The sequence below is a fragment of the Bemisia tabaci genome, chromosome 3 (genome assembly GCF_918797505.1).
Source record: "Bemisia tabaci chromosome 3, PGI_BMITA_v3".
NCBI classification, from domain to species: domain Eukaryota; kingdom Metazoa; phylum Arthropoda; class Insecta; order Hemiptera; family Aleyrodidae; genus Bemisia; species Bemisia tabaci.
In genome coordinates, this window is record NC_092795.1 from 55,725,523 (window position 1) to 55,949,212 (window position 223,690).

The 223,690-nt window shown below is 38.3% G+C and overlaps 6 protein-coding genes across 9 annotated transcripts; 3 read left to right on the plus strand and 3 right to left on the minus strand.

Annotated features, from left to right (window-relative positions):
• Positions 1-25,772: 25,772 nt before the first annotated feature.
• On the minus strand, positions 25,773-48,691 carry Urm1 (Ubiquitin-related modifier 1). Of its 2 annotated transcripts, none has more exons than XM_072298865.1 (6): positions 48,243-48,691; positions 47,140-47,210; positions 46,429-46,513; positions 45,928-45,976; positions 39,848-39,930; positions 25,773-25,791 (listed from the first exon to the last, which is right to left on the minus strand). In XM_072298865.1, the coding sequence occupies exons 1-5, from the start codon at positions 48,347-48,349 to the stop codon at positions 39,862-39,864; spliced, it is 381 nt and encodes a 126-aa protein (XP_072154966.1). In that variant the 5' UTR covers positions 48,350-48,691; the 3' UTR covers positions 25,773-25,791; positions 39,848-39,861. The 2 variants fall into 2 exon arrangements, with proteins under 2 accessions (XP_072154966.1, XP_018904974.2); XM_019049429.2 differs by lacking the exon at positions 25,773-25,791 and adding an exon at positions 35,501-35,630 and having other exon boundaries at positions 48,243-48,689.
• A 3,045-nt stretch (positions 48,692-51,736) lies between these two features.
• RpL32 (Ribosomal protein L32) lies at positions 51,737-55,393 on the minus strand. Its single transcript, XM_019049454.2, has 4 exons — positions 55,347-55,393; positions 54,190-54,321; positions 52,976-53,128; positions 51,737-51,937 (listed from the first exon to the last, which is right to left on the minus strand). Exons 1-4 carry the CDS (start codon positions 55,347-55,349, stop codon positions 51,779-51,781), a joined length of 447 nt encoding a protein of 148 aa, XP_018904999.1. The 5' UTR covers positions 55,350-55,393; the 3' UTR covers positions 51,737-51,778.
• A 278-nt stretch (positions 55,394-55,671) lies between these two features.
• On the plus strand, positions 55,672-61,102 carry LOC109035725 (probable ribosome production factor 1). Its single transcript, XM_019049453.2, has 6 exons — positions 55,672-55,915; positions 57,020-57,253; positions 57,906-58,059; positions 59,186-59,268; positions 59,803-59,984; positions 60,793-61,102. Exons 1-6 carry the CDS (start codon positions 55,850-55,852, stop codon positions 60,965-60,967), a joined length of 894 nt encoding a protein of 297 aa, XP_018904998.2. The 5' UTR covers positions 55,672-55,849; the 3' UTR covers positions 60,968-61,102.
• A 1,224-nt stretch (positions 61,103-62,326) lies between these two features.
• Positions 62,327-70,686, plus strand: Uqcc1 (Ubiquinol-cytochrome c reductase complex assembly factor 1). The gene is made up of 7 exons (XM_019049451.2): positions 62,327-62,630; positions 63,018-63,167; positions 63,993-64,199; positions 65,675-65,747; positions 66,173-66,339; positions 67,353-67,541; positions 69,042-70,686. The coding sequence occupies exons 1-7, from the start codon at positions 62,604-62,606 to the stop codon at positions 69,117-69,119; spliced, it is 891 nt and encodes a 296-aa protein (XP_018904996.2). The 5' UTR covers positions 62,327-62,603; the 3' UTR covers positions 69,120-70,686.
• A 1,322-nt stretch (positions 70,687-72,008) lies between these two features.
• On the minus strand, positions 72,009-89,011 carry Pgant1 (Polypeptide N-Acetylgalactosaminyltransferase 1). Its single transcript, XM_019049450.2, has 10 exons — positions 87,995-89,011; positions 87,223-87,392; positions 82,757-82,931; positions 81,762-81,974; positions 80,929-81,046; positions 79,969-80,154; positions 78,573-78,707; positions 77,447-77,554; positions 76,409-76,552; positions 72,009-76,001 (listed from the first exon to the last, which is right to left on the minus strand). Exons 1-10 carry the CDS (start codon positions 88,459-88,461, stop codon positions 75,831-75,833), a joined length of 1,887 nt encoding a protein of 628 aa, XP_018904995.2. The 5' UTR covers positions 88,462-89,011; the 3' UTR covers positions 72,009-75,830.
• Positions 89,012-93,325: 4,314 nt separating this feature from the next.
• On the plus strand, positions 93,326-192,438 carry LOC109035694 (uncharacterized). Of its 3 annotated transcripts, XM_019049402.2 has the most exons (24): positions 93,326-93,512; positions 102,801-103,047; positions 154,638-154,739; positions 156,559-156,691; positions 157,507-157,670; positions 158,331-158,486; positions 159,146-159,274; positions 159,734-159,931; positions 160,531-160,827; positions 161,595-161,792; positions 162,906-163,052; positions 168,494-168,643; positions 169,209-169,349; positions 170,246-170,401; positions 171,109-171,207; positions 171,682-171,879; positions 173,253-173,436; positions 175,840-175,932; positions 180,121-180,249; positions 180,850-180,952; positions 181,548-181,565; positions 182,241-182,465; positions 183,576-183,736; positions 185,488-192,438. In XM_019049402.2, the coding sequence occupies exons 2-24, from the start codon at positions 102,832-102,834 to the stop codon at positions 185,793-185,795; spliced, it is 3,705 nt and encodes a 1,234-aa protein (XP_018904947.2). In that variant the 5' UTR covers positions 93,326-93,512; positions 102,801-102,831; the 3' UTR covers positions 185,796-192,438. The 3 variants fall into 3 exon arrangements, 2 of the variants coding, with proteins under 2 accessions (XP_018904947.2, XP_018904948.1); XM_019049403.2 differs by lacking the exons at positions 93,326-93,512; positions 102,801-103,047; positions 175,840-175,932 and adding an exon at positions 149,066-149,256; XR_011899631.1 differs by lacking the exons at positions 180,850-180,952; positions 181,548-181,565; positions 182,241-182,465; positions 183,576-183,736; positions 185,488-192,438 and having other exon boundaries at positions 175,781-175,932.
• Positions 192,439-223,690: the final 31,252 nt, after the last annotated feature.

Consider the following 223,690-nt stretch of genomic DNA (forward strand, 5'->3'; position numbering starts at 1 on the left):
AAAGTTTCTCCCGATAGGTAGAAAGTTATTGCCGATGGTTAGACGGTTTCACGGTTAATAAACCCCTACGGCACGAATCAATTTTGGATCTCCGGTTCGGGGGCACAAAAATGATGTTGTAATTTTTGCAAAAACGTCAAATCTCACATTTTCCCTGAAAGTTTCATAATTTTGGTGATTATTTTTTAAGGGAGGAAAGCACTAATATAAATTTGCAACATGGTGCCACGGAAAATAGTTCAAAGTTAAAAACAAAAACAAAAAATGCGTAATTATTATGAATAAGAAATACTATAACATAGAGGATTAATGTAAGAAGTCTGGAGCAGCATTGTAATACTAATTTCTCACTGCAAAATGCGGTCAAGATATCCTTAAATACTTTGGGGAGTTTTCAGATGTTAGAAAAAACTACGATAAAAGAACACATAATATAACTCTGTTTCTATTTCTATCTGCACTCCTGGACATAGCACAGGCCTTCGACAAGGTATGGCTAGAAGGCCTGGCGCTGAAAATGCTAAAACTGCTCCCTGTCAACTACCATACACTTCTAGTATCTTACCTCAATGGCAGGTCCTTCAGAGTCCGCCACGAGGACACCTACTCCAACTTTATGTCCATACTAGCTGGGGTGCCGCAGGGTAGCGTCCTCGGCCCGATACTGTTTTTGATCTATGTACATGATCTTCCTGTAGCGAGGGGTACACGTGTCTCAACTTTTGCTGACGACACGGGTATCGCGGCCGCAGGAGAGACACTCGAGATGGCGAACGCTAGTCTTCAACAAGGACTGGACGCCACTTCCAAATTCTGCAACCGCTGGAAAATCAAGCTTAATGGCACCAAGTCCCAGCAGACTGCGTTCACCCTATTGAGATGTAACGAGTCTACAGTTAATCTAGCCGGGGAGGAAATCCCTGTGGTGAACCCTGCAAATTATCTTGGTATGAGACTTGATGCGCGTTTAACGTACGGGCCTCATATCAAGATAAAAAGAAAGCAGGTACAGGATAAATTTAAATCCATGTGGTGGCTCTTTAGACCTGCCAGTGGAGTGTCCATTAAAAATAAACTACTACTTCATAACATGATCCTGAAACCGATCTGGACCTATGGATGCCAACTGTGGGGGACCGCAGCTAGGACCAACATCCAGAAGATCCAGGCGGTCCAAAGTCTCATACTCAGGGGGTTCACAGGGGTCAGGTGGGATGACTACGTCAGAAACGACACCATCCATCAGATCCTCGGTGTTCCTCCTGTAGTTGAAACAATAAAAGATTTCACAGCCAGATACGCCCAAAGGCTGGCCAAGCACCCCAACTCCCGGGCTCTCAGATTACTCCAAAACTGCAAAAAGGGCCTCAGACGCCTAAAAAGGCGAAAACCTTTTGACGGCATCGAAGACCTTGATTAAAAGACAGAATGGCCTCTGTTTTCTTCTAGACCGCTAAATTTGTTTATACATATATTGTTTATTTACTCATGTTAACCTATTTGTTTTAAGACCCGAAAAAGACACCCATTAGTTTAACCTTTTTTACACTTACTTCTACATTCTTATACATATTTTTCCAACCAAAGTCTAGATATCCTAAATATTGTACACTATTCCGTAGTTTTCTGAAATTTAATTGTAATATGTAGAACACTACGGCAACACCCGGCTGAAAATCAAGCCAAGTCATTAATTTAATGACCATGAAACTAGATTTTGATCTAATGGGAATTTGAACTTCATTCCTTGAATGACTCATGCAATAAAATTAAGTAATCGGGCAATGTAAATAAACAAAGACTAAAATTTTAAGGACAGGCTATAACTATATTAACTACATTAACTATATTATATAATAACTATATTAATGTTTGTAAATAGATACTATTTACAAGCCTACAATTAGCTAGAGTTTAATATTAGACTCATAAGTTCATATGCCAATCTTACTCTTATTTTGATCATCATCATGTAAAAACAATTAATACGTTGTAGTTTTGTTTATAAAAAAAAAAAAAAAAAAAAAAAAAAAAAAAAAAAAAAAAAATTTCTATCTGCTGCAATGCAGATACGCTCCTTCATAAACAATGAAAGAACTCAACTTGAAGTAATTTTTAGCGATGAACTTATCTGTATGTAATCCACGATTTAACATTTTTGTATTTTTACTTTTAAATTTGTAAAGACTTTCAAAATTTTAAATACCAAATGATATTGATATAGACTACATATCGACGGCGTAAGTCCGCAATCACATATCTCGTTTGCGGTGTCTGAACATCTCCGCCTCTATGTTATTTTTTTAAAGGAGAACAAATTGACATCATTTCGTGAAGTTTACGCAGAATTTTCTTCGAACAGAGAAGAAAAATCACGGCAGTATTAAAGAATTGCTGTTGAGTAGTTTTCCGTTTAAAAAATAAAGTATGACAGAAAGTATGCGACGTCGCAAACCGAGTTATGTGATTGCCGACTTACACCGTCGAGACACTTGAATTGATATATTTTACTTGAGTTTGTATCTTTGCAACTTTATAGACCCGAAAGAGTAAAAAAAGGGGATAATTTGTACTCTACAATATTAACACACTAAATACACTAAAATACAAAAAACAAATGGGTATACAAGGCTATAGAGGATAAATAAACAACCAGGACGTTTTGGGTCAATTACATGCCCATTCTCAACTGGAACAAAAGCTAAAAAATGTAAAAATTGAAACAAGAAAATGAGGATGCAACTGACCGAGGTAGGAATGAGTGCAAACTGAAAAACAGAGCAAAGATGGACAGAGGGGCACTATCACCTCCTTGATAATAGGCCAACCTCTATACCCACCAAGGAGTATTTATAGAGGCTCTTCTCTACCACAGAAAAACTGATGCTACTGATGATTTGTACTCTACTTTGGGAAGTTCCGAATTTATCGGAAGAAATTTTGCAACATTGCGGATGTTGATATGGCGTTTTCCCTCAAGACGATCAGCGGAGGAAAATGTGCTGGAAGACTGGGGGCTGGGAGCAGTTAGGGATGGTTGGGGGCGGAGAAAAGTTGAGGCTAATGAGACAAATTTCGCACGTACTTTAAGTAATCAAAAAAAGCTGAGATTATGACCGGTTAAAGCGCGCTCGGCGGGATCGGAGAGATCGGCCATTAATAAATTGCCTGGGTGGCATTAGATAGAGATTGTTGAAGCGACGACTCAAGTTCGGGCCGGTAATCAAGATTAATGTCTCGGCCGGAACTTCACTGACAGCCTCCCTTTCCGATTCTTCTTCCGCCAGACAAGAACTCTTCCTCCAACTTTAAATCACCCGGACGCAACGCCGATGATTCCGCCGAGCCAACCCCGGAAAACTGTTGGAAATTTGACGTTCCGTTCCAATCGCGCGAGGCGGAGCCCGCAATTTGGCAACACCGGATTCCCTCCATTTAAACCTATGTTGAATAATCGATTCTTGTCGGAGCACCTGACCCCTCCAAGAATCGATACATTTCCATTTGTTCACACTGAAAAAAAAAGATTGGTAGAATTAACAATTCCTTCACGCTGTATTTCACGCAGCGTCAATTCAGAGTAAATTCTGCCAGAAGAGAGGTTTATAGTATAAACTGGTACAGGTAACCATTCCTCTAGCAGAATCGACTTGAAAATCGGTAGAATTTACCAGTCCTTCACGCTGGGTGAAATACAGCGTGAAGGAATGGTAAATTCTACCAATATTTTTTTCAGTGTAAATGGAGGAGAACAATGTTGCCAATTTGTTGGAGCCACCGACGAGTAACCCTGTATCCTATGCACATCAAAAATTCTATGAGTGAGTTCGGACAGAAAAATTGAAATATAAAGCAGAATTTTGGAGTAGTAATTTTTTAGTAGGGATATACGTTTTCTTGGATTCCAAAATTGTCTAACTTTTTACAGTTTTTGAACATTATTATTTCATGACTATTTAAAGATAAAGACTTTTATAAACAGTAAGTTGGAGATGTAGCCAACGTGCATTAAACTCCCAGAAGACTGGAAATCTCAATACGGAGGGAAAAAGCTAATTCGAGCACAATCTTCCTGAAAGAGATACGCTGTTGACTGCACTTTGCTGCACTGCTGACAGCACGCAACGCGCATCGGCGCCTACAAACCTAAGGGGATACTTCACGCATTGCGCAATGCTCGAAGTATCCCCTTAGGTTTATAGGCGCCGATGCGCGTTGCGTGCTGGCCGGCCGCCCACCGCTGCGCCGCACAGTGCGATGGATGATGCGGACAAAAATCGGTAAAAGACACTTAACTTCAAATAATGAAGATAGTGGCACTGACATAGGAGAACCCTTTGGCACTATCAAAGTAAAACATTCGCGGAATAAGAAAATGTTATATATCAGGATTTTTTGCGTATTTTTCGAGAAAATTTCATTTCAAGTTGGCAGCCTCGAACTTAACCCTACGTTAACAATATAAAAGTAACGTGAAACACCCAAACTTTAACTTCAAATATCTCTGATAGTCGCAAAAAGTCGCAAGATTTTTTTAGGTAGAATTGAAGTTGGATATCCGAGGATTGAGAAAATGTCAATCACCAGAGCATTTGGCGTTTCAAGCGAGAAATCTTCATTTGAAGTTGACGTCTTTTTCCCGTGTATTTCTTATGGACCAGTGATTCTCGACCCATTCCCGGCCCACTTTCCACCCAACTTTCTGGTAGTTTTGAGCGACAAAATTGGAAATGAACCACCATTGTGAGTCAGAAATATTCATAAGATGACAAACTCCAGAAAAAAAAAAAATATTCAGATGTCGAGTTGTGAACATTTTCAGTCGATGTATCGATTTTGATGATTCACTTTTTTAGTAGGGATATACGTTTTCTTGGATTCCAAAATTGTCTAACTTTTTGTGCATTAAACTCCAGAAAACTGGAAATCTCAATACGAAGGGAAAAAGCTAATTCGAGCACAATCCTCCTCAAAGAGATACGCTGTTGGACCCAACACTAGTTACGACCATTCACGGCGGCAACTGCAGACGCGTTTCGGGTCTAGTTGGATCCATCATCAATGCAGCGCAGTCACCTGGATATTCTGCTATTAATCTCGGAAACATGAAAACCAGCCCTGCGTCTGAAGTTGCCTTCCTGAATGGTCGTAACTAGTGTTGCGCCAAATAGCGTATCTCTTTGAGGAAAATTGTGCTCGAATGAGCTTTTTCCCTCTGTATTCAGATCTCCAGTTTCCTGAATTTTAACGCAAGTTGGCTACAACTCCAACTTACTGTTTATACGACTCTTGCGTCTACCCGCAATCAGTTTGTAAAGAGCTTTGGTTATTTTTGTAATAATGTCGCTTCTGTTTCAGATAAATCGATCCAAACGGGCCTTTGTGATGGAGGATGTGAATCAAATTGGTGATGATCAATACCTAAAAAACAAATTAAAACATTTGACCAAGATCCATCTCGAGGAGGGTTTCTTTCAGACGATTAAAAAAAACCTGCATCACTTCAGTGCCGACATGATTGAGACACCAAAACTCGGTAGCTATGCAATTTAAACTACTTGAACGTTAAAATAGTTGCATTGCGCGTAGTGTACTTTTCATAGTAATGTAGCTAGATTTTTAAAGAGGAGAATGACCGCGCATTTTAAAATTTCCAATGAAGTTTTAAAGAAACTGAAAAATATCGAGAATCGTATCCTAGTATCTTTTTGGTTGTGCCCCTCTTTGATTTAAACAAACCTCATTCACCGCATAGGCAGTCTGCATTTTTCCCTCCTTCACCAGGGACCGACCAAATCAGTTACCGGTTATCCAAAACTACGAGGGTCGTCCAGAAAGTAAGTTTACCTGTTCAATATCTCCTGAACTAAAATAGGTAGAGAAAATTTGTAAAAAGCTACTACTCTAGGCACTCTAACGCGCTATAAATTTTTAAACTTGACCTTGTAAAACTCTATAAAAATCGGTTTTTCTGAACTCACCTCCTCTCCGCACGGGTCCAATATTTCACGGAGCTTCATTCCCAAGTGAGCCGCTGTATCTCTCGCTATTATGGCAAAAAAAAACCCTCTTTTTAGAGTTTATTTAACCAATTTTAAAAATCTATAGCGCGTTACAGAGATGAGAGTAGCGGCTTTTCAACGCTTTTTACAGATTTTCTTTGCCTATCTTAGTTCAGGAGATATTGAACATGTAAACTTACTTTCTGGACGATCCTCGTAGTTAGATCCTCTTTCAGATGTTAAGCGCAAAACTAAGGTGTCGAGCGTTTAGACAGCATGACGTCACATGCTAAAACGATTCCCGCCCCGGTCTGCGAAGTGCTTGCGGGCATGCGGCCCATTATTGCGAGAGGAAGTTGGCGCGTGCGGTTTGGAATAATAAAATCCGCGATAATTAGAGGCGCGATGATGATAAGGATGGAAACAGTGATAAAACAGAAATTTGGGGGCGGTATAGCGGCCGCGGATGCGATTGATGCCGTCGCCATGGCGACCGTCGCGACGCTCAAATGTGCTCTCGGGTTTCAGTCATTGTTGCGAGATAGTACTGCGAAATCAACACTTCTCCTAATATAAACCCGTGTTATCTATCAAAATTATATCATAAGAACTGGCAGTCTTGATTTCAGCTGGGGTGACGCCAGATCAAGCGCGGAAATTCATTAATATTAAATCGGATATGAATTACAACGCGCCCTGGAAAATGAATGCGTCATCGAGCAATGGATGCGCATCGATGGCGAAACTTCAGGAGTAGATTTGAAGCGTTTCCAAATTTCCCTCCGCACTTTTATAGACGCTGTGAATTTTATGTCACGAAAAAGCGATATATCGATGGCCAAAGTGCGAAGCCACGTATTAGCCTGTGACTTTGCACGCTTCCTGTTATACTTCATCTTTTTGGAAAACTAGTCAACGTGCATTCTGCATATTTTCCTTGATTTCCTTTTCTGTGCGCAGAATATTCTGTAAAAATTTCAAGTTATAAAGTCAACTTATTCTTCCTCGAAAAAATAAATTGAAGCGAAAAATTTGAAACGCCGCAATAAAGTTACGTGGTTTCGCAATTTGACTATCAATACATCGATTTTCCTCTTTGGCAGCTTTCAGGCGACGCAAGCATATCATCGCTTGGCTGACAAAAGGGCATGACTACAATTTGAGATGAGCCCGGGAAAGCATTGAGTTGTATGACGACAGGGTTCATCGCCAAGCATAGTTACGCCCTGTTGTCAGGAGGGCGGCGATATGTTTGCTACAAGCGACGAGCGCGAGAGAAGAAAAACGCCTTCAAATACGCGGATACCACACTCACAGTCATCGAGTACGTATAGTTGTATCCAGCCCTTACTATTATCGCTGGATCGGATTTCTGCAGTTGGACGTATTTCTGACAAACGGAACTGTGCGTATTATGACGTAAGCCCTGTTGTCCATATATTCTGATGGGTCTCAGGGCTCATGTCTTAATGCACATAGTTCCGTTTGGCAGAAATACGTCCAATTTATTCCTATACCTTCCTCTGATTTCTAAAACCATGAACTAAAATTCAAATCTAGTGAAAATTTACTTTGTAAGTATAATGGCGCGATGCTCACGAGGAATTTCCAATGGTGGATGAATATTCTGCACGAAAAGTCATTTATCTTCCGTTCAACGAACCATAGCTCAAAACACTTGCTCTTAAAGTGATTTAGTTATATTTTTCTTGAACATACTTAGAATTCAATTGCAAGCGAAATAATCTGAAAATTGAGAGGAATAGATTCATAACTTTCATGATCCAAGTCTCATACGATGTTTTTTCTGTAGCACAGCAGAACTACGATTATTGTGAATCAGTCATTGTCCTTCGGCAGATCATATACTCATACTTTCTCTGAAGTTGTGTTCAGACAGTGACGTAATTTTAGTCAGATCTCGGGGGAGGGGGGTGGCACAGTGAAAAATTAATTTCGGCCAAACCGCAGGGGTTGTCTATAAAAGCGCTTCTACGAACTTTCCACGGAGGTAGCGACCGTTGTGACAAGTACAATCGTTTGAGCTACGCACGGGATCGAGTCAATAGGAGAGGTCGTGCAAACTTTGGAAACTTTAAACGCTTTTAACTCCGTTTATACAGAACTTTGTGGTTCTAAAGGTGGTTTCATTAATTTCCTCGTGAAATTTCCTTTGGAAGGCACCCCTTTAAATTTAAAATAGGACGGAATAAACATCAAAATTTGCAAGTTTAGGCAAACATTTCATGACCGACCTCTCTAATTGACTGGATCCACTGTGCCACGGTTCTTATACCGAAACTCTAATCGTCACAAGTCTACCTCAAAGCTAGAAATTTTACTTTTCTCCGTGACAGTTGCCAAGAGGGGGCAAAACTGCCAAAAATGCTCTGAAATTCATCAAGATTCATGAAAACTATCTCATGAAAGAGGTCAACACTAAATGCAGTTGGGGCGGACTTAAGTAACCCTTGAGTGACACTCCTGTATTCAAGTGCCTAGAAATTGCAACCCCCCCCCCCCCGGCCCCCTCCCAAAACCCGAAAATTTTACATTTCTCCGTGACAGTTGCCAAGAGGGGTCAGAACTGCCTAAATTTCTCTGAAATTCATCAAGATTCATGAAAACTATCTCATGAAAGAGGTCAACACTAAATGCAGTTGGGGCGGACTTAAGTAACCTTGAGTTGTATTCAAGTGCCTAGAAATTGCAACCCCCCCCCCCCTCCGAAAACCGGAAGCTGCGAGGGTTATCCCGCGTTCCCCAGCTGGAACATGAGGGGCCCGATTGCGGAGTGCTCGGAATTTTACATTTTCTCCGTGACAGTTGCCAAGAGGTGGCAAAAATGCCTAAAATTCTCTGAAATTCATCAAGATTTATGAAAACTATCTCATGAAAGAGGTCAACACTAAATGCAATTGGGGCGGGTTTAAGTAACCCTGGAGTGACACTCCTGTATTCAAGTGCCTAGAAATTGCAACCCCCCCTCCGAAGACCGGAAGCTGCGAGGGTTAAACCGTTCCTCAGCTGAGAACCATGAGGGGACCGATTGCGGAGTGCTCGGAATTTTACTTTTCTCCGTGACAGTTGCCAAGAGGGGTCAAAAACTGCCACAAATTTCTCTGAAATTTCATCAAGATTCATGAAAACTATCTCATGAAAAGCAGGTCAACACTAAATGCAGTTGGGGCGGACTTAAGTAACCCTGAGTGACACTCCTGTATTCAAGTGCCTAGAAATTGCAACCCCCCCTCGGCCCCTCCCAAACCGCAAGCTGCGAGAATTATCCCGTTCCCCCAGCTGGAACATGAGGGGCCCGATTGCGGAGTGCTCGGAATTTTACTTTTCTCCGTGACAGTTGCCAAGAGGGGTCAAAACTGCCTACAATTTCTCTGAAATTCATCAAGATTCATGAAAACTATCTCATGAAAGAGGTCAACACTAAATGCAGTTGGGGCGGACTTAAGTAACCCTTGAGTTGTATTCAAGTGCCTAGAAATTGCAACCCCTCCTCCGAAAACCGGAAGCTGCGAGGGTTATCCCGCGTTCCCCAGCTGGAACATGAGGGGCCCGATTGCGGTGTGTGGGAGGGGAGGGGAGGGAGGAATCGAAAGCGAAAAGGGGCCAAAAAATGAGGAGCCGTAAAACGTGAAATATCGGTAGGACGTTAACGTGCGGCGCGTCGCATAATAATATGAGCCTCCTGGTTATCAAATCCCGCCGCTGAGGGGAACGTGGCATGTTTTTTGATAAACCTCTCTTTTGTCGCTACCCCCTCGCCCTCGCCTTCCCTTCCTCGCGCATTCGCTCGCCAAAATTCGTCCATCTCCTCACGGAGTGCCGTACATCCGTGTTCACCTGAACCGCTGAAAGCGAGGAATTAAACCGACCGAGAGGTTCATCTTCGAGTGCAGTTGCGTCTTTTTGTCGCGGAACAGCGGATTCGGCTTCTGTTACTCTGTTGCCTTCCTCTTGTTTGTGAGAAGATCCATCTTGAATCGATGGAGACATTCCGCATAAAATACTCGCCTACACTTGTCGCGGAGCCTAGTTTTAACGGCTTGACGACTCTAATACTTGTGAAAATAATACCAACTCAACGATGAAATTCCAAGTGCAGTATTAATGGAAATATTGGATTTTGAAAACCACGCTCATCCACCAAGTTAGTGCACCACGTGGTCTCTTCTGCCTGGGTCTTAAAATCTCTAGAGCATTATGCTGCCGTCCTATTAGAAGAGAGCAGTAACCAGTGGCGATTTTCTAAGTTGGCAATCCTGTTTTTCCTCCATTTAAATCCATTGAAAATATCGATTTAAAGGACCGTCCATAATAAACGTCACCCGTTTTCAATTTTTCGATCCCCCTACTTCATCGTCTCCAACCGTTATTGACCCCCCCCCCCCGCCAAAAAAAGAGAGAAAAAAAATCCATCATCCATATGAGCTAAGTTCCAAAATGTTCACCTGTGCCGTACTATCGTTTTGCAGCGGAAAACTTGAAAAAACGCACATTTCTTACGAAGATTGTGAAGTTTGAAGTATATTTCAGACTTCCCCGATGTGCTCGTCTTGATTTTTGGGTCATTTTTTATCAGAAATAACTCTTCTTTTTGCTCCAGCTGAAGTTCGCGACAGGTGAATTATTTTCCGTCGATTTCCAGAGGATTTCATTCGCTTTTTGATAGGACACGTCTAAAATCTTCAAGCAAAACATTCATAATTTTTCCTCGTGAAAATATTTTCTCCGGAAAAATTTGACAAGATTCGAATGCTCACACGGCGCTGTTCCTCGTGTGTCCGAACGTCCGAACGCACGTTCATTGCGCTGCGGTCCGGCACGGCGCCGAAGTCCGAGCATGTAGCGGTCAAAAGCTGCGAGACCCGGAGGGCAGATTAACACGAGGGTGCAAAGTTGGAAGTGCGAAACGGGAAAGTAGTGTAACTGGATAGCGCTGCTGCGCAGCCCCGTGGTGCGGAGGGACGAGGGGGTTGACTCCAACAATTCGGCTTCCTCCCTCTCCCAACCCCCCCCATCCCCCCTCCCCCTACCCCCCTTACGAACCGCGGTTCCGTGTTTTAAATCAAGTTTCGCGGGGAAAAACAAAGTTTCTGTTTAATGGGCACACGGATCTATTACGCCGGTCCTCACTTCCTCCTTCAATTACTCCGAGTCGCGCTTCGTCGGGGAATCGGGCATCACGGCACGTGGATCTCCGGAGAGAACATCGTTTTTTTTTTGTTTGTTAGACTGCGGGCTGATTTTTGAAATTGATAGACAAAGCTATAGATAAAGAAGACATAGGGAGTATGGAGCTATCTAATTGGTTGAAATGGGTGGTTTTTATAGACTTACGGAGGAAATGATGGACTAATGGACCACTAGATAAGGTACGAATTTCAGCATTCTGATACATGTTTCTTAACCAAAATTTTACGTAAAACACGATGCACACAACGAAAATTACCGAAATTAACTCCTTACAAAGATATTTAATGATTCTTAATGCGTGAGTTCAAACCACCCGCTCATGAAAACTCAATGCTCTACGTGATTCACATCGCACGCTAAACGTTATCATGACAGTCTCTGCGATATAAAAATCTGGCAACCTCAATCTTGACGCTTTGGCTCAGTTATAGCAAATTGCTAATAGTTTGCATGATGGGAAATGAACATTGCTCGATTGAGAAGCTTGCTGAAACCGTTAGTGGGCGATTTGACTCACGTAGAGTTTTGAGTTTCTTGTGAGCGGGCAGTTCAAATTCCTCGTAACCAATGTGAAATAAAAACGTTAATATCTTCGTTAGGAGTTGGTTTCCGTAATTTTCGTTGTGTGAATCGTTTTCTACGTGAAATTCTGATTAAGAAACATGTATCAGATCGCTTAAATTCGTACCTTGTCTAGTGGTCCATTGGACTATATTTTGCAATTAGGAACTACAAATTCCGACCCGGTTTAAAAACAACGCATGTGCTATTTCTTTCCCTACGCACATAAGTGTTTTTTCAGATAAGCCATATTTTATAGGTCCAAATTGCAAAATGCAGTCCAATTAAAGGGTCTCTTGTGGGTTGCTATTAGTTAGTATATTACCCACCTCCTTCGTCTATTGTAACCACTCGCTTCCACCAATAGGATTTCTCAATACCTCTTTTGTCTTCTTTGTCTATAGTTTTGTCTATCAATTTCAACAATCAGCCTGCTGGGCTTACGTGCGACACGTAAAACGGAAAGATTTATTCAGAAGGAAGTCTTCCTGAGGGGGGCCATCAGCTTTTAGTTTTGCGTACCACCACCGCTTCGATAATACCGGTACGAGCGAAGGAAAAGTTCGATACGCCATAAATTTTTCAATTTTTGAGTTAACGTGTTCCGGTTTGAACTGTTGCACAGTGCGGCATCCTTATGGACGGACAAAAAATGTTCGTCCTATGCGGACAAAAATTGGTAAAAGGCGCTTAACTATAAATAATGAAGTTAGTAGCACACATTATATTTTCCTTTCACATATATATATTTTGTTTATCAATTTAAATGAAAGTAATCCATGCAGAGTATGCAAAACTTTAAAAATCATGAGTTGAAAAACGCTGATTATGCGAGTTTAAATAGTAGAGCCTAGCATAAAGCGGAGTGACGCGACGTATTGCACTGCTGCCAGCACGCAACGCGCACTGGCGCCTACAAACCTAAGGGGATACTTCACGCATTGCGCAATGCTTGAAGTATCCCCTTAGGTTTGTAGGCGCCGATGCGCGTTGCGTGCTGGCCGGCCGCCCACCGCTGCGCCGCATATTGCGATGGATGATGCGGACAAAAATCGGTAGAAGACACTTAACTTTAAATAATGAAGATAGTGGCACTGATACAGGAGAACCATTTGGCACTATCAAAGTAAAACACTCGCGGAATAAGAAAATGTTACATATCAGGATTTTTTGCGTATATTTCGAGAAAATTTCATTTGAAGTTGGCAGCCTCGAATTATCCCTATGTTAACAATATAAAAGTAACGTGAAACACCCAAACTTTAACTTCAAATATCTCTGAATGAGTCGCAAAAAGTCGCAAGATTTTTTTAGGTAGAATTTGGATATCCGAGGATTAAGAAAATTTCAATCACCGGAGCATTTTGCGTTTCAAGCGAGAAATCTTCATTTGAAGTTGACGTCTTTTTCCCGTGTATTTCTTATGGACCAGTGATTCTCGACCCATTTCCAGCCCACTTTCCACCCAACTTTCAAGTAGTTTTGAGGAGTAGTTTTCAAAATTCGGGAAAAATTCCAAAAACACGCCCGGATTTACTCCCGAAAATCGTCAAATTTGATAAAAAATAAATAAATAAATAAATGATCAAAGTTGATCAAATAATCAGTGAAACTGACAAAAAACCCTACAATTCCGAGGAAATTCGGAAAATGTCAGAAAATTACGGGGCATTCCGGGGCAAATTCCAGAAAATTTTGTAATTCGGAGCTAATTAAGGAAAATTAGAGAACTTTAAAAGAACTCCTAAAAACTCTCTGATTTCAGCTGGTTCGCGGTTGTTCTGAGGCAAACCGCCGTCTCTAGCCCGACTGAAGCCGCGGAATTTGCACATTGGTGGTGGGCACTTAGATGCGACCCTGAAACAACCCCCCCCCCCCTCACCGACATGACCCTATACCTCAGTTGATCCGAAAGTTAATTCGACCGCATCGTGGAGTTAAGAATAAAATTCGCTTGCGGCGGTGAGGGCCGACTCTGGATATTAGCGCAATTCCAACCCTGCGACCCCTGACACCCGTCTTCCCCCACCCCCCCTCCGGGGCGCGGACGGTGCAGCTCATTCGGTCGGGAGGGGTAACGGCTGACTTAATTCCGAACCGCGAACGCATTTAAATGGAAATTCGGATTTACATGCGATTTTTATTCATGGCTCCGTTGCGTTGTCGAGCAGAACCGAGGACCCGATACGGTGGTAGGCTGCGTCGTTATTGCATTAATTACTACAACTTCGATGGCTACGCTCCAAAGCCGCATTTCTCAGTGCGGACATTCTTTGCAGAAACGATGGACGAGCTTCGCGATGCTGCCGTGCTAAGGAAGAACGCCGTATGAGCCTTCAGGCGTTGCCAAATTTCCTAAAATAAAACACAAAGTTCCTGGTAAACTCATAAATATTTTCCCTCCAATTGTTCAGGTAATTTAATTCGCAATTTCACATAGAGCCCCTGAAAATTTCAGGGAAAAATATTCATAACTTTCCTCAAAAATAGACATTTTATCGAAGGAAATTTGGCAACTGTCGAATGTTCATACGGCGTTCTTCCTTAGCACAGCAGAATGGGTGGCAAGTCATTTTTCTTAAAAAATGGTTTCTCCCTAAATTTTTCCTAACACTTTTTTCCTTATCCTTTTTTGTCCCATAGCAGTCAGTACTGTAAGTGGAATGTATCACTTGTACCACTTTTTTCCAACGAAAATTTTGTCTAATTTCAACTTTAAAAAATAACATACCTCACAAGTGTAATATCAGTACCCCAAAAGCACCTAACTTCACTTTAGTCATTCCCAGATATCGAGGAAGAGCCTGGGAGGGTCGCATCGGGCCCATTCCATTGAAAATCGCAATATTTAGAAGTCTGTATCTCATAACAAGCGTAAGACATGGCTGCCAAATTTTTCACGCACACGGAACCGTTACTGGAGATTTTCAAAACGACACTGACTCGATTTTTTCCAAACTGTGAGTTAGGTACCTTTTGGTTCTGGGGCACTGATGTGTAAAATTGACGCTACTGTGAGTTCACCCAGCCATACTATGTAAAAGGACGTTTCGTGATCATCCAAAACTGCCTCAGGAGCATGCGACATTTCAGCTGCGGAACGAGATGAGGGCGATCTCCATCGATCGTGGCTCAACATTCAACACCCTGGAAGGAGACGGAGCAACAAAAATGGCGGATTCACAGCACGGGCACGACTGCGAGAGTGACGTTTCATGCTTTGATTGTCCAAACGCAATTCTTGTTGATAATTGATCAAGGGTTGAGTAAGGACATCAACGTTCGAGCGTCGATCGACCAATCAACATCCGTACCAGTAAAATGGAGGACGTTTGTAACAGAACAGCTGACGAGACATACCTTTGTAAAGTTATTGGGAGGGCCGTTCATAAAATACGTTACGGGAGAACTCAGAATTGGACGTATTTCTGCCAAACGGAACTATGTCCATAATGACGTGAGCCCTGGTATGCATAAATTCTTATGGATCTCAGGGCTCATGGGTTACCGCACATAGTTCCGTTTTGCAAAATTACGTCTAATTATTATAACCCTCCCTATTCCCATTCATGATGGACCCGTCAAATAAATCTGGAACTATCTCCTCCCTGAAAAATTCCATCATATTTTACCGGGCTTCTTATTTTTGCGCAAAAATTGTCGTTTTTTAAAAAAATTTCTGCTTTTACCAAAATCAATTACGGTTTCTGAATCGAGCAGTTTCACACCCCTTATCTACTTTACGTCATGCACGCATCACACAAGTTGAGGCCCCTTCCCTACCTGGAGCGTGACGTAATTTATGGACGGTCCCTGGATTTTAATATGTTTGTAAAAGTGGCAGGATTTGGGGAGGGGTACCACTCCCTTAAACTTTTAAAATTCAGTTACTCAAACCACTGCTGAAAAGAGTGTACAAGTTACGGGAAACAGACCAGAAGGTACTCGATGCGCATAGTTATTTAAAGATAGAAAACTATGTTTTTTCCTCAATTTTTTTCTAAGACCACTTTTTCTAATTTTTCTTCGATGTATCAATTGCTATAATCGATTCTTCTGATATGATAATCAATTTCATGTGTAATACATTAATAGAAAAGAATAGAGGGCGAAAATATTCAGAATCTCAAAAATTTCAAAAAACATCTGATAATTTAGCAGTTTTTTCTAACGAAGGTACGTAATTTTTACCCGCTGTAGCACTTGTTATAACAAGAACCGATTGAATCTTTCGAGAAAATGTCTTGAATAGCAAGATGGGCATTAAAAATTTCTTTAATTCCATTTTAACGAAGTAAAATGTGTGTGAATTATGCCAACGCATCATTATAATGTGATATTAAGATGTACATTAACTGTAGATGTTAATACCTAAATTGAAAATGAATCTAGTTCTTTTATATGGATTCCTTATTAAGACACATACTAACACCTCATTATTGTAACAAGTTTATAATTCTAACCAGTTTGGCATTAAAATGTATTTTTAATTCTATTAAATTTTTCCTTGTCATTTTTCTTGTATACAGACACTTTTCTTGATAAAGTGTGTAATTGCTGATAAAGTCAGGCGAGTAATTATTGCCACGTGAATAGCCCTCATAATATGTAATTACTAGTACTATACATGTTCCTTGTTTTCAATTATTTGATTAAATACTCAAACCGCCCTATTCAGTGGAACCACGACTTATGAATGCACGAGAGACACTTTTTGTTATGACAATCAGAAAAGATTGAAGGCGCCGCAGCTTATTCAATGGCTAGGTCTGGATACAACTATTCGTGTTCTAAGGATGTCCGTGTTGCATACACGAAAAATTGCAGGCGCTCTGGCTTTCTTCGGCACAAAGCATGGCTACCGCTACCGGCTGCGGCTGTTAGTTCTCAAGAGTTTTTTGCGTGCTTTTATACTCGTCTTTGCCAGTGGCGCGTGCATGGTGTGCTTTTCGATATATATCTATTAATTTACCATTTAAACCTATGGAAAAGAATCGATAAACAGGATGTTTGCAGCGCACACCTTACTAATCGATTCTTTACCATAGTTTCAAATGGGAAAATATCGATAATTTACCATTCATGCCGCGCTACTGGTGTTGACCATGAAATCCTGAAAATTCGGATATGCCGTTTTGGTGCACCCTGTTATCGTTCCCTAATTGGACGTATTTCTGCCAAACGGAACTATGTGCATTATGACGTGAGCCTTGTTAGCCTGTTACGCATGCATTCTTGTCTTAGAGCTCATGTCTTAACGCACATACTTCCGTTTCACAGAAATACGTTCAATTTCGCAAATTTTTTACGTAAAACATTCAAAAAAGGCAAAGCGGATGCCAACCCCGCAAATTACTACACATAACACTTCCGCAATTTCTACCATTTCCCAAGTAAAACGAGGGAAGCTCCACGAGCTGGGAATCCTGAGGCTCAAAAAGTTTTTAAAATGGAAAGTTTGAAACAGCGCGTTTCCCAGTGCCTATTTTTGGACACGTTCAGGAGTAGGCTGGAGGACTGTGGGATTCCTGTGGTCCTTTACGACCACGCACTCTAATTTAAGTAAAACAAAAACACAATTGAACGTAATTCTGCCAAACACAACTATGTGCATTATGACGTGAGCCCCGTTATGCATATATTCTTACGGGTCCCGGGGCTTATGGCTTAATGCACATAGTTTCGTTTGGCAAAAATACGTCCAATTTTGCCTCGACGTAACTAAGTCTTCATCAACGTCAGCTTTTTTGATGACCTTACACAATGTTAGAACTAAGGGTATATGACATTAGTTTATCTTAAAATTTAGTCGATCGTTTTAAATCTAAGTTAGAAATAAGTTTTCAAAGACATTTAATTTGTATAAAATCATTTGTTGTAAAGTTTTCTTGTATGCAAATAAATTATAAGAAACCTAAAGCAATTCCACAAAGGCGTCGCGGACGTCAATCTCGCAAATTGCTACCGATAATACCTCCGTAATTTGCACCGTTTTGCAACGCTATCATGGTGCTGGTACCATGGCACCGGTGCCTAATCTATTTTCTTTCTTGCTTTAATTTTTTACAAGAACACAAGGCAACATAGGTTTTAAAAATGTGGAAATACATTTTATTTAGTGTGAAAATAATTTAGGGAAAGTTTCAAAGTATTATATAGCTCAGTTTTCCTGTTAAAAATGAAAAAAAAAACTTGAAAAAATTGAGTGATGCGTTCGGCTGATTCTGGTTGAATTCGTTCATTTGATATGGTTAATTTTGAAAATAAATGAGTGAGTTGCTTAGCTATCATAAGATTCCATGCACAGACAATATCTGGGCATGAACCGACTCAGGAGACGCGAGGCTAGAGTCCCTTTATACTGAGAGATAAGACAACCCTCCCTCATGGGGTCACAAACGGGAATAAAGATTCCACAAATTGTTAATTTTTTCGTAATCTTTAATCGGCTCATTCTCAAATTCCTTTCTCCGTTCCTTCTCTCATTCCGTTTGTTCCCTGCCGTACCCTCAATGCCTCGGTCCATTCCAGATTATAATCTTTGCAATCGTAGAAAATGTAATCTTTATTCCCGTGTGTGACACTATGGAGGCCTAAAATACGGGACCCAATCAGAAATGGATTCACATTGTCTTAACTCTCAGTATAAAGGGACTCACCCTTCAACGACGGCAACGTCGAAGCATCAAAAGGGTTGGGCGAGGGAGGTGCGGGGCGGGGGGCGGAGGAGGCCCGCCAAATCGGGAGATTAAATCTGCAGTCGATGTTAATCTCCACTTCTCCACTCCGTCCGTGATGTTTTACGATGTTTACTCGCCTTCATTCCACGGCGGGCTCCCGCGATACCTCGATCGGGGGCCTCGCACCTGGATTTTCGCATCGATATCGATATCTCCATCGATAAACCGCACTCGTAAGATAGGGATTCCAGTCGATATCGATTCGATTCGACAATCGAAGGATCCGCGTTTGACTCTCGATCCCCGCCCTTTGGATTCCCGGCCGGCCCTTAAACGGACGTCTTAAGTGGGCTCCAGGCGCCCTCCCCCGCCCTCGCAGCCGCCCCCCCCCCCCTGCGGCCGTATTTATTCATAATCCCCACAATATGCAATTAATTGTTCGCTCCGTGTGTTCAGCTGTTTACCGCCGTCTTCTTTCCCCGCCCCCACCCCCCTCACCTTGAACGGCCGGATGGGTTTTCGAGTGACGTCGCCCGCGTCTCGACCGGGTTTTATCGCCCGCCGCACAATGGATCGAGTCGATGATAGAAGTTGGACATGATTTGGAAACTGTGAAAGCTCATAACTCCGTTTATACAAAACTTTAGGGTTCTAAAAGTGGTTTCATTGGTTTCCTCGTGAAATTTTCTTCTAGAACCACCCCTTAAAATTTAAAATGTGACGGAATAAACATCAAAATTCGCAGTTTTAGTCAAAAATTTTCGGTCCGGCCTCTCTAACTGACTCGATCCATTGTGCGCCGAGGAGCACGGCTAATGACGTCACCGACGTGATGCCGCGCCCCGCGGTTTCGTCTTTAATTCCAGTCGGCGGGAATCCCACGACTCAAAATGGACCACTAAAATTAAACGAAACCAGCGGCCCAATTATTAAAATTGATAGACAAAGCGATAGACAAAGAAGACATGGGGAGTATGGAGCTATCCTATTGGTTGAAATGGTTGGTTCTTATAGAAAGGGAGAAAATGATGGACTAACTATCGGGTCCCTCGTGGTTTGCCGTTACTTAGTCTATTACCTGCCTCCTTTGTCCATTAATTGTAACCAGTCACTTCCACCAATAGGATCCCTCCAAATCCCTTTTGTCTTCTTTGTCTATAACTTTGTCTATCAATTTCAATAATCGGCCCGCAGGTAGGAATTTTATGTAGGCTGATATCAACGGTATTTAGACGGTGTAGGTCGGCAATCACATAACTCGGTTTGCGACGTCACAGACACTCTGTCATACTTTATCTTTTAAACGGAAAACTACTCGATGGAAATTCTTTAAAACTGCCGTGATTTCCTTCTCTGTGCGAAGAAAATTCTGCAAAAACTTCAAGGAATGCTGTCAATTTGTTCTCCTTTCAAAAATAATCATAGAGGCGGAGGTTTTCAGATACCGCAAACGAGATATGTGATTGAAGCGGACTTACGGCGTCGATTTTCAAAGAACGGTTACTTCAAAATTGAACCGATTATTTTCCAAAACACGTAAATGCCAATCTCTATTTTCGTGGTAGAGGATTTTTCTTGTCTTTATTTTCTCTGGTATAATCAATCATGTTTGATTTCAAAATAACCTTCTAAAAGAACATACATTTTTTGGAATTCTAAGCTTGTCAACAAAGCTAATAAAACGGTTTTTATTGTTTTTCAATGGCATCCGCAATTTTGGCGCATACGTGATTTGGAAAGTAATCGGTTCCATTGCTCAGTATAGTTTACATATCGATGGCATGACCTAAAAGCGAAGTCACGTATCTCTGTCTCCGTTTGCGACGTTGCAGCTACCCGTCATGCTTTAGTCTTGCTTTGGAAACTAGTCAACGTAATTTCTGGAAAACTATCTTGATCCCCTTTCTCTATTAGCAGAATATTCCGTGCAAAGTTCAAGCTTCAAAGCTGACTAGTTCCTGTGCAATAAAATAAAATAAAAGCGGTAATTTTGAAACATCGTAAAAAAATTACGGGGACTACGATTTTTTCTACTTCCGCACCGACCTGCCAAAATTCCCGCTTTTTAAGAGTAATCGGTAATTTTTCTAAACGATAGACACACCCGACACTCACTTCCTCTTTCCCGATGCAAGATTTGAACCAGATCTTAGGGAGAAAAATCAGGCAACGATAAAATTGAGAGTAATTAGTGGGTAGAATAGATAGGGCATTGATCTGGGAGCAAAAATTACAAGACAAGAGATTGGCCATAAATCGTGGCTGGTCCGGGCGCGGGCTCTCATTCTCATTATCAAGATGAGGTGCAATACTGCCCGCCAGTGGCGTGGCGTCATTTGCGATTTATCTATTGATCTGCCATTTAAACGTACGGAAAAGGATCGATACACAAGGTGTTTGCAACGAACACCTTAGTGATCGATTCTTAACCATAGTCTCAAATAGGGAAACATCGATAATCGATCATTCACGCCTCGCCTCTGTTTGCCGTGCTCAGGAAGAAGGCCGTATGAGCATTCAGGCGTTGCCATATTCCCTTCAATAAAGAACGAATTCACTGGGAAAATTCTGAATATTTTTCCTCGAATTTCTCAGACGATTTTGTTCGCAGTTTAGTCGAAACCATAAAAAAATTTCAGGGAAATATATGCATACCTCTCCTCAAATGTACATGTTTTATTCGGGGAGATTCGGCAACTCTCGAATGTTCATACGGCCTTCTTCCTTAGCACGGCAGAATAGAGACGTGCTTTCACCCAAAATTTTGAGTCACGATTTTCATCCACCTCTCGCATTATCTACATGTTGCTCAGTTTCAAGGAATACACGCGGTTGAAACAAAATCTCGACCACGACATTTTGAAGCGATAATGGAGCGAATCAGTGATGAAGGTTGGATAAGATGTGAAAACTTTAAAAGTTCATATCTCTCGTTAACCTGAAACGTAGAAGTTAAAAAGTTACAAGAAGGTGGTGCTGGATCCACACCATATTCGCGGAAATCCACTCGCTACGGCGCGGCGCACGGTGGATCGAGTCAATGGTAGAGGTCGGTCATGGGCGACGAAAAAAAAAGTCGGATTTTAAATGTTTTTTCTTGGTTTTCTGGTAGTTAAGCTTCCAAAATGAATGTATCCATGGTTTAAGGGTCTTTGAACCCTACCGCTTTGACATGCGGGTTGCCTAAAGCTGACATTGCAGGTGGTATCGAATTTGCCGTCTGATTCTCAAGGTTAAATTTCGCTTTTGCATGAGTTCTGTAGCAGATAAATCAAAATTTCAATTAAACATGTTTATTCTCCTCTCTTTAAGGAATATTTTGGTATATCATTAATGTGCATTTGCATATTTTTAGGAGGATCAAAACCACCTCCAAAACTTGCATTAAAAAAACGCTCAAAAAAATGTTAAGATAGCTCGATAAAAAAATGTCCACTAGTGTCCACAAAATCCTTTGTTGGGTTGCTTCCTATACACTATCAGGAATGATATTATGTGATAATTAGCCGCTAATATCCGCTAATCTGCGAAAACGGTCCATTTGAATGATAGGAAGTCGCGCCTGCTGGGAATCCGATCTTGCTATAATGTCATCAATAAAATCGTGCATTACACGATATCCTTCAATCTCGGTAACTTTTCTACTGATCACTGATTTTGGCTGATTTGTTGATATTTTGACGAGACATTAACCTCCTGTTAGTCTATGAAGCTAAGTCGATCAGTGTTATACTGTGCGATAATGTTTAAGGTGTATGTTTTGCGCATTGTATATTTCATATGTCCCGTTTCTTGCTAAATTTTTTCAACATACCTAGAACTCTTCCATGAGCTCCATACAAATACAAAATCGGTTGTGGGTTGAAAAAGAAGAACAATAAATTTCTTCAAGAGACACTGGTCCTTCTCAGAGGTTCTTCAAAGGATCAGAACTTGCATGAGAAATAAATTTCCCCCTATTTTAATATTTTTCCAATAAAGTGATTCAAACTTCACTCCAAACTCTGAGAAATAATGGAAGATGAAATGCATGGGGTTTATTTATTTATTTTTTTTTACTGCACATTCAATTTTTTATATCTTGTGGTAAGTATCTATAATGATTTGCTAGGATGAGTCGATAAAAAGAAGCTACAGTATATACATCTCTCTTTTTTATTCCCTTAATATATTGATCAATTTTTTGAAATATGCATATTTGTTGAATAACTGAAAGAGTAGGGGGTTCATAAAAATGAAAACGTCTATTGACTGGCTGGAGGAAAAGAGAAGAAAAATTAACATTATCAGAATGTTCCGTATAAGTGTCAGTATGCAAATTGCGAGAAACCAATTAACATATGAACAAAAAACAGTGTTAGCAGAAATTGAAAGAAATATGGCAACCTTCATGGTGAGGGGCCTGTGAAGCCGCCCTCTCTTACTCCTCAAGTAATGTCTTTGAGTCAAGTTCTGCAAAATTCTTCTTTATATAGGACGCCTACGGTCCCATTCGCCGAAAGTAACGTGAAAAATAAGCTATCAAGGATCCCATTTTCAATAGTCATGAAAAAGTATGTCAAACTCATATTAAAACTCGTTATTCGGCTAAAATATGCTCAAAAATGAAATCTACGACGAAAAATACACTATATTGATGAAATTTGCTCTATTCTAAGGACGGGAAATCTCTGTAATCAGCGAAAATAAGACGCGTGATGCTCGATGACCGACCTCTCCCATTGACTCGATCCACCGTGCGGCGTGCTGCTGCTGCCAGCTCATACGCACACTGACGCCTACAAACCTAAGTGGATACTTCAAGCATTGCGTAATGCGTGAAGTAGCCCCTTAGGTTTGTAGGCGTCAGTGCGCGTTTCGCGCTGGCAGCACACCGCGGCGCCCCCGACGGGCGTTTGGTGAACAATTTCTTACGGGGAGAGCTCACTGGCGAAGAAAATCGTATATACTGTATTTTTTTTCTTTTCTTTTCTTTTTAATTTTCGAGTTTTAAAATTGTACGCTGGTCGTGTTAAGTAATAAGTGAACTCTCAACACTAGATGAAGTGTAATAATGAAAGGCAGGTCGTGTGTCATGCGCGCTGTAGACGGCACAGGGCAGCTGCAGGAAAATTCTCCCCTGTCCTCTATCGGAGAGCTTAGGAAGGGGGGCAAAATTTGAAATTCCCGCCACTGAAAATGACGGGGATTTCAAATTCAGCGGAAAATTGAACGGAGCGTGAAATGTTGAATCTCGGTTTGTTAGTAGGGTAAGTGAGTTGAAGATATGCTCCTTTGCTACAGACTATATCCAAAAGGGACGTAACGCTCCGTTCTATTTCGTTTCAGTCTTGGCGTGAAGTTTGAAATAAATGCCGATGTTTTTTTATTCCATTCTTAACGGTCCAATCTCTCCCGGCCAGAAGGAGATTGGACAAATGAGAGTCGAGTATGAAAATCTTTGCATTTTTTTTTTTGGTCGATCTTATGTCGAAGCGGGCCTAAGAGAGCGCGAGGCGCCCTCTGGGGGTTGCGCCAGGCAGCGGCCAGGGGGCAGAATCCCCTCGTTCTCCAATATACGCTTCCAGCAACCTAGGATGCGACTGAAATCTCGAATATTTTTCTCCGTCCCAAATCGAGAAAAATCGACACGGATAACATGGACTAAATTTTTCGGGTCGAAATGGAAATTTCGCCGATAGGGTCGGAACCAAGTAAGCTCGCTTGGAATTGACCCTTGACCGATTTCTGTATCGAATGTGAGTTTTTTTCCAAACACTATTCTGCTTTCATTTCTCTTAATTTTGCCGATTTTTGGGTTTAGAATGATTCTTTAGACTCATGCGCGTCCTTTTTTTGCTGAAAATTCAAAATCTGCCGAGATTTTTTATCTGAGAGATAAAAAAAAAGCGACAAAAATGTATACAAAAATGGTTTGCAGGGGCGAGTCTATGGTACGTGTACACGTAAAATTGCGAAAAATCAAAATCTTGACTGATCCTTTTTTCGAAATACGCGATTTGAGATTTTCATAGTAAATGCAACTTTTCCACTGATTTTGATCCGATTTTTTATTTATTTGTACATTGGATCGGTGTTGATCGGTTGAAGTTTTCATTTTTCGTTCGATTCATTTCGATCATACATACCCTCTCGTTACACGCACACTTCCTTTCATACCCTTTTTTTTTTAACTGAAAAATTCTTTTTCAGCTGCGTCTGCGGCAATTGTTGTTACGAATATGTTGTGCGTGCTGGTTTCAGGTCATTACATACACGAATCTCTGAAGGCGTTTTATGTGCGAGAGCAATTCGCCTTCAGCTGCGTCTGCGGCAATTGTTGTTACGAATATGTTGTGCGTGCTGGTTTCAGGTCATTACATACACGAATCTCTGAAGGCGTTTTATGTGCGAGAGCAATTCGCCTTCAGCTGCGTCTGCAGCAATTGTTGTTACGAATATGTTGTGCGTGCTGGTTTCAGGTCATTACATACTCGACTCTCTGAAGGCGTTTTATGTGCGCTAGTGGCGTACTCTGTTGGAGAACTGGCGAATTGCTCTCGCACACAAAACGCCTTCAAAGAGTCGAGTATGTAACTACCTGAAACCAGCACGCACCGCATACTCGTAACAACAATTGCCGCAGACGCAGCAGAAGGCGAATTTTTCGGTTAAAAAAAAGAGTATGAAAGGAAGTGTGCGTGTAAAGAGAGGGCATGTATTCGACCGACTTGATTCGAACAAAAAATAAAAACGTGAACCGATCAACACCGATTCAATGTACAAATAAATAAAAAGTGGATCAGGATCAGTGGAAAAGTTGCATTTACTATGAAAATTTCAAAGCGCGTATTGCGAAAATAGCACTAGCCAAGATATTGATTTTTCGCGATTTTAAGTGTCCACGTACCATGGACTCACCCCGAGCAAACCATTTTTGGGTACATTTTTGTGGCATTTTTTTTTTTTTTTTTTTTTTTTTTTTTTTTGCTTCAAAACCACTGTGCCGGGACTCATGCGGAATTTGAGATACACCCTTACGCCATAAGAGCAACAAATTGGACCAAGTTCAGCAGGAATTTACCAGTTACCTTGTCGCATTTTGAAAAGAGAAGAGTTTGAAGTAGTTTAATACAATTAGTCTTGCATCGTGTCCTGGCTAAAATTCAAAGTCGAGAAAACATTTTTAAGCCTAAAAGCACGTTAAACTTTACATTTAACATTACCTAAGTTTTATGAATAAATGAAACTTCAAACCTGAAACATTGTTTAGACTGAAAGCGACTAGATGTATCTCTATTGAACGTGGCCAATTTTATGCGTAACGGCAAAACATGGGCTGCCAACAAGTAACCTCTCTGTAACAACGAAAATTGGATGGTAAATGTTTTTTTTTTTTTTTTTTTTTTTTTTTTTTTTTTTTTTTCGATTTCATGGATTAAAAGGATGGAAAAACGACGCACACAAAGTGAAAATTTGTTCATCTCTCATAGTTATCGCAGGTTGACATTAAAATCGATCTGCGTAGTAATGAACCCAAATAGACGGTGAAACTACGAGGCCACGTATCTCAGTTTGTAACGTTGCAGACTTCCTGTCATACATTATTTTATCATGAAAACCATTCAACGTCAATTTTTTAAAACCCCGGGATTTTTCGTCTGCGTGAAGAAAACTGTGTGGAAAATCCAAGGAATGAAATTGCTTTGCTCTCCGCCAAAAAGTAAAATGGGAGCGGAGATTTTTGAATACCGCAAACGATGTACGTGGCTTAGGAGTTTCATCGTCAAAATGTTCCTCCCCAGCCCCTAATCCAGGGCCGGATTAAGGGGGTGGTCACATGGGCCGCGGCCCATGGCGGCAATTTTAGGGGGCGGCAAATTTTGCAAATTTTCAAATTTAGGTATAAAAAAAACGGATTCAGAAAAAAAAATTAAAAACGAGAAAAGGCGACAAAATCTCTCATTTCCTGAGAGTTAAAGTATACATATAGTAATGAATTTTTTGCGTTGAATTTGTTCGTCTTTCAGCGATACGAGAGACAGCGCCTTTCATTGGTATAGTTAATGAGAGAGAAACCAAACACGCAGTTTGGCCTGGAGCGGCGCGGCGCAAAGGGCAATGATGACGAGGATTTGAGCTGAAAAGGAGAAGCCCTTCGCGCGCCGCGCCAGTCAGCATGAAACACATTTAGCGCCTACAAGACTCCCCGAATACTTCACGCATTGCGTCAAACGCAGTGCGGTCAGCGGCGGTTGGCATGAGACTCATAGTGCCTACAAGACTGCATGAATACTTAATGCATTTCGTCAAAAACAATGCGGTTAGCGCGGTGGCGGAAATTAAAATTATTAAACCACATTCATATTTATTCTTTCATAATTTTTTCGTTCATTTCTTATAAATGGAAGGCCTGGACCACACAGAGGTAGGTTTACGGAACTTAACTTTCGCGCTATGTTCCGTGAACTTTGGCTAGTGTTGACAGGGCTTTCACAAAAAAATGTGCCCAACACGAATAAACATGTCTTATGCACCCCTCCTACTCCGGCTTGTTCACTTGATGGTTTGTATTGATATTTCAAAACGAATGAAAAGGGAGCGGCAAGGTACAGGCGGCCCACGGGCGGCAAGTGGGTATAAATCCGGCCCTGCGGAAGCACTGCAAAATCCCAAAAGATTCTACAAACCTGTAAAAAAGATCATTGTTCAAGGACTACTTAGATTTCCTATACTTTAGAGACTTACCTTACTCTCAGCAGTTTCGTTGTTGAAATTTTGTGTTTGTCGGGTAACCATGCAGGTTTTACTTTTCGGGTCAAAATCGAAAGTTCTCAGATCGGGCTGAAATGAAGCTCGTCCCCCATAAAATGAGTCGAGGAGTCCGAATTTCCGGTCCAAAATGCTTCACGAGTCGATCAGACTTGACAATCGCGGATAACCGTGGATATTCGACCATGCCCGAAACGTCAAGAAATTAACACTCGTTTTTTACTGTTTCTCGGTTCAGGAAGCTCCGGCGAGCCTCGGGACCACGCGGAATCGATTCTACGCCTCCAAGTACCTACATGGGATTTGATACTAATCTCGGATTATTTTCTTTCATCGGAGTGAATCGGAAAAATCGACTGGGGTTTCATGGACTAAAAGAGCTTGATGCAAAAATAGCATTTTCCGTCCCCCCTCTGGAACCGACTAGAAAATCCCACTCAGCGGGTCAATTCCAAGCGAGCTTACTTGGTTTTGGCACGATGGGCGAACTTTCGATTTTGACCCGAAAAATTTAGTCGATGTAACCATATGTCGATTTTTCTCTTTTTTGGACTGAGAAAAAATTTCGAGATTTCAGTCGCATCCTACGTATTTGGAGGCGTAGAATCGATTCCGCACGGTCCCGACTCTCGGCGAGACTTCCTGAGCCGTGAAACTGTCAAAAACGAGTTTTTCAGACCAATTTTTGACTCTTTCTCTGGAGCGTTTTCAGCGGATAGCTCGAAGCGAGGGACTTGCGGAGCTTTTCCGACTGGAAAATCGCACTCAGCGGGTAATTTCCAAGCGGCCAATCTTGCTTTCGGCTCGATCGGCGAACTTTCGATTTTGACGCTAAAAATTTAGTCCATGTAACGCCTGTCGATTTTCCTCGATTTTGGACTGAGAAAAAAAATTCGAGATTTCAGTCGCATCCTAATTATTTGGAAGCGTAGAATCGCACTCAGCGGGTCATTTCCAAGCGGCCTAACTTGCTTTCGGCTCGATCCGTGAACTTTCGATTTTGACGCTAAAAATTTAGTTCATGTAACGCCTGTCGATTTTCCTCGATTTTGGAGTGAGAAAAAAAATTCGAGATTTCAGTCGCATCCTACGTATTTTGAGGCGTAGAATCAATTCCGCACGGTCTCGACTCTCGGCGAGACTTCCTGAGCCGAGAAACAGTCAAAAACTGGTCAAAAATGAGCTTTTTCAGAACAATTTTTGACTCTTTCTCTGGAGCGTTTTCAGCGGATAGCTCAAAGCGAGGGACTCGCGGAACTTTACCGACTCGAAAATCGAACTCAGCGGGTCAATTCCAAGCGAGCTTTCTTGGTTTCAGCCGGATCGGTGAACTTTCGATTTTGACCCGAAAAATTTACATGGATTTTATTTTTTACATGGACTAAATTTTTAGCGTCAAAATCGAAAGTTCAATTAACGGGCCGAAACCCAGTAAGCTCGCTTGGAATTAACACGCTGATTGCAATTTTCCAGTCGAATAAGCTCCGCGAGTCCCTCGCTTCGAGATATCCGCTGAAAACGCTCCAGAGAAAGGGTCAAAAAGTGGTCAGAAATGCTCGTTTTTGACCTGTTTTTGACTGGTTCTCGGCTCGACAAAATCAAAAGTTCGCCAATCGGACCGACACCAAGTAAGGTAACTTGGAATTGACCCGCTGAGTGCGATTTTCGAGTTGGAAAAGCTCCGCGAGTCCCTCGCTTCGAGTTATTCGCTGAAAACGCTCCAGAAAACGAGTCAAAAAGTGGTCAGAAAAGCTCGTTTTTGACCAGATTATGACTGTTTCTCGGCTTCGGAAGTTTCGCCGAGAGTCGGAACTGTACGGAATCGATTCTACGCCTCCAACAACGTAGGATCCGACTGAAATCTCGGAATTGTTTTCTCAATTCAAAATCGAGAAAAATCGACAAGGGTTCCTAATAAGCTCGCTTGGAATTAACACGCTGATTGCGATTTTCCAGTCGAAAAAGCTCCGCGAGTCCCTCGCTTCGAGATATCCGCTGAAAACGCTCGAGAGAAAGAGTCAAAAAGTGGTCAGAAAAGCTCGTTTTTGACCAGATTTTGACTGTTTCTCGGCTTTGGAAGTTTCGCCGAGAGTCGGAACTGTGCGGAATCGATTCTACGCCTCCAAGAACGTAGGAACCGACTGAAATCTCGACATTTTTTTCTGAGTTCAAAATCGAGAAAAATCGACAAGGGACTAAATGTTTCGGGTCAAATCGAAAATTCGCCCATCGGGCCGAAACCAAGTAAGCTCGCTTGAAATTGACATGCTGATTGCGACTTTTCTGTCGGAAAAGCTCCGCGAGTCACTCGCTTCGAGCTATCCGCTGAAAACGCTACAGGGAAAGAGTCAGAAAGTGGTCGGAAAAGCTCGTTTTTGACCATTTTTTGACTTTTTCTCAGCTCAAGAAGCTTCGTCGTGACCGTGCGAAATCGATTCTACGACTCCAACTACGTAGGATCCGACTGAAATCTCGACATTTTTTTCTCAGTCCCAAATCGAGAAAATTCGACAGGGGTTACATGGACTAAATTTTTAGGGTCAAAATCAAAAGTTCGACAATCGCGTCCGAAACCAAGTAAGTTCGCTTGGAATTGACCCACTGAGTGCGATTTTCGAGTCGGAAAAGCTCCGCGAGTCCCTCGCTTCGAGCTATCCGCTGAAAACGCTCCAGAGAAAGAGTCAAAAAGTGATTTTTGCGCTCAGCCATCTTAAGGACGATGTCCAACTCAACGAAAGCGTGTTCTGCACCGAAACACGATGGGTCGCTTCGAGATTTTCTGACAGGAATATCAAAACACGGACAAACAATTGGACGCATCTCTGTCAAACGGAACTATAAGCACTAAGACATGAGCCCTGATACCCATAAGAATACATACATAACAGGGCTCACGTCATAATGCACATAGTTCCGTTTGACAGAAATACGTCCCATTGGATTTATTTACGTCAGAAGAAACTATATCATTGTGACATGAGCCCTGTCATGCATGTATTCTCATGGATCTTAGGGCTCATATCAGACTTGATATAGTAGCTTTTGATTCGGATACGTCCAATTGATGATATCTGGTTGGATCCGACTCGTGCGATCCGCGCTTGTGGGGCCGAATTAGCATTTTTATTGGCTTCGAGTGCATGGAGAAGGGATAGCCGCGCGGCGCAGCGAGTCGACCACTGAGTCATTATCGATGCGGCCTCAATCGATATTTATCATTGCTAGGATGCGGATGTTCGGATCGAGTCGATAGATCGATCTGCTGCCCCTTGGAGTGCTACCGGAACCGAGAGGGGAGAACCTCGACGGGAAAAATTAAAACGAAACCGAAAAAAATCGACAATCAAACTTTTTGATTTGATCGACTCAGATCACTCATGTTGAACTTTGTCGAATTTGCATTTCTTCCCACAGGGATGTCGGCGTCGGCGGATCGTTGAAAATTGGTAAAACGCGAGGATTGCTTTTGCATATTCAAACTCGCTCCGCTGTTTTTTTTTTTTTCGTCTCTTTTGTATAAAATAAATTTCAAACGGATGAAATGAGGGCTTCCTCTGCTTTTTTTCATACTGCGCTACGTTCGGTCGTTCATTACACCCGGGAGTGAATATCACTTTGCGGGACTTTTCTCTTTGTCGTGATTAATTACTGAGATAAAAATTTGACAGATCTTTGGTAGACGTATTTAGTTATGTTGATTAATTACGTCGAATTAAAATATTGGAAATTTCCGAAATTCACCCGAAAGTGGCGTTGAAACCTTAGCACAAGGTGTCCGGTTGTTTGAAGTTCTCTCATTCAATACCTACCACAACAAAATTGTAGTGGAGTAAAAAAAAAGAAACTAACTGCAACTGGAAATTCAGGTTTATAACGTTGCGGTTTTTGGTTTACATCCCTGCTTCAACGACAACGTCAGTATGAAAGCGTCCTCTTTAGTGGAAAGATACAAATGAGACCTGGATCACAAACGAATGAATTAGGTCTGATACATATCGATGTCGAATGACTATTACATTCGGTCCAAGGAAGAGAAATTCTTCATTAGATGAGAGGAACTTGAGAAAAGATCGTTGACTACAATTACATTGTCAGCATGCTTACCCTTAAAATTTTAGACCATACCACAAGGGAAGGTTTAGGCATTGGAAACTGGGAAGAGATCAAGATGCTTGAGCTGGAAAGTATGTGCTGTTTTGAGCCCCTTCAAAAGGGCGTGATACTAGATTCTATGCATGCTCTCAGCAAGATACCCGGAGGGTCTTCTGTCAGTCATGATTATCATCCATGCGCCGCCGTGTTTTGTCTACCCCTCCCCCCTTCCCATTTTTTTTAAAGCTTTCAATTACTCATGATACATTCATATACTTCCAGCCGTTAGTTCTACGCGGAAAATTAAATACCATATTATTAATGAGAATCAATTTTAGTGGTGTTTCATCAAAAATACGTAAAGAACCACAATTTCACTAAAACATTTACAGGAGGGTTTGAATTAAGATAGTACTCTTTACTTTTCTGATTAACCTTTATTCCTGGTAAGCGTGAGTGATCAACATGTCATCATCCACGAAAGACCCTACAGTTAGTCCATAATTTTCTCCCGCAGTCTGTAAGAACCACACCCATTTCAACCAATAGGATCGCTCCATGCACCCAGTGATGTCTTCTTTGTCTATGGCTTTGTCTATTAATGTCAACAATCAGCCGTCTAATCCGAAAAGCGCCCTCTATGCTTACCGGTCCTTAAGTACTGCTCCGCTAAGGAAAAACGCCGTATGAACATTCGGGAGTTGCCAAATTTCCTCCGGTAAAATGATTATTTTTCAGGAAATCTAAGAATATTCTCCCTTGATAGTTTCAGGAGCTTTAGGTAAAATTACGAGAAAAATTATCCGAAAAATCGGAAGAAAAATATTCATAAATTCACCAGGAAATTCGAGTTTCAACACTGGAAATTTGGCGACGTCTGAAGGTTCATACGGCGTTCTTCCTTAGCACGTCAGTATAATCGAGGTTTTCTCCTCAGTAATTCCTCCTTCCGATAAAAAAAATAAAAAAAACGAGGTCCACGAGATATAATTTTTTTATTGCTCATTAATTACACCGTTACGGGCGTCTCAGTCGGCACCTCTCCACAGAATCCCGGCGCATAATTACCGAAGTTGGTGGGTCCTCGCGGATTGTCGGAATGAAAAGCTCATTTTCACAATGGCCGCGGGAGTTACGATATCTCGGCGCCGAAATTAGGCCGATAATTCTCGCCCGAAACTGAAACACGGAGCTCGAGCATCTTGCATCGGTAATGAGCGAGCTCCCGGATAAGCGGCTCGCCCGGTCCGACACGAAAAATGCCTCGGAATCCGAGCGCTTATACTTTTCAACTGGGGCGGCGGAGTTGCGTAACCCAATTAAAAATTAAAAACAAGAGGTGAAATTATCCTCCCACCCCGCCCGCCACCCCTTTGAAAAATCAGTGGAGAGCCTAGAAAGCCTCTCCGACTCCAGGGCGGTTACGTAAACTCGTCAATGAAACGCTTGTAATATCGTCACCTTCCAGGCAAAGTATCACAAGCGCCATGCGACGTTTAAAAATTTCCGCCGCCATTTTATTTCTTTACTGAGAAATTGTTCGTTGATCTGTTTGGAAATTTCACTAAATTTTATCGGCAGCACAAAGAAAATTCAGTGAAATTTTCGGACAGCTTCGTTGAACAATTTCTCCGTAAAAAAATAAAATGGCGGCGGAAATTTTTAAACGTCGCATGGCGCTTGTGATACTTTGCCTGGAAGGTGACGATATGTCTTAGATACAGACCTGGGCACTGGCACTACAGCGGACTGATTATTGAAATTGATGGACAAAGCCATAGACAAACACGACAAAACGGGTATGGAGGGAACGGTGAAGTTAAGTGTCATTACCGATTTTTGTCCGCATCATCCATCGCACTGTGCGGCGCAGCGGCGGCCGGCCGGCCAGCACACAACGAGCATTGGCGCCTACAAACCTAAGGGGATACTTCAAGCATTGCGCAATGCGTGAAGTATCCCCTTAGGTTTGTAGGCGCCGCGCCAGTGCGCGTTTCGTGCTGGCAGCAGTGCAGCACGTCGCGTCACTCCGCTTTATGCTAGACTGTATTATTTAAACTCGCATAATCAGCGTTTTTCAACTTATGATTTTTAAAGTTTTTTTTAAAGTTTTGCACACTCTGCGTGGATTACTTTCATTTAAATTGATAAAAAATATATATGTGAAAGGAAAATATAATGTGTGTTCAATGTGTGCTACTAACTTCATTATTTATAGTTAAGTGTCTTTTACCAATTTTTGTCCGCATCATCCATAAGGATGCCGCACTGTGCAATAGTTCAAACCGGCCATGTTAACTCAAAAGTTGAAAAATTTATGGCGTATCGAGCTTTTCCTTTGCTCGTACCGGTATTATCGAAGCGGTGGTGGTACGCGAAACTAAGAGCTGATGGCCCACCTCAGGAAGACTTCCTTCTGAATAAATCTGTCCGTTTTACGTGTCGCACGTAAGCCCAGGAGGCTGATTGTTGAAATTGATAGACAAAGCTATAGACAAAGAAGACAAAAGAGGTATTGAGGGATCCTATTGGTGGAAGCGGGTGGTTACAATAGACGAAGGAGGTAGGTAATATACTAACGAACAGCAACCTACGAGAGACCCTTATTAGTCCATCATTTACCCCCTTAGTTTATAAAAACCACCCATTTCAACCAATGGGATCGCTCCATACTTCCTATGTCCTCTTTGTCTATCGTTTTGTCTATAAATTTCAATAATCAGCCCGCTGACGTGATAGCCAAGAGCGCAATGAGTGCAAATACCAAGTTTTGAGAAAACGGGCTTGGAAGCGTCTGACCAGAAAATTTTACCGCCGTTCTTTGTTAAATTGCCACTAATCATCCGAAAAACTCGTAAAGAGGAAGGAGGAAATTGTTTAATGTGTCATCGTACCAGGACAGTACCTTCGCACTCAAGAGTCAATGGTTCTCTGTTCCATAATTATAAATAAATAATGTATACAGTCGTTACAAGTGAAATGCCTTCAATTTAGAGAGTATGCAATCCGCAAATATGCGAGCCCCTTGTGTTCGCCAGCACCCCGGTCTCCTGAGCGCTGATCCGGTCCTGAGCAAACGCACGGTTCCGGTTGACAGTTCCGACGCGTTCTCTAAGTTACATTTACAATCGCGTTTACCATGGAATCCTCCGAGTTTGAATGTGCCGTATTGCATCACGATACATTTGCCAAATGGTGCAAATTTACTACCTGAAATTCCTAAAACACTTCCACAAAGGTATCGCAGATGTCAATCCCGCAGATTACTACCGACAATACTTCTGCAACTTGCACCATTTTGCAACGCTACAATAATGTCACGATTGTAAATGGAACGTAGAAAACTTTTGGGAACCAGCAACCGCAGCGCAGCCGTACGTTATGCCTACGAAAACCAGAGCGCCTGCAATTTTTCGTGTAGGCAGCACTGATATCACTGACCGAGAACACGAATAGTTGTATCCAAACTTAGCCATCGAAAAAGCCACGGTGAATTCAATTTTCTCTGCTTATGTGAAAACGAAATTAGTAACGAAAAAAAAAAAACGCATTGCATTCGTAGGTCGTCGTGGCACAGAGATAGGGCGGTTTGGGTACTTGATCGAATTGAAACAAATATCGACGGTGAAACTACCAAACCACGTATCTCGTTTGCGGTGTTTAAAAATCTACGCTCGCATTTTATTTTTTTGAAGTAGACCAAATCAATATCATTATTTGAAATTTTCACGGAATTTTCTCCGCACAAAGAGGAAAAATCACAGAAATTTTCAAGACTGGATGTTAAGTAGTTTTTCATTTAAAAAATAAAGTATGACAGGAAGTCTGCGACGTCGCAAACCGAGATACGTGGTTTGGTAGTTTCACCGTCGATATGGAAAAACTAATAAATACATAAATAAATAGTTCCTGCGACGATTACTCGCCTGAAACTAATGGTACATACGTTATTTTCATACGTATGACAATAACGTATGTACCATTACTTTCCCTATGCACATGAGTGTTTTTACAGTTGAGCCAGAAATTATAGTTCTTCATTGCAAAATGTAGTCCAATAATTGTGGTAGTACCACAACGTTTGGGTTTATTGAGGCACTACCATATTTAATTTGAAATGCCCATAATATCCAACAACCTCGTGCTCTTTTTTTCAGGGAATGAAGGATAGGAAATGACCGAAGCTCAATGATAACAATCGAAAAGCTTTACATGGAATAAATATTATTTACACATAAATGTATGTACAAAAGGCGCAACTAATTTGAGACGCGAAAGATGAAGCTGCTGAATGGTCTCCACGGTATGCGCGGCCGCACATCCTCCGGGGTGTCTGCAACACGGCAAAAATGAACTTATTAGAGCAGCGGGGGAAAAAAATCAGCTTTCAAATTAGAATCAAAACTTTTAATTAACTTAGAATCACAGCATTTGAAAAAACGATGAAAAACCTGAGTCCTACATGGTGGTGGCCGGAATCTGAGAAAAAAATTTCAGAAATTTTTTTTCGGATAATTTTTCTCAGATCCCGGCCACCACCATGTAGGCGTAGGGCTCAGATTTTTCATCGTATTTTTAAATTTTTATTGTAATATTTCCGACTGAAAATGACTCAGTTTCGAGTCGAAACGTCTCGGTGTTTTTAATTGTGTATTTTAGCCTTGTTTTCCGTTTTCCCCCTTTGTTTTTCTACTGTTTATTTCATTTGAATGCATGCGTGTCACACCCTCCCCCCCCCCCCTTCCCTTTCGACAGGATCTTTCTAAGGATGCCCATAAAACGATATACACACTAAAAACAATACCCAGTGGATGATTCTCATCATCAAGTATTACAAGAACAGTTAAGTTGGACCAACTTCTTCAACATTTTATTTCATTTATTGGTTCGGATCGGGAAGCTCGAAACTTTTCGATTGCTCTGCTCGGAAGGCTTGGGTCAACCCCTTCCCTATCTCGGAAAAATCAAGATTCAAAGGAGTTTTTAGAGATCTGCTCAGAAATATGTAATACCGAGGGAGCATTACTTTATCCTTTCTGAGAAGAGGGAAGAATTTCCGTTTCTATTTGAACCAGCTAAACGGTGAGACTGAATAAAACAGCACTTAGCTTCATTTATTTTTTTATCAATTCAACTCAATGATATGTCCTTGAAATTTATTCTGACAGATTTCTAATGCTGGAATGGGTCGTCGGGTCGTCTGAACAGTTAAAAGTTTACTGTTTAAAAAAAATAATAAAACACACAAGACAATGGGTAACCAAGGCTAAATCAGACTGTTGTAACAAAGAAAAACTTCAAAACCTCTGTTTCAGCCTTAGTTACCCATTGTCGTGTGTTTTTTTTTTTTTTTTGTTAAATTATTCCGGTTATTTTTGCATGTTATCTTTTAAAAAAACCTGATTATTTGTTTAAAATTTGTGGCAGCAAATGTTCTCAGTGAGCTTTAACTTACTATATTGTCACAAAAATAGACTAAATCACTAGTAATCCATTCCAGTTCAAGGTCCGATGCTTCGACCCACGGTAGACAAAAATAACTCCTCTAAAAAATTCACCTCCACACACTGAGGCCCCTTCTCGGATGAGCAGTGACATTTCTTCGATATTTCATTTCATTTATTTTTAAAGTTAGGGAGGATACCGAACTTTTTTATTGTTTCGTTTCGATCGCATGCATCACCCCCCCCCCCCCCCCTCTCCTTCCACCGCAAAAACAGCCAGATCCGCCCGGGTCTGGCCTCTCGTGTCGGATTAATAAAAGAAGTCGGCGAGCTACTGGTTTAACTCTGATTGGGAAGTTATTTCCGTTTCAAAATGAAAATTCCGCCCGAAATACGTTCGGAGAAAAGATTTCGAAGTAGAGGAGGAGTGGGTCAAATATGGAGACCATCGTGAGGGGTGGCTCAGACTCGGGATGTTGATTCTCGAGCCAAGATTGATCCTACCGATTCTAAAGTATCGATACTCATAAAGTGCGTCCGAAGCACGCGTACTTCAGTGGCGTGGCGTGTCGTGCTTCGCGATGTATCGATTGATCTAGCATTTATACCTATGCATGGAAAAGGATCGATTATCGAAGTGTTCGCAACGAGAAATGAAGTAAATAGTTCACGGGATTATTATCAACAATCACATATAGTGCTTCCGGCCAAAATGTGACGAGGCAAGCTGAAATTGTATTCTGGCTTGCGAACCTGAGCCTCGAGTGTGAAGCGGATTTTATTTTCAATAGAAAATGGAAATGTAAATATAGCTATGGCACATGACTTAATTACACACATAATAATTAAGGTAATCTAACTTATACACGTTTTAACACGCTAAAGGGCGAGGCGAAATAAACCACTTGTTAAAAGTCAGTGTTCGCAAGGCAGGTTACACGAGCATAGCTGATGTTTTTCGGTCCGGTCAGTGGACTGACTCAGGTTGGGTCGCAGGTCGCGCGGACCAACTTTTTCGGTTGACAGAACCGAATTCTCAGCTAGACTCAGTTAGAACAACTTAAAGTCACATGGAGACTGCCATATCGGCCGCAGTTTTTCGTCTGAGCTTAAGTTCAAGAAACTTTTTGGTCAATGCTACATTTTCCATATGAATCAAAGTTTTTGGATTCATTGCAAACTCAAGTTCGGTCCTGCCAAAGTGTCAACTTAATAGGTCGGTTCGGGGAGCAGAAGGATCAGTCTTCGGATCTGGAAACCGCCTACTGAACTTGTTATCAATTCGTAGAAACCAAATCTAATACGACTCAATGTAAACTATGTCAGATGTTATGTTTTGTCAGGAGGAGGAAATTTCAAGACTTCACAGCGAGATTCTCCGACTATTCCGAGTCTTCTCCGGTTGTTCAAAAAATTAAAACCCTGTATAAAAGTATAATCTGCCTCTGAGTTTCGATGATTTTTTTCCTGAAAGTATCCATACTGTAACCGGCGGGGGACAAGTTTTAGTGGATTTCAAATTTCCTGACTTTTCATGACTCCTGTACATTAAATTTCTTGATTTTTTCCTGACATTTCAATGCTTTTGGAGGGGGGGGGGGGGAGGCTTGATTAATCATGAAAATTCTGTTGAAGAAAAAGAGGCGGAAAAGTCGTGTTTCGTTCGAAACAACAAAATGTTTCCGTTGTTTTCTTGTTTTTTTTTTTTTTTTTTTTTTTTTTTTTTTTTTTTTTTTTTTTTTTTTTTTTTTTTTTTTTACGCGATTCTGAACAACCAATGAGAGAGCAACTTCCAATACGAGGTTAGAAAACCGCATTGCTTTTTTGAACAATATAAAAACAACTTGCTTTGAGCACGTTGCAGTTGCACAACAATGTTGCTGTAGGGGTTCCCAAATTTTGCGCGCGAAAATAAGCCCCGCCCCCACAACACAGAACAACTTCGAACAAAATGCGATTGTTGCTTGTTTCCACAACATGTTGCGAGTGTTGCCTCCGAACCAAATACGACTAAAGCCTCTTAAAATTGAAAAAATGTTACGTTTTGTCAAGAGGAAAACATGCAAACCTCTTCAGGAAGATTCCCTAACTTTTCTAACTTTCCTCTGGCTTTTCAAGAACTTGTCACCCTGTATAAAAGTAAGAGATCGAAATCAAATAGAGCCTGGAAATCCCTGGGAGTATCGAAATCCCTGGCGGCAGCACAGCGGGACTCCTCCAAGACGGGACGGGATGGGGTGGAAAGGCGCGGATATTAGGAAACTGAAGGAAGCAATCGATTAAGAACGCACTTGAGACTTGGGGACATTGACGAGGGGGCTTGAAATTGCCCCGAGTTGCTAACTTCTTTGCTTCGAGTGCGCGGGCGGCAACGCGTTTCTCCGGCCGGAAGAACACGCATCTCTAATTCCTGGCATTTTCCGAAATTTTATTTATCTATTCAATAGAATTATTTTTCTATTCTATTCAATAGCAAACGATGGATGAGTTCTCGAATGGATCTGAGGCGCATATGTGGAAAAGAGTGAAGACAAGCGACTCGATTTGCCGTGGGCGTGATAAAGTCTGCGATTCGATTGTTGAATCGATATCGAATGATCTTGATCGATAAAAAGCGTTGCCAAGATAGGGATTTATCGATTAGGATCATTCGATAACGATTCAACAGTCGACTCGCAGATTTGTGATACATCGATGGCTCAAGTCAAAAAATCGTATCTTAGTTAAAATTTCCGTCTAGGCAAATTTTCGCGACTGGATTTGGTTGGTTTTTATAATAGATGACTGATGGAATTCGGACCAATCAGAGTCGAGTATCTAATTTTCAACAAAATCCTGCAGAAAACGAGCCAAATCCCGGGTTAGGTTTAAAAAAAAGCGCGGGAGTTGGCCAATGCAACACGACTGATCAAAGATATAAAACAATGATTTTAAACAAGGTTGCGAATTTTCAACCCAAATATTTGGTCTATGTAACGCATAGATTTGATCTAAAAAAGTTTTTATCCTGACGAGGGCTCCCTTTTTCCTGCTCTTCAAGGGCAAGGTTAGGTTTCTGGCGGAAATTCCCCTTCAAGCGACTTTGTTGCACAACATCGAAACTTACCTGGAATTTTTGATTCAGCCTCCGTGAAGTGTCGAGATAAAGATGATGTTATCGTTGGGTTCCAGTTCATAATTTAGGGTATCCTGGAACAGAACAAATAGAATGAAATATTTCGGAGGAAACGTACACAGATTTGCATCGAAGACAATAATTATAACTGTGGAAGTTTGGTGGATAATTTCTAAGTAACTTTCCTCTATAAAATTGATTTTTCCGGTGATTGACCCCTGTTTTGGAGGGAAATCTCAACTTTGCGCAAAGCGGATAGGTGTAGGTATAAAATTGAAAGTCATTTTCGGCAATCGAAATTGCATGGGAAAAGATGTAGTGCAAACCTAGACAATTTTCCTCGCTGCGGGTCTGATGTCCTGGTTTTTCTGGTCAAATGGCTTTCAAAAGATTTAAAAGTTTCCAAAAAAAAAAGCCAAGTTTTGTCAATGAAATTTATCGCGAAATAAAGATGAGGAAGATACACGCAGCCGCAGCATGGTAGTTGGAGCAACACGCCGCTTTGCTTGGGAACAAAATCGCTGCTAGTTCGCCTTCAAATTTGGCGACGCAACCCAACCCTACGCCAAAGTTAATTAAGTTGTATCCACCGATTGGCTGTATTCTGAATGTTTCTGCGCGTCGTGAGGACCTACTCATTACATTTGAGGAATTATCGATTGCTTGATAAACGCATACTGCCACGCAAAAAAAAAAAAAAAAAAAAAAAAAAAAAAAAAAAAAGCCAAATGTACATTCTAATATTAGAAAATTTCTCTCGATAAAGTACTATTTTTAAGAAAAGTTACGAATAGTTCTTCTTTGAAAGTTCCAGATGATTTGGATAGAATTGCGAAAAACCACTGTAAAAGACTGAAAGAAAAAAATCAACTTCCCAGAAAATATGTGCTTTATTATTAGTAGTAAATCTGGCAACAGCCAAGCCGAGGGTTCATGCAGAACCCACGAGATACTGATTATTCTTGCGATTGATAATAACTGATCGATTGATCAAGGCAATTGATTTTCAAAACGGGGCGGGATCCCACTCACGATTTATCGATTGGTTCGATTAAATAATAGAAAATTCCTAACTGCGGTCACGTTTACTATCTGAAAAATTGAAGGAAAAATAGGTATTCAAAAATTTCCAGCACTGGTAAAAAAAACACATGGGATCTAGAGTCCAGACTCTTAAAAACATCGACAAGAAAAAATACTCTTGATTCAACCAGATTTAAGCTTGACTCAAGAACCAAGCCTCTTAATTTGAGCGGATTTACTTTTGATTTAAGCTTAAATCTGATTGAATCAAGAGTCCTTTTTCTTGTCAATGTTTTCAAGAGTCTGGACTCTAGATACAATGTGTTTTTTTTCCCCAGTGAGGAAAATCTGCATTTTTTCAAAGAAAATCTGGCAAAGCTCATGAAGCAAAATCTACTAATTATCCTTCCGATTGATAATAATCGAGTAATGGAGGGGTTATTGAATGTCAAAACTGGATATGACGAATAATCGATTGGTTCGATTGAATAACAGAAAATTCCTTACTGCGGCTTCGTTTAATATTTGAAAAATTGAAGGAAAAATAGGCATTCAAAAATTTCCAGGAAAATCTGCATTTTATCAAAGAAAATCTGGCAAAGCTCATGAAGCAAAAGCTACTAATTATCCTTCCGATTGATAATAATCGAGTAATGGAGGGGTTATTGAATGTCAAAACTGGATGTGACGAATAATCGATTGATGGATTAAATAATGGGAGATCCGTAGCTGCGGCGGCTTCTTCTGGATTGGCGGCTAATCGAGGCTCTTCCGCGTCAGCATTTTCCTGGAACCGGGGTGAAATTAAAAGGGCGAGGGGAGGGGGTGAGCTGTGTAGTTGACGAAAGAAAGGGGTGGCCGCGCCCGCTGCGTTGCTAAGTAAATTAGCCGATAAAAACCGGGAGAGGCGGGCGCGATGGGAAAGTCGAGATACAAATCCCGAAAACGAGACCCTTGGGCCCCCTCGCCCGCCTCCCCCGCCCCTTTTCCTTAAAACGAAGAGTAACAATAGACAACGTAAGTAGAATCTTCCGAAAACGAGGAGCCCGGAAAATCATTTTTCCCTGCGAGTTTTCTCGCCGAGGATATCCCGGCATTTTTCGGCCGAGAACAGAGACAGGAGACCCTCCACTCGTATCTCGGCTATGGTGGAAACTTTTACTTTCGGGACTTCATCATTCTACCCTGGTAAAAATTGGTGGTAGAATTTGTGTTCCAAAATACCGTCGACTTTCAGCCGGCTGTAAGATTTCCAATAGCTTCTGTAGCCGGCTACACAATTTCTTATAGCCTTCTATAGCCGATGATTCCGATGGCGATTAAGCAACAGCCAGGCAATAAAGTGTTTACCAAATGTTACTAATTACGGATGCTGGGCGACTTAAAGAGTTTTTGGACTACCGCTCTCTTTTTGGGCCTTAGTATCTTGATTTATTTTGCGAGGAAAGCTCCATACTTTTGATGGATGCCTGCCATTCCTATAATATGTTAGCGCGCCTTCAATTTCGTATGATACTGTGCAATACCTCTGGTGTGAAATAGTTGCTTTAAGCGCCGTGGCACGCTGCGGCGGGGCGGGCGGGCGATCTGCGCGAAACGCGCATTGGCGCCTACAAACCTAACAAGGATACTTCACGCGTTGCGCAATGCGTGAAGTATCCCTGTTAGGTTTGTAGGCGCTAGTGCGTCGCCGCTCCGCTGTGTGTTAGGCTTTAATATTTAATCTGGCGGAGTCAGCATTTTTCAACTCATGATTTTGAAATGTTTGCACGCTCTGTATGGATTATTATCATTTTAATTGATTAAAAAAATATGTATTAAAGAAAAATATAATGTGTGTTTTGTAAATATTAGGGTGGTTCCGTATCAAACTTAATGATTTTCAAAGCACACGAATTTCTACACAATTTCTTATAGCCTTTCATAGCAGATGGCGCTAAGGTGTATAATCCGGCGATAGGAACTATAGCCCGCCTTCATAATTTTTTATCGCTTCGTATAGCCCGGCTCTATGATTTTCTCCGCTTCCTACAGCCAGCTATATAATTTTCTATCGCCTCCTTTAGCCAGCTATAAGAATTCTTATAGTATTTTGAAACGCAGCTCCTATCGCCAATTTTTACCAGAGTACTGTTGACCTACCTACATGGTCAATGGTTAAGAACGTGTTGGCAGTTTCGTTTAGCAAACAAGCCGAAATTTGAGGAATTTGTTTGGCTCGTGACGTCACCCGGAGCTCATCATCCACCATGTAGGTAGGTCAACAGTCGAAATAAGAGTGGTGACTGTTGTTCCCTTATGATTAGATCACATTCGGCAAAAAGGAACCAGCGCAAATACAGTGTTGTAAAAATGTTCCTTCCTCATAATTATCTAAAAAATCTCCCAGAATAGCAAATACATTTGGCTTCCTACCAAAAAATTGTTAATTTTAGAGGAAAATACTTCTGTGAATTTTAATACTGTACGTACTTATATTAAGTATTTTCAAAAGAAAAGGAGAAGTTGAACGATTTTGAAAACACAGTAATCGCGCTGGTTCCTTTTTGCTTAATGCGATCCAATTGTCCATAAGGAATTATTGAGTCCACGAAAGTAAAAGCTTCCATCTGTCGCCAAGAGGCTAGTGAAGGGTCTCTTGTCTCTGGCCGAGAAGTTGCGATTCGTTACAGGTGTCCATTTTATCAGGGTTCCCACAAAATTTAGAGAATTAAATTCCCTGACAATTCCCCGATTTCCCTGACACATTTGAGGGAAATTTCCTGATAACTGAGGATATGTCATACGGCCAAAAAAACATGATTCGAAATAATTTCCAGGCGAAATTCGTTGTTCTAGACGTCAAATCCATTCGAGAAAGCGAATAAAGGTAAATAAACAATTTTTCCCTGACATTTCCAGGTTTTCGTGATATTCCCTGACTGCGGCAACCCTGATTTTATTGCCACAGGATGACAATAATTCTTGGATTGTAGACAACTCTTGGACTTTTTAAAGATTTTGAACATGAAATTCCTTGACTCATCAATGAATTTTTTTTTTTTCAGAGTTTCTGGCAAAAGAAAGTTTCAAAAACAATTTTAAGCAAAAAGTCTCTTGAAGTTGGTATAAAGCTCGAGAAAAATTATAAGGATCCACGAAAAAATCTGACTTCAGGGCTGGTCGAGATTCCCGGGCTTTCCCAGGTTTTCTCCGACTTCGCAAGAACTTGTCACCCTGTGCCACTATATTGCAAATACGAAGTGATAACTCTTGATTAAGATTTCAAAATTTCAGGACTTTTACTAGACTTTCCAATGTTTTAGAACTAAAATTTACAGACTTCTCTCTGACTTTTTAAAGATTTTTTGCATGAGAATGCTGTTTGCCAGATAAAACCTCTGGATTCTTTCAATAAAACAAACAAAATAAAAATTCGAGAACTTGAAGGTACAACCTGTTTTGTCAGACTGTAAGTGTGCATGATCCATGGGTACAGAAGAAGAAAAAAAGAAAGAGAATATTCTCCCTTTTTCTTGATTTTTCATTTAAAGTCAAGATGGTATGGCCATGAAACTTCATGAGATGATAAATGCAAATATTTATTTCAAAATGTAGGAGAAGAAAATCACGTTTCAGTACAGCATAAAAGTTACGCGTGAAATCCATTGGTATTTCCTGATTTTTCTCTGTCCTTTCACAGTTCAGTAGAAATTTCCCATCTTATCCAAGTTTTCCTTAATAACTCGTCCCTCTGGATAAAATTGCTAAGATCATCAACATTTGAGCAGTTCCACCTTATTTTACCACTGTAATATCATGATTTCTTCTTGAACAGCTTGGGAGGTGGTTGCAGTCTTTTCAAATTTCTATTTACACTTTATTTCAGAAAGGGGTCCCTAAGCACCAAGAGGGAGAAATTAATCATGAAAACGAGAGTGCTTACGGTTTCCATTGAATAAGAATGCATGAATCAATACCTCGTCAGGTACTGCAGCACCCCTCTTGGGTCACTGATGTTGACGTTAACCAAAGAATGGAAAGTTTTCGACTTATATATCGACTACCCTCCTTCTTATCCTGATCAATAATCAAAATAAAGATTGAGCTTTGCATTGCTTGGTAACAACGTTGTATCAAAATTTGAACTTTTCCAAAACTCATTTAAGGGGCTTGCAGGACAACAAGACGCATTAGTGCAGTTTTTGAAAAAGTTCAGATACTCATTGACTTAATGAAGACTTGTTTGAAATTATACTTTATGAAAAATTCACAACTAAAATCTAACTGTAACGCATCAAAAAGTGAGTTTTGACTTTCTCTCTGCTGTTAGGCTCCATGTAATTTTGAAACTTTAAACACGTATTCCTTGAAACAGGAAAGGCTGCACTTATGCGTCTTGTCCTCTGAGCCTCTCGTTTGATAAAATGTGAATTTTCTATGGAAAACTTGCGAATGTTTTCCTTAGGGGCGGATTCCATTTGCACTTGAATAAATTGTAACTGAAAATTCCAAGGACAAAATTATCATCTAATGTCCAAGAACACATTTTCCCGGAATTTAAATTTTATTTACTTGGCCAGGGGAACAAGAGCACAAAACCAACATGGCATCATGCATTATTATGGACGGCACAGGGTCGAAGTAATTCAGAATTAGAATTCCTTAACTGTACCATGTTTTTTACCTATTTTGAAAAAGCTCATTGACTTTTCAGGCGACTCACAACAAGATTTCCGGTATTCTGTCACTAATTTCTTTCCCTTGACTCTTCAAGGGTTCTAGCCTGGCTCGTTTAATCCATAGAGATGTGCCAAAAATGCGAATCTCAGTATTTCTGCCGTATTTTCTAACAGTTCGAGAAATTATTTAGAATTCTGATGGAGTGTGAAAAAGCATCTTATTCTTGCTATCCTCCGGAATTATTACCCTTCTACTGACAATAAGGAGGAATGAAGACAGGTTTTTTACTCTCCTAGAAAATCGTGTTTTCCGAGATACGCACTTCTGCACTTTCACCATCGATATTCGGTGAAAGGATGGAAATGTGAATTATAATGAAGGCTTACCAGTAGTTCCCAGTCCTGATCATTAATTACACAGAGTATACCAGGAGTCCTATAGAAAGAAAAACACCAACTTAGCATAAAATGATACAAGTTTTTCAGGAAATTGGATGCTTTTACAATGATTTACTTTGAAAAAGTAAAAAAAAGTGTTTGTGCCATTTAATTACGTTCTAAAAACACTTTCCATTGAGAGTAAAAGCTGGGGCAGAATCTGAAACACTAAACTAAAAAATGAACAATAAAGTTCGGATAAACTTCTAAAAAACTTGTAAACATGCAAGGCAGAATTTTGACAGGAAGAGCCTACAAAATGTTTCCTAAACAGTATACGCTGACAATTTTTTATTCTTTTTTTGGAGGGAGGGGGGATCTTTTGAAATTAACACAGTTTTGAGATGTTTTTTCCTCCTGTTACTAGTGATGAAAGGGGGGTCAGCATCTTTAAAAAGCTGAATAGGTACAGTGAAGACGTTCCCGCAGAGATGAACATAATAAACTTACACAGAATCGCCAGTAAAGAACCTTTCCAGACCTCCACCTTTAGCACAGTGCACCTTCATGTAGGCAAGCAAACTTCGGATTGTCCCTGAAGAGAAAAAACCATGAAACCCGTTAAAAAGATTGATAGGAGGGTAAAAATGGTTGAAAATTTAATACTGTTTTTTTAATAAAAAAATAAACTATTTTCAGTCATATTCCATTTCTTTCAGTAGGGTCTCAAAACTCATTCATGGGAATGACTGACCCGTAGGTATGGATTGATCTTGATCTTGATGGCATTTCAACATTTCCAATTAAGTATATTTGATTCTTTTTGGAGAACATTGCTGCAGATTTTGACATGAAACCCCAGACATATTTTTGAGAAGGCCAAGAGAAATCATACGAAATATTTTATTTTTTTTTTCATCTTTTGTACATGACAAAAAGTAAAATAATCAAAAGTATTCAAACAGTAAGATGAGAAAGGAACTTGCAAACCAAGATAACTTCTGTTTCTGATGAGCTTACAATTTTCAGCGCTCTGAGTAGATCCCGAACTGTTGATTAAATGTACAGGCAAGTGAAAAGGGTAAATTTGCCTGAGACGGGGGTCTATTATTTTAGTAGGCTCATTGCTAAATTGCTTAATCAAAGGCACTGTTTCTTTAAATGTTACATGGATTAGGAAAAAAATTGGCCTCGTACTTAAAGCTGGGAGAAAAATCTTACATTTGCATTCAGCAGGTGGTAGAGTGACATTCAGCTTCTTCTGATTATCAAACATCATTTCAGCACCACCCCTGTTGGTCAAAGCAAAAATTAAAATTAAACAAAATTCTTTCAATGCTAACGTTGAAGTTAGGCTTCCCTCTTCGATTTGAAGAGGGCTCTTCAAAAATAAGTTTACACACTAAAGGTACAAAACACAGATTTTTCCACTGCAATTAGTGTACCTATACACTTGGTTCAAAGCTATAGTGAAGATAGAGATCCTATTTGCTTTAAAACAATATGCTTCACGTTAAAACACAGATGGCTCAATACAGGAACTCCAGAGAACCATACCCATCTGGTAGGAGCTTACAGGCTCCCTGCACCTACCCCTAAATTTTTATGAAACTTTCATAGGTTACTTACTTAATATAAACTTCATCACTAACCACAGCTAGAAAATTAGGCGATTCATTCCAAATGCTGTTTTTAAGAATCGAGGCTAATGGGTTTTCTCACATAACTCTCAGCCACAAGAATATGGAGGATTAAAGTACACGTACACAGCATTAAAATTATTCGCTGAGGTTAGGCTTCCCTCTTCATTTTGAAGAGGGCTCCCCAAAAGTAAGTTTACACACTGCAGGCATGAAACAGAGGTTTAACCATCATAATTAGTGTACACACTTGGTTACAAAGCTACAGTGAAGATAGAAGATCCTCCGTAGCATTCATAAAGTCTGTAAACTTATACGACTTGGATGCTAGTAAGTGACTGACTGTATGGTGCAACGCTCGGTTGACCAATTGTGTAACATTAACAAACCAACCCATTGCTCTCTTAAAAGCACATTGAATAAAGCTTCGACGACAGGTATTCTCTTAATATAGAGACTCAAACAGTTAATTCAAAAAGAACAGGATTAGACTTAGACCTGATCACATATATTAGAACTGCTTTCCAAATGCCATGTCAGTCGACTTCGGCAGCGCACCTCTCAAGTTACACAGTCAACATACGTGAGTAGTTAGTATCACAGCAAAATTAATTTTTGGAGGATTTGTTTAGGTATCAGTTGAAGTTAAAGTAAAATAACCACAATGAGGGACAAAACACTCACATGAATTCGATATTTACTTTGAGCTCTTTTCCCGCTCCGCCTGTTGCACTAGAACATTCTGAGACTTCACGTTCACCGCTGGGGATACTGGAGGTACAAGAGGCCATCCTGAATTGATGATAAAGACTTTAAATATGGGCTACTGTTTATTTGAGAGCAAAGAGCAGACCTTGAAATAGGTACACAAACTTTTCAACGACAGGTAAAAAATTTCAGCTTAGTTCCTTTACAGTATACGCTTTAATTGAGAAATGGGAAATCTCTTTGGAGAGTGGCAGGAAAATAATTAATGAAAATTAAAGAGGAGGTAAAGTTGAAGTTACTGAGTGAATGTCAGGAGAAATTTCACACTGTCAACTTAAAAAATTGGATTACTAACTGTGATTGATAACATTGAGTGATAACACGTGTGTATGTTTACATCAGAACCTAACCTCAAATTGGTGCCGCCGATTTTCGGCTTTCAACGGTTTTTCAACTTGACCGATTTTGGCGGCAAAATACGATTTGACGGACTTTTTGTTGCGATTGTCTAAAAATGTGGCTAACGCCACTAAAGAAGTCTATTCTCGAAGGAAATCTCTCATGTGTAAGTGTAGTCTGATGATTATCCATCAAGAGAATCGCACCATTCAGTTTCTATTCTGCTTCGTGACCATAATAAACAAACGAAGATAAAAAAATACAGAACATTTTTAAAACATTTTGAAGAATAGGAAGTTTATGGCCATCAAAACTGTTTCATCTTTGATCCCATGATGATGAACCACCAGTTCATTAGGAAGTTGTTTTTGAGATTCGACGAGATGACGCAGAGTAAGCACAAAATAATGTCGAAATACAATTGTATTTTGTTCCAACAACTGGACTGCATTTTGTAGTTTGGAGCTATGAATCCTCGCTCTTTTGAAAACACTTATGTGCATAGGGAATCTAATGGCACATACGTTCTTTTTAAACCGGGCTAGAATTTATAGTTCCAAATTGCAAAATGTAGTCCAAAGGTAGTTGTTCTTCACTTAACATGTAATTCAGGGCCCACTGAGTGCAAATAGGTTTTCCAGTGATGCTTCGTCACAGAACTATAATTCTGTTCAAAAAAATAAGAGAAGTAGCAAGTAGCTCCCCCAGCACTTCATACAACATTTCGTCTTTCATTATTGTGGAAAAATTGCCTGGGTAGACCTATAATCTTGAATAATGTTAAGTCACAGATAAAACTGAACTCCATCCTCTGTTGCGATAATAGAAACTTGCCAGAGGGCGGCCCTCGTATTCGTTCATAAAAAGGAGGATTGACAAATCCTGTGGTAGGTAATCAAGTTAGAGAGAACTTCCGAACAAGGGGATGCTCTACCCCTCAGACAAATGGATCTTTGGCCTAACACTGTGTTATTTTTGTGATAGCTTGTTTCAGAGCTGCAACTCAAAAATTTCCTTGTTACCTGTGAACCATGGCGTGGGTCATCTGTGGAAAGACGTTTGAAAAACGAAGTTGGAGAGGGCTTTTCGAAAAATAAAAAAAAGTGCCTTTTCTGGCAGCTCCAATATTTGTCAAAGAAGAACTTGAAACATTTTTCGGAACTTCTGACAATTTTTTCCTGGTCTCACAAAAATAATTGAAAGGCTCCAGAAAATACGTACCGATAATGGATATTTTCGTCACACACTCGTGTGCTCGCTTCTACCTGAGTGATGAGTTCATGCATTACTAAAGGACAATACTATTTAGATTACATTTTGCAACATGGGAACTACTATTTCTGGCTCATTTTAAGAACATCGCCTATGCAATTAATTTCTATGGATGCTTTTAGAAATGAGCCAGAAATAACAGTTCTCTATTACGAAATGTAGATCATTTGAGGGACAACCCATAAGTGCAGTTTTGACTATTTCAAGAATTTTGGGTTTTAAGTTTCAAAATTACAAGAAACTTTATAGTAGAAAGTAAGTTTAAACTCGCTTATTGATGCTTTAAGGTTAAAATTTAGTCCTGAATTCTTCACAGAATATAGTTTCAAACTAGTTTCGGTTGAGTTCATGAATATCTCAAGTTTTTTAAAAACTGCACTTAATGCGCCTTGACCTCCAAGCCCCTCATTTCACATTTCAGAATCTACAATGCAGAGGAGAACAAGACTCATCCTCCAGATGTTATCGTAAAATTTACGAGATTAAGACCCTGCCCTTGAAGACAGAGGGCCTTACGGAGCCTTGTTTTACAGCAGCTGAGAAGGTGGTTGTGGATTCCCAGAATGTTACATGCATCTTTCGTATCTGTTAAACCTGTACTTTTTCCCGAACTTTTGGATGTTTTTCAATCTTGTACTTATAATAATAAATATTATGGAACTGATTCAATTTTAAAAAAACGTTTTCACCTGTTCTACTTTATTCCTCACTAAAAAAAAAAAAAAAAAAAAAAAAAACAGGCTAACTCTCGTTTGACTCCATTTGGCTCTTCTTTGAGGCTGATTTGAAAAGCTACATTATTAGATGTACTCAATGGTTCCACCCACAGGGCATGCATTGCTCTTTTGTCAGTTATTTTTTTGCACTTTGCAAGAGTGGCACACTTTAAAGGTGATAGGTGGAATAGCAAGGCCACCAAGTAAGCGAACAGGAAAATAAAAAGAGGTAATGACTTTGATGATGAAAGGATTTCACAGGCGAAGGAATTAGATGACTTTCCTGTGATTTGAAGAAATACGTGTTCCAAGTTGAAAAATTGCTATTGACATTGAAACATTTAATGAAACTATGAGCTCCGCAGGTGTAGGTCCATAAAGCACGCTTCCAGTGAAGTTATACTAAAATGACTAACACTGTTTTTTTTTTTTCTTCATGGTCACCTCTCTCCTTAACCTGCGATACCTTTCAATTGAAAAGATACCGTTCTTTAACTTTCAGTACAGAACCAGAATTTAATTATTAGAAGAAACCTTGAGGAAGGGGCCGGGGAACCCTGAAACGCATTGGCAATTTTAAATTAATTTTGTGAGTTTAAGTTTTTCAGTTTCAACTTTCTTAATTTACTTTAATTGTTGGATTAGGAAATCTATTGTTCAACTTCACAATGAATGCTTCTGTGATAATGTGTGAACTACAGGTTCAAAAATTAATCAGCGTCAAGTCCTGTTTAGGTCCAGTACTACCACTTCTTGAACATGTATTTTCTTTGCAAAAAATAACTTCAAATGCTTTTGTTGGCAGATTTTAGAACTTAGATTTCACAGTTTGAATGATACATATTTTCAACTGTGACAGGACAGAGACAGTTAGAAAAACTACAAAATTTGAACTGTCAATTAACATTTAACAGGTTCTCAAAGTGTGTTGAATGTTAAGAGGATAAATCTGAACCGGAGGTAATATAACTAGACCCTAATAACTTCAAGACGAATATTTCTAATGGCAAAGAGGTCAGTTCTCAACATCCCAGCAGTAAGAAATGCTTCTTTCTTTCAAGGAAGGAACTGAATGGAAACTAATAAAAATAAAAAAGAAATTTTATTGATAAAAACAACTTAGATTTATTCATTTTCCTCACTCCTTAACCTAGCATTTTTGTTGAGAACCTTAACTGATAACTGGTGAGCGCGCTCGACAATTTGTTTCCTTTTCTTGGCGGATACGTTGTGTGCAACTTCAGCGCAGTATTTCCTGTTCTGCATGAGAAGCATTGTCAAGTCCTGCAACAATCATAATACATCATTAGTAATTGAAAGAATAATGACTAAGATAATCTAGACAAAAAAAGAAACAAGTCACACAAAGCTGAAATTATGTGCTAATACTTCTTATTCAGGGGGAAAGCAGTAGTTCATTACATTCTAATCACCTAATCCTACTACACAGAATGCCTCTTTCACTTCAAGCGACAAATATTCTTTTGAGAGAGCAATTATGTTCTTTCCATTTTTTGTCTTTCTTATGTGAAAACTCACTCATGATGACTTGCAATTGTTAGCAACCCCTCAACCGACTATTCGGTTCTTTGCTCCACCCATCTTTTTTTTCTTCAAGGGTATAGAAACTTCCCGACCACACAACCGGTACAGTCATATGCCAGGCACATGGAAAAGAAGAACTCCTGTAAGTGCCGGAGATAACAGAGAGACCTCCAGATAAAATGAGGGAGCCCCACACTAATTGCACCATATTAGCAGTAAAAACTTTGGATTTATAGGTATAACTTTTATCTTCAGGGGAAAGCCATCATCAATTTTGGTTAAAAATGAGGGGAAGTTGACATTTCATTATTTTGAAATTTCATTAATTTGACTTGAAAGTGATTTTCATGAAGAAGACCTGAGTCTCACTACCACAGCGGGGAGAAGATTAATTTCTCTTTTTTTCTCTTTAAATTTTAACACTTGATGATGACAATTGTAAAATTTCAAAACATTCCAGTCATTCATTTGATATTCTGTTTTGTGCAGCCTTTAACAAAATTAACTTGTTCTTTACTTTGGTTTCTGGCTGGTCAAGTTCTAAATTATTCTATTACTTACAGATTTGCTTCTTTCACATGGAGGAGAAAGAAAGGAAAACATTTTCAATTGCTTGATTACTAACCACTACTTCGCTGATTGTTTGATCATTCATCATCTAATACTCTATCATGAATTGTGATATAAGGCTTTTCATTGTCAACTGTAACAATTTCAACTTTAATAAAACTAGATGTATTGGGTAGATTCAGAAAATTGTAATGATTGAAAACTTACCCTGACGTTGTGAATGACAACTTTGCGGAAATGGTTGGGCAACATGTGTTTGGTCCTCTTGTCGCTACCATAACCAATAGATGGCATTCTAAGTTGACCCTTGAACCTCCTACGCACTCTGTTATCAATACCTTTTGGTTTTCTCCAGTTGGGCTGAAACGAGCGCAATCAGATTAGACAATGGAGTGTACGGCAAAAATTAAGTGGAAATTTTAAAAACTTTAATAACACTTAACCGAGTCGAATCAAGACTTCAATTGGACGTATTTCTGTCAATCGGAACTAAGCGCCATGGGAGAAGGAAGGTAGAGGAGGGGGCTCGGATTGGCGGCGGAATCAGGCGTCGGGCTCATTCCGTCCTATACCAGCAATGCCTTTCCATGGCGCTTAGTTCCATTTGACAGAATGAGCTATCCGGTATTCTAAATTCTTCAAAAGGAACTCAATTTGGCGCTTGGTTCCGTTTGACAGAAATACGTCCAATTAAAATTCTTCGACCCTTACATCTGGGTTCTAGGCTGATTGAAGCTAGAGCGAGGATAAAAAGTGATAGTTATGGAAGGCTAAAATATTAAATGAGCGCATTGGACAAGACTTACTGAAACTCTTCTTTTACTTTGCCGTTGCATAGGAAATTTTTGAAAAATGTCCAGCTTTTCGCTACACAGATCATACTTCAGCAAGGATATAATTCCAAACAAACGAATAATCCTAGCCTCAATTAACAACAAAAAACTCAAAATGGATGATGATGTGTGCTGTCCTTTCTTAATCCTGACAAACAACAAAGCGCACACCTCTTATCCACCATCATGATCAGTTTTCTGACATGTGCGCATTTAGTGCTAAATGATCCTTGCAAATTTTTTTGAGAGTTAAAACGCGATGCATCTTTGCAATGGACAGTGAAAAAATCTAGGGCCAGAATAGCTGTATGATGCAGAAAATTAATTGAGCACAACTTCTGAAATTTCGATCATGATGTTGGTTAAAACAGGGCCAAAAGTAAGGACACATCAAAATAATAAAAAAAAACTGCCCGCACAGGGAACTTAGGAGAAGATATAAGACAAGAGAAATTATCTAGAAATTGTAGTTATTTCAATTTACTACAGTGCAAAATGTGCATTAACAAAGAAGGTGCTGTCTAAAAATTCTTCCTGTGTGCTCATATTATTCTTAAACCTTTCGGTTGAAAATCTAGAGGAACATACCTTCAGTTTGGCATATCGGTCACTTTGATGCCTGATAAATTTCCTCATCTTCTTCTTGATGATTTTTGGGTAGCCTTCTGGCCTGATGGGCAGCTTCTTGGCCTTGCCCTTAGCCTTTCCTGTTGTTTTAGCCTGAAAGAAAAAGTATAAGTTAGCCCAGAAGGTTAAGCCAAAAATGCAGTGGTAAAAGTGCTCCCTGCAGAAATGAATTCTGGAGAGGAACTACAGTAAGATTACAGCTAGTAATTTTTGTAACTTTTAACAGAGGATTTGCTTGTTGACGTGCGTGGACATCCCAAATTCAAGCTGGTTTTATGGGACACTGGGTTTCAAAAGGAGAAAAGTGCCTGCATAAGGTCACTGATAAGGGGTGAGAAAAGCGTTCTTCTGTCTTGAACAAAATTTGGTAATAGCTCCCTTACTTTTCGAAATGAATGAATTTAATAATAGCTGCGATTCATACTTTAAAAACGACAGCCACACTGAAGAGGGATGAAAACTGAGATGAGTCCAATTCAAAATTTCAGTGAATATGAAACGATTTCAAGCTTGACTAGAATTAAAAATTAGTTTCGCTTGTTTCTCTGATTTGAAACAAGAATGCGCTGCATGTGGCATTCATCTCCGGTGCTATGACAATGCAGCGGCGAGTACATGGTACTAGACCATAGCAAAGTGAGTAGCAACAATGGAGAAAACGTTCAGACAGAAATATAATTCATGTTTAAAACAAATTCAGGGTGGTAAGCGGTGAATGATTTGGGTAGCAATATCTTTAATACAAAACAGCCTCGCAACGACTTAGGTTAGAAAAACATTGACCAAGGTAACATCCCCTCAAATCAGGATGGTACGCTAGCCAGAAGGATTGTAATAATTAGTTTTAGATACATTAGCAGCGTCAACGCCTGGCTAGAAATTTCAGGATCAAAATACAATGAGCATGAGCCTTAATTTAAAAATATGTGCGAGATTAGTGCCATGTCAGTGGAGTTGAGAAGCGTCCCGCACATGAGAGAGAGGAACTTTCGTCAAGTGAATTTTGACATCGTAGATAATTAAAAAGTTAATAATGCAGGTTCAGGATCTGATTAAAATAGGAATTTCGAACTTTAGTGAAAGGATTAAGTAAAAATTAATGGATAAACTCGGCTTACCATGTTTGAAGTGAGATATTACGGCCACACAAACCACAACATTCGATTGAGGGCCTACGTAGTTACAAAAAGAATGCAACGTAACAAATACTACATTACTACATTAGGAGTGAATTGGATATTCACTATTTTTTTGCATTTAAATTTCTCGTTCGATATCAGAAATTCTTTCACCTCTTTTCTGATTATTAAATTATATTTTAAAAAATGTATGTCATTTTTAAACGATTTTCTTTTTAATATTGTAACTACAATAGTTCCCTCCTAATTTTCATGTTGGTAACCTTGTTTGATATAAACACGTTGTTTTTTAAGGTTAGAATTCATCATTTTCATTTTTTCCCCATGTCAAGATTTGATTGAGATTTGAAGATTAGCTTGTTTGTTAAAATCAAGAAGTTTACAGACAGTTTAGTTGCAAAGTTTGCTCTCAATATTATGTGCTGATTATTGGTTTTCTCTCTATCTTCTGTTCGCGGTAGAATCTCCTCCTATACCTCACAATGACCGGTGTCAAAGCCATCAAGAGACGTCGAGATGTCCATAAGAAGGTCTCAGAAAAGAAGAAGGTACATACTCAAATTACAAATTCCTTCACAATATTTTATTTAGCCAATCTCATCCTAGAACTCCTCTGCATGGATTCTCAGCACCAGTCTTTTACTCCTTGCTTGATGAGTAGAGGTCGCTAGAATTATTAATGATCGCTAAATTATCATGCAGGGGTGGATGCAGTCGGTCAGGCTCAAAGCCAAGTAAGTTGGCCCATTTTTTTAATGAGACAGAAGATCTGCTGAAGATCTTAAATCTTACATGATGTCTGCACCTGAACACAAGTTTGCCTGTGGCACTTTGAAAGTTGGCCAACTCATATGGTATGACTCCTACCGCCCCATATCTAGAGCTTGCGCATCGTATGTTGAGACAAACGTCAATCTCCGATTAGCCCTGACTTTGCACCACTCTACAGGTTGATACATGTAGTCAGGTGGGACCACTGGTGAATGGTGATATAAACAACACTTTGACATTTATCTCAACATTTGATGCGCGAGCTCTAGATGTAACTGTGTAGACTCAGAAAACATCTGTCCTTTACAGGAGCAGGTGACGTTGGTTTCTACCTACATTTTGATCAAAAGGCGGCCTTAAGTTTCATCAAATGAATTTATAGGACCTAATTTTTGTGGTTTTTGTCAATGGGCCCTGGAAGTTCCATATAAATTTTTTGAATAGTTGTCTCTCAAGTACGCAGCAAATTATGCATTGCCTCCTCATTCGCCACGATGGTGGAGTGGTCTGGAGCACTTCATGTCAGCTGCAAGTTTAGGGGTTAATGCTCAAAAATTCCATGTCCATTTCATTATGCAGCGTTCCTCCATTGGTTTATCTACATAAAGTTTTTTTTTCCTTTTTCTATCATCGCCAATGCTGCCACCTTTTTGTTCGGATTTTCATATTTTAAGTGGTGATTATGTATTATTTTGATTATCAATGATTTAATATTCATACTTTAAAGAAGAAGATGAAGAAGAAATCTTTGCAGGTGGCATTTATTTCCTTTCTTTTTAATCACACTCCCATCCTCAAAAATCTACCTGCTACTCAGGAGTGTACCTATGAATTTTCAAGTATTTTCTCACCATTTCTCTGTTTATTTTTTTTATCCCCAGGCAAGGTCAGAGGCACGAAAAATTCGAAAAGAGACAGGTGACCCTGGTCAGACACCCAAGACAATTGAAAACCAGCGCAAGAAAAGTGAAACTATTTTAGAGCCAGAAACAGCAGAGCAAGATCGCATCGAGGAAGTAGAAAGGGACATTGCAACAGATGAATTTAGTTCTTACTTCAACAAAGAATATGAACCTAAAATTTTGTTGACATCTTGTACGAAAGATATAAAGAAGGTAAGGAGCCCATAAGTTTCAAGAGTAGATAGTTGAAATCTGTTTCACGAATGCTTTAAGGTCAGCACAGGAAATGCCCCCATTGTGTCGTTTCAGTCACCCTAAACTCACAATGCTGAATTTTTAATTTTTTACATGACGTTGTCTCTCTTAATGTATAACCTAACATAATAATCCCCTCTTAATCCATCTAATTTAGTATCCAGAGTATGCAGTATTTTATTGATTTTTAGTGTACTTAAGTAGCGTGATTCATAAAGGGCTGCTTGCCTGAAAATTTTGAGGCTTTGCACTCAAACTCTTTATTCTAAATCTTCTCGGAAATTGTTAATAGTGGCCAGAAAGTTACGCTTTTCATTCAAGATCCTCTTGGAAATTGTTAGTCATGACCAAAAATTTTCAAAAGTATGAACAAAATCTGATGTTTAAAATATGTCATAATTAATTTAATGAAGATGTTAATTTGACACTATTACTTCTATGAGTACCTAATAATATTTCCAAATTAAAAATTATTCAATTTATTTGCAACCGTTTAACCATGAGATTCAACTCTGAAAAATACTTATTACCTCAAGAATTTGATCAATATTAATCAGTTGTTTCCTCACGATCATTTTTTTAATCTGTTATTGTTCTATGCTTTTTTCAGAAAACACGCAAATTCATGATAGAGCTCTCTCGAGTGATACCGAACACAACCATCTATAAGAGGAGAGATGACAAACTGAAGAAAATCATCCCCCATGCCATAGATGACGGTTACTCAGATATTGTTGTTATCAATGAGAACAGTCAAAAACCGAGTATCCTTCTCACACAGACCCTCTAATGACCCAGATGCGTGGTCTCAGGGGTAGTCAAGTCCTAAATTTTTCTACCCTTTGTTAGGTTCTTGAGCCCAATCTTGTATTTTACCACGAAAGTGGTAAAATATTGATGCAAGCTTTCTCCTAAAAATTCCCAGTTTTTTTTTCTGTTCTTTCAGAACATCTTTCTAAAGCTCACGTATTCATAAAGATGAATATTATCATAAAGATGAAACAAAGAACCCTTTATCACTGAAAAGAGTAATCATGATCTGTGAGCACTTTTTTGACGGCTAGGCTGATCACAATGAAGGCCAATAAATTTTAGATTAACCATAAAATTTAGGTTATCAAGCATCTGCTCCAAGGCTGAGCGTTTACTAAATGGCAAGATATAATGTTGGTAAACTACGAAACTCTTGGAAGCGGAAATGAATAAAGATGGTCATTGCATTCTAAAACAACAATATTTTTGGTGTTACCCAAGGTATTGGGTTAAAAATATCTGCGCAGTAAAAAGGACGAAAATTTGCCCATGGAAGTGTTGGTTTGTTTTAGGATTCCCTATACATATTAAGAATCTAACAGTTAATGATTAAATTTATTTCAATAACTATTTAGGTATTCAATCCCAACGATATGACCAATCATAATAGTAGCGTATGTCTAGAGCAGATCACTTTTTAAATTGCCGGAAGAAATTTCTGATTGGGAATGTAAAATGTTTTATTAATGTCCAAAGATTTTTCAGTAAAACTTTGAAATTTATTTTTCTCTCTCTCCTTTTTATTACTTAGTATCTATGCAAGCATGCGCATAATATTTGATATGCTGTCGGAACTGTATGTGTCAAACTAAGTATGGTATATCAAGGAGTCCTTGATGTGTTGAAGGCTCATAAAGCTTTTGTTCTTGTTTAAACAATTTTGAACTTAATAACTTTTCGTCTTTAGCAAATTTGTGAACTCATTCACTTTCCATCTTTTGACCACTTTTGGGCTCACAAATTTTTTGGGAAACAGACAAGCCGATACTTCTATTTTCACAGAGATTTAAGTGGCATGCTCATTATTATATTATTTTGTCCGTTTCTGTTGCCTTCCTTAACTCAATTTTTATTTAGATGGTCTCCTTTTAATTCATTTACCTGATGGACCGACTGCTAATTTCCGACTGAGCAATGTTCGAACGACAAAAGAAATGAGGGTAAGAAACTTCATTCAAAATCTTTCGTATCATAATCATTAGCTTATTATGTTTCATGGTGACTGAACTTATTGTGTATCTACCTTTTGGTTTCCTTCATTCAGTAAATTTTTGAAGACGGGGTATTAGATTTTGAAATTCAACCAAGTTTTTGTGATATTGTATCAAATTGGACATGTGTTTCAGCGTTGTGCCGTATTCACATGAAAGACAAAAAAAATATTTTAAAAAATACTAATTAAAGTCTGTAGATCATGGACATGGTGTGGGTGTCTGCCTGTCCAGCTCTTCTTCGTTTGATATACATACATCTATTTCTTTGGATTCTTGATAATTTTACCAGATTTGAAGGCTTTCGTCTCAGTTAATTTTAACAATAATTTACCAAATTTTTTGTGGTGTGTACTGCTCTATTTAGACTGTTATTCTATGAAAAAACTGTAAATCCAATCCATAGATTTTTTTTTCTCCCGGCAGCAATTTGAACGCACTTTCTGTTTTTGTTCCACTAATTTCTATTACACCCTCCTACAGAAAGATCACAAGCTAATAACAGAACATCGCCCAGAAGTCATACTGAACAATTTCACCACACGCCTTGGGCATAGTGTTGCTCGCATGTTGGCATCCATATTCCATTATGACCCAGAATTCAAAGGTAGAAGAGTAGTTACGTTCCACAATCAGCGAGATTTCATCTTCTTCAGACATCACATGTAAGTCATCTGAAAAATTTATCCTCCAACTTTTTTCAATGATTGTGCTGAATGCTGCTGCTAGAAAAAATTACTTTTAAGTAGGGTTTTTTTTGTTCCTTTTTTTCTTTTTTTTTTCTTTTTCTCTATAGAAGTATTGAGGCTGCAAGTGAGAAAAATCGTAATTATACGAAAATCATTTTCTTTTAACTGAGGGGGTTTGGGTAGTGTCGCTCATTCACCCTGACTTGTTATATACTAAGTCAGTATTCATGCAAAGTATGCTGAGGGAATTTATTAATGGTGAAACTCAAACAAAAATCTCATTCATTTGTGGTGTTTGAAAATTTTTCCTCCTATCTTATACTAGCAAAGAAAAACAAACCAATTATATCATGTAGTTACAATTTTCACTTATTTTACGTCTCATAGAGAGAAAAAAAATAAAAAAAGTTTTCAAAAACATTTCTTGAATATTTTTCCATGAAAAAAGTAGAATATGACAAAAAGTATATGCAATGTCACAAACCAGGATATGTATTTGTGCAGTCTCTCTGTGGACATGTTAATACTTAGCACTCCAACTTAGAGGATGTTAACAATGCCTAAGGATCCAGTTTTTACAGCAAGTATTTTTTGTTACTTTCAATGGATTCTAATTTCAAAAGCAATAGAAATACTAAAGTATTGTCCATTTTTTAGCCTTTTAAAAGCATTATTCTTGATCGAAAGAGTCTGTAATATATTAGCTCACTCTGGATTGATTTCAATCAGTACTTCAATTTTTCCTAGTAATGATACCCTGTCCATTTTTTTTTTTTTTTTTCAGATATTGGTTTAAATCAGGTGAGCGGTGCGCTCTAAGGGAACTTGGACCTAGATTCACCCTGAAACTTCAGTCTCTACAAATGGGCACCTTTGATACCAAATTTGGAGATTACGAATGGACCATGGTCGAAAAGAGGAAAGAAATTGAAAAGAACCGCAGACAGTTTGTTCTGTAAAAAAAAACTTTTACTTGCAAAGCCTGTCTGTGCTGGCTGAATTATACTCTGTCTCTCAATCTTCCGACTTGAACTAGTTTGTACCCAATGATACTTTGTACATTTTTTTGTAAATTATATGAATTTTTAAACTTTTTCTGTGTCTCATTCGTTGTCATAGATGCATTGCATCTTTTCCATCATTTTTGTTTTATAAGTCTGGTGAGATTAAGCAGTTTATCCCTCTTGAAATAATGTTAATTTTTGATTATTTTTCTAATTAATGAATTTGTTACTTGCATATGAAGGAAAAAGTACGTACCTTCATAAAAAAATCACCTCTGACTAAAATTCAGTCTCTTATAACCTGGATGCAAACACATCCAGTTCTAAAATTAAACACTCATTAAAAACAGCATCATTGAAAATTCATTGGAGTTTCAGAGACATTTCCCTTTTCAGTCGCTGAATCCATCACATTACTCAGTAACCTTTACTACCAAGAATGCCATGTCTCAAGCTTATCGTCACTTTTTACTAACTTAGTAAAAATAGTCCAATAGAAAAATCAGTAAAATAGACGACTTGATGGCCTCAGACACATTGACCACAGGAAGAGATCAGTACACAAAAGAAGCGTCTCATGGCAATCTAATGAAGGAGGATAAATGTTTGAATTGGTGTTGCGTTTTGAAGTCATTTTAGGAAAATGTAAAGAAGGATTTAAAGTTCAATCCTCACCTCTAGTCAGTCTGTGACATCGAGTTACAGTTCCATTATTCGGTCTCAATGAGTTAATTTACTTACTCAGTTCCCACTTATTTCATCACAGAGAGCATATTTTCAACATATTTTTTCCATGTGAGATGTACTGCCATAGTGCCACCAACAGATATTATTTGATGATGGCAGAAGAGATTGTTAAAAAGAATCCGGATCCTGTTGCTAACAATAATAGTTGCATTTCGCCAAAAGGCACCGAGAGCATTCCAATGATGGTAGGATCGAGCAACTTACCTTCTTCGCAATAAAATTACTGAAATCGTGCAAAAAAAGTTAAATTTACTGAGGTAATATTTTCGTCTTGAATTTCTACTTACTGAGAGTAAAGACAAGACTTGTTTAGTCGATCAGTTGAGATTCGCAAGGTAAAGAAATGTTCATAATCTTAAATTGAAAAGCTCTTGGTTTGTTTCCTTTTTGCAGAATCAATTGCAGATCACATCATTCCTCCTGCAAAACTTTCCCGCCCAAAACTTTGGTTTCCGGTCTGGAATGGGCTGCTGAATCTGGAGCTGGAGCATCGGTGTTTCCGGTTCAGCACCAGAATAGTCACACATCCGGTTCAGTACCAGAAGATTCATTTCGCCAAACCTAACCTCTCATTTTTCATTATTGTTATCAAACATTGACGAAGTCTAGTGTGACCCATGTGTGACTACATTTATGTACTTACAACTTTAATTTGAAATATTTTCAACGAAACCAACTGACGTTTTCCTGCTGTTCTTTCCCAATACATGACAGTAATGTCCAAATGTGTTTTCTATGTTAATCAGTCAGTCAGTCAAATTTTTGGCCCTCAGTCAAGATAGCTTGCAACTATTGTGAAACACCTTTTTACTCACTTCTCTAGAATTTTGAAGCAAGCCTAGTCATGTCACTCACTGCTTTATTTACAAGGGTAAGCAGTTTCTTTTTAAGTATGTTTTATGTAGTCTCCTATCAGGGAATCTATAAAACCTCTCTTTGGTCCTACCCCAAGGGCTGTCATATTGGTTCTCGGTAAACCTCTGAAACACTTCCAAATAACGATGATATGGCTCTTGGATGCATCTGAGCAAGGTGAAGCATTGAACGCAAGAATGATTTCTCTCTCAACTCTTAAGGAATAATACCTGTTCTGAAATCTAAAAGGTAGAATCCGAATCCATTATTCTAATGTCATTCAGATCGTTGGTAGTTAGAATGACATTTATTCTAGACCTACCTGCACGGTTATTTTTGTAAATCTAGTTTCTGTAAAGTTGACAAGAGATTTAATGATTGTTTTTCTTTTATCTTTATGAAGAATTGCTGCTGTTCTTCGGCGATGCTGACCCTGATGTGGAGGCAGTCATCACTTGTGCAACAGACAGCAGATCTTATTCTCTCAAGACCTTTAGCCACACCTATGAGGGGTTACTCTGCCTGCTCAAATCTGTCGCTTCTACGAAAGAAAGTAAGTAACCTATCAAGAGTGCACATTAAACCAGCCATCTTTTGAACACATCCGAATGGGTTGTACCTACATTTATGCCGAGGAGAGTACGTCATAAATCCATTTAAAAACAGCTCAGATTGGTTTGACTTATTCCTAAATTCCATTGGTTAAGCCATTAAATGGAGTACTAAATTATAAATTAACTGAGTTCCTTTTTTCCTGAAGGTATCATATGATTTTCAAACTCTAATGTTGATCACATCTAGCTAAAAGAAATCAGCGCAATCACTTACAGTGTCGTAAAAATGTTGCTTCTTCATAGTTATCTTAAAAATCTTCCAGATAGCAAATAGTTTCGGCTTCCCACCAAAAAATTGTTAATTTTGAAGGAAACAATTGTGTAAATTGGAATGGAGTACATACACTATGTATTTTTAAAAGAAACAGAATACTTGCACAAATTAAAAACACTCAAATTGCGCTGGTTTCTTTTTTCTAAATGCAGAAATCTGTGGATGCGGATCCCTATTCTGATGTTTTAGTCACCTTGTATCCTCTGGCTAGTTGCCATGCCTCCCTGATATTTAGGTCAACTTTCCAGCAATTGCACTGAAGAATGAGCACAACCAGAAGATTATTTTCATCTTGATGTTAAATCGTGACTTTTAAAGCTTTAGCATTGAGCCCCTCTTTTTCTGAATGGACAAATATCGAAATCAATCACAACTGAGTCATCTTCCTTGTTATTTTTTTTTATTTATGAAAAATGTATGCCAGTTTTTAAAGTGAGGAATATTTTATCTAATTACTTTTCCGTACATTCTACAAAATTTTCTTTTCTAGGTTATCGGTAGGACAAACTCCACAGCTATGCTCAGTTCCAGACTTCTGGCAACAAACACTCCCACCAGCCATGAATCTCAGTCGAGTGCCTATCAGCCAAAAAGAGACCAGGAAGTAGTTCAGCCTGCTCGAGAAGAAGATTCTGCATTTAAGAAAAAAGTGAAGGATATTGTCCTTAACAAATTGAGCTTCATAACAAAGACTCATGTAAGATGAGCAATCATTTTTCTTACTTGCCTTTTCTTCTGTTTAATTTAAGGAACTGTACATAAAATGCGCAAGTTCAATTGAAGATCATGGGCCTGAGCCATCATTACGGCAGCTTTAAAAAAGATTCCCCTAACGGGGGGGGGGATGTCTAAAACTGTAAGGTAATGCTGAAATCAACGCCTAGCACCGATTATTAAAAAATGTACAATGTAAATCATTATTAGGTAGCAATTTTCATTCAAAATTCATCACAAAACGCCAATCTAAGTTAGGAGGTCAAACAGAAAGTTGAGTAATTTTTGTAGGGAAGTGCAGAGCTGTAAAATAGGTGCATTAGATTCTATAAGGGAATAAAAAAAAATATGCTTTTCAGCATTATTTATGTTTTGCAAAGCCCCAAATCTCATTTTGCCCTAGAGAATTTCTTTAAGTGACACTATATATGGGACTAGATACCTTAAAACTAAGTCACTAGTTTCAATAGGTACGTGAGGGTATATTAGCAAATGGCATGGAATAAATCCATTAATGTAAAACCTCAATTCCACCATGGAGTTAAAGCTGTTTGAATCATTCCGTTGAAAAAGATTTGTATGGAGTGAAGAGTGCTCTTTGTCCAAAGAGATTTTTCTTTATTTTTTCGAATCATAACAACGGATGAAAAACGAAATCAAAGGTTGCGTATTTTGAGCTCTGAGCATTGTCAAGCAAACTAAGATGAGCTTAGTCCACAAACATTCCTCCTGCTACAAGTACACTTTCCACCGTTAAACCCACAAGTGTGTCTACGGCAGGAAAAATATTTTTGGACACCAACTTGGCTTTCTTGAAAATATGTGTTTAAATTCTCGGAATGTGCAACCTTCAACTTGTTGCTTGTCGGTTAATATCGTTCAAAAAAATCTGTGCAAATTCCCATGAAGTAAGTGCAGTCTCTACTTTCCAAAATTGCTTCCATTATGCATTCCATACTGAAAGACTTTCTTGCTGCTATTAATCGCCCTGGTAAACTTAAAAAATTAACCTATTCTGTCCTTAGCAAGAATTCTCTCTTTTCATCCTTTGAAAATCATACTTCAAAGGCAATGTTATTTCTCCGAAAAGCCACCACTACCAAGTCTCTGAGCAGGAAGATTTTTTAAGGTAGGGAAGCAACTGACATCTGCTATTGTCCAGAGTCTTTTGACAACTTATTTTTCCACAGTGCAATGGTTGTACTCACTCCTTCTATTTTTACAGGTAATTTCTTATGTAGCGTGATGCTAATTTCCTGAAATTGTCAGTGCAATTGTTACAACTGCTCTTCTGTAAAAAATTAAACTATCCAATGAAATTTTTCATCAGCTGATGTCATTTGGTTCTCTTCCAATTGATACAGCCCACTCCACCCCATGTATTTCTTTTCTTTTCTATTTTCACAGCATAAAAACTACAGAGAAAACTACACTTTTTTATTTTTTTTGTTATTGCAGCTCAAACAAGCCCGAGCCGCAATTATCTATCAACAACTCTCAGAAAATATACAGTATAAAGATTTTTTTGATGGTGAGTGATCTGCATACTTATGATTGGTTAACTAAGAGTGTAAGAAAGGTTGAAATCAGGTGTTGATAATCACTTCCTCTTGAAGTAATCAACAGCCAAATTTTTTCACAATTTCATTAGTGACATTTTTATAGGGTATGAGGTATTCGTGATTTCAAAATAAAGATCTTGTAACAGTTTGTTGCTCAATATAAAAAAAAAAAAATGGACTCCCAAAACTTTTAACTAATTTTTCTGAAAACCCAAAAAATATGATTTACCCCTCTCATCAGTTTGAGGCATCAATTTTAAGCAATTATTGTACTTTTGCAAGGAGGTGGGTTTTTAAACTATTTTTGGCATCACTTTTCGATACTTCTGTCTTAGACGATAAGATAGCCCTTTAAAATAGCTGGAAAGTAATTTTGAATTATTCTTTGTTGCAGCCTTTAATATGCCGGATACATTTCAGTCGTGGTTTGTAGTAATTGAACTCCACTTGTGGATACTGAGTGCAAGATTGATGGCGGAAGGTAAGGAAGGGAAAGCTCTAAGAGACTCAGTTTTTGCAGCAATGTGGGAGGATGTTCGCGCTCGTGCCAAAACTATCCATGTAAGTCTGAAGAGCATTTTCATGGAGAGTTTGCTCAAAGATCTCTATCAAAAGTACGAAAAACTTGGTAGATTTTCAAAATAGGCCCATGGGTACAAGAAGAAATGCAGGAGTTGCCCATTAGTAGCCTGCTACCTATCCATTTACGTCGGGTTCCACAGGGTTGACTGTGTTGTAAAAAGAAGTACTATTTATTTGGATGTAGAAGTTATTTCGAAAAACTTATTCAACAAGCTAAAAGCTACAACTGCGAAAGTTCAAATCTCAACATTTCTTGTAGAAATGACTTTTGAGACCACCTGCTGTCTAAAACCAACTAAGCCCTCTTTTTTATTATTGTAGGTTTGTAAAATTGCCCACCTTGTTTTCAAGCTTGGACACAGCTTCCTATACCACGCGGTTTAAGGTGTTCTTATCTCATGGCTCATCCAAAAATACACAGGTTTTTGTTGTAACGGTATTAACAGGAATGGGCTTAACTGGGTCACTAGACCATGAACGAATTTTGACTTGCAAATACAGTTCCAAAAGTCAATGACTCGTGAATTTCGACGCGCTCATTAAAAATGCAAAAAAATAACTCAGAAGCCAAGAAATATGCAGATCAAAAACCGCAACTTTTCTGCAAATTTAGAATGCCCCAGTCTCACCTCAAACCGAATGATGTCATCCGGCATCAATCAAAAGCAAGCATGGGTTTCTACGACTCCCGTCTTTCTACTCCTTGTGCATGAAAACAATAGGGAAGTCGAGACAAAATCTTCAGAATCAAAGAATCAAATCTCATTCATGTCATCTGTAGCTAACAAGCAACAATCCCACATTAAAATGCGTTTCATTTTAACAAACATCAGTGGAAAACGAGAGGAGACATCGATTTGACTATCGACGTACATCATTCCATCATTTTCCCGTCATTCTAGCAGAGGCCACCAGAGGAAAGTCCATTTATCTATTATCTTGGCAGTAGCAGGAAGTAATTGTTTGTCTCTTCTTTTTTTTCTATCATACAGCCAAACACTAAACAACTGAACACAAGTATACAGGAGCTCTCTGGTCAGATGAATGCAGCTTTCCTAGGGTATGACGAGGCTTTACTGGATGATAAAATTCTAGCATCTGCTTTATGGCGGAGGTTTTTCAACAAGATTTGTGAGGATCCTCGCCACCTTGAATCTATGGTGTCTTTCACTCGACATCAGGTGACTTTCTTACCTCAAAATTGTTAATTTTTTTTTTATTACTATGAACGAAAGTAGCTATTTTTAGTGCATTTTTCAGTTCAGAGATAAAGATCTTCAAATTACGAATAAACATATCCATTTAGCTATTTTAGTGATAATGTAAAATTTTGCAGTTTATCTGTGCCTCCAGTTTAGTATACCTTCGCTACATGTAAAGTATGATATCATTAATACAAGGCTATTTGCTATTTTTTTCTTTGAATTTGCCTGTAACAGGAACTAGCAGACCATCAGATAGGATTTGAAATTAAAAACCACAATCTGTGGTCTTGGAATGTTTCATGTAGAATACAATGGATATATTAAAACTTTCCAAATTCAACTCATAAGTTAGACAACGATTTTTGTCTTCATTAATTCGCTTTTCCCGCTTACAGAAGAACTGTAGTCTACTCGTGTGAAATCAAACATTAAAGCAAAGGGTCTGTTGCGCTGGTCACGGAATTGTGTTTTGATGCTTGATTCTTCTAGAATAGCTAAAAAGAGTAAGATCCGTCCAAACAGCAACTTTCCTTGTTCAATATTAACCGAGATATCGCGCTTTGAAAAATTTGATTTATGACGTCATTCAACGCAGGGGAATGATGGTTTGGTTTCTTCCGCCCTGCTTTGATCCGAGTTTCACGTCGAGGGATCAGTGCAAATGTGTGTCTCTTTGACTGATGAAAGCAAGGTGGAAAAAACCAAGGGTGTTGCTACCGCAGTGGATGTTGTCATAATCCGACTTTTTCAAAGTGCGATACCTTGGTTAATATTGGACGTAAAAAGTTGCTGTTTGGACAGGTTTCATTATTCCTAGCTAACCTACAAGAATCGAGCATCAAAACACGATTCCGTGACCAGTGCAACTGACCCATTTCGATTTTATGATGGAAGAATTTTCGTGTAGGTATGCCAAATTTTTTTTGAAAAACTCAAATATACCTTGTATCAGAAGAAGAAAGACACGTGTATGAAATCAAAGCTCTCGTTATTTGCCGAACAAAAAAGTTCGTTTCAATGGTTGATTTGACCTATGTTGATTATGGTTTTTTTGCGATCAGAAATTTTTAATTTACCATTTGTTATGTGAACTGCAAACATTTATTTTGAAAGTTTTTAACATGTTCTGCATGGAGCAATTAACTTGGTTCATGTCAGACAATGGTTAATTACCATGCAAAAGTCAAGTTATTTGCTGTCCAAAAGTGAAGAGAACTGCAGGTAAAAAACTATCTATTAGGGTATCAGAGAAAAAGATTCCTTGCAATCCTTTGCAGAGTCAGAAATGTAAGTTAAAGAAAAGGTATGGGGAAAGCTAGGATCTCTGAAAACCCCCCAAAAACGTAATTTTGGGGGAAGTAAGGGAAAAGTTAGGAGAAGGTATTGACATATATAGCAAGGATTTTAAATGATCAGATATCAGTGGAGATTCTCTTGATTAAGTTTAGTCATCTATAATCAGTTGTTCTGTTTCAGTTGCAGCTTTTTGATTCTCTTACACGCGAGGAAATCATCGAACAACAAAAAATGATCTTATTACGGTTGTCCCATTAGATGACAAGGATGAAAGAAGAAAAGAAGCATGACTGGAGCATTGAATACACAAAATTGTTAACTCCTTTTTGGAGGAAAACGTAAGTATTAAGTTTAAATTATTATTCTGGTAATCACAGTTGGACAGCTTAACACCAAAATGAGCTCAGTTTCTTACAAAATGGATAGTTTGCTCATAGAGCTCTGGAAGAGTTGACCACCAGACAAGGTACAAATTTAAGTATTTTGATATGTTTCCTCTTCAAAATTCCACACAGAACTTGAGTAGCGCAGCAAAAATGTCTGGTATTGACTCCTGAATAAGATATGAATGGATCTTTTAGAACCGATAATGAAAGATTTGCATCACCCGCTTTTAAGAGGAATCCAAGTCTACATGAATCAAATTGCATACAACAGTGTTTCTTGTAAGCTTATTATTCGAACTGTGTTGCTTTCCAATGTTGTAAACAACTTGCAACAGCTGAGCCAAAGCGCCGATTTTGAGGTTGTCATATTGCCATACGGAAAGACTGTCACAATTTAACGATCAGTGTGCGATTTAACTTTTTGAGATTAGAACTTTTTGAGAGTTATGCTGGTTTTTTTTAATGAGCGGAAAGTTTGAATTTATGCGGCAAAAAAGGGTAATTAATACCTATCTCGGTTAGGAGGTACTTCCAGTAATTTGTATTGCTCACTTTACTGAGAAAAATAATATAATCTTGCTTTGATTCGCACCTTGTCCAGTGGTCCTTTAAAAAAATTTTGAAGATTTAATACTGAAGCTGTTGAGCGTCAACCTTTTGCAAAAAGTGTCTGTCAAGCAATAAAACACCTGAGGCTGTACCCCTTATCTGAACATAGAAATTTGACCTCCGTCCTCAGAAATGAGGACAATATCGATTGTTTTTTTCTGTCTTATGAAGTTTGACAAAGAAGAATACCAGAAATTTAATCGTAGTCTCAGACAATTTTGGACTCAAATAAAACGTGGCAGACTAGATCATATACTTAAAGCTTTTCAACAAGTTTAATGTAATTCCTTGATTGATACCAAAATCTGTTAGAAATATTGTTTTTACCTTTTCTTTTTTCTCTGATTATTCTACAACAGTGAAAGATTAGAAACAAGGGGCATGAGAAAAAAAGGCAAAAAACCAACAAAAACAAAGGCAGGGCGTTCTCATATTCGACAACTTCCACATTTATTGACACCTACTTTTCCAATGGCTAACAAACAGACTTTTTATTTTTTGGAAAAATGTTCTTCTTTCTTTTACAAAGCTATCCAGGCGTCACATCTTGAAACGCAAGCTACCTGCTCTCCCCTAAACACACAGCTTTTTCAGTATTATTTTCATGATTTTCTTCCTTGAAATGTTGAGCAAACGGCTCAGTTTTTGTGCTTGTCAGTCAAAGCTCATAAATATTTGCACTTATGGCCTGACCAGGAAACTTAAAGCAATAGCTTAATGAGCTTGTCCACCTTTGCTTGATTTTTTAGTTAACTTTCTGTGTTATGTACATTAGTTACTGTAAATGTTGTACCTCTGTAATGATTGTGCATAAAATTGTTGAATTATCAGTTCCTCAGTCTTTTGTCTTTTTCCTGCTGCTATCCGATGAAAACTAATAAAAATTAGGTATTAAAAAGATGAGCTTCTTGCAAGTGATTTTTGAAGCTATTAATTCCCATGAAAAATACATAGCTTCAACATCAAAATCATCATTAGAATATGGCCTTAGTCTAGAATTCATGCCTTATCTCACAATCTGTGCTAAGAATTTTCCCACTTCTACAGGGTGTCTAGCATCCGGATTTTCCCGATTCTATCAGGATTTAATCCCGATTTCAGCAGAATTTGAGGAAAAATCGGTCGTAAAATCAGGATTTGAGAAAAGTAGGCCGTCCGATCTGATTTTTTTATGCTCTCGCATACACTTATGCAGGAACTTTAATTTTTCTCCGCAAAAAATCAGGATTTGATCAAGATTTGGAAAAATTATGAAATCAGGATTTATCAGTCAAAAATCGGGAAATATCAGGATTTCCCAAAATGAAAAAAAACTAGACACCCTGTTTTAACTCAAGCCCGGATACGAAAAAGAAAAACAAAAAAATGTATAATTTGATGCAGATGAGTCGCAACAATCCAATAAACTTACCTAAAACCCAAAATGGCCACTATCATGTGACAACACTCATAAATGAATCAGTGAGTTCGAAAACACACCTACTCGGGAAAAAAAAATTGTTCAGGAAACACCTAAAACTGCGCAGCGGGCGAAGAAGTTAGTTTAAGAAAAACCTTTTTGGTGCCAAAGGACAAGTACTTAGAGACTTTGTAAAGCAAGTACAAGTTGTACAAGTTGAAATCGCTACACCATGTTTGATGACAGAGAATTAAGCGTTTAAAAATTTCCAAGATCGTGTGTTTTCGTTCTCACCGACTTTCAGATACTGATTTTTCATAGTCTGCCCTGAAAAAATTATATTTTTTGACCTGAATAACGCTTGAATATTTATATAACATGCTGGTACAGGGTATACTGAACCGAAAAAAGAAAACCCCAAAATCGGATAGCCACCCGTTTCCCTTGAAATGGCCAAAAATTGGTATTTCCAATGAAATACTTTGATTCTTCCCTTTTCCTGTCGCTGTTTCGAGCACTTCCGATTGCAATTTCGAAATTTCCTTCTGCGTGCAGATGCTTCTATCCGTAAGTGTTACTAAACTGTAAAAAAGTGAAAATCGAAAAAAAACCTGAGTTGGTGTGTTTTCGAACTCACTGATTCAAATGAGGTGTCACAGATAAGTTTTTTTTCAAAACTCCTTGTGCAGATAGATCCATGCTGTTGCGTGATGTTAATTTTAGGTAAATATTGAAACCAAAGAAACACGAAAATGATGAAAAATTAACAACAAATTCTTTTATTTTTTCAATAAATTAAGTAATAGATTCCGTACATCTGGAAGTAACAAAAGTTGAAACATCATCAAATTTTGAAGGCAAAAAAAATTTTTAAGAAGGCTCTGAATGGGAATCTAACATTGAGCAAATTAAAAAAAAATGGGGTAGACCAGAGAGAACAATTACAAATAATAGATTTAATTCAAGTAGAAAAAAAAACGCCACATAAAATGTGCACCAAAGAATGAATAGCACCAACATTGAAAAAAGTGGGTGCGCAACAAGCTCCAAAAATTACACAGAATTAATAAAACAATAGAAAAATTAAGTATAAATCTCTTTCATTTTCAAGGCGCAAAATAGAGAATTTAAAAATCTGTTAACTCTAAACTGAGAAAGAACGTATGGCACCACTGCCATCATTGACCCCACAGTTTATGTACATCTACATTTGTTTCATACAGTAAGATCCTAATTGAATAAAAAAAGTTTGATCAATAAGATTAAATGCAGATGACTAATGAATGCAATCTTTCCACATTCATAATATTCTAAAATATTCTACACATGAATAGTATAAAATCAAGTTCCTTCAGAAACATTTCGGAATAAAACATACTTTTCAGAGAGCTGATTGCATCCAATCTTATTTTTTCTCAAGATGACAATGGTTTTGGATTTCCCCGTTATTTCTCTCTTTTGGATGCATGAGAGCACTTAGACTGCCTTAAAGTTTTTCTTAAGAAAAACAAGGACAGTTCCTTACAAGAACGTCTTTTTTCACATGAAATATGAATTTAGAGGCATTGCTTTTCGAAGACCCTTGTAGGTTTTTAATTTGATGACAATAATTTTTGGACCCTTTAGGAGCTTGACAATTTCTGACTACAACATACGTAAGTACACATATATTAATTCAATATTAAGTAGGTAGTTTCATAATCACATAAAGAACATTAAAAACAATAGAAGAAAATTTACCTAAAATGCTCCATGGATGGAGAATGCATTTAGGAAGCACTAGGAACTGTTCCATGAGAAACTGAAAAGCTTCCAAATTGGAAATGCTTAAATTACGTGACACAATGTCACATTAACAAGGCTTTTTAAACTCTGCAAACTCTAAGAAAAAGAAAAAATGAAATCACAGAAGAAGTCATAATCACATACATGCATGAAAATCTCTGAGACAGCAGCTCGATTGTAACAAAAATCAATTGCAAAAATTCCATTAGGGAATCTAGTGGGAAAAAAACAGAGGATCTGCAGCATAAAACCAATATTTTTGGAAAAATCAAATTATTTGTTCTTAACACACGAAGTAGAAGTTCTATGTACGTAAACAATTCAGTATCAATACCTAAAAAACGTTACAAATGAGATACTAAGTTCCGAAAGTTGCAAATTGATTGTGACAATTGGGCTCAAAATCTGGCTTTCCCAGACATCAAATTGGTGAAAATATACAAACTATGCTTTGACTCTAAATTACTTATGTATACTTGTGCAGAAACTGATTCTTAAGAGAGTGGACTCAGCAATTGAAAATGTGGCCCACTTTTAGATGAATAGTTTCAGGACCTCTCCGAAGAAATAAAATAGGAGACCATCTACACTGGGTACATGTTTTAGCTATTGGAATTTGAGAAGTATACATGATAGGCCCAATATTTGAACCTCTACTATCAATTTCTTTCTCTAAAAAAATAAACTATCAAAGCATTATGGCTTAGTTTGGTTACTATAAACTCCTATGCTGACAAAGTAATTTTAAAAGGAGCCATAATCTGATATATTTTTGCATTAGGGATGGTTTAAAAAATTAGGTTTTCTTTGTACAAGCAGGATCGTTGTTTCTGCAAAAAATAGTTTTCCATAACCCGCCATACATCACTCAAACGACCACAGGAGATGGTACGGGCATGGACTCTTCTTAAAGAAAGCCTTTCCCCTCAATGGTACCGCACGTATCTTCCGTGCTCGTGTTTTCCTTATCTTCTTCTCATTGCAGGATGCGTCGACTTGCAATTATCCGGAAACCAGGACTGCACATCTTATCTGATAAAATTAGTCAGTCTCTTTACCGATTATGGGAAAGTGTCATCATCAGGCTAATTTCATCACGCAGAAGAGAGGATAGGATGACACCAACGCTCCTGGCCCTGCTGATAGCTAGCTGCTGCTCCTTTGTGGCTGTAAAATTCTACGATATCGAACTTGGTTGGTCTAATAGTTTGCGTAAGAGACTCTCGACCAAGAGGTCCCGAGTTCGATTCCTGGCCAGGGCGTGCAGATTTGCCGGGCTCAGATCCTTTCATTTTGGAGGAGAATGAATGTTCATTTTTCCTCATTCACCTATCCTTATACTCTCTCTTCAATTTCCGTCTGTTGCGTTTAGTTAGCAAAAAAAGACACTTCTAACTTTAAAAAAAACGCATAACGAGAGGAGAAGAAAAGGAAAAGATAAGAACGAGGCAAACATAGGAGTCTCTATGCCGGCGATAGGTGAGTATTCAATCAAGAGCATGTGCGCGGACCACTTTTCTGTGGTCACCAGAGCAGTGCACTATGGTGTATGCTGGGTTATGAAAACCTATTTTTCGCAAGAACAATTATTCCGCTTGTACAAACTCATTCTTAAGCCTAGTCTCCACGGGCCATTTCATGGAATTTGTCCCAGGGAAAAATCCCACTTACGAAAAATATTGAGGTCACCAATATTTTTCCCAGTACCAAGTATGGTCCTTGTGCCCTTAAGACCTACTGAGAGAGGAAGAAGAGGTGAAAGCAAACTGAGCGATATTTTGTTGTTCACTCGATTATTCGAGTTTGTACGATAAAAATAATTTGTCTAGTTGGTCATAGTTTTCAATTATTATCTTAATCCTGGTTGAATATTCGATTTTTACTGATTTATCTTCCCGTGCAAACTTGATGCAAGAGCTCGAGAATCCCGTCCTACGAGTTTCATTTCTACGATTCGAACTTGGGATAAATCTTATGACAACTTCCTGTGGAGACAAGGGCTTACACTATTTTTTTTGACCTTCAGTACTCATGAGCACAAATAATATCCTCATTTTTATAACATTTCAATTGAATATCAAATCCATGACAAATAGACATATCCTCTTATGCAGATCTTGATAAAATACAAATTAACTAAAGAAGTTGTGACAGAGTTTACTGCACTACTATGTAATTTGGTCCTAGAAAACGTTCATTACAACAGAAGAATTTCAGGATAAATACCAACATTATTTTGAGCATTGAATATTTATTACTATAGTAATAGTTTTGTACAGCTTTTCTAGATAGGTATTAGAATAATTGGATGTATTTCTGTTAGACGGAACTAAGCGCCAAATTGAGTTCTATTTGAGGATTTTAGAATCTCGGATAGCACGTTCCATCAAACGGAACTAAGCACCATGGAAAAGCATGGCGAGTTTAGGACGGAATGAGCATCGGAATGTTCAGCAACACCCGCCAATCCAAGCCCCCCTCTCCCTTCCTCCCCTATGGCACTTAGTTCCATTTGATAGAAATACGTCCAATTAATCGTTCTCATGCTCAGGTACTCCTACTCAAGTTGCTGACTACTTATTCTTGACTTATTTTGTTTTCAAGCTTTCCAATTTTTTTGTTTGGCTACTTCTTCCTTAATATTATCTATCTCTCAATCGCTTTCCCAACAGCTTTGACATATTACAGCAAGCGGTCATATATTTATTGTCTACTTACGAAGAAAAAAAGTGCAAAAATTCTATAGGATTTAGTCGTTTTTGATGAGTGTGCTTCTGACAGATCTTTCGCTTATAAAATTTCAGCATCGCCCACATCAAAAGGCTTTGCATTGCCTGTATAGTAATCAAAAGTCCAAATTTGAGCATTTGATGAATCACATTTGGCTGCAACAACACTAATTGGTTCTTCTGAGATTACTGTCAGACAGAGATTTGATTCCTGATGCTTTAATCCACCAGACTGAAAAAAACAAAACAAAAAAAGTTAAAAATGTCACAGAGGACATTTATAGATTAATCCTAAATTATTAATGAATAAAACAAATAAATAAAAAAAAACTTCCTCCCATTATCTCTCATGAAAATATAATATGAGTCATCACTCAGGTTTTACTCACGGAGAAGACTTAAGTATTCTTCATGTTTTTCATAAACACTGCATTTGCAAAAAATCTGTTAGATTTTCTGCTGGAAAAAAAGGTCCAGCCTAGTGTACTAACCTTCTGTACATACCACCTGTGCATCTTTCTTGCTACACATTTCCAATACAAATTTTAAAATTTGATCTCATAACTACTTGAAAAAAATATCAACATGACAAAAAAAATAACGAGTAGAAAATGGAGGAGAGGACAAGGGAGAAATCACCTGGGTTATGATCCATTTTTGATTGGCTCCACCATGACACTCAAACATTGTTATTATGTAACGTTTCTTTTTGTCTGTTTGAGTGCCTACCTCTGCACATTGAACCTCTTGCCTTAGTTCACCCAAATCAGATAACGAGAAATACTGTAGAAAAAACACATGTAAAACAGTAAATATTAGAGTTAGAATCAGAGCTAATGCAAAAGTAGAAAGACACTAAGAATATTTTTAAAAATTACAAACTTCTAATCAATCATCACTAATGCTAAACAATTTTTTTTTTTTTTTTTTTTTTTTTTTTTTTTTTTTTTTACACTTAGGTATGAGGAAAAATTTCTTTTCAAAATTTTCACCTGATTACTAACACAGCTGCTCAGCAGCATACATAGGGACCCACCAACCTAAGACGACTGTCACTGGAAAAATCTATACTGGATTGCGGTAAGTGGTGCATCGCCCAACGATAATTGTATAAAAAAACATAGGTTCTTAGGGCAGCTTGTTACTTTTGACTTGCTCATGTATATGGGAAACTTGCAACTTACTCTATCACAGACTGGAGAAAATATTCCGTAGAGATCTCAAAATTTGACTCTTTAACCCCTCTCCACAAAAACCGCTCTACTGATAACTTTGACTGTGTGGGTCAGTCTTTTTTCTCAAGGAGGACAAAATGTAAATTTCAGCTAATAGTCATTTAAATTATGCAACATTAGGATGCCATCCTTTATCAAATTTCATAGATAAAATTTTATAAACTTAAATGATATCATTGTTAACTGGGTGTAAAACGTTTGAAAAGGCACTGACTGGCAAAAGAGTAAAATTCCATTAGCAGGACTCTCCTTGAGTTTCTGTTTGGCAGATTGAGTCTCGTTCTTTCCCTTTTCTGGTCTGCTCAAGAGGACAGTTCTTTCCCTCTCTCTTTTCTTGAATCATCATCTCAAAAATATTTCATATGATTATGGAGATTTATTTTTTACTTTTAGAATTTGCCTCGCAGTGCTTCAATAAATTTAATGATAAAATTTTTTGTACCTGGCTGGGATAAAGTTTTGAGTGGCAAGAGTAAACTCCAAGAGTGTAAGGATTATCCATATTATTCTGAAGATTGTCTAAACACAGGTTGCTTTCTACAGCTCTCATCTGCAGGAAAAGAAATAAACCAACACAAGGTTAAAATTAAGACAGTGCTAAAGAGTAAAGAGAGAGAAAAAAATTGAAATGCATCATTGAGGATTTGAAGAGAGTAATTCCATAAATTTCTGGCATAAAACAGTTACAGTAAATAGTAAATCTTTTCAGTCTAAGACAGGACTCACAACTATCCAAAATCGCAATGTGAATGACCACTCATCAGATTTTCTGTATGACCTTTAGGAATAGTCTGCCATACCCTAGAGGGGAAGATAATACTTTCAACTAAAAATTGACAAAAAAATACTTCTAGGCTATCAATTTTACTAAAATGAGACTAAAATCTGTTGAAATCAAACAAATGCAGTCAAAAGAGAGACTCGTTCATTTGCACTGAAAAGAGTGTCCCAGACCATTCATACCAAGACTGTTTCTCCATTATTTTAGGTCATATAAAGTGAAGGTCTGTGGGGAAAACCGGGGAATAGATCCCAAGAAAGCCAAGTTTCATCATTTAAAAGCCTCCTTGTTCCCATCGAGAGCTGTAAAGGGGGTCTTAACTTCGTGCAGCAAATTTGAACCTAATTTAACCTTGAAAGTATAAAATTTGCCCATCCCTGTGCGAAATATTGACTCCTTAAGTTGGGGGACTGAGCCCCCCTTGATAAAATGCTAAGTCACCAAACTGACGTTGAGGCCCAAGAAAACGATGTTCTATGAATGATGGACCTCAAGGAAGCCAAAACCCCTGCAGGCCTCGCTGATGGGACAGACAGGATGGAGGCCCTAAATTTATAAGTTTGACAAGCTAGGGCTCGTCTACTACCCCATCTGCAACTTCGAGGGGCTTCAGAACCGTCAGATTCCGATTCCTAAGAGTCCATTACCCTAGAAAACTGCTTTTATCTGGGTCTCTACATCAACTCTATGAACTAGCATTATATGGAAGGAGGGCTCTACTCCTAACTTCAGTTGTTTATCGATTGTAAATTTACAAGAATGAATATATAAAGCTGAAGGGACTTACACGACCATAGGCTTGAACTTTTTCGTCTGGAATGAATTTCTCGGGCAAAATTTTCTCAAGATACCATTTGAAAGACTTGCACTTGAGATTATGCCTTAGATTTTTCCTTTCTGTCAAGTCACCAATGTCTATGTCCTGCAGAAATGTGAAAACAACAAAATTACCAAAAAAAAAAAAAAAAACACTTTCACACAAAATGTCACTGATAAGAAGGGTTTACATCAAATTTCCAAAAAAAATTGACAGGCATGTCTCTGAAAAGACAGTTACCTATAGCTATCAATGTTACTGATTTCATGAAGTAAAAAATCAAGTCGCAAGTTTTTCTACCTACCGTTGGTGGTTGACTTTATCGAAAGCCTGGGCAAAATCCTAGAATATCCCGTTACAGAAATGTATTCTCTCCAGTGCTTTTTCAATGAAAGATGTTACGCAGTGAAGTTGCTCTATAGTACTGTGTTAGGCATGGAGACCAAATTGTACATTTATGATTGGGCCTTTTTTGTTGATGATTCTTAGCAGTCTTTCAATGTAAATTTTTTCAAAGATTTTTCCTAAAACTGGTTAAAGGAAGATAGGTCTATATGAATCAGGGTTTGCAGAAGGTTTACCAGTTTTTAATATTATTATAATTTTGGCTTTTTTCTCCTGGAGAGGAAAATACTGAGTTTGGTGACCGCATTGTATAAAGTGACCAGTTTCCTGATTACTACTGCAGTTAGCTGTTTAACATTTATCCCAGAGATCAAGCCAAAACTAGGCGCTTTTCGAAGTTTAGTTTTACATTTGAGAACTTCATTAAAACTTATCTTGTTAATTTTTTTTATCGGGCAGGAAGCGAATGTTCTCAAGATTAATCTTCTTGCTCTCTTCCTCTGATAGATCATCTTCCTTGTCATTGGACAAGGAAGTCATGACTTTGTTTGGTTTGAACACTTTTTCCGGGTGAGAGACAATTGCGAATGCCTTATCTTTCGCATTTTTTGCCCAATTCCCTTCGTTGTTGCAGATTAGTAAGCTGAGTTGAGCAGATCGCTTAAAATATTTGGTAGCTTTCCATAGTCATTGGCCTCTCTAGCCCCCAGGCTGGACAGAAATTTTTCGTATTTTTCGTTTCTTAATTGATTTAGTCTTTTTTGTACTGATTTATTCGATCAATTATACTCTTTTTTATCATTCTCAAATCTGGTCTTAGTCATATTCTTCCTCGCTTTCTTCTTGTTCTCCACAATGTCAGGAGGCAGTCTCGTTCTCATAAACGCTTAATTTTTTTTTTTTTTTTTTTTTTCCAATTTGTTATTTTAATTAAGTAGTTTAAAAATAGATGGTGCAAATTTAAAAAGTCATAATCTCAAAACTGAGATATGTATCATTTACTGAAAATTTATTTAATTACCTTCAACTCTGGCCGGTGTAAATAAAAGAAGCGCTTGTAGTCATCCATCCACACTTCTACAAGTCGAGCTGTATTTATACCATGAGTGTCTTTGGAGCCAGGAAAAGAATAGGGGTGGAAATTCCGGAAAATATGACCAACACGAGAGCAGGGTATTGTTTCTAGCAGACCTCCACATTGCCAGATCTGTCGACAAAAATTGATCAGATGATTTATGAAATAAATTCAGTTAGCCATGTTTGTTTGAATCAAGTGCTGCTGCTTTGACTGCAAAATTTCTCTTTCACCGTGATAGTAGCAAGATAACACCGTATCGGATTTGGATGTGTATACTTATAAGCAAAATCTGACAGCAAGCCGTTAGTGTCTGCCTTCTTAGTTTGAGTCTCTCCAGAGAAACGCACCATGGATGGCGTTTGTTTCTCATTTTGATGGAGGATTTATCACAGATATCAAAATTTCTGAATGAGAGAAAGGTTTTTCACAAATGAACGTTTATTTCTCAAGTGCCAACAAGTAATGATTTAGGCATTGGTACGGTACTGAAGAATAACAGTTCAGATATCTGGACAGTGCCGAGGAATAATCACTTGATAAATTAACCCTTTGAGTACCACGCCCGAGAATACTCGGGTTGTGGCAAGCCACCGTCACAGACCACGCCCGAGTATTCTCGTGCTGCGCCTTGCGTTCGTATTTCCCGCTCTAGCTCCCTTGTTTTTCAATGAAATTAAGCATACAGCATATGCGCACTCTGACAGCAAAGATATGAACTACATCTTTATCTTATCCTTGACAGAGAGCGCCACTATCGGCGGCCGTATTCCTAACGCGGCCGTCAAAGGGTTAATCAATTTGAATTAATTAATTTAAAACAGAACTTTGAACTTTGATTAATTTGAAACGGTTATACTGGTGCAAAGTAATTTAAAGTCCCTTAAAGAGAATGAAAAAACTTACCCTGAACGACATTTCCAAATTCTCACCTCCCCAGACATCCATTTGAGAATCGTAGGACCCAATTTCCCAAAAATACTCTCGATTTATTGCAAAAAGCCCACCTGCCATGGTTGGAGATCTGAGGAAGATATGGATAAAAGTAAAGATGGTTTACTTAATTGTAAACAAGATACAATTCACAGCAAAATGGTAGGGAAAAGTTAATGAGTTGACTTTAAAGTCAGCCCATAAAAAATGATCAATGCCAAACCCATGAATGGACCACTAGACAGGGTACAAATATGGGCATCCTGACATACAATTCCTCTTTAAAATTTCACATAGAACTTGATTTGCGCAGTGAAAATTACTGAATTAACTCAAAACTGATATATTTACATTCTTATTTAGCATTGGTTATGAAAAATTTGAAACTCTCTTTCACAAGAAAAACCAGACTAAGTATGTGCATCAAATCATGCACTACAACGCTTATGCTAGGCTTTTTGATTGAGCGGTGTTCCTTCCCCGCCCTGTGTTATCTTAAGTGTAAACGACGCACAACAGTTGAACCCAAGCCAAGAGATTTCCATGATTAGTTCAAGAGATAATGGTATTTTTTACCAGAAGGTTCTTAGTATAATTTTGTTGGCGAATCTGGCCAGAGCCAGGAATAGGACTTTGCTGCAGGCAGTGGAAACTTGATTCTTCCAAACTGTTCTAGTCAAAATATTACTTTCACACAAATTTTCCTGAGTCTCAACTAAGAAATTTATCCACTAAATTGATTTTCATTGGAAAGATCTAGAATTTTCCGCGGAATCCTAAGTAATTCCTGCAAAATATTCACATACCTGGTTGGAGCTATGGCTGATTTCCTCCGTTCGTTTTCTCTTGGAGGCACTGGTATCCATGTGAAATGGCCTGACCAGAAAAAACTACCAATTTGGAAGTGTGTCTTATCACCACTGTAAATGTAAGCTAAGTTTTTATCATCAATAATGTCTATGATCGGTGTTAAAACTGCATTTCTTTGTTCTTTGATCCTCTGCAACATTGGTTCAAGCCTGAAATCAAAAGATAAAAGAATCTTTTTAACTAAGTACTCGGATTGAGAAACCCTACATAGAAATTCAAGAATTTATGAAAATAATGTCAGTTTGATAAAGCAAAATTTAGATACTTTCAAAGGTGTTTCTTTAATGTGAATTATTTTTGTCCTTATAGTTGCTAAATTCGGAGATAAACAATTCCTCATTTAACACCCAATGTTGCACACTAAGAGACTTGGAAACATGAGATGACTACAGGGAAAGAAACATCTATGATTCATCCATTTCAAATTTTTCACCAAGCACGTAGGCCTTTTTGATGTACATATATTTCCGAAATATTTAGAAGCTAGCTAGCCATTTAAAAAGTTCTTACATTTTTTTGAGCTTCTCTGGAGCTCAGGTGATCAATGAAAATTGCCAGAGAACCAGTATCACATTAAAATAATTAAACTGATTCACTTTAATTCTGACAAAAATACATGAGTTGGGATCTTCATCTGTAAATATATTTTTAGTACTAATAAACCTGTACTCGAGAAAGTAACATCCTTTGAATTAGGCCATGAAAGAGAACAATTTAATTTACATTTTACTCTATTCTATACTCTTGCAACCCCCCTGCCATAACCCAGTTAAATAATATCTCAAGGTTGCAGGATTTGTAATACCTAAATCAAAAACCTAAAATATGGAAAAAAAAGAGAACAAAAAATTGAATTTGCCTTATACAATGTTTGCACTTTTACAGACTAATAGGAAAAAAGATTCTAATAAGAAGGGGAAAATGAAATTACCATTTAATGCCAACTTCACAATGCGAGTCAAGGAAAACCAGAACATCTCCTGTGGCAACTTGTGCTCCAGCAAGCCGAGCTCTTATCAACCCTGAGCGTTTTTTTAGTCGCAAAAGTTTTACTTTTGATGGTAGTCTTGTGTACAAGTAATAGTCAAGTTTTCCTTTTAGTTCCTCTGAAAATAAAAGATACAGTATAAGTGATTAAGATTGATTGTTACAGTTTGGTCTGAAGAAATTAAGATCATAAAGATAAGAGGAATTTTTATCATTATAAGAGGCTAATATTTTTAGGAACAAGTTACAGCACTTGGGACTTAAGAGGCAGGAAACTAGATTCCGGCCTTGAACTACATGACTACTTAAATCCTTGGTCAAGACCATGGAATCTTGAATTAGTAAAAACATGGACTAAAACAGGACCAAATACCCAGTTAGCAAGATTGAGCTCCGTCATTTGGATCCATTAGCCCGTACAGGAGCTCGCTCCAATACTCGCGTTATCCACAAAATGTAGCAGTAGATTGAAGATGGCATTGCTAAGCGCGCTCCTTACAGTCTCCGTCCACAGTCTCTAGCGGCAGATTGGAGACTGAGTTGATAAGCGCGCTTCTCACGGTGTTCATCCACCGTCTCTAGCGGTTGAACGAAAATGAGTCGGGAACGAGTCCAGGCGAGCGCATCTAGCCGCGTGTGTAGTGCGTTTGGAGTTGCGGAGAAATGCAGGAGTCTGGATGCGCGCGCCGCGCGTCCTTCAACAGGCAAGTTGTAGTTCTGTTGTGTTGTGATGTGATTTGAGTCGTGAGCGCTTATGGAATTGATTGTAAAGTCCACTTGTTAAAGTAAGTATTTTCCCCATGTTTTTATTGCGTTTTCATTTTCTTTACCGGTGTTTAATTCTGCCGCTCGTGCAAGAAACAAAGCCGAAGTATTTATCTCTTAGTTAGTTAGTATTTCGCTGAGGGACGAAAGTTAGTTTTCCTTTTCAGAGCTAGTAACCTCCCTACCACTTTGTACCATGCTCTGTTTGTTTGAATTCAACATATTTCCTTGCGAAAGTGCAGGACAGCTGATCCTCAGTTGTCCTCCAGACGTTGAATTACTAATGCGGCAAGAACACAATTCAGCTTAATAAGCCAAAATTCTCGTGATTGTAGTCTATTCGAATCTTACTTGGCTAATGCAAGGTACCACTGGCTTATATCTTGTAGACTCGTGTAAGCACTCGAGCAGTGAGCTTGCTTATGAGTTGTCGACGTATATACTTAATCAATGAGTTTCAGACTGCATCTCACTTCTTCTCCGCTAGGTACTTTCATCTGTGCTCAGGGTTGGAATTGTCCTTGTCCATTGTAACCTATCTCGGATGAGATAAGCTGAACTCAATGAGTAATTGATTTTGGTTTCATCCGCTGGGTGGTCCTTGTGAGGTGTGGAGTATTTGTTCACAATAACATACCTCAAGGGGTTGCGGAGTCTCTCAGAAGTCAACGGAAATGAAATGGTGATTTTCACAGAACTTTTATGCGTTAGTTCTGAAGTATTCAATATTTAAATGATAACAATCGCTGATTCGTTTAACAGAGTAAATGTATAAGAACTAAACATAAGTTGGGTTTATTAGGTGTGAAGCTAATGTGTAATGTCATTTTCTTCATCTGTTTTTCAGTGGCCTCACTCCAGACGAGCATCTGCACTCAGATTTATTTCCAAGTATTCTGGAATTTCCAAGCGGCTAATATTCTATGATCTGATTGCCCATCCTGTATCTGAGCAATCATTGGTAGAGAGTTAGCAGCAAAATCAAATCACCTCAAAATTCATCATTTAGTGCTTCAAACAACATTGATATCAAGGAAGATTTAGTGTAGGCAACTTAAATAATCATAAACAGTGACTTTCAAAGTTTGATTTGTCCAGATATTAATTTTTTCAAACGAAGAAGAAAAGTGTACTTAAGTTCAGTGTTGGAAATGCCTAAATATCTGAATCAGTAGGTAAAACCAAACTGTTCTGAATTTAAGTTTTAAAGAAGAACTTTATATTTGGTGAGTCTTTTTTTATATAATTTCTTAACACATACTCTTTCAACACAGAAGGACTTTGATAAACTGTAGAAAGCAGTTTCTTTTGATGCTCATCATGAAACATCAACTCAGCAAGTTTGATGCCCTCTCAAGTCTGAGTTACATATTTGTGCTGTATATTACCTGAAAATTTTGATTTTATGTAGTTCAAAGCCTTGAATATTTTCTGTCATACTTTTTAGTTATCTAGCTGTATTTGTCGGCATCATTTAAGTGGATCTGAATGTCATGATTTATCATTATAACTTATTAAGCTTAAATTAAAGACATTGTGTACCTCCATCCCCCCAAAACTGAGGGTCTCGCAGTCAAAATCTCACGATACTTTACACCGGTGACTAATGAAGAGTTACTGGAGTAAGCGTTATTCGGACTAGATGTGGCGCATCAATCAATACCTTGGTATACATTTTCTACATCAAACTTCATTCATCTTTGCAGGGTTCTCTATGGCAAACATGCTCCCTTTGTGCTACCAGCTACATGTGTCTTTCAGTGTCATTGATTATCCTAGGATGACCAATGACATGTGTCATCCATAATCGTAGGATGACCAATGACATGCGCCGTTTAATGTCATTCATCATCCTAGAATTCCTAACGACATGTTTTAGGATTTTCAATGACATGCATCCTTCGATGTCAGGATTTTCAACAATATATGGAGTTGAATGTCTTTCAATGTCTTTGTGAGGAATGAAGGATATATCCTTGGAACGACATCTGATGATAAAGTGGCAAAAGTTATATTTTCCTTGAGAAAGTGGTGAAGATTCATTGTCAGCTTCGATGAGATTTGATAGAAAGTATTTGCAGCATCCTATTCTGGACGTATGTTGAGGCTCCATCAAATACAGCTAAAGTCATTAATACTGTTCTTTCGTCCGCTTTCTAATTTTATCGATAATAATTCTTACATCTACTTAATAGTGCCGATTCCGAGAGGAGACTCTTATCAACAGGGTTGTAGAAGAATAATAAGTTATCAAAACCAATTTTTTAAGATATGGCTAGTCTCCAGAATTTCTTATTTTCATACAAATTATGCTTATTACTTGTGCAATGTGTTCCATAAATCAACTTTTTTAATAATGAAAAAACTGAACTAGGTAATAAAATTTTCTCTTAAATCTCTAGTTTGCCCTAGAGAAAAGATCATCTTGTACATCATCAATGTACATCTTAAATTTAGAAATGAGTCTATTTGGAATGATATAATGGTAATAAAATATCTTTGTTGGTATACATCTGGGTTTTTTTCTTTTCTTCTTTTTTTCTTGACTTTAAATGTTCTCCTTTGTTACATTGTTGAGAATAAATCTAGTCAGCCATAGGGGAAAGAATTATGAGAATTTCTGTTAACGTTCCTGCAATCACATATAATTAGTATTTCAATATAAAAGGTTTTATTAGCGACATATCGAATTCATCCAAGAGGCAATTTGTCTCCTAGAAAAATAGATTTTCGAGGTAATATGGAAAATAACTTTGGTTAATAACTTTATGACTTGGTGTTTTGTGTACCTATCGAAAACACTTTGATATAAGTACATTATAAGTATAGGTCTTTACTATAAGTTTTCTTTTAAAGAAATTAAGTTTTCTTTTGGGGTTACTTTTAAAAAAATCGGATCCACAGGAAGTACATCTACATCTCTAGAGTGCCTGATTTCTGAAATTTTGAAGCTAAAAAACTGAGGAATAAAGTGAAAAATATACAAGAAAAAATTTCATGGATTGTGAAATTTTTTCAGAGGTATTTTTGACATTTTATTTTTGAGCTTTTTAGCCTCAAAATGTAATTATATTCTCTTGAGATATAGATCTATTTCCTGAAGATCCGACGTTTTGTAAAAGAAATAAAAACCCGGAATAAATTTCATTATCAGTCAGAACTGCCGCTAGGAAGGCGCTGCGTGACGCCGCGCGTGGGCCGCTTGCGTCAGTGCTACAAAGCCGCTCCGGATGCCGCGAGTAGCGGCGCCTGGACTCCGAGTCCGACGAGGGGTATCCACATTCAAACGGGTGAATATCTCTAGCTACACTGCCGCTCCTCTATGTGGATAAGCGATTCCGCTTTGGCACCGTCCACCGCTAGAAGCGGCGATGGAGCTCGATCTTGCTAACTGGGTACATGATTCTACTACCCAGGACTAACAAAAATTTGATGACTCTAAATTTAAAAATGGATAACTTTTAGTTAATATTATTATTTTCTTCGTTTATTTTTTCATTTTGTGTGCTTTCACTTTGTGACATTAGATGGAAAAGAAAGAAAAACACCCCCCCCCCTTCAACTTTGCTGCCATGGATCGCAGTCCATGTAACCCTCCCCGAATTCACCTCTAGAAATAACAAGAGAATATTACAGAAAACTCACCTGTGTCACTGAAATCATCGACTAAAATTATTTCCTTGAGCTTTTTTTGAGGAGAGCGTTGCAAGGTTGTCTCTATGGTTCTTATGAGGGGGCTCCATCTCTCATTATTGAAAATTATAATGACGCTTGCAACAGGAAGAGAGTCTTCTTGGTATGTTTGGGACTCACACCTAAAAATATTTAACATTCTGATCAACTAATGATTCACGAAGTAGCATTTTTGAAAATTTGACCCCAGCCCTATTGGTGGATATCTCCTAGAAATTACGACTTTGGGTACAGTTAATCAGAGATGGTCAATTCCTACAGGAAGTCCGCCAAAGTGACTAACAAAATCACCGGTCACTTTCGTGGATTTTCATTTGCTGAACATTTGACCCTGGTTGACTGTCCCCAGACTTACAGTCAACAAGAAGAGAAATTCATGAACATAGCTCTAGTCAATTTACAGAAACGATGGAAGTAGACTTTTGTTCACATTATTGATAATAATTATTCAGTACAATACTAGCAGAATACTGTACTCAATTGAGTTAGATATTTTGAATGCTGTTTTAGGATTAAAAGAATACCTAAGTTTTGAATATTCAAACCTGACTTTGTGCATTTTTTGAGATGTTCCTCACAATTCAGAATTTAGTAATACCTACTTAGGTACATTGGACTCTTGTCCATTCTTTTCTTCCCTCACTTTAAGTGAGCTTTGATTGAGCTAAAGACAATTTGTCAGAACAAAAAGAAAAAGAGTACATACACATTTGATAATACTCACAAGGGATTTCTAGCATCCGGTATTTTTCTGGTGTAAGAGATCCGATCACTTAGAATTAAATTGAATGACTCTTTGGCCACATTATCCTCGAAATCTTTCTTGGAAAATCCATCTAGATGTTCAACAGGTACACCATATTCTCCTAAACCAGGAATGATGATTGACTCATCCGCTAGGATCAATGCCTCATACTTGCTAATTTCTTCTTTGGAGAAATTTGTAACATGCGAGAAAAAAGAATTCTCTGCTGGCCGTACCAATCTGGGAAAAAGTCTGGTTTGTTCAGAGGGCGACAGTTCATCACTGTTGTTTGAGTAAAGCTGAGCATATTCTTCAGGTGGACTCCCATTGAGTAAATCTTTGTTGTAGGATAAAAAAATCAAATTCAACACAATTATTACTAATCCTGATAAGGTGATGACTTTCAGAACGAAGCATTTTCTTCTGATGTTGAGTAAGTAGGACATAATCGAATTAATGCAAAAGTAAGTCCATACTTAAACATTAAACAATATCACAGTGATTTGAGAATTGAAGGAAATACAAATTCGAGAGGAGAAACTAAGGAAGGCACGTTCAGCACATGACAGAGTGGCATCGCGGTTAACTTCAGAGAGAAGGGAGAGCAAATATCGTACGCACCAAAGACAGTTTATGAGTCATAAAAAGGCTGATGAAGTGATGAAAACTATATAGTTAAGAAGTGAGTATCTGTTGTCATGGCTGAAAATGAGATTGAACAAGTTTCTCTACTGTGAGAAATGTGTGATCTTGGAGAGAGTATGAGAATTCTCACGACACGGTGACAGCAGTTAAGAGATGACAGACACGCATCGAAAGACGTGGCGACAGGCAGGTTACATATATTTCTGGAGAGGACGACGGCTCACTTATGATAAACACAAATTATAGTTGAAGGGTTGAAAATTGCACTTTACATATAAAAAAAGAGAAGCAATAAGTAAGTAGTCTAAATAAAGGAGTATAAATATAAACAAAAACAATGGCCCTCCATGCCAATTCCCACGTTCGCAACGAGTGATGTTCTCTTTTCGACGGAGGAACAGAAATGACCGAGGGAAAGAGGCAAAGAACCACATAACTACTTAGAGTGTCGTATCCATCTTCCCGCGGTTTTCTACCAAACCTATAACCTCAAGAAAGAAAATCAAAATATGAAAATAATGAAATGAACTGAACAACTGTTCACATCATGTTTTGGTGCTTGTTACTAAGTAGTTTTTTTAAGTAAATAGTTAACTATCAGTGATTTCGTGTCTATTTTTGTCCAAGCCGTACTTATTTTTCTCCTTGTCCTTTTTCTATATTTGTTTGTTATTTTCAAGTAAGAAAATAAATTATTAGAAAATTAAAGCCAATTTATGCATTAAAACCAAAAAATTCCTTTCCTAAACGGAAGTGTCAGTCGAGCTTCTATACAACACACTACACATCCAGTGCAGTGACTCTGAAGAAAACAAGTTCAAAGCTAAAAATTTCAAAAGTTGATGTAGCATAAATGAAAAAAAAAAAGTGCTCTGAAAATTTATTAAGCAGCAAATATTTTTCTGCTGGGAAAACCTATGTTCCTAAAAAAGAAAAGCTTCAAGTAAATGGGCTGATCCATTTAAATGTGTTATTTTTACATCTCTAATGTTTAATCTTCAACTTATATAAAAATAAAATAATTTGCAGAGTTTTCATTCCGGGGAGATGGTCAATTAGACTGTTTGACCCTGATTTGACCAAAAGACCACTTCTGAGTTTTAGATTCTTACTCTCTGATTTTTTATTGTAAAAATGCACCTATTTCAGCTTTGTCAGTGCGCAGTGCCGCGCGGATTATTTTTTCAGCCAATCAGGTTTAATTAACGTATACCTAACGCAGAGAGCAGATATATTTCAATCGCGGAGGAGAGTGAGCGAGGAAACCAAAAATTCACTGAATGCATATTAGGTATCCCTCCCTAAGGTAATGTAATAATATTTGGTTAATTTCAAGAGGCATCTTTCCATTTTTTAAAGCGCCGCCTAAAACAATTCTCTCGTGAAATAAACTAAAGACATCAGGACCACATTTAGGGGGTTGCCACATGGGCCGCGGCCCATGGCAGCAAATTTAGGGGGCGGCAAATGTTGTAATTTTTTCAAATGTAGGTATCGAGAAAAAATCTGATTCAGAAAAAAAATTACAAAAGATAAAAGGCGAAACAATCTCTCATTTTCTGAGAGTTAAAGTATAGTAATTTCAAATTTGTTTGTCTTTCGGTGATACAAGAGACTTTCATTAGCCTAGATGAGAGAGAAACCAAACACGCAATTTGGCCTGGAGCGGCACGGCGCAGAGAGCAATGCAATGATGACGAGGACTTGAGATGAAAAGGAGAAGCCCTCGGCGCGGCGGTCAGCATGGAACACATATTAGCGCCTACAAGACTCCATGAATACTTCACGCATTGCGTCACACGTAGTGCGGTCAGCAGCGGTTGGCGGAATCACATAGCGCCTACAAGACTCCACGAATACTTCACGCATCGCGTCAAAAACAGTGCGGTCAGTAGCGGTCGGCGTGAAACGCATAGCGCTTACAAGACTGTAGGGATACTTCACGTAATGCCCCCAACACAGTGCGGTCGGCGCGGTGGCGGAAATTAAACTTATTAATCCATGTTTATTCTTCCATAATTTTTTAGTTCATCTGATGTAAATGAAAGGCCTTGTCCACACAGAGATAGGTTTACGGAACCTACGGTTAGCGCAAAGGTCCGTGAAATTTTGCTAATGTTGACAGAGCTTTCACAAAAAAAAAGTGCCAAACACGAGTAAACTCGCCTTATGCACCCCTCCTCCTCCGGCACGTTCACTTGATGGTTTGTATCGATGTTTCAAAACGAATGAGAAGGGGCGGCAAAATACAGGCGGCCCATGGGCGGCAAGTAGGTAAATCCTGCCCTGCCCTTAAAGACATCTTCCTACTGTGTCAGTGCCATCCCTTCATAGGAAAAGCTGTCATCAGGAGCGTAATTTTGTTGGAAATAATCGCAGCCAGGCTGGAAGCATCTTCTCCCAATGGGCGTTACTTATGCGTCGATACTCATCATCAGAATATCATTCGAAACAACCGCATTTACCTTCTAAGTAATGTACTGTCTAACGGTGCGCTGTTGGTTTTTAAATGATGCATCTATTCGGCTTCCGCGGCCACGCTAGGAAGTATCTTTTCACGATGAAGGCGTTTTTTATGCATCGACACTTCATCAAAATATTATCTGAAGCAACCGCGCGTGCTTTCTAATCTATCGTGTTACTCTACGCGAGTGATAGATCAAAAACACGTAGGTACCTATAGATTTTTGTCGATTTTGAGTTGGCTGCTAAATGTATAGGTACCTACCATTTTACCTACTTTGAAGAGATGGCCGAAACAAGTCGGGAAGTTACTTTTGGCTATCACGGCCTTGTCAGAGATATTTGTCAATGCATTATTATGGCTCGTGTGTTAGCAGAGAGCTTTTAATTTTTGGGCTGCCCTCGGTTAAAAAAAGTCTTGCCTTAAATGGATCAAAATTGGTAGAAGCGATCGAATGCATTAGTGTTGCTAAGCAGATTTTGACGCTTCATAGATTTCTTAAACGAAACCAGAGAAAGATGGTCTTTTATTTTACTTCCAAAAATCGTTAGTTCTCGCAGAAAAAGAGTTCACCGTCCGCTTCCTGTTTTCACTTCCTATTTCCGGTCTTGACTTTCAGCTTCCACTTTTCTCTTCCTTTCCCGGTTTTCGCTTCCCACTTCTGATTTTCACCTTTTCGCTTCCCACTTCTGATTTTCACCTAACACTTTCGCTGATCCCTTCCTATTTCCTGTTTCCACCTTTAACTTCCAAAACAGAGCAACTAGATTTACATGTTACCTACCTCCTTTTAATGTAGACCCTCTACTTTCCTTTTCTCTCCTCTAACCTCGGAAACTCCTTTTCTCTCTCACCTGGGATTCACCACAGAGGCTGCAGCCTCCTTAATGTAACTATTCCCCGAAATCCAATCCCGTTTTCCAAACCCTGCGGGTAAAACATCACTGAATAATAATTTGAATGCAAGTGAGAGTCTACTGGCTCTCTATTAGTCCATTTAGCCTCTACCAGCTAAAACTTATAGACAGCTATGCCGCAAAAACTTGCCTTTAATTACTGAGACGAGAGCGCCAGAGGAGCTGGCGAGGCTCAAAGATTGCATACGTAGTAAAGTGAAGGCGCATCGTACTTTTCAACTCCGAAAACACGAAGTCGATTTATTTACTATGTCTTATTCACCGTTTGACTATAATCATGATGATTTTAAATGGAAGGGAGTAACAAGTCTTAATCGCTGATTCCAGAGTCACGTATCTTCATGATGGATGTCAGTCGTTAGTTCCAAAAACGCGTATATTTCTAACGTATTTCTATTGTACCTCGTAACTGGTGACATTATTTTGCAAAAAAAAAATCTACTTTTGCTATTTTCACCAAATTTTACGTTTGTACTGCCAACTGGCAGAAAGTTAGAAAGTTGCTTCACTCTCCTGAAAAATCGTGTTTTCGGAGATAGGTACGTGTTTTCGGAGATACGTGTTTCTGGTCTGTAACCCACGACTGTTAATTATTCGCGTCAATGTTGCAGATAGCATTCAATACCTAATCTCACAATTAAATCGAAATTATTCGCTCCACTTGAAATTTTTGTCGGGATCAAATCGTCGTTTCCGGAAGAACGTCACTTCATTTCAAATTCTGCCAACTTTACCCTCACAAATTGCGTTTTCACCAGAAAAATTCAGGCTTTTTCAATTGAAAATTTCAGTAATTATTTCTCCTGTCTCATGTAAAATCAGACAAATTATGGACAAAGATTGCGAAGGCACATCCTTGTATAGAATCTAATTGTTTGAATCAATTTTTCAACCTTGGAATAAAGTTACGTTCCTCCACCCGGAGAACGACTTCCAGTCACTGGGTGGCTATCGAAACTCAAAGCTACTCCCAGCGAGTTTTCTTTTCGAAATGTGACACGGTTTTATTTCTGCTGAATTCACAATTAGGTCTGCTGAATTCCACTGGGGAGGAATCGAGTCAACCTCGCCGAGTCCGGGCTCCGTCATATTTGGTCCATGCCCTCACCCATCTCCCTCATCCCCATACCAACCCCCCCCCCCCACCCCCAACTCCCAAAACCCCGAGCTGGCACCCCCGCCCGCTGCGTCGGAGTGGGGTCTGGGGCCAAGGGGGGAGGGGGGGGGGGGCTACGCGTCATGCGCCATGCTCTTTGCGCGGAACGAACTGCGGACCCGGCGGCGAAGCTCTAGTAGCCGAGTCCTCGGCCGAGATACCCGTTGCGTCCGGTCGCGAGTCCTGTGTACATCCGTTCTTCACCGCCCGCCACCATGCACACCGCGCCACCCTCGCGCTGATTTCCCGTCGCGGTTTGTTTACGATCCTTGCCCTCGCTGGTCACCGGCTAATGGCCTGCCGACCGCCCTCCAGGTAAACCCCCTTTTTGGTTCCCTCCTCTGACCGCCCTTTCGGCGAATTTTATTTCCAAGTCCGCGCAGAGGCCCAGTCTGGCTCATCAGTCTCGCCAATCATCAGCCTAGGTCTAGCTGTCGGGTCGATGGATTTCGATGATCATCGATGGCCTAACATTCTCGGAGCCGTTCGGAGCAAAAGTTTTTTTTTTCTTTCATTCGTAATAGAAGTATAAATATATTACATCCTATTTTCAGATTTTACAGGTCTTAAAAATATTTTACTTGTCATGTAACAATATTGCAATAATAAACCATTTTGATCAAAATTAGGTCCAGTCCGCTGAAGCCGGCTATAAGAGCTAGTCCTGAACTTTGAAATAAGACCTAATTATGGACCAAATCAGACCCTTCACTATTGACCTCTAATATAAAACCTCCGAGAGTCATCACTGATCCTCGCTCATGACGATTGACAAGTCACGTGTTTGTCGCGCAAACAAGATCCCGTTTGACAAACTATCGGCAAACACCTTGATGGGCGTTCTTAAATTATAATAGGTAAAAATAAAAAAAAAAAAATCTGCAATCCCATTACGAAATGCTGATTTTCTTTGAGTAGCTCGACTCACTTACCAGCGCATCCTAAATGGACCGCGCTAAGCTGAAAGGAGCCAAGCCACATCAGTAATTGCCAAATTTAATTGGATGATTGTATTTTTTACATGAAAACGGTTCTGTGGATTTTTGAGCAAATTTCAGTGAATTTTCTGCATATCAGGAAGCAAATTCGCTCAAATTTTCTGAGGAATCCGCACAAACGTTCTCTTGTAAAAAATTAAATTGCCCAATTAAATTTGGCAACGGGTGACTTGGCTTCGTTCCTCTTTTCTAAACCCGGTCCAAATAAATCTTGTCCCCGAGAATGCGGAAATCGTAAGCCGGATTGGTTCGAGACCGAATTGGAAAAATCCCTCTTACGGGGCCGGCGGTCGCGCGTGGGTCCCTAAGAGGTTTACATTGATTTCCTCTGAATTTTATCGCCATGGGAAAAAAAAACGAAGAAGAACTGATTCAAACTCTGCTTAGGTTTATCATTGCAGCATCCAGTAACAGCTTATATGTAAACTATGGCTCTGTAGCCAGAAAGTGCTGATTTTTAGCACTTATCCCCAATTTAAACGCATATTAAATATATTCACATTTTACCACAATCTGGCAACCTTGAACTATAATGACCAAAAAAGTCACCATACAAACCTTTCAAGTTTGGTAAGGATGAACCCTGTTAACTATTTTAAATCTTATATGACCCTGGTTTTTGGTGAGAATAGAGAACGTTTAAAGCAACAGAGATGTAAATTTCAGCTGTGTAAATGTTCCTGGTAAAAATTGGCGATAGGAGCTGCGTTTCAAAATACCATAGGAGTTATTATAGCCGATTGAAGAAGGCGATAGAAAATCATATAGCTGGCTGTAGAAAGTGGAAAAAATCATACGATCGGGCTACACGAAGCCATAAAAAATTAAACAGCCGGGATATAGTTCCTGTCTCCAGGCTTTACACTTTATCGCCTGGCTGTTGCTTTTTCGCCATCGGCTGTAAAAGGCTATAAGAAATTGTGTAGAAATTCGTGTGCTTTGTAAATCCGCAAGAACAAAGCACAAAAACATAGCCCGAATTTTTTACTTGTTTTTAGGTTTTTTCGCAGCTGAAAATGAGCTGGTAACAGCTCGAAACGTCCTGTGTGTTAGTGTTTTAATAATTTTTTAGCCTTATTTACCCATATTTTAATTAAATCTCCTCTTTAAATCCGCAAGTTTGTACGGAATCACCATAATATTTACAAAACGCACATTATATTTTCCTTTACTACATATTTGTTTTCATCAATTAAAATGAGAATAATTCATACAGGACTGTGCAAACATTTCAAAGTCATGAGTTGAATAACGCTGACTCCGCGAGATTAAATATTAGAGCCTAACACAAAGCGGAGCGGCGACGCACTGGCGCCTACAAACCTAACAGGGATACTTCACGCACTGCGCAACGCGTGAAGTATCCCTGTTAGGTTTGTAGGCGCCAATGCGCGTTTCGCGCTGGCTGCCCGCCGCCGCCTGCGCCGCAGCGTCCGCGCTTGAAGCAACTATTTCACACCAGAGGTATTGCACAGTATCGTACGAAATTGAAGGCGCTCCAACATATTAGGAATGACAGGCATCCTTCAAAAGTACGGAGCTTCCCTCGCAAAATAAATCAAGATACTACGGCCCAAAAAGAGAGCGGTAGTCCAAAAACTCACTAAGTCCTAGCATCCGTAATTAGTAACGGATAGCATACACTTTATCGTCAGGCTGTGCTTAATCGCCATCGGCTATAAAAGGCTATAAGAAATTGTGTTGCCGGCTATAGAAGCTATTGGAAATCTTACAGGCGGCTGTGGGTCTATGGTATTTTGGAACACAGATTCTACTGCCATTTTTTACCAGGGGTTTCCTCAGACGTTTGGGGAGAAACTAAAGTTTTAGTTATTTACACAATGAGTAGTCTCATATGGTAGTGCTATAGTCTCAAATAAGTGGTAGCAAATTCACAGAAGTAAAGGATTGAGGACACGAGGCCTCATAATGTATGTGTATTCAGCAAAGATATTATCGTATTCTGCCAGGAAATGTTGTTTTGTAAATTTCAGAAGAGATATCGATGATTTTCAATTATGATGACGGTACACAAAAAGAAACCTTAGCTCGCGAAGGGAAACTTTACAGTATGCGCCTCTTGACTTGTCGAGTTATGTAGAAATATTGAATTTTAGGATTTCGACGGAAAATGCCCTCTCTAATGCCCTCATGTCATAGGCTTCCAGCCAAGTGTCACACGCGTCATTCGAAGTTTAAATATTTCCGCCGCCATTTTATTTTTTTCCAGAGAAATTGTTGGTTGAATTTGAAAACGAAAATTTCATTGAGTTTTATCGGCAGCACAGAGAAAATTCAGTAAAATTTTCGACAGCTTCGTCGACCGATTTCTCTGTAAAAAAAAAATAAAAAAAATGGCGGCGGAAATTTTTAAAAATCGCATGGAGCTTGTGACACTTCGGCCGGTAGATGACGATGCGTATTTTTCTGTTAAAGGTTCTCGGTTCTACTTTCCCGTCCCCGGGAACTTTCCCGGGGACGGGAAAGTTCGCACTCAGCTAGATCACTAACCCCCTTTCATGGAAGCCAACACGGTGGTGGCACGCTGATTCCTATTTAGTAATGCATGAACATGCGCTTTCTCTACGAAAAGAAGGGGGAAAATAGGGATCTATTTACCGAGACACCCACTACGTCAAAAGGGAGTATATCGAGGTAACTTGTAAATGTTGTAGAGGAAAATGAAGGGAGGGGGGCTAAGTGGCTGTCTTGAATCCGTGTATCCCTGCGGCGATCAAAACGTAGTGTATCGATTCAGTCTGGGACAAGCCTGTCAAAAGTGACTGAGTAGCCCATTACGGGAGCCCCAGTTCCAACTTTTCAGCATATTGCTTGCGCTCCGAGTCCCGATCAGTGGCGTGGCGTGCTTTGCGATGTATCGATTGATATGTAATTTAAACCTATGGTAAGGAATCGATTATTAAGGTGTTCGCTGCGAACACCCTGTTTATCGATCCTTTTCCATAGGTTTAAATGGCAAAACAATCGATATATCGCAAAGCACGCCACGCCACTGGCCCCGATGCTGGCACTCTCTCCACGAAAAACTCAGTCAAGAAAGCGTGGCAATTGTTTGCTCTCGCCAGGGCGAGGTGAGCTTCGCGCTTTCAGGACTCTCATTTCCATAGAAGACCTGATGAACAATAAAGGGTTACACTTGGGAAAAATTAAATGCCAAAACCACCGAGTTCCATTAATGGAGAGAAAACATTTCTCGCCAATACTGTAACATTTTGTTCCAGAGAGAACACTGGAACACTTCTCCCCGGAACACTATAACTGATTGCTCAGGAGAGAAAAATATTTCTCTCCGCAGCATTGACTAATTGCTCAGGAGAGAAAACATTTCCATCCCGTACACTAATTATTTGCTCCGGAGAGAAGACATTTCTCGCCCATGCACTAACTAATGGGTCGGGTGAAAAAGCATTTTCCTCCCATACAGTAGCTTATTGTTCCAGAGGGAAAATATTTCTCTCCGTAGCATTAAGTAAATTAATTAAATTACGGCCATTTAAATAATTATTAGCTCAATTTCGATGGCATATTTAGAATTCACATCCAAAGTTGATCTAAAAACGCTGTTTGTAGGTAAGTATTAAGGATTGATACGGAGTCTCGCCATAGAGAGTCAAAGAGAAGGAAGTTGAGAAAATGAGAATCGCTAAAACGGGCTTTTTTGAATATCGCTAAAATTCACCCCATCCTTGGGGGTCGATATCTCGCGAACGGTGCGTTAGATATGAGCAATAACGCTTCAAATTAGTCTCTCAGAAAGGTTTAAGGACCCAGTAGACCAATTTTCAGCCGAATCGAAAGGGATCGGGCATACCGGGCCTAGTTGAGTTGACAAGGAATGACCCTGTATGCCGATTTGGACAAAAATTGTCATAGAGCGTAGGTATACATAAACAAATGAGAAAATGGATGGCGGATTCAACAGTTAAATTATTAAAAAATATTCCCGACATGCATCAAATGCACATTTTACAATAGTGAAACGCTAATTTAACCACGGGGTGGTTAAATTAGTATTCTTTTATTGTAAAATCTATATTGAAGCACGTCGTCGGGCACTTTTTTAACTACAAAATTGTTAAATTAGCAATTTCATTTTTTTTTTCAAGAAGGCCAATATCCAAAGAGTGCCACAAAGGTATGGTAAATTCAACATGTAACCTTGGAGCTTCACGCGAGACGTAAACCCTATCCTTCAACACTGTAACAGTGGACTAATCTCGAAGATGAGCCCTCCCACTGTCTTGTCATTAGCTGCCAGTATTGCCTCAACTCTAAACACCTTATGTGAGCCCTCAAGCAAGGACATCAACAGTGTCCTGGAGAAATTCAGAGCAAGGGAGGCTTGTTAGTGCGCAGATACTGGAATAATAACGGGAGGGTTCTATCCAAGCTGTCGGTGCATGATCATGAAGCAATTAGATTAGGAAACGAGGCACCTTCCATTTCCGTGGGACGTTTCAGATTCAGCGGCGAACTTTGGGCTGATGTCAGCCAGCGCCGCGACCCACCCACGCCCATCGCAAATTGGAACTGGGACGATTCTTCCAAATTGGCAACATTGTACTGCGTTCATTTATATTTATGCAAAACAATCGATGTTTTTCAAAGCAGGTTGCTCGACCAAGAATCAATTATTTACAACGGGTTTAAACGGAGGAAATATAGTGTCACGAACTTTGGGGAATCGCCACTGCACCCATGCGATATATTGCATGGTTAAGATGTAGGGCTATGTCTTGTCTTGTCGTGCCGACATGGTGTCAATAATCAGGCCGCTGCGCTGGTGCGATGGATAAACGTCGTGTATTGATGTAGGCTCAAGATAATTCGAAGCGCCTTCAATTGATTGTTATGCAACATAGGCGTCCGCGCAGCAGGAATAGTTGCATCTACGCCTTGCGTAGAGGGTGTCCCCTTCTATTCTCATTCCTTGTGACTGAGACGTAACAGCCTCTTTTCTTTCGGAACACAAGGACTCTAAACTGAAAAGTTTTGAGGAAACTCTGTCCATTCAAGAAGAAAAATCGCGAAACTTTTAAACAAATGCAGAACCACTACGTCTATTCTTGTAAAAAGGAAATAAATTAATTTAATGAATAATGAATATTTAAGTGACTGGATAAAAGGCTCCTTGATGAGATTCTTGCCTGCTAAAAAAATCAATTCAATTTAATGAATAATGAATGATTGAGTAATTAAATGAGTGATAAATAAATACAGTCCAAACCGGATCATTCAAACTAATTAACTGATCGGCGGGTTCAATTTTAAAGAGTTCATATACTTCGGAGGCTGTTGGTGATGGGCTTATTTTAAGTCCTTAATGGGTCAATTACGCTGGTCACAGAATCGTGTTTTGATGCTTGATTCCTATACATCAGCTAAAAATAATAAATTCCGTCCAAACTGCAACTTTCTACGTTCAATACTAACTGAGATGTCGCCCTTTTAAAAGTCGGGTTTTTTACGTCATTCACCGCGGTAGTGACACCCTTGATTTCTTCCACCTTGCTTTCATCCGAGTTCCACGTCAAATAATCAGTGAAATATGCGTCACGATGCCTGATGAAAGCAAGGTGGAAGAAACCAAGAACATCACCAGTGCGATGGATGACGTCAGAAACTAGACTTTTCAAAGGGCGATATCTCGGTTAATATTCAACGTAGAAAGTTGCTGTTTGGACAGATCTTATTATTTTTAGGTAAGCTACAAGAATCAAGAATCAAATCACGATTCTGTGCCCAGCGCAATTGGCCCATTGCTCAAAGATAAAAATGTTGTAAAAATGATCAAATGATAAAAAGATCGAATTAAAAATTCATGGGAGGCCCTTGCTTGTCCTACCTAGATAAAAAAGTACCTCCAATAAAAATAAATTAACCCTCAGAACTTCATTCCCTTAGTTCACACCGACATTTTCTGAGGATATCAGGACACTATGGGCTGCGTTCCTTTTATTCCGATGTTTTAATCACAGATGGAGCATCTCCGAGGAACTCGCTCGAGCGTCGAAAATGGAAAACAATGGAAAAAAATAAAGGAAATCAGGAAAACCACCCTTGTAAATGTCAAGCTCCGAGTCACCCTTTTCAGCGGCCGCCTCGAGGTTCTGTAGTTCAAGTGTTATTGGTTATCGTCACTTCAGGCAACTGAAATAGGAGTGAGAGGGGGGGGGGGTGTCATATTTCCAGCCAACCGCGTCGCGTCGTATCGAGGATTTTCCTTGTATTTTGCCTTGGAATTTTTAGGATAGCACCGCGAGTTGGCAAGAGAGTTTGGAGCAGCGTCATGACAACGGCCGTCGTTCGGAGCCCAACAAGATGACGTGCAGATATCTGCTACATATATATCGATGAAACTTATTTTAAGCCACTCCGTCCTTAAGCATTTTGGGAAAAGGGACAAACATATACAGGGTGATCCAAGGTTAAACGGTCAGGAGCGTGTTCTATGGGTCAAAATAAGACTTTTTCACTGTATAAAGTTTTTTTTTTTTTCCAAAAGTGCCCCCAGTCGGAGCTATGCCCCTCCCCCCTCAATTTCGGAGAGTAAATAATTTTTCCTGACTTTTGGCAGCGGTTGTGAACCAAATCTCATTGAAATTTGTATTTTGGTGTACATTGCCCTGTACTCATAAATATGATCTTAAAAAAATCGAAATCTCACTTTAATAAGGGGGGTTGGGGGCACCCCGGCTCCTGCAGTCTGCCCGTTTAACTCTGGATCACCTTGTATATAATAACTCCAGAGCATACTTCATAAGATCGGAGATGAAGAGTAGTTTAGTAGTTAGCATTGCAGTTTTTTTTTTTTTTTTTTTTTTTTTTTTTTTTTTTTTTTTTTTTTAAATCAAAACTTGATGTAGCTATATTATGTTATAAGATATGTAAAATATGAAAAACTCGGTTGTTCATAACATCTATTCTATTGCAATTTGTGTACAATATGTAAAATTCTTATAACTGCAGAGGATCTTTACAAAATATTAGAGGGGAAAAAAACTTGATGTAGATATTGGTGGCAAAAGTAGATTAAATTGTGGACAGACTTTTGCGGGAGGCACGGTTACCCATTTTGATCATTTCCCCACTTTTGCTTGGAAAGTTTTTAAAGGAATCAAAGTCGTTTTAATATAAATTTACACGACGATACCATTATTCGGCCACATGGGAGCTCTCGTTGCCTATACTAAAAATTGGAGGCGAACTGATAAGGCGTTAAATCAACCTCTTTCATTCTGGCAAAAAGTTACTTTTTAGCGTGAGCCTGCCCATTCATGTCGATACCACTATTCGACCACGCGGGAGCTCCTATTGCCTACACGAAAAATTGAAGGCGAAATGGTATGGTGTTAAAGTAAGATCTCCCAGTTGGATGAAAAGCTATTTGAGTGTGTAGCGAATGAGCGTGGCATTTCACGTTGATACCACTATTCAAGCACGTTAAAGCTCGTGTTCTCTACACTGAAATTGAAGGCAAACTGACATGACATTAATGTAATATTTTCTCATCTGGCAAAGGCTATTATTTCAGTGTGTTTTGAGTACGTGTGTAAGTTGACAATGGGTCAGTTGCGCTGGTCACAAAATTGTGTTTTGATGCTTGATTCTTGCAGGTCAGCTAAAAATAATGAGATCCGTCCAAACAGTAACTTTCTACGTTCAATTTTTTTTTTTTTTTTTTTTTTTTTTTTTTTTTTTTTTTTTGAGTTTGGTGGCTTCTATTCCTTTGTATTAAACGTTCAATATTGATCGAGAATATCGCGCTAATATTCGGTTTATGACGTCATCCACCGCGGTAGTGACACCCTTGGTTTCTTCCATCTTGCTTTCATCAGTCAGTGAGACACACATTTGCACCAGTTACTCGCAACGTGAAACTTGGATGAAATCAAGGTGGAGGAAACTAAGGGTGTCGCTACCACGATGCATATGCAACCCACACTCGAACACACAAAAGTAGAAGAAAGTCACAATTTTTACAATTTACGATACATGAGAAGGAACCGATATTTTTCTATATCTTTTATAGATTTCTGAAATTGCATGAAATATTTCAGGTGAGATTTTTAAAATTTTATTTTTCATGAAATTCTGGAAGCCTGCCTCTGAGACGAGCGCAACTACTGAGCCATTAAGCACATTTTCGCGTTCGAATATCATTCACTGTCAAATGATATTCGACGATTGTGCAATTTTTTTTAATGATATTCAACCCTTCGTTGGTCTCATCGGAGACCGTTGAAATCCATCAATTTGAAATTTCGAATTTACCTCGGGACTTGAATTCTATTTTTGAATTCATGCAATCGATTCCAGAAACTTCATCCTTCACCAGAATTTTTGTTTCGTTATTTCTTTCTGTTTTTGTGTTTTGTCAATTCAAGTCTGGTGTTTTTGCAATTTGCTGTGTCTTGGTGTTCGGTGTTTTCTTATTTTCTTCTTAATTTCATTTTAAAAAAAATCTGAACTCTGCTTGGCTCCTGCTATCACCGATCATAGGCATCACTCAGCACTGATCAATTCGATGATATTTGATTTCGCAAAAATTCGCTTATTTGGATTTGGGGCCTTTCTGTTTCAGGTCGGAGGAGTGATCTGTGCGTTTTCGGGGGATGGCGCACTTCATCGTTGCGCCGGCGCTGTCCTCGGGGCACGGACATGGTTCCGTCTCCTCGACGGCGGCTTCGATCGTGCCCCCGGTCTCCGGGATCACGACCGCCCCGCCGGTCGCCGAGCCCGTCCTCGTCCAGCTCAAACCCAAGCCCCAGCCGCCCACCTTCATCGATCTGCAGAACAAGAACACCGTCAGCAAGCCCATTCACAAGGAGGTAAGACAACCACACCAATCCAACCACCATCCACTACCATACTCCCGTGCAGCCCTGGATAGACGATCAAATTCCGAACCAAGTCCGATCAAAGTAGACATGCCGATGACTGATGGTCACCATCTACCATCAAATTTTGACGGGCCGTACTATTTTGTTCAAAGTAAGATCAGACTGGAGTACCACCATTCATCATTTCCTGCCTCAGGAAACATTTCTGCCAGGTTTTCATTGTAAAATTAAGCAAATTAATGAGTTTAAGACTGATGACTCCCGATATTTGATGGCAATTGGTTCGGGAATTTGATCGTTTATCGAGACCTCGCTAAGGGAGAACGCCGTATGAACCTTCAGGCGTTGCCAAATCTCCTTTGTTTAAACACGAATGTTTGAGAAAACTTATGGTTATTTTTCTTCCAATTTTTCAGATTATTTCGTTCGCAATTTCACCTTAAGTGTCTGAAAATTTCAGGGGAAAATATTAATCAGTTTACTTAAAAATACACATTTTATCGGGAGATATTTGGCAACTCTCAAATAGTCTTACGGCAAATTTCCTTGGCACGGCAGTATAGACAGCCACACAGTGGATCGAGGCAATGAGAGAGGTCCGACGAAATTTGGAAACTTTTAAAGCTTATAAATTCGTTCCTACAAATCTTTATGGTTGTAAACAGGGCCGGATTAAGGGGGTTGCCACATGGGCCCCGGCCCATGGCGGCAAAGATAGGAAGCGGTAAATTTTGTAATTTTTTTAAATGTTGGTATAAAAAAATCGGATCCAGAAAAAAAAATTATCAATGAGAAAAGGGGACAAAATCTCTCTTTCCTGAGAACATAGTAATATTTTATCGTTTTTCGGTGATAAAAGAGACAGCGTCTTTAATTAGTCGAGTTAAGAGAGGGACTAAACACGCAATTTGGCCTGGAGCTCAGCGCAGAGAGGAATGATGACGAGGACTTGAGATGAAAAGGACAAGCCCTCGCGGCACTGCGGTCGACATGTAACACATATTAACGCCTACAAGACTGCATGAATACTTCACCCATTGAGTCAAACACAGTGCGCCGGTCAGGAGCAGTTGGCGTGAAACGCGTAGCGCCTACAAGACTGCTGGAATACTTCACGCATTGCGCCAAACATGGTGCGATCAGCCCGGCTCAGCGGCGGAAGTTAAAATTATTAAACCACATTTATGTTTATTCTTTCAATTTTTTGGTTCATTTCTTATAAATGGAGGACCTTGTTCTTACAGAGATATGTTTACAAAACTTAACTTTCGCGCCAAGTTCCGCGAAATTTTGCTAGTAGTGTTAACAGGGCTTTCGCAAAAAATGTACTCAACACGAGTAGGTAAACGCGTCTTATGCACCCCTCCCCCTCCGGCACGTTCACTTGATGGTTTTTATTGATGTTTCAAAACGAATGAGAAGGGGGCGGCAAAAAACAGGCGGCCCATGGGCGGCAAGTAGGTAAATCCGGCCCTGGTTGTAAAAGTGGTTTCATTGGTTTCCTCGTGAAATTTTCGTTTAGAGGCACCCCTTCGAATTCAACATTTGACAAATTCAACGTCAAAATTGGCAGTTTTAGTCAAACATTTCATGTCCGACTTCTCTGATTGACTCGATTCACTGTGAGCCGGCTCATCCTTGCAATTCATAGACAAAGCTATACAGGCTCCTCTACGGTTAAACGCCCAGATTCCAGAAGCGACTCCTACGCCTCAAAATCAGACTTTTTTCTTGTCGATTGAGATTTTGATTTTTTTTTCATCGTTAATGAATTCAGGGCATAAAAGTACGGAGGACAGATTTTCATGAGATTTAATTCACAACCGTTACAAAAATTCAGGATAAACGATTAACTTTCCGATTTTTTTTTTGCCTTTATTCTAGAAATAAGACATTTCTTCTTCTTCTACTTCTTCTTCTTCTTCTTCTTCTTCTTCCTCTTCCTCTTCTTCTTCTTCTTCTATTTCTTAATTTTTTTCTTCTTCTTCTTGCTGAAAAAACTGCCGATCTTTATTGAAAGGTCGAATGAGCGCGAAGCTTACTCGCGATTGGTCAAGTGTAACTCTCTCTCATGGACGGGAGTCTCACGTTACCATGTGAGTGTCAGAGTCGCGACTGAACCCGCTTGAATGGGTCAAGGCAGAAATCCATGTCCACCTGCCTCATGCGCCTATATAGACTCTGATCAAAATTATATAGAGCCCATCAGTAAGTGTGTGTGTGTTCTATGCCTTTTGACCTATATTCTTATATCGTGCTGACTCACTAACTTGTCCAGTATCTGTCCGTCTAATTTTAATCACCATTTTGACTTAGAAGGACTTAAGTTTATAAGCGTCGAAAAGTAAGTCATGGGTATTACTGGAAAAAATTGCTATTCGAGACATTTTGGCCCAAGAGTCTGAAAATTAAAAATTTTATCAAAATAATTTAATTTTTTTAAATCTAATATGACTATGAGATTATTATTCCAAGAAAATGTAAACAATCATAGAACTAGAAATAAACTTACAAAGCACGTGCTGTATGTTTCCGCGTTCGTATGAGCTTTTACCGCGGGAAATTAGATTTCACCAATTTTCGTCACTCCGTCCTTTCGAAAGATGTTCTCACCTGAAATAGTTTCTGCTGAAATTAAAACTTCAGTTTCCAGAACTAGTTAGAATATATCATTGTAATACACGGATTCGTATGCGTGTGGATTAAATGCGTATTACCACGCGTAAAAAAACACTATTTGGACGTATCTCCGCCAAACGGAACTATGTGCATTATGACGTGAGCCCTGTTATGCATATAGTCTTGTGGGTCTCAGGGCTCATTTCTCAATGAACATAGTTCCGTTTTGCAGAAATTCGTCCATTTCATATCATGAAAATATCATGGAAAATTCAATGCGAATCACGAAAGTAGGTATACTCTGCAAGAGAAAACTGCGAAACGATTTCAGGACATTTTGTCAACGATTTTTTGTCCGCGCACCTTTTTTGTCCAGTAGTCTACACCCACACGTAAAATAAGCAATAGTGACTTGGCCCAAGCGTTATATTTTAGTCGGTATGTAAAATTATATTGACAATATGGAAATGAGAAATTAAGAGAGAAGGAGGTGTTGTTATGGTTGCTCATTTTCTAAATGAAATGTTATTACTTTCTCCTTTTGAATCATCTTTTTAAATCGTCATTGGTGAATATTTGGTTTTCTTTCTATCCTTAAAATATTCGATGTACAATATACCTTATATATGTATAGGTACTTTTTTTATTTGTTTAATTTTTTCTTTACGAAATTATTAATACATTTTGATAACATTTATATTTTCAAAACGTGACAAATATTTGTAAAACCTTTTCCAAGCGACATTAATCTCAATGAGCCGCAGTTGTGCCGACAGAAACTGCAAAAATGAATAAAAGAAGGAAAAAAAAACCAAGAAGCACGCAATCTTTAGTTTTAACCCATTTGTACATCGATCTTTTAGAGTCAAATACGTCTGAGCGTTTGGTTGCGCGTACACCTCGCTGCAGCACAATAAAAGCACAAAATGTATAAACTAATTAAAGTGCTTTGGAAATCATTAAATTTAACACCGAACCAACACTATTTAAAAAACACACATTATATTATTATTCTCCTTTGACAAATTGATACATATTTTTTCCCATCAATTTAAATGAGAATAATCAATGCAGAGTGGGCAAACATTTCAAAATCATGAGTTAAAAAACGCTGACTATGCGAGTATAAAAATAGCAATAGAGCCTGGCATAAAGCGGAGTGACGCGACGTGCTGCACTGCTGCCAGCACAAAACGCGCACTGGCGCCTACAAACCTAAGGGGATACTTCACGCATTGCGCAATGCTTACCTTGGCGCCTACAAACCTAAGTGGATACTTCACGCATTGCACAATGCTTGAAGTCTTCTTTTAGGTTTGTAGGCGCCAATGCGCGTTTTTCGCTGGCCAACTATTTTACAACAGAGGTGTTGCACAGTATCATACGAAATTGAACGTATTAAGAATGACAGGCATCCTTTAAAAGTACAAATCTTTCCTCGCAAAATAAATCAAAATACTTATCGCACACAGGAAAAATCTAAGAGCCTTTAGCTGAGGCAAATATAGAGGTTCATCCAGTTCAGGTATAGCAAGGTGGGAATTTCTTGAAAGATAATTGAGTCCTGTTACACCAAAGAGGTGTAGAGAGTTTTAGTGAATTTTGTCTCATGGAATTGACGCTCCCCCATTTTTAGTAAAAGTCTCAACTATATATTATTCTCCGTTGGATCTAACTGACAAAACAAAAAAACAAGCAAATCCTCATTCTTCCAAGACATTATACATTTTAATCCAAAAACGTCGTGAGCAAATGTCGTTTGTATTACATGTGGGCCAATTAACTTTGGGTCTCAACTGGCACGTGGACCAAAACTCCCGTGCCGAAAAAACGCGTGGACGTAAATTACTAGAAAAAACAGGTGAGCGGACAAAAAATCGTTGACGAAATGTCCTATAACTCTGCGAAACTCGGAGAAAATCGCGTAAGATCCGTCCTCAAAAATTTTCATGAAATAGCACTATATTGATATTTATTCAGGGTTCAGTACATACGTATCTTTGCTATTAAGGCGAAGATCTTTTGAACGCAGGATTTTTTTTATTTTTTAATCGTCAGTTTAATTTGGATCCCTCGAAAGTTCATGTGTTGAAATTCGTAGGCCCGACGACGCAACATGTCACACATCACGTCACCTACGAACCCCACGTGAAAGAGATATTAAGGCTAGCAGTTTCATGTGTAAACGAACTTCTGAATTGAAGCTGAACATGGTTAAACATCAAAATCGTCGAAAGTAATAAGTCAGGTCTTCGAATGAGAACTTACTAAAAGAGAGCGTATGGAGCTACAAATAGGAAGTTGGGGGAGAGGGTCACAAATTACACTGTAATTCACCTCTCCGTTTTAAAATTAGTTTTTTTTAAAGATGACAATCTGGTCCTTGGAGCAAGGCAACGGTGAGATGTTGAGTCCAGTTGAACATATAAGTCTGATATGCTTCCGTTGTCTGAACCGTATACTCTCGGGACGAGACCTGACAATGAGGGGGAGGGGGGCTTCGAACAAGACCCGTTACGGTTAGTGCACCCTGTCCTTAACGTATTATGTGACACTCTGCACTATCCGCGTTGGGGCAGTGGGCTCATTTTTGTGGACGAAATCGCTGGGCTTGAACACTTGCAGAGTGTAGAAATGCCCAGTCTGTAAACGATGTCGAAAATGACTGAGGTAATAACGTGGAGGGAAAAAATGCAGATATTATGATACCATTATGATTTCATAGGTATTGCTCGCAGAACAAAGAATGCAACTTGTTTATTTTGTGTAGTTCCCGGGAGAAAAATCAGGGAATCTTTTGGAAGATATGAGAGTTTAACTTGCTTATTCCAGCGGGCCCGGTACAATCCAGAATCCGAGGGTTTGGATTTCCACTCTTTTGACACGAGCGTTCCAACATGGGATGAGTTTCGGTCGTGAAACATTGTAACGTACTCATGGTGAATCTGCAAAAAAGGCGTATCTCAAAATCTTAAATCTTCCGGTGTCTCAAAATCCAGCTGGTTGAGAACACTGCTTTCCCTCTATTTAAACCGAAGTTGAATGATCCATTCCTCAGGGAGCTCCTGGCCGATCAGAGAATCAGTGGAGTGGCGTGCTTTGCGATATATCGATTGATGTCATTTAAACCTATGGTAAAGGATCGATGAACAAGGTGTTCGCGATAATGGATTCTTTACCACAGCTTTAAATGGGGAAATATCGATAATCGATCATTCACGCCACGCCACTGCCGAGAATCGATTAAACCTCCTGGATTCGCCAATGACCCCGAGGTCCTTCTCTGCAATATTCCTATGTTTTATATTCTTAAAAATGGATTGCATTTTGCAAAAAGGAACCACTAGCATTGCAATGTTGCTAAGATTGTGCAACTTCTTTTGTCTTGGAGGAAAAACCCGATTATTTTAATAGTTTCTATTTTACTCGCTAAAAACTGTAAATTTAAGACAAAAATTACCATCTAAATTTCATAGTTTTTCACGAATTCCGCAATTGTATCGCAAAAGATGAAGTTGCACAACCTTAGCATCATTGCGATGCTAGTGGTTCCTTTTTGCAAAATGCAATCCAAATGGTGTTTTTTTTACGCTTTGGCATCGTCTGTCGAGTACCAATGATCCTAACTGGGCAGACAACATATTGGGTCCCTCCGCAGATTTTTACGTATTTCCTTAGATTGTGGCAAAAAAATTCTTAAAATTTTGGAAAGCTTTGTTTCTGGCGACTTTAGTTGACTGAAAATGTCCCGCGGACAACTTTATTCGCAAAAATAGGTATTTTTCGCTTTTGATGTCTTGCACAATACATACTTTTCAGTGGTCTGAGTAAGAAAGGAAGGAAACACTTGATAGGAGGAGCCGTGGCAAAGGGCAAGTAACAAGATAAAAGGCCAAATGAGAGGAGAGAAGGAGAGAGGTGTCTAAGAACTGGAGGGCAAACGGAACAAGGCTCCAACAGGTGCCAAAGAGGGACGGAAAGCGCACAGGTGCGCTCTCACGGCTCGCCGCTCTACAAATTGCGCCTTCAATTAGATTTGATACCACCGCCGCGCGATCGAGGGCCCCAATAGCTGTCGCTCGTATCCGGACCGGACGTCAGTTCAATGCGTTTCCTAGTGATTCGATTACTGCCGTGCTAGGGAAGAACGCCGTATGAACATTCGAGAGTTGCCAAATTGCCCCGGATAAAGCATGTATTTTTGAGAACGATTATGCGTGATTTTCCTTGAAATTTTCAGACATTTTATACGAAATTGCGAACAAAATCGTCTGAAAAAATTAAGGGAAAAATTCAATATTTTCCCAGTAAATTAAGGTTTAATTGAGGGAAATGTGGCAACGTCTGAAGGTTCATACGGCGTTCTTCCTTAACACGGCAGATTACATCCCACGCTTCTGTTCCTCGGTAGCCTACTGCGTCACTAAGATCACGGGGATAAATTTTATTTTGTGGGGCAAATTTGAGAAAAAGAGAAAAAATCACTGTCTGAAGTTTTGAACAATTCCACCAATAATGGAACACCGTTACCACCAGGCAAGGCACGATTTTAAGCATTCTGATACATGTTTCATAATTAGAATTTCACTTAAAATACGATTCTTGCATTGATATTTACTGTAATCAACTTCCAACTAAGATATTAACGTTTTTATCTTACATTGGTGACGGGAAATTTGAACTGCCCGGTCACAATAGAAAAAACAATACTGAACCTGAGTCAAATCGCTTACCACAACAGTTATCTGAAGCCTCTAAATCGAGCAATTTTCCCTCTCCTCCATCTGTTGTTTAAAGTGTTAACATCAAGCAACGGCTGAGCCAAAGTATCGAGGTAGAGGTTGCCATATTCCCATATCGCAGAGACTGTTTCGGCAACGTTTAGTGCATGATTTGACGCACGTAGATCATTATGTTTTTATGAGTGAAAATTTTGAATTCGCGCGTCAAGAAACATAAAAAATCAGGGTTAAAAGTTAATTTCAGTAATTTTCGTTGCGCCAATCGTGTTTTGTGTGAAATTTTGGCTGAGAAACATGTATCAGAATGCTTCACTTCGTACCTTGTCTAAAGGTCTATTGTGTTGAAATCTTGAAGAAAAATGGAGAGATGACTATGCTCAGCGGCGTTTGAAGCCAAATACAGTTTAGGTGTTGGAAGTTTTTGACGCGATTTTAAAGTTAGGCAGGGGAAAAGGAGAATGGTTGGGAGAATTATAGAGGCAAAAATTAGGGGGATGATCAATTTATAAATTGCGAAAAACATACCAGTTTTTTCTTATAAGGTATAAAAATTAATTTTGACTAGGAGCTAAAAAAGCAGCTGTAAACATATTTATTTTCTGCAACTTTCATGAGTAAAAATACAAATTCTTGAAATTCGAGTTCATTTTACTTATATGTTATTTAAAAGTAGCCTTTCTTTAAGTGAATCCAACACTAGCTTTCCAGTATGATCAATTTAGAGGAAAACAAAGATGTACTAGGTGTTATAGAGCATTTTAAGAGCGTACCTACATTGCTGGATGGATACCAGGCAAATGTTCTTACAATCTGGAACCTTAAAAAAAAGGTCTGATTCAGGTTAAAAACGTTGTTGGTGCACTTGTATGATCATTATATGCGTGAATTTGAGCACTGATTGTGAGCCATTCTTTGCGCACTCACAGAATATTAAAATTTAAAGTGACATGCTAAAAATTAAAATCAATAGACTCAACGGCAATTAAAATACAATGATTCGCATCAATATTGGTTTGCTATTTGTATTTCCCAGAATCCGTAATTAATCTCAAATTTGAACTTTTGTCTTACGCCTTACGAATTTCTCACAAAGTAGTCTATCAAATGCTAACCACGTAAAAACTCCTAAATACCGCGTTGAAATCTTCGCGGGGTCTCTTTTTTCAGGCTGGGAACTTGTTAACTGTTCATTGGGTAAAGTTGGCATCACCTAGAATGATTGCTCAACGAACCGCCGGCTTAAATTCGCCCACTTCCAAGCCCAATTCGGTGACCTTTCTCCCCTCTTTGTGTCTGGAAACTTGTAGGGCTTTATTCGATGATCGCTACACCTGTTCCTGTCTGAGCTTTTCTTTGAAATTCGAGCGTAACTGTGTCACACACTCACGCAAAGCCCACCTCTATTCTGATTGAAGTGAGAAGTTGACTGTCATGTTTTGTGATAAAGGACGCGCCAATAGCTTGTATTTAGCTACTATCCCACCCTCGCTAAGTGTCCAAAATGCCAATGTAGCATAGAAAACTTTGGGATAACCCCGAGACATAAGACATAAGAGAGATTTTCCGTCATTCATAGGTAGAATAATGAGGAGGAGGAGAAAATGAAGAATAAAGCAAAGAAACATTTTTCTACAAGAAAATTGAGATATCAGTCGTTGTGGGTAAAACCCTTCTTATATACAGTCTTCTCACTTTGTGAAATAGCAAATAATTATCAAAGGTTATTTTTTTGTTTAAAAGTGTAAGATTACACACACATAATGTGTGCCAGGAATTCCAGGATATTTTTAAATTTTAAACGCGTTCCTCTCGAAATTTTAAAAAAGTCACTTGATTTCCTCATCCGTGACGTTCTCCATTTAAAAATAATGTGTGACGAAAAAAATCCGTCGACGAGAGCTTCTTAAATAAAGGGGTACGGCGCTGATAGCAGGTCCCATCCGCGGGGCGCAATGCGGTATGAAGAAGTACGAGAGGCCAACGCTGAGCGCCTTCATATAGGACGTATATGCAACATTGACATCAGTAGCGTAGGAATAGTTGTTGCTCTCGAAGGCGTTATATCATCGCTCGTTGCCTCCATCCATAACTAAGCGAACACTTAACTGGCATAACTAGTGTTTCGTTCTATGTCCATCATCCGAGCCTCAGACTGAATTATTCATTGTTTTATTAATTTTTTTTTTTAATTTTTTTTATTCGTTTTCTTTTGTTTTATTTTGCAATAACCACCTTGGTAATTTTATGTCATTTTTGAATGGAAAAGGAGACTCAGTAATTGTTTACAGACATCATGCAAAAGTACCTTTCTGGCAAAAAAATTTAGTACCACAGATTTTAAAAAGTCACAATTGAATGACAGCGTTGTTTCTCAGTGGCTCAATTTATTGAGATGTATTTAAAAACTCATTTCATCCATGAGTCTGATACAAAAAAAGCTTTAAAAAGTTCAAAAGAACTTCCAATTTCTCAAGAAATTTGGCGTATTAAGTTTTTAACATTCACAATAAATAATAATTTAAATTTTGATTAGGTAAGAAGATTATGCAGTTTATGCTTTTATGCAGAAAAAGCTATTCCTAATTAGAAGATCATGGATCCCTTCAAAAGTTGGATAATCATATTAAGCCCAAAATCTTATACTAACCGTGGGACTTGACCTTAAAAAGGAGAATGAAGAGCGGAAGATTTTTCGCTGGCCCTTCGTTTGTCCTCTTAACTTTTTTCTTTGTCTTGCCGTGAGATTCATTTGTTGATTGAAGCGAGCTAAAGCACAGACTCCGACTCTGTTGAACGCCAGGCATGGGTCTGGCTCGAATCACCGAAACTTGTTCGCGAGAGTGTTCCAATTTGTTCGGCGCCGCGACCTTTAAACCTGATCGCAATTCAATATTTCTCTGTCCGATCGAAAAACGAAGCATCTCAAACGCTTAGTTGGCAATACAAACCGTACGACGTTGTGTAAATCAAGCGCATTCAAGTTCTCGCACTGTTGCCCAGTAGAGTTTTTTCATGGAAAATCTAAATGAAGTAGCATTAAAACCAGAGGCACGGAGAAACTCCTACATTGGTATCTTCAAAACGGATGAAGCTTTTATTTTAAGACTCTGACATTCAACTGTTGACGATCTACGAGGTAGATATTTAACAACATGTTGAGCATTTTTCTCTGCACACAAATTGAGTATGTTCGACACATCACACCCGGAGCTCATCATTCATCTGGGTAAGACAACAGCCGACAAAAGATTAACGATTGTTGCTGCCGTATAATTATCCATGAGGAAATTATAAATCCTCGTGAATAAGTATTTTAAGATCAATGTCTCCATCCCCAAACACACTCCTAAGAGTGTACGCTGGAGAACGGTGCTTCCCTAGCATTCGTACAGAACACCCCACCGCTGTTCCCTAGTAAAAATTGGCAGTAGAATCTGTTTTCCAAAATATCATAGACCTACAGTCGGTCGTAAGATTTCCAATAGCTTCTATAGCTGGCTACACAATTTCTTATAGCCTTTTATAGCCGATGGCGATTAAGGAACAGCCAGGCGATAAAGTGTATGCTAAACGTTACTAATTACGGATGCTAGGACTTGGTGAGTTTTTGGAATACTGCTCTCTTTTTGGGCCGTAGTATCTTGATTTATTTTGCAAGGAAAGCTCCGTACTTTTGATGGATGCCTGCCATTACTAATATATTAGAGCGCCTTCAGTTTGTATGATACTGTGCAATACCTCTGGTGTGAAATAGTTGCTTCAAGCGCCGTGGCAGGCGGGCAGCCAGCGCGAAACACGCATTGGCGCCTACAAACCCAACAGGGATACTTCACGCGTTGCGCAATGCGTGAAGTATCCCTGTTAGGTTTGTAGGCGCCAGTGCGTCGCCGCTCCGCTTTGCGTTAGGCTCTAAAATATTTAATCTGGCGGAGTCAGCGTTATTCAACTCATGATTTTGAAATGTTTGCACATCCTGTATGGATTATTCTCATTTTAATTGATGAAAAAAAATATGTATTAAAGGAAAATATAATGTGTGTTTTGTAAATATTAAGGTGGTTCCGTATCAAACTTAATGATTTACAAAGCACACGAATTTCTACACAATTTCTTATTGCCTTTTAAAATCGATGGCGAAAGAGCAAAAGCCAGGCGATAGAGTGTAAAGCCCGGCGATAGGAAGTATAGCCCGGCTGCATAATTTTTTATCGCTTCGTATAGCCCGGCCGTATGATTTTCTCCGCATTCTTCAGCCGGCTATATGATTTTCTGTAGCCTTCTTTAGCCGACTATAATAATTCCTATGGTATTTTGAAACGCAGCTCTTATCACCAATTTTTACCAGGGTTGCTCCGTTCGATATCTTGAGCTTACTTATAGCTACATAGCTACAGAGCTACATACTTATTCAAAATTATTATTTCTGAAAATCCTGGTCATGCGCACTAAGTTAGTCGAACTCATTGAATCCTGTTATGGCACTTGGACAATATGTTGTAATCAAGAAGTACTATTTCTGGCTCATCATCCGTGAAAGTTGATAGCACAAATAATTATGTTGTTTTTCTATAAACTGAATCAGAAATAGTAGTTTATTATTGTGAAATTTAATTTAGTTAGGTTCATAAATTATGCATTGCAATTTTTCGGCATATTTAACGCCCCCCCCCCCCCCCCACGCCACACTCCTTCCCTTGTGACGCTTTTCTGACGTAGGCTCCTATCCTTTAACACATGAAAACAAAATGTCTTATCGTTCTCCTCGACACCCCCTCCCCTCGAAAGTATTACGGAATTTTTTTATTACCCATTATTTATTTCCTATGGAAGAACTCTGAAAACTTATGAAGTAGCCAAAAACAGGGAGAGGAGTCTAAATAGCTAGTTCTGAAGTTGCGTCTAACGGTGATATGACATCCTCTGACAAATGTGCGGCACCGTGGCTCTCTCTCTCTTGGATGAATCAGTGATGTGCGTGGAGGGGCCAGCGCAAATTAGACAACCTTAACAAGAAAACCATTGCATTGAACGTTGCCTAATTGTCTCACTTGCGTCATTTGGTCGAACAAAAGTAAAGTAACAATCCACCCCAGAATTCTACTCGTATCATCCTCATGATCAAATGGAAATGCAAAAGAAGTTAAAAGGAACTGTGTTGGTGATTTGTATCGCATTCAGCAAAAGAAGAACCAGTGCAACTGTAGTGTTTTCAAAATCTTGCAACTTCTTCTTTTCTTTCAAAAATACTCAATACAGGATGTGCAATATTAAAATTTACACAATTATCTCCGTTTCAAACTAACAATTCTTTGGTGAGAAGGAAAAACTATTTGCTATTCTCTTAGACGATTATGAAGAAGCAACATGTTTACATTACTGTTATCGCGTTGGTTCCTTTTTCGCTAAAAGCGATCCAGTTAGAACAGTGTAGGCAGCAAGAGCTTTTACTCAATTGAATTGCCTTCAAAGGACGGAATCAGAAGTAATTCGCCGAGCGTTGCATGCGGAGCGGAGACTTTCCCTCGCTCTCAGTTTGCCTTCAGTTTTCAGTGTAGGCAACCCGAGCTCCCACGTGGCCGAATAGTGGTATCGCTCTCAAATGTCACGATTGCTTGAGGAGGCCACCTCGGTTACCATTACTGATTGGCTCAGCTATCTTAGGCTGAATGGAACCTTCTAGGGTCCAAAAATGGCGGACGCTGTAAGTAAATGTAAATACAAAATGACTCAAAATGTAGTTTTATTTGCATATCGCAACTGGAATTTTACTCAAATACATGATTACGACGTATGAACATAGTTTTACGTCTAATCGTGTGCGATTTAAAAGAAAAAAATCATTTTAGATGTGATGAGGTTGGCAGCAAATGTGGTTGGTGATAACCGTCAAAAGTTGGCGATGACCCCCCTACCATCCGCAAAAACCAAAACAAACCCATTTTTGGCCCGTAAGCCATTTATGGGGCCCAGTATAGCTATACTCTCCCTATGAAGGTACACCACTTAGGAGCCGACAAAAAGGTAGCTGACTGTTACTGCCTTTCAATTGTCCACTCCACAGAGAAATGTTAATCCCGAGAGTAAAAGTTTCCACCTGTCGGCGCGGGATTAGCGGAGGGTCTCTATTTGTCTCCGGGATCAAAGCCACGTTTGTCAAACCAAGTCTCGTTTGGTGAACAGATCACTCGACACTTCGGTCACGAGTCATCACTCGGCGAGTCCGAGTGTTGACTTGCGAAAATAACTCGAACACACCAGGAAGACAGGATTGTGGGGGTCCATAAAACATATTGTCTCTGATGTCGGCTGCATGACGCGGGGGGGGGGCGGCGTTTGTCATCTGGTTCTTGTAATTGCTTCACCGACTTGGCATCGCAAGTGCAACGTGCATTTAATTGCCGAGCGACCGACGGTCGTGCAGCGTCCGCGGAGGGGTCGGTCCAGCGGGGAGGGGAGGGGAGGGCAAGGGACACCGGTAAATATCACAATATGAGGGAAATTTCATTTAAATTTAGCCGATCGCCGGTTCCCGTTCCACCGTTCCTCCGTTCCTCCTTCCAGATTCCCGCTCCCTCGGCCGTCCTCCCCTTCGGCTATTTTTAATGTTCGTCGCCGGCGCACCATGGCCGTGGCGGCGGATTTCGGCGCCATGTCCCACGTCACCCAGCCTCGATGTGAAGGGATTATCGGAAGATCAATCGTGAAAAAATGATCGTGCAAAAATAATTTTAGGAAAGATTCAAGTTTCTCCCCTTTTCCCTTAGTTTTTACCCCATATCGACCAATTTTTCGGAAAATTGAGATTTTATTACAAGAGTGCTTTTTCAGCCATTTAAACTGATGTATTTTTCTATTAAATTTTCGATCGCTTCGCCTCTATTTAAAAAAACTTCAGATGGACTCAAATTTCCGTTCACTCGTTATTTTAAGGGATAATATTGTTTTCACCCGAGGACAGTCGATTTGCTAATAAATACTAAAATACGCCACACTCTAAGAGTCAGTACCCTCGCTATGAAGGTGAGGTGAGGTGGTATAAATAATTTCAGAAAAGATTCAAGCTTCTCCCCTTCTCTCTTAGTCTCCGCCCTTTATCGACCAATATTCCATGAAATTGAGATTTTACTGTAAAAGTGTTTTTTCCGAGAAATGACCAATTTCCCGGGATATTGGTGCATGATATGGGCAAACCAAGGTCATTTTTGAATTTAGCAGCCCAAATTACATTTGGGAAGCGTCTATTTGATGCCTCAAAAATGTCCCTTGCCATGTCCCTGATGACAAAAATGTCCCTGATTACGAAGGTTTTCGGTCCAGTAGCAGAATCCATCCATACAGCCCCATGTAAAACGGGTTCGCTCGTTTTGCATCTGTAAGAACGGGAAAATCATTCTCTGCAGATGTCTAGTAGGACATCTCCGCTCACTTATCTTTCGACTCGTGCGATTTGCACGCCGTATGTGCCCTCAAGTGTTATCAAGTTTCCTTTGAAAAAACGCGAATTTCCTGGTGAACTTATGAATATTTTTCCTCCAATTTTTCGGTAAATTTTGTTAGCAATTATTCCTAGAGTTCCTGAAATTATTGAGGAAACATACGCAAATTTCCCCCAAAATAAATCTTTTATGGGAGGAATATCGGCAACTCTTGAATGCTCATCCGGCGTTTTTGCTCAGCACGGCAGTGTGGATGTTGACGTGGGAAAAATGGACCACATTTGGACCATATTTTGCAATTAGGCAAACTATAAATTCCAGCAAGGTTTAAAAACAACGTATGTGCAATTAGTTTTCCCTATGCACATATGTATTTTTTCAGATGAGCCAGAATTTATAGCTCCAAATTGCAAAATGCAGTCCATTTAGCAATAAAGAACCACTATTTCTGGCTCATTTTAGAAACGACGTATATGCCATTGGTTTCCCCATGCAGGAAGGTGCTTTCATGGAAGAGCCAGAGATAGAGGTCCCTTATTGCAAAATGTAATCCAAACGATGATTCCCGGTGGTGATCCACTGTGCGGCGCAAAGCGTGGACTGCACCTGACCATGCGTCGCGGGTCGTCCGAAAGCTCGCCTCCGACCAGTCTGAAACGGCCGAGTCGCCTGTCCTCGCTCTTCGCTCTCCCGAACGCCTATTGTTCCGGGCCACGAAAATCCCCCCCCCCCCTTTCGCCCCCAGGGTCCGGGCCCCGCTCCGTTTTTGTGCCATTTGTTCCGAATTTGCTCGACTCTTGCCATACCGTGTCTCCCCGTCTCGTCTCGATTTAGTGCCTCTCTTCCGACTCGCCAAATCGTCTTCTCGTCGCGTGGATCGCGAAACGATGTGAACGGTTTTACGATTAAACGATCGTAGGATTCCCGGTCGGAGATGTGCTCGTTGTACCCCCCAGGATTCCGTTGTGCTGGTATTAAGTGAAATTGTGTTCAGGATAAGGATAAGAGGCAGCTTAGCGGGAACGATAAGGAGAGGAGGTCTGTTGCTCTGATGAGATGGCTTCGATCGTCAAGAAAAAGTTTCCGTCCCTCTCCAGTATTGGGGTAAGTCCCGGGTGCAACTGCACAGAATGAAATTTCATTATTGGACTTACGACGGACCTGTATCTGTAGTTTGGAGCTAAAGGCGGTCGTACCGTGCTACATTTTTGCCGTTTCGAGAAGAACATTTTCTCGTTGCTTCATACGCCATGTCGCCTAATTTAATTTGTTTGAGCTGGTAATAGTTGTAGATATCAACATTACAGTTCGTGGGAAGACAATTTGCCTACTTCGCTAAATGAAGGCAAAAATATGGAACTTTCTACTAGGAATCCTTACCTCTTATTTCCATGAGAAAAAGCTGTGTCGCGAATATGAGCTGGAGAAATGAATCATTTGTGTCTCGCACTCATACAAGAGAGTCGTAATACAATGTAAGAAATTAGGTCAAAATTGCACTCCTAATCCGTAAGTGCCTATAATCCCATGCATTCAAATTGTAATCTAATTTGATTGGACTCTTGCCCAAATGTGATTTGAACAAAGTTGCAATATGCTAACGAATGTTGGCGATCTCTTGCAACGAAGCTCATCGCTCAGCTTCGTTATAGCTTTTGAACATGTGTTTTCCCAAATTCTTTCACAAAATCATTTTAAAACTATATAGCGATCCCATTATCACAAATGCTGCAACTAAGTTGTGGATCTGATGTCACACATATAGCAATCGATAAAAATGCCATCAAGTTTCGATCAATTCTACTACCATGAAATCTACTGCCGTGCTAAGGAAGAACACCGTATGAACATTCGAGAATTGCCAAATTTTCTCCGATAAATTGTTTATTTTCGAGGCAAGTTATGAATATTTTTCCTTGACATTTTCAGGAACTTTTGATGAATTTGCGATCAAAATTATCTAAAAAATTAGAAGGAAAACATGTATAAGTTTACCAGGAAATTTGTGTTTTATCAAAGGAAATTTGGCAACGCCTGATGGTTCATACGGCACGGCAGTCCCGTAGCACGGCAGTCTACCACCATGGATTCTGGGTGCAATTTAAAGTCAAGCTTCTTTCGTCAAATTGTGTTGATATAGAACATAAAATAAGCTGCATCAGTTTTACGAATGACTCACTGGGGAAAGCTAATTTTGGGCACGGTACTTTGTCACAGATCACAGATGCACGATGTAACCTCTAACTCCCTCGTGTGGTTTTAAATCGAGAACATGGTTGTAGCTCATGAGACGTTAGGGTGGGCCTTTCCCCATCTCCCGGATTCTGATAAAATATCACGTGCCCCCCCCCCCCCCCCCATGGAAAGGAATCTGCACAATAAGAAATAGCCTTAATCGTGCACCTCCTCGTTTTATCGTGCTATAATATGATGGAAAAAAGAGAAAACTTTGAGGTGTTTTTCAAAGATTGCTGAGTCCTAAGTTTGAGTGTGGTCGAATATTGGGTGAGAATGAGCCGCAAGAGGAAAGGTAAATTTTCCAAAATTTTCCCGGGGAGACTCCTCAAAAGCCCTTTTCAGATCCTCCCCCTTCGTGGAAAAGTGGGAGCTGGGCCTGCGCAGCCCCAGAAAATTGGTCCACCTACGCCTATAGTTGAGATTTACTTCACTAGATTCCCTTTTTATAACGTTACTTCACTACCTTCGATGGTAATTTCAGCTTTGATACTTAAGCAGTAGCATTCTCAAGTACCTAATCAAGGGATTTTCTGCATAGCCAAGTATTCCTACACGGAGTATTACGAACTTAGCTTGGCTTATATGTAATTATTTTATTTGGATTATTTGGATAAGCTTTTTGGCATTCTGCCATTGTCAAGGCTTTCAAGTCTTCAAGTTTTAATCATAAAGACTTAGCTTTTAAAGTTAGGTATTAGTCTACAAAGCCCAGTTTGTTGTGTACTTTATTTAAATCATTCACCTTGGCAACCCAAAACTCCACGACCATTGCTTTCCACAGTTCATTTCTCTGCTCTTAGACCGTAGGGACAAGAATATACTGCCATTAATGTTCCAACTTGACTGTGATGTACTTTTGTCAAAAGAGGCTTTGCTTTGTAGGGTCAGCTTTGCAGCCATTTATAGAAATAAATGTGAATTGAGTTTACACATTCAAAAAAGGAGGATTGAAAAATGCCCTGGTAAAAATTGGCAGTAGAATGTGTGTTCCAAAATACTATAGACCTAAAGCCGGCCGTAAGATTTCCAATAGCTTCTGTAGCCGGCTGTACAATTTCTTTTAGCCTTTTATAGCCGATCGCGACTAAGCAACAGCCAGACGATGAAGTTTATGCTAAACGTTACTAAATACGGATATTAGGACTTAGTTAGTTTTTGGACTACCGCTCTCTTTTTGTGCCGTAGTATCTTGATTTATTTTCGAGGAAAGCTCCGTACTTTTGAAGGATGCCTGTCATTCTTAATATGTTGGAGAGCCTTCAATTTTTTATGATACTGTGCAATACCTCTGGTGTGAAACAGTTGCTTCAGACGCCGTGGCACGCTGCGGCGCGGCGGGCGGGCAGAGAGCGCGAAACGCGCATTGGCGCCTACAAACCTAACAGGGATACTTCACGCATTGCGCAATGCGTGAAGTATCCCTGTTAGGTTTGTAGGCGCCAGTGCGTCGCCGCTCCGCTTTGTGTTAGGCTCTAATATTTAATCTCGCGGAGTCACCGTTTTTCAACTTATGATTTTGAAATGTTTGCACACTCTGTATGGACTATTCTCATTTTAATTGATGAAAAAAAAGATATGTTTTAAAGGAAAATATAATGTGTGTTTTGTAAATATAAAGGTAGTTCCGTATCAAACTTAATGATTTCCAAAGCACACGAATTTCTACACAATTTCTTATAGCCTTTTATAGCCAATGGCGATAAAGTGTAAAGCCCGGCGATAGGAACTACAGCCCGACTGTATACTTTTTTATAGCTTCGTATAGCCCGGCTATATGATTTGCTCCGCTTTCTACAGCCAGCTATATGATTTTCAATAGCCTTCTTTAGTCGGCTATAAGAACTCCTATGGTATTTTGAAACGCAGCTCCTATCGCCAATTTTTACCAGGGTGTAGACGTTGCCCCACGGACCTGCTTTATTAGGTCTTAGGGAAGGATCTTAGTTCATGTATAATTTGTTTATCATGTATCTCTACAAAGGTAAATTTTAACTCTTTCGTGTCAACTTTACTCCCTCTAAATTTTCAGTCAGAGAACGCTGCGCGAAAGGGGCGAACAATCCTGAAACGTTGCGATCATCGAGATACGCTGTTTTTCGACTTCCATTGTCGATGTATTTATTTTCGGTGCCATCCGCAACCCTCATGAAAATATGTTTTAACCAAGCTGGATTAGGACGTCTTGAACACACAATGTAATTATCCCAGACCCCTGACCGGAAACTCATTCGAGTAATAAATATTTCTTGCGAGAGAGAAGAGTGTTTGTGCTAGGCGGCTCGTAAAACGAAATGGCGGAATGTATAAACATTCCGTTCTCGACAGAAAAATGTAGCTTTTCCAGCTTCTAAATATTCGGAATCATATCTTGCGAATAACAACCGATAAAAAATGGGTTTCATTATAGCGTGCTCATGTAATCCCTCTCTCGACTCGTAAAGGCCAGAGGTCACACAAGGATTGATTTACGTTCCTCCGTCTCGGTCTGCAAGATATCCAGTCAAGAAGTATAAAAGCGCTCGACTTGAGAAAACTGTGGAAACGTCTCTGGTGATCCAGAGAACGCATATCTTACGAGTAATTTCAATATTTCAAACTTTTCCTTTCTTTTTATTTTTTCTTTATAAACATTTTTTGAGATCAACGTCTCTCCAGAAAGTTGTCAGAGGATACAACTGAAAGAAAGACGACGTTGATCGGCTATTTCTTAGGAAAGTAAGATAGTAGTATGTCGACGGTGAAACTACCAAACCACGTATCTCGTTTGCGGTGTTTAAAAATCTACGCTCACATTTTATTTCTTTGAAGTAGACCAAATCAATATCATTCCTTGAAATTTTCACGGAATTTTCTCCGCACAAAGAGGAAAAATCACAGAAATTTTCAAGACTGGATGTTAAGTAGTTTTTCATTTAAAAAATAAAGTATGACAGGAAGTCTGCGACGTCGCAAATCGAGATACGTGGTTTGGTAGTTTCACCGTCGATATCCAGTCAAGAAGTATAAAAGCGCTCGACTTGAGAAAACTGTGGAAACGTCTCTGGTGATCCAGAGAACGCATATCTTACGAGTAATTTCAATATTTCAAACTTTTCCTTTCTTTTTATTTTTTTCTTTATAAACATTTTTTTGAGATCAACGTCTCTCCAGAAAGTTGTCAGAGGATACAACTGAAAGAAAGACGACGTTGATCGGCTATTTCTTAGGAAAGTAAGATAGTAGTATGTCGACGGTGAAACTACCAAACCACGTATCTCGTTTGCGGTGTTTAAAAATCTACGCTCACATTTTATTTCTTTGAAGTAGACCAAATCAATATCATTCCTTGAAATTTTCACGGAATTTTCTCCGCACAAAGAGGAAAAATCACAGAAATTTTCAAGACTGGATGTTAAGTAGTTTTTCATTTAAAAAATAAAGTATGACAGGAAGTCTGCGACGTCGCAAACCGAGATACGTGGTTTGGTAGTTTCACCGTCGATGTGTTGCAACCCGTCGGCGAAATTACCCAGCTCGGAGTTTGGGCAACTTTTTTGTCCTGTGCGTGAACAGGTCAGGTCACCCCCGTTGGCCAATCCGCGAACTGCGGGCTGATTGTTGAAAACGGTAAATAAAGTTATAGAGAAAGAAGACAAAAAGGATATGGAGAGATCATTTTGGTGGAAGCGGGTGGTTGAGATGGACAAAGGAGGTAGGCAATAGACTAAATAACGGCAACCCTTTCGTTAGTCCATCATTTTCTCCCTTGGTCTATAGCAACCACCCATTTCAACCAATAGTATCGCTCCATACTTCCTATGTCTTCTTTGTCTATAGCTTTGTCTATCAATTTCAACAATTAGCCCGCTGGTCGATGATCTTACCCATTCCGCGAACTGGGCAGCCAGTCCTGTCAAAAGTCTGAAAATTACGCCAACATGCCGGTCGTTCATTTTAAATGCAATCCTTACGCTAATCGACGAATGATCCCCTCTGATCGACTTCTGACGAATTATTCGCGAGATTTTGAGCGAAACTTAAAAGTATCGAAACAATTCACAGGTTATGCCAATTAATTAAACGACTTAGGTATTTTTCTCGAAAGTTTCTCATGCAAATTTACGTTTTTTTTTTTTTTTTTTTTTTTTTTTTTTTTTTTTTTTTTAATTTTGGCTGTATATTTAGTATCTAGAATGAGCGAATGGTATCTGGGAAATTGAAGGCGATTCCACTTTACAAAGACAAGACTGAGTTGACTAAAGCGCGTTAATGCAACTATTCGTGTTCTACGGATGTGCGTGTTGCGTGTTCAAAATTGAAGGCACCGGAGTAAAGTATCGACTCCCAAACCACGTATCTCGTTTGCGGTGTTTCAAAATCTCGAATCCTGTTTTATATTTTTAAAGGGGAACAAAACAACGTGTAGAGAGGTGTTAATAGAAGAAAATTTCACGAGGAAACCAATGGGATCACCTTCGAAACCTCAAAGTTTTGTACAAACGGAGTTGTAAGCATGTAAAGTTGCCAAATTTCGTCCGACCTCTCCTATTGACTCGATCCACTATGCGTCGATATGCAAGATCACGATTCGGGACATTCGCGAGAGAAATTATTGAAGCCTTCAGCAGCGGATGAAATGGGCACGAGAAAATGTTTTGATTCCGAGAAAATTAAGCTTGAGGTTTGCAAGTCACATCGTGTCTTGCGACTCGCAAGAAATAGAACTGTTGGAGTGGAACAGAAGATGAGATTTTGGAGCCATTTTTTTTTCAAAATACCTTCACGGATCGCTATAAGGCAACGACAGTTACCACCCTTCTGTCAACTGTTGACCTACCCATTAGATGGATGATGAGCTTCGGGTGACGTATAATGTGCCGAGCAAGTTTACCATAGTTTGGTTTGTTAGCAAAACGAAATGCTCAACACTTTGTTAAACATCCACCTAGTATGTAGGTCAACAGTTGAATGTTGGAGTCCCAAAAGTAAAAACTTTCGTCATAACTAACATACCAATGAAACGATGCACTCTGGGTGCAATTTTCGGTCATTGATGACCCTATTTTAAGCTTCCATTTAGGGCGTGAACGGAGCATGTCTTGTCTTTGAGTTTAATTCAAAGACCTTTACCCCCCCCCCCCTTCCGATAGTGTCTCGTGGATTAAATTATTTAGAGACTCAATAGATCATTAACTAGACAGCCGAGACATACTGCGCGTGTCGACAACCTTTTGGTTTGTGAGTCATCTGTCGGAGCAGAAAATCAGGGTCAGTAGGCACTTGGTGGGTTATTTCCGCGGTGCTGCACATCGCGTTGAATCGGATCGGTCAGCCGCCACGTGGGTAGAAAACGATTTTAATTACAATCCACCCGATACATCGAGTGCGTACATTCATGGCTTCGGTTCAAAAATGAAAGGAGGGTGTCACGAATGAAAAGTTGAGTGACACTTTTGAAGGAATTGGCATTGCATTTGAATGTATCATCACTTGATTTCATGAGTGAAATCTACGACCCAAAAATTTTACGTCATCATACCCCTATGCGGCAGTGGAGGTTAAACATCGGATGAAAATATGAAATTACTCACTTGCATGTATGTATGTATGAGCCGCTTTTACGGCGCGCTAGGGCGCTCTGCGACGCCTATTCTCCACAGGAATCTGTCATGGTAGAGATCCTCCGGAAGCTGGCATCTCTCCATCTCTTCATGGATGCCCTCTACCCACCGTTTGGCTGGACGTCCTCTCCGTCGCCTACCTGGGGGGACCCACTCCAACACCTTCTTCGGCAACCTGGTATCAGCCATTCTCTGCACATGCCCATACCATACCAATTGCTTGGTCATGATATCGTGCACAATCGTCCCCTCAATGCCCATTATCTCTCGGACACGTTCATTCCTGACACGTTCTCTCCTCGAGATTCCAGCCGATCTTCGCCAGAAATCCATCTCGGTCGCCTTGAGCATTTCTTGGGTCCGCTTCTTCAACTGCCACACTTCACTGCCATAGGTGATAATAGGCTTGACAACTGAGTTATAAATCCTCTTCTTGTTGTCTTTGGAAATCCTTTGGTCCCAAAGGATCCCATTTAGCATGGCGATGGCTTTCCTTCCTAGAAGATTACGGTCCCGAATGGCCTGATCCAGCTTCCCATCCGAAGTCAGCTTCACCCCCAGGTACACTTGCATGTACTTTATTATTTAGGTAGATAATAAAATACGTGCAACTGTCCTAATCACATTTCGACGGTGTCAGTCGGCAATCACATAACTCGGTTTGCGACGTCGTAGACTTCCCATCATACTTCATTGTTTAAACGGAAAACTACTCAACAACTCAACGGCAACTCTTTAAAACTGCCATGATTTTTCTTCTCTGTGCGGTGAAAATTCTGCAAAAACTTCAAGGAATGATGTCAATTTGTTCTCAATATAACATAGAGGCGGAGATTTTCAGACACCGCAAACGAGTTATATGATTGGCGACTTACACCGTCGATTTACACTTAAAGAGGTACAATTTTCAGGGCCTGATTAAGAGGCCGCGGCCCATGGCGGCAAATTTTGCAATTTTTTTTAAATGTAGGTATAAAAAAATCGGATTCAGAAAAAAAAATTATCAATGAGAAAAGGGGACAAAATCTCTCTTTCCTGAGAGTATAGGAATTTCTAATTTTATCGCTATTCGGTGATAAAAGAGACAGCGTCTTTAATTAGTCGAGTTAAGAGAGGAACTAAACACGCAATTTGGCCTGGAGCTCAGCGCAGAGAGGAATGATGACGAGGACTTGAGATGAAAAGGACAAGCCCTCGGCACGGCGCGGCGGTCGACATGTAACACATATTAGCGCCTACAAGACTCCATGAATACTTCATCCATTGCGTCAAACACAGTGTGGTCAGGAGCGGTTGGCGTGAAACGCGTAGCGCCTACAAGACTGCAGGAATACTTTACGCATTGCGCCAAACACACTGCGATCAGCCCGGCGCGGCGCAGCGGCGGACGTTAAAAGTATTAAACCACATTTATGTTTGTTCTTTCAATTTTTTGGTTCATTTCTTATAAATGGAGGACCTTGTCTACACAGAGATATGTTTACGGAACTTAACTTTCGCGCAAAGTTCCGTGTAATTTTGCCAGTAGTGTTGACAGGACTTTCGCAAAAAATGTATCCAACACGTGTAGGTAAACGCGTCTTATGCACCCCTCCTCCTCCGGCACGTTCACTTGATGGTTTTTATTGATGTTCCAAAACAAATGAGAAGGGGGCGGCAAGTAGGTGAATTCGGCCCTGACAATGTTCCTTGTTACACACCTGTTGTTAGTAAAAAGTTTTGAGAAAGAACTGAGGACCCCTCGTTGCTGCGGGCTGATTGTTGAAAGTGATAGACATAGTGATAGACAAAGAAACCAGAAGGAGTATGGAGCGACCCTATTGGTTGAAATGGGTGGTTCTAATAGACTAAGGGAGAAAATGATGGAGTAACTGAGGGCCCTCTCGTGGGTTGCCGTTCGTTAGTATAGTTTATTACTTCCCTCCATTGTCCATTGCACCCAAACCCGCATCCACCAATAGGATCCATCCTTATCCATTTTGTCATCTTTATCTTTCGATTTGTCTACCAATGTTAACAATCAGCCCGCTGGATAAGTCGAGAGGACCGCGAAAAAAAGAGAATGCAAAATATCGACTATGCAGGAGTTGAATTGGAAAAGCGTCAGCCAGGATACAGCCCCCTCCGCCCTCCCTCTCCGTTGCAATCCTGCTCTGAGGAGGAGGGAAGGGGTTGACCCGAATCCCCGGCATCATACATCAGGAGAGGCTCCCTAAATAGGGTACCGCAAATTGTTCCTCGCCATTGAAAACTCTTTTTTCAATGCGAGTGCTCTACAAGGTGTTCTGGAAAGAATTATCTGGCTCTTCTGCCGTCATGGCGAAAAAAGTAAAGTAATTTTAAAAATGAGGTTTCGAGAAAACGGGCTCAGAGGCGTAAGAGGAAAATTTTATTGAAAGAAACCCTCGTTCTTCGTCAAATTGCCACTAATCATCCAAAAGACTCTTAGAAATCGTTTGGATGATTAAAAATCGCCCGATTTCATTTAAATCGCATAAAAAGTGTATTTTTCATTTTCATGTTAGGTTAGTGAAAAAGGAAAAATGGTACACCTATTTCCCTAAAAAAACTTAAATTCCTTTTGGAACGATTGAATGAAATATGTGCGCCTACAGTATCCGATTGCTGTAACCCCTCATTGGAATCATGATAGAGGAATACTGTCGTGCTAAGGAAGAACGCCGTATGAACATTCGAGAGTTTCCAAATTGCCTTCGATAAAATGTTTATTTTGGAGGCAAGTTATGAATTTTTTCCTTTAAATTGTCAGAATCTTTAGGTGAAATTGTGAACAGAACTATCTGAAAAATTGGAAGGAAAATATTCATAAGTTTACCAGACGATTCAAGTTTATTTATGAAAGGAAATTTGGCAACGCCTAAAGGTTCATACGGCGTTTTTCCTTAGCACAGCAGAATAGACTGCAATAATTTTGCGAACACCCTGTATAGAGGAGCTCGTTCTCGTTTTATAGATGAAAAAAACCTTTTCCATTAACTATCCCAGTGCGAGTGGCAAAATTTCTGGAAGACACGGGTGTTTATAGAAGCCATGATTGAGCGCGACCGCTTTCCGAACGTTCTTCGACGATGTTGCAAAATTTTCCTTCACTAATTCGACCGAAATCGACTCCGTATAAATATTAAATTCGGAGACAGAAGATCCTACATGCACCAAACTAACAGCTTCCTCTGACTGATTAAAAAGTTACTTAGGAGGCTCAAATCTGAGGCTCTGTCTCATAATGGCTGATAGATATGACGTGATTAGCAATCTGTCGACGAACAAAACCCATTTCGACAGTTCCAAACACCCACTATAACTTGGATGGTAAAATTCAGGAAACATGTGTCTCCATTTACAATGCTGTAGATATCACATCATACTTCATTTGTTTAAAGAAAACCTAAGATCAATACTTCCAAAGAATAGTTCGATGATGAAATTGAAGGAATACGTATCTCGATTTGCGACGTTGCAGACCCCTATTATCAGCCGTATTATCCTAACAGCAACTATCGGAATTTCCTCGAAATTTGCGATTTTCTCCAGTTTGGCCATTTATTTGATCAAATTTGACGATCTTCGCAACTGAATCCGAGCGTATTTCATAATTTTCCCCCGGAATTTCTGAAAAACCGGAATTATTTCGGAATCTTTTGTTGAAATAAAATGGCAGCACTGCAACTGAGAGTCATTGTGGAGTCCCAGAAATGACTTACAAAGAACAGGAGGAAATTTTGTTGTGTTTTTTAACGGGGAGAAAGGCCAGAAGTTTCATTGCTGCGATTGAACTTGGGAAAAATCCCGTGAAATGTCCCGTGGAGTCAAGGCGTTATTCATTGGGAGGACATTGCGGCAGCGCTGGTCACCTCTTTTCCTGCTCCATGGGAGTGACATCCCTGTTTACAGATTCCAGAGCCGCGATGGCGGCGGCGGCGGTGGGCGCTCTCATTCGGAGCTCCGCAGGAATCTGTCGAGAAAATTGCGAACAGTAACTTTTCGTAATATCCTAATAAAAGCACGGTCGCGCCCTTTCGCCGTAGCAAACTCGGATGTGGGTCAGACTGGATCATGCGGGGGCTTTCCAAGCGGAGCCACCCCCTGCGCGCTGCGCTCCCGTTTTATCTCTTGCCCCCCCCCCCCCCCCCTCCTCCTCCTCCCATCAGTGTGAAGGCCACGTTGCGGACAGAGGGCCGCCTCCCCGACTGGCCATAACCCGCCGGGAAGGATGTCAAGTTACCCACTGCCTTTTTATAAGGTACACTGAAAAAAAGATTGGTATAATTTACCATTCATTCACGCTATTTTTCACGGAACGGTAAATTCTACCAATCTCCAAGTCGATTCTGTCAGAGGAAGGGTTACCTGTACCGATATATAGTAACATTTACCTTTCTTCTGGCAGAATTGACTCTGAATTGGCGCTGTGTGAAATACAGCGTAAAAGAATGGTGAATTCTATCAATCTTTCTTTTACAGTGTACCCGATTACTTGATACCTTTGATAATATGCAAAAAGGAAGGACCGCCTTAAGCAGGAAGGAACCAAGCCACATCAGCTGCTTCAAAATTGAATGGGCAATTTTTTCAAATGAAAGCGGTTGTGCAGATTTTTGTGAAAATTTCAGTGAATTTTCTGTATAGTATATGTATATCAGGTCGCTACCTCAGCACACTAGAAACTAACTAACTAGAGCGGTCTGCGCAGGGTCGGACTGGCTCGCATCTGAGGGCGTAAACCATTGGCTGGTTAAAAGGGCGAAATGTGATATTTCCTGGTAAGGTAACCCCTACGTGGTGAGGGTTTCAGAAAATTGTGGCAAAGCAGCACATGTTTACGCTATTTTCAGGTTTAAAGTTTCTTAAGTAAGCGTACAGAGTAGTAAAAATTGCAAAATTGAACGTATTGAAGTAACCGACAGACTTCTGAAATTAAAGAAAACTTAGAAAATTAAAGCCGGTAGACGCATTCAAGCACCATTATTTCCAAAAGAACCGAGCCAGTGCTGCGAGCTTAAGACGTGGGACTACAAATCCATCCTAAAAAAAGAATTAGACTAGAACCTGAAAAAAGATAAAAGAACGAGTATCAACACAGCTGAAGGTAGGAGAGATGTGTTCGGGCCTCTCCTTTAACCTTTCTTCCGAACCTGAGCGATACCTCATTGACAGCATTTAGCAGAGCATTAAGAGCTCACGCTTCGCGCCTTCAATTTTTCAGATGCAACACGGACGTCCATCAAGTACGAATAGTTGTATCTCTGCGCCGTCGTAAACGCGCATCCTTTCCCTAGCTTTATTTCCATATTGTGTTTGTTTGCTTTTTTCTTATTTGGAATGGTGCTTCAAACTATATAGTTGCATAGAGCAGAGCATTGCGAGTTCACGACTCATGCCATCGCGTCTTACACTTTTCATATGCAATGTGGACATCCATCTTGCGCGAATAGTTGTATCGCGTTTACACTAAAGATGTCTCTTATTTTTGAATTTTGAGATAAATTTCGCACTCTCTGGTAATTGGCTCATCTGAGCTCACCGCTCAACGTGTCTCTCCGACTGGTCACTATGGCAAGGATCAGTTTCTCCTTGTGAGTGACAATCACAACAAGTCATTTTAAAGAGTTGATAGATGTATTTTCATCTGATCCGCGCTGACTGTCCCTCCGCATTGAAAATGACAACAACGCGCTCTATTGTAGTATTGTGTAATGAGTTTGCGACACCCCCTAAATAGGCAAAATCCAGCGCGGGGTGAAACAGGGTGGAATCTGCGCATTAAACTATTGCAGGGTCACGCGGCACAGCAGCAGAGGGGCGGCAATGAGCAGGAGAGGGGTGAGGAGGGGAGGGTCGTTCGTTTTTATTAGCAGCATCATTACCGTCATTTGTCCCTACCCCTCGCCCTGTTGGGGTGGCGAGGGATCGCTGAATGTCGATTTTGATTAGTTCTGGATTTGTCGATCATCTTAGATAGATGGAGATGAAATTGTTTTCTGAGTCTATCAGCGTCAGCAGCCGTCTCTAAATTAAGAACGCACCGTGGGAAGGAAAGGAGGGGTAGTGATATGAAACTCGAATTGTGGAGGGGTGCTTTCTTTGTGTGTCGGAGGGTCAGTGGGACATTCTGAGCAGTGCGGCAAGTGAACTCCATTCACCAAGAAGGAATTGAATTATTTAGATGTTGCCAAATTACTGATCATAGGGAGTTCTTTGTGAGTATGTGTGCATGAAAAAATCGTTGTCATAGCGCACTTGGGCACTGTTCGATACCTAAAACCTAAAGGCCACTGGAATGAAAGGTACACCGAAAAAAAAGTTGCTGAAGTAACATCCCGGATGTTAAAAATCTGTACGACAACTTTTGAATGTTGTTAAGAATACTCTGGCGTTTAAAGTAACATCCTAGTTACGTTGAATTAACAGCCGTAGCGTTCATATCAACATTCAAGAGTTGTCGCGCAGATTTTCTAACATCCGGGATGCTACTTCAGCAATTTTTTTTTTCGATGTAGATTTTTTCCGGGAGCTGTCATCTCTTCATCTAAGTTTGGATGTCATGTCACCTTTCAACTAGACTCTCTCTCTCTACAACAGGTCTCTAATGTTTTGCAAGTTCCCATCGAAATTTAGGTCAATGGGCAAAAGTCACCTTATTTTGAATACTATGGAAATAAACCAACCTTACCATACCTGAATCCGTTTACAGGTGAGACGTTTAAGGTAAACGATCTGATTATTCTCTTATTTTTAGCGCGTTGGGATGAAGAAATTAAGTTGTCTCTTGAAATGATGATTTCAATTCGAAATAATTTGATGTCAAAACCTCATACAAATGCCAATAACTCGACTCTTCTAGAAACATGAGTTATAATTGCCTCCCTCCATGCAATACATGTCATTGGCTATTGTGCAAAATCGCGTATCTACCTCCGGCTTCAGAATTCCTGTTATACTTAATTTATTTTTTTGGAAAATAAGTCAACGTAATTTCTTAAAAATTGTCCTGATTTTCCTTCTCCGTTCTTAGAATATTCTGGATGAATTTCAAGCTACGAAGTTGCCTTGATTCTCTTCAAAAAAGTAAATTGAGAGCGGAAGTTTTGAAAAACCGTATTTTAGTTTTTCACTACTTCGTTTTCTGCATTTTTCTTCGAATGCATTGTTTTAATTGACAAAACCCTCACAAAAAATGAATTGAAGAAATGAAATAACAACATAAAATTATTATTTTGTCGGTTTGCCAATCGTATGCACCCAATAAAATCAGCGCGAAAGTTTGACAACGCATTTTACGAGCCACGAGTTACTATTACAATAAAATATGAGCGCAATAAAACTGAAGTTGTAAAATACATGGCATTTGCGGATATGTCCCAGAACGAGGACGATTTCAGCCCACCAGGAGAACTTGGAACGAGAAGAGAAAATACTCTCACGAAATAAATGGATGTGCTTCCAGGCAAGAGCTCTCATTCGAATAAGAAGATAGAGCGGAAAAATAAGGGGTGAAATTCGTCATCGTCAAAGAAAGGTATGCCTGACCCAATTAATTTTTGAAGGATTGACAAATTAATTTAGTACTGAAGGCTTCGAATTAACATTTCGGAGGGTTGATTATATCGCGCCTCATTAATTTCATTCTATCACAGGTTAAAAAAATCAAAATTCGGTGTTTCGTTGGATTTCCAGCATTCAGCGAATTTAGTTGATTCATAATCATCATAATTATTTCACGGCAGTTAAAACAATCGCACGACTTCTTGACTCTCAGGAACCGAAGCAATTAATCTGCTGTCCTCAGTCAAAAAATTGACTCCACTCAGCTGCAGTTTTGATATCTCATTTCCTAACACCCCCTCTCCCCCACCCCACTCCCTTTTAAGCTATTTACCTACCTCACTGCGTGTCATATAAACTCTAAAGTGCCCCTGGGGAGACTGCGGATATGTGAAAATATGGAGCTGTTAGGGCCCAAACGGGCCTAAACGGCCATTTGACTAAAGTTCTCGTTGCGATATGTAAATAAAACTACATTTTGAGTCATTTTGTATTTACATAAAGCGTCCGCCATTTTTTGGCCCTAGAACTCCTAGAGGGCCCCATTCAATCTAAGAAGACTGAGTCAATTGGACGTATATCTATCAAATAGATTTATGTGCATGTGAGAAATATGAGGTGTGCTCGTTAGTTCTCTGGTCGTAAGAGTGAATGAGAATAATAAAGCACCAGTGACGTCAGCGGCAATGATCCAGCCCGTGCGCGAGGGGGAGATCGTCGTCGGGGCGCTTAAACTCATGAGCCCTGTCCACAACGCTCTCGTGCCATGCCCGCGGCTCATGAACCCCGCATTCAGTTGGCACATAGTTCTCTTTGCTGAATTTAAAATCCCACTTTTCCGACTCTTCGAAAGGAATCACGCCCACCGACTATATTGTTTCTTATGCAGCTTTCTAGAGCACACACTGAAAAAAAAACACATTGGATCTAGAGTCCAGACTCTTAAAACATCGACAAGAAAAAATACTCTTGATTCAATCAGATTTAAGCTTAAATCAAGAACCAAGCCTCTTAATTTGAGCGGATTTCCTTTTGATTTAAGCTAAAATCTGATTGAATCAAGAGTCCTTTTTCTTGTCAATGTTTTCAAGACTCTGGACTCTAGATCCAATGTGTTTTTTGTTTTTTTTCCCAGTGCACCCCATATTTCTCACCTTCACTAGTTCTGTTTGATAGAAATACGTCCAATTGGCGGTGCTAACCACAGTGACCGAACTCTCCCTATCAGGTTCTTACTCTAATTTGACGTAACTGCATGTCATACACACTCGGGCAACTTTGCGGCAATACTGCTCGGCAGTTCCGGTGCGAACTTTGGCAATATGGCGTCGGCGCTGCAATTATACCGCTTCACGGGGTGGAAAGTTCTAAATGAAACTATTCAACATCAATGACTGACGTGTTCCTCGCAAAATCCGAGGAGTGATTACGCCATGCTCAAATCGCGGATCCGTCCCGAGTCCTCCTGACGCCGCGTGCATAGACCCCATTCCTGGGTCGCCGCGAGACAACTTTCAGGAGCAACGAACCCGCGGCGCTGAAAGCTCCAAGCTGCCATAAACAAATGTTCCCTCCCGCGAATTTATTTCTCGTCCCCTCTCTGCCCGGCGTTTTATCTCCGTCCGCTCTCTCCTAAATTTATATTTTTTGCGTCCATTTCCTGACGCGCCATTTCCTCCGCTCCATATTCCTGTATTCCGGCTACACACGCGGCGACGGCGGGAGTTCCCTCGTGTCTTTCCGCTCACTTAATCCAATTGCCCCCCACCCCCCCTCCTCTGGATGTGGCGCCTCGAGAATGATACCCCTGTTGCCGTCTTCCGAGGTGTTTGCATCTGCAATGTTAACCTTAACGGTTTAAAAACTTAAATTAACGTTAAATCTTACATTAACGGACATACATTACATTACATTAGCGGACGGATCTTACATTAAGGGTGGACAGGGGAAGGGAGAGGGGAGAGGGTGGACAGGCGACCAGAGGGGGAGAGGGGGGGAGAAGCGGGCGTTACGTCATTTTGTTTTGATACGTATTAAGGAGGACACATGCTTTTCAAGGGGAGGGGGGGTTTAAAATGCCGAAAAAGTGTATTAGGGATGGCCTATCTCCCTTAGGGGCGTCAGCAGAACAAGGAAGATCCCTGGAGGGAGGGGGAGGCGGGAGGTGTCTCGCCAGAAATCTCCTTGATCCTCCCATAAAATGTGAGGAATTCTGCTAAATGAGAGCATGACGTATATTTCATTTCTGAAATAGTCTTTTAATCAATACGTCGATAAGAATAATGCAAGGTTTCTACTGACACGACTAAATTTTTTAAAAGTTTTCCACAAATCTCCGGAATACCCTCTTACAAGTAGCGAAGGCCCCATGATGTCCAATTCTTTGGTGGTTAGGGTCCCTTGGACCCACTAATGTGAAATGTGTTTCTACGCTTTTTACATCCCTCTTGATGAGATTCCTACCCCCTCCCACCATCAAGAGTCCCCTCCCCCCCCCCCCCATGCGCATGAGCCACCCTAGAGCTGAAATCGGATCTAACTTGGAACTTGTGCAACTCGGGCGTTTTTTGAAATTTAAAGGTCTACATTGAACGAAAATAACTTTGGTCGGTCTTCGAATTGCCTCGGGAGAGTGGCCATTCGTTCGGGCCAAATTACCGCATTTTAATTTTTTTACCGCATGTAGGTATCTGGTGGGGCGGTCGGATTCTTTTACTGGTTCCATCCAAGAACACCTCAGAACATTTTGAAATGAGCCATTTTACATTAAAATTGGCAACGGTGTGTCTGATTCAAGTATTTCCGGGACCAGCGGAACTAAGCGAGGAAAGGTAGCGCATTTGCCGGCTGTTCCGGACATATAACTGCGGAGAGGCCGCTCATTTTTCAGCGAAGATTGATCGCTCTTTGGGACTGATAGTGCGTCAAAAACTAAATAATCGGGATGCTCCGCAGTCGAATCAATAACGAATGACTTTTGATTCGTGTATTCGACTCACCTGCCGTTTGTATGCTCTTACCCAAGGTCGGAATTAATTGAATTCCTGCAATGGAGACTTTGCAAGGGTCTGAAATTTGATGAATTTCATGATAAAGTGGAATCCACTGAATGAACTGAACACGAAGATACCCTTGATTCATAAATTTAGCGATTATTAGAGGATATATGATAAAATAACCCATTCTGTTGAAATACATGTGTTTAAATGGGAAATGCCGCTAGATGACGTCACTATAGGCGGTGCATTTTCTCACTTCTAAATATATTTTTAAAGCTTTACCCATGTCAGAGGAAAATTATATAAATAATACTGCGGAATTAACACTTGAAGCACTCTCGGATGAAGCGATAAAAAAATTTGCGTGCAAACTCTCCATAGTGGGAGAATTGCGATTTATAAATAAGTGGCCGTCCACGGGAGACAGTGGCGTGGCGTGCTTTGCGATGTATCGGTCGATCTACCATTTAAACCTATGGAAAAGGATCGATAAACAATGCATTCACAACGAACACTTTAATAATCGATTCTTTACCACAGTTACAAATGGGGAAATATCGATAATCGATTATTCACGCCTTGCCACTGATGGGAAGGGGACCCTGCCCTGGTGCCGAAAAACTAAACAAATTAAAACCAAATCGAACTTATATGTCGCTTTGAATTTCGTAACTCAAAAAACAAAATTTTAAGGGAAAGCTAATTAAAATTGTGTTTGCCACGTCGAGAGCTTAAAATAATTGCACTTCAGCGCAATTTTATATCCATCTATGCCTTGAAGATGAATAATGTGTATTGTTTGCAGCTTATTCTCAGTAACAGAAGAGAGTGTTAACTGCTGAAATTTACATACACTTTTTCAAACCAGTGTGAAAAAACGTCTCTCGAGAACATTTCACAATTAATTGCAATTTAACACCCTTGCTCAATGAAAAAATCCAGCAACAGCAGTCAAAAAATCTCCATATTTTGTATAATTGACCAAATATCTAAGTGAATCCTCATTACCGGCCCCAATTTTCAGCGCTTTTTAGTACAGTAGACTCTGGATTATCCAGCTTCGTATTATCCGGACTGTGGATTATCCGGATCGATTTTGCAACCATGTAACTACGTACGCATTACCTTCCAGCGCAGAAGGAGGTTAGGAATCGGTGGTAAAGAACAAAATACATGGCATCATATGGGGACGGCTGAAACGAATGAATTATCGTAATGAAAATTACGTGCAAAAGTTTCACCACAACTTCAAATTCAAACGCGTGCATGAAAATGAAGGACTTAAAATCATTAAAATTACGTAAAAGAAAAACAAAACTTCACTTAACTGGAAGCTGGCCCATGTGAGAAAGTCTGACTTTAATTATGATTTGGATGCTTGATTTACTTAAATGTCCTACGATACTCTCATTTAAGACAATTAACTACTGCAATAAACACTTACCTCTGCACAGAACGAGTATTTCCAAAAAAATTACTTTCATCTTAACATTGGAAGAATAGCCGTTACTCTTTACCGAGGATACCTAACCTCCTAGCTTATTTTTTGGCGGTGAAAGGTATGGGTAGGTGGTATTGATGCATTCGGATAAGTGAGCGGATCCGCGGAGAAGCGGTCGCAAGGCATATTGGCGCCTGCAAGGCTGAAGGAATACTTCACACATTGCGCCAAATAGTGAGGTCGGCGTGGAACGCATTAGCGCTTACTAGATTGCATAAATACTTCTCGCATTACGCCAAACGCAGTGCAGTCGGTCAGTTAGCCTAAAACGCACATTAGCGGCTACAAGACTGTATGAATACTTCACGCATTGCGCGCTTTAATCGTTGTATTGTAATTTATCGTTGTCGGCTACCATTCACAATCACCATTGAGTCGTTCAATTTGGCGTTAGCCTTTTAAATTCGTGTTGGTATGTAAATGATGTATACATAATAAGAATACTGTAGTGTTGGTTGGTGGTGTATGTGTTTACTATTATTATTTGGATTTTTTTTTTTTTTTTTATCAGGATCGGGTCCGGCACCAATTAAGCCGGATAATCCAGAGTCTACTGTACCTGGAAATCTATTTTCAACATAACCAGCAGCAATTTTCCGTTAAAACCAGGAGATAAATTGAAAACCCCGAAATGAAACGAATGAATGGAATAGCCTTTGCAGGAATTCCACAGTGACTAGAATCGGAGGCTGCCCGTTGGTTTTATAGTAACACCGCTTCCATGTGAAACACAACATATAAGGATGTACCTAACTGGTAATTGGACGTATTTCTGCCAAACGGAACTATGTGCATTAAGACATGAGTCCTGAGGCTCATAAGAATATATGTATGATAGGGCTCACGCCATAATGCACATATAGTTCCGTTTGGCAGAAATACGTCCAATTTTATTTCAGTTTTCGAGTAATTCCAATGATAGTCAGTGGCGTGGCCCGTGGCGTGCTTTGCGATCTATCGATATTTCCCCATTTGAAGCTGTGGTAAATAATCGATTATTAAGGTGTTCGCTGCAAACACCCTGTCTATCGATCCTTTTCCATAGGTTTAAATGGTCGATCAATCGATATATCGCAAAGCACGCCACGCCACTGATGATAGTGCACCATTGCTGTGGGATATTCTGTACCTAGATGTGATGGTCTCGCCCAAGGTTGGATCTGCCCCTTCCACGCGTGAGGAGGTTGGCAGTTATCCAAACTGCAAATAAGAGTGCTTGTTTGAACTGATCCCTATGGGATCCATAAGCCATGACGGCAATGGCAATACACTCGGCAGCCGATAAGCACCGGGAGGGTACCCGAGTCTCGGAGACGAAGAAAGGGGCAGGGGAAAGGAGGTTAGGAGTGGATGGAAAGGGGAAAGGGAGCGTAAGTTAGCGCGGATCCGGGGCGTTTTTTGGCTATTGAAAAGCGAGGGTCCGCTTCCTCCTCTCGTTCCCGGTTTCGCCTTTTCGGGCACCCGCACCCGCACCGGACTCCAACAGGATAGATGTTGGGGTAGGCGTAGGGTCCCGAGGGAGCCACGCGGTTGCGTGATGCTAATCGCGGACCAGCCACCCTCTCCCGCCCACCCCCACCCGTGCCATCAACCCTTGTCCCTCCGAACTTACCCTAGTTCTCCATGGGCCAGTCATTTTTCTCCGACAGTCTTGGGTGACTCTTCATATTTACCGAGTGCGTCATGGCCAGATGAGGCGGATTTAAAACGGAGACTTCGAAAACAGTGGCGTGGCGTGATTTGCGAGATATCGATTGATCTGCCATTTGAACCTATGGAAAAGGATCGATAGGCAGGGTGTTCGCAGCGAACACCTTAAAGATCGATTCTATACCTTTAAATGGGGAAATATCCATGATCGATCATTCACGCATCGTCACTGAAAACTACTCAGCGAGCTGATTATTGAAATTGATAGACGAGGCGATGGATAAAGAAGTCGAATGATACTGGAGCTATCCACGGTGGAAGTGGATGGTGTTGCAATGGACAAAGGAGCTAATTGATAGACTTACTAACGGCAACCCAAGTTATACTTAGTCCATCGCCCCCCTTCCCCCAATTCAACAAGACGGGAACATACATACATCAATAACCTAGTTATGAAGTTGGAGCTTGAAGTTTAAAAGTTTCAAAAGACTCCATGGCAGAGAGAAAGACTATACGTTGCAACTGTGCTGCTAATACTCCAAATAATTTGAATTATGAAGATTTACATAGGCAAAGCTGTCTTCGCGGTTTTCAGAGCCTTCAGCAGGCTGATTGTAGAAATGTGAATAGACAAAGCTATAGACAAAGAGGACAAAAAGGGTGTGAAGCGATCCTATTGGTGGAAACGGGCGGTTGCAATAGACGAGGGAGGTGATTAATAGACTAACTGACGGCAACCCACGAGAGCCCTTTTAGTTAATCTATCATGTTCTCCCTTAGTCTATAAGAACCACCCGTTTGAACCAATAGGATGGCTCCGCACTCCCTATGTCGTCTTTGTCTATCACTTTGTCTATCAATTTCAACTATCATCCCGCAGGACCTATGATTCTTATCGGGGTCGCTCATAAAATATGTAACTCTATAGAGCGAGAGGTCGAGGAGAGAGGAGAGCGTTTTGTTTTTCCGTCCTAAAGGATGGGAGCAACTTGTGACTCGGTATGGAAAAATATGACTTCAAGTGAATGGCCAAATTTTCCTGGAGAGCAATGAGATTCGGATCGAATAAAATAAAAAAGATACTAATCCAGTTCGACTTTAAGTACATATTCAAAAGCTGACCGAAGCACAAAACACAAATTCGTATAGAGAAAATGTGTTTCAAAGGAACATTTATATAACCCTGGTTTAAAAAATATTGGATGCTAGGTTAAAGCTTTTCAAGAGACTAGGCAGAGACCCCATTATTTTTGAAATTGTTTACTAATCCGCTCCAATCCGAATTCGCCCTAATACAAATACGCACACACTCTCACAACGACACCTTTGCTCCCTCTCACATGCTCTCGGTGGCGAATGCAATAAAAACACTTTCCTGGAGCAACAGAACCTGATGAATAAAATAAAGCTCCTCCACCTTCTGAAAACTCTATTTACAATTGAGGTCAGCTTTCCCTCTTTTCCCATTACAAATAAGCCTGAAATAAATGGATTTTGTATGTTGGCATGGAAGGGAACGAATAATAGGATTTCATACTTAAATCCACCCTGCTCGTCAAAAACCCTGTTTGCGGTAGTGATTTCGAGCCTCCAATCCTTGCTGCTTCAGGACGTACCATCGAAACAATTCGTCGCTTGGGTGATTAAAAGGCGAAACCACAATTTGAGGTGAGCCCAAGAAAGCATTGAGTTAAATGGACGACAGGGTTTATCACGAATTTAAGTTACGTTCTAAAACGCGCACTGGCGCCTTCAAACCTAAGCAGATACTTCACGCATTGCGCAATGCTTGAGGTATCTGCTTAGGTTTGAAGGCGCCATAATTCCAAGCGGGCCACGAATTATTCAAAAAAACGATCCCTGAGTCTTTTTTACGCCCAAGACACGTATATGAATAGTGACGGTTCTTTTTTTTTTTTTTTTTTTTTTTTTTTTTTTTTTTTTTTTTTTTTTTTTTTTTTTTTTTTTTTTTTGGGCGCAGAATTAGTATTAATGAAAAGGAATAATAGTAGTAAAGTTCTCCGATGGTACCTCATTCATTTTTAGTCATAGCTCATTTTAGAGATTGTTGGGTCGAATTACATTATTTTACGAATTTCGAAATGCGACATTCCCTGGATATGAGCCCATTTTTTTCTCAAATATTTTAATTAAAACTCAGATATTTCAATACTAGGAGGAAATATCTCCTACCAGTAGCCGCAAAAATCATGAAAATCGATCTTGGCCCGGTATGGGTCTTTGAAACGAATAGTGGTAAAAAATGAACATTTAGGTACAATGTTTGAATCGGAGGATTCACAATCTCATCACGTTATATAAAAAATCTGGGTCATATTTCAAAAATCTCAAAAAAACAGGCTCGTCAAAGAGCTATATCTTCCGTTCATAGCCGCAAAAATCATCAGAATCGGCCTAGTAGAACGGCAAAGCGAATTGTTAAAAAAAGAAAAAATGAAATTTTAGGTCAGTCAGAGATCTCACAGTAATGATCAAGTGATAAAATTTTGAATATTCTCAAGAAAGGCTCTAAATTTTATTTTTTGTCGTGACTCATTCTAGAGAGGAGACATGCTGTGGACGGTATACAATCATGGTGTGCGGTTTTTAAACTTTGAGCATGAAGCTTTTGAAGTTTTGTCTAGATGCTTTGGTTTCAATGTAGGCTCTCTACGGTAACATCACAACTAAAGCGGTGTCCTCATAGCCACCTGTCCCAGCATCATGGACCATTCCCTCTCTTTGCAACTCGCCGTTCTTAGCTTCCACGCGGACATGCGTCTCCCCAGACGCACATGTTATAAAGCCATTTTCCCGTTTGCCCCTTCTCCCGTACCCCCCAATGTTGCCCCCTTTTCATCTCAGAGTCCCAGTCGGCTTGCGGGCCTATCAAGCCTGCGGCGATACTGCCAAATTTTGCGAAAAATACACTCAGCTTAATTTTCACGTTATTTACCACCTCTATGCATTGTAAGCCTCCCGTTTTTTCCACAAAGGCATGAAATGATCAATTTTATGTATGGACACTTTAGATTATGGTTTCGGGATCAACGGTGAGCTAAAACTAAAGCGACCGTATCTTAGGGGACTGAAAGCCTCGCACTGAAGTTCTCCCGTAGTGTGAGGATTATTTCTTCAACACAATTTTCCGTCCAAATAATGATTGATGAGTGAAATTTTGAGCGATATATCACAAAAGAAACCTAGCTCGCTATTCTTACACTACAAACCACTCAAACGTTAGATTCATTCGTCATCGTTATCCAGAAAAAAAGAGGAACAAAATTGGTTAACTCATCGCTAACCAATCGTCATCAGGTAAAAACAGTGCTAATTTCTGAAATTCAATTTTGGGTTTTCAAGTGTTCGCATTGCGCAGATAACTAGTGCATGGTCAATAAAATACGGTGTACGTTGCACGTCTCTATATTATCTTTCGACGTTTGGTCCAAAACTGACGTTGGTTTAGGAGGCCATGCCATACTATGCATAACGTTGCTCGTTCTCAGTCTAAATCATCTACCTAGTTGAACCGCACTGTTTTTTTCATTAACGGGATGAATTCCAGGATCATCTTGCATAGTCATAAAGATTGGTTTCAGCTGCACAGTTATAAGCCCGGGATTTTAAAACTATTTGTTTTGTGTTTTATTTCTTAAAATGGACACTCAATCAACCACTTCTCTTTATAATTTTGTTGTAAATTTGAAAAACGCCTAATAAAAACTCAGATAATATACAGCCCCTTTCATTCCTGGTGAATTTTGGTCGGATTCTGCAGAAAATAATTTTTGAAGGGAATTCGTCATTCGTTCGAAATTAGGTATACTTACATCTATAGTGTTACATGTCATCTATACCGATTGATGGAACTGAACCGATTGTAACGTTGCTAAAAATGCACAATTGTACTTTTTTAATTTTGCCACAAAAACCGACAGAACGCAATCGAACGAAAATTCCAGAATAAGTTACTTACCTCTGGAATGAATTTTTTTTTTTTTTTTTTTCGTGAAGAAATTAGGTCAACATTCAGGTTTTCTCAAGAGAAAGGAGTGGTTGTATAATCTTAGTAAAATCGCAATGACCCAAATAATTATCTTTTTTTAACACCGTGTGTTTCATTCAAGCAAACAATCCTTTCAATTGACAAAGTTACCTAAAACTTCGTTTGCAAATAATCAATTTCTCTCATCAGTATAAAAATTTAAAAATATTTATTAAAAGCCGGGATAAGAGCAAAAAATGTAAATATAATATTGAATCCTCAAACCCATATTTCTCCTTTGCTGAACTCGACCCACCTGAGCCGCCCCCTTCCCCAACCAAAATCTTCCTTATCGAGTGCTCAAACTCCTGTTTTTTAGGCCTCTGACTTCTTTTCTGCGGTAGATTCCAACCCTCACGACTATATACTGAAAACATATCAAAATACAGATGAAAAATCGAGTGTCGATTTATTCGCAAGACTACATTTTATTAAAAATCAACCGCAAAGGCGTAAACTTCATTGATCATGGAATCAATTACTCAAAAATTAATTTGAAAAACCGATTTGTCCTCATTACGACGACATGGTTTGACGGTTTGATCTATCCAGAATCCAACGGCATAAAATCAGCCAGAAGTAGTGTTAATTTTCGAGTCAAATATTCCAAAATACAGGCCAAAAATCGAGTGCGCCTTCAATTCGACGGATATGCGATTTGATCTACTTGAGCTGCAGGCTTTGCCTCTGCATAAGAATAACTAATAAGTGGGTTTCCTCGTGAAACTTGGCGGTTAGGCGTCGCGGTGGGCGTCCGCCGGCGGGGAGAGGGAGGGCGGCGGGCGTCGCCGGTATCGATTCGGCGTCGGCGCTACGCTGCGCCACCGGCCGCTCGATATCCGCCGGGGACGCCCGAAGACGCCCGAAGACGCCCGGAGCCGCCCGAAGATCCGCGAATCGTCCGCAATGCCAACTTATTTTCAATAGCACTGATTTCCGCGGACTTTCACTTTCCATCCCCCGCCCTGCACCCACCCCGGTGGACCAGGGTTGTGTTGAGCGTGTGCCGGTGCGTGTGTGGTTCCCTCCCCTCCCTGCACCGGCCGTGGCGGCTCTCATCTAGCTCTGACACTCTATTCCATCCCTGACACTCTATTCCATCCCTGCCACTCTCTGTCACTGCCGGCCCGGCAGCGACTCTGTTATAAGTTCCGAGCCATACCCGGCCTCTGAGGTTTTGACGAGCCAAGTTTTTACAGAATCTTGTAGCCGTACTTGTGACCACTCATGAGCTACGTTTAGTTGGAACAGGGTTCCCACACACAGGGAATAGGCACCGGGAAATGTCACGGAATTTTAAAAAGTCAGGGAAACCTGAAAATCTCAGAAAATGACGAAAATGTCAGGAAAAATCCAGTCACGTTTGATTCCCTCTTAGAATGGGTTTGACGTTCCGAAAAAAAAAATGTCCCTCAAACAATTTCAAGTTATTTCTTTTGAAGCATCTAGCATATAATTGACAGAAAATTTTACCTCAATGTGACAGAGAAATCAGGGAAATGTCAGGAAATTTCCTTTCCTAAATTATGTGGCAATCCTATGCCAAACTGAAACTATGTGGAATTATGTGGAAAATATTCCATTTCTTCACTATACATATTTAATGTTTTTGAGTTTCACGAGCCGTAAATTTTCTCCTGCCAAAGGCTGAAAGTCTAAAAACAAAAAGTTTTTGTAAAAAAAGGTGTTAAAATTTATTTTTTACATTGAGCCCTATGCGGAAATAAAACTTCAAACCTCTTTTCCTAAAATTCAACTTAATGTGGGTTGGTTCCTCTCTGATGAACTCGGTTCAAATATTGACCTGCCTCTCAACAAATGCGTCTTCTAGACAACTTGTATACCTCGGAATTTAAGTTTTCAAGATATAATTTTACTATATGAGAGCGATTGACACACCCTGCCGATTGCTCCTGACAAGCGCGCTTAATTTTCCAACAACAAGTTAGTTTTCTTCGCTAAAAGCTGTCAACACGAAGTTTTGTGACTGCAACCCGCAGTATCTGCATTTTTTCGTATCGGTAAACTATAAAAAATCATGTTTTTTTAAACGAGCAATGTTCCTTATTAGTGTCAGTGGTGGAGATACCAGTCAGGTGTGAGGATACCACTATTCGAGCTTCTGAGAGGGTATGTTGCCTACTCTCTTATTTGAAGGCGAATCCAACCGGCTAAATATCACGAGTCGGTAATATCGAAATGTCGCTTGATGTTACGAAGGTTAGGATTCGGTTCCTTGCTCCCCTAGGTGTCTCTTGGTACTCTCTCTGTGTAAGACCTATATGGCACCCCTAGATGGCATCTGTAAGGTTTTTTTTTTTTTTTTTTTTTTTTTTTTTTTTTTTTTTTTGTCTTGACTGAAAATTCAACTGCTCATAAGGAAGACAGGAATGAACCACACCATGCAAATGGCTGAACAGGGAATGACAAAATAACTTTCCGGCAGGATTTAAAAATCGAGTATATCCTTTTCACAGAACGGTTTTATAAGAGGGTGTCAAAGTGAGTAAAACCCTGATACTCGTAATTGCATTTAATGCAAAGTAGATATAATTTTAGAATCTTATTTAAATTAAAGAATAGTTGATGTGAGTCTCCTTCCTTCCTATTGAATTAATTCAGTTGATCCGAATCCATTGTCTATAAATTTCGCATGATTTAACAAAAAGCAAATAAAATGTCACTGAAATAAAATGTATAATGATCTAAAAACTCTAAAAATCTGGCTTCCGCTGGAAAAAACCTCGCATCGTTAACGGTATACCGTAAATGAGAAATCCCCTCCCTTTTAGCCATATTAATTGAATGCTGCACTTGCACTCCTAGTTTCTGCATCTGTTCGCCTCTCCTGCGCTATGACTCGTCGGCGTTGGGGCGCCAAGCACCCTCCTCCCACATCGTTGTCAAATCTGGACTAGAACAGAATATATTGGACACCACCCGCTGACTGCTATTCATAGTCTGATTCTACTTTCGGATATTACATCAACTCTCTACATCTTACAAGGAAAAAATTTTATTGTTGTTTTAGAATTTATAATGTTAAAAAATGTGCGACAAGTTTAGATGCTGATTTTACAATAAAAAAATGCTGTGTTTACTACGTTCACGGTTAAATAAACCAATTCAATGTTGAGTTAGCATTTTTTTAAAACTAAGAAATCAGCATTTGATACTTGTCTATCAAAACTATACTAAATTTTTTAAACAGTGCAAATGCCAGATCAACACTCATTTTTTTCCGTGTATGATACTGACGAAAAATATGTTAAGCAATATGCTAACGAGCAGATTCTAGTTCGTCGTATTCTTTAAGGAAACCACTCAACTCAACTAAAAGAAAGCGGAAAAATTAGGTAAGGGGTACTGCTCATACGAAAATTCTATGACTTTCAATTTCAGAAAATAGCTTTAGCCACGAACCTATTTATAATGGTTGGATACTTTGCGTAGGGCAACCGAGATATCTTAGAGTTTGATGAACTTACCAAATCCTTGTTGCAAAAAAATGTACCGAACTTCTTTATTAAAATTATATATATTACATACTTTAAATGACATTTTCCTTCAAATTACACTTTTTAAAACGACGTTACATGTTTGCTCTGACAAGAATATACGTTACGCTAATATTTAGTTCCATTGAGAGAGATTGCGTCCAGAACGCGCCATACTAATTATACCAGTCAGGCCCATCTTAAATGATTAACAAGCAGGCAAACCGACTTGCCACAGGTTGTAATGTAATACGCTTGCTCGTAATGATGATTTCAACCGATGTCACCGACCTCTTCAAGCTTCATTGATGTTATTTCCAACTCCCCTCCCCCTCCACAGCAGTTTAGTGGCGTGAGAGTTAAAGGCTGACGTAGTCTTATTCTTACAGTCTTACCAAATGGCTTCATTTCCGTGCAGGTCCTCTCGCTGTCTGGGCTAAATCATGGAAGCCAGTGTCGTTGGTTAAATATACAATTCTTTTAGCTTTCAGGAAATCGCCCTTCCTGCCCAATATGCATAAAGTGATTCGTCAAGCTTGGTGACATGGTAGAACCGACATGCTATACATCGCATCGATTTGGTCAAAAATCTCGGCCGATTTAGGATGTTTCGCCAAAGAAAGGACGATAGCCCCTGCGCAAAAATTGGTAAAATTCAGAGAAATGAAAGCAGATTCCTGTCTGGAAAAAGATCCAGCCTTTCGATACAGAAATCGATAACTGTTTCGAATACGATGTTTTTCCAAACAGAATTCTCCCTCATTTCTCTGAATTTTGTCAAATTTTTGCTTTAGAAAGGACTCTTTAGGCTCATGCGCAGGGGCTATCGTCCTTTTTTTTTGGCTAAAAATTCTGAAGCTGCGGAGATTTTTTACCAAATCGATGCTATAGATCGCATGTCAGTTCAATCACGTCAGAGAGCTTGACGAATCACCTTAATGAGCGGCAAAAACCGACTCTTCATTCATCTCCCATGTGTTGTACTCTCATCCAAGTACGAAAGTCCTGTAGCCCCCAGAGGCTTCGTTGATGGGGAACAGGGGTACTCTGCAATGGTTCTTACAGGTTTAGGACCCACCCCCTCCCCCGCCTTTTAAGCTTCCTGATTTCGATGGAATAATATCAATATCTTGACATAAACTCTGACTTGAAGCGAGGATCCCCCTTCTACCTCCTAAGGGTGGCGGGATGGAGGGGGGGGGAGGGGCTTCAGGACCATGAAATTCGGACTCCTCTGAATCGATTCTCCATCCATTCCCGCCGCACAGTGGATCGAGTCAATAGGACAGATCGGACAAAATTTGGAGACTTTAAACGCTGAAAGCTCCGTTTATACGAAACTTTGAGGCTCTGAAAGCGGTTCCACTGGTTTTCTCGTGAAATTCTTTATCAGAGAAACCCCTTAAAAACTAGAATGTGACGGAATAAACATCAAAATTTGCAGTTTTAGTTAAGAATTGAATGTCCGACCTTTCTGATTGACTCGATCCACTGAGCGGCGTCTCCAACTTCGTCCCACCTAAAAGAAGCGAGAAAAAAGCCTGGCACCAGTACTGCCGTGCTATCTATGGAAGAACGCCGTATGAACATTTGAGAGTTGCCGAATTTCCCTTGATAAAGCGTCCATTATTGAGGAAGGTTACGCATAATTTTCCTCGAAATTTTCAGACATTTTAGATGAAATTGCGAATAAAATGGTATGAAAAGTTCGAAGAAAAATACTTAAAAATTTCCCAGTGAATTGGTTTTTTGTTGAGTGAAATATGGCAACGCCTTAAGGCTCATACGGCGTTTTTCCTTAGCACGGCAGAGTAGTCTGGGACACCCTGTTTATAAATAGAAGCTGTGCTAGGCGTAATAATAAAGTAAAATAAAAAGTGGTATTTTTTATGGGAATGGCCTACCCCCAAGGCCCAAGGGGAAGCCTTGGAGGAGGCACGAAAGCGCCGGGACGCCGGCGAGAACACCATATGGAGACACGGCCGACCGAGCAGGGGTAGGCAGGGCGGGCCCGGGGCGGGGGTGCGGGGGTGTTTTCCAGCGAGAGTGGCGGTGGGCCGTCGCGAAAATGCAGGGGAATATTGATCTGTTGTGTTGGCAATGAACGGGCCGAGACTCCCAGTCTCTCAGGGACGCAGGGACAACTCGCCAACTCGCGGCTCGGCATTCAGGACCGCGGGATGTGTGTCTGTGTTCGATCCTTGTGTTCACGGATGAGGCTCGACGGTGTGTGGTTGTGAAATTCTCAAGAAGTTTCCACGCCGCGCGGCGTCCCCGAACATGGTCACGGAGACCGCAGCCCAGGTACTTTTGGAATCTCCATTACAACCCCCTAACCCCGTCCCCCACCCTCGTCTCCGATCCTCACCCCGACCCCCCGATCCAGGATTTCGCCGATCGAGTTTCGCAAGTTATGAAAGTTTTCTCGCGCCTAAACCGCGGGCGAGAATACCGGAGGCTTCCACTCTAGAATCTCTTGTATGACACGCTTGAGTTTCAACTTTGGTGCAGGCTGAGTGACTTGCCTAAAAACGACTTAGGTTCGGCTCCAAGTAGGGTAGTAGTATGAAATTTTTATCAGTATGCCTGCATCCCTTAGAACCACACCCCGAACACCTCAAAGGGGAGGGTTTTTTAAGGGAGATTTCCTGACAAGCTCTGTGAGGGCATGAAATTTCCCCAGCAGACTGAAAAGTATAATTTCAACTTGAGCCCTTACCTTCCATTTTTCTCTTCAATGTTAAGCGTTAAATTTTCCTTTTGCCCATTCCATGACCACTATAAACCACTGGGTTTTCTTGAGTTTTATTAGTTTTACCCCAATATGGAAGACCTGATTTTGAGTCTTCGGAAAGTTTCCATATTTGCAGTAAGAGATCATAAAATCCTACTCGTATCAGTTTTACCCTCTTTCGTAGATCTGTTATCAATCAGGATTTCGTCTCCTCTTTTACTTCCCCATTTATGTTGGTATTTTTTCTTGGCATTCAAGTTCTGAAAGGTGTTTCTCCCGGGAAAATGCTGAACGGATTTGAACCAAGATTTTATTATGATAATTTTTCCGTGCCCCTTCTCGCAATTCTAACCTTCTTATCTTTAAAGACATCGAAGCGAACCCACTGAAAGAAATATTAAATCTTAATTAAGAAATTATTAAACCTCTAAGCGTTTTAGAGTTGAATTGAAGTACCTTTTGGGACGAATTGAAATGTATATTTTAAGCTCTTGATATGATTAAAGTAGTCTACCTGATTTTTCTAGCATCATAAGACTCGCGTTCATATCCCGTAAAAATAATCCTATGAGATCTTTCACATACCTATATCCACAGTTTTTAAAAAATTTGAAAGGATCAAATTCGTGGGTTTTTTAATTAAGGACCCAGACAAAAAGGGCGCATTTCATTTCCTCTTTATCCCCTTTCGTGTTACTTTAGCAAATCCATTTTCCTCTGTTTGTTATTTTTTCCTTCATAATCGTTACAAAAAAAAACTTTCTCTAAAATTTACCCGGTAAATTTGGTCTTGGCTGAACTTTTGCGGGTATTGCGAAACTTTCGCCCCAAAGATGTAACAACTGTTATGGCTGCGGCACTGCGGAAAGCGGTTGGCCTTGATCCATTTTTCCATTTTCCGGGCGGTGTCCTTTCCGGCATTTTACCTCGCCAACCGGAAACAGTAACAATTTACGATTTTTCACCGCTGTTGTAATACAACCGAGAAATACATTTTGCTTCGCTTCAGAATAATAAAAAAGTTTCACGTATCCAGGAGTTAGTTTTGTTTTACTTATTAAACCTGGATTTTAGTATTGATATAAAATTAAATAAAACAAAGAGCAGCTCTGGCAGTTTCAAGTAGGTTTATCGACAAGATTCATCCTGGTTTTGACAGCAACGGCGTTTGAAAACTTTAAAAAAATTTGTAAACAACTATTTAAAAATTATAATTTTTGTAATTAAAAGAAAACCACGTTTTACTACTTTTGAAAGTAATATCTGAGAGACAAAAATACTGTCAAAATTTTTCTCTAAAGTACTCTTAAAAAATATATTTTAGTTTCTTAAAATCTAAAATCTTCAAAAAAGTGGTCGAAAAACTCATAAAATCCCGCAGTAGTATTCTAAATATTTTTTTTTTACGCGAGTGTTAGGGAGAGGTAAATTTTACTTTAAAAATTAATGAAAAAAGTTCCCTTTTACGTTATCTGTTAAAAGTTTTAAAGAGTTAGAAAAGTGCTATCCAACAGTCACTACCAATTAATACCTAAACATAGGTACGTGCTTTGAGTCAAAAGTGCGGTCAAACCGAATATTCCCATAAAGATAACGTGCTCCATATTTTCACTCTACTACTCTACGGTCTCTACGGCAGTGCTCAACTGTGTAAAAGTTACTATAGCGGATATCAACAAGTGCTTTTCGCCCAACGATGGGTTTTGAGTATTATATATTGAACATTCAGTTCAATTAACAAGGACCAACAACACAGACTCTCTCGGTTAATATATCCATAATAAATATTTCTCAGCAAAACTGTAGGCAAACTGGAATTAAGATGCCACCCCACTCGAAAAAAATCAGCCTCCGACATTAATTGAAATTTTACACGGAGAGATACTTCCAGTTGGATCAGCAGAAACATATAATATCGCACAAGATATTGACATGATCTTTATTGGGCAACCAGAGTTTTCGTTAAGAAAATGAGATATTCAGCTATGGGCATAGAGACAGCTACAGCTTTGAGTATGCGTTTGACTACCTCGTTGATGTAAACAGGTTGTTCACCTACTGCATTAAAAAACCTAACCTTTAAGTTCTAGGAACTAAATCTGGTTAAGACCTTCAATTTAGCTATTTTGAAGAATGCTTCACCGCTTACCTAAAGTAAAATTTGCCTTACTTTCTATAATCTTGTTTCCTATTTTGTGCATCAGTCTTAATTATTGCAAGAAGATCAGTTACTGCATGCCTATAGTTAGATAGTGAGCCTCCGAAAGTAATCAAAATCAGACTCGGTCGACCGACTCATGGATGAAGAGACTCAAGTGATTAATTGATACAACTTAACGAGCTTTGCTGTGTGCGAAATTGCGTCATTATTTTTGAAGGCGTATAGGCAGTGTCCTGTACCATCTCCTCCATTGTAGCACTTTATAACACGGCTGATTCGGACAGCATTAACCAGAATCAATCCAACTATATTACTGGTTGCCTAATTTTCTCTCATGCTTTATTTTACGCGAAAATGAAGCAAAACTTTGCCTTAAAAGTTTTAAAAGTATGCTCTACAGTCTGAGGGAAATTTATTTATGGTTTCAAGGCTAACTGATGCTTCATTTTTTTTTTAAAAAAAATTGAATCATGGGATGATTTTAAGCGACATAAAATGCTGTAAGGCTGTTTGGATGGACTAGAACAAATTCAGACTAACTACATCAAACGTTGCCTGATTTCCTGTGGTATTGCATTTTTTGTCAGGAAACCGAGCAACATCCTGACTTAAAATTTTTAGAGCCATTTCATCATAATGCCTAGAAATTTCACGAGAAATTTTAAAGTGGTATGTTGTTCGGTTCTTTCTAATATAAATAAATAAATAAATTATAAAAGTGAAAATGAGGCAGCATGATTAATAGTTAAGCTGATTTTGGCTAATTCCACCCGATTCTGGTTTAATCCGGGTTTTCCTCAATTCGAACAAGGATACCCGAACTCTCGGTCTCAAGACGTATATTACGGAATGGAGAATTTGCAAGCAAATTTTTTATTGCTTCGTCTGAAAATGCTTAAAGAGCTGATTCCACAGTCTTTTTTATTATATTTTTCTGATATGGGAAATTGTATAAAAACAGATTTAAAAGTGAGGAAATGCACCATCTTGTGAAGTCATCTGGCGGCATTTCCCACTTAAACACATGTATATTAAGAGAATCGGTTATTTTTTCATATCTCCTCTAATGATTGCTCAATTTATAAATCAAGAATATCTTCGTGTTCAGTTCACTCAGTAGATTCCACTTAAACACGAAATCCGTCAAATTTCAGACCCTTGCAAATTCTCCATTCTAGAATTACTTAGGTCTCGTCTCCACGGGACGTTTTCATGGGATTTGTCCCAAGTTCGAATCGCAGGAATGAAACTTCTGGGATTTTTCCCAGTTACCGTCTCCACGGGACGGGGCTCATACAGTCCTGCGACTAGTTTGCGCGGGAAGATAAATTAGTTAAAGTCGAGTTTTTAACCGGGATTAAAATAATAATTGCACCCAAATGACAATTAGACACATTTTTTAACTAAACAAACATTAACAATGTAGTAATGAATAAAATATCGCACGATTCGTTTTCACTTCTTCTTCTTCTCTCAGTGGATCCTAGGGGTACAAGTACCATACTTGGTAAACCAACTTCGTAAGTGGGATTTTTCCCTGGGACAAATCTCGTGAAACGGCTCGTGGAGACAAGGCCGTATAGTTCCGTAAAAATTACGTAGGATTCCAAGGAAAATTGGCAACAAGTGCTGGTGTCGGGGTTATGCGACGGTGGTCTCCGGCCTGGAGTGAAGTTGCGTTTGCCGCAGAGCAGAGAACGTGAACTAAGCTTCTCGTGACAGTCGCGATCGACGTCGGCCATAGCCCCCCCCCCCCCCCCCCCCCCGGTATGAGCTTTCTGTCATCGACGACCGGCTTTAATGCTCACCGTAGATTTAGATATTATGCGGCTTTGCGGCATCTGCTCGAGTTTCGACAAACTTCGAGAGAACCTATCATTATCGTATATTGGTGGTTTACGAGCAGAAATAGAATCAAGGAAAAGGCCTGAATGTGCCTGCTCCGACCTCCGGTGGAAAAACTCATGTTTACATTCTTAATTATGGATTCACATTCATCGCTTTTGAAACTATAGTTACGAAGAAGACAAGGAGGAACTATAGTTACGAGGGTTCGGAAATCGCACGCTTCCTTTGCGCCTTCAAAAATTGAGGACGCAATTTCACACCCGTCTCATTTCGGCTCGCGACGTTACAAATATTTTTTTCGTTTCAGTGTTATGTAAGAAAATTATCTGTTTAACGAGTGAAATTCTTAATTTTTTATGATGTAAATTTTCAAATTTCGTTTGAAAAATTCTAATGTGAACAATATGTTGGCAGGGAGATTTGGTCCCCATCAACCAGTTTGAAAACTGATACTTGTTAGCGTTGAAACTTTTGAATGAAACCGGACATTTTAAAAGATTTGTACGTGCAATGGAATATTCGGAGGTTATCGTTCCATCAGACCGTGGATTAATGAACCAATCTCGGCACATTGCACTTGTCGGGGATTTGGAGCAGAGAGCGACAATTCGAAAAGCCCGCCGTAAATTTGAAATTCGTGCCACGCAAAACGGGAGATTTCCCGCCTAATTTATGCAGTTTCCGCCTCCGGTACTCTGTTTCCGGTAAACTTCCGATTTCCGCTGAATGAACACCAATGAGAACGCTCGCTTTTCGAATCAACAACAATAACTATAAACAACATGTGTTTCGCTGATTCTCCTTGCTCCTTCTCTTCTTCTCATTTTATTGCTTTTATTAGCGTGATTTGGATTTCGAATTTCGAATTTCAGTGTCATTATAAATGTCTAAGTTTGTTTTCCGATTGTTAATTAGTTTCGGTTTCTTTTCGTTTGTTTCCAGCCGGATGGGAACACATCTTTCTTACGGGCGGCCAGGGGTGGTCACTTAGACAAAGTCCTAGATCACCTGAAGAATAATGTGGATATAAATACAGCAAACTCCGTAAGTTACCTCATGACTGTTAATTTTCTTTTAATTTAACTTTCTTGTAGTATTTGCCTATCTCACACTAAGGATGTGACAGGTGAATCATCTGAATCTTCTGAGCTTCTAAGCTGTTGAACGCAGGCTGACAGATGGCATAGCCGAATGATAGTGTAGAATGTTAGTTTCATCTTCATCTTTCCATTTAAGCTGATATCACACTACCAGTCCGACTGTACAATCAATGACTTTTGCAGGTCAAATGGAAAGTCTCTGAGTGTCTACACTCTGTCCGACACAGTCTGGACTGCTCATGTGATGGCTAGAGCGGACTCATCGAATGTTGAGACAAATGTCAATCTCTGATTACCTCCGAATCAACACCACTCAACAGGTTAAAACATGCAGTTAGATGGCACCACAGATGAGTGGTGACCTGAACAATACTTGACTTCCGTCTCAACATATGATGAGTCCGCCCTAGCACTAGCGATGTTGCCAGCTTAGTTGGCACTTGTTTACATTCCGCTTACAAGCAATCGTCTAATAGCGACCAAGGATTGACCGTGGCCCCATTGTGAGCGTAATCAATCCTTGATCTTTACTGGACAACTGTATTGCAGTCGCTTGCAAACGGAACATCAGTAACTCCCAACTTAGCGAACAGCACCTGCTCTAAACAGGTGTTGTTTGCAGCAGACAATACGTGAATAATAGTATTTAATCATTCATAAGTTGAAATGGCTCAAGTTGCTACAATCGCAGGAAAGCACCAATGCAAGATTAAAGGTAGCAGGCTCACATATGCTGCATCTCTTCCAAGAAGTCACATTCCAAAGTGTGCCTTTTAGAACAAGTACTTCCAGTTAGGTAGAGCGGACGCATCGTATGTTCAGACAGATGTCAATCTCTGATTACCGCCGAATCAGCACCACTCAACAAGTTAATACATGCAGTCAGATGGCACTACTGATGAGTGGTGACCGAAGGAAACAATACTTGACTTTTGTCTCAACAAATGATGCATCCGCTGTACCAGCAGATGATTTTCAATCAGTCCAAAGCAGATTGTGCTAAGCAGCTTTTCTCAAAACAATTCTGTATCACTCTGAAATATTATGAATCCCTCAACAGTCCCAAAGGATACCTTGAGTCCACGCCAAATAAGTTAACGCACTTCTAGACTACAGCAAAAGATCGTCTGACATCACTTTTACATGTATAGGAAATGGAAGAATCAAGGTGGCTGATCTTCTGCTGCAGTCTGAAAGTGCATAAACTTATTTGGCGAGAACTCTATCAGGTATAATGTTGTAATTTTTTTTAGCGAACGTGCGTTAACAATTTAGTATAAAGCTGATATCTTAAGCAGCAGTGGCGTGGCGTGAATTGCGATGTATCGATTGTTCTGCCATATAAACATATGGTAAAGAATCGATTATTAAGGTGTTTGCTGCGAACACCCTATTTATCGATCTATTTCCATAGGTTTAAATGGCATAACAATCGATTTATCGCAAAGCGCGCCACGCCGCTGTTAAGCAGTTTGTCTATCAGGTATGTTTGAACTTAGTTTCCAGTGTTCAGACGAATACTGCGAAATGGAACAGGAAGGCAGGCAGTTTTCTTCAGCAACAGTTTTCCTTGTTAGCGCCTAGTCTGACCGTTGCAGTTCAATATTTTGCTGGAATTTTGGAATGAAATCAAATTAGTATGCATTTTCCGCGTGTCCTCCCTAGATTGGATTTTTTCATGGGTAAACCATTCCTTAAAATTTTTTTCAATTTTGAACGCTTGAATAATTCAATGCCTCATCATGTTTCTTTCTTTTTGGCAGAATGGACTAAATGCTCTACACTTAGCATCCAAAGATGGTCATATACACGTAGTTGAAGAATTGATCAAAAGAGGTGCCAATTTAGATGCAGCAACAAAAAAGGGCAATACTGCCCTCCACATAGCTTCCCTAGGTAAGATCAGCCCTCAAATTGTGCCAGATTTAATCTAAAATTTCACACACAAGGAATTTCCATCGCTGTGGTATGTTATTATTGCTATAAAGAGCCTCTAATAAAATATGTAATCCTGAATTTTGGATTTTTCGGATATATAAAAATGGATATTCATATCTGTAACTCTGGAGAGTTACCTATATTATTTTTCTGCAAAGTGGGAGAAAACTTTGATTTCTCATCAGAGAATATGCTCCTGAAAATCAAAGAAAATCAAGAAAAGATGAGGGAATGAGCATGGTCAAAAATTCTAGACACCATGTAAGGGAAAGGCAGGGAGGCAGAAGATTCAAGAATCAGGGAAACCTGGAAAGTCAAAGGAAAGGGACAGAAAATTTGGCTAGGCGCTATAAAATTGAATAAAAAGCAAATGTACCCACACAGTTAGGTTCTTTTTAAACATTTATTAAGCATTTATAAAAGAGTGTGCAGGTTAAGACTGAAAAAGACAAAATGGTAGGTTATGTCAACAAAATGAAGGTATGGAACAGAAAACGATCATGCTCAAAGCAGGGAACCAGAGTCGGAGTTGAAAATTAGATCAATTTGAAATTAGTACATCACTGAAAATCCATGAAGTAGGTGAGAAATAACCGAAAAATCGCTATCAATGGCTAAGTTAAGAAAAGAACTTAAAATTCCAGGAATCCTGGAGATTCTGGGTAACATTCGGAAAAATGGAAAAACTCCAAAATTTAGAATTAATGCTGAAAAATGGCTGCACTGGAAATGATTGAATGATTAATAAGCTGCTATTTTTGTTTACTTTTCAGCTGGTCAAGAAGAAGTAGTCAAATTATTAGTTCAACATGGTGCTTCTGTCAATGTACAAAGTCAAAATGGATTCACACCACTCTACATGGCTGCTCAAGAAAACCATGATAGTGTTGTCAAGTTTCTTCTTGCAAATGGAGCTAATCAGAGCCTTGCAACAGAGGTTTGTAATTATTTTTCAAAATATTGTGGTCCAATTTTTTATTTCATGCATGGCGGTAAGTGTAACCTTTGTGATAAAAATAAGCTTCTGGACATGTTATGAATGAAAGCGCATATGCAACATGTTTTGTCTTCAAAATTTCACGAGGAAATTACTACACTCAACGCAAAGTCTGAAAATCAACTACTAAACAAATTTGGGTAATCTTAATATCTTCCCATTGACCTATGTTAAAAAGACTTGTCATCATCTTGCTCAGGAATTTGCACCTGAACTTTGCGTTGTGTAAATTTTTTGCTTTGTAAGATTTTGAAGAGATAACATCTGACTCTTTGCATTTCAGATGTTGTGTAGTGACTCATTACAACAGCCTGGAGTGAAAAGAAATGAGTTACTTACATTGATACCAATATTTTCCTTGAAAAGTGTATGATTTCAGATCCTTGAAGTGGCAATTTTCTCACTACTACGTGCAACTGATTTTAATTATGAATATAAATTGACGCATCAAGAATACCAACTGTCATTAATCAGTAACATCATGGAAACTTACTTATGGCAAGCTTGTTAGTTTAATTGTCAACAGATTTATCAGAATTCAAAACTGCATGCAAATTTTACAAACTCATTGTGCAAGTCTCATAAAAACTTTTGTTCCAGGATGGGTTCACTCCGTTGGCTGTGGCAATGCAACAAGGTCATGATAAAGTCGTAGCAGTTTTACTTGAAAATGACACGCGCGGGAAAGTGAGATTACCCGCACTTCACATAGCAGCCAAAAAAGACGACTGCAAGGCTGCAGCCTTACTATTACAGGTAACTGTAATTTTATTTAATTTTTGGCTGTATGGTTCTAGGAGCCTAAAAAAGTATGGAATAAGGACTATGAAGTCAGAGAATTCCGAAGAGGGGGGATGGGGGGATTCTAAAATTTTTACTGCCTTATTCCTTTTTTGCTCCATCCAGCAAAATTTGAATAAATCACATCAAAAGCATTTTTGTTGTCAAGGTTTTGTACATTAAAAATCAGGAGAATTAATGATGTTGTCTTGTCAACTAATTTTTACCGGCAACCTTGTATTTAAATGCCAAATTCATGGCTACTTACAACTGTTCATCTGTAAAAACTTTTACCACCCGGTGCAGGATTTTATCTGTAGCAGTCTTCTATCTGTAGATGACTAGGTACAAACATATTTTTTTTTTATTTTTTTTTTTTTGCTGATAATTTACAGGTGGGTCTTAACTGCTGTAATTAAATATAAAAGACAGCTTGATTCTAGAATATCTTGTCCATCATTTCTACTTGAATTTTGATGTAATTTCAACTGAATCAGTTAACCAAATTCAGATTGCAGTAAATCTCCAATTAATATTCAAAATTCCCCATCCAATGTAAAAATTTTAAATTAGCCCTGAATTTCTTAATTTTCATTTCATTGAAGATGATTCTCATTTCTATATTCTTTTTACAGAACGAGCACAATCCGGATGTAACGTCCAAAAGTGGTTTTACGCCTCTTCACATTTCCGCTCATTATGGCAATGAGGCTATTGCTAATTTGCTTCTTAGTAAAGGTGCCAATGTAAATTATTCCGCAAAGGTAAGAAAAATAATGTTTCATTTCTAGGTTAAGTTGATGCAGTTGGTCAGATTCATTGCAAGCAATGAAATCTAAATGACTGGAATTTTGACATGAGAATTTCTTGCTTGAATTCCAAGCAGGTTATCATAGCAAATTGGCTAAGTGGAAAATCATCAAGCCAATCAACAGAAAAAAGTAATAAACATATTTCGAGGAGGAAACTGAAATGAAAACATTAAAGCAGATTATTAGCAACATTTAGTCATATATTAATATCACCTATGATACGATAATATTTTTTATCCCTGCATCAGTTTCCAAAATACCGCAGACCCACATTCCTCAAAATGGGCAGTTATATCTGAGGAGCATTAAAAGTATGAATTAATGCGACAGCTCTATATCCATAAGATGAAATTTTACTATTTTTTGCGCTAAATCTTCAGTTTAAGAATCATAATTTTTCTCAAATTCCAGCATAATATCACACCCTTACATGTAGCAGCCAAATGGGGGCGAGCAAACATGGTGGCTTTACTCCTGGAAAAAGGGGCTAATATTGAATCCAAAACACGAGATGGTCTCACCCCATTGCACTGCGCTGCAAGATCTGGTCATGAACAGGTTGTTGACATGCTACTAGAGCGAGGTGCGCCCATCAGCTCCAAAACAAAGGTATACAATGAATCTTTATTTTACAAACTCCTTCAAACGATTTGGTGGTGTAAAATAGCGTTTTCTCTTATTGTAAAATGCTCATTTTTATAAGCTCTCTCTCTAGTTTCACCATAAAATGTTAATCATTTGGGTAAAACGTAAAAAGTTACTTTTAGCATTTCAAAAATGGCACAGGTTTTCCTTTATTTCTAAATTTTCTTTCAAAATATCCTCTTCCCAAGCTTCTGTCATTGTAATCTCATGATATACGCACCTGTGAGAATTGTCTCTCCGTAGAACTTGCTGGAATCTACTTTTGGCTACTTCCGTGTCGGTTCGAACAAAAGTCTTGGTGGCTACCTACTTGAAAATCCCATTTAGAATTTCTCAGATATTTTACAAATAAGTTTTATGTATTTTCACTTATTTCTACCCACTAATTTGAAGGTTTCATTAATTCTCTATTTTTTCAAAGCCATGGTTGAGGTTAAGTGAAAGCACCATTATTATTGTGCCAAAAAATATGTAGTGTACCATACCCAATTGTATGTGAAACCAAGCTGACACATTTATTCAAGTTTCTCATGCTATAATTTGTGCTCTCTGTTTGACTACAGAATGGTCTTTCACCTCTACACATGTCAGCGCAAGGTGATTTCGTAGATGCAGCACGGATTCTCCTGTACCATAGGGCTCCGGTAGATGATGTAACGGTCGACTACTTAACAGCTTTACATGTCGCTGCCCATTGTGGAAATGTCAGAGTGGCTAAGCTACTTCTGGATAGGAAAGCAGATCCCAATGCGCGAGCTCTCAATGGATTCACCCCGTTGCACATAGCTTGCAAGAAGAATCATATTAAGGTCGTCGAATTACTTTTGAAACAAGGTGCCTCAATTGAGGTCACAACTGAGGTAAGTTTTTTTTTTTTTTAATGAAAGTCCCAATCTGTTTTTTCTGTGGAAAAAGCTAAATAGGTTTTTTTTCCAAATTAATTGACGAGAAGCAGGGATGCATAACTCTCCCCATTCCGCTCTAAACTCAGTAGCTCTTTTATTTACTGCATCCATCATCCCCTTAGAATCCGCCAGGTAAATGTCCAGCAATATACAATCCAAAAGCAAATGGACAACTATCAAGAGTTTTTTTTTTCCGAACTTTTCATATTCTGATTAGATTACTTTTCTTGAGTCTTCAAAGGCCATATTCTTCTCAATTTTCGAAGGGGACAAAGTTTTTGAAGAGATTTTTTTCATCGCCTTTTCATTGTGTTTTACTTGTCATGAATAATCAATACTGTAGCATTTTCTCAAAAAATTTGCCATTGCCAAAATTCATAAGTAGGTAAAAGCAAGAAAAACTAATACAAATTTCCTGCTTGACAGGGAAATAGTTCTTGAAGAGGTTTTTTCATCGCCTTTTCATCATGTTTTACTTGTCGCAAAATAATTAATATTGTAGCATTTTTACGAAAGATTTGCCTTTGCCAAAATTTACATGTAAAAGCAAAAAAACAATAAAAATTACTGCAATGTTACACAATCCTAAAAATAGGATGATCATCCAATTTTTTTTCTTCTCTTTCTTTGTTCAATATTTTACGCTTCAAGTTTCTATCAAAAATTGCAATTATTCCACATCATTTCACTTGCTGAATTCAATCAATGCATGTTTCTTTCAGTCCGGCCTAACTCCATTACATGTAGCAAGTTTCATGGGCGCAATGAACATAGTAATTTTCCTGTTGCAAAATGGTGCTAATCCAGATATTCCAACGGTGCGTGGAGAGACACCTCTTCACCTTGCCGCTCGAGCGAATCAGACTGATATCATTAGAATTTTATTAAGGAATAATGCTCAAGTAGATGCCAGAGCAAGGGTGAGTGCACTTATCTTTCTTTTCAATCCATTTTTAATTAAAGTTCTTAGTGATCATTTTTATGTTGAGGAGGTCATAGATTGGCAATGGATTTTCAAAGTGACTTTTTGACTTACTTTATGAAAAATCATGAATTTTCATTTATTACACCTATTAAGATTATTCAAATCGGGGTTTTTTCTTCTTTTTTAATGAAAATTTGTGTCGAATTATTTTATTTTCCTCTAGCCTGTTTTTCATGCGTCTCAGAACCATGTTCGACATTTTGAGCGGCAATGATGCATAGTAAAAACTTAAAAAAGCGTTCGCTCTTTATTAGTGTGGATGTTTTTCTTGTGTGGTTGGTACAAGAAATTATGTGTGGCTTACAATTTTTTTTATCTATTTATTTAGATATCATTTTGAGAATAATGTATCGTCATAACTAGGAAGTTTCATCATCAAGGCTCATGAAGTAGGTCATGGCTCTGAGCTTTTTTTCAAATTGTATCGTTTTTGTAAGGAAAATGTGCGAACCATTTCTTAATTTTTAACATTGTAGGGGCAGATGGGGGTCTTTACTAGCGCTATGCAGTTTGAGAGAGAGGGGCCATTGTTAAGGGAACTGCTGTTCAATGTTTCTTAGCGATTTTTTATGTGTTTTTCAAGTCTTTTTGTATCCAACGGCTTATATGATTAGTCGTCCTCTGCACAAAGGAACGCATCTCAATTTGGCTGTTCCATATTTCTTACTAACATTTTATTTTTTATTTCAAAACATTCACATGAATTAGCCTAAAACATCCAGTGATTTTTTTCCCTCAATTTTTAAGATAAATTCGTTCGACAGTTTTCTCATGACATAAAAATGTTCCTAGAAATACTGAAACGCTAACAATATAAGTTCCTTGGTACGAAAGACTACGCATTGTGTAAGAAATAGAAGAAACATATCTAGAGATCCCAGCGCATTATTGTCTCCTAATTATTATTTTATTAATCATAATACTTCTGCTCCTTCAAATTGTAACCACAATCTGTCAATACTCTAAATGTAAAAGCTATTAAATATCTACTAGTTGCTCAAAGTTATGTATTTAAATGGTGTGATTAACATAATTATTTTCTTTTCAGGAACAACAAACTCCTTTGCACATTGCATCTCGCTTAGGGAATGTTGATATTGTGATGTTGCTTCTCCAGCATGGAGCCCAAGTAGATTCCACAACCAAAGACCTGTACTCAGCGCTGCACATCGCCGCAAAGGAAGGCCAAGACGAGGTAAAGTACCTTCTTGGTCGTTGTCTCACCCAACGAATAGACACTACCTACATCATGGATAGGTTTTGGTCCTTTGACCCCGAGGTTTTCATTTAGTCACCCTTATTCTCTTGGTGTTTCAGAACTGAAGACTTAGTGTTAAAGCACTCATCAAAATGTCAGTGATGAAGCAACATTCAAAGTATTGAAGGAGAGAATCTAAGTTGTAAACCAAGATCTCAAATCGCTGATAAAGTCTAGGATAAATAATCAAGTTCTTTATTGCTCTGCCGTAGAAAGTTTCATGCTGAGAGTCTGTTTGTAAGAGTGTTCTACCATAGGCTATTGAGACAAATGACAATAATAACGAATAATTTTCCCTCTAATTCCTAGACTAGTCGCGTCCCATTTTAGAATAAGTTGACAACTCATTTCCTACTCTTTCACCGAAAAAAGTCTGTTTTCCAATTGAGCCACCCGCTGGATAATACTGTAATGATATTTATATCCCACCTTCGACCTTATTGCAGATATTAGATTTGAGCTATTTACGATTATTATGCTCACTTTTCTATCTCCTCCCCCCCCCCTTCGCTCCTTAAAGAAAAATTTAAAAAAATTTACGATGAATAATGTTGTTGCTTCTTAGAGGTGTTGCCAATTCTCTACCCTGCATTTTTGCACTCCCACTTTTATTTCTTCCTGGGTACATTGTGCTCTTCACATCTCAAAAACTGTGGCAGACAAGTATTCAGGAGAGATTGGCCGAGTGAGTTTAGGATGTCTTCATGAAATGATACCTTTTTCTTTGAAAACTCACAATTTTAGTTAACAGTTGGAAGATCTCAGCTAATTTTATGGGATCGGGGATTTTGTTCTCAAAGAAAACTTGCTTGATTGCAATAAGCGACCAGCATTAAGAACCTTTTGCACCTCTGCTTATGCTGATCACTTTCTTTCATCATCTATCCCAAATGAATGAATGAATAAAATGAGGAATGAATCATCTATCCCAAAATGGGGAATATGATTGCTCCTTATCTTTCTTTTCAGTTCTTTCTAGTTTTTCTCACCGAGCCTAAAAAAAAAAAAAAACATTGGACGAAACTACGCTAGTTAAAGAAACACCTGTACAGTTAAAAATATTTTGTCATTTAGAATACTTCTTCTCTGACCACTTTCTCTCTCTTACTTACTGTGTATATCTATCCTTTCTTCTATTATCTATCAATCCTATATCTCCACTATCATATCAAATTGTCTCTAATAGTTACCGTTAGTTTTGTGATGGGTAGTTGTAATTTAAAGTTTCCTACAAATGTCAGCAAATGAGTAATCGTTCGAGTATCAAATAACTTTTTTTTAAATTTCTACTTTAAGATGCTCTGTCTCTAGATTGAACTGTTTGATTAGAGTAATTTTGGTGCTAACTGAATCTTCCCTTTTATCATGGAATGGTGTAATCATTTGTTGAGTTTTATCTCTATTTTTTAAAGAAACAAAAAATAATAATAATAATTCCCCAGTAACTACGTTGACCTTTTATTGTTACGTTATTATGTTATAATTTTTTACTGATATTGTTACTGGATTGAGTATCTTCTAATTAAATTTTTATTTAATTCTATCTCTTCTCCTCCTTTCTTTCTCATCTAATCTATCATTTTAGACCCCTCTCCATTCTTGATCTCTCTCTCTCTTTCCAATCCGTAATGATTCTAAATAATAAAAACCCCTTTGCAAGAGGTTTAGGTAACCTAATTCAACCCTATTAAATTTTTTGTATTACATACCAATTCCAGAAAGTAGATTCTTCGCAAATTTAAATTAAATCTAAATTTCTAGTTCTTTCTTTTCTTTCAAATATATATTTTCATTTTTTATTTTAGTAGCATACTCATCAATTCCATGTTGCATTTCTTATTTGCTCTGCTCATGTTTTTATTCTCCTGATAAATTCATAATGCAGGAGTTCATAAGGTTTCTCTTTCTACATGTGTGAAGAATGAAGATTTCCTTCGATTTTTAAGATAGTTTTTTTCCTCTTAAAATGAACTGTCGTCCCCTTTTTCTTTATTAGCCTCTGAATCTATCCTTCCAAGTTTCTCATTTACTACTCGACTAAATAGCTCCTCCAAAATTGAATAATACTTCTGAGAACCATTTTAAAGATGTCTAAGTAATCAGAAATTGACGTTCAGGATTTGTGTGACCATTACTTTTTCCTTGAGAGAACAAGAAATCCTTTTACACTGTTGTACACTGTAATCGTCTAGTGCAGTTTCATATTTTTTGGGATCAATCAAAAAACGAAGAAGCCAAAAAAATAAATTTGAAGTAAAACGAAGCTTCAAATTTCATACCAAGTGTGAAAAAATGAATTTAGCGAAAGTTGAGTTAAGAGAGGAAGATAAACAATGCCTTTGTACCGAGAATAGCAAGAGAAATCCGATGGTAAGGGAGTGTCAAGTGGATGTAAATCAAGGGTAGCACAGAGGAGAAGTCAGCTTAAATTTTTGATACGCTCGCTGAAGCTCCGTCAGATGAAAGCTGTTAGTTCAGTGTTTTTTAGTGAATTGAAAGTGACTCTAGCTAGAAGGCGATGAACATGGCCAGGGAGTCAAGGGATGTGACCAACGTCTAAAAAATGACGGAGGTAAGATTTTAAGCTGGCTTCTAACCCCTGTGTGGCCTTTTATTTGGACTGGATTGTTTTAACTTTTGTCCCTGGTTCCGCAAGCATCCTCCATGAATTATTTCATCTCCAGTGCTTTTATTTTTAACTTCCTATTTTAAGTTTGGTAAATTTGTGGTGGAACTAGCAAAACTGGTCAAGTTTTCATCAAACAGAATAATTATCTGAAACAAGCTATGTTTCACTTCGCAATACTAATATTTCACATTCTTATCATTTAATGAAGTGAAAATAAACTTGCAATACTCTCGGAAATTTTGCATAAATTTGACCTGTCTTATCAAATTTGTTGAAAAAAATTTATAAAGTAACATAACAAACTAAATATTAGAAGAAATTTTGTATAAATGTTTTTCTCGTTTCACCCTCGCTTTAGTGATTTCTTAACAGTGACTTTCTTGCTTCTACCCCCAGAACATTTTTTAGCGTGTAATGAAGATATGAGAAATAGACTAAAGTTTTTTTATAGATACTTTGATGCATTTCACGAATAAAATTTTACTGTCTTGATATTATTAGTTTAATCCTGCTTTGCTAGCAATTTTATTGAATTATTTTTATTCAAGTTTTTTTTTTTTTTTTTTTTTTTTACTTTCTAATCTCTACGCGATTCTATATTTTAAAATTTATTGAAAGTAGAAACAGTTTTTATCATCTGTGAACATTTATTTGAATAAACGAAAAGCACGATAAGAGCTCCATATTAATTGGTGACTATCATATACAGTTAATTAGTGACTGTTAAATAGTTATAGATTTCTTTGTTTTTTATGAATTTGAACCCAATCGTAGATTTCTTCGCAGGAAAAGATCGGTCTGAGTAGGAGCATCATCTTTCTAAATCAATACTTATGTCGCTTATCCTTGTAAATAGATGTTTCTTTCCTAGGAATTAGGGGCGAATCAGCGTACTTGGAGATGAGCTGTTCTCGCCAGCACAGTCCCTTTAGCACAGGTTCTCCATTTGGGAAAGCCCTAGCACTAATTTCTTTAAATATTAAATCTTTCCCAGACTTGAATTTTGAAAATTGTTCTTTTTCTTAATTAATTTCTCTCTGAATTATCTATTGTTCCTTCTCCTTTCTCTCTTATTCTTTGAAATCATTAACTTTACTTTTTTTGCAACTAACTTAAAAAATCCAAAAGAAGTTAACATGTTGACTACTTTAAATTCATTAAGACCTTTTCTTGTCATTGAAATAGTAAGATTGTTGCTCTTTTGAGCCTCTAAGAAAGACTACTCTGATTAATTGCCTCTTGTTTTTTGTTTTGCATCTGTGAATGACTGTTTTTCCCTGCGACCCAATGCCATCTTCCTTTTGTGTCTGTTTATTACTCACTTTGAAGTCAGCTTAATGTGTCTCCTCCTTGATTTCTCGTTAATTTCGTTGTCCTTGAATTGTGTATCGTTAAAATTTGATACATAGGAGGTACTCAAAGAGCAATTCCATATCTTTTGTTACTATACTAACAAAATGTTCCTTCAGCTCTCATTTTTGGCTTTGCAGTTTTTATTTCTTTAGCATGTTTGACATATCATACTATGTTCAACAGTAAATGTAGTATGTACAGTAGCTGCAAAATTTCGCCAGAGTAAAAATAAGAGTCATGTCTATCTGTAAATGTCTCAAAAATCACGATGAGCGCATTAGCAAAGTTTGAAATGTACTCCTAAATTTACAATCTGCGCAAGAAACTTAGTGATAGTACAGCACAAGTGAACAATTCTTTAGAGTAGTCGTTCTATCCAACCCTGTGCACTAGGATACTACACAATATTCAACATGGCCAACCCCGATCTCCCAAAACACATGTGCCTGGACGAGATGCTAACCATTTGTTAACAACCCAGTATGTTTACATTCACGATTTCTTCGTGTTGATAAATATCGGCTTCGGTTAACCTTGTGCTCCCGATTGCGATTTGCGCGCGGAAGTGTTGGCTATGTTGGGTATTGCTATCGCGAGAGGGTTGAATGGAACGGCTCCTTTAACGGAATTTCACCTGTGCAGTAGCATCGTTTTTGAATCAGGAAGCTCATAAAACGCAAATTTCTTACGCAGATTGTAAAGTTAGGAGTGCATTTCAAACTTTGCCAATGCGCTCATCATGATTTTTGAGACATTTGCTTTGAAAAACTACTCTTATTTTTGCTCTAGCAAAAGTTTGTATCAGGCTCATTGCAATTAACATTTGGTCACAGACATAATATGCCACTCTGTGAGTTTACTTTTGTTGGCTTCAGCATTTCGTTGAATCATCCGCTTTTCTCCTCTTTCTGCTGCACTCACTCTTGTAGAAAAAAAAAAAAAAATCGTCAAATTTACTTTTTCAGAGAATGGTCTCCTTTAATGGAATCATGTAAATCAATAATGCGGAATTATTCTGGTGAAACAAAAAAGTCCTAATAAATATAAGTAGAGGTACGAAGAGAAAGTTTTAAATCTAAGTAAAATCCGACTCTTTATGTTGGCTCCGAGTTTCTAAAAATTGAAAATCATGACGCAGCTGTGCAATTGCAGAAGAAAATTAAGATTGAGTGATCAACATTTCCTCTCCTTTTTCAGGCTGCTTTGGCAATTATTGCATAAACATAAGAAGCAGAAAAAAATTCAGGTTTTTCTTTAAAAAATTCCTAATATTTTTTGCCAGATACTTTATAAAATTATTTTTAGTTGACTATGAAGTGAATTTTTCTCATCAATCTCTAGGAGAAACCTCTGTGAAGAATAACAACATTAATTTTTTTGTATTTCTGTTCATCAGGTTGCATCAATTTTATTGGATAACGGTGCCTCTTTGAACTGCACTACGAAAAAAGGTTTCACGCCTTCTCATCTTGCAGCCAAACATGGACACATGAAAGTAGCAAGTCTTTTACTTCAGAAAGATGCCCCAGTAGATGCTCAGGGAAAGGTATGAAGCTTTTGATGATTTTTTTGTTGAGTTTTTGTCAAATTTTTTAAAATGAACAAAGCTATAGCACGGTTAAAAATAGAATCAAAATGCTATATCTTCATCCTCTGTTGACTAAGTTTAAACATGATAGCAACAGCTTTCCTCTTTAAGGAAACATAATCTAAATAAATTTAAGCTTGAATGTTTGCGATAGCCTCGAAACTCAGATTCTAAACTCCACAGCCACAGTAGATGATGTCATACACTATGTTTTTCCAAAATCGATATCTTTATTGACATTGAACGTAGAAACTACCTTCTTGGAAAGATCTTATTATTGTTATTAGCTAATTTGCATGCTTAAACCATCTCAATGCAAATCTGTGACTAGTGCAACTGATCAATTTTTTCTTCACAGAAAATATTTTAAGTGTGTACTCTGAAACTTTTATGGCGGTTTTTAAGAAATTTTTGAATCTCATGAAAAAATGCTACACACCCGGTGAAAAAAAGAAGGAGAAAATCAGCTCAGGTATTGAGACTGACAGAATTGTTTCAAGGGTTCATTTATTTTCAATTTCAGAATGGTGTGACACCATTGCATGTAGCCAGCCATTATGATCATCAAAATGTCGCATTACTTCTTCTGGACAAAGGAGCTTCTCCTCACGCTACAGCCAAGAATGGCCACACTCCCATCCATATTGCAGCTCGCAAAAATCAGGTACACTATATACTCTAATCTATTTTTTCACGTACTCTCCTCACGAATATTCTTGAGTTTTAGTTAAATTTGAACTCCTCCTCATAAGAAAAAGGCAATTTTTAAATGTGTGGAAGTCTTTTTTTTCCACGAAGGGAAAATGTTTAAAATAGGGCATAAAATACATAAAAAATGATTTTAGTTAAAATATCTGTCCATTAGTTTTTATCATTCGTCATTTTTAGTTTTTGTCGTGTCTTCAAATTGTCTTCATATTTTAACTTCTCAATTGTTTATTAGTAAATTTATTTAAAGCATGGTTCATCCAAAAAATGTATGTATTTTCTCTCTTTTACAAAATATTTTAAATTGTCCCTCATTCGTATCACTACAGTTTGTAAAACATATCAGAAAAACATTTTTTTTTAAAATCATCAAGACATTTAAGGTGTGAAAACCATGGCATTTAAGAGTAAATTTTACAACACTTGCTTTCTAAAACACCCCGAGACCCATTCAGTAGATCAACTCTTGTGTTTGAAAAATGCGATTGTATGAGAAGAATATCTGAAGTATTCTTGCCACTGGTGCGGTTGTCAGCTATCATGAAAAGCCATTTAAAAAATTTAAGAACAGATATTTAAGTTAAAACATTTCATATTCTTGATCCTTGTCACTCAGTTTTCTCTTCTGAAAAGAGTGCCTAGGAATGAATTTTCATTAATATCCCACCTATGAGTTTCACAAACTCCAACTTACTGTCTACTTATGAATTTCTTTATTGCTTACACTCTTGATGACTTTCAGAGTGCGCACCTGTGTAAGTTCAATGTAATTTTTGGGATTTATCTGCTATCACCACTTATTGAGTTCCGAAAATTGTATGTGTGTAAATTTACCTTCTCATTTTATTTTAGATGGATATTGCCACCACTTTATTAGAATATGGAGCGAAAGCTGATGTAGAATCCAAGGCTGGATTCACGCCACTCCATCTGAGCTCTCAAGAAGGTCACTCTGATATGTCCAGTCTTCTCATAGAGCATCATGCTGACGTCAATCATAAAGCCAAAGTAAGTTGTTCGTCTTCATATTTTTCCCTCACAAGCTTCTCCAACTGTCCAGAAAACATGCTTATCATGTGACTGCCACAAATGGCATGTGAACCCATATTATGATGAAACTAAAACTATCTTCTAGATGGGAACATCATGAGTCTTCCAAGATCAGTTAGTTGAGATTTTGACTACCAACATGCAGTTGCGAAACTAAACACATTCAGAAGAGAGTATGTAATTTCAAACTGGTGAGCATCCTTGAACAAAGAAAAAATGTTCTTTTCTGCCAAAACATAATATCTAGCCCTATGTCACTCAAAGTTTCAGCAACAAACAACAGCTGAACTGAAGTACCGAGATTGAGAATGTCATATTTTTATACTGCAGAGACTGTCACAGTAACTTGAGCAATTTAACTTAAGTAGATTATGGTTTTTTCATGAGTGGAAAGTTGAAATTTATGCAACAAGAAACGTTAATATTTATGCTAATGCACAAAAGTACCTTGTCTAGGACTTACTTTCAATAATATTCGTCACTTTTATTGTATTAATTAGGAAATTTTCATCTCAAAACACTTGACATAATGCTTTAACTCGCACTTTTTTAGAGGCTCGTTTGATAATGAGATTGTTTACCACACTTAAAAGCCCATTTTCAAACAGCAAAATCCTTATTGTTCACTTGTCTATGGCTATTAATTCTTTTTATTTTAATTTCAGAACGGCCTAACCCCACTTCATCTCTGCGCTCAAGAAGACAAAGTCAATGTCGCTTCGATTTTAATCAAAAATGGAGCTGAAGTCAATGCTATCACGAAGGTAACTTTGAAATAGTTTTTCTTCCCTTCTCAAACATATTTGTCTTCTTATGTGAAGACTTTGCTTTAAGGCAACTCAACATCCATAGTTTTACCTTTTTTAAGCAGGAATAGCAAACAAAGAATCTATTAGTTGTTCTTTTAAATGACTCGCATAGTTGGCTGGTGTCTCAGAATTATTTAGGCATAGACGTTACAAATTTTTTATTAAAAGATACAGAAATTCAAGTGCTGTACGCCAACATAAAAAGTAACACATTTCTAATAGTGGCTCTAGCTAAGACTTTTTGCTGTTTTAAGATATTATGTTGTCACAAGATAAAGCACATTTTAAAATTATTTTTGGCCTTGACCACCTAGATAACCAATTCGGCCTACAGTCTGATCTCACTGACACCGTTTGACTTCACTGTCATAGCGGAATTATCTTTATTTGTAAGCTAAATGTCTCAAATTTATCAAATAATGCTTTCAGACTGGATTTACCCCTCTGCACGTGGCGAGCCATTTTGGACAATTGAACATGGTCCGACTCCTACTGGCACATGATGCGGACCCGAAAATAACAACAAACCTCGGTTACTCTCCGTTGCATCAAGCGGCACAGCAAGGCCACTCTACTATCGTAGCTATTCTCCTTGACAATGGAGCTTCACCTAATATTGTGAATCATGTAAGTGGGGTCTTGGATTTTTTTTTACGTGTCAAGAGTAAAAGCACCATTTACTGAAATTGTTAGGAATCATTGAAAAATCCAGTAAATTCAAACATCAGCTTTTTTGTGGCATCAGCGCTAAATTTGAAATCTGATACCTGACAAAATTATTCTGCATGTGATCAGCATCTATTGGGAAGCAAATTTCAGAAATCAGCTCTGGTAGCGACCCGAGTTAGTAGGTTAGTAGGTGAATAAAATGATATGCTATCAATTTTATCAAATTTGGATTATTATGCTCATATCAATGGGGCTTCCTTTTTTTTTATCTTTATTTATATTCACATTGGGCGTGGTATTTTTTATTTTTCTTTCAAAAAAATAATGGTCTGATTCAGTGGAATTTTTATTTTATTATTCTTAATAATAGTTGCTTTTATAGGGTATATTTTACCTTGAGGACAAATATCTTTTTGAGGAGCTACAGTTATTACTAATTTAATTTCGTCTATTCCCAGGTTAGGCGAAACTATTGTTTTTTGAATTTGAGGAGGATTTTCTGTCGGTAATGCTACCCTAAATCGATTTTTTTCTTTTCATTTTATCTTTCCATTTTTAGTTATGTTCCTAATTTTAATTCATCTGGTTTTTCTTCATGTGCATGGGTCTAACAATCCTCTAGGACTTGTAGGGTCTTATGACAAAGTCTTTTTTTATCCTTATTATGTAATTAAGGATCTTTTTGGATTTATCTTTTTTATAATTACATTACATTATAATTACATCTTTTGTCTGTGGTGTACAGTACATTAGTTGACACTTGCTTTTTTTTTTTTTTTTTGCTGATTTTATCCGTGAATCTATCTGTAGACTGAATACCTGGACATAGACAACTGCCAGTTAATACCCATCTAAGGACTTTCTATCGCAGTGGTAAGAGGATAATGAAGATAAGATTGAGAGGAACACAACATCTGGTACCCAAATTCTCCATATTCACAGTCTATTTACAGTCAATCTTATCTGGAACTCTGTAGGTATCCTAGGTTACAGGCGCATTGCAGCAGCAGCTCGCCAAGATGGTTCAAAGCTGGGTACCTGCTTGAACATTTCTGATGCGTTAGACATAAAATTCTATCACTAGAAATTGCTGCAAAGCTAGCATAATCTCTCTATTGCATCTTTGATAGGCACTTTATGTTCAACTTTATGATTAACTTGCAAATAGTAATCTTAGCCTCTGGTAGCTCAATAAATTACATCTTAGAAAAGTTAGGTCACTGCAGCCAACTGGGTTTCCATGATGGACTTCAAATGGAAGAACTGAAAGTTTGAACTTTCTTTGTATAACTCATAGTTCTCATTACAGTATTTTGTTTCTTTGATTTCAGCAAGGACAAACAGCATTATCAATCGCTCGAAAACTGGGATATATAAGCGTTGTGGAAGTTTTGAAGAAAGTGACTGATGCCCCAGACAATCAGATACAGATCACAGCGACTGACGAGAAGTACAAAGTGGTCTCGCCAGAGACAATGCAAGAGAACTTCCTATCTGATTCCGAAGATGAAGGAGGTAAGTTTCGAAGAATTTTCATCTTGTGTTCGTCTCGTCTTTCACCTTTTCAGTATTGTTAGGAGAATGATGCAGTGCTCTCTGTCACTGTCTTTCCTCATTCTCTATCTCTTCAATAATGTATCATCACTCAAACACTTTAAATTTTTTTTTGGTTTTTGTCCTCTATTTTATTTTTTCTCTTATTATATTTTGCGTAAAATGCTGTGCTTGAGAATTTTTTTCATTTTGTGAGATTTAGTTTTTGTTTTTTTGAAGTGTGCTGTTTCTTATGCAGAGCAATGGAGCACCCTTAAGAGGTATTTAAGAAGTATTAAAGTTGACGCAGTAAGTACAGGGTAATCCAGAAGTCTAGACCCCCTAGGTTAACTCTTGAATGGTTGCAGTTGGAGAATTGAAATTTTGAGTATATTCTTTAATCAAGGAGCCCACTTTTTACCACTGTTTTAATTGAAGGATACGTCCAGAAATTTTAAATCTCCAATTGCAGTCCCTCACAATTAACCAACGGGTCAAGACTCTTGAATTGCCGTGTATAATGAGGTAATTCCAAAAACCATGCATTGAAAATTGATCCCATTATGAGTAAGTGAGAATTACAGGCCCCTGTGGGTGGCCTGGACTGGCAGATAACTTGCACCTCAATTTTTGTCTCTCATGGTATTTATGGAAGCTTCAAGTGCACTGCAAAATTTGAGAACATAAAATTAGAAAGTCAGTGCAGGTTTTTTATGGGCGCCTATGGTAAACTTTGGTGATTTAGACTTTTGCAAGAAAGTTGAAAAACTCATTATGCGCTTTTGGGGTGCACCATTGAATTTGTAAAGCTACTGCAGTTTAATTTTTGAATTTTGCTGCTAGCTTTGTATAGCACTGCCTGCTGAGCAGGTTTTTGCTGTTGTGTGAAAGTAGCATCTGAGAGTGTGTGCGCGTGTATAGTCTTGTTCATTTATTATAATTTTTTTTGCAACTACACGACTCAATATTCAAGCCTTAAAGGTGCTGTCAGACTAATGTCACTGGAGGCAAAATAAGGCTACCTTTACGGGCTTCCATCTAATTTTGAAGAGTCCTAACTAGTATCCACCCAACTGTAAGAAAGACCCTATGAACACACGGTAAGAAAGAATGTCTTAAGTACCGGCCCCTTTGTCTGTAAGTTACAGCATATCCTGAAGAAGTTGCTGTTATTTTTACATCATAGATGCTTCCAAAAAATGGCCCAATTGCCCATTATGTAGTTAAAAGTTCGTCACATCCTCTTCCTATCTAGGCCATGAGAGAAGAGCGAGAGGACATGACTGCATACTACTCAAGAAAATAATTTTGAACAGCCTTTTACATAACTTACGTCGTAGCTTAAAACCAAAGCAAAACAAGCAAACCAATTATGCTGCTAGAATCGGGCGTAAAGATTATTCAAGTTTTTACCCTGATTCTTTAACTTACAGTGTCAATGTTACAAGTGAGGTGAGTGTATAATTTTCAATCCATTAGGTCTTCTTAACCTCCGCTGGTTTTGAATCGGGCCTGTAGTATGCTCATAACTAGGCCCCTCTTTCTTAAATTTATATCAGAGCTGATATTTTCAGCACTGGTCTGAATTTTGGTTTATCATCTATTCCCTAAAATGAACGGAAAGAAAATGAAAATGCTTCGATGATAAACCAAGCAAAATGAAGCTACCTCTGTACAAAGTTACTCTCCTTATCTGAGCATTCCAAATTATCCACTAGGCTTTTGCAAGTAGAAAAGAAATTTAACTATTTTAATTAGAAAAATAGCAGCAAACTCTTTGATATTTTTAGTTTTTTGTCCAATTTATCACAATGATTTTGAAATAATTTTAAATGACTCTTTATTGCAGTTGTGTACCTTAGGTTTATTTGGACAATTTTTTACATAACCATGATGGTAGAATGTTTCTATTGGATTAACTTGAATTTGATTTACATCTCCCAATCCTATAAGAAGGACTACCTTCCGTTTTTTATTTTATAAAATTTTGTTTGCTTAACCTCCTCCATTTTACTTACTGTTTTTTCTTGAATCTTTTAAACTTCCGTCTATTGTGTATCCAAATTTCCATCCAATAAAATTTCTAATTTTACATTTTTGCCACATTAGTAGTACACATTCATCCGTAAATATATATCATTAAACATGTATTAATAATGGAGTTAAAATTTCACAGTCTTCGAGTTTCAGACATAGTAGAGTGGCAAAGGAAATATTATCCCCCTTTGGATTAAACTTTCCTTCTTTTCGTTTGAAGTTTTTTTTCCCCCTCATAGGATCCAAGAACCACTTTGAAAACTTTGTTTTTTTTTCTTTTTACATGTAGCGCACTTGATTTTAGTTTGTGTTAGTGTTGACACTGTGCATGTTGTGTGTGTACATCAGGTGACACTTTTGGCATGAGTGGACGCCAGCCTTTTGCTCCTTTTGCCCAGCACATATATTTACCCTATTTTCAGGGAGATATCCTTATCACACGTAAGTAACACTTCATCCCTTCTTCTGTTTTACTCATATCGCCCTTTAAATATTCATGAGTTGGTTTTTGCACAAATTAAGCTTCGTGCTGCAACATAGATCAGTAAAAAAAAAGGTTATGTTGAGTCATCATTGACAGATGTCAGGTAGTTTTTGAAAGAGTTTGGTTGGAACCGAGAAGCCATGGCTCCGATAGCATTTTTATAGACCAAGCTTCAGCTGCTGTAAATTGAAAAAAATAAAAAGACTGCTAGAAATTTCCAAGATATTAATATTATTCCTGTAAGTAGTTTGATAAAAACAAGGAAGATAAATTTAAAAAGATAACTGTTCTATTTCAATTTTCCTCAAAAGAGGCTGTTCTCATATCAGTGACCCCATCATTACTGTCCATTCAAGTATACATCCAGTAAACCTACTGTTAAAATTGTAAAATAAAATCTTACACTCATAATCACTTTATATCAAATCAAGTAAAAAAGCAAAACGTGGCCTCACTGTTGTCTCCTCCTGTTGAAACTTCTTAATAATTAAGGCAATCTAGCCACTAATTAAATGATCATTTATTGAAAATTAAATAATTAATAGCCTTCAATAAATTCCCTTGGTAGGAATGTGAGGCTAAAGAGGGGAAGGGGAGGAGAAGGGTATATGCCTCACTTTCTACCTTGTACTGGCTCTCACATGTAGCAGTCACCTCAAAAGGTGAAAGGTAACTGAAACCAAAACAAACTCTGAGCTCAAAGAATTGTTTACCTTGCATGATGTGAGGTTGCCGTGGCAACCTGCTAGGGTTTGGGGGTGCTTGCCTGCCTCAAGTGAGTCTTCCAAGAATTGGGTGTGGTAGTCGAACTCTCTCAGGGGTGTCCCTTTCCTCCCTCCACTTTCATTCATTAAATGATTGATGTTCAGAATTGAAACCTTTGACTTATGTTTTTTAAACCATCCCCATTATTTATCTCCTATTGATTTTCTTCGGCCACCCTTCGCACGCCACCGGCTATTTTTACCCAGCCCTTATTTACCTTTTGTATTTGCCACATAGAGGGTCTTGTCTCAGGGGATAGTTTTAGTGCTTTTTTTACAAGTCAATAAAATTTTTATTCTCAAGTCAGGGAAGTTCTGTGATCATCGGTTATTTTTTACGAAGCCTGCCCTTTATTTTGTACAAGCGCCACTTGTTCTTTCAAATGTCTTTCGAAACCTTTTAGAAGTTTCACTCCATAATTAGAACAGTCTCCAAGCTCTACCCTTTTAGTTCATCAAGTATTTTCTCCTTCAAAGTATTTTGTTCTTTTTGGTCCCAAATCGGTCTTATAAATTCAGTATCGCATAGAAAAGTTGAGATGAAGTTTTGCAGACGTAATTGGTATTTTTATATTCAATATAAAGTCTTGTATGATCATTCAAATCCTAAAATAATTGTTCAGGCTAAACTGTATAAACGTATTTCAAACTCTAGAAAAGTCCATTAATGAAACATTTTCATCTCACACAATTTATCTACATCAATTAGGGGCCTATTTTTGGTCCAGTTTGGATGAGAGTGGAATAGTGTTTATTGGTGCCTGTGCGATACTGTAAGAAAAAAGAAAAAAAGAACCTATTCACATCTGTTAGATGCTGCACAATACATCGGCTAATATTAAAACCAAAATTAAGTCAGAGGAGCACCAATAGTTGGCATGGTTCCAACTTGGTTTTGCAACTGAGCAGTTCTCATCGATTCTGTGTGCTATAAATAGATCCCTAAAACATGAAATAATCTTCTTCCCGCCTACATGTTTACATCAGAGTGTACACTCTGAGAGTAACTCCTGCTCACTTTTATTGATGTTTCTTCCTCTCGGTTCCCGATCGACAGCTCAGATTCGGTAATGATTTGCGCACATTTTATTGTCTCTTGCCCGGTTCTCGTGGAGTGCGACCATCCTTGAAGTGCTAGGCTCAACAAATTGAGTTGACCTTACCCTGTGTGCGTTTGGTGTGACAAGTCTCAGTCATTTTTGACAAGTTGATGTTTTGAAAGTTTTAAAATGTGCACGCCGTGTCTAAAGTTCTCATGCTGCAACAAGCAGTTGAAGGAGAAACAGGAAGGCTTCAAAGGTAGATTCTTCTCCTGTTTCTTGACTGTTTAATCATGCCAGCAAAACAGTATTTTAGCTTCATATGCTTAGTTTCTCTTATTCTGTTTTAGAATGGATGAAATAAATGAGGTTTTATAGCAGACTACCGTTTCTCCCCGTATGGTGGGTTGTCGGTAGTACAATCTGTCAGATTTGTTTAGATATATTGTACAATCAACTGCCTTAAACGGAAGATGTCCACAATCAAAAGCTAGACAAATCTGTATCAATAGCTTCTTTGACAAATCTGACCTGATTCCTGGTGGTTTCAATAACCCATGCTTCTTTGAACATGCTCACTATTGAATTAGCCATGTAATAAGGAGACCTATGGAGGCTATGCTTCAAGGGACGCTTATGTAAATAACTTGCATGACGAATGAGCCTACCCAGAATTCGACTGTATTTGTTATTTCAGTTAAATCAAATAAATGCACAAAGAATTCTATTGCCTTTTTAAGGGTTTTGCCATTTGAATGCACCATGAAAATAGCTATGAGGAGGGGGGATGGCAGTCAAAAGAGGCCCAATCTTTATCAGTTGTGCTGCTGCAGGAGAATATTACTTGGTTTCAAATAGGAAACCTTGGTTGTTAAATGTTTTACGTAAACCAGTTTTCCCTAATTTTCAATTTCCTCTTGAAGTTTTGGACATGAAACCCATTTTTGTTTAAAACTACTTCATTTTTTCAATGTCTTTTGAGTGAGATTGGAAATCTAACGTTTGTAACTGCAAAGCCGAATGTTCTATCAGAGTGTTAATTCAGTTTTTTAATGACAACTTCAATTAAAAGCATTAAATTTTTGAAAATTTATCTGATCTATTCGTCTTTAGTTCAAATTTAATGTAATGGAATGTTTGAGTTTTTATCATTCAGGCTCTTCTCCTTTTTCTGACCCTCTTTCATCGCTAAACATAAGTCATTTCTCACATCTATCAATGTCTTCCTTGGATAACTTTTTTTTTTTTTCCTGTAAGAAAATTAAGTCAATCGAACCCAGAGTCTTTCATCAGCCATAAAATTATTCAAAGAAATCAAAATCACTCCAAACAGTGGGGAAAGTGCTGCTGCAATACATTTGTATTGCCCGTTGATTCTAGGTTTTGTGCTCTCATGATTAAAGAAAAGTCTCCTCCGTCAATTGTTAGGGGAGGCATTTGTCTCTACATTCAGACTTTCCATCATCCGAGTGCACTGTTGTATATTTCTACAATATTTTTTCAATGCTGGAGACCTCTGTCCCTCCTCTTAGGCTGCACTTTTGACACCGGAGGAATGCTGATGTGAATTTTGACAACAGCAAATAGACCTATAAAAAAGACAACAGCTAAATGTCTAAAATTGGGACATTTTGAGAGTACCACATATTTTTACCCTCATCAAAAACTTTAATTACTTGAAAATAACAACCATATGTCTCTTCATATCCAATTATATATTTATCATTTTGAAAAAGTAAACTGATCTATTTTTTATCTATTTTTTATTATTAGCAGGAAGAATTGCCAGAAGGAATTTAATACAAAATTGTGAAAATTGAATGAATAAATGAAAGGAAATCATTCTCTTTCTCTCATCACTCGCTTGACTTGTGTTAGTCAGTTTTAGCAGTTAATGAAAAGTAAAGAAATTATCCTTACCATCCGACATATTCTCACAAAAGAAATCTACTTTTTTTTAGTGAAAGTAATCGAATAACCTCGAACTTGTGTTTGTACAGATTTTTCCATGTCATAACTACAGAAGTATTACCAAGATATATTTTGTGCTCAGCCCCACCCTTTTTTTCATGCTTAGTTTAGAGAAGCAATGCATAATATAGATCAGAATCATTAGAAATAAATAAATAGACAAGAGTGATATTATTGGAGAACACAATATTGTTTCTTCTAAAGGAAATAAGTCCACCAAGACACAGAGATTTTTTTTTATATTATTAATTTAATTTCTCAGCTTTTGATGTAATATGCCAAAAACAAGCATATCTCCTCATTATGAAGCTTCCAATTTTGCATGGCTCATCAAACTGTTCAACTAATTTCTTCCTTTTTTGCTGCACAGGTGAAGATACAATCCTCAATGAACAGCCTTACCGATACCTGACCGTTGATGAGATGAAGAGTCTTGGAGACGATTCGCTGCCTATCGACGTCACGCGGGATGAGCGGTTCGACTCCAACCTCATGATGGGTCTGTATTATCAAATTTTATCATTAATTAAATTTGTTGGTCTGCAAGAAAAGCCAATGGGCTTATTTTTAAGAAGAGCAATTTTTAACGAATCAAGTGAAAAAATTAAAATTTTACTTTTTGACTGGGAACTTTCACCAGTATTCCAAAGAGCAGGTTTTGAGATTCTAGTTAATGTATGTGTCAGTACAGGGCTTGACGTTTCATTTTAATGAGAGCTGTATAATTAAGGATTTTTAGGTTTGATTAAGATTTGATTATAATTAAAAAAATTACTTAAGTGCATTTACAATTGAAATTCGAAATAAAAAGAAAATAGTGAAAAAATTGATGGCTCTTGCAGTCTGGCTGTGATAACTCTGGAACACCCTGGACACCATACGATAAGATTAAAATTGAGAGTTTTGCTGATTCTCAGATGAAAAGTGGGTATGCGTACCTTATTCTTCCTAAACTGTGGACGAAGTTAAATCATTTGTTAGCATGATTAAGTGATTGGTCTAATATTGTTCACTTTTTTCGTCAGATACTATTTTTTCAAAGGATATAAAGAACGTTTTTTGAAACTTGAATCTCATGTGTGTTGCTATTTTTTGGCAGCGCCTCCTACAGCTATGGACGATTCAATCAGTCCACAACACTCATACAACCAAATGTCTGCGCCAATCGACAATATCGACATCAAACACCAGCCAAACATCGGGTATGCAACTTTATTTTACCTAGTTCGTTATTTTGTTGAAGTTTAAAATTACAATGTCACGAAGAAAATTCTATTTATCCATTTTAAACTTATTGTATATAAAAAATGAAAACTAGTTCCAACTTTGTCGCCAAATCTGATTCTCAGTTTTTTAAATGACGAATGATTCATGATCAAAATTCTTGTGTGTGCAAATTTTGCCACTAGTGAATTGAAAAGATTAGCATGGAATACCATAGAATTTGGCGCAAGCCGAATTCAATACAATTTGAAATGATGTTCCCTATGACCTCTTCAGCATGGTGAGGTTTTGAAATGAAACTCTTTTTGTGCCAATCTCGAGAAAAGCAGGGCTGAAAAGTGACTTTTTAGGCCTTTCCACACTCGCTCTTGGAAATGTGGAACTTTTGCCTTCTACCTGTGAACGCTGTGTTGCTTGCTCTGAAAGTACTGAAAAACAGAGTAAGCTGTAGCTCTTTTAAAATACAGAAGTTTTTTATGAGGTCGAAAGATGATTTTACTAACATTTTAGTCATTGTGTCATTGTTCTGATATATTATAATTGTTTCTGTGTTTTTACCTTACGCTTGCATAGGAAGCTACATTGGAGGAAGTAAGTTATATCCTTTTAAATCCTGACATGATTTCTAGCCTTTCCATTTTTTTTTTTTTTTTTTCATTTTCTTAATAAAAAACGTAAAGTGTGAAATAACTTCATTTGAGGATTTAAATGAAATTTTTTGAACTCGTGCCGTCATAGTGAGGAATATTTTCACAAATTTCTTTATTGTTCTGTCATAATTAAAAAAAAGTGTCTCGAGACTTATTTTGAAATAAAAATAGCTTTCAATAGTTTTTATTTTGGTTACTATAGTCGTCAAAAGTTGAATCATCCTTGCAAAGTTGTTGCTGAAGCACTGTAGTGGTGCTGGTGCATTTAGAGTCTTGAAATTTTTCGGTTATTTTGCCCTTTTAATTTGTAAACAATTTCCTTTCTAAAATTACACGATGATCTAAATGTTACAATTTGATACATAGTACACAATTTCAGGAGCACTGCAACCTTCATATGTCTGTTTACCAGAGGTCAAAGAGGTCCTCAATCAGAAAACGAAAGAAGGAATCCGACCAAGCAGAAAAGATGAAAAAGACTTTTGAAGTTTTATGATAATAATCTTCCTTTTTTCGATTAGGGGAAAAGAAGCCAGTAGAGTATCATAAGCAAAATCAAACCTAATAAAAAATGATAGTAATTGGCAAGATTTAACAAATGTTCTTTTGTTTTCAGTTTCCTTGTAAGTTTCCTTGTTGACGCAAGAGGGGGTGCAATGCGTGGATGTCGCCATAGTGGTGTGCGAGTCATCGTCCCACCGCGATGTGCATCCATGCCAACGAGAGTGACGTGCCGCTATCTTCGCCGAGACAAGCTATCCCATCCTCCGCCATTAATGGAGGGAGAAGCCCTCGCCAGCCGCATCTTGGAACTAGGACCAATTGGTGCAAAATTCCTAGGGTAAGTCACTGGATTTTTTTTTCTTTTTACCTTGTGATTTTAGATTTCAACCATCAGATAAGGAAAATTGTAAACAAAAGTTTCGTCTTTATATCTTTTATTTGCTCATTTAAAAAACCATCTGATCAATGGAAAGCCAAAATAATTGCAGCAGAACGCAAAAAAGTTGCTTGCGAATCTCATATACATTTTTTGCAGCTGCCAAGAACAGTTAAAAAAAAAAAAAAAAAAAAAGATTGGTTTCAAGTCAGCAAACTCAATGAAAAATGAATGTACTCTTTTTCCGTAATGTAACGTGGAATCTTTCAAACACTCTCTTTCTAGCTCTTTCTTGGCATCATACCCAATGACCAAATTTTTTTTTTTACTCTCTTAGACAGCCCACCAGGTATGTTGCGAGTACAAATTTCAATTAGGTTTTTCCAAAAATTTTTGATTCGATTTCTCAGCTCGATGAGCTGCAGATGTAATTTAATGATGTAATCTCAAAACAGCTGTGATGTAATTTTCTTGACTTGCAAACATTTAACCTCAGAAAGTCTGTTCTATATTCACTAGAAGTCAAAAGATTTAGATGTTAGGTATGTAATTATTACAGAAAACTAATGAAGAATTTCAATTTGCGTAAAATTCACATAAAGGTTTACATTTCCTAGAAAGTATTGGAATCCTTTATAGTACAAGGTGACTTTCCATCATGCAGAAAATTCTTAGTCTTCCCATCGTCCAAATTGGCTTTTTCTTTTCAAAAACACCTTTTTCCCTTAACATTTTTTCTGGAATGACATTCTTTATTTTATAATCTTTTTTTTTACCCTCTCCTTTCACAAATTGCTGCAATTTCGCAGGAAAATCGTGATATTTACCCTAAGCCGCGTAAGTTTTCCCAACTTTTGGACCTTTTTTCAAAATTCTTTTGGAAGGGTCTCCCATTTTTAAAATCCTTTATGGGGGTCTTCCAATTTTTGAACAAGACTGGTGGCTACTTGTTGGTCAAGTGGTCGAAAAAATTCTACACTTCACCACAGGTGGCTTTCTATGCTCAAATTTTACCTGAACAATGAGGATTATCTCACTATGTCTTAGCAATAATTTTTTTTTTATTTTCAGACCAGTAATGCTTGAAGTGCCTCATTTTGGTTCGTTGAGGGGATCTGAACGTGAAATAGTCATTCTCCGTTCTGATAATGGTGAAACGTGGCGTGAGCATACAATTGATAACTGTGATGACATAATTCAGGAAGTTCTAAGTCACAGTTTTGAAAAAGAAGGTAAGCTGAATGAAACTGAAGCCTACGTTCCTCAAATGAGGAAGGCAATGCTGCAAGGGCATGAAAATAAAGTAAATTTAATTTGATGGGGTATGCAATGACCAACTGCCTTGACTTTTTCTTCAATCTTGCTCTGGTTGTGCTGAGGGGCATTGACCATAAGATTTTTAAACAACCAAGTAGCTTTCAAAAACCTATTCCACTAAAAAAATTCAAATTTAATGTATGAGATCCACCATGATAAAAAGTATTGAACATTTCCTAGCTGCCCTTAACAAGATTTTGGTCAGTTTTGAGTACCTGGAAAGTCGGGAAATTCACAGAATAAGTCAGGGAATTTTGCAAGCAGAGAGTCGGCTCAGTAGCTTCAGCTGGTGCCATTCAGAATAGCGCAAACAACTGCCGAGTGCCTTTTGTATCTCAAGAAGAGGAAACTTCATCTTAAACTCAGTAAAAGTTAGTGTAATTAAAAGGGAAAATCAAAGTGAAAGTTTTGCTCGAAGGTCTGGGGAAGTTAGGAATTTCAGAAATTTAAAAGTCAGGGGAAGGCAAAAAATTGAAAAACAAAGAAATTTTGGAGACTGTACGGTTAGCCGACCAAAAAGGGGTGTCCCTTTGGGCTGTGCAGAAAGTCCTACTAATGATTATATAATGAGGGTTACCACAAACAAAATACAAAGTTATAATTTAGTGAGTGGGAAGTGTAGAAGCAAAACATCTTTAACTTCTGCTTTTGCGCCTTCTTTCTCGTAACGTCTCAATTCCCTCACATTTTTCCAGTTTATTAAAAAATTAGTTCCAGTTGTGTTTGTTTTTGTTTCTTTTCAGTCAGTCCTATAAAGTAAAAATTTTAAAAAAAAACTTATCGTTTTATTCTGCATCAATTTATTGCACTGATAGTACAACACATCCATGGTGCATTTCTGAGTGTTATTCTTGCGATCCTCAATAGAAACGTTTATTCAACATTTTCTGAATGTCCCTCATCTTTATATTCTTTCACGACACCACTTATTTTCCTTGTTCACCAAATTTCAAAAACATTTTATACTTGATATTCGATCTTTTATGCATACTGCGCCCTTTAGATTCTTAGATAATGTTCAAATAAATGATAATGTTTCGCAGTTTAATAGCCAAATATAAAAAAAGAAGAGTTGGAAAATGGCACAAAAATTATATGTAACGGAAACAACTGCAGCAAATCACTCTGTCACTCCGTTTATCTTCAACAAATTGAATATTTGATAAATCAGTGTGTCATTGCTCAGAAACAGTGTTACCCAAAAATTTGTGAGTTTAAACACCTCCAAGCATTCTTAAGAAATTCATCTGTACCCTTAGAGGTAAAAACCAAATAAATTTGTCACATTTTCCAAACAAAATAAGTATAAAAAAAGAATAGCACATCAGTAAAAATTCTGAAGAAATTTTAGCCACACCTGCAGAGAAAGGAGGTTATGAGGGTTTTCTGCTGCCCAAAGTACTTCAATGAAAGAAAAAATTTCTCAAACCTTTTTATGTAGGTTTCTAATGTTTTAAAACTATCAAACTATCTACGTAATATTGGTGGCCATGTAAGAACAAGCAGAATATGAATTCAATCCTCTTAGTATCAAACATCAAGTAAAGACTGTTAGTAGTATAGTATCTGACCATCATAGAATTAAACGGAATAACTTTGTAAGAGAAATGAATGTTAATATTATGTTTTTCTCTCTATCCTCTCACCCTGTCATGCAATGTTTCAGAACAAACCCAACATGATGATACCACACGCCTTACGCGAATCGTTACAACTGAATTCCCCCACTATTTCGCTGTTGTGTCCCGCATTCGTCAAGAAGTGCATGCCATTGGTCCTGAAGGGGGCATGGTTTCATCCAGTGTTGTATCGCAAGTGCAGGCTGTTTTCCCAGAGGGTGCGCTGACGAAGAAAATCAAAGTTGGACTTCAGGTAAATCTATTTAAACCCCGGAAAAATGCCACCCAGTCGTCTTTAAAAAAGATCACTGTTAATCACATTCCAAAGAAAAAGCGTTTTTCACTCATTTGGTAAAAATGTCCCTGTACAATGTTGAGAACTTGTCTTTTGTTTTCATCTCTTGAACGAAGGATCTAAGTCTTCAAACAGCTTTCCATACCCTTTCTTGTTTCCTTCTTCATATGAAAAGTGAATTTTGCCTATAATGTGTAGCAACTGAAAATTGATTAATTCTGGTGCATTCATAACCATCCCACAATAGTGGTTTTCATACAAGTTTTTCTCATCATTTTTTCACTAAGTAATGTATTGTAGTATTGCCATTGTCATCAGAAGCAACTAATTCTTATATCCGCAAAGAACTGAAAATATTCCCTGTTAATTCCAAAAAACTTATTTAGCCTCTCTACCTGGGATAATTTTAACCAGTGTGCTCTGGTTTTAGCATCAAATTGTTTCTGTTAATTTCATTTGTGAGTATAGCATCAGTTTTAAAAGATCCATCTGCGAAACCAAGGCATACTTTAAGTAAGTAAATAATTTAATAGAAATAAAATGAGATATTTTACACAATTAATGTTTTCGTGGGGGTTATTAAACTTCAGTGAAAATTCATGCCTTTGTTTTGGACAAGTCTCCTCAAACTAAGCAGATTTCTCATGACCTTCATTGGGTGAAGTTACCAGTAGCATTACTTAAAATATTTTTCCATCTTCAATTGCATTAATGGCATCCGCAATGGAATTAGTGTGAAAATTTGTTTCCAATGTGTTCAAAGAAAGGCAAATTTTGCATTTCGCTTAGCACCATTTAAAAAATATATCCATCTATTAGTTTATCTTCATCTTCCAATCACTCTTTGGCCAAACCACACAGATTGGACGTTTCTTTGCATTTAGTTTTATTAGGTCGCTGTGAGAATTTTCATTTATTCCAAACAATAGATCATTTTAGGGTAAAAAAAGTCAAATCAGGTAGAATTCGGTAGATTGAGCGGCATTACATTAAGCGGCACTAAATCTATTTTACCTTGCTGAACAACATCTTTTTTATGCTCTTTTTCAACAGTGTTACTCTAAGGAAATGCCACTTAAAGTACATTTAAGTGGGCTTTGTGTGAATATCTAGGGTTTGGAATCGATTATGTTGTCTTGTATTAGAGGAAAATGTGTTCAAGTCTTCTTCCATTATACTGTTGTGTTCTTTTCAAATCTTTTTCAATGTGTCTATTTTTTATTTGACGTTTTCTAAAGTCAGTTTCGTTTTGCCGGAACAAATCTGTTTATTGATCTCTGTTGCCACACTATGCACGCAATTGCGCTGTTCTGTGACAGTGTCAAAAACGCATGTTTCTTCAATGTTTTAAGTTTTTAGAGCTCTTGTTTTAACAAGACCCATCAGGTTTTCTTCTTATGAACTGAATACAATGTGAACAAATTCAATAATTTTCGATTTTGAGATTCAAGGCTTTTTGATGTAATTTCAATTCTGCTGTATAGGAAACTCAATGGATCCAATTTTGCTGAAAGGCCTCTTTGTAAACTGGAACCAATAGACTTTTAGGTTTCTACGGGAACTTAAATTTACATGTTAATTTAAGTCTTGGCTTTTAAGCCAGTGTTTGTCAATGTTTCAAACATTTTTCCTCAGAAAAATCCCAAAATTTTCCACACAAGAATAGATGGCCTCTTTAAGAGGCATATTTTGATAACTTTTACTTGAATTCACCATGAGAAACCAGACGAGATGTTTGAGGAACTTTTTATCTGTCAATTGCCATCTCATTTAAAAATTTAGCATGTCTACCATTATTTTCAAGGTTTCTAGGTATTTAAGGTAGCCCTATCTTGGGCTGGTCTCTTTGATCTGCTGTCGTTATCTGTCTTTAGACTCTGCCTGCATTGCATGCATGAGTAGTTTTTCTGCTACCTTCACTTTTCATTTTTATTTCAAGCCTCTTTTTTTTTTTTTTATTTTTTTTTAAAAAACAAATTGTTTCCTTTTCTTTTACTTTTTCCTTCTTTGCATGATCTGTTTTGCCAATAACTTAAGCTATAACCTTCCACGATGAATGCATTATTTAACAAACAGTCTGTGAACAATTGAAGCCTGTTCTCTCAAAAACCATATGAAAAGTAAACAATGTAAATAAATTTTTATTGTTTTCTTATTACTGATTGGATTGAAGATTTTCTTCTATTTTCAAGGTTAAATTTCAGAAAGAGCTTCTTCTGGAAAATGATAGAAGAGGTCCAGAGGGGTTATCTAATCCTATTTCAGCATCCAAAATTGTATTTGAAAAAAAAAAGAGTGGTGTTGAATTTGAGTTTTGATTTTGTATTCTTAAGTTCTTTCACTCTTATTGCCTCAAATTGAAAATGTCCGCATAAAAAAGGTGTCAAGTGCACTCAAAAATTTTAGGTACACAGTCAAGAAGATTTTATTGAATTAGCGTAAGGAACTAATTTCACTGTATAAAGATGTTGTTAAGTTTTTAAATGTTGTCTCAGTTCTGTTTTCCACTGCTGTTTTCTTTAGACTCTATAACTTTAAATCAATCTTTGTTCACCCTGAATCGATCTCTAAGTTCTGATGATTTAAGTTTTTTCTTAGTTGTTGACTGACCGATTTAAAAATAACTTCCACATTAAGATGCTGTATTGAGAGAGGTTTGTGGGTATCTGATTTTGGAATATACAGCAAGACATCAGGATTTTTTATTTCAATTTCCTATACATCGTCTCATTTGAGAATCGTGAAATTCTAGCGGTAAACAAGGAAGCTAATTTCATCCAGTGTAAAATAGAAAACAGTGTACGTTAGTAGGGAAAGCCAGGAACATGCCCTCCTGGTGAAAAATATTTTTTGCGTCGGATTAGGTTACCTACCCTAAATACTCACTATTTATTCTTCGGCAGATTTACATACTCAATGTATTTATTTATTTATTTAATTATTTTTTTTAAAATTTTTAGTTCCTCTTATTTTTACAAATTTATGTAAATACGTTCTTTCAAAGTTTATCAAAACTTTGTCTTGAGTCAAAAACTAGTCATTAGTCGTAAGTTTCTAGTGTTAGAATACACTTACTATGTTAGGCTCTAACTACGTATATCATAGGCTGGATTAAAGGATCATAGGTGTACTTAAAAATTACTTAGCTCATAAGTTGCATAAATCTATTTATATTTTTCCCTTAAGAGATAAGGTGTAGATCGTCTCCCTGAAGTAGCCTTGATGTCTTTGGTGTCTTTCAATGAGTCAGTGTCCCTTCTTCTTATCCATTCGTTTTTTATCCCCATGTATTTTAATTTAGACTGATTGTGAAATCCCCCCCCCCTTTTTCAATATAGTAAATCGTTTTCCTCTTTAGTAATGTTTACACAAAATCAACAGCAAACTATGTGTGTGGTAAATTTGTGGCCTTGGGAACTGACTCATTGAGTGTGAGTTTATATTTATCAGATATATTTTTACAATTAACATTTTACTATGTTACTAAGTTCTTCACAACTGTTAAAAAGTCTCTGTGTCAGTCGTATCTTTTTTTGGATGAACAAATCATGAATCAAGAATTCATTGGGTGGGGGTTTCTCTTTCTCCTCCCTCTTTTTCAATTAAAATTTTCAGTATCCACTTACAAAAAAAAAAAACAAATCACAAATCTACATTGAAATCAGATTTTTAATGGAAATCTCAACACAGGCAACCTTCCATAGGTAATAGATTTGAAAATGGGACAGTAGCAAGGAATTTCTGTAGGGATGAAATCAACTCAATCAACCCGAAACGACAGTACAAAATCAACAATTTTAAATGGGACTTAAATGGGAATGGCTCTTGCTTTTGCTGGGATGTAGTATGGTTTTTTCAAGGTAAAATATCGTGAAAAACCCGCAAAATTCATGAAGAAGTTCAAAAATTAATTTCCAAGGGGAGTATCAAAATCGGAGCCGATAGTCAAATTGATGAAGCAAGACGATGCCTGAAGATGAGTTCAATCCAATCAACAAATGTCCTTTCCCCTGCCTGGCTACAACATCAGTGCTTGCTAAAAATATTGCTTCAAACGAGTTGCATTTTTGACTTTTTCAAAACGGAGTTTCCTTACAATTTTATTCAGAGTCAAAAAAAAAATTCTGAAAAAGTCCTTAAAGCTTAGTTCACTCCGTACTTTCAAAAAATAATTTAGTGCCACTAACCCTTAGCAAAAAAAAATGTGCTTTAAAAGCAATTGATTGCCTTTAAAGCACATACTGAGTCCTGCTCACAAATATTTATGTCTCAGTCAAATATGCAATCATTCTTTCATGCCATCAATCCTGTTTCCGAACGAATATTTAACGAATTTTTAAACAAATTGCCGTCAGCTATGAGATATTTAAGGGACTAACAGTTTTTGGTTTAAGAACTTTAGAATGAAAAAACTTCTCAGGAAAATGTAAAATAAGTTGCCATTGCAAAAATCTTTGCAAAATCATAGAACCTCTTTGTTGTCATGGCCGCTACTTCTTCCTTATTATAAAGTGTGCTTTCCATGATGAAGACGCCGTCGTCCATTTTACTCTATCTTGAGCCCATCATTACCTATTGTTATACATCCAGAATTTCGTATATTAAGTCGTGCCTGTGTCATTCGTATTTTATTCAAGCCTACTTCACCCTAGTTTGAGAAGTTTTCTGTGGTTTTTCTTTATTTTGCTGGAAAACACCTATTTCCAGTTCCCCGGGGATTTTGAGAGCAGGTGTTCCATTATATCACTTGTAATAATAGCTCTTTTTTTAAATCATTGTTTTGTACATCGTTTATCATGCATTGTACATCGTACAAAATTGACTCATATGAGTGTATCGCTAATTTTAAGTAGCATCAACTTTTATTTTGTCCTTATTTTATACCAGTAAGGTTTCCAACGGGAGTTCCATGGAATGTAAAGCATATTCTAAATTTTTAGGTCCCTTCAGTAATTTTTTGTTTCAGAAAGGAGGAGACTTCTGTACAGTAGTGTTATTAAGTACGAATCAACATTTATTGAGGTTTACATTGTAGTTTTGAAATGAAGGAATTCTCCATTAACATCATTTTTTTTCTCTTTTTTTCCCAATTTTTACTTGTTGCATCCAGAGTCAGTATTTTAGATTAAAAGAATTCTGTTTGCAAAGAATTTATATTGTAGTCTAAAAATGTTTTACAATCATGCAAGAACCCGTCTTTAAATGCCTCAATTTTAAACTTAAAATATTTGAGACTCAATTAAATACACTTTCCCCAACTTTAAAAATCATAGTTTGTTTCAAGTAAAATGATTCCAACTCTGTTTCTAGCCGAAGTGCATAAAATCCGTAATTCAAAATCTGTGTATCTATTTTTGCATTCGCTGAGGTGTTTTGTTAAGGTAAAACAGGTAGTGAAGGAGAAAGTGAAAGAGACAGAGAGGATACAGAAGACAGTGAAATATTGCAGGAGTAATTAGTAATCAATTGTTCTGTTTTTGAAGTGATTGTTACATCGTAGAATTATTATTTCAAAATATTGCATCAAAATTTATGGAGGTTAGATTCTGACCGTGTCTGATATCAAAGGTTTCCTGTCATTTTTTAATCTGTTCTGATTTTCTCATTAACATGGAAAATCATGAAGTATGATTTTGCAACCACTGAGTCTTGAAGCTGGATTGCTTGATAGTTGGATAACAGGAAACCAAGTAGGAGGAAAAGAGTTGGAATGTTGCTAGATAAATTCAGAAACAAAACCACCTCTGAACACGACAATCTAATGTTTACCGCTGTTATTTATACATTTATTTTTACCTATTCTATTACTATTTCTCTTATTATGATCAACGACAACTTTACGTTTTTGGCTTTAAGTTACTGGATATGATATCGCAAAAGTAAAATTTTAAAATTGGTCCTCTGAGAGTAAAGCAGATATCTATTCTGTATTCAGAGGTCGGTTGAATTCGAGGATTATGTACCATAGTATCGAGTTGTCATTCTGCTGGTCACATATGAACCTAAAAATCCTAAAGCAGGACGTCTGAGGGTTGCATGGTTTTGGCGCGTAAAGAAAACCAAATGGTCGAATTAAAAATGTAAATCACATGTCCGTGATCACTAGTAATGATAAACTGTTTTCAGTGTACATCAGTTATTCTCTCATGTATTAATTTTTTTCTCAGAAATAGAAAATAGGACTACCAGGGATATAATTTTAAGAGAATAATCATATTAAACAAGAGATCGTATTTACTCTTGTGTCTCGACCAAGAACAAGGGGCTAGTAGACATGATCTAAATTAAATCGTTTCTTTTCTTGATTTCTAAAATCAGTCTGTTTGATGAACATCAAAATCTATGTTACTTTTAGCAGTATCAGTCAGTTACAAAAAGTCAAAAATCAGATGCTGTCATTCAAGGAATTCAATCACGCTGATATTTACACCATGAAAAAATATAGTTATCATAATTCTGTGAACAAAAAAGCCCCAGGTATTTTCAATTTTCCAGACATCTAACCAGCCTTTCATTTTTTATCGCTAGTAGTCATAATTGCTTTCACTAACAAATCATTGCTTGTACCTAAGCTAACTAACCTGTGCTGTGGTTCTCCAACGTTCTCTCAATCTGCTTTGGTTTTCCTTAACCAACACTGTACTCGTGTATGCTCTTGCTCCATTGTTCTTTTTTGCCCAATAAATATTCTCAACTCGCTGAACACCTTTCTTCTTTCTTTCGACTCAATCTACCGACGGACCACGAAGCTGCACCTCTTTCTGCTCTCAAAATTCTTTTGGTAGTTTATTGCTAACTTTTTCCTGTAGGAAATGCTATTTTGTTTCAGTTTGGCACTGTGCTCCGGTTATTTTTCTTTCATTTTTTATTCTTTATCGTCTCACAATTTCTTCACAAAATTGAGCAGTGAGCAACTTTTGAACTGAATTGAATGTTGCTATGATCTGATCTTTAAAATATTGATACCTGCTGCCATCTACAGTTAAGTAAGAGTAGCCGTCAGAATAACCAGCTCCTCAAAGAGAAATTTTGAATGAATTTTATATGCTTCTCTGCATAGAATATTCGTTCATATGCTCCTATGCCTTGCCATTTTCTCTACTCATTTCATTCAGCACATTCGATAATTTTCAGGTGCAACAATTTTCAACGAGAAGTGGATGGTATAGCCAAGTCAAATTTTTAAGAAAAAACATGATAACAGCAGAAATCCATCTAATTGCTTGCCTTGAAAACTTTAAATTCACTCACTCTTTAAGAACGTAGTTGCTATCAGAAAACGCTCATTTTTCCAGACTCTATACCTCAACCTTACTCTTTAATTAACCCTCCTCCCTCTGACGGAAACATTGTGTTAAGTTTATTTCTTCCTCAAAATGACCAAAATCACCCTTGTCCCACCGGCGCAACAAGAAATGAAGAGAAAACCATTCCTAATTTTGTTAATTTGTTTTTTGTTTCATGTTAGTTTTTTCCCCCATTTTGTTCATTTATTTCCAATTTTATTTTGAATTTGTTTTTCAGTTTATCAAAAGTCTTTTGAACAGAATGGTGCAAAGTTTGATGGAAAGCAAAGTTCGAAACATGTAGTAAGAAGTTGAAAGGGCCTATTCAAATGTATTTATTGGGCGGAAACTTGTAAAGAAAAATTTACCTCAGCCGAGTGCAGGTTCTCTTGGAAGTTTGTTCTTGTGATCATTTCGAGCTGAGAGGATCATTGTAAATTATTTCCCCACTGTAAATTATTGAATGTATGTTTGTGAATGTAAAGACAATATGCAAACCCTAGAAAATTAGCGGCTGAAGGATCAGTCTTGCTTGAAACCTGTACATTTCTCCACCCCTGCACTCATATCCCACTAAATGTTATGCATTAGATGCCTCAGTGAATTTTCCTTAGCTCTCTGTTCTGCGCTTTCTTTTTAGTTTGCTTATGAATGTTTGTATTATGGATGACTACCTATTTCGAGCTCTGCTTTACATGTGCTTCCCGTTTTCTTCTATGTGCCACTCATTCTACATGTCATGTTACACGCTGAAAAGGATCTTCATGCAACTGAAACCAACATTGAGATTTCAAAATTTCAGCTGAAACAATAGAATTACAATTACTTAACATTAGAATGCCCAAAAATATCGATCAAAACCAAAGTTATCACGGATAGGCATATGAGGGCCGCAATCATAGTCGTTCCTCAAATAGCTCCTTTCCCCTACACGGAGAAAAAAAACACGGTTATTTGACGGTTACCATAGTAGAAATGTCACACGGGATTCCACGGTAGTGGAACCATGGATTTTGGTAATATTATTGATGAGCATAGTAGCATAACCATGCTAATAATAGTATGTCTGTGCCCACAGTAATATTACGGTGAACACGGTCATATCACCTTGCTAATCGTTACAAGAATCAAAATCCACGGTTCTATTACCGTGGAATCCCGTGTGACATTACTACAGTTGTAACGGTAGAATAGCTGTGTTTTTTTTCTCGGATTAGAACTGTATGGGGCTTTCTGCAGAAAGCCCCATACAGTTTTCAAGGAGATCCTTAAGGAATCATGATAAAATGGCAATTTCTATGAATCTCAAGTATAATTCAACAAAATAAGTTTTGGAATAGGCCCTTGCAAGGGCCTCAAATGATTAGCCGCACTTAGAAAAATTTAAATTACAAAACAAAAGTTTTACCTGCAGTCTGATTGTTGAAATTTTGTGTTTGTCGGGTGGAAATGGATGACTTAGGTTAAATGGGGAAGCGTGATTGGTTGGCTATGTTTTATCGCTGCTTTGTTGTGCTTTGTCGGTTGGAATGGATGACAAACTAAAGGCACCTCTTGAGTATCAGACAGTATGTTGTCCATTCCACGCTACGAAGCACGACAAAGCAACGATAAGACATACCCCACCAATCACGCTTCGCCATTTAACCTAAGTCATCCATTTCTACCCGACAAACACAAAACTTCAACAATCAGGCTGCAGTTTGGAAAATTTTAAGGTGGCTTGTACTTGCACCTACCATATAGTCTGTTAAAATCTTTGAATTTTTTTCTCCAAATTCATTATTTTTTTTGCGAGGCAAATGATTTTAATCCCTTCTAAGGGTCTTTCTCTAGAATTACACAGCCGTATTTTAATTGAGATTCATTGAACTTGTCCTTTGCATGTTGCTATGTAGGCATCTCCTGAAACCTTGTTGGATCATGATGTAAACCTTACAAAGGACCCTAAGGAAAGGAGCTGTCTAAGGACAGACCATGAATGTGGCAGCTCAGAAAGGAAACTGTGAAGAGCAACGCCAAAAACGACCGTTTTTTGGCATTCAGGGTGAAATATAGTCATGCATCGTAGCATGTGTGTCAGTATTAACATTCAAAGAAACTGAACCACTCTTAACTCATATCAAAAGATGCCAAAGAGTGTTTTTCGCTGAAGCCTTCTATATTGAGTTTTCCACGCAACTCGAAAATTTTTTTAGCATCTTTGCAAACGTTTGCTTTGATGATGGAAGTCCCTCTCCTTGTAAAACTCACTTTTTGCCTCCCAGTAAGTCGAAATTCAAGCTCCGTGTCAATAAGCCTTGTTAAGTAAAAGAATGAGTCTTGGTGAGATCAAAGGATCATCAAGTATTGTGGTGGTGGAATTTTCATGGACATTGCTCGTAAAATCTACGCAAGACTATGGTGAAAACCTCCTTCTGTTTTCATGTGTGGTTCACTGTTGTAAACACGGCAAGTTCCGTTCTCAGTGGAAAAGCGGTTCTAGTTCTTTCCCTCACCACTCCTTCAGTGATATCTGAAAATGAGTCAATCTTCAAAATTTTGCAAACTCTATTGCAAGGAGCAAGTTAGAGCTCAAAGAAATAAGATTTAATCAATTCAGTTTTGGTAACGTTCAAAATCAAGGTCACGTTCTCACATCCAGTATTGTGGCTCTGTATATGGCTTGACTTCGGAGAGTTCGATAACACGTGTCCAAGCTGGTCAGAAATGTGTTGCAAAAGTGGTGCACGCACAAAAAAGCCGAACTTGTGCAAAGTGTTTGTTTTTTAATCAGAAAATTAGCAAGGACCTCTCCGGTGCAATGAGCCAATAATCCCCTGCAAGCGACGATTATTCTGTCAAAAATGCTGACTAAACTAACAGTGTTCCCAGAAAATATAGCCGATCACATACCCATACCTAGGTAGGCCTTGTGGTTAGTTAGGAGTTAGGACAAGGTCTGGAAGGGCGTTCTGTTTTCAGTGGAAAAGGGGTTCTAGCCCTTTCCCCACCACTCCTTCAGCGATATCTAAAAATGAGTCAATCTTCAAAGTTTTGCAAATTTTATTGCAAGGAATAAGTTGGAGCTCAAAGAAATAGATTTAATCAATTCAATTATGGTCCCGTTCAAAGTTTAAATGAATTCTCACATCCAATATTTTATGGGTTGACTCGGTAGAGTTTGATAACTTATGTATCTGCAAAAAAAATTTGAGTTCAGATAGGGGACTTCGATTCACAATGACTACGACTTCGGGACTACGAAGTCACTGGTCATAATCCACAAAACAAGTTGGTTTAAGCCATTTCCACCAAATTTGGCAACTTTCGGGCATGAAATTTTTAATGCAAAGGTGAAATTCAAACTCAGCGACATGTATTACACAGGAAAATCTGTAGTCATTGCTATTATGATTCTTGCAGGCTAAAATTCCTATTTGCCTGTCTAAGTGCATTGTCGTTCCAAAAGGCTGTTACATAAATGGTCATAACTCTCAATCAAATTATTTCCATGCGAATTACCCAAACAGATTTCCAATCTTTTGCACTAGGTTTTGACTCAATTCCATAATCATGGATCCAATTTTTCTTTTTGTATCTAACCATGAAATTGAAACTTTGAATGACTTAGCCATCATGAATATTTTTAAAACAATTAAAACCTGAAAGCAGATGTGTTCAAATATTTCAAGATTTCGAACTCTGCTATGAAGCAATATTTCAAAAACGCCTCCATGCAATAGTCAGATATTCGGGAAATAAGGGAAAGAGTGGTTTCATACCCTTATATACCCTTGCGCAGTGCCGTGCTAGGCGTAGAATTGTAGATATGACCACCTAGATTCACAATGCGATTGATGGCACCATCACAGTTCTTAAGACAGGAAGCAAACATAACGATCTCGTGCTATTTTAAGAGAAAATCGAAAGAAATAATTTTGAATTATCTCCATAATTCATCGAAAGAAAATTAAAAGAAACTTTACTTTTCTGTTTAGTCCAGTTGATAAGTTAATTCTAAGTTTGAAGAAAGTTATTCTCACTCACTTGTATGGAGGAGGTTTGCTATATCATGTTTAGAGTTTTTCTTTTTGTTCTTAAAGAAAAAATCTAAGTATTGGGAGCAATTTTTATTTTAACTCCAAGGTTTCAGGATCGGAAGCAGACATTCTTCAGGAGTAAAACAGTGGGTCAATTGCGCTGGGCCCAGCATCGCATTTTGTTTATTCAGCTTGTAGATCTGCACCAAATCATACAATTTTTCATAATATCAAGTCTCCATTTCTAATTGTCTAATATTAATGGAATGTCACCCTTGAAAAACACAGCGCATGACTTTATCCACCGTAGCAGTATATACAATTGTTTCTTCCACCTTGGATTCATAAATTAGTGATACACTTATTTGCCCTGTTTACTCCACTTAAGATACGGATGAAACCAAAGTGGAAGAGACCATGGTACACATTTCTGCGTTTGATGGTGTCGTATGCTGTGTTTTAATATCTCCTTTATCATAGAACGTGGAAACTTGATGTTGGGACGGATTTTTTTATTTTTTGCTGATCTGTTAGCTCTTAAACCGTAAAAACACAATTCTGTGGCCAGCACAACTGACCCATAAGGAGTGTGTATCAGAATTGATCAGAATTCTATGAGTATCGAGGGACTATCCCTTTTTAATACCCACAAAAATCATGAAAATCGGCCAAGCAGAACGGTTGAACGAATTATGACAAAAAATGAGAATTAAGAGGATCAGAGAGCTTATAGTAATGATGTGAGAAATTGATGTTAAATTTGTAATGTTGTTTACGCTCCATTGTCATTTACCAACTTTTTGGGGGGTTTTCCAGAAGTAAGAAAACTGAAAAAGGCAAGAGAGCAAGACATGAATTAAATACAGCACAAAAATACTGAACCATGCGATGTTGAATAGGCTATTTCAGGGGGAAAATACCTTGATTTTGATGATGGATCAAGGCAAATTGTTTTCCTTTTATGACTGAATAGAAAATCCTAAAAATATTTGGTTACCTATTCATGCGATATTGTAATTTTCATTCTTGGAAGTTGAACAGAGGAGAAGAGAAAAATCCAAGGCCATAGTTAAAGTAAGTTAAAAAAGTTAAAAAAAGTACTCAAGAGTAAGAGTTGGAGCATCTATAACGAGAATGATGACTCTTGAAAGGTTCCCTCAATAATCTCTAAAGAGTGTAGTGATAATAATTGTGTTGTTTCCATTGTATTTACAGTCGCAACCAATCCCTGGAGAGCTAGTCTCAAAACTACTTGGTAATCGCGTGGGAGTGTCACCTATTGTGACTGTTGAGCCGAGAAGACGTAAGTTCCACAAGCCTATTACACTAACGATACCCGTGCCACAGGCAGCAAGCAAAGGAATGATAAACCAGTATTCAGGAGATGCACCCACTCTCAGGCTCCTCTGCAGTATTACAGGTAAATTTTAGTTTCTATATGTCCGGTATTGATTGAGTAAAAGCATTATCTTGTAACCTAGACCTCTAGAAAGTTTTTTAAATGTATAATACTTCGATACGCCAGATTCCAAGGATTCAAACTTTGGGCAACTTTTAGGTATAGGGCTTTGATTTTCTTGAGCATAAAGCAGACCTCAAGTTGTCTGAAAAAGGTTAGATTTGTAAATAGATTTGTCTTATTATTCTGTGCTAACTTCAAATTTTCTAATCATTATTGGGACTAGGTGGATTTTCCAATTTAAATATTAAATAATAGATATAAAGTCAAGATGAATCGTACAACTTCCTCTTCATGAAGCAGTTAAATATCAAATCGAATGTGTTCTCCGTCCCATTTTCCCCTTATTTCTAATAGTGTGGAAACTTGCTTTACTTTTACATATTATCTTTCTTGCCTATGAAGGATCTTTCTCTTTTTTCACTGTCTTGATACAATTTTTCTAAAAATTTTCAATTGCTTTCTATTATTTTTCTCATAAAGTTTTGTTGTTTGCGCAGCCATACATTTTTTAAAAAATCTCAACATTCACAGTTTTACATAATGAAGTGTCCCACAGATCAGGAAATGTTTAAATTTTGATCATTCCTTGCCACCCTTACTATTTCAAATTTTCTCCAAGTTTTAGTCAGATTCTTGATTTTCATAATTTTAATTTAATTATTTTTAAGAAAAAACTTTGACTTTGAGTGAAAGTGAACCATGTTTGTTGTTCTGCATTGCTTATTTCTAAGGCATCTTTTGAAAAAAAAAAAAATCGTATGTCTGAAATTTGTAAACATTTTGGAGATTGAAACGACAACAAACTAAGAGAAATTCAAGTCTCAAAAATTTCAACATGTAACTGCTACAGGGATCAATCCCACAAAAATGCACTTAAGCTTGCACCGTATGCAGTAAAATTATTTAGAAAAATTTCCAAAATTTTTATCATCTGCAAAATTGTTCATCCCCACTTTGTAAGAGATGATGGCTTTGTTAAGGACATCATCTTTATCAAAGTTTTTTCGGAAAGATCTCTACAAATTCATTTTTTGCGTTAACTTCCGAGGGCAAAAAAATTGAAACGCCTTGAGGCAACAATGAACCAAATCTGCGCATGATTACCACCAGTGACAGTTCAAAAATTGAACAAATTTCCAGTCTCTTGCAGAGAAGAGTTGAACATACGATCATTCAAAAATAACAATGATAAAAACTCAAGAAAATGCTCCTTCTTTTAATTAAAAATTCTTACTCCTTTCTTCGCTCGCAAAAAATCTAAGGATAACCGTTGTTAGTCTGACTGAAACATGGAAGAAAATCGCAGCTTCCCAATTTGAGAATTGCATTTCTGCCATTGAGATGTTGAGGCGTAAATAACATCAATCTACTCAAAATGGCTTGAGTAATTTTTTAATACAAGATTTTTAAGATTTCCCTGAAGTTTCAAAGTCCCTTTTTTTCTCTAAAGTCATTTTTATATTAAGTCTCTTGTAACCAATTCAGTCCTTCATTCAATGTTAATGTGGGAAGGTGGGATTTAAAAATTATCTACATTTTTTTAAGGAAAAAGAAGAAAGAGAAAGAATGTAAAAAGTTTTGAGAGAGAAAGGAGTCCAAAGAGCCTTTAGTAAGAATTACTAGGACTATTGATCAGTTTCGTCCCTAGTATATTGTTACCCATGCTTCATTTTAGGAGCTTTTATAAGTTGAAGTTTTGCACTTTCTGCTGTAGAATTTAGTCTGCAGTTTGCTGCTCGCTACAGTCACTGAAATCACCAAGGAGAAGATAGTGATCATCAAATGATAATCATGCTCATGGTAGATAATCATAGTTCATAGATAGAATAATAGAATAGATTGTTAGAAAAATAGGTGCTAGATAATGAAGTGTGTAATAGAGGGTAATTTTTTAAATTTAGGCGATTCCTTTTATAACGTTAAAAGTTTGCATGATTACTGAACAGGTATCAGAGAAGCAAAAGGAATATTGTTACAGCCCTAAAGAGAAATGTGTACCCAGATTGGTTTGAAGTTCAGAAATACTTCATTGGACTTCTCCAGGATTGTAGTGCATTTATACACTTGTATATTTGTTTACAATTTTTTCCTCTTTTTTTAATTTCAAGAAGTACTTTCGTTCAAAATTGTAAATAAATGTCCGTAGGGTAACCCTGCTCCAATATAAGTCGCATCATTTTGTTCTTACAATCCCGTCATTCATCCATCTAAGTTTTTTTATGTTCAGTTGATCAGTGATTTCATGTATCATGAGTTTGCTCATTTTTCTTTTTCCTCTTTCTTTGTGCTCCTTTTCTCTTACATTGAATATTCCGAAATATGTGTCGCTCAACAGCTTCTCAAAGTTCATCCTGGCCAAATCTGTCCCCCGATTCATTCCATTTCAGTAGGTACTTTCTTTTTATTTTTCCGTTCGTCTAATTCTTGGCTCCCTTTTTGGCTGCTTGGGCGTGCAGGGGTGTTTCGGAAAAGGTCACTCAAAGGTAAAAACAATTCTTAAATTGGGGTTCCTCCCAGCATTTCTCTTACTCGATTCAGCCCTCAGTTTAAGTTTTTCTTCATTTTTCAATCATTTCAAACCACCCTTAGCTAAAAGTTCCCCCACTGCAAATTTTTCTCTTTCTTTTTTTTCCTATGTTCTTTTCATTCCATTATATTATTGATTATTTTTTTCATTTTCGTAATCACTCATTCATTAATGATCACACCTTTAATGATGTGACTGTGAACAATGTTTTAAAAAATGATAGAACTTATTCTCAGTTTCAAAAGAAGAGGAAACTCCGCAGTAGAACTTAAACAGTTTCTCTCTTCAAATTTCACTTGAATGGACGTTTCAAAATCTTTTCATCTAAGTTTAAAATTTGATTCGTAAAACTTCTTAATCTGCAAAGTTGATGAAATTTCTCTTATCGTAGCGAAAAAGTAGATTTGAAGTGTAAAATTTGTAAAAGTATAGTCAAATATTGTGTTTCTCTATGCATTTGCGTATTTTACTTGTTGAGTATGTATTTTCATCTCATTTTGAATATTAGGGATTTACAATGCTTCTCAGACGAAAACTAGATCGAAACATTAAAATATGGAGTACTCGTAAAATTATCAAGTTGAGTTGAATGTGTAATTATTCTATTTTTTTTAATGTCAGACAGTGAACCCAATTTTGATATTACCGTTGCATGGAATGAGAAGTAATTTCAGTGCAACTGACGGTTGTCCAGAAAGTTAATATGAAATGATTGAATTCCAAGGAAATACCCTTGTCATTATTCGTAACGCAAAACTCTCGGTCTAAAAACGGTACGAGCCTAACTTTTCTGTAATTCAAAATCAAACCATCTACCATAGTATTCCATCAACATACTCGCCGATGATAAATTTAATTATAGTCAAAAACTATTACTCACATTTTATGAATGATTGATAACACTTTTTTGAGCTTAGGTGAAGGATTTTGTTTGAATTTCCTGTTTGCTTTTTATTAAACAAATTTTTTGCAACTCAGGATCTTTTATAAATTCCTTTGGCTTCATTCTGCAGTTCGCGCACGTCAAAGTTGTCGTAGCTTCATGGATTTTGATTTCCTTTTATATTAGATTGCTGATTTTCTTTTATTCTTTATTTTATTCTAGTCCCTAAAGTAATTTTTATCCTGTTTTCCTATGTTTAGACCATAGATCTGAGTCTTTCTCTCATTTTTCTACAGTAATCAGGATCACAGTGATGTTGACAATCTTAATGTACATTTTTTATTGTTTTTAATTTCTCATTTACCAATTTTAACGATGGAATAGCAAATTTTAGTTTTGGTAAAAGTTAGTCATAGTGAAGATAAGTGAACCAATAATTGAAAGGCTTTTAAAGAAAGCCAAGTGTCTGACTCCACCCCCAAAATTGCTGAAAAATAATACATTTTTCTGCGCAACTGAAGTTCTGCTCTAATTTCACCCATAAATGCAGTCTAACACAAGCTTTTTCTTCCAAATATTCAGAACTGATTCTTATCATGACAGCTCAGATTATATTCAAGTACTCTCAAGCAAAAATTATAGGAAGAAATGAATATGAAAAATTCCAATTATTCTTCTTCGTATTATTTGTAACTTTTTCATTTCTTTTTCTTTTATAATTCGGGTCTAAAACTGAGGGGCCGCTCTTATTCTTCTTACTAGCGTCAGACCAAAATTTGAAAAGGTGACCTTTGCATGCCCATCCGCATGAATGAGGGTATGTAACTCTTGACCTGCACACTCCTGCACTCCCAAACGCACTCTTGCCGCAGCGTTGGAGCTTCGGCTACTGTTGCGCCGTCAGTGGTAATGCTTTGAGCTAACGCTACGCATGCCTACATTTACCTTGTCTCCACCCAACAGTTGGGTTGCCAGATTGTGGTGGAAATTGATGCTTTTCTATGCATAAGTAAATGTAAAGTATGTGAATTTTATCACATCCTGGCAGCCTTGACCTAACTTGAACAAACATGGAAAGGCTTGTATGGTTCTGGTTTCGTTTTGGCAGTTTTAGGGGTCTGAGTTCTTACTATGCCAAGAAAGTTCTGCCAAGTTCTTATTCTTTTTTACTAAAGTTGGTCGTTTAAAATCAGCAACAAATTCAACTTCTGATAGCAACCAAATACTCCTGGGGAAAAAGTCACCTCAAACCCTCCTGCGGAGTTACTGTGGTGTAGTAGTCATAGCAGGGCCCTATGATCAAGAGGTACCGGGTTACATTTCTGATGAGGCGACCTAAGTTTGATGGTCTCAAGTAAGGATCTTTTGGGGCTCAGTGTAAAGTAAGGGATAGGGTGATTAAGTGGGATTAGACTATCAAAGCTCCTTAAAGTATGGTTTACAAAAACGACTTAAATTTCAAAACAAAAGAGGTATCAATTGATGGGTTTTTGACTAGCTCACGGAGAAAAACTGCTATATTCCAAATCTAAGGTTACCGTCTTCGACCATCATTTAGTGGTTAGACCCATAACCCTATTAGAAAGCAGTTTATATTTAAAAAAAAATCAATATTATAACCAGAGCTTCAAATGTGCATGCAACAAACACAAGTTCACTCAAATGAAAGGGTCGAATAGTTTAAGCTTGGAAAAATGATTGCTATCTTGGTATGGTATCTTGGCACTGGAATTTCGGTTGTAATGGAAGTAACAAGTCGACTTAATTTAATGTATTCAGCTCAGTAATGAATATGTAGCTCGTTGCTCTAATTTTTCTTTAAAATATGTTTTTTACTTTGGTGGCAGAGATACTTTGTCATGTAGCACTCAGACCTGTAAACGCTGTCTTACTTTCCAAAATTTTCACCTTTTTATTTACAAAAACTTGGTGATTTCAGGCGGAACAACGCGAGCCCAGTGGGAAGATGTGACCGGCTCTACCCCCCTGACGTTCGTCAATGATTGCGTCTCATTCACAACCACTGTTTCAGCCAGATTTTGGCTTATGGATTGCAGAAATGTTGGTGATGCAACAAAAATGGCTACCGAGCTTTATCGAGAAGCCATCCATGTACCCTTTATGGCAAAGTAAGTTGAATTTAAATGAAATTTTTTTGGTATTTGCGATCGTTTTTACGAACAAATATTATTGGGATTGTGTTCTTGTTGTTGCCTGTTGGAACAATATGGTGTACATACCAATAGTGGTAATTTTTCAGTGCTGAAGAGTCCTTTTTCAGAGAACCTAAAAATCCAGATTGCTTCATGAAAAAATCCAGAATTCTTCATGAAAAAATCCAGAATTCTTCATGAAAAAATCTGAGATTGGAAGAAAATATTTTAGAAAGAGATATATGTTATTTTAAAATTGAAAAGTAGCTTTTAGTATACAGCAAAGGCTTTCTTTAAAAAAAAAAAAAAATTATAAACCCCAAGTGATTATTTTCCAAGAATTTGTTTCATTTATTTATTTTGATGTATTTTTTTTCCCCGCAGGTTTGTAGTTTTTGTTAAACGAATAGATAGTTTAGAAGCTAGATTAAGAATTTTCTGTATGACAGACGACAAGGAAGATAAAACCCTGGAGCATCAAGAGCATTTTACTGAAGTTGCAAAAAGTAGAGATGTTGAGGTAAGTTGAATTTTTTAAATGATTTTCATGTATTTGTTGTAGACAAATCCCAAAATCTGGATAGATTGCGATATGTCTAGACAAATTGCAACATGTCCAACGCCTATTTGACAAATCCCAAAATGAAAATAAAAGTTAAAAAGTTAATGAAATAAAAGTTAAATTTAATGAAAAGTTAAAATTATTCCTCACCCTAGAAGATGGCACGAGATAGGCAGTCTGTGTCGTGAGGCTACATGTTGCTATTGTTCAATATATTCGTTTGGATTTTACAAACTCAATTTGAAGAATAATAACTGTAACTAATCCACTAATGTAATTTTAATAGTATACTAATTTAATTTCATGAGCTTAATATGACTAAGAAAATAAGTTTTTAAATCAAGTTTCCGCCTCTTCGTGTGAATCCTCAATCTCGCCACAAAAAGTTTGCGTCCCAATGCTAGACATTTTGACCGTCACTGCCACAAATATCCGTGGAAGCTGGGCACGCACCTGTATTAGATATCTATGAGATAACAAATGCATCAACACTTTTATCTGAGTGACAAATACACCGTTGATAACTGCCAACTTCAACTACCAGTTAACGGTAGATGTTGCCGCGATGAGCAGCTCATGAAAATTTACTTATTAACTTATTAATAACTTATTTTATTAGTCATATTGAATTCCTAAAATTAAATCAGTTCACTATTAAAATTAAATAAGGGAATAGCTTAAAGTAATTAAATACATAAATAAATTTCGATTTGCCTGGCCAGTTTTAATTATTCATACATGGTGCCATGTTATTCAAGTCTTACAGGTGACACATCAACGGTGAAAGTACCAGGCGACGTATCCCAGTTTGCGACACTGTACTTCGTGTCATACTTTATTTTTTAATTCAAAAAAATAAAAAAGGAGCAGCGATTTTTAAATGAGACATGTGGTCTGGTAGTTTCATTATGGGTAGATAGGTACATGATTGGAATAGATACCGGATATCAAAGACCCTTTGTCTAGACGTATCGCGATTTGTCTAGACACTTTGCATTTGTCTCGTTGTCCAGATTTCAGGATTTATCTACAACCTATTAATGTACTTAATATTTGAAGATGGCAGTTACACTCTTGTTACCTGAAAATTCACCATTTCATCGTTCGCAGGGTTGCCATAGTTAGAGAAAATGGCAAACGTGGCAGGGAAAAATTCTCAAGTCACCTTTATTTGCTTTCTAAAATGGGTTTTTCAAACAAAAGATTTTGTGTGAAAACTATTTCAAAATATGTCTTTTCACCCAGAGAAAGTTAATTACCCACATCCAGATTCAGTTGGCAGAGTTCTCTTCATGGGAGAACCCAAGGGAAACTTTTTTTTAGAATCTTCCATTGTCAGGGAATTTTACCAAAATGTGACAGGAAAGTGTGCCATCAGAAAATTTAATTTTCTAAATTCTTCAGCAACGCTGCATCCGTTGCTAAAAAGTGAGGAACTTCCTTTACTAGAAACCTGAATCAGATTTTGCATGATTTTTCCAGGTTGTACCTCTGTTTATTAGCAAGTAATTTTTCAACTTATTCGTGTTTTTCATCTACAGGTTCTTGAAGGAAAATCTCAATATATAGAGTTTGCCGGTAATCTAGTGCCTGTAACAAAATCAGGGGATCAGTTGAAACTTGGGTTTAGAGCTTTCCGAGAGAATAGATTACCATTCATGGTGAAAGTTAAGGACCCACATGCAGATCCAGTCGGCAGAGTACTCTTCATGCGAGAACCCAAGGTAAACTTCTTCCCTGACTCTCTTGCTTCAGAGAATATTGACTTTTGAAGAGCTTTAACTGAGTGGCAAGTTCCTGAAAAGTCAGGGAATTGTATTACAAAACTCTAAACTTTTTTCTCCTTGCTGAATTATTGAATTTTTTCAATTTCAAGTGACTTTGGTTTCAACATTTTTCATAAAAAGAAGTTATATTAGAATTCATGTAAAAAAATGTAAAAGGAAAGAAAAAAAACACACACTTTGAAAAGTCAGAAGTTTCATGCTCCAAGCCCCTCTAAAGTCTGAAAAAAGTCAAAGAGTCTTGAAGTTCAAGAAAATGTTTCACTCTGTATAAGAATGAAAGAGAAGTTGAATAAAGCTGAAAAATTTAATTTTTTCCCCCTTTTTAAATTTTAAGCAGATAAAAATGTGACGTTTGTCAGGTTCTTAAGGAAGTGGTGGAAAAAAAAGGACAGAATTCGTGAAAGTGACACACGTTTCATTCATCAAGAAAACTTGGAAAAAATATCACAAGTCAAAGTCTAAATTACAGTGCGCCATCTACCGGTCCTTGAATGAGCTGGGTATCGCCCCATGTTGTCACATCGCCCATCGTAACAATAACATGATAGTTTCAATATAATATTGGCGTTATTCTGCCAAACAGAACTATGTGTATTAAGACATGAGCCTTGAGACCCATAAGCATATGTGCATAACAGGGCTAACATCATAATGCACATAGTTCCGTTTGATAGAAATACGTCCATATACTTCTAAAACGACAGTTTTAACCAAACCATCCTCCCTCTTCAATATTTTGCTTGAACTTTTTTGTCTTTGAAACTCTGAAAAAATTCGTAAAATATTGTGTTGAGTCGAAAGAGTCAATCAATCCAGGAATGTGAGGAGAACATAATCGATCCTAAATTAGTCAATCACCAATAAATTAGGCGCACAATCAACTTTGCAGGAAAATCATACATTTTTAAATTTTACCGTTTGATAAAAAAGGTCCCTACTGAGATTTTATTCCTGATTCAGTCTCTCTGTTGAAAAGACCTGATATGATCTAAAAGTCCTAAGTCCAGATGCTGTAATTTGGCCTAAAATAAACGATCAATTTGATCGGTTATACCTGAAGGGGTATCTGTTGTTTATTTTTGCAGATGCATAATTATAATGTAGATAATATAGATGCCTGACGGTCCTACTCGGTCTTACTAATTTTTTTTTGTCTAATTCTAATTCTGCTTTTAATTTAAGGTTGCCAAAGGAGAGCCACCACAGCATCCTGCATGTGTTCTTAATATTGTTTTACCAGAAACTATCATACCAGAGACTGGCCTGTCTCACTCAGTGGAAGAGTTAAATAAATTTAGTTACCTTCAGTCAAGTAAGTTGAATCAAGTACTTAACAAGCATGACTATCAAAATAGTACCATTCAGCTGTTCTTTAAAAAATAGACGCTTCAAGCGAAATGAATCTTGTTATTAGTGCCCCAAAATACAGCTTTCAATACAGCTTACAAGCTTTAAAAAGTTTGTCGAATTATGCTTTGCATCTCTGTATTTTTAGTCAAACAATGGGACCGTGGCAGGAGTCGGAATGTTGACATTCTTTGTCAATTTTAAAACTACCTATTGATCTTGAATTCAAATATCCTTGGTTTTTAAATCGGAAAAATATTAAAAGAGCTATGGCAAAATACCTGGGTTTGTTGAAATATATGGGTTTAAATGAGGAATACTGCTTAGTGATGCCACAAGGGACTTAGTATTTCAACTTGAAAGCAACTTTTCTCCATGATCCCATATTGGAAAAATATTGTGAAAAATGTTCTAAACTTAGCTGATGTAAATACTTTTAAACAAAGCAAAACAATTTTCTCATGCCACTGATCCCTTAAAATGACATGCCAACAAAACAAATTGAAATTTTACACGTTGAATTTACAAGGCAAAATTATCATCAAAGAAAAGTTTTACGCATAAAAATGAAAGGCTTGCAAATTTTCAGGTTTGAAATTTTGTGAATCTTTATTTTATTGACTTTCATCTGAATTAGTTTTCAACTTAACATTGATAGCTACCTGTCCGACAGCACCACTTCACTCAGGTAGCTCTATTTTACCATCTTAATGGGATCCACAATATTTCTGTGCTAATCAACAAAATTTAACCCTATAACTTAATTCTGACATCTGCGGAACTGACTCATTCCATTTTTATTATTTTAATTACTCTAAAATTATCTATCTTGCAGGTGACACATCCCGGGTAGATCTACGTTTGTCAGATATCAGCAATCTCTTGGGCGATGACTGGGTATCCTTAGCTTCCGAACTAGGACTCAGCAATACTGAAATAAATACCATCAAAACAGATCATCCTGGTAGCAATGCACAACTAGCCTTGGCGATGCTCAGGTATTGGTTCCAGCAGCATGGGGACCAAGCCTCAGGTAATGAAAAATTCACGTGCTTCATTTCCAGTGATTTTTAGCTTGATACTCGATCAGCATAGTAGCAAATCTCCCTCTAGAAGACTGATAGTCTATTCGAAGTCTAAAAGAAACAGTAAAACTGCAGGAATATGTACCTCGATTTGCAATGTCATATTTAATTTTTGTATTCAACATCATTTCAGAAAACTTCTCTGATTTTTCTTTCCTGCATGAAGAGTATTCACTGACGATTTCAAGTAATATTGTTGATTTGTTTTCCTCTGATAAATTAAAATGTGAGTGAATATTTTGAAACACAGCAAATGAGATACGCATTCCGGCAGTTCCACTGTCAACATGTAAGAAACTGTATATTTAATCTGTGTCGAAGTGCGGTCTAATTCATGCAGCTTTCTTTGAGAGAGATAGGTGGAGAATCTGAAGAGAAATCTCAAATTGATTTTGTGCTATCATCCATTGGTATGATTTTACATGATTGAAAAGGGAGTCTCTTTCTAACTATAGAGGACCAAATGTATCTTAATTTTTTCAATTTTTTGTATCCCAATCCAAAAGGAGAATTATGCAAATGAAATATTGAATCAAAGTGGAAAAAATTTCTTTTAACAGTTGTATTTTACTTGTACTCTTGTCGTATTTTTCAGCCAAAGAATTAGAATCATCCCTGACTCGCATTGGAAGAAGTGATATCGTCCAACAATGTATTCCCCAGCAAGAATCTCAAAAGACTAGTTACCAAAGCTCGCACATTATAAAGGTACATCCCAGAGTAATATACCATTGGTCACTAGTTAATTTTAAATCGGAGAAACTTTTGCACTGTTCGTTCTAAGGAGCATGGTAATTGAATGGAGGAAGTAAAAAGTTCGAGCTAGAATGGTCATTTCTTTAAGTTTCAAACAACAAACATTTTCTAATGGGTTGAAAACAAAAAAACAAAAATCAGCCATTACCATCACTAGTAAAGCTCAATATCACGAAACATATGAATATTTATACAGAATGTTAATATGAATGAATATCGAAAGTGAAATTCTCAAACCCTGAATCTAGCTTTGTGAAGTTGCAAACTTCCTGTCACAGTTTATTTTTTAAATGGATAATTACTCAACATCATACCTTGAAAACTTCTATGATTTGCCCTATTTGTGCGAAAGAAACTCTTTTAAAAACTCCAAGGAATGATATTGACTTGTTCTCCTGTAAAACATTGATTTTTAAAACATTGGAAACAAGATTTGTCATCTGGAAATTTCGCTGTAGATATCTACAAAGAAAATTTCAACAGAGTATAATACTAAAACTCTCTGCTTAAATGCGGAACAAAAATCTGACGTGTAACAGTTGTGCTATTAATCACCCATTTTTGCTCCTCTGAAACATTTGCCCGGAAGTAAACAGCTGTTACTTCAAAAAATTATTTTTGTTTTTAAACTTCTGCAACTAAATCTATATATTATCCCTAGTACCTCATTTTTGTTTTGTCTTAAAATTTATTTTTTTAAAATTCACTCTTTTAATTCCAACTGTAACAATTTTTTCTTTCTATTCTAGAATGCTGATTACGCAACTGTCAAAAAACAAAAAGGTAAGCAAAGAATCAACCTATATCCATACTCGTAATTAATACTCCCGCCTATCTAAGAGATTCATTAAGTTGGCTTAAATGTCTCTTTGCTGACTCTCTAAAATTTAGAGACTACTTCTTAGCCCTTAACTTAATGGTCCGCAAGGCAGTCTCTGATTGGTCAAGAAGCTGTGTGCTTTGGGACCAATAAAAGACCAGAATATAGTACTTGATTGCTATTCCAGATTTTTGAGGATGAGGAGCTCTGATAACAAGAGGAAGTTGTTAAACTTAGGACTTGTTTAAATTCATTTTTTAATGCAGGATTGTTCTCTGGTCAGTTTGCTGCTCTTTTCTCATATCCTCGAATTGTGGCCAATAACAAACTTTCGTTGGTTTTTTAATGTCCCTCAGTTATCTATTAATTTATTTACTTTATCTCTGCAAATAAAGTCTTCCTTTTCTATATTTTTATTTTATCACTTTTACAGATCCTATTCATGAGGCTGATGACCATGACGAGAAGAAATACACAGCAGAAGAGAAAGTGGTGGAGGAAGAAGAGACAAAAAAGAGTGTTCAAGAGAGGAAGCAAGAAATTGAAAAAAGGCTCTCTTTGAGCAAAAACATTGATGTTATCCTAGACCAAAAGCCATCAGAAAAAAGGAAGTCTCTGATTGCAAGTGACTCTCAAAGCAGTGACAAAGAGAAGGAAACCGTGGAAGAAAAAAGGGTGTCCGTTGTAGACCCAGATGTAGCAAATTTGGCAGACGAACTTGCAGATTTGACATTCGAGCAGAAAAGATTGTCCTTTGAAAAAGGTTTGTTCTTTTCGTTATTTTTTACTCTTTCTGCCTGAATGTAGGAAGAACTAAGAAAACATACATTAAGGAGATTCTAAACTAAGAGGTACAGAATTACTCCAAAGAGTAGGTAATCTAACAACAAAGTTGTAGCTTTTTTACCCCTTCGCTTATTGTCTCTGAGAGCAGTGGCGATCGGGCAAGTTGGTATCACTGTTTCTCCTCTGTTTAAATCCATTAAAAATATCGATTTTTAAGCGAGGCAAGCTGCCTCACCAAGAATCGATTATTTTACATACATTTATCTAGAGGACATACAATGTTGCCACCTTTCAAGATTTGCCACTGTCTAAAAGTGAAGTAGTATCTCCTTCAATATCCAAATATTTTCATGTCCATCTCTATGACGAAACCTAATTATAGTAAGACCTTGAATTATCGGATTGCGATTTAATGGATTGATCCTCTGGTTCTTTCAGCGGGACTGACTAATTAGATTAAGCGGATTCTGCGATTTAACGGATTCAGCCTTCGGTCCTGTGAAATCTGATAAATTGAGGTCTTACTATATTTGTAAATTAAATTTCCCAAGGTCCATTTTTTCAAAACATTTAAAATTTTTTAATATAATTTTAAATAAAATCTATATCTGTTTTAATGAATCTGATTCTAAATCTCCTCCTAAACTTCAAATTCTTTAAATAGGTCCTTAATTTTTTCTTTAAATTTGATGTTTTTATATGCTTATATTTTAGGTGCATCTCTGGAAAAGAAGAAATCCGAGGAAAAACCTTTTGATGGAGTCCAAACATCCTTTGATAAAGGAGTGTCTCTAGAAAGAAAAATCTCTGTGGATAAACCGTCAGAAATTTCAAAACCTACCTCAGAGCCTAGAATATCAGAAGATAAAGTGGAACAAACTGGTGGAAAAGTTTCTGACTCAATCAAAAGTGAGAGTGCAAAAATAATTGAGGCAGAAAAGCAAATAACGGAACAAGAAAAATCCCAAGCTTCAACAGAAACTGAAGAGAAGCAATTGAGCTTTCAAGAAAAGAGACTCTCATTTGAGCGTGGCTTATCACAGACTAGCATCACACCAGTTTTGAAAGAGAAGACAGAAATCAGCGTAGAAACCAAAGAAATTGGACCAACAGCAGAGGAAAAACGACGAAATTCAGTGCTTTTTGAAGGTGTCAGTCAAGGCTTGGAAAAGCTTGACACAACCCCGGACAAATTCAGTCAACCTCCACAGGGTAAGTTTTGAGTCCTTTCTTCTGAAATTCTGATATTTTAAATTTGGTAAGATACCGTGAAGAAGGCTAATTTCTCTTTAAGTGACGAAAATTTTAAAAATTTCCTAAGCCTCATGTTGAGGGCAGTGTTCGAAACTTGCAGGCCATATGCGCCTAAGAAATGGGTCATGTCGCCTAAAGAATGAAGGCTTTGCACCAACAAGGCCCCTAAAATTGCTCAATCCCTCGCCTCCCCACAAATTCCCAATTTTTTTGTTAGATGATTTTTGGAGCCGGTCTCTTTCCGAAGGTACAACTACAAGTTCTGTCTAAACATCTTGCGTCTAACTTTTCATTAAATAAGCCGTGATATGTAGGCATAAAGTCAATTTTGTCCCTAAAAAATCTTCAATGACCCCTCAAAAATCGAGCTTGATGGACCACGTGGCTCCCAAAACTCAAAGGTGAGTTTCGAACACTGGTCGAGGGCCAAGGAAAAGTGCTGCCTAAATGACAATTTTGGCAAAAATGAGTCATAGACTTGGCCGCATTCTTCAGTATTAAATACGCAAGCTGATGTTTTAGTTTTTTTCACTTCTGCATGAGATTGCTGTCAAGATACTGTAATGAATAATAAAATTGCAAATCCAACCACAAAATTTCATAACTGGCGAAGTTTCTTCTTTGTCCTGAAAATGTCAGTTTGCAAGTATAGCCGTAGTCATTGATGTATAATTTCCCAATATTAATGATGGAAAGGCTTAAGAGTTTCAGGATTAGCTACAAATAAATCTCATTGCAGACTTTTTAAGCACTGTAGCTCATACTCTATGTTTTTATAATTTCAGATCTTTTATCCCCCAAAGTTGTGAAGACACCACCACCAAGCCCAGCAGAGTTCAAGGATCCTGCGTGGAGTAACTCATCATCACAATCATCTCAAGAAGGAAAAGCACCGGATGTTGATGGGGCAGCACAAGGTAAGAACTTCAAATCTTTTGCTCAATCTATTGTGTGATGAGGTCCTTGGCCTTTGGCTGAACAGACTTTTCTCTAACAGCTCTTGGTTTATTTTTTGATCTTCAAAACGCTTCAACAAAGGTATTTTGAGATGTGCAGAAAGCACTTTCAAGAGAAACTCTTAGTCTGGCTTTTGGTTATCTAATCACCAATTTTAATATGACATTCCAGAGTCCAGTCAACCAAGAGAACTTACTATAGATGAAAAAATAAAGCGAAATTGATGTTTTTCCTTTCTACTGGTGTATTCTTCCTTCTTGTTCACCTTTAATGTCTGCATAACAAGACTTCTTTTAACTTTATCGCCGAATTTCTTCATCTCCTTTTAATCTTTGTTGAAATTAAAATTTTTCAGTCCATTTGACAAGGAACTCATCACATGCTTTATGTTCTATTTAAATTTCTGATGAAATGTATAGCATTGTGTAACTTACAATTTGCAGAACTGTGTGATTAACCATACTCAGAACTTTAATTTTGAATCTAATCAGAGGCCTGATTTGTTTTACTTGTGTTCTACAAAAAAAAATGTTCAACATTTTTTATTATATCTCTTCTTTTACTCCCAGCTTGAGGTGAGAAGTTGCCCTTTATGTGTCACTCTTAATCAACTAAATGTTTAGAAATTATTTATATTTTGGTTTCATTAATATTTGTAATATCTTGTTTCACCAGCTCTAACTGTGTGCTATTTGTCTCAGCCATTTTGCCCATCGAAGAGAATGTTTTTGATTTTTGCTGAATCAGGAGCCTCCGCTTAGGACAGAATTAAAGTTCTTTTTTGATTTTTGTTTCCTCGAGTGGTTAATATTTTTATTAAAGGAGCTGCTTTTTAGTAACATGTAAATTTTCCCCTTTCATCAAGCATTCACTCTGAAAAATTAGCTGTATAACCAATCAAAAAAATAAAATTGATCGTATAAACTCTGTAATTATCACGCATGAAAGAATTCTAAGTGATTTGATATTTTTAGGTAGGTGTCACAGTTGCAATCGATATCTCGAGTTTGATGTAGACTTGTGTGATCGAATACACTGACTTCACTTACTGAATTACAATATTGATTTTCAATTATCTGAGCTTGAAAGTGGACGTAGGCTTAGTAGCTAAAGAAATTAAGTGCTTGAATGAGTGATGAAGTGTTCGTGACTTTCACTAATGTATCAGTTGCATTTGTTAGGCTTCGATCCTTGATACTGCGTAGGCTTGAATCTAGTTAAATTTAACTGATTGTAAATACACAGTTCCTAGATTTGTAAATTATATATTCTCCCTTTCCAACCTTAAACAATTTACTATACATACTCTAGTAAATAGTTTTCCTTGTAATCTTTTAACAGTAGTGCAATAGCTTCAGGAACCTGAATTTTTTTATGAGAAAAAGTCAGAATTAATAAATAAGACAACAAGAGAATAATAGAACACAGTAAAGAAACAAGATGGAGCCACTAATTCTCCCTAAAATCAACTTTCAAGTTTTAAAGAAATAAAGTAATATACACGACACTCCAATGCAGCAGCAATTATTTGGGCGTATTTATGCTAAAAGGAACTATATGCGTAAAGCTTACGTGTAACATAGTTCCTTTAGCATAAAAACGTCCATTTTTTATCTCAACTCATCATAATCTATGCTACTTCGGGTACAGAGCTAGGATTTTGTACCCTCAACTTTCAGTGCTTTTTCTTCAGCTTAAGGTGATTCGTCAAGCTCAAAAGAAGTGGTCAAACTGACATGCGATATATAGCATCTTTTAGGCAAAAAATCTCGGCCGATTTTGAATTTTTAGTTGAGCAAAAGGACGATAGCCCCTGCGCATGAGCCTAAAGAATCATTCTAAACCCAAAAGTCGGAAAAATTCAGAGAGATGTAAGCAGAGCAGTGATTGGCAAAAAACCTCGCATTCGATTCAGCTATCGATTTCTGTATCGAATGCGAGGTTTTCCCCAAACACTATTCCGCTTTCATTTCTTTGAATTTTGCTGATTTTTGGGTTTAAAATGATTCTTTAGGCTCATGCGCAGGGGCTATCGTCCTTTTTTTTGCTAAAAATTTAAAATCTGCCGAGATCGTTGACCTAATCGATGCGATACATAGCATGCCAGTTCGACCAGTCACTTGAGCTTGACGAATCACCTTATAGTTGATTTTAGATAAATTCAGCGTCTCAATGGATTCCTCCTGAAATTTTATCAGAGTATTCTTGGTTAAGCATGAAAATCTCTTCAGCACAGATCTTCATTCCAACTTCTGGCGCGAAGAGTATCCGATTCAGTTCGGAAGTTATTTTATTACGCGTCATGAACATTTCACCGCGAATCCTTCCCGATCCCCGGCCCCGGGGGTTAAGGGCGGCGGGGGGCGGGGGGCGTGGAGAAGGAAAATAAGCCGAGGCGGTATGTCGGATTGTAGTGACCTTGTAACCACTTGAAGCGCCCCGTGCTTCGCGGCTCGGTATCGTGTTTCTTGACGGGCTTCTGACCCGCTCTGCCTCGCTAACTCAATTTGAAGTCCCTGTTGCCAACCGAGGAAAGGCCGCATCCCATCACGTCTTCCGCCGCTCCGCAGGGAATCAAACAAACCGCATGAATACTGCCGTGCTAAGGAAGAACGCCGTATGAACATTCGAAAGTTGCCAAATTTCCTTCGATAAAATGTTTGTTTTTGAGGAAAGTTATGGGTATTTTTCCTTATAATTATCAGAAAGTTCAGATGAAATTGCAAACAAAACTGTCTATAAAATTGGAAGAAAAATATTCATAAATTTACTGGGAAATTCGTGTGTTATCAAAGGAAACTTGGCAACGCTTGAAGGCTTATACGGCATTTTTCCATAGCACGGCAGAATAAGATTCGGCTGCCTCTGAGGCGTCCTGCGAATGGATGGGTTTTCGGTGTAGGAGAAAGGTTGTCTCCCCTCAGAAGTTGGACCTCATTTCGCAATGAGGAATTTCTGGCACAACCATGAAAGCACCCATCTGCTCAGTGGAGGCAATAGCGCATATTGACGGTGAAACTACAGAAATCCGTAACTCGGTTTTGCCTTTCTGAGGAAGAACGCCGTATGAACACTCAAGAGTTGCCAAATTTCCTGTTCATTAATGTTCATGTAATGACATGAAATTTTTGACTAAAACTGCACATTTTGATGTTTATTTCGTCAGATTTTAAATCTCAAACATTCACTGGAAAAAAAACACATTGTATCTAGAGTCCAGACTCTTAAAAACATCGACAAGAAAAAGTACTCTTGATTCTATCAGAATCTGGCTTAAATCAAGAACCAAGCCTCTTAATTTGAGCGGATTTCGTTTTGATTCAAGCAAAAATCCGATTGAATCAAGACTATTTTTTCTCGTCAATGTTTTCAAGAGTCCGGACTCTAGATCCAACGTGTTTTTTTTCCAGTGTTGCTTGTAGTTGAAAATTTCACGAGGAAACTAATGGAACCACTTTTAAAACCTCGAAGTTTTGTATAAACAGAGTTATAAGCGATTCAAGTTTCCAAATTTTGTCCGACCTCTCCTATTGACTCAGTCCACCGTGCGGCGCCGTTCCTATTCAGAGCGATAACTATTCGAGCATGGTCGTCGTGATGTTTGCATACCTACTTATTTTGAAGGCTATTTATGTACGTGCGTCAGAGATCACTCACCTAAGCCACTATGCTGTTCATTCGTGCAAGGATTACTCAATCTGTGTGAGTTTGTAGATAAATTTTTTTGTAGGGTGATTTTTGCTCTCGCGTTCAAATACGAACACCCCTCGTAAAACGGTTGCGTCATCAATTTACACATATTCACCGCCTTGACCAGAAAAGAGAGCAAGTGTCGAAAGAGAATTTTTTGTAGCAATTTTTACCTTGTTTTGTCTCATCAGGTGGAACATTATTCCGTTAAAAACTTCTCAAAGTTATTTAAAGCGCTCAGCCGATAGGTTGCTCAGGTGAAACATGAAATATTGAAAATTTCCGTGAAATATTTCATGAAATTTCACAGAGTCGTGAAAAATATGAAACATGTTCTCAGGAGCTGCGAATGCAACACGCACAGAAAAACACCAAAAAGCACAAACCAGTCGTCTTTCACTTAATTTTGCATTTAGTCACGAGAAACATTTTTCTGATACTTGATGAAATATTTCACATGAAATTTCAAGATTTTATTTTTCATGATAAATTGGACGCATTTCTATCAAACGGAACTATGTACATTGAGACATGAGCCCTGAGACCTATACGAATACATGCATAAAAGGGCTCACGTCATGATGCACATAGTTCCGTTTGACCGAAATGCGCACTATGGAGATGTTGCATGCAGGGCCGGATTTTCCTTCTTGCCACCCATGGGCCGTCTGAATTTTGCCGCCCCCTTCTCATTCGTTTTGGAACATCAATAGAAACCATCAAGTGAACGTGCCAGGGGGGGAGGTATGCATAATACGCGTTTACTCGTGTTGAACACATTTTTTGGGAAAGCCCTGTCAACACTACTAGCAAAAGGTCTCGGAACTTTGCGCGAAAGTCAAGTTTCGTAAACCTATCTCTAATGGACAAGGCCTTCCATTCATAAGAAATGAACGAAAAAATTATGAAAGAACGAACACAAAATTTGGTTTAATGATTTTAACTTCCGCCGCCGCGCGGCGACCGCACCGTGTTTGGCGCAATGCGTGAAGTATTTACGCAGTCTTGTAGGCGCTATGCGTTTCACGCTGACCGCATTGTGTTTGGCGTAATGCGTGAAGTATTCATGCATTCTTGTAGGCGCTATCCGTTTCACGCTGACCACAATAACCGCACTGTGTTTGATGCAATGCGTGAAGTATTCGTGCAGTTTTGTAGGCGCAAACTTGTGTTACATGCCGATTGCTGCGCCGAGGGCTTCTCCTTTTCATCTCAAGTCCTCGTCATAATTTCTCCCTAAGTCTAGTTCTAGGCCAAATTGCGTGTTTGGTTTCTCTCTTAACTCGACTAATTAAAGGTGCTGTCTGTTGTATCACTGGAAGACGCCAATATTAGAAATTACTATACTCTCAGGAAATGAGAGATTTTGTAGCCTTTTCTCGTTTGTAATTTTTTTTAAATTCGATTTTTTATATACCTACATTTAAAAAAAATTGGAAAATTTGCCGCCATGGGCCGCGGCTCATGTGGCCACCCCCTTAATCCGGCCCTGGTCGCATTTGTGAGGAATATTCGATTTGACTGTTGATTCTTATGTAAAAGTTCGCTAGAAACACGATGGCGCCACTGATTTTCTCTGAAATTAACTCCCAAGCTCAAAAAAAGCTCTCAAGTTGAGGCCAAAATGGAGGGGATATCCCACACTATCCTGAGAGTCCACCTCTACATCAATACAAACTCTCCATGCAAAGGTAGGGAGCAAATACATTGACAGGGATGCCGTGTTTTTAGTTTTAGAGTCCCCAAATAAAGTGGCAGCCCTTTCAAAGAATTTGCTCCCTATCTTTGCATGGAGAGTTTGTATTGATGTAGAGGTGGACTCTCAGGATAGCGTGGGATATCCCCTCCATTTTGGCCTCAACTTGAGAGCTTTTTTTTTAGCTTGGGAGTTGATTTCAGTGAAAACCAATGGGGCCATCGTGTTTCTCGTGAACTTTTCCATAAGAATCAATAGTCAAATCATAAATTCCTCACACATGCAACATGTCCATTGCAAGCCTGTGCCAGGATCTCTGCTGAAAAGAGTGGAAAGTGGGGAAATAATGGGCAATTTGCCGGGACATTCGACATCCGCGCGGTGGAAAGGCACGCTTGGTGAATCGGCCACCTGTCATACTTTGCTGCCTCTTTGCATTTGAATCCGTCGCGTATCACTTTCCGTCCGTCATCTTGGTCCACCTTTGTCTTGCCAATCCTTGCCTTCCTTCTTTCATTCCGTTCGAGTCGCGCTTGCCGCTCGCCCTCCAGTCGCGCGCTTCGTCCCTGCAGCCGCCCTTCCGCAGTTCGCACGCATTTCGGGACGCCCCATTCCGCATTCGGGTTCGCGCGAACGCGTACCGTAAGTCCCTTTAAACTCGCACCACTTGTCTCAGGCACCAGCGCCCTCAAGGTAAGGTCCACTCTCTGATTTGATCGGATTTAACGCTAGGATTCAAAGGTTTTACTCGTGAAAGGTGTCTCCTGTCCTACAACGTCACACAATAGAAGTTGGAAAAAATTAGTAAACTTTGAAAGCTTATCCTCAATATGCAGGGTGTCTACATGTCCGGAATATCCGGAAAGTCCCGGAATAGTCCTGATTTCTTAAGGGCGGAAGTACTGAAATCGCGCGGAAATTCCGCAAGAAGGTCCGGAATTTTTTTCATTTTTTTGTCATTTTTGTCGCATTTTGAGCGAGAAATTCAAATTGATGAAATTTTTCGGTTTTCGTTAAATGGAGGTACTGTAAAAGTACTGAACTTTTCTGTCAAAAAAATACTGAATTTCTTGGGAATGTACTGAAAAAGTACCGTAAAAGTAATGATTTTTGGCTAGCCTGTTTTAGTAGACGCTCTGATATGAGACGGAATGTGTAAGAGTGGCTCCATTGGTTTTTTTGTAAATTTTCCTGTCGGAAACCACCCGTGAAAGTAAAATTGAACGTATTTATGTTAAAAGAAGGCATAAACATAGGGTTTGCGTGAAAGATAGTTCCTTTTTGAGTAATGTGCGTCTAAAATTTTGGAGACTGCATAACTTTAATTCGTGCTGGATTTAACTTATTTTCACCTAGCACTTCATGCTTGTTCCTTACTTGCTTAGTCACAAGGAAATAAGCATTCCAAAATAGCTGCCCCCAAAATCTGCTACTATAGGCACACGCGTAATCCGTCCCTCGGGAAACATGTTTCTTGTTACTAATATCGAATCGCGCTGAACTGACTGCAAGTATCACGGTCATCTTTTCTTCGGATTGTTCTCTCATTTTCGAAGAAAAAATGTTCGATTACTCATTATTGGTGAGCCAAATGTATACACTTTTCCACGAGGTAGCGATGTTTGACAGAGACGCCTTTTTTAAGTAAAACTCAAAAATCGTTAGGAATTTTGGAAATTTCCAGGCCGGCTTAAAGCTGTTCCCCCTTCCTATGACCGTGTGACTTTATTTTTAAAGTTTGAAATAGAGATACGCATTCTCTACTAGAAGGTGTGAATGACCCAATATTCTGCTCTTCAAACTTTGGAATGTATGAAATTTCAAAGAAGAATGAATCAATTTTCAGCTCCTAGAGAGTAGCAACTAATCATGAAAACGCTAGGTGTCAGGACTGAGAGAAACACCCAACAAAAGGGATAACGTCTCCGTAGAGTCCACACAAAATAAGTTTCTGCATTTCTAAAGTGCGACAAAAGATGTGCCTTCTTGAGTCTTGTATTTACTTCCAATGCTAAACTGAAGCCAGCTGATTTTCTGTCGCATTCTAAAGTGCGTAAATTTATTCGACGTTGACTCTATCAAACCAGTTCATTTTGTGCGTGCAAGTTCTTGTAGTCAAAATTTGCAAACTCCTTTCGAGCACAGCGATGAACGGCTGGCGATTTCCAAAATTTCCGAGCCCACAGACTCTCAGTAATATTTCTTCAATTTCATATAAATGTACTTCGTACTTTTCCGTTATCTTACAGTGAATTTCATTCAAAGAATCCCAGGAATAATCATTAAATACACGAGTAAACAAGGGCGGAAACATTTTTAATGCGAAAATGTTTACAGTAGTGTTTTTTAATGGCACCAATAATTTTATTAATTCGTATGGCTGTTTATTTTGTTATAATCAGTATAATTATTATCCATTCGCATACGCATGAAAGTTCCACGTTGAACCTGGAAACCGGAGCACAGGTTTTTTTTATTTTTTTCAATTTACTGTTTCCGTAGCTGAGAAAAACTGTTTCACCAAACCCAGGTATACCATTTCTTCTTGTCTGTAAACAGTTCCGTCGGAGTTCTCTTGAATGAAGTTGGCTGTAGGTGTCTAATTTCATATCTTACCGAGTGCCAATTTCACCATAAATCCGTAACTTAAAGTCACAGGATATTTTTTACAAATATTAATATTTGAAATAGCCAGTAATAGTCGTGTTCTGATCATCTGTCCTGAATTTTTGGCGAACAACCGTTGAAGCTGTAAGATAGATTACTTGTCTAAATATTTGAATTTTATCAGTCATACATTGAAAGCTCATTTGGATTACATTTTGTAATTAAGGACCACTCTCTCTGGCTCCTCTATAAAATCACCTCTCTGCATAAAGAAACTAATGGCATATATCGACGGTGAAACTACCAAACCACGTATCTCGTTTGCGGTGTTTAAAAATCTACGCTCACATTTTATTTTTTGGAAGTAGACCAAATCAATATCATTCCTTGAAATTTTCACAGAATTTTCTCCGCGCGAAGGGGAAAAATCACAGAAATTTTCAAGACTGGACATTAAATAGTTTTTCATTTAAAAAATAAAGTATGACAGGAAGTCTGCGACGTCGCAAACCGAGATACGTGGTTTGGTAGTTTCACCGTCGATATGTCGTTTCTGAAATGAGCCACAAATAGTGGTTCTTTATCGCAAAATGTGCTCCATTTGAGAGCATGAAAGTTCGCCTTGACAGTTTCGAGTTCATCAGTATGTTGCAACTGTGAGAGAATGGTCGTATTACGATTCAATTTATGATGAGCTCAAATGAGAGGGTTAAGTGCGCCTTCAAATTTTAATGTATACTAAACACCGCATCCGTACTTGAATAGTAATATTCGGAAGTACATCGGGCTTTTTTTTTAAGCGTGCCAGTAGGGCTCGCTTTTCGAAATCACTCGGTTGTACCATACTACGGAACACCGATCAACCCATGCTATTCAACGGGTGTTCCAAATATGTTTTCCTTGACTTGTTTTTTTGTCTTTGAACGTCATACTCTTAAGCCCTGATAGTTTTCTAGCAAAAAACCGTATTAACTTCTTGTGGAGACCCTTGAGAACATTTTCCTGTCAAAACCGTATTATTTTATTTGACCGGTAGCAAAAAGTTCGATGAAAAATTTGTCGATCAGGGCCGGATTTACCTACTTGCCGCCCATGGGCCGCCTGTATTTTGCCGCCTCCTTCTCATTCGTTTTGAAACATCAATAAAAACAATCAAGTGAACGTGCCGGAAGGGGAGGGGTGCATAAGACGCGTTTACCTACTCGTGTTGGACTGTTGGATACATTTTTTGCGAAAGTCCTGTCAACACTACCAGCAAAATTGCACGGAACTTTGCGCAAAAGTCAAGTTCCGTAAACCTATCTCTGTGTGGACAAAGCCTTCAATTTACAAGAAATGAACCGAAAAATTATGAAAGAACAAACATAAATGTCGTTTAATAATTTTAACTTCCGCGCGCCGCTGCGCCGCGCCGGGCTGATCGCACTGTGTCTGCCGCAATGCGTGAAGTATTCCTGCAGTCTTGTAGGCGCTATGCGTTTCACGCCAACTGCTCCTGACTGCGCCGTGTTTGAAGCAATGGGTGAAGTATTCATGCAGTCTTGTAGGCGCTAATATGTGTTACATGACGACAGCCGTGCCGAGGGCTTGTCCTTTTCATCTCAAATCCTCGTCATCATTCCTCTATGCGCTGAGCTCCGGGCCAAATTGCGTGTTAAGCTCCTCTCCTAACTCGACTAATTAAAGATGCTGTCTCTTGTATCGCCAAAAAACGACAAAATTAGAAATTACTATACTCTCAGGAAAGAGAGATTTTGTCCCCTTTTCTCGTTGATAATTGTTTTTTTTGAATCCGATTTTTTTAATACTTACATTTAAAAAAATTACAAAATTTGCCGCCCCCTAAAGCCGGTCCTGTTGTCGATGATAAAAATTTCGATCGATTTGTGTCGATCGAATCGATGTCGATAAAATTGCTTTTCGATTTTTCGATTGAACTGTGTCGAGTGAACCGACTTCGATCGAAACGATATCGACGTTAAAGTGGTTTCTGTTTAAGGATTATAAATTGAAATTTTCGAACGAAACTATGTCGATCGAATTTACGTCGATCGAATTGTGTTTTCATTTTTTTTTGCGATCAAAATTACATACGAAAAAGTTATGCTGTATAACGTTAACTTTCCGTCTAATTAACTTTAACGTTAAATTATACATCAAGCCCGGAGAGTCTCGACTATACTGCCGTGCTAAGGAAAAACGTCGTATGAGCCTTCAAGCGTTGCCAAATTTCCTTTGATGAAACACGAATTTCCCAGTAAACTTATGAATATTT

Coding starts and splice junctions, on each gene's coding strand:
- Pgant1 (XM_019049450.2), bottom strand. CDS start 88,461: ATGTCCTACTTACTCAACATCAGAAGAAAATGCTTCGTTCTGAAAGTC. Junction 81,975..82,756: donor TGTGAAGTTGGCATTAAATG/GTAATTTCATTT, acceptor TTTTGATTTCAG/GCTTGAACCAATGTTGCAGA. Junction 76,002..76,408: donor AAAAATGGATCATAACCCAG/GTGATTTCTCCC, acceptor TGTTTTTTTCAG/TCTGGTGGATTAAAGCATCA.
- Urm1 (XM_072298865.1), bottom strand. CDS start 48,349: ATGGCCTCTTGTACCTCCAGTATCCCCAGCGGTGAACGTGAAGTCTCA. Junction 46,514..47,139: donor ACCACCTGCTGAATGCAAAT/GTAAGATTTTTC, acceptor TTTTCTCTTCAG/GGACAATCCGAAGTTTGCTT. Junction 45,977..46,428: donor TTCTTTACTGGCGATTCTGT/GTAAGTTTATTA, acceptor TTCTTTCTATAG/GACTCCTGGTATACTCTGTG.
- Uqcc1 (XM_019049451.2), top strand. CDS start 62,604: ATGTCACTCACTGCTTTATTTACAAGG. Junction 64,200..65,674: donor GCTTCATAACAAAGACTCAT/GTAAGATGAGCA, acceptor TTGTTATTGCAG/CTCAAACAAGCCCGAGCCGC. Junction 66,340..67,352: donor CTCGTGCCAAAACTATCCAT/GTAAGTCTGAAG, acceptor TCTATCATACAG/CCAAACACTAAACAACTGAA.
- RpL32 (XM_019049454.2), bottom strand. Junction 53,129..54,189: donor ACCGATATGCCAAACTGAAG/GTATGTTCCTCT, acceptor CGCTCGTTTCAG/CCCAACTGGAGAAAACCAAA. Junction 51,938..52,975: donor TTGTCATTCACAACGTCAGG/GTAAGTTTTCAA, acceptor TGATTGTTGCAG/GACTTGACAATGCTTCTCAT.
- LOC109035694 (XM_019049402.2), top strand. CDS start 102,832: ATGGCGCACTTCATCGTTGCGCCGGCGCTGTCCTCGGGGCACGGACAT. Junction 154,740..156,558: donor ATATAAATACAGCAAACTCC/GTAAGTTACCTC, acceptor TCTTTTTGGCAG/AATGGACTAAATGCTCTACA. Junction 161,793..162,905: donor AAGTAGATGCCAGAGCAAGG/GTGAGTGCACTT, acceptor TTTTCTTTTCAG/GAACAACAAACTCCTTTGCA.
- LOC109035725 (XM_019049453.2), top strand. CDS start 55,850: ATGACCGGTGTCAAAGCCATCAAGAGACGTCGAGATGTCCATAAGAAG. Junction 57,254..57,905: donor GTACGAAAGATATAAAGAAG/GTAAGGAGCCCA, acceptor TGCTTTTTTCAG/AAAACACGCAAATTCATGAT. Junction 59,985..60,792: donor ATCTTCTTCAGACATCACAT/GTAAGTCATCTG, acceptor TTTTTTTTTCAG/ATATTGGTTTAAATCAGGTG.